Genomic DNA, 286,723 nt, shown 5'->3' with positions numbered 1-286,723 from the left:
CTGAGACTCTGAGTGAAGGTGGGATGTAAATTCAATCTCTTCTCCTTCCCTCACACTAATTTCCCCCTCATGAAATGGACATAGGTTCCAATTCTATGAGCCCCAAAATGAGATGCCGCTATCCTTCCAAATAGAGGGAAGGCATTTAAAAGGTGTGCGGTCCCTTTAAATGTGATGGCCAGAAATCCCTTTGGAGTTCAATTATGCTTGTCACAACCTTTCTCCTGGCTCCACCCTCAAAGTCCCCAGATATTTCTTGAGGAGTCTGACTAGGCAACCCTATTCCTCACCTGAATCCAGAGTTTCCAACTCTGGGTCAGGAAATTTCTGAAGACTTTGAGGAGGGACTTCAGTGGGGCATGATGGAACAGAGTCCAATTTTAGGGTTGCCAGGTCTGTATTGGAAAATACCTGGAGACTGTGGGGGTGGAGCCAGGAGAAGGTGGGGTTTGGAGAGGGAAGAGTCCACCCTTCAAAGCTGTGGCATTTTCTCCAGGGGAACTGATCTCTGCCAGCTGGAGATCCATTGCAAAAGCAGGAGATCTCCAGGCCCCACCTGGAGGCTGGCAACCCTACTTGAAGTGTCTAGATTCACAGCAGGCAGATTTTTTATTTGTGTGGCATAGAATCTTCTGTCTCCAGGGTCACTAGCCAAGAGGCCCAGAGATTTGGCTGATGCCATATTTAGTATCAATTCTCCTCTGCCTATCTTTGGTTGATTTAATTGGCTGGTCTCTCTGTCCTCTTCATGTCAACTTTTGAAATGTCAGAGACAATTAGTCAAGGCATCTTAGCTAAGTCACCTTTGGACTTTTCTGATACTTGAATTCCACCTGAGGACTTTTTCATGGTCAAAAGCTCTTTGCATACAGTCCTTAACAGAAAAGTTCTTGTCTGCCGCTTTAAAATATCCCATCTTCTCTCTTTTTGTACCTCTGAAGATGCTTCTCCTGGCAAGGAAATTAGCTTATTTGCTTTCAGTGGCTGATGGCTCCTTGCTATGGCAGACATGGTCCAGTAGAGGCCATGCAGAAAAGAAATGGGAGCTGGAATGTAGCCAGCTCTGTTTGCTGATTTCCTCATTTGAGGGGGAGACTCCACAACCTGACCAATGCGCTCTCTAAGCTGTGGCATCTTGTGAGCAAAAATGGGGAGGGACGGTGGCTCAGTGGTAGAGCATCTGCTTGGGAAGCAGAAGGTCCCAGGTTCAATCCCCCGCATCTCCAAAAAAGGGTCCAGGCAAATAGGTGTGAGAAACCTCAGCTTGAGACCCTGGAGAGCCGCTCCAGTCAGGTGAGGGACGGTGGCTCAGTGGTAGAGCATCTGCTTGGTAAGCAGAAGGTCCCAGGTTCAATCCCTGGCATCTCCCAACTCAAAAGGGTCCAGGCAAATAGGTGTGAAAAACCTCAGCTTGAGACCCTGGAGAGCCGCTGCCAGTCTGAGTAGACAATACTGACTTTGATGGACCAAAGGTCTGATTCAGTATAAGGCAGCTTCATATGTTCGTATGCTACTTTGTGAGCTACTGGCGTGCAAGTTGTCCTCTCCTGCATAAATTAGTTTGCTCTGGGGCCATTTTGTCCTGAGCTAAGATAAATATGTGTGAGCCGGAGGCTAAAAAAACTGAGCTAGCTCACACTAACTCAGCTTACAGGGAACGCTGAACCTGACCCTGCTTTGAAAACTCTCCCAAACTTTTGCCTAATGTGACCAAAATGCCATAAACCTCTATCACTCTTTCCTAATAAAGTCCCCTGAAAGGTTCAGGGAAATGGGACCCATGAAATTTCATCACTCAACATCAAAAAGTCTGGAACACATAGAGTGTACTTGAAGTTTGTCATTGCCTTTAAGTGTGTTCCTTAATCACTTTTGACGCTTCTAAAAACCTTGGAAGTGTTTGCTTTTGTGTGTGAAGTGTGTTGGTTGCTGAGCATGCAAATAGGTCTGAGTGGAAGGTAGGGAGTGGTTGAATGGCTAGGGCTGCCAATATCCAGGTGACATCTGGAGAGCTCCTGGAATTTCAACTGATCATCAGACAGCAGGGATCAGTTCTGGAGAAAATGACCACTTTGGAAGGTGGATTTATGGCATTGTACCCCATTGGAGTCCCACCCCTCCCTAAACCCCACCCTCCCCAGGCTCCACCCCCAAAATCTCCAGGTATCCCATCCCGGAGCTAGCAACCTTAAAAATGGCTGCTGATGACACAAAGACTCTCCAAAATGGTGTGGGGGTACTATTGCATCCTCCTGGAGCTTACAGTAGCCCCTGTACTAAGAGCCCTGTAAGCTCTTGGAGGATTAGCTACATACGAGGGGTGTGGCCTAATATGCAAAAGAGCTCCTGTTACAAAAAAAAAAGCCTTGGTTCCATCAAACTGGGGGAAGTACAACCGCCAGCAGCAGCAATGGGCCCCACCAGAAGCCAAGGGCTTTGGTAGCTGCCTTGCTTCAGACAATGCGTTTGTTGGCCTTGTGTGGCAAGGCAGCTGCGGCCAGGAAAAGACATGTGGGCTATCCAAAGAGCAGGCAAGGGGATTCTTCTTCCATCCCCTCATTTGTCCTGGGATTGACTTTACCCTTGAGTCCCGGAGGACTTGCGGTAAGGCTCTACACGTGCAAAAAGGTTGTTTTCCTCCCACAGCGATCTCGCCCATTAAAACTCCTGGGGGCTCCTGTCTGCGTCGCCCCACTGTGTTCCTTGGTCAAACTGCCATGAGCCAGAAAGACAGAAGCTGGCACTGAGAAAGGGGGAGAGGATTTTGTATTGTTTCTGCTAGTGATCTGTCCCCCTGGCTGTTAAACCCTGGCAGGAGAAGCCTGACACCATTAAGGTGCCATCTGAATGGGCTCATTTGGCATCTACATCCACTCTAGGATGTTTTCCCCATTTCCAAACAGCCTTCTTTGTCCCAGAGAGGCTGCCTTTGTGTCCAGCCTTCCTTTTTCATCACCCATGGCCAGCAAAGAGCAGGAGAACAGGATGACCCCATTTCTCTTTTGAGGTGCCAACGGGGGGTGGCGTGGGGAGAGCTGCTTTCCCTTTCCCAGTCTCTGAAAATAGGTTGGATCAGGGCTCCTGGCTCCCCAAACTCTTCTCAACAATGTCTCATCCTCCTTTGCTAGGGTTGCCAATCCCCAGGTGGGGGCAGGGGATCCCCCGGTTTGGAGGCCCTCCCCCTGCTTCAGGATCGTCAGAAAGCGGGGGGGAGGGGAGGGAAGTGTCTGCTGGGAACTCTGTTATTCCCTATAGAGATTTATTCCCATAGAAAATCATGAAGAATTGATTGCGAGTATCTGGGGCTCTGGGAGAGCTGTTTTTTGAGGTAGAGGCACCAAATTTTCAGTACAGCATCCAGTGCCTCTCCCCAAAATATCCCCCAAGTTTCAAGATTGGAGCAGGGGGTCCAATTCTATGAGCCCCCAAAGAAGGTGCCCCTATCCTTCATTATTTCCTACGGAAGGAAGGCATGGAAAAGGTGTGCCGTCCCTTTCAATGTGATGGCCAGAACTCCCTTTGGAGTTCAATGATGCTTGTCACAGCCTTGATCTTGGCTCCACCCTGAGGTCTCCTGGCTCCTCCCCCAGTCTCCTGGCTCCACCCCCAAAGTCCCCAGATATTTCTTAAATTGGACTTGGCAACCCTATCCTTTGCTTTTCCCAGCTTGTTATGATGAACGGGGTTTGTGGTTTCCAGGGAGGGGGGAGATGACCAAAGGAGAACTGTGGTTTGTGAGACTGACTCACAAGGCAGAGAAAGTGGAGTTTCCCCATAAGACTAGAATTTGGGGGGAGAGGGCGCTAATGACAGTCAGGCGAGGCTTTTTTTGTAGAAAAAGCCCAGGAGGAACTCATTTGCATATTAAGCCACACCCCCGCTGTCACCACTGTTGCCAATGTCTTCTTCACCCAGGGACTCATTTGCATATTAGGCCACACCCCCGGATGCCAAGCCAGCCAGAACTGCATTCCTGTGCATCCCTCCTAAATAAAGCTCTGCTAACAGTAGAGGACTGGGGAAGGCAATGGCAAACCACCCCGTAAAAAGTCTGCAGTGAAAATGTTGTGATGCGACATCACCCCAGAGTCGGAAATGACTGTTGCTTGCATAGGGGACTATCTTTACCTTTAATGGGATAATTTTCAAAAGGAAGAACTGACTTGTGGAACTCCCTGCCACAAGGTATGGGGATGATTATGGACCCTGGCTTTTTAGGAAAGGGATAAGACTAATTCATGGAGGAGAAGAGGGCTATCAAGGGCGGCTAGCTGGTCTACACATGAAGCTATCTTCTATTGAGTCAGACCATGGGGGTCTATCCAGGTCAGTTTTGATCTCCCCGGGTCGGCAGCTGCTGACCCAGCATCTTGGGTCTAAGTTTTTCCCATCACCAGCTACCTGGTTCCTTTAACCTGAAGATGCTGGGAATTGAACGAGATCTTCTGCACACAAAGCAGATATTCTACCACTGAGCTATAGCACTTTCCCTCGTGGAAGCAGACTTCTGTGCAGTGAATGATCCTGATGTTCACAGCTCAGCCTCTGAGACCCCGTTAGATGCAATAAATGGAGCTTCTTTGTATTGGGTAGTCTACTTCTGACTGCCAAATACCGGGGATGAATGACAGGAGAGGTGTGTGGCTTTCATGTCTTGTTTGTGGGCTTCTTGTAAGCACTTACCTGGCCATTGTTGGTACCGGGATACTGGGGTGAAAGGTCCTTTGAATCTGATCCATCTCATCTATCTGTGGTCTACGCACTTCTCTGTGATTTCTCTGTCTTTTGGTTTGAGCTGTTGTGTGAGACTCCAAGAACGTTGACGATGCTACCAAACTGGAGAGCCAGTTTGGTGTAGTGGTTAAGTGTGCGGACTCTTATCTGGGAGAACCGGGTTTGATTCCCCACTCCTCCACTTGCACCTGCTAGCATGGCCTTGGGTCAGCCATAGCTCTGGCAGAGGTTGTCCTTGAAAGGGCAGCAGCTGTGAGAGCCCTCTCCAGCCCCACCCACCTCACAGGGTGTCTGTTGTGGGGGAGGAAGGTAAAGGAGATTGTGAGCCGCTCTGAGACTCTTCGGAGTGGAGGGCGGGATATAAATCCAATATCTTCATCTACCTCACAGGGTGTCTGTTGTGGGGGAGGAAGGGAAAGGAGATTGTGAGCCGCTCTGAGACTCTTCGGAGTGGAGGGCGGGATATAAATCCAATATCTTCATCTACCTCACAGGGTGACTGTTGTGGGGGAGGAAGATAAAGGAGATTGTGAGCCGCTCTGAGACTCTTCGGAGTGGAGGGCGGGATATAAATCCAATATCTTCTTCTACCTAGCGGGGCTGAAAGATGGCCCTCTGTTTGCCCCCTCCTCCATGTAAACATGAATCATTCTATCGCTGAAGTCACTGGAAACCTTGCAAAACATTTATTTCAGTTCACAGGTTTCGGGGGGGGGGGAGAAACTAGAATAAAGGCATGAATGAGCAATGGCCTCCCCTTTCTTCCCGTAATTGACTGGATGTCTCCCCCCCCCCTCCAATTCCTATTCCCAGAGTGCCAAAAATACCTCCCCTGCTCCTGGGCTTCTCTGGGGTCATTTGACTGACCTTTGTTGGAAACCGTGAGCTGGGCTAGATGAACTGTTGGCCTGATCCGGCTGGGCTACTCCTAGCCCCATCTGATCAGGTCTCGAAGCTAAGCAACGCCGACCCTGGTTGGCGCTTGGATGGGAGACCACCAAGGAAGTCCAGGGTCGCTACACAGAGGGAGGTGAGGGAGAATCCCCTCTGAACACCTCTTGCCTTGAAAACCCTTCAGGGCAGCCATAAGTCGGCTGCGACTCGACAGCAAAAATAGTCAAGGCTTTTTTTGTAGCAAGAACTCCTTTGCATATTAGGCCACACCCCCTGATGTAGCCAATCCTCCTGGAGCTTACAGGGCTTAGTACAGGGCCTACTGTAAACTCCAGGAGGATTGGCTACACCAGGGGGTGTGGTCTAATATGCAAAGGAGGTGGCTGGATGTACCCCCCCCCCAATCCTATTCTCAGAGTGCCAAAGATATCTCCCCTCTTCCTTCCCCCGAAAGCAAAATTTAGCATGGAAGCTGAATTGCTCTCCGTGGATGCTATAGAACACTTGGCCAGTTTTTGGCAACCTCATCTCTGGGACCAGGTTACATGAGATCTCTGGGTGTTCCGGGGCACACTTTCACCGGGAGGATGGAGCGTGAGGCACCTGAGTTGCGGATTGGGGCCTCTCATCCTGGAGCAGCCCAAAATAGCAAATGCAGCATATGCTGAAAAAGCATTTTGGGGGAAAAAATAACCTGCCAAAGAAGGATGAGTAAATAACTATGTCTTGGAATTGGGTCGGGGTGTCACTTCAATATCTGCGCATGCCCTACCTCACTCACAGGGAAGACAGGACCATGGGGGCAGGGCAGAATGGAATGCAAAAAGGGGGGGGAGTATGACACCCAATCACAATACTTGGCTCCAGGGCTTTTTTTTGTAGAAAAAGCCCAGCAGGAACTCATTTGCTTATTAGGCCTCCCCTCCTGATGTCACCATTGTTTCACACAGAGCTTTTTGTAGAAAGAGCCCAGCAGGAGCTAGTTTGCATATTAGACCACACCCTCTGACACCAAGTCAGCCAGAACTGCGTTCCTGTGCTTTCCTGCTCAAAAAAAGCCCTGCTTGGCTCCAGAACTGTGTTTGCCCATCCACATCCCCCACTGTAGGAGCGCACTGGGCTCCCCATACTTGGCTAAGATTGCCAAGTCTAGTCTGGGAAACTTCTGGGAATTTGGAGGGTGGAGTCGGGGGGGGGGCAGGGACCACAGTGGGGTAGGATGCCATAGAATTCACCTTCCAAAAATGCTCCCCCCCCCTCAGGGGAACTGATCTCTATAGTCTTGCACTGTGGCCCCAGGAGATTTCCAAGCCCTAACTGGAGGTTGACACCCCTAGGAGGGGAGGACATGAGTCCAGCCCAGAGAACCTTCTCTCTCAGAGACACGACAGGCAGCCTCCACCTGCTTCTTTGTTCTCTCAGAGCGATACAACAGGCAGCCTCTGCCTGCCCCGCAGCTCTCCCAGAGGCACAACAGGCAGCTTCCACCTGCTTTTAGCTCTCCCAGAGACACAACAGGCAGCTTCCACCTGCTCTTAGTTCTCCCAGAGACTCAACAGGCAGCCTCCACCTGATTCTTTGCTCTTTCTGAGATACAACAGGCAACCTCTCCCTGCTCCTCAGCTCTCCCGAGACACAACAGGCAGCTTCAGCCTGCTCCTTAGCTCTCCCAGAGCCACAGCAGGCAGCCTCCACCTGATTCTTTGCTCTTTAAGAGATACAACAGGAAACCTCTCCCTGCTCCTTAGCTCTCCCGAGACACAACAGGCAGCTTCCACCTGCTCTTAGCTCTCCCAGAGACACAACAGGCAGCCTCCACCTGATTCTTTGCTCTTTCAGAGATACAACAGGCAACCTCTCCCTGCTCCTTAGCTCTCCCGAGACACAACAGGCAGCTTCCACCTGCTCTTAGTTCTCCCAGAGACACAACAGGCAGCCTCCACCTGATTCTTTGCTCTTTCTGAGATACAACAGGCAACCTCTCCCTGCTCCTCAGCTCTCCCGAGACACAACAGGCAGCTTCAGCCTGCTCCTTAGCTCTCCCAGAGCCACAGCAGGCAGCCTCCACCTGATTCTTTGCTCTTTAAGAGATACAACAGGAAACCTCTCCCTGCTCCTTAGCTCTCCCGAGACACAACAGGCAGCTTCCACCTGCTCTTAGCTCTCCCAGAGACACAACAGGCAGCCTCCACCTGATTCTTTGCTCTTTCAGAGATACAACAGGCAACCTCTCCCTGCTCCTTAGCTCTCCCGAGACACAACAGGCAGCTTCAGCCTGCTCCTTAGCTCTCCCAGAGCCACAGCAGGCAGCCTCCACCTGATTCTTTGCTCTCTGAGACACAACAGGCAGCCTCCTAGCTCTCTGGCAGAGCCGCAGCGGGCAGCCTCCGTCGTGGCCGGGCCGTTTTGCGCCTCCCCGCCCGCCCTCCCCCCACGGCCCTTGGGGGAGATTGATGGGGCGAAGGGTCTCCCCGGCGGCAGAGGCAGCGGCAGCCCCTCGCTCGCTCGCCTCCTCCTCCTCCTCCTCCTCCTCCCGCTGCTGCTGCTGCTGCTGCTCCTTCGCTAGGCGACCGCGGCTGGCGGCCTTTCAATGCCAGACGGGCCGGCCGCCAACAATGGCCGGGACAAAGAGCGCGCCTGGCCGGCCTGAATGGAGCCGCGCAGCTGTGAAGCCCCGGCCTCGCCTGTTCCCACGGCCCCCGAGAAGGGCGCCCGCCGAGGTCAGCGCCCCGCCCCCCGCCCAGCACTCCCGGCCAGAGGAGAGGAGAGGAGGAGGCGCGCCCTGGGGCTCCTGCCCTCAGACGGTTGCCAATCCCCAGGTGGGGGCAGGGGATCCCACTTCAGGGTCGTCAGAAAGCGGGAGGGGGGAGCTAATGTCTGCTGAGCACTCCATGGTTCCCTATGGAGACCGATTCCCATAGGGGAGGATGGAGAATGGATCCGCCGGGAGAGGTAGAGGCGCCACCTTTGCAGCATGGCATCCAATGCCTCTCCTCAAATATGCTCCAAGTTCCAAAAACATTGGGCCAGGGGGTCCAATTCTACGAGCCTCAAAAGAAGGTGCCCCTATCGCTCATTTGCAATGGAGGGAAGGCATTTAAAAGGTGTGCGGTCCCTTTCAAGGTGATGGCCAGAACTCCCTTTGGAGTTCAATTATGCTTGCCACACCCTTGCTCCTGGCTCCGCCCCAATGTCTCCTGGCTCCACCCCCAAAGTCCCCAGATATTTCTTGAATTGGACTTGGCAACCCTATGCGGGGAAGCCCTGCCGGCACTGGTAGGGTTGCCGGCCTCCAGGCGGGGAGGACTGGAGATCTCCCGGAATGACAACTGTCTGACTTCCAGCCTGCATAAATCCCTTCTTTATTACTTGCTTGTTTGAAATTTATTCCACTTCAGCAAAAAAAGGGATGCTTTGGAAGGTGCGCTGCAGGGCATTGTCCTCTAGGGAAGTCCCACCGCCCCTCCCGAAATCCCACTCCCCCAGGCTCGAACCTCAGATATCCAGGCATTTCCAAACCTGGAGTTTTCTCCAAGCCAAGTCAGGCAGTGGCTTGGAAAATGAATATAAAGTTGTTTTTTCCCACCTCTCCCCCCTCCTATCTATTTTCCTTCCTTCCTTCCTTCCTTCCTTCCTTCCTTCCTTCCTTCCTTCCTTCCTTCCTTCCTTCCTTCCTTCCTTCCTTCCTTCCTTCCTTCCTTCCTTCCTTCCATCCATCCATCTCGTGGCTCTCAAACATGTGACATTCATGTCTTGCGGCTCTGAAACATCTATGTATTTATTCTATGTAGCTCTTACATTAAGCAAGTTTGGCCACCTGTGCTCTAGACTAATCCTGCATTGAGCACGGGGCTGGACTAGATGGCCTCTATGGCCCCTTCCAACTCTGTGAGTCTAGGATTCTTATAATGTGTTTGCCCTCTCTCAGGAGCTGCAGGGCAGACCCCCCAAAAGTGCTGGCTTCAAACTGTGCATGATTCACCTGCGGAACTGCCTGCCACAAGATGATGGGGGCAGTGGGGTTCCTAGCACGGGTGGGTTTCAAAGGGCTCTGATTCAGGGCTCTTAGCCAGGACATCACATGGCCTAACCTACTTCGCAGGGTCTTGCGAGGATCAGATGGAGGAGAGGAGAAAGTCAGGGCCCTCTGGCTACCAGTGGAGAATGGGGGTAGGTAGGGTAGCCAGATCCAGACTAAGAAACTTCTAGAGATTTGGGGATGGAACCTGGGAAAGACAGGGATCTCTGGAGGGTACAGTACCCTAGAGTCCACCTTCCAGAGCAGCCATCTTCTCCAGAGGAACTGACCCCTGTAGTCCTGAGATGAGCTGTATTTCCAGGGGATCTCCAGGTCCCATTGGAATATGGCATTACTATCAACTCAGGCTGTGGAGAGAAGGGTCTTCAACCTGGGTTCCTGAAAGGAAAATATGACCCTCCTCCCCAAAGAAGGACTTTTTTTTTTAAATCCGCTTTTAATTAATTCGTTGGACAGAAAAATCATTGAAGCATTTCTGAAAGGTGCATGCAAGCAGATAGCAGCTAAGTTAAGGTGGCGGGGGGGGGGGGGGAATCTGCATGGAATTTGGTCTTTCTTCTTGGGTTGCCAGCTTTTCTACCAGCTCCTGTTCCTGTGCCATTCAAAAGCAGCTTGAGTGGCAGATTCCACTGCTAATTTCTGCACATGAAGCTGCTGTTTCTGGTCACTTGGCACTTTCTTCTGGATCACCCCTCTTGGATGTAAGGGCTGGGAGGGAATCAACTGAAGTTCTTTTCAAGGATTTCCCAGTTCCAACAATCCCTTTTCTCCAGATCCGTATAAGTGAATGGAGCAAAAAGTACAGACTGGAATCGGGCAGGTACACCTCCCCTCTCCCCACCCTCCTGCTCCTGGCTTCCTGCCAAAGGCTAGAGAGGAAGGATTTGTTGTGCTCTTCTGTCCTAAGAAGCGATCTCTTCACATAACACACACAATCTGTGGAACTCACTGCCACAAGATGCAGTGATGGCCTTCAGCTCCAGAGAAGAAGGAAAGAATCCAGTGGCACCTTAATGACTAACAAAGTGTTGTTTCGAGCTTTCTCTAGTGACTGCTCAAAGTAAGCAGTCGCTCGCGAAAGTGACTCACGACTTTTGCTCTTCTGTTGCTACAGACAGACTAAGATGGCTACTACCCATCTTAGCCTTTAGCCATGATGGCTTTAAAGACTATAAGGCCAATTAATCTCCTTTCAGTGTCCATTAGCTCTGATGGATAAGCGAAACCTTCATGGACAGAGGCAGTCTATCTCTGAATGCCGGTTCCTGGGACAGAGTTGTAGGGTGAAGCTATGATTTTCCTACCTGGCTCTGAGAGATTTGACTAGCTACTGTTGGAATCAGGAGGATGGTTTTGATGGACCCTCAAGAGTCAAATGTTCTCTGCAAAAATTTCTTTTAGGATGCAAAACTCTGTTGGTTACAAGAAATGTCTTGTAAGCAAAACTGGACAAGAATCTCGTTTTACAGATCATTATTTACAATAGTTTTTCACAATTTATGTATCTATATTGTGTATATGTGTATCTATAATAATCAGTATTTTTAAAATTGGGGATATGCCTCACTCTGTTGAACCAAATAAGGTTGACTTTTACATCAGGATAGATCCAAGAGGGCAGCCGTGTTGGTCTGAAGCAGTTGAACAAAGCAGGAGTCACGTTGCACCTTTAAGACCAACCAAGTTTTATTCAGAATGTATGCTTTCGTGTGCTCTAAGCACACTTCATCAGAACGTCATCTGGAGGAAGTATTTGAAACTCATGCAGGGGGGTGACAGAACGATCTGTTCTCAACAGAGGCTGACTAGGAGGGTGTGAGGGAGCTTCAGATCTATGGACTCTGGGTAGGGGTTCCAGGAATAAATGGCAGGGAAAGAATAATAGTTAAAAGGGACCAGAAAATTTGCAGGGCTCTGTAAGGAGGTGGGTCCATAAATAAGATTCACTGAAGAAGAAGAAGAAAATGGCCAATTGAGGAAGCATGAAACCTTAAAGAGACTAGAAGTAGTAAAGGGGAAGGGTCAAAGCAGAAATGCCTGAGGTTTGAAAACAGAGATTGGGGTGTGGATAAGACCTGAGAGGTAAGAGCAAGGTGTTTGTGCTGGATCTGGACTAGAAAACGATGTAGGAGTTCTTCTGCAGGATGGGGCTGGCTAATCCCTCTTCTCAAAGAATTCAGGTGTATCTTTCACCAGGGAAAGAGAAACCATGCAAAGTCCTCCATCAAATCAGTCTCCAACAGTAAGGGCCTATCTTATCTGAGGTATCTGAGATATACCTCTGTAAACAGGGGAAGAGGTGCTCCAAAATCTCCCTGCACATAGAAATGTAGCACTTCAGGAAGAAAACTTTCCCTGAAATGCTAGGTTTCTGCATGTTGGGTTTCTTTTCTTAAATCTGGAGTGGCACTCTGTCAGGTGGGCCATTGCCTGTGCTCTGCAACGGATGGTCAAAACAGTGATGGACCACCTGCCCAGCCCCAAACCCATGAGAAGGATAACACACGCTTCAGTCGCATCCATTTTAACTTGGGCTGAGTTATGTCCAAGTGCATTGTGTCAGAATGTTTCTGTGAGTCCTGGGGATGGCCAGGTCTAATTTCTATCCCAGGGTTGTAGAAACTGAATCTCTTAAATTGGGGGACTGTGGGTTCTCTGTTTCTGAGTGTGGCTAGGGAACCAGATGTGGCTCTTTCATGCATGCTGTGTGGTTCTCAAAGCCCCCAACACCCCATTGGCTGGCTTGGAGAAGGCATTTGTCCCTTCTCCAAGTCAAGCCAGCTTGGAGAATGCATTTAAAGTTAAACTTACTTTCTTTCCACCTCTCCCTTCCTCCCTCCCCCCATCTATTTGCCTTCCTTCCTTCCTTCCTTCCTTCCTTCCTTCCTTCCTTCCTTCCTTCCTTCCTTCCTTCCTTCCTTCCTTCCTTCCTTCCTTCCTTCCTTCCTTCCTTCCTTCCTTCCTCTCTCAAACACCTGACGTTCATGTCTTGTGGCTCTCAAATATCTGACGTTTATTCTACGTGGCTCTTACGTTAAGTAAATTTGACCACCCCTGCTCTATATCATTTACAGAGCATGCATTTTATTACACAGTGTGTAATCATGAGTCCTTCGTGCTTTATAATCACAAGCGTTTCAGTTTCGTTTTGTAGCTGATTCAGTATAAGACAGCTTCACATGTTCATGTGCTCCAGGAACAGTAGACATAAAGCAGGTGTTTGTGCCCTGAACAGATGGCATTTTCTTTTAAGTTGGGAAAGTTTTGCCTCCGTGGCTTTTTGCTTCTCCAACTGATTCCAAAGCGACAACTCTGATTTGCACCACTGGGAAAACACGGCTGTTCGACAGGTGATGCAGAAACACACTTTGCTCAGGGCCATCCCTGCCACTAGGCAAACTAGGTGATTGCCTAGGGTGACGGCCTTCTGGGGGTAACAAACTGGCCACCCCATTTGACTCAGTGATGTCATCAGTGCGGGGGGCAGTGTGTGCCAGAAGTTAACCTTGCCTGGGGTGCCAGACAGTCTAGGGCCAGCCCTGACTTTGCTAGCCAGTTTGGTGTAGTGGTTAAGTGTGCGGACTCTTATCTGGGAGAACCGGGTTTGATTCCCCACTCCTCCACTTGCACCTGCTGGAATGGCATTGTGTCAGCCATAGCTCTGGCAGAGGTTGTCCTTGAAAGGGCAGCTGCTGTGAGAGCCCTCTCCAGCCCCACCCACCTCACAGGGTGTCTGTTGTGGGGGAGGAAGGGAAAGGAGATTGTAGGCCGCTCTGAGACTCTGTCCTTGAAAGGGCAGCTTCTGGAAGAGCTCTCTCAGCCCCACCCACCTCACAGGGTGTCTGTTGTGGGGAAGAAAGGTAAAGGAGATTGTGAGCCGCTCTGAGACTCTTCGGAGTGGAGGGCGGGATATAAATCCAATATCTTCATCTTCTTCTTCTTCTTCTATGGGATTGCCCATTTGGAATATCATGTGCAGTTCTCAAAAGGACATTGTAGAGCTGGGAAAAGTATAGAAGAGGCAACCAAGATGACGGGCTTAGAGCACCTTTCTTTGGAGGCAAGACAGAAAAGTCTGGGATTTTTCAGTTTTAAAAAGAGGATAGAAGTTTATAAAAATTATGCATGGGGCAGAGAGAGTGGGCAGAGAGAGAGAATTCTCTCCCTCTCCCCAAATACTGGAACTCGGCATCCAATGAAGCGATGGGCAGTAGGTTCAAGACAAATAAAAGGAAATACTGCTTTATGCGACCAGTGATTGACATGTGGAACTTTTTGCCAGGGTTTTGAGCCACTGAGTCCCAGCTAACAGCTCTTGAAGGCAAGAGGCATTCAGAGGTGGTTTGCCTTTGCCTGCCTCTGCATAGCGACCTTGGACTTCCTCGGAGGTCTCCCGTCCAAGTACAAACCAGGACTGAAACCTGCTTTGTAATCAAGATCTGACAAGATCGTGCTACCCAGATCAGGGTGGCCACGTACATAGCAGTGTTCCTTCTAAGCTTCGTTAGCGTGAGCTAGCTCACAGATTTTTAACCTCCAGCTCACACATTTTTGTCTTAGCTCAGGAAGGATGACCCCAGAGCACAATCATTTATGCCGTAGCTCACAACTTTAACACCAGTAGCTCACAAAGTAGAATTTTTGCTCACAAGACTCTGCAGCTTAGAGGGAACATCGGTACATAGACGGCATTAAAAAGATTAGATTCATGGAGGACAGGTCTATCTGTGCCTGCTCGCCCCGGTGACTAAAGGGAACCCCCACATTCAGAGGCAGTAAACCTCTGAATAGCAGTACCAGGCAGCAACATCGGGGAGGGCTTCAGCCTCTGTGCCCTGTTGTTGGCCCTCCAGAGGAAGTGGTTGGCCACTGGGTGAGACAGGAGGATGGACTAGGCTCCTCTGATCCAGCAGGGCTCTTCTTGTGTTCTGATCAGGGAAGGCCTTGGCCTCCAATGGTTGGCACTCCAGAGGAAGTTAGGGCTGCCAAACTCCCGCCGGGGGCAGGGCATCCCTTGCCCGGGAGGGTCCCAACCCGCCAGGGGGATCCCTGCCCCCAAAGAGCCCTGTCAGTGCACACCATCCCCGGTGCAATGATGTCAACAAGCGATGACATCATGCCAGGCACGGTGTGCAGGGATTTTTAGGACTCACACTAAACACTCTATGATAGAGTTTTTAGTGTGAGTCCTAGAGCGTCCCTGCTTGACATCCCCCAGTGTGATGACATCACTTCCAGGTGATGTCATCGAGCCGTGCGCATGAAGAACCAAGTCCCCTGCTAGAGTGGTGGAGGGACTTGGCAACCCTAGAGGAAGTGGCTGGGTAAGACAGGATGCTTGACTAGATGGACCACTGATCTGATCCAGCAGGACTCTTCTTATGCTGTCATGTTAATACGTTCATGAAAGCACACCTTGTGAACAGTAGTAATGCCCTTGAACTATCGGTGGTGGAAATTCTTGAATAGTACTTAGCATTGCAAAAACATAAGTTGTGAGGGGTGTGTGACCCAGGCTCCTGGCAGCCCAAAGTTCTCATCCATTGAGGTACTTCAAACCCCGTTGAGCATCTGCAGGATTCAGGGCCACGGCCTTGCCTCCTCGCAGCTTGCACTGCCACCATTAGAGTATTTTGCAGTGTCATTTCTGTGAACTGCTCCTGATGAAGGAACACTGCAGAACTACCTCTTATCAGAAGAGGCTACCAGTCGCAGCTCTGCATGAGTCATTGTTCTGGGTTGTGCATCTTTCCAGTTTGAAAATGAATAAAACCAGTGTTTCCGTGAACAAAAAATAGGAAGAGTAGGCTGGTTCCTCTGTCTGTCTGTCTATCTATCTATCATCTCTTTGATTTATAGCTTGCTCTCCCCTGTACAGCAGTGCTCAGTGCAAGTAACATCAATAACTGAGGTTAAAAACCAAAATTAGTTAGGTTGAAAACCTCCTATGCATTGTCTAAGTAAACCTAAGGGTAGGGCCGTTACTAGTTTTCACTGTTTTGACTCAAACGTTCCTTTCCCCCTCTTCTCCCTCACGCAATTCAAGCCCAGAAATTTCATACCATATTCTCTCATTCCACCCCCGCCCCCATTAATACGTGAGTTTAAATGTTATTTTTGAATCTGCTGTGTCCTGATGGCTTCTAATGTGTCAACGGACTAAACAAGAACAAATGGGTTGTGTGTGTGTGTGTGGGGGGGGGTAATCATAGTGAAGGCCTCCTAGAATTTTAAATGACAATCAACAAGCGTTTGTGGTGTTATGTGTGGGCCTGCCTGGCCAGAAAGCCCACAAGTTCCCAAGCACTGTTTTCTTTCTCTGAGTGCACTTTGAATATTTATCGCCGTGTTAGGGGTAAGCCCCAAGTTTGGGTCAAGGAAGGTGTGGGGGGAGGTACAGAGAGGCGGAGTGGGCCGCTTGGCCCCCGCTTTTCCTTTCTTGCGTGACAAAGTTCCCTTTTTTCTCCTTGGACAAAGTGTTTGCTCTGGGAGGCACGCATTAATGTATCCATTATCCCAAGACGAGGGAGAGAAAGAAAAGCCAGGGACCGCTGGACAATACCCAGCCGTGGCGGCTGAGGGAGTCCCGCATTGTGTCTGGCTGGGAAGGGGCTGAATCCCCACGTCTAGGCCCCGGAGAATGAGATCATTGTGTCTGAGCTGTCCGTCTTCTTCATGTTCAAGCCAGTCCCCAGCCCCCCAGCCCACATCTTTTTGGTTCAGCTGGGGCGGGGGGAGTCCTCATCCGCTGCCCCCATATCATCCTTTATTATTAATAAATAATGACGGCAATTAATAGATAACATTGCACGGTTATGATCGGTGGAGCGTGTGGCTTGAATATTGAAAGAGCCCCCCCCCTCCCCCCCACAATAGTATCCCTTTATAGTAGGACCTCTTCTTGATTGGTTCATACAGCGTCAGGGGTGCAGGTTTTTGTTCTTCGATTTACAGGCCTTGCAAACGATTTCCCCATTTTTGCTAGTTTCATGTCCTGCCCTTCACAATGATGATGGTGGTGGTGATGATGATTTTGAATTGTCACAGTCAGATATTTGACTGGTAGATGCTGTCCTGCTATTCAGGATCTAGCTAAGTTCCTGGGAACTGCAGATATATCTTTGCAGGATTCTCGCTGTACCAAACAACACTGTTTGGTGTAGTGTAGCCAGTTTGGTGTAGTGGTTAAGCGCGCTTACTCTTAACTGGGAGAACCAGGTTTGATTCCCCACGCCTCCGCTTGCAGCTGCTGGCATGGCCTTGGGTCAGTCATAGCTCTCGCAGAGCTGTCCTTGAAAGGGCAACTTCTGGAAGAGCTCTCTCAGCCCCACCTGCCTCACAGAGCGTCCGTTGTGGGGGAAGAAGGTAAAAAAGATTGTGAGCCACTCTGAGACTCTGTCCTTGAATGAGCAGCTTCTGGGAGAGCTCTCTCAGCCCCACCTGCCTCAGGGTGTCTGTTGTGGGGGAAGAAGGTAAAGGAGATTGTGAGCCACTCTGAGACTCTGTCCTTGAATGGGCAGCTTCTGGGAGAGCTCTCTCAGCCCCACCTACCTCACAGGGTGGCTGTTGTGGGGGAAGAAGGTAAAGGAGATTGTGAGCCACTCTGAGACTCTGTCCTTGAATGGGCAGCTTCTGGGAGAGCTCTCTCAGCCCCACCTACCTCACAGGGTGGCTGTTGTGGGGGAAGAAGGTAAAGGAGATTGTGAACCACTCGGAGACTCTGTCCTTGAATGGGCAGCTTCTGGGAGAGCTCTCTCAGCCCCACCTGCCTCACAGAGTGTCCGTTGTGGGGGAAGAAGGTAAAGGAGATTGTGAGCCACTCTGAGACTTTGTCCTTGAATGGGCAGCTTCTGGGAGAGCTCTCTCAGCCCCACCTGCCTCACAGAGTGTCTGTTGCGGAGGGAGGAAGGTAAAGGAGATTGTAAACCACTCTGAGACTCTGCGATTCATAGTGAATGGTGAGATATAGAGATTCATAGTGAGTGGCAGGGTGCATCATTAACATATGAAATCCACTGCCACCTGACCGTTAACTGCTACAAGTGCAAGTGTTTTTTTGCAAAGGGATTAGACAAAACATGTAGATGAGAGGTCTATATCAAACATGATGGCTAAAGGGAATCGCCATGTTTAGAGGCTATCTACCTCTAAATGCCAAAGCAAAGTTTGAATACAACAGCGCCTTTAGGACCAACAAAGCTTAATTCTGGCATAAGCTTTTGTGCACACAAACACACACACACACTTCTTCAGATACCAAGAAGGGGCACAGGTTTACAACAGCTGGTTCCAGACTCAATGTTGTTCTGTTCAGAGGCTATCTACCTCGGAGTGCCAGCCGTTGTCTTAAAGGTGCCGCTGGGCTGAAACTTTGCTCTGTGTTCCTTCTCATAACTCTTCCAAGGCACCTGGTTAGCGCTGAATCAAAGCAGCTCTGATCCAGCAGGGCTCTTGCCATTCCTAAACATCCCTAGCTCTGAAAGGAATTATGCAGTGGATCGTGACTAGGGAAGGAGTGCAGGGCTGGCCCTCGGCTGTCTAGCTTCCTAGGCAAGGCTGACTTCTCCTGTGTGTTCTTGCTAAAAAAAAAGCCCTGGCAGCACCCAATTCAGCGCCCCTAGAAGACCGGCACCCTAGGCAAGAGCCAGTTTGGTGTAGTGGTTAAGTGTGCGGACTCTTATCTGGGAGAACCGGGTTTGATTCCCCACTCCTCCACTTGCACCTGCTAGCATGGCCTTGGGTTAGCCGTAGCTCTGGCAGAGGTTGTCCTTGAAAGGGCAGCTGCTGTGAGAGCCCTCTCCAGCCCCACCCACCTCACAGGGTGTCTGTTGTGGGGGAGGAAGGGAAAGGAGATTGTGAGCCACTCTGAGACTCTTCGGAGTGGAGGGCGGGATATAAATCCAATATCTTCATCTGCCTCACAGGGTGTCTGTTGTGGGGGAGGAAGGGAAAGGAGATTGTGAGCCGCTCTGAGACTCTTCGGAGTGGAGGGCGGGATATAAATCCAATATCTTCATCTGCCTCACAGGGTGTCTGTTGTGGGGGAAGAAGCTAAAGGAGATTGTGAGCCGCTCTGAGACTCTTCGGAGTGGAGGGCGGGATATAAATCCAATATCTTCATCTGCCTCACAGGGTGTCTGTTGTGGGGGAAGAAGCTAAAGGAGATTGTGAGCCGCTCTGAGACTCTTCGGAGTGGAGGGCGGGATATAAATCCAATATCTTCTTCTTCTAGTTTGCCTAGTGACAGAGCTGGTCCTGAAGGAGTGGACCTTTTTCCTTGGCAGGTTTCTGCATAAGAAAAAAAAAATCAAGGGCAGGCTGGGGTGAATGTAAGATCAAGCCTCCTCCAAATTTCTCCCTGGATTTTGGAGTTCTGAATCACCTGGGCTGCCTTCCAGAGCTGGACCTGTCTCATTCCCACAATTCGCATCACAATGTCATGCAGTCTGTTGTATTTCTCACTCCCCCCCTCCCAGTTATTTAGGCATGTGTCCAGTGTTCCCTCTAAGCTACAGAGTCTTGTGAGCAAAAATTCTACTTTGTGAGCTACTGGCACTAAAGTTGTGAGCTGCTGCATCAATTAGTATGTTCTGGGGTCATCCTTCCTGAGCTAAGACAAAAAATGTGTGAGCTGCACGCTGAATATCTGTGAGCTAGCTCACGCTAACTCAGCTTAAAGAGAACATTGCATGTGTCCATTGATAAAAACCGCAAGAGAAAGGCAAATTCTGATGTGATCGTGCATAAGCAGCAGTACTGAGATTCTTTTGGTATCATATTTTCTCAATGTGTTGGGGTCATATGTGCGTGGTCAAAAACATTCCACAAAAAGAGTCTCAATGCAAATTGTGTGTGCTTTAATGAAGATAATCTCCGCCAACTTTTTTTTTTTTAGTGCTGTACAACATAGGCAGTAACACAAGCTCCTTTCAGACACAATGCAAAACCCCAACTTAAAAAAAACAATACAAAAACCTTGGCTAACCAGGCTAAAACCCTGGTTTGCCTTGATAAATTCCTTTGCTCTTTCACCCTGCAGAGGGTGGAACTTTAAAACAAGCCAAACTTAAAGCATATGTCCATGATTTAAACAACAACAAAAAAAACACAAGAAACCGTATAATTTCTGAAAATTTTGGAGCAGTGTGTGTTTGGGGGGGGGGGAATGGTGTGTGTTTTTCTGCACGCTTGTTTTCCTCCCCGGAAAGAAATGGACATTTTGAGAAAATCTTAAATATATGTAATAGCTGCCTTGCTATTGAACCTAAACTTCTTTTTATTGATTTTAACAACATAAAGTGCGTCAATTGTAACTTAGTTAGCATATAAAATATGTAATATTTGGCAGATTGATGGAATTTGAAAATATAAGTATTTTGGTTTTCTATGAGAAAAATTGCAAGCATACCTAACGTTTGAGATGGAGTTGCAAGCTGCTGTTCATATGGTACCATAGCTCACTGTGTCTTAACTTGTGCTGTCTGAGAGGTAGGGGAGGAAAAAGATAAAAGTTGAAGTTTGAAATCAAATTCTGTAGTAAACCAAAGGAAGCTCATTGTTAGGACAGAAAGACTCTCATATGTAAGGTTATCAGCATATTGAGATGTTAACACTGAACTCTTTAATAATGCATTTTGAAGCAGATTTTAACAGTTTGTTGCCCAAATTACTTACATTTAAACAAAAATACTCTTTAAAATGAGGTGTGCATTTACAGCATATAAAACAATTATCATTTAAAAAGAACTATCATCTAATGCTGCAGATTGTCTTACATAAAGATTTTCATACTTAACATTTTTAATAAAACCTTTTATTTTATGCCGTTTATTTGAGGGGGGGGGGAGTAGGAATTTTTTTTCAGTGTTCCCTGGAATTTCCGTTTTTTGTTTTAAAAACTGAGAAAAGCTCCCAGACTTTTTCATGCCATACATTTTGAATGAGGGAAATGCTTTGAATGAGGGAAATACATAATATTTCACAGAGGCTTCCCCCCCCCACCCCCGCAATGCTCTCTCAAATTTCCCAGCATTTCCAATGGAAAAACTGAAAAGCCCCTCAGGTTTTTTCATGCTGTACGTTTTGAGTGTGGAAAACCCTGCCTCTTAGAAGCGTGTCATTGTTTCTAAAAGAGAAAATATTTCATCAGAGTTTCCCTCCCACCATACTCCCCAAAACTGAAAAAAGTCCTCAGAAGCCCCTCCCCCCATCTTCCTGTACCCACCCCTTCAGATCTCTAACTTGATAGGGCTGCAGAACAAAGCAGGGGTCAGGCCTGTACCTTATTCCCTCATCTGAAGAAGTGTGCTTTTAGCACATGAAAGCTTACACTCTGAATAAAACTTGGTTGGTCTTAAAGGTGAAATTTGACTCCTGCTTTGTTCAGCTGCTTCAGACCAACACGGCTGCCCACTTGGATCTTTCTTTATAGGGCTGTAGTCACTCAATCAGTTTCACAATGCGGTTCCCGCTCTTAACTCGAGATCAGCAGAGTGGCCTGTCTTTGGAGAATTACACCAACCATAGCACGTTTAACGTTAACCCTAGCCAAGGCTTTTTGGGGGCAGCTCCACCAGGGCTGGCAAGCTGGGGAAGGCATACAGAAGCATCTTTAAACACCTCCCTGATAGCTTCAGCCTTCCCCAGCATGCCTGCTATGAGCACACTGAGGAAGGCACAGGGGAGCTCCTGCTGGGCCTTTCCCACAAAAAAAGCCCTGAGCCTAGCATTGATTAATTGTTGGATGCAATTTATAAACTGCCCTCCATGAAGGGCTCCTGTTGCATTGGGTCTGGACAAAGACCTAATGGAAGGAAATGGTTCCAAATTAACAGAAAGGATCTGGAACTGGAATTTGTTTTAGAAACCCTAGATTGTTGGACTAGAATTTGGAATGAGCAAAATGCGGTACGGAAATGCCAGAGCGGTTTTTATGGAGCAGCAAAAAATCCACTTAAGGTCCTTTTAAACTTGGATTCAACCAAGGTCATAATGACTGGCGTTAGGGACATGATGGAAGTGCATAAAAATGGGAATGATGGGGGAGGATCAGTGACAGTGTGAGGGAGACAGATGAAGATGGGTAGCCGCGTAATGTGTTAATCTGCTCGTAGCGGTAGAAAACAGCAAGAGTCCAGCCAGCACCTTAAAGGCTGACAAAATTTGTGGCAGGAGATGAGTTCCCGTGTGTCACCGCTCACTTCTTCAGATGCCTGGAGATCTGAGGACATGCCACAACTTTTGTTAGTCTTTAAGGTGCTACTGAACTCTTTTCTACTGCAGCAATCTTGTGAAATGAACAAAGATTCTCTCCCCACCTCCCTGCCCCAGGTGTCTCCCTTGTCTCGCAATCCATCTGTTTTTGAAAATTGCTGATCAGTGCGGCGGGGGGGAGAGGGGGCAGCAGTTAACCTCCCTAGGGTGCCAGACAGTCCCTGGGATTGGGGCCAGGGAACTGGAGAAAACGAAGTTTCAGTTCCATGGATCGTAGCTTCTGATGGCATTTCCTTTATCCAAACTGGCCCTCCCCCAGGTGTTTCTAGCCCTGGTGGGGGGAGAATACATAGAAACACCCTGGAGAAGGGGCAATTTTGATCAGGGAACAGATGGGGAAAGGGGGCGGGGTTAAAAAAAAAAAAACCCTTTCCCAGGACTTCAGTTCTGCATTCTGAGGCTACATGACTAGGTTGCCAATTCCAGGTTAGGAAATCCCTGGAGATTTGGGAAGGGGGAGCCTGAGCAGGATAGGGACTTCAACGTGCCATAGAGCTCACCTTCTAAAGCAGCCTATTTCTCCAGGTAAACTGATCTCTGTTGCCTGGAGATCAGTTGTAGTCAGTGTTTCCCTCTAAGCTGACTTAGTGTGAGCTAGCTCAGAGTTTTTTAGCCTCTGCCTTGCACATTTTTGTTTTAGTTCTGGAAAAATGGCCCCAGAGCAAACTGACTGAGGCTCATGAATTAGAATTGTTGCTCACAAGACTCCACAGCTTAGAGGGAATATTGGTTGTAGTAGCAGGAGAGATCCAGCCACCGCCTAGAGGTTGGCAACCCTATCACGGTGTTGGAAATCCCATCTCAGATGCCCAGTATTCCCATGTCAGTGGCCCCAACTGATCAGATGTGGGGTTTCTACTTTCCACCCCCCCCCCCAAACCGTTGTCTTGTGTAGCATAATGCTGTTTTAACTGTATCTTCATTGGTGTGTTTGTGGGGGGCGGGGGGGAACTGGGATTAGTTGGATCACTGTAATGTGCTCACAGTTGGGCTGCCCCCGCGGACAACCCCAAAGCTACAAGCAACTGGTTCAGAATAAAATCTGAGTTTAGTAGCTCCTTGAAGACCAACAAAAATTTTCCAAGGTTTTGTTAATATCTGAAGAAGTGTGCGTGCACACGGAAGCTTCTACCCAGAATTAAACTTCCTTGGTCTTCAAGGGGCCCCTGGACTCCGTCTTTGTTCTGCTGCTTCAGACCAACACAGCTGCCTCATCCTCTTTCGCTTCTGAGATGTGATGAGATCGGGCTAGATCCATCAGCTTTAAAATTTCTGCATCCTAATTCTATTCAGGACTACGGATCATTAGCTGCAGAATCTCTGTTTTGCATGCAGAAGGTTCCAGGTTCAATCCATACGAACACATATGAAGCTGCCTTCTACTGAACCAGACCCTTGGCCCATCAAAGTCAGTATTGTCTACTCAGACTGGCAGCAGCTCTCCAGGGTCTCAGGCCGAAGTCTGTCACATCACCTCCTCCTCTTCTTTCTCCTCCTCCTCCTCTTATTATTATTCCTCTTCTTCTTCCTCCTCCTCCTCCTCTTTCACCTCTTCTTCGTGTTTTGGCCCAGGTTCAATCCCCAGCACCTCCACTTAAAAGATATCAGGTAGTTGGTGATGTGGAAGACCTCTCTGCCTGAGACTCTGGAGAGCTGTGGCCAGCCTGAGGAGTCTGACCACGATGGGGCAATGGTCTGTTTCTGTATAAGGCAGATCTAGGTGTCCACATACACTACTTATTGGCTGCTCCATCCTATTGACTGCCTTGACTTGTACACTGTAAACCACCTTGTCTCAGTGAGAAAGGTGGACTATAAATAATATATGTAAATTTGAAAATAAATAAATATGCAACATTAGGGTTTGTAGAATCTTTCGGGCTCAAGTGCCGTGTTCTACTGGAGAAAGTTTTCCTTCCAGACGTTTCGTTCTCAGCTGCGGAGAACATCCTCAGTGGCGTTGCAGCCGGAGCAGGTCAGATAGTGGGGGAGGTGTTACCAAGAAAGGTCAGTTGGAATCAGGATGCAGAGCTTAAAGTAGCAGCTTAGTTCACCCGCACGCTAAATAACGCAGTTTCAATCTACGTTCAATGCGCTTTGCAACTGGATTTTACTGTGCGAAATGGCAAAATACACTTGCAAATGGTTGCCGAAGAAGATTGAAACTGCATTATTTCACATGTGTGAATATCAGTCTTTGGAACTGGTGACCAGTCTTGTTTCTGGGTTATGTTCAAGTGGTTGCTTATGACTTTTATTAAAGTCCTTCATGGCCTAGGAGAGGGGCGGCTAAACTTGTTTAACATAAGAGTCACATATAGTAAATGTCAGATGTTTGAGAGCCTCAAGACATGAACATCACATGTTTGAGAGCAGGAAGGAAGGAAGGAAGGAAGGAAGGAAGGAAGGAAGGAAGGAAGGAAGGAAGGAAGGAAGGAAGGAAAATAGATAAGGGGAGATGTGAAAAGAAAGCAACTTTAACTTTAAATGCATTCTTCAAGCCGACAGCTGGCTTGGCTTAGAAAAGTGATTTAAAGAGGGAAATGCCTTCTCTAAGCTGGATGACGGGGCGGTGGGGGCTTCAAGAGCCACATAATATATGCAAAAGAGCCACATATGGCTTCCGAGCCACAGTTTGGCCACCCCTGCTCCAGGACATCTGTTTTCTCCAGGGGAAGGTATCTCTGTACTGTTAAGCTGTAATTCTGGGGGATCTCCAGGTCTCGCCTGGAGACTGGCAGTTCATGTCCTGAGGTTTGTTTCTTGCCTGCAGACTAAGATGGTTGTGATTCCTTCCTACTTAACCAGCAGCAACCTCGTTTTGTTCTGTAAGGGGAGAAACCATGGCATGAACTGAGGGTTTCAAATGGAAATGGCAGGGCCACAAAATATGGCAGTTATTCCCCCACCCCCACCGCCACCCCCCAGAGAAGTAGGTGGTTCATCACCCACCCCAGAATCAGTTGTTGGTACCCAGAAACAATGTGGTTCTATCCAACCAGCTCACACAACACAGAGAGCCTTCTTCTAGCCCCAGAGGCTGTTCCCACATATCCCTCCCTGATGCCGCTTTGAGGATTCTCTGCTTTGAAGTGCAAACAGGAATGCCTTAGATTTGAATACAGGAAAATGAGGCTGCCAAAACATGGCTGAGCTACAGGACAGTCTTCTTTTCCTGGCATCCCTCTGCCCCACTGTATGTATCCGTTTCCCTGTGTCCTCTCTCACAAAAGAAGGGAAGTTTGCTTTGCTTTGCCAGCTGCTCGGCATCCTAAACTGCCATCCTAAACTAAGTCTCATACCCTTTGAAACCCTTCTGGAGCTCCGGAATCTCTCAATTTTATTGTGCTCTTTCTTTTTAACCCCCTCCCCAATAACCACTTCTGGGCTCCATTGTTCGACCCCCCCAGTGAGAATTTTGACAAACTTTCTAATATTTTTCCCCACAAGAAAAGGGGGAAATAACCAAAACGTATCAAGGAGACAATTTTTTTGTCTTCATGTGAATGTGTGTGGGCTAGAGCTTTCTTGCTGTTCAGGGTGCTGAAGTTTTGCTTCCTTTGCTATACTGTGAAATCCTTTATCGTGCCACTGTGGCCGCAGAAGAGAAAGTAATTTTAAAAGTATGATGGGAGTAAGGTTTTATTATGACCATTCTAAGGCAAGAAGCATTTGAAGGTAGATGCTGAGCTGATCTAATTGAGTACCCCTTCGGTGATGTCAGGGGTGTGTGTGACATATGCAAATGAGTCCTGCAAATGAGTTGTGCTGATGGGCTCTGGCACCTCTTTTTCTAATAAATGGCCCCTGCCTCCTGATTGGAAGGAAGCCTGTTGAGTCTCTTTTGACCGATTCACACATAGATGTGGCCAGCTGCCCCCTTGGAAAGCCTGACAGAAAGGACCAAAATTATCCACCCCAGCTGAGGCTGATTTGAAGGAGGCAAGACCAGATGCCCGTTCACAGAGAGGTGCAAAAAACAGCCTTCTCGGAAGGCAGGTAATTCTGCTGAGCCTCTTTAGAGGGAGTGTTTGCATGATTCCATCACTCCTAGCGTGACCCCCAGTAGCCACAGGTACAGATATAGACTGTCTTTAAACATTGTTGTGATGGAAAGAGCTATCAACTTGTATCCAACTTATGGAAAGGCGTTCAAGAGGTGATTTGGCATGGCTTCTCTCTCTCTTTTTTCTTTTTAAAAATTTTTATTCACCAAAAATAAAAAATAAAAAAAACTATCTCCATACTCAAAACTTATCATTGTCCAATGATATAAAACATTTTGCATACAACAGATAACACATTTTTACGATAGTCAGGATTAGATGGGAAAATCTTTGCGGCAGACAAGTATTCAGTAATAGGGGAGCATAATGGAATTCATTTCTGCTGTCTACCAAACTCAATAGCAATTGATGCATTACTAATTTTTCCCTTTATAAAAAAGTCCCCTCATTTCATGGCCCATTGTTCAATCGTGGGGATTGAACCGTCTTTCCACTTTGCTGCCAGGAAAAGTTTAGCAACTGCTAACAGTATCACCAGTCTTTCTGAATCTATTTTATCTAGTTGTAGGGCAGGCCAATATTCTAAAAGAACCATTTCAGGTATATTATCTAGAAGACGCACCCCTGTAAACTGTTCTATTTGGGAAAGAATTAGGTCCCCAAAAGCATAAATTTCACAACGCGCCCACCAGTTATGCAATTCATTGCCCATCTCTGTATGTAGCAACCCTGGACTTCTTCGGTGGTCTCTCATCCCAGTACTAACCAGGGTGACCCTGCTTGACTTCTGAGATCTGATGAGATCAGGTTAACCTGGGCCATCCAGGTCAGGGGTTCCATTTATCTCTCATGGCCAGTAAGCTATTGACTCATTTTCCTTTCTGTGAGTTTGTCTCCTCTTGAAAGGTGTCACCACATCTAGTAAGCAGGGAGTGCCAGAGACTCTTTTGAGCAAAGAGATCCTGAATTTACTGCCCTTAAATTTCAGTTCTTATGAGAGGAGAAGTGACCATGTAGACACCTCCTTCTCTCTTATCTTCCTTCCTTCCTTCCTTCCTTCCTTCCTTCCTTCCTTCCTTCCTTCCTTCCTTCCTTCCTTCCTTCCTTCCTGTGAGAAGCAGAGGAGGTTTGCCTTTGCCTTCCTTTGCAGAGTCTTCCTCAGTGGTCTGCCTTCCTGGTACCAATCCTGCTTAGCTCAGCTTTATGGCAACCCACAAGGAGCTTTCAAGGCAAGCGAGGAGCTGTGGTGGTTGGCCGTTGCCTTCCTCTGCAGAGTCTTCCTCCGTGGTCTCCCGAGTGTGCTGTACACCCTGTATCTGAAGAAGTGCACATGCGCATGAAAGTTGATACCCAGAATAAAACTCTGTTGGTCTTAAAGGTGCCACTGGACTCAGAGCTTTGTTCTGCTGCTTCAGGGGTGGTCAAACTTGTTTAACATAAGAGCCACATAGAATAAACATCAGATGGTTGAGAGAAGGAAGGAAAATAGATGGGGGGAGGGAGAGGTGGAAAGAAAGCAACTTTAAATGCTTTCTCCAAGCTGCTGGCTGGCTTGGCTTGGAGAAGTGATTTAAGGAGACAAATGCCTCCTCCAAGCCAGCCGATGGGACGGTGGGGGCTTCGAGAGCCACACTATATGTGTGAAAGAGCCACAAGTGGCTCTCAAGCCACATTGGCCACCCCTGCTTCAGGCCAGCATGGCTACCCACCTGAAATTACTGACCCTGTTTAGCTTCTGGGGTGTGGCAAGATTGGACCTAGACCCTGCTGCCTTCCCCCCAAACATTAGGGATGCTCAAATACCCAGCAGTTCCAGCTCACGCTCTGCTTACCAGTTGCCAGCAGGAAGCCAGTTTTTTGGACAGGCTGTCCACAAGCAGCTCAAATGTATTCGGCAGATAACTTTTCCAGCTTATTCCAACAGGCCAGTAGCCATCTAATCCGCAGCATTTTGTATGGGTACATTTTTGCAGTGACTTGTAGGGGGCGCGGGGCGGGGCTGTAGTTCTCTCCTCCCACACGCCTGTAATCAGTACATGCATGCGTTGCAGCTAACTGTTTAAATAAAGGGTGAGCCAAGCAGTCATTCCAGTCACAAACTAATAGCAAGCACTGCCTGGTTTTAAAACTATTCTTACTGTTTACTGTTTGTCTGAGAGCATCAATAGCAATATCTCCTCCTCCTCCTCCCCGCTCATGCATGTTTTTGTCAGATCCCCGTGAGAGTTGTCAGAAAAATGCTAATTAGACGCTACTAGCCTGTTGGAATGTACCCCTGCAAAAGATGCCCCCCCCCCGCAATTGCTAGCGGTTTTAAAACTAAGCATGATTTTGTGCAGCTAGAACCACCTCAACAATCCTGACCGGGATTGATATTACAGTTGTCTATCTATGGATGGGTGTTTACATTCCCCCCTTTGTGACTTTATACTTTCTAAATAACTTGTTATAGTGCATTGATGTGATCTCATTGCATTGTCATAATTCTTTTTGTATTAAAGCGTTGGTTCTGTGGATCTCTCTCGGTCATCGCCTCCAGGTGAGGCCTGGAGAGCTCCTGGAAATACAGCTGATTCCCCAGATGACACCGGTCGATTTCCCTGGAGGAAATGGTTGCTTTGGCGGGTGGGCTCTATGGCCCTTCCCCTCACCAAACCCCACCCTCCCCAGGCTCCACCCCCAAATCTCCAGGAATCTCCCAATCTAGAGTTGACGATCATACATGTCGGTCAACCCCCAAGGCCTTGAGAGGATTGTCAGGTCTCCTCTGTCCTCCGGTGGGGTTGGGGGTGGGCAGGTCTGCCAGATCGAGGTTAAGAAACTCTTCGAGATTTGGGGGTAAAGCCTGGAGAGGATGGGGGACTCAGTGGGGTTCAGGGCCATAGAGGCCACCCTCCCAAGCATCCATTTTCTCCAGGGGGGACTGTTCTCTGTAGTTAGAGTTGCCAGGCCTGTCTCAGGAAATATCTGGGGACTTTGGGGGTGGAGCCAGGAGACTTTGGGGTGGAGCCAGGAGCAAGGGTATGACAAGCACAATTGAACTCCAAAGGGAGTTCTGGCCATCACATTCAAAGGGACCGCACACCTTTTAAATGCCTTCCCTCTGTTTGGAAGTAATGAAGGATAGGGACACCTTCTTTTGGGGCTCATAGAATTGGACCCCCTGGTCCAATCCTTTTGAAACTTAGGAGATGTTTTGAGGAGAGGCACTGGATGCTACGCTGAAAATTTGGTGCCTCCAACTGGGGATTAGCAAAACTATAGGATCTTAGCGTACAGCTGTGTAAATAAAAAAACCGCTAAGAGACACCATAATTTTTAAACAACAAGACAGTGTAATGTAGAGGTCAGTGGTGTTCTGACAAAGCTTGCCCATAGAGGTGAGGGCCCTGCGAGAGCTCACACAGTTCCGCAGGGCCTGCAAAACGGCGCTCTTCCACTACGCTTTTTCATAATGACATCTACAGCGATGGATTGGGCCCAGAAACACCACCAGTGGCTTGTCTGGGACCTCCAGAAGATTAAAAATCGACCAGTCTGATTACCACCACTAATATCTTGTTGTTCGGATACATCGAATTAGCACCAGATGTTTTTAATATTTTAACGTTTTTATATTTAACATTGTTTATATCTACTGTTAAATTGTTAGGCATGCTGTTGCTGACCCTCATATTGTTAGCTGCCCTGAGCCTGCCTTGGCGGGGTGGGCGGGATATAAAAAAAATAAATAGAACTTCAAATAAACAAGAGCATATAGCAAAAAGACTGTTTGGAAAGACTATTTTTGAACTGTCTTGTTTATTTGAAGTTCTTTCTGCAAGCTTTGTCAGAACACCACTGACCTCTACATTACACTGTCTTGTTGTTTAAAATTTATGGTGTCTCTTAGCGGTTTTTTATTTACCCAACTGGGGATTGGCAACCTGGAGATGAGTTTGAATTCTGCGGGGTCCCCAGGTCCTACCTGGAGGCTGACAACCCTCGCCCTTGGAACCCTGTACCAGGGCTTTTTTTGTAGCAGGAACAGTTTTGCATATTAAGCCACACACCGATGATGATGATGATGATGATGATGATGATGATGATGATGATATTGGATTTATATCCCGGCCTCCACTCCGAATCTCAGAGTGGCTCACAAACTCCTTTATCTTCCTCCCCCACAACAGATAACTTGTGCGGTAGGTGGGGCTGAGAGAGCTCTCCAGAAGCTGCCCTTTCAAGGACAGCTCTGCGAGAACTTATGGCTGACCCAAGGCCATTCCAGCAACTGCAAAGGGAGGCAGTAGTGGACTGCCCAGGTTGTCAGCTTGCCCAATGGCAAGTGGGCCCCTGATGAAGTGGGCCCCCCTTAAACATTAGACAATATGTTAAAAATGTTAATGTCCTTTTAGTAGCTTGAAAATATAAGAGAAGTTCCAATATTATTACTGTAATGCAACTAAAATTTACACTGTATTTAGGGTTGCCAGAGTCCAGGGGGGACAAACAATGGAAGTTAAACAATTACTGTGATGAATAACAAAATTTATTATAACCATTTAAAAACCTTCATATATTTTAATGCTCCACATTTAAAATTTTGCAGAGTTCATGTTACATAGCCTCCAAGTGGGGCCTGGAGATCTCCCGCTTTTCCAACTGATCTCCAGCTGGCAGAGATCAGCTCCCCTGGAGAAACTGCAGTCTGTATTGACATTTAATCTGTATTTACATCTATTTATGGATCTGTATTTACATTTAATATCTACTGCATACTGCCAGTAAGATGTATAATACATGTACACTGTAATTACATATATATGTATTTTTTGAAAATTTTATTTATTTATTAAATAAAATTAAACGATAGCCTTATAGTTGTGGGTGGGCCCCCCTTGTCTCCAGGCAACCAATATTTTTAGACCCAGTCTGGCAGTCCGCCACCTGGTACTCCCAGATAAGAGTCTGTGCACTTAAGCACTACACCAAACTGGCTCTCAGTTTGATGTAGCCAATTCTTCAAGAGCTTCCAGGGCTCTTAGTACAAGGCCTCCTGTAAGCTCCAGGAGGATTGGCTACATCAGAGGAGTGTGACCTAATATGCAAAGGAGTTCCTGCTACAAAAAAAGCCCTGCCCCGTACTGAGAGAGCTTTCTTCGCAGAAGGCCCTGGGTTCGATCCTGCGTGGGAAAGTCCCCTCCTCCCAGCCACTGGCCAGATGGAGCCAACAGTCAGCCTAAAAGAGGAGTCTGCCGGCCCAACTGGGCGCGATTTTCACGCCAGTCCTTTCTCGGAGGCATTGGCCACTTCACTTTATTTGTTTTATGGCCTAAAGAGAGAAAGGGGCCGGCTTGAATAATTCATGGGAGCGAAGGGAGGGGAGGGTTTTACCTCTGACCTTGAACGCCGAGTCCCCTTTTCCCCTTCCTGGCTGCCGTGTAGCCATTGAGGCCAGCTGGCCCGTCTAGCCTCTGCCTGACAGTTCAATGCAGCCTTTGTTTGGGCCCCGCCATGAACGGGGGACCAGCTGAAAATGCCGAGAAGGGTTCAGTCTAGTATTTATGGATCCTCCGCTACCCCCCTGGCGTGTCTGGCTTGGGCCTGGGCTGCCTCCTGGGCTGCACATCAAGGAGGGGAGAAAACAGAGGGGCTGCAAGACAATAGCAAAGGGCCCCATGGCGCAGGGTGGTAAGCTGCAGTACTGCAGTCCAAGCTCTGCTCACGACCTGAGTTTGATTCCGGCGGAAGCTGGCTCCAGGTTGACTCAGCCTTCCATCCTTCCGAGGTCGGTCAAATGAGGACCCAGCTTGCTGGGGGTGGGGGAAGAGTAGATGACTGGGGAAGGCAATGGCAAACTACCCCGTAAAACGTCTGCCACAAAAGCGTCTTTTTTTAAAAAAAAAATTAAAATTAAATTTCCATAAAGACAGGAATAAATGGGAAAGGGAAAGATGGGTACAAAAACAATGCCATTACATATTTCCATAAGTTCAGCATAATAACTCCATAATCACTATTAGCGAAACGTTGTACGTTCTCACCACTGCTTCTCAACATTCGATCACCTTTCCGATAACAAATACACTAACAGATAACAGGTAGTAGATAATTTCACATCACATCAATCACAATCCAAGGATACACTAGTTGTGTCCAGCCAGACATATAATGGTTCCCAATATTTTCTTGCTTCTTCCTTAGATTTGCCCCCCAATAATGAGGATAAATAGTGCGTCTCAGCTGTCTCCAGTATCTTCCCAGTCAGCTCTTGCTTAGTACGTGCTTATTGAAGTTTCCATTTCTGCTCAAACAATATCCTGGCTGCTGTATTAAAGCGTGCCATTAAACGTCTTGTCTCTTTTGTAAGTTCATTGGGATATACGTTCAATAAAAATAGTTCCGGTTTAAATTGGATCTGTCTCTTCAGTCTTTTCTGTAATAATCGGTGCACCACCTTCCAATAACTTCTTGCTGTTTTACAAGTCCACCACATATGGTAAAAGGATCCCACATGAGTCATACATTTCCAACACTTATTTGACATATTAACATAACGTTTTTGATAGTTTTTGAGGAGCGTTGTGATGTGATGTCACCCCAGAGTTGGAAACGACTGGTGCTTGCACAGGGGACCACCATCAGGGCCCCATAGAGTTGAAAGTTCTGAGTTTGGGAAACACCTGAAGACTTGCTGGTTGAGCTTGGGTAATACAGGGTGGGGGGAGGGAAGGAACTGGGCAGGGGTATCCAGCCATAGAGTCTACCCTCCAAATCAGCCATTTGCTCCAGAGGTTCAGATCTGGGTTGTGTCTGAGGAGCAACTGTAATGAAGGTGGATCTCCAGGTGCCACCTGGGGGTTTTCAACCCTACCGATGGCTGTTTCAGGAAACCCACGTCTCGGAGCAGCTCCTTTTCCTAGTTTGACATTTTCCTGGTTTGACAAACTTTTTCTAGTTTTATCAAAGATTTCAGGTTTTCATGGCTGGTAACATCATTAGTGTTTGTAGAAACTTTCGGGCTCAAGTGCCGTGTTCTACTGGAGAAAGTTTTCCTTCCAGACATTTCGTTCTCGGCTATGGAGAACATCCTCAGTGGCGTTGCAGCCGGAGCAGGCGCTCTGACCTTCTTGGCTGCTGTGCATTGAGTGAGGCCAGGGCTGCTGGAGAGCTGCTATTTTCTAGTTTGATATTTGCACAGGTGGTTTTTTTAAAAAAGGGAATTGATTCAAGGTTGTTTGAACAAAGTTCGAGTCCAATGACACCTAAGACCAGGGCTGGAATCCAGCAGGAGCTCACAGGAACGCAGCTCCTGAACCTCCAGACAGGTTCTGCGTGCAGGGGGGAGTTCTCTCCCTGCTGCCCACAGATCCTGGGGCATGCGCAAATGAGATACGCCGCTGAGCTCCTGCACCTTTTTTTCTTACAAAATGACCCCTGCCTAAGACCAATGAACTTTTGTGCGCGCACACACTTTTTCAGACAGAATGGAATGGAAACGCAATGTACATTTGAGTGCCACATCCTATGGAGAAGCCAAAGGGCTAGCTGTAGCTTTCCTTCTCGTAGGCTTTCTCGAGGCATCGTCTTGGCCTCATTCTATGCGGTGTTCAATAAGGACAAAATCACGCCATCTTGGATTCTAGGGAGTGAAACCGAATGAAACGTTTGAACTGTATGAATCTATATGAAATGTTTAAGGATTTTATTGCGATTCTGTTTTTAACACTGTGTTGTTTTAACTGTTGTTAGCCGTACTGAGCCCATCGGGGGAGGACGGGATACAAATATAATAAAATAAATAAATAAATGAAAAGGTTGGCTGGACCCTTGGCCTGATCCAGCTGGGGGGGGGGGTGTCTACTAATGGAGGTCTCTCAATTAAGCATGAAAGCAAAATGGAGTCTCCATGTTCAGGAGCACTGTCACTCTGAATAACCGGATGCTGATGAACAGCTGATTGGGCTTGGCTTGGAAGTTGCCTCTAGGCAAGCTAGCTACTGTTGGAAGCAGGGCTGCCGGCTTCTAGGTGGAAAGCTGCTGGAATTGCAGCTCATTTCCAGACAACAGAGATCAGTTTCCCTGGAGAAAATGTCTGTTTTGGAGGTGGGCTCAATGGCATAAGACCACCCAGAGGTCTCTTCCCTTATCAAACCTTGCCAGGAATTTCCCAACCTGGAGTTGGCAACTCTAGTTGGTACTGGCTAGCTGGGAAGGGTTCCTACCAACCTTTTCCGTTTGATTTTGCCCAGTCCTTGCCCACTGCCTTTCTCATCCCCGGGCACATTTGTTCACGCTGGGATTGTGGGTTCCAAAAGCACTTTTTTTGGCAGCAAAAAGGATTCTCTTCCTCTTTCACTAGAGAAAAAAGCTGGCAGGATCCAACTCACAGACCTGTGCTCTGATCCTGCAGGGCTTATTTTTATATTCTGTGTGGAGGAGACTATCTGTAAAGAAAGGAAAGGAAGAAAAATTCTAAACAGAAGGGAAGCAGAATTTGAATGGAATGTTGGTATATTATCCCCCATCTTCTTTCTTTCGGTGGCTGCTCTGAATTTGAGGACTGTGTAAGAATGCAGGGTCGGTGCCAGCTAGTATTTGGATGGCAGAAATGCCAAGGAAGTCCCTGTCTCTACACAGAAGAAGGCAGTGACAAGCCACCTCTGTTCATCTCTGCCCTGACCAGCTGGCCAAGGCTAGCCCGATCTCAGCTGATCTTGGAAGCTAAGCTAGGTCAGCCCTGGCTAGTATTCGGATGGGAGACCACCTAGGACGGGGGTGGCCAAACTTGCTTAATGTAAGAGCCATATAGAATAAACATCAGATGTTTGAGAGCCACAAGATACGAACCTCAGATGTTTGAGGGAAGGAAGGAAGGAAGGAAGGAAGGAAGGAAGGAAGGAAGGAAGGAAGGAAGGAAGGAAGGAAGGAAGGAAGGAAGGAAGGAAGGAAGGAAGGAAGGAAGGAAAGCAAATAGGGAGGGAGAGGTGGGGAAAAAGCAACTTTAACTTTAAATGCACTCACCAAGCCACTGGGCTAGCTTGGCTTGGAGAAATGATTTAAAAAGAGAAATGCCTTCTCCAAGCCAGCTGACAGGGTGGTGGGGGCTTCAAGAGCCACATAATATGTGTGAAAGAGCCACATGTGGCTCCTGAGCCACAGTTTGGCCACTCCTTAGGAAGTGATGTGGTCCATGGGGTCGCAAAGAGTAGGAAGTCCAGAGTCGCTATGCAGTGGCAGGCAATGGCAAACCCCCTTTGAAAGCCACTTGCCTTGAAAAATCTACAGGATCACTGAAAGTCCATTGCAATTTGATGGAGGAAAACCGATATCAGCTGGGTGCAGTGTTCCCTCTAAGCTGAGTTAGCGTGAGCTAGCTCACAGTTTTTTTAGCCTCTGGCTCACACACTTTTGCCTTAGCTCAGGAAAAATGGCCCCAGAGCAAACTAACTTGCACAGGAGCTCACAACTTTAATGTCAGCTCAAGGAATCAAAGTTTTGCTCACAAGACTCCACAGCTTAGAGGGAACATTGGGGGTGGCACCAAAACCAAGCTTTCCTGCCCACCCAATGGTAGGCCCAGTATCCCCACCAAAGCATTCTCATCTCCGCCTTGTGTCTGCCCGTTGTTCTCCGGGCAATGAGGCCCTGGGGAATAGTCGGTCCAGACATCTTTCTCCCTGCTTGGCATAAATTATAGGAGAACACGCACACATGGGGGTAACCAGAACACTGTCTGGGTCTTGCTCCCTCCCGCAGAATAAATGCCCATCTCACTGCGGAGGGGGGCTAATTTGACTGCCGGAGTCTGAAGGCAGATGGGTCCCCACCTGCTGCAGAGATGCAAATGAGCTCTGGGGCAGCGGGGCTGTTGTCTGAAGGGCCAGAGTGGAGGGGGGCGATGGGGGGGGGGGGAGAAAGATGGAACTGAAGACAAAATCAGCGACCAACGTTTGCTACCATCTCACCAAGATTTACAAAGGTTTACAAGATTATGCATGGGATGGAGAAGGCAGAGAAAGAAGTACTTTCCTCCCTTTCTCACAGTACAAGAACTTGTGGACATTCAATGAAATTGCTGAGCAGTCGGGTTAGCATGGATAAAAGGAAGTCCTTCTTCACCCAAAGGGTGATTCACACATGGAATTCACTGCCACAGGAGGTGGGGGTGGCTGCAAGCATAGACAGCTTCAAGAGGCCTCTCTAGGTTACTCATTCCACTGCTGAACAACTCTTACTGCCAACAACCTCAGTTCGATCCCAGCAGAAGCTGGGTTCAGGTAGCCGGCTCCAGGTTGACTCAGCCTTCCATCCTTCCGAGGTCGGTGAAAGGAGTACTCAGCTTGCTGGGGGGAAACTGTAGATGACTGGGGAAGGCAATGGAAAACCACCCCCTAAAAAAATCTGCAGTGAAAACGTCGTGATGCGACATCACCCCAGAGCCAGAAACGACTGGTGCCTGCACAGGGGACTACCTTTACCTTTAATATCCTATCAGTATCTTCCCACCCCTAATTTAAGCCAGGGGGTGGCCAAACTTGCTTAACGTTAAGAACCACATAGAATAAACATCAGATGTTTGAGAGCCGCAAGGCATGAACATCAGATCGTAGAATCATAAAGTTGGAAGGGACCTCCAGGGTTATCTAGTCCAACCCCCTGCACAATGCAGAAAACTCACAAATCCAGATGTTTGAGAGCTGCAAGACAAGGAAAGAAAGGAGGGAGGGAAGAAATGAAAGAAAAATGGAGAGGGAGAGGTGGAAAGAAAGCAACTTTCTCCAAGCCACTGGGCTCACTTGGCTTGGAGAAATGATTTAAAGAGAGAAATGTCTTCTAGCAAGCTGACAGGGTGCGGGGGGCGGTTTCAAGAGGCACACAATATGTGTGAAAGAGCCACAAGCGGCTCCTGAGCCACAGTTTGGTCACTCCTGCTTTAAGCCCATTCCTGCGAGTCCTCTCCTCTGCCGCCAACAGGAACAGCTCCCTGCCCTTCAAGAGAGCAAGCCTGCCCCCCTTCAACGTCCTCTCCCCCTGACTGAACATTCATCTTCATTGAAGTCATTCATTCAACATTCTCTTATGTTTGTAAATTGCCACGGAGTCACAACAACAGCCTTAAGGCAACCCCAGCCAGGGGTATTCAAGACCCTTGAGTAAGCAGAGGGGGTCTCCCCATAGCCGCCTTCTGCAAAGTCTGCCTTGGTGGTCTCCCTTCCAAGTACTGACCCTGGAGAGCCAGTTTGGTGTAGTGGTTAAGTGTGCAGACTCTTATATGGGAGAACCGGGTTTGATTCCCCACTCCTCCACTTGCACCTGCTGAAATGGCCTTGGGTCAGCCATAGCTCTGGCAGAGGTTGTCCTTGAAAGGGCAGCTGCTGTGAGAGCCCTCTCCAGCCCCACCCACCTCATAGGGTGTCTGTTGTGGGGGAGGAAGGTAAAGGAGATTGTGAGCCACTCTGAGACTCTTCGAAGTGGAGGGCGGGATATAAATCCAATATCTTCACCTACCTCACAGGGTGTCTGTCATGGGGGAAGAAGGGAAAGGAGATTGTGAGCCGCTCTGAGACTCTTCGGAGTGGAGGGCGGGATATAAATCCCATATCTTCATCTACCTCACAGGGTGTCTGTTATGGGGGAGGAAGGTAAAGGAGATTGTGAGCCGCTCTGAGACTCTTCAGAGTGGAGGGCAGGATATAAATCCAATATCTTCTTCTTCTTCTTAGCTTCTAAGATCTGATGAGATCAGACCAGCTTGGGCCATCCAAATCCGGTCTTGGCTCTCTGGTTCTCCCAGATTTTGCCGCTTTCCTAAAACTTGCCAGCTGTTGAGTCCCCCTCGCTCCTCTGCTTTGGAGGGCATTGTGATCTGTGGACACCGAGTGTTCAGAATGCTCCTACTAAGATCCAGTGTTGTGTCACAATTGGGAAAAGACCTGGGTTAAAACCTCTGCTCGTGCTGTGAAGCTCAGAGGGACTGTGGGCTGGTCCTTCTCTGTCAGCCTGGCCTACCCCATAGGATTGTTGTGAAGATAAAGAGGGCCAAGGGGGGCATGTACACCTCTCTGAGATGCTTGGGAATAGGGCAGGGTTAAGATATGATTTATTCTCTCTGCGTTGTGAAAAATGTTGCTGCCACTCATGCTTGTACAGGAGCAGGGGAAGGTGGTCTTTCCAGTCAGCTGGCAAAACCCTTCTCCCTCCCCCCCCCCACATTATTAAAAAACTGTTTCTTCTTCAAGATTTTTTTTATTTCTGATTGCAACCCACCCTCTTTTCATTTCCATGCAACTGAAGGAAGCAAAGGGACTCCTCAGAGAAGGGGAAAGAGCCTGGGTTCTCCTGGGATTGTGCTGCCTGTACCCCTGGTTGGGTTGGGTTGTCCCTGGTCAGGTCGCCGTGGGGGCAGAGCTGTCAACCAACCAGACTTTTACAGGTAGACTTTCCTCCTTTATTTGAAAAGATGCTTCCAGTCTAGGGAGGAGAAATACTCTTTTGGAGGCTGAGAAGCTCTGTTTTCATTACCAGTACTCCCTCGAGTCTAAACTGTAAAGTCGTGTGAGCAAAAATTCTAATCTGTGAGCTACTGGCATTAAAGTTGTGAGCTACTACATAAATTAGCTTGCTCTGGGGCCATTTTTCCCGAGCGAAGCAAAAATGTGTGAGTTGGAGGCTAAAAAAACTGCGAGCGAGCTCACACGAACTCAGCTTAGAGGGAACACTGCTTAAAACACCCGTTTCCCAGCCAACAGCAGAGTGAGTGAGAAGGGGGATTGGTAGATTTCCATTTCATCAAGGCTTTTTTTGGGAGCAGGAACTCCTTTGCATATTAGGCCACGCACCCCCTGATGTAGCCAATCCTCCAAGAGCTTCATACAGGGCTTTCTGTAAGCTCCAGAAGGATTGGCTGCATCAGGGGTGTATGGCATAATGTGCAAAGGGGTTCCTGCTACAAAAAGCCCTGCATTTCATTCATACCATTGATCTTCTCAGGTCTCAGAAGTTAAGCAGGGTCGGCCCTGATTAGTACTTTGGATGGGCGACTAACAAAGAAGTCCAGAGTTGCTGTACAGAGGCAGGAAATGGGAAAGCACCGGAGCCAGTTTGGTGTAGTGGATGAGTGGAGAACTCTAATCTAGAGAACCAGGTTTGATTCCCCCACACTCCTTCTCCACATGCAGCCAGCTGGGTGACCTTGGGTCAGTCACAGTGCTCTCAGAGCTCACTCAGCACCACCTGCCTCACAGGGTGGTGTAGGGAGAGGAAAGGAAGGAGATCAGAAGCCACTCTGAGACTCTGAGTAAAGAGGGGTATAAATCTAATCTCCTCCTCTTCCTCGTTCTATTTTTCCGGATGAACTAAAGAAAAATAGAAGAAGAAGAAGACAGAAGATATTGGATTTATATCCCGTCCTCCACTCCGAAGAGTCTCAGAGCGGCTCACAAGCTCCTTTACCTTCCTCCCCCACAACAGACACCCTGTGAGGTGGGTGGGGCTGGAGAGGGCTCTCACAGCAGCTGCCCTTTCAAGGACAACCTCTGCCAGAGCTATGGCTGACCCAAGGCCATGCTAGCAGGTGCAGGTGGAGGAGTGGGGAATCAAACCCGGTTCTCCCAAATAAGAGTCCGCACACTTAACCACTACACCAAACTGTGTACAAACACAGAAAGCAAAACTAATTTTAACCTTTAAAAAAAAAATCATTTTCAGTGTTAGGTAACAGTCTGATTTAATGCCAACCTGTATGTCTGGTAGCTCCATTTCAGAATATTTGGCTACTCGAATGCCATCTCTTGGCAACGCTTTTCCATTGCAAAGTGAGTCATTCCTTTAATTTCCACTCAGAGGTTCCAAGTCTGTTTTTTTTTACCTAATGAATCGCACAATGATTTTTTAAAAATTATTTTGGTGCTTTTCTGTAGAGATCTGATCCGGATTTCTAGCACTCTTAAGTTATACAAAATGTATGAAAAATATAATGAGATTGTGTATGCATTTGTGCATGCAAACACAGCAATGCTCTAAAAATATTTCAAATCATAGTTCTTTCTGCACCCATAGCAGCACCCCCATTTCTCTCAACCCTCTCCCCAGGAACTGACATCAGGGGCAAGTTAAGAATATCTGGATACCTTTCTGGATCCTGCTGCTAGAATTCTAAGTCCTTGCTGCTCAGATAGACTGCTTCTGCACCCAAATATTGCAGAAAGGAAAATGGCGTTCACTGTAGCTGTCCAAAGTCTGGGGCTTCCAGTTTTGACCTCAAGGAGGAGCTACAAATGAGCTATCCACCTGGCCTGCTGCCCTTACTAAGCCTCAAAGGATGCTGCTGCCTAGCTTCCTCACCAGCCACCTCTACAACCTACCCAGTTATTCCATCCCCTCAAGAAAGTGTTGCTTCTTCTTATACTTTATTGCTTGATCTTTCTGCCCCTGTCCAGATTGGGCCAGAGTTGGTCTTCTACCCCAACCCCCTAGTAGGGCACAGCTGCTGCCAAATTTCAATTCAGGCAAATGTTGAGGGGCTCTCTTCAGACTCAGGCAGCGGAGAGGGGGAAGCTTCAGCAGAGGAATTTTGGTTTGTTGTGCATATAAAAGAACAAAGTGTCCTGACAAAGGAAAGAGGAAATGGCTTCAGACTTCAGATGAAACCATAGCTGTCCTCAACCAAATGTCTGGCAGAACACCTTGGCCTTGCAGGCCTTGCAGAATGGTAATAATTCCCACCGGAGAGTTCCACCAAGTGGGGCCAGGACAGAAAAGGCCCTGGCCTTGGATTGTTATACCATTTTGGTTCTGACCACAAACCAAACAAGACAGAGATTGGATTTCTGTACAGGATAAATTGTTATGTAATGCTTTTAAGATAGTGAGTGCAGGTGTGGAGCTGGGGGTCTTGCCACCCCAGGCCTCCCCCCACCCCTGCACCCCCCAGGAGGTCAGAGTGAGGCTGTGCCACCTCTTTTGTTCTCCCAGGTCTCAGGTGGGCGAAAGGGGCAGCAGGGCTGTTCTGCCTTGCTCCAAGGCTGTCTCCTCTGCAAGAGGAGGCAGCCTTGGAGTGAGGCCGCTCTCCTCCAAGCCTGGCTAGGAAGCCATGAGGTGCCGGAGCTCATTAACATGGCTCATTTGCATAGCTCATTTGCATGTGCCACACACCCCTGACATCACCGGAAGGTGGACTAAATTATATCAGCTCGCCATCTACCTTAAAATGCTTCTTGAACTGTAATTGTCATAGGAAAACCTTACTCCCATCCATTGCTCCTTCTAAGCTATGGAGTCTTGTGAGCAAAAACTCTAATTTGTCAGCTACTGGCATGAAAGTTGCCTGAATTAGTTTGCTCTAGGGCCATTCTTCCTAAGAGAAAAATATGTGAGTCACAGGCTAAAAAACTGTGAGCTAGCTCACCCTAACTCAGCTTAGAGGGAACACTGCTCTCGTCATACTTTTAAAAATTACTTTCTCCTCTGCGGCCACAGTGGCATGATGAAGATTTCCATCTGTCCGCTTTATACGTTTTGGTTATTTCCTCATTTTTTTGTGGAGGAAAATATTAGAAAGTTTGTCAGATCTTCAGTTCAGCAGAATTCTCCTGGGAGGGGGGGGGGTTGAACAATGGAGCCCAGAAGCAAGTATGTGGGGGAGGAGGGGTAAGAAAGAAAGAGCACAATAAAATTTAGAGGTTCCGGAGCTCGGCTCCTGTGAGCTTCTGCCCCAAATGAGGCCTGGGCACCCCCATATTTTGCCAGCCTAGCCTTTTCTTCTGTGCACTCTCGCCACGGATTCCTTTTAGCCCAGCTGACCCTTGGACTCCTCCGCCAGGCACAGCCCATTTCATAAGTGACGATTTCCCATCAGCAAATTAAGGGGAAAGGAGCTTTTTCCGTCACCGGCCCAAAGGTTCATCGTCGGGCATAAAATGCTGTCGTTATCGTTTGCTGGCTCGGGGGACTTTCGGGAGGTGGGGGCACACTTGGTAATTTCCGCATGGCAATGCAGGTCAGTGCTGTGATGGAGGCTGGGGTGGGAGCAGTATTACTGTAATGATCTCTTGATATGCCAGCATTTCTCAAAACCCTGATAGCAGCGGGGGGCATCTCCTATTACAGGGCGACTTCTGTCTTACAAACACCAAAGATTTTGTTTTACAGTGGATCAGATGCTTTTGGGGGAATCCAGGTATTTCTGCATAGGTTAGTGTTCTGGTGATGCTTGTTTGTGGAAGGAGACAACTGCAGGGACTCATACAGAGATACAACAGGCAGCTAGAGACTTGGGATGTTATTGGGGAAAGGGTTTTTCCCCTCCTGCTTCCACACAGTATAATGGTACTTCCATGTACCTTCCAGGTTTCCTCTGCCTTTCCCATGATGTTTCCCCAAACTTGCTTTGCTAAAATATTTTGGGAAAGATCTCAGGAAAGCCAGAGTGGCTGCTAGGTTGATGGCAAAGTCCAGATCTTCCTGGTCTCATCTATGCCGGTTCCTTTCCCCCTACCCCAGTCAGTCCTCAATGGCTGCCACCACCAGAAGGCTTTTGTTTTTTTTAAAAAAAACAACAATTAATGTATTGTTAAAACATTATAACGATCGGTCTCAGCAGGGCTTTTTTCCCATAGGAAAAGCCCAAAAGGGACTCATTTGCCTATTAGGCCACACCCCCTGACATCACCATCTTGAACTGTAATTGTCATAATAAAACCTTACTCCCATCCAATGCTCCCTCTACGCTGTGGAGTCTTGTGAGCAAAAACACTCTGACATCAAGCCAGCTGGAACTGCTTTCCTGTGCATTCCCTCTCAAAAAAGCCCCGGGTCTCAGGTTGACTTAGGGCGTTTTCGCACAGGGCTTACCCCGGAGCGACGTCCCTCTTCACCGCGCAGCGTCTGCGCGGATTTCGCACCAACTGCTCCGCAGAACCCAGAAGAGCCGCAAAGTCCCGCGGCTTTTTCGTCACAAATGTAAACTGGTTTTTGGCGGTTTACATTTGCGGGGCAAAAGCCGTGGGACTTTGCGGCTCTTCCGGGTTCTGCGGAGCAGTTGGTGCGAAATCCGCGCAGACGCTGCGCGGTGAAGAGGGACGTCGCTCCGGGGTAAGCCCTGTGCAAAAATGCCCTGAGTTCCTAGCTTCCATTATTTAAAGGCAAGTCTATGCTACTTTTGTTGCAGACACATGCTTTATCTCCACCAGAAAAGTGGTTAGAGATCTGTTTTTTAAAAAAAGAAAGAGAAGCTGGCATTCAGCAATCCTGGTAGATTGTTGCATTGTTATAACGCTGTAACAATTTGTCAAGGGATGATTTGTTAAAGAAAAACCTCTAAAAGCCCCTTCGCCCATGGTGCAGGGGGAAATGACCTCCCCGGGTGACTTGTGGGGGAACCTGCCGTGGGGAAGCCCTTTTACCTGTGCACTGCTCTGGGTGTCAAGCATCTTGTTTCTTTATTGCTATGCCTGTATTACTAACTGTTATTCTAATGTATTGCACATCAAAGCCATGTAACCTCTTCCTTAGTTCTCAATAGTAGCAAATGCAGGAATGTCCTCTTTGAAGATAAAGCCTCCAGGAACATTTTCTTAGGCTCAGGTCTGAACCCAGGATGTTGCTAAACCGCAATCGCAGATAACGTAGCAAGCGTGTGAATTTCACACGCTGGAGTAGAATTCCTAGGGTATCTTTGATGTGTCCCCTTAAAGCTGGTATTCTTGGGTTACAATGTATCACTTCCAAGCTGGTGCCTATCCGAGCACAACGGATTATCAATAAACCAATACTTTGTTTCAAAATCAAGGACTGGTTATTCTGAGATCTAATGCTTGACACTGGGAACCACAGCAGCAACAGGAAACCACACATTCCCTGTGAGAGAAAGACCTATGCTGTGTCTCTACCGGGAGTGACTGGATGACCCAATCACACCTATTGCAACAGAATTCTTCAACAGAGGCTGACTGGAAGGAGATAGACCCAGTGTCATGACTCATTCAGAGATCCTACAAGCAGCCTCCAAGGGGGGGTGGAGTTAATTCTGTACCATCTCAGCACTGGAAGCAATTGAATGATGCAGAGAGATGAAAGAATTAGCTATCGCCTCCACTGTAGGCTGATTGGCAACAGCAAGCCTGGTGGCGTACAGAGGCCCAACAGGCAGTCCCTTATAGAATGAGTAATCTCATGGCATCTCTTCAGAGTCTGCAAATGAACAGTCTATGCCTGACTGAAGCTAAGATACGGTGGAGTTCCCTTCTCACTTGGTTCATAGGGTTGCCAAGTCCAATTCAAGAAATATCTGGGGACTTTGGGGGTGGAACCAGGAGCAAGGTTGTGACAAACAGAGTTGAACTCCAAAGGGAGTTGCGGCCATCACATTTAAAGGGACCACACACCTTTTAAATGTCTTCTCTCCATTTGGAATAATGAAGAATAGGGGCACCTTCTTTTGGGTCTCATAGAACTGGACCCCGTGGTACAATACTTTTGAAACTTAGAAGGTGTTTTGAGGAGAGGCACTGGATGCTATGCTGCAAATTTGGTGCCTCTGCCTCAAAAATAGCCCCCCCAGAGCCCAAGATACTCACGGATCAATTCTCCGTTATACCCTATGGGGTATACTCCATAGGGAATAACTGAGTGCCCAGCAGATATTTCCCTCCCACCCACTTTCTGATGACCCTGAAGTAGGGGCAGGGCCTTCAAACCTGGGGATCCCCTGCCCCCACCTGGGGATTGGCAACTCTATTGCTTCAGCAGACGCCGTTTGGAATGAGGCAAGAGGAGACCATTGAGTCATGCAGAGACTTGCTAGGCAACATCCTTGGCCTTAGTTTCCTCCTGAAGAAGCACACAGGCACACACAAAACATATTTGGCAAATCCTGATAGGTATAACAACAGCATCCTTTGTGGAACTTGAATCACACGTGTATTCTGTATTGATTATCACTCAGGGTTTGATTAGCTCTTTGCTAATTATGAGATGCTTCTCCTGAGACTTGTTGATTTCACAATTCCTGAACCTCCCTTCCGGCGTAGCCCAAGTTAAAACCTAGCAGCAACTTGCAGCAATTCATGACAATTTCCAGGCCAGCTTTATTTATTTTATTGGCTGGTCCAGGTTAGCCTTGTCTCCTTTGACTGTCCACAGTTCTCCAAGGTCTCATGGAAGTTTGCCAGTCTCCAGGCGGGGCCTGGAGATCTCCCACTTTTACAACTGATCTCCAGCTGGCAGAGATCAGCTCCCCCTGGAGAAAATGACTGCTGCGGGGTCGGGGAGAGACTCTATGGCATTGTACCCTGTTGAGGTCCCATCCCTCCTCAAACCCCAGTTTACACAGGCTCCAGCCCCAAATCTCTGGAAACTTTCCAACCCAGAGTTGGCAACCTTAGTCTCAGGCCTTTTACATCAACAGCTTCCTTATGTCAGGATCCATGGGCTGTCTCCTGTCATGCTTTTTTTTTTTTGTATCATTATCTTGCTATGTAGACTGTTATGCCTATATTCGGGTTTAACAAAGTTTTATTCAGGACGTAAGCTTTTGTATGCAGGCATACTTCAGAAACTGAGCCAGTTTGGTGTAGTGGTTAAGTGTGCGGACTCTTATCTGGAAGAACCGGGTTTGATTCCCCACTCCTCCACTTGCACCTGCTAGCATGGCCTTGGGTCAGCCATAGCTCTGGCAGAGGTTGTCCTTGAAAGGGCAGCTGCTGTGAGAGCCCTCTCCAGCCCCACCCACCTCACAGGGTGTCTGTGGTGGGGGAGGAAGGGAAAGGAGATTGTGAGCCGCTCTGAGACTCTTCGGAGTAGAGGGCGGGATATAAATCCAATATCTTCTTATCTTCTTCTTCTTCTTACCTTATCCCCTCATCTGAAGAAGTATGCCTGCATACAAAAGCTTACGTTCTTGTGCATCGAATACAAATCAAGCATAAGAACATAAGAGAAGACATGTTGGATCAGGTCAATGACCCAACCAGTCTGTGTCAAACAGTGGTCAAAAAACCCAGGTGCCATCAGGAGGTCCATCAGTGGGGCCAGGACACTAGGAGCCCTCCCACTGGTGCCCCCCCCCAAGCACCAAGAATACAGAGCATCACTGCCCCAGACAGAGAGTTCCATCTATACCCTGTGGCTAATAGCTGTCCTCCAGTGGTGCTAACCTGTCCCCTTTCTCATCAACAGGTGCCGTGACCAGAAATCTCAGAGAAACCAGACCGCAAGTCTCTTGCCAGGATTTGGTAGCAAGATGCCGCCTTGCTTTTCTGGACTGGGATTTCTGTTGCCGATTTTGAGGGTGAAGGCAGCCATCGGAAGAGTGATTGCGGCCCCTTCTCCCATGATCTGAGTCTGATTTCCCCATTTACACGACAGACGTCTGTGCTGGCAGTCCGTTTGGAAATGGGCTCATAGTCCAACTTGCCCTCCACCCAAGAGTCCAGAACTGGTATGCCATTGAAATCGTTTGACGGCAGATGCTGCTGCTAGAAAGTCCTTTTGTTGAGCGTTGGTTCCCTTTTGAATTCCTATGGTAGAATTGTGACCGTGAAGAAGATCTTGACTTGGAACATGCTCTAAATCCAGGATGCATGCAGTTGCATATTTACCCTTCACATCACTCAATCATCCTTAACTATCGATGGAGAGACTCTGATTCCCTTTCGAACTGATTGGCACTATTGTTGGGAGACTATGATGTCCTTTTGCATTGACTGTCATGATTGGAGTTATTCATATTGATTGTTGGAATTTCTATTGGAGTATAATTTGTACGAGTGATTATTGTTCTCAAACGATGTGTTTATTTGATTGAGTTTCGCTATACAATTATAATACACAATCGTATCGATTTTAAGTAATGCTATGTGATGTTCCTTTCTAGTTTTGCTGAGCCTCCGTGTGGAACCTGGAGATCTCCCTGAATTACAGCTCCTCTCCAAACTTCAGAGATCAGTTCCCCTGGAGAGAATGGATGACCTGGAGGGTGGAGTCTATGACACTGTACCTGCTGAGGTCCTACCCATAAGAACATAAGAGAAGCCATGTTGGATCAGGCCAATGGCCCATCCAGTCCAACACTCTGTGTCACATAAGAACATAAGAGAAGCCATGTTGGATCAGGCCAATGGCCCATCCAGTCCAACACTCTGTGTCACATAAGAACATAAGAGAAGCCATGTTGGATCAGGCCAATGGCCCATCCAGTCCAACACTCTGTGACACATAAGAACATAAGAGAAGCCATGTTGGATCAGGCCAATGGCCCATCCAGTCCAACACTCTGTGTCACATAAGAACATAAGAGAAGCCATGTTGGATCAGGCCAATGGCCCATCCAGTCCAACACTCTGTGTCACAGAAGAACATAAGAGAAGCCATGTTGGATCAGGCCAATGGCCCATCCAGTCCAACACTCTGTGTCACATTTATACATACACACACACTGTGGCTAATAGCCACTGATGGACCTCTGCTCCATATTTTTATCTAACCCCCTCTTGAAGCTGGCTATGCTTGTGGCCGCCACCACCTCCTGTGGCAGTGAATTCCACATGTTAATCACCCTTTGGGTGAAGAAGTACTTCCTTTTATCCGTTTTAACCTGGCTGCTCAGCAATTTCATCGAATGCCCATGATACCCCTCCCTAATCCCTCTCTCCACAGATTCTGCCCCCCAAAATCTCCAGGTATTTCCCATCCCAAAGTTGACAATCCAGCTGCTACGGCTAATTTTTCCCATGTGGATGCTGAACCAATCTGAAAACATGCCCAAACCATTTTTTCCTCCAAGGAATACCGGAGTCATGATGCAGAGGCAGAAAATGACAAACGACCTCTGAACACCTCTTGCTTTAAAAAAACAAGTCTAGCCAGTGCTGGATTAAACCCTGTGGAGGCCTCTAGGCAGTTGAAATCTTGTGGGGCCCCCCAGAAATGATCTCAGAGTCTGAGTGCCTGCTCCACCGCCCACAGCCCCCACTGCAGCCTCTAGGCACCTTCTTAAAATCCCCTTTCACAAAGCTGCAGGGGAGAGGCAAAGAGAAGCAAACTTGGTGACACCAGTAGCAGCTGCACCAGGCAAGTCAGGCAAAGAGCAGCTCAGTTGCTGGCTGCACATGCTGGCTGGGAGGGCTGCAAGCAGGGGGAAAACAGGGGGGAGCCAGCCCAGGGCCCCTAAAGGCATAGGGGCCCATAGGCCAGTGCCTACTTGGCCTAATTGTTAATCTGGCTCTGAGTCTAGCTCGTCACCTAGTGGTACATAACACTATCAATCAATCAATCAATCAGTCATTTTATTTATATCCCTCCCTCCCCGCCGAAGCAGACTCAGGGCGGCTAACACTAAAAAGAGCTAGAACTTCTGGCTGCCAGACAATCATAGGATCTCCTGGCTACACTACACACACTGCCATACAATAATTATTATAGATATTCTTTCTCTCAGCCTAACCTACTTTGCATAGTTGTTAGGATAAAACGGGGAAACAATGTACACTATTCTGAGCTCCTTGGATGAAGGATAGAGATTCACAGCAGCAAAATATGGAGGCAGATAGTTTCTTAAGCAGAGAAGATGTGCTCATGGAGGAGAAGAAGTCTATCATTGGCCCCAAATGACTAATAAATAGAGGCAGATGACTACTGAAGACCACTTTTGAGGTGCAATATTCTGACCGGTTTGTGCGGCCTTCAGCAGTGTTTTGCCAGCTGTCTGGCTGGGTTCTGCTCCAGATTTAGAAATACGTTGGCCCAGACATCTGAACCATTTTGTGAATATTGCAAATAGAACCATATTTTTAAAAAGTACATTGGAATTATTTCCCCAGGAAGTCATTTGGAAGAGAGGGAGGGAAGGAAGGAGAGCAACAGCTTCTTCTCCCTTGGTTGCCTGGCCAGAGCCACAGCTGCACCCCTTCCAGGAGTTAACCCATCTTTAAATCTTGCCGGCAAGCGAGACCACCCACCAAAAGCGCAACCAGCCATAGCCATGTATCTCTAATCCAGGGGAAAATGCAAGGGAGAGCCTTACAAGCGATTTAAAGAATTTAGGCAGGCTTTCAGGAGGTGGCACACACCTCGTCTCGCTCCAGTCCTTCTTTGTTGCTTGCCACCTACTCCCCTCCAAAGACTCACTCCAGCGTGTCTGAGCCACTTACCAGCATTCATCCGTGCAAGTTATTAACACGCAAGCAGAGGAACACGGATTTCTGTGACTGCTAAGAGTGGGTACACACTCCTCCCCTAGCTTTAAGGTTGCCAATCTTTAGGTGCTGTCTGGAGACCTCCATGAATTACAACTGATCTCCAAGCGATAGAGATAGTTTACCTGGAGAAAATGGCCACTTTGAAAGTAGACTCTATAACAGGGGTGTCAAACATGTCGCCTGGGGGCCTAATCAGGCCCCGGGAGGGCTCCTATCAGGCCCCTGAGCAACTGTCTCTTGTTTGCTTCCTTCTCCCTCTCTCTCATTTCCTTCTGCATCTCAGCTTGCTTTGCAAGGCTTGCTCCATCACATAGGAACCACAGAACAAAGCATCTGTTTTCTCCATTGGTTGAGGCACCTCCCTTAGGGAGGACGGGGTGGGGCGGAGAGCTTGCTTTGCCAGGCTCTCTCAGTTGCGCAGCAGAGCTACTGAGCCAAGCCTCTCTTCCTTCTATTGGCTGAGCACCCCCCTCCCGGTCCCCTGGGGAAGAAAGGAAAGAGCCAGAGCTTCCTTTGTCCAGTTCCCTGGATCCCATGAGAGAAATACAAAGAAAGCACCTTTAAGAGCAATGAGTGTTAATGCTTTAAGCATGTTTTAAGGTTTGTTTTGTTTTTTAAAAAATATTTAGTTGTGTTTGTCTGTGTCCTTTTAAAAGTTTATATCTTTGCTACCTAATCTTAAATAGGTACACACATGTCCCGGCCCAACACGGCCCAGCCTGGCCCAACAAGATTTCATTTATGTTAGATCCAGCCCTCCTGAGTTCGACACCCCTGCTCTATAGCACTGTACCCCACTGAAGCCCCTCCCCTCCCCAAACCTGCCCTCCTCAGACTCCACCTCCCAAATTTCCAAGTAGTCCCCTATCTGAAGAAGAAGAAGAAGATATTGGATTTCTATCCCGCCCTCCACTCCGAAGAGTCTCAGAGCGGCTCACAATCTCCTTTACCTTCCTCCCCCACAACAGACACCCTGTGAGGTGGGTGGGGCTGGAGAGGGCTCTCCCAGCAGCTGCCCTTTCAAGGACAACCTCTGCCAGAGCTATGGCTGACCCAAGGCCATCTCAGCAGGTGCAAGTGGAGGAGTGGGGAATCAAACCCGGTTCTCCCAGATAAGAGTCCGCACACTTAACCACTACACCAAACTGGCTCTATCTGGAGCTGGCAACTCTACTGATTTTGCTAAGGAAATCTGCACAAGGGACCTTTAGAGATTTCCTGGCAAAAATTAGAACCCACCACTCAAAGGCAAATGTAGGAATTAAGTGGCAAATTGAGTTGTGGGGATTCTGGTTTTGCCCTCCTTGCCACACCAGAATCTGGCTTAGAAATGAAAGTTGGTTGGAACTTGATATTGGTATATTTACATGACACATCCAGAGAGAAAACAGCCTTCCCCCTTCAGAGTGGGGTGGCGGCTTAATGGAACCTCCATGTGCAGACAGTGTGCCTTGACTGCCTGTTGTGGAGGCAGAAGTTTTCATCTCCTGTTGGGCATCTGGATGGCCAGCGTGGGTAACAGGATGTTGCACTAAACAAAACTTAGGTCTGAGTTTAAGGTTGCCAGCCTCCCGGTGGGGCCTGGAGATCTCCCGCTTTGACAACTTATCTCCAGCTGGCAGAAATCAGCTCCCATGGAGGAAATTAAGCTAAAAAAATCACAGAAAGAGCCGGGAACAGAAAGAGCAATTGACATGCGTTGATCCGAGTTGTTAAATGTTGTACTGAGGCTCCAGGATAAAATATTGAGAGGAAAAAAGCTGATGAAGGACTGGAACTGAAACCTTGAGGAATCCTGGGCTAACGGTCCCTTACACTCTCTCAGAGACACGCTTTGCTGGGAATTTGAGGACATCCAAGTTGCTGAACATAAGCTGGAACCAGGGCCGGATCTGGGGGGGGGGGCAGAGGGGGGAGCTTGCTCCAGGTGCCACCAGAGGGGGGGGGCATCAAATTGGAGTCCATTGTATTCTATAGGCCCATAAGATAGAATGGGCCCATAAGGGGGTGTCATTTTTTAATTTTGCCCCCCCCTCAAAAAACATGTAGATCCGGTCCTGGCTGGAACAGCAGGAAGGCATTCGCCTCTGAGGAACTGTATTTTATTATCTTTACACAGCAGACAATGTGGGGGAGCGAACGGAACTCTTTTCCCAGTTGCGTTGGTTTAATGATGCATTATGAGCGTTTGTTGAATTAAGTATTATGAGTGGTTGACGTTACTTATGATGACTATTGCTACGCATGTATTTTGATCAATGTAGGCTGCATATACACTAGTTGTGTAAAAGTGTTATTGCTATTCCAGTGAGTTTTTGGCTTAATTATTCACTTACATCGGAACCTGTTGATATTTCCCAAGGAGAAAATGGCTGGTCGGAAGGGTGGGCTCTATGGCATTGTACCCTGCTGAAGCTCCCTCCCCAAATCCCCCCTCTCCTGGATCCACCCCCCAAAATCCTCAGGTATTTTCCAACACAGACCTGGCAACCCTATCTGAGTTTGGGTTGCCAACTCCAGGTTGAAAAATTCCTGGAGATTTGGGGGTGGCAGGCAGGGTTTGTGGAGGGGATGCACCAAAGCTAGGTACGGTGCCAGAGAATCCACTCTCCAAAGCAGCCATTTTCTCCAGGGCACCTGATCTCTGTTATCTGAAGATCACTTATGATTCCGGGAGATCTGTGGGCCCCATCCAGCAACCCAAGGACTCTGATTCAGCTCAGCTCTTCTGATGTTTCCTTGGGAGAATGTCAATGCCAAACATCTCAAAAGGTCTCAAGATGGCCCGTTTATTACTGAAAGTTCACATGGGGTTGCTAATCCCCAGGGAACCGAGAGTGCTGACTTGAAAACAGATAGAGCTGTAGCCTGTAGCACAGGGTTCCGGACATAATTGTGACTTGAAGAAGTCTTCAAAAGAAACATGCCTGTAAACCTAGGCGACATGTTGCCACTGTGCTCTACCTGGAGAGCTGTCTGCTGCTCCTTGGAAGGACTTCCTGTACCTCCGTAGGAGAGACTTTCTTCTTTTGGCTCAAAATACCTCAGCATTAATTTAGAAGACAGCTTCATTCTCTTCACGTTGCAAGTCCCGTTGGATCAACCAGAGTACATTGGATGAGCAGCTGTCTCGTTCAGGGACTGTTTATTGAAGGACTGATATTTGTTTTGGAGTGTATGTGGCTGGTATAAGGAATCTGTTATTTGAAGTGCAGTTTATGTTACAAGCGAATACATTTGATAGAAAAAATATATTTAAAAAGTAAAGCATGAATATATAGTGTATAAGTATTATATGCAGTGTTTTCTTGTGTGTTGCTCAATCCCTGATGGGAAGACTAAGAGGGAACCATGCTTGTGTCATTCAAAATGCACCAGTCTAAATGCAATACTTCATACAACATACATTATACATGCAACATGAATACCAATGAGCTGCTTAATACTTCTTTATGAACATACATAAGCATAACAAAATGTGCAATACATATACTCAGTTGTGACCTGGTAAGTCCACAATGCATTCACATAAGCTACAAAGTCCACAATGTTTACACAAGTAAGTATTAGGCAAGGTAACAAAACAGGATGCTCCAGAAAGAAAACAAGTTGAAGTTGGACACACTTCTGGTAGTAGGCGTGTTTCGATGGCGTATCTTCGTCCACAACACAACTCTTCTGGAACCACAGAAAGGTTATTCTATAAGTATGTGCATGTCAATTTCCAAGGCGATCACTTGCTAACGCTGCTGTGCGCCGCAGTCTAGAATTTATTTATCTGGAACCAGAGCTCTATAAGCTAAGCATGAAGTTGCTAGTCAGTTACTCCCACACAGCACTATCGGCTCTCAAACTGGTATTCATGTTGCATGTTTAATGTACATTGTATGAAGTATTGCATTTAGACTGGTGCATTTTGAATGACACAAGCACGGTTTCCTCTTAGTCTTTCCTTCTCTGTGCTTTTCCCTTTGTTTTTTCAATCCCCAGGTGGAGGCAGGGGGTCCCCTGGTTTGGAGGTCCTCCCCCCACTTCAGGGTCATCAGAAAGCAAGGGGGGGGGATGTCTGCTGGTCCCTCCATTATTCCCTATGGAGACCGATTCCTATAGGATATAATGGAGAATTGGTCCGGAGGTATCTGGGGCTCTGGGGACCCCCCTGTTTTTTGAGGTAGAGGCACCAAATTTGCAGCAAAGCATCCGATGCCTCTCCCCAAAATACCCTCCAAGTTTCAAAAGGATTGGGCCAGGGGGTCCAATTCTATGAGCCCCAAAAGAAGGTGCCCTTATCCATTATTTCCAATGGAGGGAAGGCATTTAAAAGGTGTGCGGTCCCTTTAAATGTGATGGCCGGAACCCCCTTTGGAGTTCAGTTATGCTTGTCACAACTTTGCTCTTGGCTGCACCCATAAAGTGTCCTGGCTCCACCCCTAAAATTCCCAGATAGTTCTTGAATTGAACTTGGCAACCCTATTCGCTTACCATTTTACAGAAACTGGCATGTCCACTTTTTCATAGGCCTCGCTTTAGATATCACAAGGCATTGAAATGGAATTTGCACCACCACCACTCGCCTTTAAAAGATGTTGAGAGGGGAGAGCATAAAAGTTGAACTGTCCAGCTGTCCACTGTCCCCACAGAGCACTTCTTCTGAATTTTAATACTGTTTGTATCCCCCCCCCCAAACTTTGTTGAGAGCCAATTTTGGCGGGAAAGCAGGACTGACAATGAAATCAATAAACGTGGAAGTGAACGACCCCATTCCCTTCTGGTGTCAGGCTTTGCAAATTAAATATGATGTACTTTTCCTTCTCTCTTTCTTCCCTCCCCCCACAAACACAAGGACAAGAGTTCAAATTGGAGTTCAGACCAGTGTTCCCTCTAAGCTGAGATAGTGTGAGCTAGCTCACAGGTTTTTAGCCTCTGACTCACACATTTTTGTCTTAGCTCAGGGGGGAAATGGCCTCAGAGCAAGCTAATGCATGCAGTAGCTCACAACTCGAATGCCAGTAGCTCATGAAGTAGAATTTTTGCTCACAAGACTCCACAGCTTAGAGGGAGTATTGGTTCAGACATGCAAATATGGAATGGTGTCATCCTGGAATGTATGCACCAATTCTCCGTCTGATCTCTCAGTCATGCTGCTAGGGTTGCCAGCCTCCAGGTGGGGCCTGGAGATCTCCTGCTTTTACAACTGATCTCCAGCTGGCAGAGATCAGCTCCCCTGGAGAAAATGGCTGCTTGGAAGGGCGGACTCTGTGGAATTGTACCCTGCTGAGGCCCCTCCCCCCCAAATCCCACCTTCTCCTGGCTCCACCCCACAAAGTCTCCAGGGATTTTCCAACACAGACCTGGCAACCCTACCTAACTATCATATCTTGGCATTTTCCTTCCCCCTCCTTGCAATGGAAGGGTGGGTAAAGCAAACGTCCCCCACTTGAAAGATAGGATCCCATCTCAGAACACCACCTTGCGGACAGTATTGGGGTGGAAAGGTGGCACGGAAAATGTTTGAAATAAAAGAAATCAGCATAACTCTCAGTTTATTTTTTTAATCCTATTCTCCAAATGTTCCATGGAAACAACAGCAGAAAATGGCTGCTGTGCAGGGCCAACTCTATGGTGTTATACCCCGCTGAGGTCCCTCCCTTCCCAAACCCCACCCTCCTCAGACTACCACTAATGTTGCCAGCCTCCAGGTGCTGGCTGGAGATCTCCTGGATTATGATGGATATCCAGGCGACGGAGATAGTTCACCTGGAGAAAGCAGCCCCTTTGGGAGGTGGATAGGGCTGCCAAGCCCCCGATCCAGGTGGGGCTTCCCCCACCCAGGAAGTTCCCAACCCACTGACCCACATTGGGCTGGCAGGGGGAACCTCCCCCCATGTCGCCGGTGTGGCAGCCACTCTAGAGTTTTCCCCTCCCAAATGACTAGAGCGTCCAGGAAAACCATAGAGTTTTCCTCGAAATCCCTAGAGAGGCTGCGAGCGATGGTGCCTGTGCGATGAGGTCATTGTGTCGTGCAAGTGACCTCATTGCGTCGCGCGCATGAAAGTCCCCTGCCGGGGAGCAGAGAAGATTTGGCAACCCTAGAGGTGGACTATAGGCAGGACTTTTTTTGTAGCAGGAGTGCATATTAGGCCACTCCCCCCTGATGTAGCCAATCCTCCAAGAGCTTACAGTAGGTTCTATAAGTAGAGCCCTATAAGCTCCAGGAGGATTGGCTACATCAGGGGTGTGTGGCCTAATATGCAAAGGAGTTCCTGCTACAAAAAAGTCCTGTCTCTAGGGCATTGTAACCCTCTGAGATCTCCCCCTCCTCATCTGTTTCCTTCCTTCCTTCCTTCCTTCCTTCCTTCCTTCCTTCCTTCCTTCCTTCCTTCCTTCCTTCCTTCCTTCCTTCCTTCCTTCCTTCCTTCCTTCCTTCCTTCCTTCCTTCCTTCCTTCCTTCCTTCCTTCCTCATCTGACATTCATGTCTTGCAGCTCTCAAACATCTGACATTTAGCTCTTACATTAAGCAAGGTTGGCCACTCCTGATCTGGGTGTACCCCACTGAGGTCCTTGTCCTCCCCAAATCTCCAGGAGTTCCCCAACCTGGATCTGGCAATCCCAAGGCCTCCATCTCCTGCTGCTAATGGCCAGGGGGGAGACCAAGCAACTTGACAAGGAAGAACAATGTTATTCCGTTTGAGGCTACGTTGTTTTTAACTGGCTTGAAACGTTTAACTGTTCCTGAAGTATTTTGTGTGGGTCACTTAAAGGGAAATTTGGAATGCCCTTCCAACTCATCACACTACTCCCCAAAGCTTTCTTTTTACCCAGGATTTTAACTGAAAGGCTGCATCCTTTTAAAGTCATTTTTATGGTTCGCTTCTAGTGTGGTGACTCTTATATGAATATAATTTTCTGTTATTGGGCATTCCTTTTATGTTGTTTTTGTGATTTGTATGGATGCAGTTGGTTTCACAGTTTTATCGTACTGTTTTACTTTGGGAAGCCCCCTATACAGGTCTCCACAGATAAAACAATAACTTTGCAAGGGGGGGGGGGGTGAAACTGAACAGAGAAACTGAATGAATCAATAAATAAACTGAAAGAACAACATTAAGCACAAGCACCCTGAATTTGCCAGTCCTTTCTGTCACATTTTTTAAGTGTCCTTTTCTGCGTCTTTTCACTTTCAAAGGCAGCCTTTCCATTTTGCCCTTTTTGTGTGTGTGTCTGGTGCCTCATCCATTCATTTCCCCCAGTTATTTTCATGCCATTTATACACCATTGGTGAAAGAATAATATTTTTAAATGGCCTAGATTTAAGAGGAAGGCCTTGGCACCGAGGGAAAAATAAATTCTTGTGGGTTGGGTTTCCAGGAGCAAAAGGCTGTGGGTGGGTTTTTTTCTCTCTTCAGGTTGAGACGGCAAAAATTGGTAGCCTACTTAGTGGGAACTTTCCCCTCATAAAGTGAGGGGATAAAGTGACATCTCAAACAAACGGGGACTGAATTGTCCGAAATAAGCCCGCTGCGTGACTGGGAGGAAGGATGGGGGGAGGGCGTGTGTCAGTTAGTTATGCTAAATCCCCCCCCTTAAAAAAATTCCCATTCAACCCTGGCAGAGAGGTCTGGGGAGCAAGGAATTCACAGGCCCTCAGCCTTTGTCATGCTAAATGCCGCCACGCACACACACAAATATAGCCGTGTATGGATATGCAGCCAGCTGCTTGCCAGAGCATGAAATGCCGGCCACTTCTGCCGGGGCGCCCATACCCTCACCCCCCACCCATCCCAACCGAAGGCATGTCACAAGGCCACAGACAATGGCGGCTTTCGTCCGCCTGAGCAGAGGCCCAAATCAACTCTGTGTGGGTGAGCGGGTGCCTCGCCGGCTGGCAGGTGCAAGGGGGGGGGGGAAATGTGGACGTAGGACAGAGAGGGCTGTGCTGGGGTGAGGACGAGGCTTCTGGGGCTCATGGAAAGAAGTCAGAGGTAGATTTATTATGGCATGTGTTTTCCCGCCTTTTGAGATTTGTGAGTGAGCTTCAAATGCAGAGGTGGCCAAACTTGCTTAACATAGAATACATGTCAGATGCCTGAGAGCTGCAAGATGTGAACATCAGGTGTTTGAGGGAAGGAAGGGAGGGGGGGGGAAAGAGAGGGGGGGGGCTTTTTGGTAGAAAAAGCCCAGCAGGAACTCATCTGCATATTAGGCCACATCCCCTGGTGTCACCTCTGCTTCACATAGGGCTTTTTGTAGAAAAAGCTCAACAGGAATTTATTCGCATATTAGGTCACACACCCTGACACCAAGCCAGACATAACTGCGTTCCTGCTCAAAAAAAAGCCCTGGAGAGAGAGAGATGCAAAGAAAGCAATTTTAACTTTAAATGGATTCTCCAAGCTGCTGACTGGCTTGGAGAAATTATTTAAAGAGAGAAATGCCTTCTCCAAGCTGGCTGACAGGGCCGTTGAGGCTTCAAAAGCCACACTATCTGTGTGAAAGAACCACATGTGGCTTCTGAGCCACAGTCTGGTCACCCCTGGTCCAGAACAGTTCCCTCTAAGCTAAGTTAGCATGAGCCAGCTCACAGATTTTTAGCCTCCAGCTCACACATTTTTCTCTTAGCTCAGGAAGGATGACCCCAGAGCACACTAATTGATTCAGTAGCTCACAACTTTAATGCCAGCAGCTCACAAAGTAGAATTTTTGCTCACAAGACTCTGCAGCTTAGAGGGAACATTGGTCCAGAGCATCCATTTTCTCCAAGGGGAACTGATCTCTATAATCTGGCAATGAGCTGTAATTCCAGGGGATCTCCAGGTCCCACCCGGAGGCTGGCATCCCTACCTTGCAGGGCTGTAGTAAAGACTGGAACAAAACTCAGGAGTACTATTTAAATGATAAGTATTATTAAATGAATCATAGTGACCAGCAACTATTTCTAACTTAGGGTAGCCAGCTGGCTTGGCTCGGAGAAATGTTTTAAAGAAAGAAATGCTTTCTCCAAACTGGCTGACAGGACAGTGGGGGCTTCAAAAGCCACACAATCTGTATGAATGAACCACATGTGGATCCAGAGCCACAGTTTGGCCGCCCCTGTTCTATTATGAACAGTGGCAAGTATGGTCTCCTGTAGGCTGCAGCAGCTGGCGAGGCCCATGTGTCACCCTTATAGAATTGCCAACCTCCAATTCATCTGGAATTGGAGCACTTCATGGTTTCCTAAGGAGATGTTGGACCAAGGATTCCTTTGATATTGAAGGACTTTTTATGAGATGTAAAAGGACTCTGTTTTGGACAATAATAATAATAAGAAGAAGATATTGGATTTATATCCCGCCCTCCACTCCAAAGAGTCTCAGAGCGGCTCACAATCTCCTTTACCTTCCTCCCCCACAACAGACACCCTGTGAGGTGGGTGGGGCTGGAGAGGGCTCTCACAGCAGCTGCCCTTTCAAGGACAACCTCTGCCAGAGCTATGGCTGACCCAAGGCCATTCCAGCAGGTGCAAGTGGAGGAGTGGGGAATCAAACCCGGTTCTCCCAGATAAGAGTCCGCACACTTAACCACTACACCAAACTGACTCTAAGTTGATTATGGTCCTTCATTTGTACTTATTTTGAGTGTTCTGTACTTCAGGGTATGTTCATTGTATATTTGTATGAAAGTGGTTGCGTATTATAAATTATTGCATATTATAAATTATTGTTTATTATTTTGTTATTTTTTGGGAGGCTGGTTATCATGGAACCTCAGGGTTTTCAACAGTCAGTCTCTGCCATTATTCTTTATTTGGTGGCACCTGAAGATCTCCTGCTATTATAATTAATCTCCAGATGGCCAAACCCAGTTCCCCTGAAGACAATGGCTGCTTTGGAGGGGAGATTCTATGGCATTGTACCCTGCTGAGTTCCCATCCCTCCTTAAACCCCACCCTCCCCAGACTCCACCCCTAAATCTCCAGGAATTTTCCAACACAGAATTGGCAACCCTAGTCACTCAGCTCTTCTCCCAGAGACCCTTGAATTGGACATGGTTGTGAGCTGAATCTAGCCCAGTCCTAGGGTTACCAACCTCCAGGTCTGGCCTGGAGTTCTAGAATTACAATCTCCAGACTCTAGACACTGGTTCCCCCGGAGCAGTCTACGCTCTCATGTCTCTGCTGGGTTTCCTCCCCTCCTCAAGCCTCATCCCCAAATCTCCAGGAATTTCCCAACCTGGGGTTATCAACGGGGCTTTTTGTTTTTAGCAGGAACGCAGTTCTAGCTGGCTTGGTGTCAGGGGGCATGGCCTAATATGCAAATAAGTTCCTGCTGGGCTTTTTCTACAAAAAAGCCCTGTGTAAAACAATGGTGCGGTCAGGGGGTGTGGCCTAATATCCAAATGAGTTTCTGCTGAGTTTTTTCTATCCCCAAAAGCCCTGATTATGGCTAAGAGTCAAAATTAAACCCATCTTTCGTAAATTTGCTGATCACATCTCGCTGACAGTTCTGAAAATTAATCAAGTCTTGCCTTGTTTTTCCTATCCTTTCGGAAACGACCTGCAGACAAATAGCTTCCTTGCTTTATTCTAAATTCTAAAACTACAAGTGTTGCCAGTTCTAAGTCTCACTCCAGGTATTTTCCAACCCAGGTATTTCCCACCCTTGTGTGGGCCACAATACTTGCCTGGGGGGGGGTGTTCCTGGGGGGAGGGCAGCACAGCTTCTGGGGTCCTCTAACGACCCACAGCAGGTTGATACATTCCCTGCACTTGAAGAACTCTATTTCACTTTTTGGGGAATTAACCCACCTCCAGAACTCTCTCTAAGCTGTGGAGCCTTGTGAGCAAAAATTCTGCTTCATGAGCTACTGGCATGAAAGCTGTGAGCTACTGCATCAATTAGCTTGCTCTGGGGCCATTTTTCCTGAGCTAAGCAAAAATGTGTGACCTGGAGACTAAAAAACTGTGAGCTAGCTCACACTACCTCAGCTTAGAGGGAACATTGCCCAACTCTCATGTTTGTTTGCTTTTTAAGATTTCAAATTTTTCTGCAAACATTTTTTTTGGGGGGGACCCAAGTTCGCAGAAAAATCTGTTTGGGGATTTAGGTATCCACCACGGATAGGGGCCATGCTTGAGAAATAGATATATAGATGGTAGTTGGAGACTGCAGGGGGGGAGGGGGGGAATTCCTTCATCCTCCCTTTACCCTCTCTCCACAATGAACAAAAATCTGCATTTCTTGCAGACTTTCACTTATGATAATGGTTATTGATTTCTAGAGATCCCATATAACGCAGGTACTTTGCATAAAACTAGGTTAAAAAATACATAAGCTGTGCCCTCATGATTTCACAGTTTGAGGAAAAAAGCACAAAAAAGGGAAAGTAAGCATTAAAAATCCCACAGGGAACAGCTAGTGGAACCTGCTGCCAGAGGATGTAGAAATTTCAGGACCTTGGAATGGCTTTAAAATCAGGGGTATCAAACATGCAGCCTAGGGGCCAAATCAGGCCCCCAGAGGGCTCCTATCAGACCCCACCCAGCAACTGGCTGTCATCTGCTTCCTTCTCCCTCTTTCTTGCTTCCTTCTGCACAGCCAGGAAATGACCAACCAGGTTGTAAACCTCCGTGGTCCCGGCATTTGTTTACGTCCTTCTACACAACAGCTTGTTTTGCAAGACTTTCTCAATTGCACAGGAGCTACAGAACAAAACCTCTATTTTCTCTGTTGGCTGAGGCTCCTCTCTTGGGAAGGAAGGGTGGTAGGCAGAGCTTGCTTTGCCGGGCTCTCTCAATCGCACAGCAGAGCTACTGAGCCAAGCCTCTTTTCCTTCTATTGGCTGAGACTCCTCTCCTTTGTGGTCCCCTGGGGAAAGAAGGAAAGAGCCAGCGCTTCCTTTGCGCAGTTCCCTGGATCCCGTGGGAGAAATACAAAGAAAGTACCTTTAAGACCAACAAGTGCTAATGTTTTAAGCTGTCTGTGTCCTGTATCTCTGCTACCTAATCTTAAATAGGTACACAGACATGGCCTGGCCTGACGTGGCCCGGCCTGACATGGCCCAGTCCAACAAGGTCTCATTTATGTCAGATCTGGGCCTCAGAACATCCCTGCTTTAAAATGGTGCTAGAGTTGTTGTGGCGGCATACCAGGGGCCCTATTGACTACATGGGACCTTCATGCTCAGATCTGTGTAGCTGCAGATGCCATTGTGGGCACTGACGGGGGCCACAGAACCCAGAGGAAACACAGAGTTCAAGCTTAAATTGATCCAAAATGCAAATAAATTCTGCCAGAACAACAATCAGGGCTAGATCATGCATTTGACCTGCAGTATTATATATATTTTTTAATCTGTTAAAAATGCCTTCTTTATTCTGTATGCTAATATACTGCTCAGCCTCTGTATGTTTGACTGCTATTTCTATTTCCTTTCCGTTGAACCTGAAGAAGTGTTCGTGCACACAAAAGCTGGACCTTAATTCAAAGTGTTGGTCTTAAAAGTGCCATTGGGCTCAAACTTGGTTCTACTGCTTCACACCAACACGGCTATCCCACTTGGATATATAAAATAAAACAGACATCCAGTGACCCCTTAAAGACTAATAACATGGATTTCAAAATGAGCTTTCTTGAGTGACTGTTCAATTGCAAACGTAGGTTTAATATTCCCATCTTAGAGAAGCGTTGATCTCTGGCAGTGTTTAGTTTGGATTGGAGCACTCAAATATTTCCCTCCCTGGCTTTTGGAAAGGGGAAGCCGTTCACAGGGCTTCAGCCTCAGAGCAAAGGAAGCCCTGCAGCGCCATCCAGGGCCACTCACCCAGGGCAACACAGCATCCCTGCCAGCCAATCAGAACGGGATGCTGAGGTGAGGTAAGATTCAGATCAGGGTCTCGGCAAAGGAACTCCAGCAGCCAAGGCAACCTCAATGGTACAGCTGGATTGGAACCACAGTTTATTCTGACCAGGTATTTTTGGTTTGTTTTTGGTATAGTGGAGGGGGGGGGGGGGATTTTTTTTCTTTGTCCAGATGAGCAGCGGGAACTTAGGAGCAAATTTGCTTTTGAAAAATCAAATGGATGAGGGAAAAGATTAAAGAGAAATTTAAAAGTTATCTTTTCCCCTTCTAATTGTCAGTCTTTCTTTCCACCAGCCTCTCTCTCTCTCAGATTTCTGGGGAAGGTGAAATTTTAGCAGGAAAGAGATTTCAGCAGGGAATATAACGCCATAAAGTTTACCCCCCCCCCCCCCCCGAATCAGCCATTCTATCCGGTGGAACTGATCTCTGTGGTTTGGAAGTCAGTTGAGAAGGTTACCTCCAGACCCCACCTGGAGGTTGGCAACCCTAATACACACCTATTCCTTGGTTCCACACGCACAGTTTCATTTTTATGTTCTTTCCTATCATATTGTGTTCTATGACAATATTATTACGAAAATTTATTATAATAATATTACATTACGGGGAGGGAGGGTGGCTCAGTGGTAGAGCATCTGCTTGAGAAGCAGAAGGTTCCAGGTTTAATCCCCGGCATCTCCAACTAAAAAGGGTCCAGGCAAATAGGTGTGAAAAACCTCAGCTTGAGACCCTGGAGAGCCGCTGCCAGTCTGAGAAGACAATACTGACTTTGATGGACCAAAGGTCTGATTCAGTATAAGGCAGCTTCATATGTTCATATGTTCAATTAATATTATTGATTGATAGTATAATTAAATCTAATAACTAATGCAACATATTATTAATAATATTAATTCTGTTGATATATACAAACAGCTTCTCCAGCTTTAAAACAAGGCACACAAGGCGCCTGAAGATGAGGGTAAAGGACTCAAAAAAGAAGAGGAAAATTTGAGTTTCCCTTGTTTTTAATACTTTTTCTTTCCCTCACTCGACAGGCAATTAGCTAAGGCAAACTACAAGCCCCAAGATGCAGCGGACTAACCAGATCTGTACTAGTTTTAAACCGGAAACAGGTACTCTTTGAAGTTTTTTCAAACAGGGAGGGCTCAGGACAAGCACCACCTCCTTTCCAAATCTATGCTGCGCCATTGGTTCAAGGGCTGACCGTCATTCGTAGTCTCTCCCCGTGATTGGCTAAAACGTACGCTTGGCTTCGACGCCCCCTTTTGGCCGCAAGCCCCAAAGTTCGGATCCCTTCTTGCTCTGCTCTTGAAATCGTTTAATCGCAGCGACTCTCCCTCCGGCTTCCGTGCAAAAATGGTGAGTTCAGAGCTTGCGTTGAAATCCTTCCCCATCTCGAGAGAGAGAGAGAAGCGTCTGGAGGCTGAGAAGGGCCGGCCTGAGCTGCTTTAGGATGCGGCTGCCTGCTTTCATTGATGGTGGCTAACCTGCAAGTGTGGACTTAGGGATGCCAGCCTCCAGGTAGAACCTGGGGATCCCCCAGAATTACAGCTCATCTTCAGACTGCAGAGATAAGTTCCCCTGGAGGGTGAGCTGGATGGCCTTGTACCCCACTGAGGTCCCTGTCTTCCCCAGGCTCCACCCCCAAAGCTCCAGGAGTTTCCCGACCTGGATTTGACAACCCTACCTTCTTGTTGCTTGCCAGGTCCTCTTTGGTCCCTGGCAACCCTAGAACATCGATGAACACGATCTACCTTCAGAGATTTGGGAAATGCAGTTTTCTGCATTGAACAGCTGGCAAACAATGTTTCTTCTAAGCTGTGGCGTCTTGTGAGCAAAAATTCCACTTTGGGAGCTGCTGGCATCAAAGCTGTGAGCTACTGCATAAATTAGTGTGCTCTGGGGCCATTTTTCCTGAGCTAAGATAAAAATGCATGAGCCAGAGGCTAAAAAACTGTGAGCTAGCTCACACTGACTCAGCTTAGAGGGAATATTGTTGGCAAAATCTTCTGCTCTCTTGACTAGCCTGCTGTGGACACAGAGGTGTGTACAACAAATGGATAGAAATCCCCAGCCTCCAAGATTTGTTCATAATTATGCTTGTGAATCTCTCCCCCTCCCCCAACCCCAAGTTTGCTTTCTTGGGCTGCAAGCGTAGGACGGCTCTCGCTTGCTCTCTGGAGAGCGGCCAAGTCCCCTTGTCCTCTGCTAGGCACAGATCAGCGTTGTGGAATTAAAAATATAACACTGCTCGGTGTCCAATTTCTGAGAGCCGTAGATGGTCTCTGGATTTGAGTGACAGCTCCAGGCAGGGAAGAATAGATTCCCGAGTCCTTGGTTGGGGTTGGGTGCTTTCTTACCTCTTCTGGCTTTCCTTTCCCCTTTCTCCCCTCTGCTTTAGATTTCATACCTTTCTAACATGCTTAAAAGTTTTGAAACGCTGTACTTTCCCATGCTTGTAAATAAACCTGGTCGCCTCTGAAAGGGAAAGCTTGCCTCCAGGAGGTCAGGAAGTCTTTGTAAATAATTGGAAGAAAATGTCTTCTCTCTTCTTGGATGCCGTGAATGTTCTATGTTTAAGGGAATGAGTAACTATTTTTGTTGGCTAGTAGTGAGTTAGAAGCTAAGCAGGGTCAGCCCTGGTTAGTACGTGGATGGGAGACAGCCAGGGAAGGCCCAGGTAACTACGCAGAGGCAAGCAATGGCAAATCACCTCTTGCCTTGAAAACCCTATGGGCAGGGCTGTGCTTACCTATGGCGAGTGTGATCCAGGTAAATAACCAGAGAAGCCTTTTGCAAGTGAGCGGGGAGGAATTACAAGGCCATAGCAACTTACACATTACTAATATACAGGGCTTTTTTGTAGCAGGGACTCCTTTGCATATTAGGCCACACCCCCTGATGTCACCAGTTCTCCAAGAGCTTACCGGGCTCTCAGTACAGGGCCTACTGGAAGCTCCAGGAGGATTGGCTACATCAGAGGGGTGTGGCCTAATATGCAAAGGAGTTCCTACTACAAAAAAAAAGCCCTGCCTATGGGGTTGCTGTAAGTTGGCTGCACTTTATGTCAGTTTCCACCAGTAAAGAAGACTGTTCAGTCGTCTTCCAAAGGGAAGAAAGTGTCAAATTCCTGATTTTGTTGAGATGGGAGAAAAATGGATTTATTCTGTTAAATATGTCATATGAATGTAAGATAAGCCAAACTGGATCAAACTGATGGTCCACGTAACCCCAAATCCTTTTCTGACAGTAACTAACTCACAACTTTAATGCCAGTAGCTCACAAAGTAGAATTTTTGCTCATAAGACTCCACAGCTTAGAGGGAACATTGGAGGCCACACACCTCTGATGTAGCCAGTGCTCCTGGAGTTTACAGTAGGCCCTATACTAAGAGCCCCCTAAGCTCTTGGAGGATTGACTACATCAGAGGTGTGTGATCTAACTTGCAAAGGAGTTCCTGCTACAAAAAAAGCCCTGTATATTAGTAATTTGTAAATCGCTAATGGCCTTGTAAGTGCCCCCCACCCCTCACTTGCAAAAAGGCTTCCCTGGTTATTTGCCTGAATCATACTAGCCATAGGTGAGCACAGCTTAGGAACCAGATTCTTTTTGGAAAGGTGTTTGATAACTATTAAAAGACTTTTGCATGATCTTTGTTTAGAAATGTGCCTGTGCCAGGCAAATGCAGACTTGTTTTGGAGTGCAATTTCTGCTTTTTAGGCATGAATAAAAATGGGGCACATTGGTTCTTTTTTTTTTGAACATATGAAGCTGCCTTATACTGAATCAGACCCTCAGTCCATCAAAGTCAGTATTGTCTTCTCAGACTGGCAGCGGCTCTCCAGGGTCTCAGGCTGAGGTTTTTCACACCTATTTGCCTGGACCCTTTTTTGGAGATGCCAGGGATTGAACCTGGGACCTTCTGCTTACCAAGCAGATGCTCTACCACTGAGCCACCATCCCTCCCCTTGGGTCCTTGGTTGGGTCCTAGGCGATGGGAACCTTTTTTGAGCCTGTGAGCACCTTTGTGCAGTGACAAAATGGCTGCCACAGAAGGGTGGAGCCTGCCGTAGAATGGTTCCCACAGTTTACCTTCAATTCCACAGTGGAGATTTTTGTGTTGTGGTGGCAGTTGTTGCCAAAACATCAGTTTTTTTTTTTAAATCTGCACAGCCAATCCAAAGCCATGCTGGGCAAAAGCCCTTCCTTGTTCCACCTGCTTTCTAAAAACACTTGGCGGGCACCTGTTGAGGACACTTGTCCCAGGGAGTTGATGGGATTGTTTCTTCCTTTTCTGCTCCTCAGGCGGTGATGGGGGTCCAGCTGGTGGTCTCCTTGCTCGTGGCCAGCATCATGCAAAAGACGGCGTCGCACTTTTCCTTCGCACGATGGATCCTTTGTAGTGGAAGGTAGCCGGTTCTAGGGCACTGGGCACGGAAGGGGTGGCTCAGGGGCAGCAGCAGATTCTCTGCTGTTTGTTATATAATCTTCATCAGGTGACAGAGGGTTCTGCCTGTGGATTTCCCGTCCAGCCAACAGAATCCTTGAGCACCTTGAGGTTGCAAAGCTCTGCATGCTTAAAGGTTAAAAGGTAAAGGTAGTCCAGTATGTAACAGTGGAGAGCTGGTTTGGTATAGTGGTTAAGTGTGCGGACTCTTATCTGGGAGAACCGGGTTTGATTCCCCACTCCTCCACTTGCAGCTGCTAGCATGGCCTTGGGTCAGCCACAGCTCTGGCAGAGGTTGTCCTTGAAAGGGCAGCTGCTGTGAGAGCCCTCTCCAGCCCCACCCACCTCACAGGGTGTCTGTTGTGGGGGAGGAAGGGAAAGGAGATTGTGAGCCGCTCTGAGACTCTTCGGAGTGGAGGGCGGGATATAAATCCAATATCTTCTTCTTCATCTTCTTAACACTGAGTTGTTACTGACCCCTGGGTTGACGTCACATCACGATGTTTCTTGGCAAATTTTTTTCAGGGTAGTTTGCCCTTGCCTTCCCCAGTCATCTACGCTTTCCCCCCAGCAAGCTGGGTACTCATTTTACTGACCTCGGAAGGATGGAAGGCTGAGTCAACCTCGAGCCAGCTACCTGAACCCCACTTCTGCCGGGACTGAACTCAGGTCATGAGCAGAGCTTAGGACTGCAGTGCTGCGACACGGGACTGTGCTAGTGGATTTTTTGCTTTTTTCTATAGAAATGAGCAGTGACTCACAAAAGCTCCTGCCCCACCACAGATTTTGTTAGTCTTTAGGGTGCCCCTGGGGCCTGGACTTTTGCTCGTTTCTGAAGAAATAAGCCGTGACTCATGAAAGCTCGCCCCCTGCCACAAATTTGGTTAGTCTTTAAGATTCTACTGGGCTCTTACTCTTTTCCGCAGAAGTGAGCATTGACTCACAAAAGCTTGTTCCCCTGCTACAAATTTTGTTTGTCTGTAAGGTGCCACTGGACTCTTGCAATTTTCTACTGGTGTAAGCCAAGGAAACTGATTTAGTTTAAGAACGTAAGAGAAGCCATGTTGGATCAGGCCAACGGCCCATCCAGTCCAACACTTTATCACACAGTGGCCAATAATTTTTATATATATATACATATATATACACACTGTGGCTAATAGCCACTGATGGACCTCTGCTCCATATTTTTATCTAACCCCCTCTTAAAGCTGGCTATGCCTGTAGCCGCCGCCACCTCCTGTGGCAGTGAATTCCACATGTTAATCACCCTATGGGTGAAGAAGTACCTCCTTTTATCCATTCTAACCCGACTGCTCAGCAATTTCATTGAATGCCCACGAGTTCTTGTATTGTGAGAAAGGGAGAAAAGTACTTCTTTCTCTACCTTCTCCATCCCATGCATAATCTTGTAAACCTTTATCATGTCACCCCGCAGTCGACGTTTCTCCAAGCTAAAGAGCCCCAAGCGTTTCAACCTTTCTTCATAGGGAAAGTGTTCCATTCTAGTTGCCCTTTTCTGGACTTTTTCCAATGCTATAATATCCTTTTTGAGGTGCGGTGACCAGAATTGCACACAGTAGTTTATCTTCTTCATCATTTGTTCACTGTGTTATTTTAAATTTTACTTTATTAACTTAGTTCATTTGTAGTTTGTCCTTCTTGCATGGATTTGAGATGGATTGGAGATTATAATAAACAGTTTGATCAGACAGTGAAAGGCATCCAAGAAACAGTGCAGAGGCACTAGGATTTTGGAACTGGGAAACAGGGCAAACAGACAAACCTGTTTAAGTCGTGCCGTACCACAGTGCAGAAAGAAGGTTACAAAGTTAGGAAGGCGAGAAGAGAGATGGCCAGAGGAAAAGGAAGGTGTTTAGAAGAAGACGACTCCACTGTATCCAGGGTATGCACAGGATTCGGCTGCATTCTGTAGTGAGGGGCTGTGATTCAGTGGCATAATGATGCACATGGAAAGCTAGTCCCATCACTGGGATCTCCTGGGCCAGCTGGGAAGAGGCCGTGGCTCAGTGATAGATCATCTGCTTGGCATGCAGAAGGTCCCAGGCTCAGGCCTTGACATCGCCAATGAAAAAGGATCAGGCAATAAGCAACGTGAAAGACCTCAGCCTGCGATACCGGAGAGCTATGGAGAAGGGATGTGGCTCAGTGGTAGAGCATCTGCTTTGCATGCGGAAGGTCCCAGGTTCAGTCCCCGGCATCTCCAGTTAAAAAGGATCAGGCGGTAGGTGATGAGAAAGACCTCAGCCTGAGACCCTGGAGAGTCACTGCCAGTCTGAGGAGACAAGACTGACCTTGATGGACCGAGGGTCTGATTTGGTAAAAGGCAGCTTCCTGTGTACGTAATGGTAGGGAGCTCCTTTGGCTGAAAGGGGACCTACTTCCTACCCCCTACCTAGTTCCTCTTTGGGAAACAGCCTGCTCCCCCTTCGATTTCAGAAGCAACCACACTGCCCAATGTCAAAGCAAAGGCGGGTCCCAATTTTGGCTCGGCCGAGGCCTAAATGGGCCCACTGTGCCTTTTCTTTCCGTTTCTGACTGGCTCAGGTGCCAGTTTGAATTACTTGTTGCTCTCGTTGGTTCTTAATTCTCTTCTCTTCTCCTCCCCATCAGGTTGTACCGCTTCAGGCATCCGTCCGAAGACGAGTTGTTTGCCTTGGCAGGCAAGCAGAAGCCAAAAGGGAGACGGGAACGGTGAGTCTGGAAGTTGGTGGGTCTGGAAGTTTGACAGCCATCTTGGCTGTCAAAATGGAAGGAGCTGAAAACTAGTGCTCAGAGCACTTCCTTATTGTCTTTTCCCAGCCTGTTGCCTTTTGGTTTTTGTTGTGTGGGATTATGAGCAAGGGAGAAAAACATCACTTTATTCACGTGTTATTTTGACGTGTGTTCTAGCAGCTGAGTAAATAAAAAACGCATCAAAATACATATCTTATGTACACTCCTATAAATTTGTGGAACAAGTTAAAGAGGGTTTATAATCCTTGTTGTTTTTCATTTTCAGTCACATGAACAGACACCAAACAAGGATACATATCAACACTAGTGTCATGGGCTATACATTATAAAAATATCCACTACAACTGTTACCATACCGTAAAATTTTATTTGTGGTTATTTACACTGTATCACAGAAAGGCGGCACAGTTGAAAATAATCCAAAATCTAAACCAGGGGTGGCCAAACAATAGTAGAGCCTCATAGAATAAATGCCAGGAGTCTGAGAAGCCACAAGACAGCAGATGGAAGGAAGGTAGATGGGAGGAAGAAGAGATGGCAAGAAAGCAACTTTAACATTAAATGCATTCTCCAAGGTGCTGACCAGTGGGACAGTGGGAGCTTTGAAAGCGACACCGTATGTGTGAAAGAGCTACCTGTGGCCCCTGAGCCACTGTTTGACCACCCCTTATCTAAACAGAGTTCTTTTTTCCCCAGAAATCAAAGTTTTCCAGGAAAATAGCAGTATTATGGTTATGATAGAAAATGACAGTTTCCTATTTCTGTCGGATCCCTGATTTGTTATGATGCATTTGGCTTGCAGGAGGCTCAATGGTGTGACAGAGGACAAGCCGTCGTCTGTGCCTCGAGATATTGATTTGCAGCTGGAGAGCAGCCCCATCAGACCAGTGGATGCCCTGGGTAAATATGTGAGGGCTGTAAGCTAGATCTGGGGAGCTGCCCCATTCTCTGAGCCACCTCTGGCTAACCAAACCATGTGTGGAGACCTTCTTAAACAATCTAGAGAGTTCTGCACTTTCTTTCTGCTGAGCTGGGGATCTGATCCCAAGTTTCCAAAATCCCTGTTAGACCATTCACCATCCCTGGTCTTATTATGTCTTCTTGGATTCGATCGTAAGGTCTATCTTGTTCCCAGATGGGACCGACCCAGGTACCTTCAGGAAGGCTCTCCGCAGTATAATTCAGAGGTACACTGTCCCTGAAGGTGGAGGTGCTGTTTTAAACCGTCCAGGATTTTGTTCCCTCCTCTGGCCTTTTATTTAATTGTAAAATTTAATTCATTTATACCCTGCCTTTCTTCCTGAAGCAGGTTGCTTTATTCTCCTTTCCTCCGTTTTATCCTCACAACAACCCTGTGAGGTAGATCGGGCTGAGAGAGTGTGAGTGGCCCAAGGTCACCCAGCAAGCTTCTCTGCCACAAATGGGGGATTCAAACTTGGGTCTCCCTGATACTGGTCTGACACTCTCAGCCGCTACACCACACCACACCGGCTTTGTCTTTTTGCAGCCACTGCTGAGTGCAGATGGCTCTGCTATCTCTCTGCTGTGGATGCCACTGGATCATCGCCATCATACCTTCTACTGACATGCTTAGGCATAATATGAAGGGAGGACAGACAAAATATACAGTCCAAGATTAAGAATAGAATTTATAGCAAAATATGCCCCACATAGATTTGAATAGACTTCTCCAGAAATTTTCTAACAGCCCTTGTGATTTCTGTTTCATTATCTTTCAGTAGGCGGTGATGGTCAATCCCATTCACTTGGTTACAGGGAAGGAGAGAAAGATTTCCAAACAGTTCCGTCCGTAGATTAGAATATAACTGGCCGTCCAGCAATATATGCTGGATGGAATCTGGATTGTTTGCCCCACAAGGACAGACTCTCTCACTATACAGGATTTGGAGGAATCTGCCATAAAAAAAAAATATGAAGGAAAAGCATTCATCCTTGCCAGCGTAAATACTCTCCGTTACTGGGGGCTTTCTAGGTCACATAAATAGTTGGCCATTTTTCCAGTGGGTTGAGCCAGACCCAAGTGTTTCCTGCCATTTGCCTGCTAAGAAGTCATGCCTAGAACGCTGACTCACACAGAGGCACAGCAGTACCTCCTATAAGCATGGGTAATTCTTGAAACATTTTGAGAGCAAATATTTAAAAGGTGCAAGGGGAAAGGGTGGTCCCAACCTGAGAGCAAGGAAGGTGTGATTGGATGTCTGGAACGGTGCTGATTGGCCCTGGCAGAGCTAATATCCCTCTTCCTCTGTTTTGCAGTCCTACGCTATTTCTTGGAGTATCAGTGGTACGTGGATTTTGCCATGTACTCTACCTTCGTGTACCTCTTCACTGAAGGTTACTACTGTCTGGTGGATCCCAGGAAAGAAGCCAACATCGGCATACTCTGGTGCCTGCTCACGGTCTTCTTCTCCGTGTATCCTTCTGCCAAGTACCCCAGAGGGGCCCCCCCTCATCCAAGAGAGGGGAGACCTTTTCTTCTGTCTTGTGCAAGCTCATGCAGGGCAGGAAGAGGGAGACGGTGGAGGTCTCTCGCTGGGCTTCCCTCTTTGCCAAGCCTCAGGCATTTTTGTGAAAATTAAAATTCTGGGGTTGGGTATGTTTTACGACCAACTGCGGAGGTCTCCAACATGGTGCCACCAGCACCTTTCCTCGCAGCCATCAAATGTCTTTAGAAAGGGCCAGGTGGGACTTTTCTCCAGTAAGGCTCCTGACTGGCTGTGAAGATACTTCGAAATGTTGAGTGAAGGTAAGCTGCGGCGACCATTTTGCAGCTTTCACAATTCCAAAGGTCGATATAGGGCTGCCAAACTCCCGGGTGGGGGTTCTCCGCTCTGGAGGTCCCCAGCCTGCTGGCCCACAGTGAGCCAGTGGGGGGGATCCCTACCCTACATTGCTGGCATGATGACGTCACTCACAAATGACATCATCGCGCTAGTGCGCGTTGGCCACTCTTGGAGCTTTCAGGAAAATGCTATGGTTTTCCTGGATGTTCTAGCAATTTGGGAGGAAAACTCTATGGCCAGAGGCCACGGGGGACTTGGCAACCCTAGGTCAATACCACTTGCGGTGTAATCCTTAAGAGTGGTGGACTCTAATCTAGAGAACCGGGTTTGATTCCCCCCACATGCAGCCAGCTGGGTGACCTTGGGTTAGTCACAATTCTCTCCAGAGCAGTTCTCTCAGAGCTTTCTCAGCCCCACGTACCTCACAGGGTGCCTGTTGTGGGAAGAGAAAGGGAAGGAGACTGTAAGCCGCTCTGAGACTCCTTCAGGTAATGAAAAGTGGACTATAAAACCAAGTTTTCTTCTTCTAAGAGGTTGAGGTCACAAGCATGCATTAAAAAGTCTAAACAAAATATATCTTTAATATTACAGTGCAGTTAAATAGTTCATTAAAAACAAAATAGGCCTTTAGGTCATACAGGTCACACACTGTGCACACTATAAGAACATAAGAGAAGCCATGTTAGATCAGGCCAATGGCCCATCCAGTCCAACACTCTGTATCACATAAGAACATAAGAGAAGCCATGTTGGATCAGGCCAATGGCCCATCCAGTCCAACACTGTGTCAAACAGTGGCAAATTTATATATATAAATAACAGCGGCATATATATATATATATATATATATATATATAACACACACTGTGGCTAATAGCCACTGATGGACCTCTGCTCCATATTTTTATCTAAACCCCTCTTGAAGGTGGCTATGCTTGTGGCCGCCACCACCTCCTGTGGCAGTGAATTCCACTAATTCACTAATTCCACTAATGTGTAGTACACATTACACACAATGCTGAATATTCTTAGCACCGACTGAAAACAATAAACCAATGAAATCGGACCAGGTATGTTTCGGCCACAAAGGCCTTCAGTGGCCCCGAGTTAATACCACATACATATTATATCAAGGAATCTATATTGCAGTTGGTATATAAGGTATTGTGGGGGCCTAAAACATTAAATAATGAATCGCCTTTGGAATTCTGGCACAGTGTGGTTGCATGCTACAAAATGGCTGCCACAGGAGGTGGAGCCTGCCACAAAATGGCTGCCAAAGCTTGTCTTCAGTCACTCTGTGCAGATTCTTGTGCTGTGGAGGCAGCTGCTGCCAAATCCATGTTCTTAAAAATCTGCTCTGCTGATCATATCTCCAGTGACCAATCGGCAGTCTTCCTGGGCAAAAGCCCTAGCCACTTTCTAAAAACACTTGTCAGGCACCAAGAAAGGTGTTTATATGTACCATGGTGCTAACTAGGGATCCCTGATCTATAGGTACAGGGAGAGGAAAGAGTTGTTTTTAAAAATAGAAATTAAAAACCTAGTCCTTTGTCTTCTGAATACCTTAAAAACCCCAAAGCCCTTCAATGGAGCCATGTTGCCATCCTTAGCAAGACCTCCTTTCCAGAAAAATCTTCTTCATGGTGATGCACCACTATTTCAAATCCGAAGAGGGCGGCGAGCGCTCTGTTTGCCTGTCCTTCGCGCTCTTCTTCCTCCTGATCGCTATGGTGGTCCTCATCGTCCGGGACGATTACTTGGAGTTTGGCCTTGATGCAGGTGGGTGAGCGGTTCAGTTTGAGAGAGAGGATTGCTGTGGGCCCTGGGGTGCATGTGTTAAAGTTGCATCTGAGGTGGGAGAAGTGGACAGAGATAACTTTTTCTCTTCCTTTTCCAAAACACTAGAGCAGTAGATTCAGTGCAGACGGTGGGGTAGCTCTCCTTCACACACTCAGTGATTCATTGGTGAAAGTCCCGGCCGCAGGGTATAGTGAAGCCTAGTAACTTAGATGGAGATTGGACAAGTTCATGAAGACAAGAGGCTGCCTTCTAGGGTCTAACAAGGCCAGTCTTGTCTCCTCGGACTGGTAGAGGCTTTGCAGGGTCTCGGGCGAGTCTTTCACATCGCCAACCTGATGCCTTTAATCAGAGGTCATTTCTTAGACAAAGAGGTGCCAGAGCTCATTAGCACAACTTAGTTGCATATGCCACATACTCCTGACATCCCCAGAGGATGTACTAAATTAGATCAGCATCTACCTCAAAATGCTTCTTGGATTAAAATGGTCAGAATCAAACCTTATTCCCATCATACTTTTAAAATTCCTTTCTTCTATGTGGCCACAGTGGCATGAGGAAGATTGCCATCTGTCTGCTTCATATGTTTCGGTTATTTCCTTATTTTGTTTTGGTGGTGGGGGGGGGAATATTAGAAAGTTTGTCAGATCTCAGAGTTCAGCAAAATTCTCACAGGGGTTTGAACAATGGAGCCCAGAAGCCAGGGGGTTTTTTTGAGGTGGGGGGAGAAGAAAGAGCACAATAAAATTTAGCAGTTCTGAAGCTATGCTCCTGTAAGGTCCTGCCCAAAATGAGGCCTGTCTTTAATTAGAGGTGCTGTGGAGTGAACTGTGGATCTTCCCACGAAAGAGATGCTCTGCCACTAAGACACGGCCCCTTTCCTCTTTGTGGCAGAGAAGTCTTCCAACAGCTATCAGCCATAGGCTAATATGAAACTTCCATGTTCAAGAGCAGTATACCTCTGAAAGCGAGTTCCTGTGAGGGGCCAACAGGGTCTCTGTGCCCCTGCTTGTAAAGTTTTCTGAGGCAGCTGGTTAGCCAAGGAGCCATGGAGGATGCTAGACTAGATGGAAGTTTGGATCTCATCCGGTAAGGGTGTCCTCCCGTTCCCTGAGGCAATAGGAATTCAGGGCAGATGTGGCTTCCACAGTACTTACACGGAGTTTGCTTCTCTGCACAGGCCTGACCAACGTTTACGACAACTTGGAAGTGTTCTTAAAGGAGCAAGCTTGGGACTGGACGTAAGTGACCTTTGGGAAATCTTACGGCAAAAACCAGTGGAACTCCCCACCTCTGGTTTGCCAGCAGTGTCCTTTTTGAACTGAGATGTGCTGGGGCATCCAGGGCTTTTTTTGTAGCAGGAACTCCTTTGCATATTAGGCCACACATCCCTGATGTAGCCAATCCCCCTGCAGCTTACAGTAGGCCCAGTACTACGAGCCCTGTAAGCTCTTGGAAGGATTGGCTACATCAGGGGTGTGTGGCCTAATATGCAACGGAGTTCCTGCTACAAAAAAATGCCCTGGGCATGTGTAAACCCAGTTTTGTGCCAGGGAACTTTGTGTTCAAATTCTAATCATGTTCCTCCCCACCCCCATATGCTGTTGTGTTTTTTTACCTGCTCAGTTATCTGCTTCGATTTCCTTATACTTTTTGAAAACAATGCTGCTGTTGTGACAACTTTACTGTTTTTCTTCATTTCAGAGATTTTTATTTGTTTTTAAAGGACAGAGAAATAAAGGAAAAGAACTATATAGATAATATAGAATAACAAAGTATAAATATATATAAAGATCCCCCCTACAGTTACAATTTCAGAAAAGCTCATACAAGCACTAACAATGCTTTCAATTAATGTCAAATTATTTACCATAATCATTATAATCGTTTCCTTGATTCCATTATTATAATTATTATCATAATATTCTTCACCATTGCTATCAATCTCTTAGTTCATCGTATCTTAATTGTTTAAGTTTAAATCAGCGTTTCGAAACATAGGGACATCTATAAACTAAAGTACATTTTTTAACAAACATATAAGCCAGGATTACAGTTATGTAGGAGTTGTATCATATTTTATATTTCCTTCCAAATGAAAATTTGTTATATTCATTTTACCTTTCTTCCCTCTTCATTTATAATAAATTACTTTGTTTACTGTTTTTCTTGATTATGGTAGGCCTTTTCCAGCTCTTCCACTGCCCCCCCCATTTTATGTGGCTTTCATTGGTAAATTTTCTTGCTGAGGGGGTTGGACTAGATGACCCTGGAGGGGTCCCTTCGAACTCTGTGATTCTATACACGGTGGTGTATAGAAAGGGCTGTCAAGTCGCAGCTGCCTTACGGTGACCCTGTAGGGTTTTCAAACCGAGAGACATTCAGAGGTGGTTTTGCGGTGGTCTGCCCCCCTCTGTGTAGCAACCCTGGAATTTCTCAGGGGTCTCCCATCCAAGTCCTAACCAGGGCCGACCCTACTTAGCTTCTGAGATCAGATGAGAGCAGGCTAGCCTGGGCTATCCAGGTCAGGGTAGGAAAACAGGGCCTGTGCTTTTACAGAACTGATTCCTTGTAGCTATTGTAGCTATTAGCCACAGGGTATAGATAGAACTCTCTGTATGGGGCAAGTGATGCTCTGTATTCTTGGTGCTTTGGGGGGGAGCACGTGGGAGGGCTTCTAGTGTCCTGGCCCCACAGGTGGACCTCCTGATGGCATTTGGGTTTGGGGGGGGGGGGGTTGGCCACTGTGTGACACAGAGTGTTGGACTGGAAGGGCCGCTGGCCTGATCCAACATGGCTCCTCTTCTGTTCTTATGTTCCAGGACTACGCTGAAGAGCTCACCTCTGCTCGGATACAGTAACACTCACTAGCTTAGAGACAGCAAAAGCTTATTCAAGGGACAAGCCTTGGTGTGCGAGCACACTTCTTACAAAAGCTCATACCCTGAGTAAACCTTTGTTGGTCATAGAGGTGGCCCCGGAATCAAAGTTTGTTCTGCTGCTTCAGACCAACACAGCTGCCCACCTGGGTCTAGCTTAGAGACAAGTTCTCAAAGGAGCAGTTTGTCCGCAACTGTCGCCTCCCCTTGCAACCTTCCTGTGCTGAGGCAGTCTAATTCTAGGCTTTGGCCTCCATGATCCTTCTCGTGTGCCTTCTTGGGGCACTTCGTTAGCCCCTGGGAGGATGCTGGCTTTGGGGGATTGTTGATCCGATCCCACAGGGCTCTGATCACGGGACGTTTAATTTAAGAATTAAGACTTTGTTGTCCGCCTGACTGACTCCTTCCTTCTTGCTTCCCTACAGGATCCCCGTGACCAAGCTGGGTATCAAGCTGGCCCTGGTGGCTCTTTGCTCCTTCATCGGCGCCTGCCTCACCTTCCCGGGGCTGCGGCTGGCTCAGACTCACCTGGATGCGCTCAAGCTGGCGGCTGGCCGACCAATGATCCAGTTGCGTGGCCGAGCTGGCTTTCTTGTTTCGAAGGGCAGTGGGAGGGTTTAAATTTCCATACATAATTCCCCTTCCGGTCTTGTGTAGTGGTTAAGAGTGGCGGACTCTAATCTGGGAGAACTGGGTTTGATTCCGCACTCCTCTACATGCAGCCAGCTGGGTGACCTTGGGTCAGTCACAGTTCGCTCTCTGAGCTGTTCTCTCGAGGGTGTCTGTTGTGGGGAGAGGAAGAGAAGGAGATTGTAAGCCACTCTGAGTGAAGGGCGGGGTATAAATCCATTTCTCCTCCTCCTCCTCCTCCTTAGGATTGCTATTGCCTCTGCATAGTGACCTGGACTTCATTGGCAGTTTCCCACATAAGCACTAACCAGGTCTAGCCTGATCTCAGCTAATCTCAGAAGCTAAGAGGGTCAGCCTTGAGTAGTATTTGGAAGGTTGACCTCCAAGGAATACCAGGGACGTGACGCAGAAGCAGGCAATGGCAAACCACCTCTGAATCGTCTCTTGTCTTTAAAAAAAAACAAGTTTAGCTCGCCGCCTAGTGGCGTATAATGTTAAAGGAACTAGAATTTCTGGCTACCAGACAACCTTAGGATCTCCTGGCTATTCTACACACAGTGCCACACAATAACAACAACTAACCAGGCCCGACCCTGGTTAGCTTATAAGATGATGAGATTGGGTTAGCCTGGGCCATCCAGTCAGGGGCTGTGTTAGCTTGGGGCTATTATTTGCACTTTGGAGCTCTTAACCCTTTATGAGGAAGGCTGAATGGCTAAATGGAGGAGGTAATCCCAGGACTCTTTTTGTAGCAGGGACTCCTTTGCATATTAGGGCCAAACCCCCTGTGATGTAGTGAATCCTCCAAGAGCTTACAAGGCTCTTCGTGCAGGGCCTCCTGTAAGCTCCAAAAGGATTGACTACATCAGGGGTGTGTGGCCTAATATGCAAAGGAGTTCCTGCTACAAAAAAATCCCTGGATAACCTTGTAGCCATGGAACTTGAGCTGCCAAAATGTTGGGAGCCAGAATGAAGGTCACCCAACCACCATCTGAGTCCAGTCTTGTCAGTCCTTGGATGCTAATCGTGGTCAGCCCTGGGTAGAATCTTGGATGGAAGAACATCGAGAAAGGTCAGGGTCCCTACTCAGAGGCAGGCAATGGCAAACTACCTCTAAAGTCTTTTGTCTCCAAAACCCTGCGGGGTTGCCAGAAGTCGACTGTGACTTGACAGCAAAAAAACAAACACATGCCATTCTTCCACATCGGCTCTACGCTGTGTAGTCCAGCAACCCTAGAAGACCCATCAGCAAGCCAGAATCTCCCACTGTTGAGCTCATGCAGCAGTGGGAATTCCGGTGTATATTGTTTCCGAGCAGAGCCTTTTTTGTAGCAGGCATTCCTTTGCATATTAGGCCACACCCCCTGATGTAGCCAATCCTCCAAGAGCTTACAGGGCTCTTACTACAGGGCCTACTGTAAGCTCCAGGAGGATTGGCTACATCAGGGGGTGTGGCCTAATACTCAAAGGAGTGCCCGCTACAAAAAAAAAAAGCCCTGTTTCTAAACATGGAAATTCTGTTTTAGATGTTTGAAGAAAGATGGGCACAGAAAAGGGGAAGTTTGGGGAGGCCCCAGCTGTTCGGGAAGGCTGTCGCTTTCTTCCTAACCCCTTTCTTCCTCATCCAGTTTTAGAAAAATGGGTTTCAGCTGTGCTTCTGGATTTGCCCAGTGTTCAGCTCTGGATTCTGAAGGACAGAGTATCTGATATGTCCTCTGTTTCTTCCCCCTCCTCTCCTCCTGTGCCTTCCCCCCCCTCCCGGCAGGCTGCTGCTTCACACCAGTTTCCTGGCCCCAGTGATCACCATACTCCTGTGGGTCAAACCAATTTCCCGGGATCTCCTCTTGCACGCCCCCATGGGCAAGGAAACGGTCCAAATGTAAGGATGTATTCTTTTTAGCATTTCTCTTTGGTTCTGAGAAGCTCTGCAAACAGTCTCCTTTTTTCTTCCTCCTGTCTTTAACTAAAAGTTCCTGAAACTTCCACTAGCAAAAGCACCTTTATTTTCTCCTGAATGAAAACAGAAGGGATATTTGTTATTGTTGCATCGCAAAATGCTTTCAGAGCATTGCTGCGACGGTGGTCTGTAAATACAGAGCAAAGGAGTCGGCCATACGCCTTGGCTCCCCTTGACCAGATGCCACTTCAGATTGTCAGTTTGTCATGGACGTTTCATTGTGTGCCTGTAAGACATTTTTGTCAAGGTTTGGAACCTTTCTGTATTGATTCGCAAGCCGACTATACCGGCTCTTGATAAAGCAGCGGCTTTAACTGATGACTTAGCTGGCGAACGCGTTAAGCATTTACGGAAGAGTGTTTTCATACGACAGTTTTCAAGAGGACAGACTGGAGTGAAGCAGACCACTGGGGACACATGTAGATGGTGACCGTGTCACTGGGAATTGTGAACATTTGGTGTCTTTGCTGGTGGAATTGCTGCAGCTTCTGAAAGACTGAAATCTCTATGGACGATTTTGCACAGCCCGGCTGCTTTCGTATGTGATGTTGTCTCATGTATATAGGTGTCATTATTTTTCGTAATAATCAGACATAAATGGAATGTCGCAAGCCAGTTTGGTGTAGTGGTTAAGTGTGCAGACTCTTATCTGGGAGAACCGGGTTTGATTCCCCACTCCTCCACTTGCACCTGCTGGCATGGCCTTGGGTCAGCCATAGCCCTGGCAGAGGTTGTCCTTGAAAGGGCAGCTGCTGTGAGAGCCCTCTCCAGCCCCACCCACCTCACAGGGTGTCTGTTGCGGGGGAGGAAGGGAAAGGAGATTGTGAGCCGCTCTGAGACTCTTCGGAGTGGAGGGCGGGATATAAATCCAATATCTTCATCTACCTCACAGGGTGTCTGTTGTGGAGGAGGAAGGGAAAGGAGATTGTAGGCCGCTCTGAGACTCTGTCCTTGAAAGGGCAGCTGCTGTGAGAGCCCTCTCAGCCCCACTCACCTCACAGGGTGTCTGTTGTGGGGGAGGAAGGGAAAGGAGATTGTGAGCCGCTCTGAGACTCTTCGGAGTGGAGGGCGGGATATAAATCCAATATCTTCTTCTTCATCATCTTCTATATTGTGGTCTTGATTGTATTAGCACAGTCGTTTGGTGCCTCCCTTCTCCGCAGCATGTCGGACACCGCCTACAACTCCTGCCGCCTCTGGGCCATCGTGGCGCTCTGCCTCCTCCGCCTGGCCATGATCCACCACCACCTTCAGGCATACTTGAATCTCGCCCCGCGCTGGGTGGAGCAGATGAAGCGGGAAGCGGGCCGGATCAGCGTGTTGGAGATCCAGCAAAGGGTACGGGTCGGGCCAAAGGGGGAGGATTGGCAGTGCAGGGAGGAGGCAACCTTGGGGCTTCCCCCATTTATTTACATCCTTTACACCCCGGGCTAGCCCCACCACTAAGCAAACTAGGAGAGGGTCTAGGGCTCTGGCCTTCTGGGGGCACCATGTGACTGGTGATGTTATCAGTGCGGGGGGGGGGGGGGCACCAGAAGTTAGCCTTGCCTAGGAAGGCAGATAGTCTAGGGCCAGCCCTGTTCCTTGCTCCCCAACGGGAACCCAGGGTGGCTTGCATCATTCTCTTCTCCACTGTATCCGCACGACAACCCTGTGAGATACGGTAGGCTGAGAGTTGGGGACTGGCCCAAGGTCACCCAGTGAGCTTCCATGGCAGAGTGGGGATTTGAACCTGGGTCTCCCGTATTCTAGACTAATCTAACCAGAGCGGTTGGGTTTTGAACAAAAGCGCATGAGGAGCAGGCTGTTGGCTTCCAGGAATGTCGACCTGACTGGGCTTCTTGCGTTGCGTCTCCTGATTTCTTTTCCAGATCACCAGAATCTACTGTTACGTGTCTGTGGTCAGCCTGCAATACCTGGGCCCCATTATTCTAACTCTGCACTGTACGCTGCTCCTCAAAACTCTAGGTAAGGGAGAAAGCCAGGCCTCTCTCTTCCAAACCCCCCCCCCCATTTGGAACAGTCACTTCCGTTGGTGCCTGCTGAGATTTTCAGAAAGTGGGTGGGGCTGTTGCCAGGCAAGGCTTGTGATTGGTTGACCTCATTCAAACGAAAAGTTCTTCCTCTGGAGGTTGAGGAGGGCTGGTAGGCATCTGGGCTTTCCTTAGTCAGTATGAAGAGGAGGAGATTGGATTTATATCCCGCCTTTCACTCAGAGTCTCAGAGCAGCTTACAATCTCCTTTCCCTTCCTCTCTCCACCCTGTGTGGTAGGTGGGGCTGAGAGAGCTCTGAGAGAACTGTGACTGATCCAAGGTCACCCAGCTGGCTGCAGGTGGAGAAGAGGAAGAGGAGTTGTTTTTATGCCCCACCCTTCACTGCCCAAAGGACTCAGAGCGGCTTGTAATAACCTTCCTTTCCTCTCCCCACAAGAGACCCAAAGTGAAATAGGTGGGGCTGAGAGAGCTCTGAAAGAGTTATGGCTGACCCAAGGCCACTCCAGCAGCTGCAAGTGGAAGAGTGGGGAATCAAGCCTGATTGTCCCACATAAGAGTCTGCACACTTAACCACCAAACTGGCCCTCGTGTGGTTCCATTACCCTTTCAGGATCTCCTTCCTGACAGATTTAAGGAGGCAAATAATCCGTTCAGCTCTGCCTCCTGTGGCAGCCATTTTGTGCCCGAGTCTGTCTCTTGTGGCAGCCGTCCAGGCGGGGGCTGGAGACCTCCCAGAATTACATTATTTCCAGATTACAAAAGCCCCTTATTTATTTGTTATTTCTTTGAAGCATTTATTCCACCGAGGGAGAAAATGTTCTCCGTGAAGCCTCCCCAAGACTGGCAAAGACAGAATACGTTATACAAAACCTGGCAGTACCTGCCTACAGATGCCTGCACACATTTTCTTCCGCTCTCTTCTTTAGGCGAATATTCCTGGGGCCTTTACCCGGAGCCGGCTCCGATGTCACCAGCTGTGGACGCCGCCCCCATTATCCGAGCTGGGCCCTCGACCAACGCTGGCGAGGAGGACATCCAGGCCACCGTGGAGCAGATCACAGGGGTGCTGGGGGCGCTTGGCACTGTCTTCACTCCTCTCTTCTACCGCGGGCTCCTCTCGTTCCTCACCTGGTGGGTAGCCGCCTGCCAGGTTGTCTCCAGCCTCTTCGGCCTCTACTTCCATCAGTACCTGGCTGCCTCCTAACTCGGCTGGGCATGGAGCTGGATTAACTCAGGCCCTCCCGCCCTGTGCCAGTGTAGCCTTTGCACCGGGGGGCTTTGGCTTTGCCTGGCAGGCTGTGCCGCATCCTCTCTGCTATGCAAGGGTGGACAATTAAGTGCGGAGCTGGGACCAGTGATGGGGCAGCCGCTGTGCAACGCCTCTTCCCAGCAAAGGAGGAAGTCTTTCGTCCATGCCCCTTCCTCTGTGCACTGCCTGCTGCCCCCCAGGAGTGGCAGAGAGCGGACAGGACCTTGATTTCAGGATCGCTCCTCTCACCCACGTTGCCTTCAAGCTGACAGATTCAAAGGGCTAAGGAGACATTAGCAGGGTGGGCCCAAAGTTGTCAGCGTGTTCCTTGCGTGTGGAAGTGGAGCCGCAGCACAGCAACCAAGAATCTCTACTTTTCTTTCTTTGGCAAGGGGTTTCTAGTCCTCAGGAGTGCAAAAAATACTGGAATGCAATGGGAACGGGGGAGGGAAGCCCGCTGTGATCACAAGGAGGCTGAAGAGTGGCTACGAAATGGCTGGATGCAAATCTGCCCCTGCTCAAAACTTGGAAGTTAGGGTTCCCCAGCAATGTTCCCTCTAAGCTGCAGAGTCTTGTGAGCAAAAATTCTACTTTGTGAGCTGCTGGCATGAAAGTTGTGAGCTTCTGCATAAATCATTGTGCTCTGGGGTCATCCTTCCTGAGCTAAGACAAAAATGTGTGAGCTGCAGGTTAAAAATCCGAGAGCTAGCTCAAGCTAACTCAGCTTAGAGGGAACACTGGTACCCAGGGCTTTTTTTGTAGCAGGAGCTGTAAGCTACATTGGGAGCCGTGGCCTAATAGGCAAAGGAGTTCCTGCTACAAAAAAAAAAAAGCCCCTGGTGTCCCCAACTGTTTTGAGATTGTGGGCATGTAGGGAATTCTGAGACAAGGTGGTGGGCGCTGCCACAAGCATCTCAGGGAGTGAAGTTGTGCATCAATGGGGACTTTTCAGCATCTCAGGCAAAAGCTGTATTTGACAGGACGCTAATTTAGAACGAACGTCAAAACATTTTTTTGTGTACGTCATTATTCGTGTCGGGGAGAGCTTTGTGTTGTGGCAGCAGCAGCTGCTGCTGAAGCGACGCCTGAAAAACCTTCCCAGCCAATGAGATCTCCAGTGGCCATTTTGTAAAAAAGGACTCCGTGTATGCCTGGAACAGTGTCAGCAGGCACCCACAGGCACTGTGCCGGGGATCCCCGAGTTAAATCGTACAGAATGTAAATCTTTATGTGCACCGTGGAATTTGAATGGAAAAAGGCAATGTCTCCCTTGGGGTCGTTCATAAAATGTAAAAGTATCATCATAGCTGCCGCTTCATGTTCTTTTTTGCTTTCCCCCCCTCCCTGTACTTCATCGAAGGTGCTCAGCATAGAATATAAGGTAAAGGTAAAGGCAGTCCCCTGCGCAAGCACCAGTCGTTTCCGACTCTGGGATGATGTCGCATCATGATGTTTTTATGGCAGACTTTTTAACGGGGTGGTTTGCCATTGCCTTCCCCACCCATCTACACTTCCTCCAACAATCTGGGTACTCACGTCAGGTTGGCTAGGCTAAAGGACAACAACTAGCACTGCATGGATGGCATAGTGGGGATTTGAACCCAGAGCTCCGAGAGCTAGGCTGAAAGATTCAAACTCCTAGGGCTAGGCGGAGAGATTCCTGCTGGCCCCAATAACTGATGGCCAAGAACCAAGACATTGTTGGGTGAGAGCAAATGCACCCAAATCCCACAGCAGTTAACAGAGCAAACTGGAGAGACTCCCCCTTGCATTTTAATGCCTGGCAGAGAAGTTCCCACAAGAGGGGGGGCGGGGTTTGCTGTAGTCCTGCCAGGAAATGTGAAAACCAGCTGGGTACACAAAAAGACAGGGTGAAATTTTAAAGCCTATTTCTCATGACAGGTTTGAGCAGGGCTTATTAGGCCACACCCTCCTGCTGTAGCCAATCCTCCTGGAGCTTACAGTAGGCCCGGTAAGAAGAGCCCTGTAAGCTCTTGGAGGATTGGCTACATCAGGATTTGTGGCCCAATATGCAAAGGAGTTCCTGCTACAAAAAAAAGCCCAGAGAACAACCTTCCACCAGCGCAGTAAAGAAAGTGTGAATGAAGTGGGCTGGTTTACTGCATAGTCCTGGAAGATTCCAGTTCACCAAGGTAAGATGCTTGAAGGACGACCTCTAACAGGTAACCCAGTGGGGTCTGGAGCTCACCTTTGGAAGGCTTGTAAAAGCCAGGTGGTGGGAATAACAAATCTGAAGCTTCAAAGCCAAGCAGAGCTGTGAGAAAAACTTATTACAGGTTCTAACGGCACCCATGTTGGTCTGAAATTTTATTCAAGGTATGAACTTTCATGTGCGCTCTCACTTCCTGAGGAAGTTTTATTATTCCTTTGAATAAGACCTTGAATAAAACTTGGTTGGTCTTAAAGGTGCCGCTGGAGTCTAACTTTGTTCTCTGAGTTCCACAATCACTCTCTCTTTTACTGAGCTCTGGAAGGCTGCCTTACAGGGTGATTCTGGAACAGGGGTGGCCAAACTTGCTTAATGCAAGAGCCACATAGAATACACATCAGATGGTTGAGAGCCACAAAATATGAATGTCAGATGTTTGAGAGTTGAGAGGGAAGAAAATTGGGGAAGGGGAGAGGTAGAAAGCAAGCACCTTTAAATGCCACCAGTTGGCTTGGCTTGGAGAAGTGATTTAAAGAGAGAGATGCCTTCTCCAAGCTAGCCAATGGGGCTTCGAGAGCCACACAATGTCTGTGAAAGAGCTCTTGAGCCACAGTTTGGCCACCCCTGTTCTAGAACTTCTGGCTCAGAATTGAGAGCCAGAATGGTGTGGCAATTGAAGTTTTGGATAGCGATCTGGAAACCAAGGTTTGAATCCCCACTCTGCCATGGAAGGTTGCTGGGTGACCTTCAGCCCGTCACAAACTCTCAGCTGCACCTACCTCATTGGGTTTTTTGAGGATGAAACAGAAGAGAACAAATGGAAGCTGCTTTGGGTCCCCATTGTGGAGAAAGGGGGGATGTAAATAAAATAAAATAATGAGGGGGTGGCGGTGGAAGAGTATCAGTTTGGGACAATTGACGGCTTGCGCAGCCAATGAGGTATTCCACATGCTGACACCAATGTTCCCTCTAAGCTGCAGTGTCTTGTGAGCAAAAAATCTATTTTGTGAGCGGCTGGCATTAAAGGGAGCTACTGCATCAATTAGTGTGCTCTGGGGTCCTCCTTCTTGAGCCAAGTCAAAAATGTGTGAGCTGGAGGCTAAAAATCCGTGAGCTAGCTCACGCTAACTCAGCTTAGAAAGAACACCGGCTGACACCCCATCCAGGAACTGAGAGTTCCAAATGGATGGACCAGAATACAGAGCATCACTGCCCCAGACAGAGTTCCGTCTATACCTTGTGGCTAATAGTCACTGATGGACCTCTCCTCCAGAAGTTGCTTCAGAGTAACTTCAGATTTCCCAAAACACCCCACGAAAAAGCTTCCCCGCAGGAACTCATTTGCATATTAGGTCACACACCCCTGATGTCACCATTGTTTCGCATAGGGCTTTCTGTAGAAAAAGCCTAGCAGGAATTCGTTTACATATCAGACCGCACCCCCTGACACCAAGTCAGCCGGAACTGCGTTGCTGTGCGTTCTCTCAAAAAAAAGCCCTGCTTCCATCTACCTTCTTTTAAGGCTGGTCGATGACGTGGACTTGTCCCCCCTCCCCACACAATGCCTCCAGCTTGCTTCAAATTCCTCAGTGACCTGGACGCAATCATTGAGGAACAACCTTACCTATACCCTGCATCTTGGACACACAAGCAGGACCGCAAGAATTACGACCGAGCTTTGGACCAGCAGAGACGAGAGCTAAAACCACAAACGTCAAGACTGTGTCAATTCTTTATTATTATGAATAAATAGACCCCCACTCTTGGCACAGGTCTCAAAAAGTTCATTGCTATAAACATTTGTATATATAAAGGGCCCACGGCTGTTAATAAAAACGTCAAACCAGAGAGGCCAGGGCACGGCTTATGATAGGCCTGTTCCAAGGCAAAGCCAGATACGACCGCGGTGTTTTCTGAGCACAGTTACTGGTCTGACCAGAGACCGGGGGGGGGGGGGGGGGGCGCAAGTAGGGAGAGGGCCTTGGCAATCTTCGGAAGCTTACTGAGCTTTCCTGAGGGAGAAGGTCTAAAACAGAAGGGACGGCCCTCTTGGACATGTGAATCCAGCTCCGGAACATGCCTGATTCTTCCGCAACAGCCAATCCAGAAGGGCCCCTCAGACAGCAGACACGCTCTAGAACAGTGGGGAAGGGTGGGCTTGCCAGAACCAGGAGCCCCCTGCCCTTTCCAGAGGAATGGCTTGGCCATGTAACCCCGCCCCCCCCCCCACGTCCCCTGTTGCTCCATAAAAACACTGCAGAAATTTGCCAGAGAATTATCTCAAGGTACAGGAGACCGCCCCCCCCCACACCTAAAATCAACCACGTCCTGCTGCAACTCACACCTGTTAAAAATTCAGTTCTGTTAAGAAATCAAGTTTTACGAAGCCAACCACCATTACCTGGGAAAAAAGCCTGCTTTCCCCAAAATTTAAGAGGCCTGATGCTTATTCAGCCCGATAGAGCCCATACGGCAAAACTGAGTGAACCGTTTCGTTTCTCCCGTGTGAAAAGCTAACCAAGCTAGGCAAAGCTGGCCTAAATCACTCCACCACCACCATCGCCCGCCCTTTTTTTGCTAGCAGGAAAACAATTTTTACTTTTTTTTAGGGGGGGGGGCAATTCCAAAACCTGCAGCCTTCTGTCCATTTTGCCACTTTTAAGGTTTCAACACCTCACTGTGCCATAGGCTGAAGAGCCAGTTTAGGCTAGCAGGAAGGAAAGTTGACTGGAAGAGGGAAAGTTCTGATTTTTTTTTTTTTTTAAAAAGGCATTTGATTCAGCAGGATAGTCCAGGCCCAAACAGAAGGGGAGGCACCTTACACATACTCTCCCACACCATCTATAGCCCAAGCGTCTAGTGCAGATCGAAAGACACCCCCCCCCCGCCCCCTCAAGAAAGTGTACTTTCTCAAAGGGATTAGCAATATCGTGCCAACGACATGACCCTCTTGTGTTTGTGCTTTGTGATGTTTGTGTGCAAAACTGACGTGCAAGGGACATGGTTCGAGGGGTTGGCGGGGCATGTTGCCCAATTGAGCCAATTCCACATTGTCCTCGTGCAGACAATGCCTCCCCCATACAGCCCCAGGGCTTTTTTTTTGTAGCAGGAACTCCTTTGCCTATTAGGCCACACCCCCCCCGATGTAGCCAATCTTCCAAGAGCTTACAGGGCTCTTGTACAGTAGAAAACCCACTGTAAACTCTTGGAGGATTGGCTACATCAGGAGGGTACGGCCTAATATGCAAAGGAGTTCCTGCTACAAAAGAAGCCCCACGCAGCCCCCGAATCTGAGTTGTGTATTTAAAAAAGAGAAGTCTGGGCGGGGTGACTGCAGAATGGCACTCGTGCCGCTCTCCGTTCCTCCCCCGAATAAAAGGCCAAAGCAGGGACGGCATTCCAATTCCTAACCCCTGCCAATGGCACAGAGAATCCCTAGAGCTATGAAAAGGATGGAGCAAAGCTGGGTGAGGTAAGCAGCTCGGAATGAAGCACCGCAAAAAGAGAGGAAGCACAAGGCAATACTTCAGTGGAACGGGGTGTGTGCGAGAGTGACCGTCAGTTCCGATACCTGGAGCAGATATCAGTTCGTGTTTTCCAACCAATATGCATTCATGTGCATGGAAACACTCCCTCCCCGCCCCCCCACCAAATGCTCTGGGGGTGCAAGCATTGAGTCTCGTGGCTGTGCAGCTGTTTTTAACAGGGGGCCCCTCACGTCTATGTTTTTAAAGCGGCAAAGAGCAAAAGACGGGTAGAGAAAGCTGAGCGGTGACTATGCGCAGACGCCGAGGCCTGGACACGCTGATGGACTGCACAGCTGCTCTTGGATCAGCTCAGCGAGAGAGATAACTTCTTCTACCCCACACCAGCACCTGCCAGTCAAAGCTAAGTGTGGGGAAAGCCAGCCCCGGAGGAGGTGGAAGCCATATGTTTCAGATCACTGGCTGCCACCAAGTACAGTGACTGGGGTGGGGTGGGGGCAGCCAATGGACACGTCAAGTCCCAGCCCAAGAACTGAGCCAGACTCTCCTCTATGCCTCCAGATTGATCTGGAACTAAAACTCATTTTCACTTGGGGTCCTGCCGCTGAGAAGCTGGGTGCAAGGAGCAGGCTGGGCAGGACCACCATCAGATTTTGTGAAATCCCTTCTCTCAGCAGAAGTGCAGGAAACGGGCAGCGGAGGAGCAACACTGCCCTGCGTTCCTTGAAGCCCCACCTGTGCTTCACCGGTTCCAACCCCCAGGCGACAGGCGACTGGTCCAGAGGTTCCTGGGAGCAGCTGCCATTTCCCTGAGGGAACCCAAAAGCAGGCCTCTCCATTATGATCAGGGGGCGCCCCCACCAGCTGCCCAGCACTGCCTCACCCTGACAGCAGCCCACGTGCTGAGATTTGGGGGGGAGTGAGCCCAGCGAAAGTTAACACTGACTTGAAAAACGGAACAAACATCCAAGCCTACACACGGAGCGGTGAGTTTCCCGCAGCCGCCCTGTGCTCTAGCCCCAGATTGGCGTTCCGACTATGAGCTTTTTGGGACTCTTGCCATGGTTCTACGTTGCTGCTACAGAAGCGAGTCATTTGTACCCCAGGCGTGTGGTAGTCCTGCCGCTGGGAAGCTGTGTTTCCCTCCTCGTTAGATCGAACACAGCAATAATACTGAAGCGGGGGGGCGGGGAAGAAAACCATAAACTGACTCCCTTTCTAAGCAGGCAGGTGTACTCCTTAATACCCCTGCCAAGAAAGCTCACCTGGCAGCACCCAACGTTTCAAACACTGTACTTTCAAAAATAATATATATATATTTTTAAAAAAACCACTGCTCTGAAAAACGTAAACGCTACTTAATTTCAAATCCAGTTTCAAAACCAGGAGCCTCCTGGATTGCGAGAACAGAAAAGTCGAGATTTGGCGTCCCTCCGAGGAGGCGAAGGGCGGATTTGCACGCGATACGGAATTGTTACAGGCTTCCATCCAGTTAATCCTCCAGCTTTGGAAACAGAACTGATTGCTAAAAAAAGAAAAGAAAAGAAAAAAAACAGACACCGGAACACGCAAGAGGCAGAACCACACACCTTTCAAATTCTGGAGAGGCAGGTCTTGAAACCGAACCGACGGCAAAGCAACTGCGATTTGGCAAGGTGCGGTCAAAAACACTGTGGCGTGATTGAGAAGTGGCTAGAAAGTAAGAGCAGCCGCCTCTGGATTTTCGAGAGAGCCAGGAAAGGTCAGTCTGTCTTCAGCAGCGGGGGGCGGGGATTAATCTCTGCCACTTCCTGGCAAGAGCCACGAAGACGTTCCTTTGCTAACCCAACCCGTCGCGTAGAAATGCAGAACACCCAGACACAGCTAGACGTACGGGTCTTGCCTGAATCAATCTTCTGGGTCACTCGGAACGTTGCCTGGGTATGCCCGTGTGTGTGTAGGTATGCATGTGGGGCGGGGATATAAACGGAAGATTCTCTTTGCTAGCTGTTATCGCTCTCCCGTCTGCAGGTAGCTTGAGTGATGCCGGCCACTACCTCTCCACATCCACGCTGCTGCCCTGCAATCGGCGGAGGAGGATCTGCGTCAGGTCGAAGGTCGTGAAGCTGATCCCCACGGCGACGGGCCCCTTGACCCAGTTCATGCTGAGGCCTTTGTACAAGCCTCGGACGAGTCCCTCCTCCCGAATGATCTCCGACATGGTGCGGAAGATGGAAGTGTAGGTGTGCCCCGTCACCCCCGCCGTCTGCATTCGCCGACGCACCACGTCCAGTGGGTAGGAGGCCGATTGGCCGATCAGGCCGGCGCAGGCTCCGAAAATGAGTCGCTCCACGGGGTATGGCTGCAATCTCCCGCTGTGATCTGGAGAGGACACAGAGGTGATGAAAGAGAGTCAGCGACATGCATGAAGCGGGCTACGCATCATTTAGAGCCAGTTTGGTGTAGTGGTCAAGTGTGCAGTCTCTTATCAGGAAGAACCGGGTTTGATTCCCCACTCCTCCACTTGCAGCTGCTGGAATGGCTTTGGGCAGCCAGAGCTCTCTTATCTGGGAGAACCAGGTTTGATTCCCCACTCCTCCACTTGCACCTGCTGGAATGGCCTTGGGTCAGCCATAGATCTCTTATCTGGGAGAACCAGGTTTGATTCCCCCCTCCTCCACTTGCACCTGCTGGAACGGCCTTGGGTCAGCCATAGCTCTCTTATCTGGGAGAACCAGGTTTGATTCCCCACTCCTCCACTTGCAGCTGCTGGCATGGCCTTGGGTCAGCCATAGCTCTGGCAGAGGTTGTCCTTGAAAGGGCAGCTGCTGTGAGAGCCCTCTCCAGCCCCACCCACCTCACAGGGTGTCTGTTGTGTGGGGAGAAGATACAGAAGATTGTGAGTCTCTGATTCAGGGAGAAACGTGGGGTATAAATCTGCAGTTCTTCTTCTTCTTTGGGGACAGGCCAGCTTGCCAAGGGGGCAGTGCAGGACACGAGAAAGGAGGTGTGAGAAACTGGATGAGGCTGTTCTTGCACCAGAGAAGACTGCTGGGCCTCTTTTCTGTCAACTGTAGGGGGCTCAGGCAAAGAGAGGATTGGTTAAACCTATGGAGCAGAGGTCCATCAGTGGCTATTAACCACAGCATACTGATGGAACTCTGTCTGGGGCAGTGATGCTCTGTGTTCTTGGTGCTTGAGAGGGGGGGGGGCACACTGGGAGAGCTTCTGGTCTCCTGGCCCCACTGATGGCACCTGGTTTTCTTGGCCACTGTGTGACTGGGAGGGCTTCTAGTGTCTGGTCCCACTAGCGGACTTCACGATGGCTTTTTTTTTTGGACACCGTGTGACAGAGTGTTGGACAGGATGGGCCACTGGCCTGACCCAACATGGCATCTCTTATGTTCTCCCAGCCCTGTGACCTAACAGCCTCAAGGGGGAGATGGGTCCTGAGGAATGCATAGAAGGTAAATGATGCAACAACTTGGCTACATTGGCCAGCTCTGGGCTGGAAAATACCTGGAGATTTTGTAGGTGGGGTTTGGGAAAGGCAAGGTTTAGGGAGGGGAGGGACCTCTGTGGGAATCTAATACCATAAAGTCCACCCTCCGAAGCAGCCGTTTTCTCCAGGGGAACTGATCTTGGTTGTCTGGAGATCAACTGAAAGAGTGAAAGATCTCCAGGACCAGCTGGAGGCTTGGCAACCCTAAACTTGGCGGCAGGCAGGCAGGTGTGTGGTCAGTGCCTGGGTGGGAGAAGCAGCACTGGGTTTGGAAAACGGAAGGCAGGCGGGATAAGACCACAATGTAGAAGCCTCAGAAGGTTAAACGGGGTCTTTTCCCTTTGCAGAATGTAAGGAAGAGGTGAACCATCTTCCAGACAAATCTGGAGTCCGGTGGCATCTTTAAGACCTACAAAAGTTCGTTCAAGGTACGAGCTTTTGTGCGCAGGCAGATCCATATATAAGGAAGTTAAAGTTTCTGTCTCTCACACGCACACATGCATACATATATGGCAGATATAGGGGAACAGCAAATTAGCACGCAACTTATTGAAGATGTTTTGACGCATGCGAATTGTCACACAAGCTTTGCTTGTTTATGTGAAGACTTAATAGCAAAAATAAGCAGTTTATAGGTCACAATTCACATCAAAACATCTTTGATTAGTATGCTAATTTGCTGTTCCCCTATGTAGAGGCAACTGACTCTGTGCGTGTGTGTGTGTGTATATATATATATATATGAAATGTTAACTTCCATATCTATGTATCTGAGGAAGTGTGCCTGCACACAAATGCTCATACCTTGTGTGGCAAAACAGGCTCCTGCCCTCAGTCCTTGCAACTGTGCAACTGTCTGAGGCTTGAAAGTCCCACTGCCGCCCTACCCCACCCCCTGGAGGGTGTAACCTTCTTTAGTTCGCTGCCACCACTCACTGAATTTGTCACTGCTGTCTTAGAGGGACAGCGAGACCCCTCTGGCTGAATCTCCTTGTCTGGAGGTGAAATCTCCAATCTTTTGGGTAGCCCTGGAGAGCTGGCAACCCAAAAAACAGGCTTCTCCTCTCTCTTCCCAGGGTTCACTTTTCTTTCTTGGTAACATGCAGAACAGGGGAGTCTATGTGGTCAGAGCGCAACTCCAGTAGTTAATTCCAAAAATAGAAGAATTTATTCAAACTATTTACACACTATAAATAGGGAACACATGTATTGATTGGGTAAGGCACACTACAAGAGAAAGCTTATACTGAGGACCAACAGGGCACAAATAAAACAGAAGAAAAACGCAGTCCTCTACCCCTACACACTTCCCTAATTGCCTCTTTCCCTGGGAGGCTGCAGTGCAGACATCCAACTCTCCTTCACCTCTCTCTCTAGAGAGGGCAGGGAAACCTCCAGTCTACCCCAGATTGGTTGCAGCTGAATGCCTTGGGGTTCCAGCTCTGACTTGCAGGGTTTTCCACCTCTGTGGCCTGGCCACTCTGCACAGCCCTTTCGCTCAAGTCTCTTCCACTCTCCAGTAGAAAGACTGCCAGCTTTCTGGTTGGACAGGAATATATATAAAGGTTGCCCTGCCCCCTTGGGGAAGTTCTCCTTTCTCCTCCCCCCCGCCCCGCACTTTTTAGGCCCAATGGCTGCTGGGCCTTGTAGGTCAGAGGAGGAGGACTTTTTTTAAAATCTAAAACTACAAACAGCAGCCATTTTAAAACCAGCTGACTGCCAGCACTTTAACCATTTCGTTACACCTTGAATAAACTTTTGTTGGTCTTAAAGGTGCCACCGGACTCCACATTTGTTCTACTGCTTCAGACCGACACGGCTGCCCACCGGGATCCATCTCTCAGTCAGACTGACTATACCTTGCTGATTTTCTTCTGGAGGACCCCAGCATCTCCCAAGTTGGAAGCCTGCCACTCCAGATTTGGTGGAGATCACCCCCCCCCCCCACCGCCTCCACTGCCCTTACCTGCGTGCACTTTCTTCAGTGTCTCGTATGTGAAGAAGCTCAGCCCGGCGTACGGGATAACTCCCAGGATCGTGGGCGCGAAGCCTCTGTACAGCGTCTTCAGCCCTTCCTCTCGGGATATCCGGATAAAGACGTGGATAATGTTGCTGTACCTGCCGGATAAACACGGAAGGCCGTGACAGCACATCTCAGTGCAAGCTGCAGAGTAGGGTTTGGGGGCGGGGGGAGAGGGTCTCTGCTCTCGGGAAAGATGCAAGAAACGAACAGCAGGGGAGCACCACTGTCCAGTACTCCGTTACACCCCACCTGTGCTTCACTGGCTCCCTCCCACTGGCCCAGGGGTTCCTGGGAACCAACTATCATTTCCTGATGGGATCCTAAAAGCATGCCAGCGGTGCTACCTCTGGCAGTTGCTCAATGCTGTTTCACCCTGATTGTGGTCCAGATGCTGAGATTTGGGGGCGGGGAGATTCTGGGAAAGTTAACATGGACTGAAAAAGCTGACTAAACAGCCAAGTCTGTGCATGTACAAGTGTATTTCCCACAGCCACCCTATGCTCTAGCCCAGAGGTGGGCAAACTTGCTTAACACAAGAGCCACATAGAATGAATATCAGATGTTTGAGAGGAGGGAGGGAGATAGGTGGAGGAGAGGTGGAAAGAAAGCAACTTTAACTTTAAATGCATTCTCCAAGCCAGCTTTTTCCAAGCCTCCAGAACTGACTTTCTGCTTCTAAGCAGGGAAAGCATCCAGACTACGCACGTTCCCCTGTATTTAGATCATGAACAGCAGACACAGCTCGCCAAGGATTTGGACATTTCAGTTTCCCAACCTCGTGGCGGAAGGTGGGATTGGATAAAAATATGGAGCAGAGGTCCATCAGTGGCTATTAGCCACAGTGTGTATATATATAAATATGTGCGTATGTATATATGTGTGTATGTGTGTGTGTACACACACACATATATATTGGCCACTGTGTGACACAGAGCGTTGGACTGGCTGGGCCACTGGCCTGATCCAACATGGCTTCTCTCATGTCCTTAAGGCGGACAGGAGACACCCCTGATACCCTCAAGCCAAGGATCCAATATCAACATTCCTCCCCCAGTAACTATTTTTGGCCTCCCTGCTCAGTATGGAGGGATCTGGGCTATTTTTAAGCATCAGCAACAGTCAAATTGTGTTTTGGGGGAAGGGCAGACATGCTCCGTGTCACTCCAGAAAGCCCTGGCCAATCCTGCAGGCCTAGACTGTGTTTAATCTACTTTTGCACATTGCAGAGGCTTTTGGGAAGGTACTGTGAAGGTCCCCTGCCCCGTTTGTGACCCAGAACATAACCAGTACTCTCAGCCAGGGCTTTTTCTGTAGCAGGAACTTCTTTGCATATTAGGCCACACACCCCTGATGTAGCCAATCCTCCAAGAGCTGTAACAGGGGTGTCGAATTCATTTGTTAAGAGGGCCAGATCTGATATAAATGAGACCTTGTCAGGCTGGGCCATGTGTGTACCTATTTAAGATTAAGTAGCAGAGATATAAACTTCATAAAGGACACAGACAAACATGACTAAAAAAAACACCTTAAAACAAAACATGCTTAAAACATTAGCACTTGTTGGCCTTAAAGGTGCTTTCTTTGTCTTTCTCCCATGGGATCCAGGGAACTGGGCAAAGGAAGCTCTGGCTCTTTCCCTTCCTCCCCAGGAGGAGGAACCTCAACCAATGGAGAAAACAGAGGCTTTGCTCTGTAGTTCCTGTGCAACTAAGGAAGCCTTTTAAAGCAAGCTGAGATGCAGAAGGAAGCAAGAGAGAGGAAGGAGGAAACAAACAAGAGCCCAGTTGCTCGGGAGCCCAATAGGAACCTTTCGAGGGCCTGATTTGGCTCCTGGGCCACATGTTTGACGCCCCTGACTTACAGGGTCAAGCATCTTGTCTCTTTATTGTTTCCTTATTAGTATGCCTGTATTATTGACTGTTATTCTAATGTAGTGCACATCAAAGCCATGTAACTTTTCTTTAGTTCTCACTAGTGGCAAATGCAGGAATGTCCGCTTTGAAGATAAGGCCTCTGGGAATACTTTCTCAGGCTCAGGTTGGGAGTCTGAACCCAGGATGTTGCAAACCGCAATAGTAGATAAAATAGCAAGCGTGTGAATTTCACACGCTAGGGTAGAAATTCCAAAGGTATCTTTGATGTGCCCCCTTAAAGCTAGTACTCTTGAGTTACACTGTATCACTTCCAATTTTGTGCCTATTCGAGCACCATGGATTATCAATAAACCAATACTTTGTTTCAAAATCAAGGACTAGTTATTTTGAGATCTAATGCTTGACAGTTCTTCGTACAGGGCCTAGTGTAAGCTCCAGGGAGGATTGGCTACATCAGGGGTGTATGGGCTAATATGCAAAGGAGTTCCTGCTATAAAAAAAAGCCCTGCTTTCAGCAAAACACAGTCCCCTGGAATCTGCCACTCCTGGACGCTTCTCTAGAAGAAGACAGGCTGCCTGTCAAGGAAGTGGCAACACCAGGCTGGACAGACTCTGTGCAAGACGGCTCGGGATCTCACTCACATCTCCTTGGGCGTCACGGCCATCCGCGCACGGACTAAGTCCAGAGGGTATGTCAACATGGCTGCTGTCGTGCCAGCGAGAGAGCCAGCGAGGAACCGGGGCAGCGGCGTCAAGGCCCTGAACCAAAAAAAAAAAAAAAGATTTAAAAAATGAAGGGAGAGTTCCTTCCCGCTCCTCAATCTTTCACTGTGGGAAAGGTCAGGACGGTTGATGGCTGGAGGGAAGAACAACGTTCCTGCAGGCTTCCAGTAAGCCCTTTGACAAAAAGCCACGGGCAGGGCAGGGCTTGAGCAGGTACACTGGGGCTTCTCTTACCACCACATAAGCACAGCACATCACAAAACACAGGAAATCAGAGGAAGGGGAAACTCAGATATGTTTCAATGCCTTGCTTGTGGGCCAGGGTCCCTATCGTGTTGCCCGGGGGCACCATGGGGCTCACCAGCATCATTCCTGATATCTCCCAAGTCTTTTTAGAAAGTGGGCGGAGTTTTTGCCCCACAGGGTATCTGACTGGCTCTGCAGATTTTTTTTTTAAAGTTGCTTCACCGGCAGCTGCCACTACAGCATGAGGATCTTCACTGTGTGATCCAAGGAAGGCAGTGTGGATGCAATAAAACATTTTAAAACAATATTTAAAAACGAAAGACATTCTGTTCCGCACAGCTTCTGCCCAAAATGCTGAAGAGTTATGATTAGGGTTATATGTGCCTCACTCCCGACCCTTTTGGGGCTGGTCTGCCTTTTGTGGCAGCCATTTTGTGGCTACGGTCACCACTCTTGCCAAGAATTCCAAAGGTGCCAACAGGCTTTAAAAGGTGCAGACCTGTAACCTAGGCAGGGCTGGCTTCAGGGCGTCTGGGGCCAGAGTTTTGCCCAAAACCCAGAGTGTCATCCCTGATATCACTGGCATGCCCATGTGTCTCCTGGGCGATGTATGCATGTCACATGACATTCCCAGAATACTCCCCCCTTCCCCCTGCCGGTGTGACAATGGAACCTGGAAACCCTAGGAATTACCAGTCTTCCTGTTGCCTCCGGGACACGTACACTTTTTGTAGGCATTCAGGTGAGGAAGCTTAACCACAAAACTAAGCCAGCTTTCGGGACACGAATGACTGACCAACTAGGAAGTGGCCTCTTGAGACCCACTAAGTTGAAGAGTCTTTTACAAAGCTTTCCTGCCTAGGGTTGCTCTTGAGTCTGCCAAACTGTCTCCTGGTGGGTCAAGACAACAGTTGCAACATTAGGCAGGAACTGACAGAGCTATTCCACCTTCTCATGTTGCCCCAAAGCAGTTCTCCTCATTTCAAGAGCCAGTTTGGTGTAGTGGTTAAGTGCACGGACCCTTATCTGGGAGAACCGGGTTTGATTCCCCACTCCTCCACTTGCAGCTGCTGGAATGGCCTTGGGTCAGTTGTAGCTCTCGCAGAGCTGTTATTGAAAGGGCAGCTTCTGTCAGAGCTCTCTCAGCCCCATCCACCTCCTAAGGTATCTGTTGTGTGTGTGTGGGGGGGGAAGTTAAAGGAGATTGTAAGCCACTCTGAGACTCTGAATTTCAGAGTATAAAGTAAGGGTATAAATCTAATATCTTCTTCTATTCCTGCCTCAGCATGCCAACTGGTGGCTCAGCATGCCCATGCGGTACAGATCTGCCTGTCCAAAGCAGAAGACACTAGAGGGATCAAAGATGGCTTCTGTGTTTTCCGAGTTGAGTCTCTTTGCAACACTTTCCCATACTGCAATCCTTCTTCCCCCATTCACTGAGCACTGCCTGTCCCTTTTGAGGCCCCCCTCCCTGTGGCCTTACTTTCCCTGGAAGCCGTAGTAGCTGCCCAGGAGCTGTTTGTACTCCTCATGTGCGCAGAACTGGATGGCGGCGTAGGGGATCACCCGGACCATGGTGGCGGAGTTCCCACGCCACAGGCTGAAGAAGCCTTCATTGAGGTAGGTGCGGTAGATCACCCGGTAAGCCTCCTGGGTGGAGGGAGAGAAAGAGACAGACACACATACTGTCAAGCATGGTGAAATTCCATTGATAATTGATTGTGGTTGGGTCCTTCATAACACTGGTCTGTGAAGTATCATGGAGGACCAAGCTTTGCTAGCCTTGTTATTCTTTTCCCTCCCCCTTCCTGCTTTATCGTTTACAAAGTAGAAGTAGTGAGAAACAAAACTAACTTGAGAAGAAGTAATCAGCACCTTCCCATACATTCCTGAAAGGGAGTGCAACACATCTGGGGAAAGCAAGGGCAGAGTCCTGATATATGGGAATATAGACATTTATGATAGTTTATGTGTGAGAGCTATCCCTCACCCCCACTCTTTGGAATCCTTTTGAAGTAAGCCTTAAAAGTATTGTATCAATGTATTTGCAGCATCACTCTCAAGGATCTGTTACACTGAAAGTATCGGTTTATCAATAAACGTAGTCTTTGTATCAACTTCGGCTCGTCATTGAACCCGCATGCTTGACATTTTGAGAGTGATCCTATAAGAAGTTTAACCGCCCTGGCAACTTTATAACCGAATGGCTGAAAAGATTCCAGTGAGCAGTGAACTTCCAGAATCTGAGGAAGGGGCGAGAGCACCAACACCGCCGTGGCACGTGCTGGACGCCCGGAGAGTCGCTGGAAAGGGCTCCTCTCTCCACATTCAACAACTTTTGGTCACCCCGTGTCAGTGGCAACCGCGTACCTCTACCACCACAATGGATGAGGCCCCAGCGCGCAGAGATGCCATCCTAACCAGGCACATGCGCCGGGTAAAGATGGCCAACGAAGAGGGTGAGGTGGCTGAGCCTGGAGAGGATAGGAGCACAGCAGTGACCAGCGCAGAAGCCGACCCACCTCTGGCCACGGTGGTTGGGACCCACGAGGTAATGGGCTTGAAGGAGGAGGAAGACGAGATTGCTCGTGAATTCCGATCGATGGTACGAAAAGAAGTCAAAGAGGTCGCCAAGGGGTTGCGGGATGAGATGCAAGCGATGACCACCATGATGGCCGGAGAGTTCAACATGCAGGTCGACTGGATTCTGAGGATGACTGACCCGAGAAGAGCCCTGCAACCGCCTGCGGCTAGACCCTCGACAATATCACCTCGGGCACAGCTGGCGGCACCTCCGGCCCCTCGGGAAGGGGGCCGAGGAAGGGAATTGGACGCCATCTTTGACGGAGATCCGGAGGAGGTGGAGTATTTCACGATCCAGGCTAATAGCTACATGCATTATTGGAGGAACACCTTCTCTGATGAATTTAGTCGTGTGAACTATCTGAGATCGAAGTTGAAGGGGGCCGCTAAGAGATGGTACGTGAGTCTGTACGAGGCCATGAGCCCGGAGCTGGACTATGTGGCCACTTTCTTACAGGTCCTACTGGCCCAGTATGAGGACCCCCTGCAGGAGACCCGCGCTTTGGCCGCCCTGAGGGACATACGACAAGGCTCTAAGACTATACGTGAGTACGCGGCTGAGTTCCGCACCAACGCGGCCAAAGTGAGGTGGTGGAGTGATCTGATGAAGATTGAGCATTTCACCCGCGGGCTGAACGCTAGTGTCCTGGATCGAGCCCTGCAGCAGGAGAGATCAACCACCCTGGTGGGGTGGATACAGCTGGCAGAAGTGGAAGCCAACATGAAGAGAGTGGCCATGCAACGCCAGCAGCAAAGTAGCAAGTCGGGCCGTGACCCGAAACCAGGGGTGAAGACGGAGGCGAAGAAAACCCAGGTTGGAGGGACAGCTGGGAAGCCCCCGGCACCCCGCAAATGCTTTTGGTGCGGGGACCTGAACCACCTGGCCAGCAGCTGCCCGAACCCCCCCTAGACCACCATCCAGCATCTCCAAGACAAGCACTCCGACTCCAAAGAAGCAGACCGGCCGCCCTAAGGATGCGGCGAAGAGCAGCACAGCTGCGAACTCGATGCCTGACGAGGACACCATCGTCACTGATGAGCTGAGTGAGATGTCCTGGGAGGACGAGCTGGCAGGAAACGAGAATGACCTGCTCTAAATGGTGCCAGTCAGCAGGTTGCCGACGAACCGGCACCACTCAGGGTGAGAGTAATGGGGTCGCTATATTTTGTACCAGTGATTCTGCTAAACAGCAGACTCAAGAGGTTCGTGCAGGTGAAAGCTTTAATTGACTCAGGGTGCACGACAGACATAATCACCCCTAAACTGGTAGACGCATTGGGGCTTCCCACAACAGCTTTGCCGCATCCCATCCAGTTTGAGCAGATGGATGGGTCAATAATGAGGGGGGGGAGCCATGCATATTAGAGACTCAATTAGTACCGGTGGGCATTAAAGACAACTGGGACCAGGAAGCTTTTGTAATAGCCCCATCATCCTCTTACGATGCTGTTTTGGGAGTAGGGTGGCTAGCCAAGCACGAGCCAGACATTTGATGGGGAGACCAGACGATAGAATTCAATGGTCCAAGGTGTCGAGCCCATCACTGGAATAAGGAATGGGGCTCCAGTTCGCCGTCCCGAAATGAAAAGGTTTGCTTGACAATGGAGGAAGTTCAGATGATTCCTAAAGCTTATCAAGACTTAAGGGGGTTGTTCAGTGAACAGGGAGCCGATGAGCTTCCGCTCCATAGGGACACGGACTGTGCCATTGAACTGATCCCAGGGCAGACCCTGCCTAAGGCCAAGTTGTACTCGATGGGGTGGGCTGAGAAGGTGGAACTGAGGAAGTTCCTAGATAAGAACCTGAAGAGAGGCTTTATCTGACCTGCCACAGCCCCCCATGCAGCCCCCGTCCTCTTTAGGAAAAAGAAGGACGGCTCGCTCAGACTTTGTACTGATTTTCGGGGGATTAATGGGATTTCCACCTCCAATGTTTATCCAATACCCCTCATCAAGGACTTAGTATGGTGTCAGAGGGGAAGATCTTTACTAAGCTGGACTTGAGGGGTGCATACTTCAGGGTGCGCATCAAAGAGGGGGATGAATGGAAAACAGCATTCAATACACCAATGGGACAATTTGAGTACCTAGTGATGCCTTTTGGGTTACAAGGAGCGCTGGGAGTATTTATGAACTTTATCAATGAAGTGTTAAGAGAATATTTGTTTAAGGGGGTGGTGTACCTGGATGACATAATTATTTATTCACAAGATCTCCAATCACATGTGAAACTAGTGAGGGAGGTCCTCAGTACACTGTTGAAGCATAAGTTGTATGCTAAGTAGTCAAAATGTGAGTTCCACAAGACCGAACTTGACTATTTTGGGTTTCAGAGTATCAGGGCAGGGGTTGGCTATGGACCCGAGTAAGGTTCAAACGGTATTAGATTGGGCTCCCCCGACGACACGTAGACAGCTCCAATCGTTCCTTGGGTTCGCAAATTTTTACAGAACCTTCATACCGGGGTTCGCCCAAATAATGTTGCCCCTCACTGAGTTACTGAAAACAAAGGGAAAAGGTCCAGACTCCAAAAAACCGGGAGCGAAGCTAAATTGGACGCCGAAATGTCAGGCGGCTGTTCACAAGCGAGCCAGTCTTAAGCCACCCCAATGAGTTGAAGCCTTTCATTGTGAAATGTGATGCTTCCGCCGTCGCTGTCAGAGCCATCCTCATGCAAAAAGATGAGGAGGGAAGGCTAAAGCCCTGTGCCTATATTTCTAAAAAGTTTTCCCAGGAGCAGAGGAATTGGTCGGTGTGGGATAAAGAGGTTTTTGCCGTGACTTATGCCTTAAAAACATGGAGGTCATGGCTGGAAGGCGCCAAACTGCCATTTGAAATTTGGACCAATCACAAAAATTTGGAGGCGCTCACCGGTCGACATAAACTCAATGAAAAGCAAATTAGGTGGGCGGGGTTCTTTTTCAAATTTGATTTCGTACTGAGGCACATCCTGGGGACAAAAAATTTCTTGGCAGACGCCCTTTCATGCCTCCCTCAGCACAACAGCCAAAAGGAGGAGGTGGTGGACTCCTTAATCTCCCCTTCTCAAGTAGCCGCCATGGTAACCACCCGATCCAAAACAAGGCGGAATCTGCAAACGGAAAAGTGGGGGGGGGGGAACGCCTGGCCACAGAAACTGAAAAGGAAGGGGAAGACCGACTGGGTGAAGTGCAAAAGGGAGAGGATGGGTTCTGGTATAAAGATGGCAAGCTTTATGTTCCTAAGAGCCTCCGCTCAGAGGTCCTGCAATTCTGCCATTCCAACAAGCTAGCCGGGCACTTTGGGTATTTGAAGACACTGCATCTGATTAACAGGCAATTTTGGTGGCCCTCTATGAAAAAGGACGTTTCTGAATCTGTGGCCTCCTGCCCTATTTGCTTTATGGCAAAAAAAGGGGAGGGAAGCCTCCCGGGCTATTAAAACCTTTAGAAACAGCCACATGTCCTTGGTCTGTAGTGTCAATGGATTTTATAGTTGAGCTACCAGCCTCGCAGGAAAAGACCGTAATTCTGGTAGTAGTGGACACCTTTTCCAAACAAGTGCACTTCATTCCTTGTGCGCAACTGCCAACCGCTAAGAGGCTAACGTATTTGTTTTTCCACCATATTGTGAAACTCCACTCATTCTCCGATAAGATCATTAGTGACAGAGGCCCACAGTTCGTTGCCAACTTCTGGTGGGAGTTTTGCAAACTTACGGTATGGAACAGGGGTTGAGCTAAGCTTAGCACCCACAGACGGACGGAACAAATGAATGCGCTTTTAGAACAGTACTTACGGTGCTATGTAAACCACCAACAGTCAAATTGGGTGGACCTCTTGCCGTTTGCCGAGTATGGTTACAACAGTGTGCATAGCTCAACCAAGGCTTCCCCATTTCAAATTGTAAATGGGTATGAAGGCAAGCCTGTCCTATTATTGCCGGGTGGAGAGCAAACCCGAGACCCCACCTCTTTCGAGCAATGGTGGGGCAAATTAGAGAAAAGCTGGAAGGGGATCCAAGAGAACTTGGAATTGGCCAAGGAAGCTTACAAAAAGCAGTATGATAAATCCCGTGTGCCTGCTTGGGATTTCCAAGTGGGGGATTTCTGTGTTTGTATCAACAAAAAAACTTCCACTGAATCAGCCTTCAAAGAAGCTGGCTTATAGATTTCTGGGTCCTTTTAAAATCAAGAGGGTAATTAATAAAGTGACAGTAGAATTGGAGTTGCCAAAGATGTTTAGTAAAATACACCCTGTCTTTCATTGCAGTCTTTTGCGAAGAGACCCGGGTGGTACTCCTTGGCACCCTCAACCGCCAGCCCCACAACCTTTTCAGATTGGGAATCAGAGTCATCATGAAGTGCAAGAAATGTTAGATGCTAAGATAAAACAAGTAGTGTTGTATTATTTGATTAAATGGAAACATTTCCCAGCCAGCGAAAATGAATGGGTAGCAGAACAAGATTTTTTAGCACCTGATTTGATAAACAAGTTTTATAAGGCCTTTCCTCAAAAACCCCGACGCTGATGTTAAGGGGGGCAGTATGTCAAGAATGGTGAAATTCCATTGATAATTGATTGTTGTAGGGTCCTTCATAACACTGGTCTGTGAAGTATCATGGAGGACCAAGCTTTGCTAGTTTTGTTATTCTTTTCCCTCCCCCATTCCTGCTTTATTGCTTACAAAGTAGAAGTAGTGAGAAACAAAACTAACTTGAGAAGAAGTAATCAGCACCTTCCCATACATTCCTGAAAGGGAGTGCAACACATCTGGGGAAAGCAAGGACAGAGTCCTGATAACATTATGGGAATGTAGGCATTTATGATAGTTTATGAGTGAGAGCTATCCCTCGCCCCCACCCTTTGGAATCCTTTTGAAGTAAGCCTTAAAAGTATTGTATCAATGTATCTGTAGCATCACTCTCAAGAATCTGTTACACTGAAAGTATCGGTTTATCAATAAACGTAGTCTTTGTATCAACTTCGACTCGTCATTGAACTCGCATGCTTGACACATATGGCCTTGAAGGGCACAGTGTGACCATGGGAGGAGGCTCCAGCTGCTGGGCCTACCCTCTTCCTTCCACCCATACAGCCTCTCAGATTCCAGAGTTCCCTCACCCTTCGATCTCCACTTTGTCTGGAGCACTTAGTCAACCCTTTTCCCCATTGCTTCCCTCAAATAAAGCATAGCATGTTCCTTGAGGCCTCCTGAAGGAGTGCCGGTTCTCTCTCCCCTGACCCAAACATTCCCTCTCCCTGAGACAAGAACCCCTTGGTTGACCTGCCAGCCCAGGATTCACGTGAAGCTGCCCCATTTCCTCATTAGAGGGTTATGGGGCCTGGACCACTTGGGTCCCCATATGGGTCCTTACCCAATAGGGGAAGGAAACCCCAGAGGCTTGCCAAAGCTTAAGGCCTGAGCAAGTCGAATCCTCAGATTGGTCTAAGCCACAGGAGGAAGACAAGGGATTTTCAAGTTACGGAAGAAAGTGAGCGTGATCAGACAAACCGATTCCCCACTAGGCTTGTTCTGGCATCTGAGCTCTTTCCACCACCACCACCACCCCTCATGCCTCCGTCCAATTTGACACAAGCTGCCCCGCGGCAGAAACTTGGCCCACCTCTTTCCCCTGGCAAGCAAGATCCTCTGAAAACTGGTTTCTGCTTGCCACAGGAAACAAGGATATTAGTACAGCCTTGCTGCAATAATTGGAGTGCTGGCTGCTGTACAAAACCAAACTGGATTATTTGGATATCATCTTCTTACCATCAGATTTCCTCATGAGAAGACAGCATTGGATTGCTTATGAGTTGGACTTTATTTCTGATGGCTTTCTAAGCTGTTCTGTGTTGTTTAAATGAGTGCATTGACTTTTGCCAATTTTCAGTATATATTATATTAATCTTGACAGTTTCTTGGAATTTATGTTTGAGGCTGGTAATCACGGAAGCTTTGGCTTTCTTTTGCTACTCATTACCGTGGTTCTCATTTTTGGTTTACTCAACCTCCAGACAGCCAGGAATTACAACTATTTCTGGACTACAGTTGCCTCTGGAGAAAATGGCTGCTTTGGACGACTATGGTATATCATAGATTCTAGGCGAAACCCCTCCCCAAATTCCCTCCTCCATGGGCACTGTCTTCAAATCCCCAGCAATTTACCAAGCCATAGCTGGTAACCTTAGGCCACCCAAAGAGGGACTTCACACTCACTCAATTGCACAATCGCACGAAGCAAGGAGAATGGCATTTCCTCTTACCTTGGCAGAAAACCTAGTTGATGACACTGAAAGAGAAAGAGGAAAGTCACTAGGTGAGCAGCAAGGCACAGAAACACAAGGCCAAAATAAGCAGGGGCAGGGCTCTCTTGATGATGGCACCTCTTCCATGGAATGTCTTTCCCATTACTACTGACACCTCCTTTGTTAAGTTTTAGGTGCCATGTGAAAACCTTTCTGTTCTCCCAGGACTGTTATTGTATGTTAACCTGGTTCTTGTCCTCATTTGGTTTTGCTGCTACCGAACAAGTCATTTCAATACATTCATGCCCTAACCTAACGGGAACCCACGTGAGCTTATGTTCTTCTCCCCTCCTCCATTTTACCTTCCTAACAACAACCCTATGAGGTAGATGAGGAAGAGGGTGTGTGTGACTGGCCTAAACATATACAACCTGTGCTGTGCCAGCTACACTGGCTCCCAGGCGAATACCAAGTCAGGTTCTCAGTTTCTTATCTTCAGTTTAACCCAAACTTGCACGCAATAGAGCAATTAACAGACTCCATTTATTGCCTTATGACGCTCTCACCATCATTCTCCCATTCTGACATGTTACCGTTTTATGGGTTTCCCAAGCAAATGCTATCCGGATCAAATGTTCTTGCAATTTGCTAATTTCACTATTTTGCAGTTGGATTCTAACTTTGTACCACTTTGCATTCTTAACCACTATCTGTAGCTCTGCTCACTGTACCCCATTTCCTTTGTCTGATGAAGTATGCATGCATATGAAAGCTGAATAAAACTTTGTTGGTCTTAAAGGTGCTACTGGGCGCCTACTTTTTTTCTATTGCTTCAGACCAACACAGCTGCCCACCTGGATCTATCCTCAAAAGAGCATTACTCTCTGCTGAGAACAACCTACTGGTGGTCCCTGGCTCTGGTTGTCCTCAACTAGAGGCGGAGCTTTTTCGGCCCCAACTCCCCCCTGGTGGAAATCTCTGCCAACACCACCAAGGCCCTGCGGGACTTGATGCAATTCTACAAGGCCTGTAAGGCAGAGATGTTCCACCAGGCTTTTGGTGGAGGACAGTGACTTCCATCATAGCCGGCACCTTCCTCCTTTCTTCTTTCCTCCATCTTGGCTTCAGTCCACCCATCACTGGCCTGGGACATTGTTTGTTAAGTCTCCAGAATGGGGTAATGAAGAAATATTTGACGCTATCTGAAGTAATGTAATTGTCTTTTTGGTTGTTTTTAACTGGTTTTTATTGGTTGTAAATCACCTAGAGCAGGGGTCCTCAAACTTTTTAAATAGGGGGCCAGTTCACTGTCCCTCAGACTGTTGGAGGGCCGGACTGTTGTGGTGGCTGCCGTTACTGTACAAGGCCGTGGGCCGTCAGTTCTTCGTCTTCTGCATCTCTCTCCCTTCCCCACACCACACACCCCAGCCTGGGAACTCACCTCACCTCAGTATCGCCTCACACTCTGTCTCTGCCGCCTCAGCCCAGTGCCGGAAGTGTGCATTGCTAACGCGAGTTTAGGTCGAACGTCACTTCCGGTCTGATTTTGCCATAACCCGGCGGGCCGCATAAACGTCCTCAGCGGGCCGCATCCAGCCTGCGGGCCGTAGTTTGAGGACCCCTGACCTAGAGCCTTACATCATGGTAATTCATAAAGTGAATATATAAAGTCACCCAGAAAGCTTCCACAGTAAGGCAGGGATTCAAATTCGGGTCTCCCAGACCCTAATCCAACTATTATGCCACGCTGGCACTCTGACATTCTGTATCGTATATAATTAATATTTTAAATCATTATATATTGGGAGACATACATATGGACCAAGGGGACATTTAGTAGAGAAAGAGGTGCCAGAGCTCATTAGCACAACCTATTTGCACATCTCATTTGGATACGCCACACAACACTGACGTCACCGGAAGGTGTACTAAACCAAAGTATATCAGTTCAGCATCAACCTTCAAATGCTTCTTGAATTATAATTGCTGTAACAAAACCTTACTCCCATTATACTTCTTACATCTCTTTCTCCTATGCGGCCACAGTGGCATGATGAAGAGTCCATCTGTCTGCTTTATATGTTTTGGTTATTTTCCCATTTTTTTGTGGGGGAAAACATTAGAAAGTTTGTCCAGTCTTAGAGTTCAGCAAAGTTTTCACAGGAGGTTTGGAACCATGGAGCCCAGAATCAAGTATTTTGGTGGGAGGGGGGGAGGTAAGAAAGAAAGAGCACAATAAAATTTAGAGGTTCCAGAACTCAGCTCCTGTGAGCTCCTGCCCAAAATAAGGCCCAATATGCATACATAAAAAAATTTACAGCTTTTCTGCAGCTAATTGATTCTATTGTGGCAACTGTCAGTTTTACCACAGTGAGCTGGATATGAATTGCTGTCTAATTAAACTGATGCTAATTCATTTTTTAAAAGTAACTTCTGCCAGTTATTATTTTAAAAAATTGCTGCTGGCTTTATGGCTTCAATTTTTTTTGCCGTTTTCTTTTAAGAAACTAATTAACTTGTACTCGGTTGCTTGATCTTTCCCGCTTCTTGCCCCAGGAACCTCCGGATTATGAGGCAGTAAAACCATCTTGAATAAACGGACTCCCTGCAAACGACTGCACAAGAGATTTTAAAAGTCTCAGTTTTCAATCCTGCATTCATATCCCAACAGGACTTTGTTGCTACTGTGAAATTCGCAGCTCTTTTCCTTCCTTTGTTAAATTGGTCCGCCTTACAGATTTTTCTCTCATTATGCTACCTTGGACATTTCTCATAGTTCAAATATTTCTGTCCTGCTGCATATAACTAAAAATAAGAGTAGAACAGAAGGCTCAACCTATTCGAACAGTACTAGTTTCCCTGAATGTAATCCGCCCCCTGCCTGCAAAGGGACCTCCCCCTTTCTGATGTGTGATGGGATGCTCCCCCCTCCAGAGGCCTTGCTTGATGCTGGGTGGGTAGTCCTCCCCCCCCAATTCAGATGCCAATAAAGACGACTAGCCTGAGGGGAACTTCCACCATCAGAGGCACTAAGCTTCTGAATCCCAGAGCAAGGAGGCAACATCAAGGGAAGGCCTCAGCCTCTTTGCCCTGTTAGAATAATAGAATCATAGAGTTGGAAGGGACCTACAGGGTCATCTGGTCCAACCCCCTGCACAATGCAGGAAACTCACAAATACCTCCCCCTATATAGTCTGCTGTTGGCTGTCCAGAGGAACTGGTTGGCTGCTGTGCGAGACAGGATGCTGGACTAGAGGGACCACAGGTCTGATCCAGCAGGGCTCTTCTGATGTTCTTATGAAGGCCTTGGCCTCTGTGACCTGTTGTTGGCCGTCCAGAGGAACTGGTCGGCCACTGTGCAAGACAGGATGCTGGACTAGATGACTAGAAATGCTGTTTGTTTTATTGTTTATCGTTTTATTGTATTTCATGGTTTTAACTTGTCGTTTTTAATTGTTTTAACTTTTGTTGTTATTCGCACTGAGCCTGCTTGTGGGAAAGGGCGGAATACAAATTAACAAAAATAACAAAATAACAAAATTAATGAACCACTGGTCTGATCCAGCAGGGCTCTTCTTATGTTCTTAAGGAATCTTGAAGAGAGCTCTCGGAGTGCCAACTAGATCTTGCTGTTGTGTCCCTCTCTGTTTTGGCCTTTGCGGGTTTTTATGTTTGCGTTATGTATGTGGACTCAAGAGAAGACTTGGATATTCCCACCGGCTCATTGGAGCCAGGCAGACTGAGCTTGGGGACGTGGGAACAAAGGGCACCGCAAGCCCCCACCAGTTTGAATGACCCAATGATGTGCTAGCGCGGGAACCTAGAGATGTATATAAGCTGGGCCTGCAGGCCCCATCCTCACTCTTGTATTGTAACCCTTTACTATGTGATTCCTAATAAAGTAGTTATCACTACACCGAGACTCTGCCATGCATAGAACCCACTATATTATAGTGGCAACGAAGGTGGGATCCGGATGAGTGAGGTCCAGGGCACCCTGTGTCAGACAATGCTTCATTGAAGTCTTTTTGCTTTATGAATGTATTTAATCCATGCTTACTAATATCATCACTGAATAAAATGCTATGCTACTAACCTATGTGTCCTGCAAGAAAAGAAGGAGTGGTGGGAATGGAGGCTGCCAAGACTCCAAAGGCCAGTAGGGCCTTTGAAGTGCAAAACGCTCAGCTAGCCTCCCTGGCGCCTCCCGAGCAAAGCAAGGACATCAGCAAGGGGGGGGGAATGTAACCATCACCGGTGATAGATAAGCGGGCGTGTGAAAGTGTTACTTGCAGGAACAACTGTAGTTTTATTATGAGAAGTAGTTTAAAGCCCAAAGCCTTTGAAGTGTATACATAAATGCCAATGGTTCAAGCTATCTGTTATAAGTTTCAATGAATCCACGTAGAGAATAACATTGTTGTAATCAATAAAAACAGGTTGCTTACCTGTAACTGATGATCTTCGAGTGGTCATCTGTGCAGTCACACACATGGGTCTTGCCGCAGGCAATGAATCCATTCCTCGGAGTTCCAATAGCTCGCCTATAGCGCTTTTGGCGCGCTCCCCTCCCGCCCTGGGGAGCAGGCAGCGACCGCGCATGCCTGGAGCGGGGGGGGAGCGCCCATTCCACTCAGTTTCTTCCAGCCGCCGCTGACATAACACAGTACAGAGTTAAATAACAATCACAGGAAGCCAGCAGCGGGGAAGGCTGGGTGGGCGTGTGTGACTGCACAGATGACCACTCGAAGATCATCAGTTACAGGTAAGCAACCTGTTTATCTTCTTCGTGGTCTCTGTGCAGTCCCACACATGGGTGACTAGCCAGCTGAGTAACCTGGAGGAGGGTGCTGGTAAAAGAAGATAGTTAGTCACATAAGAAAACAGATCATGTTCCAAGACATAGAGGCAGAAGCGAAAACACTCACCATACTTCAGTGGAAGATGGATCGGAGAACTGCTTGGCCGAAAGAGGCGTCTCGTCTCGCACGAACGTCCAAAGCGTAATGGGAGACGAACGTGGAAGGAGAGGACCACGATGCAGCTGCACAGATGTCCTCTAAGGAGACGCCCTGTAGAAAAGCCGAAGACGTGGAGACCGCTCTAGTAGAGTGGGCCTTGAGGCCTTCGGGAAGAGGTTGTTTAGCCAGTTCGTAACACAACCTGATGGCACTAACTACCCATTTGGATAGTCTTTGGGTAGAAATTTTGTGTCCTTTACGTGGTTTACCGTAGGCCACAAACAGGTTAGGGTCCTTACGGAAAGGTTGTGTGCGATGCAGATAGAAGGCTAGCGCCCTTCTGACATCCAGAGAATGCAGGGATCGCTGTCCCTGGTCCGACGGGTTAGGGAAAAACGTTGGTAACGCAGTGGAGGTAGACAGATGAAACTTGGAGACAACTTTGGGGAGGAACGTAGGATCCGGTCTTAAGACAACCTTGTCCCTATGAAAGATGGTGTAGGGAGGGTCATGTCTGAAGGCACATAAGTCACTTGCCCGCTTACCCGAGGTGAGGGCTATTAGCAATGCTGTCTTCCAAGAAAGAAGATTGAGCTGTATTGTCGCCATGGGTTCAAAGGGCGCCTTCATTAGACAGGAAAGAACAAGGGATAAACTCCACGTTGGGACGAATGGTTTAACCGGTGGATGTAGGTGCAGCATTCCTTTGAGGAAGGATTTAGATAAGGGGTGAGAGAACACTGTCCTGCCGTCGATAGTGTCATGGAATGCCGAGATGGCAGACAGGTGTACTTTAAGTGAAGAGTAGCACAAGCCTGATTTCTGCAGGGATAGGAGATAATCTAGAATCAGGTTTAGAGGTGTTACCTCAGGAGTCAAATGATAGGGTGCAACGAAGGAACAAAAGCGCTTCCATTTGCGTTGGTACGAGAGTCTAGTGGAAGGCTTCCTTGCGTTGAGAAGAATATTGGTCACTTCTGTGGAGAGGCAGGTGAGTGTATCCTCCAAGCAGTGAGGGCCAGAACCCGAGGGTTGTGATGAAGTACCTGGCCGTTCGCCTGCGATAGAAGGTCTCCCACGATCGGGAGGCGGCGGTAAGTGTGTTGTGACATTTGCAGAAGTTTGGTGAACCATGGTTGCCGTGGCCACCACGGTGCGATAAGGATGCAGTCCGTGCCATCCCGTGCGACCTTCGTCAACACGCGTGTCAGTAGGGGGGTTGGCGGAAAAATGTAGTGGAGGGGACCTCTCCAGAGATGTAGGAAGGCATCGTCGCCCTTCCTGCAGTAGAAGCGGTGACATTTGGCATTGTCCCTGGAGGCAAAGACGTCCACCCTGGGGGTCCCGAAGCACCTGAAAATCCGACGAAGGTAGGTCAGATTGATGGACCATTCGTGGTCGTCTATACGTATCCTGCTTAGGGAGTCGGCCAATACATTCTGTACACCTGGGAGGTGGATGGCGGTCATGTGGATGCTGTGTTTGATACACCATTCCCAGAGCAGTGTGGCTATGCGACATAGTCGAGGGGATCTGGTGCCTCCCTGCTTGTTTACATAAAATACTGTCGCCATGTTGTCCGTGGAAATCTGGATGTGGCGACCCGCAATGAGAGGAAGGAAGGATTGAAGAGCTCTGTGTACTGCAATCAGTTCTAAGCAGTTTATGTGCAGGGTCCTCTCCTGAGGGGTCCAGAGACCTCTGACAGTCTTGCCTTCTAAGTGGGCTCCCCATCCCCACATGGAGGCGTCTGTTGTCACGATAGCTGTTGGAGTAGTTGGTAAGAACGGCATGCCCTCGAGGAGGTTGTCGAGGCTGGTCCACCAAGTGAGAGAAGGAAGGACTCTCCTGGGGACGGTGAGCAGGGTGCTCTGAGGTTGCACATGAGGCCGGTAGGCACGTACGAACCAGAGCTGAAGTGGTCTCATTCGTAGCCTGGCGAAGAGGAGGACTGCTGTAGTAGCGGCCATCAGACCTAAAAGACGCTGAATAGTTAGGGCCGGTTGGATGGGATGTAGCTGGACCATCCTGGCAAGGGTGATGATTGTCATAGCACGGTCCTCTGGAAGGAAGGCACGGTGTAAAGAGGTGCGAAGATAGGCCCCTATGAAGCAGAGATGTTGAGTGGGGGTGAAGTGCGATTTGGTGACATTCACCCGCAGGCCTAGAGACTCCAGGAGGAGAAGGGCTTCGTGAAGATTGGCCTCGAGCTGATTTGGAGTAGGTGCAATGAGGAGCCAATCGTCTATGTACGGGAAGACTGTGATGTTTCGCAGTCGAAGAGCCGCTGCCACCACCGCCATGCACTTGGTAAATACCCTGGGTGCAGTGGAGAGGCCGAATGGTAGGGAGATGTATTGATAATGATGTTGGCCGATCGCAAACCGGAGGTATCTGCGATGCTGAGGTCGGATAGTCACGTGGAAGTAAGCGTCCTGAAGATCTAGGGAAGCCATCCATGAATCCTTTGGAATCAAGGGCAAAATGGACTGCAACGAGATCATTCTGAATTTTCTGTACTGGATAAATTTGTTCAGCTTCCGAAGATCTAGAATAGGGCGCTTGCCTCCATCCCTCTTGGGGACCAGGAAGTACCTTGAGTAGAGTCCCATTCCCCGATGTTGGAGGGGAACCGGTTCTATGGCTTTTTTCTGGAGCAAGTCCAGAATCTCGTGATGGAGGTGATGGGATGGAGGGGTAGCCACGAAGTAGTGGTGGCGAGGCAGCGAAGCGAACTCTATTGCGTACCCCAGACGTACGATGGTGAGTACCCAGGAGTCGGTCGTGATTGAAGTCCAAGTCCTGTAGAATGGGGAAAGACGCGTGGGGTAGGGTGACTGAATGGGGAAGTCAAAGAGACTGCTTGGTAGGGGGGGATGATTTTTTGGACTGCTGAGGGCGTTGCCTTTGCTGAAAAGAAGGCTTCTGTTGCGCAGGTCTTCTTTTCCAGTATTCAGACTGTTTAGGAGAACGCTGGCGTCTTTGGAAAGATGGTTTCCAAGGTTGTTTGCGGCCAAACGGTTGCGAAGCAGGTTGAGAGACTCCTAGGCGCTTGGCCCGTTTACGCCCGTCGTCAACAGAGGACAAGACCTCATCAGTAGAGGCATGAAAGAGGCCGAGGCCATCAAAGGGAAGATCTTCTATCTTCTGCTTGATGTCGGGTTGAAGATTAGTGGATCTCAGCCAAGCATGACGACGCAGGGCAACTGAAGAGGCGAAGACACGGGATGAACAGGAGACCGCATGTCGAATCGAATTAATTTGTTGTTTGGAGACCCTGGAGAGTTCGGAAACCAGGGCTGATGCTGTTCTCTGAGAGGAGTCGGGAAGCGATGGTATCAGTGGTGTGAATTGGTTCGCCAGATTAAAAGTATAAGCAGCAAAATAAGCCAGGTAATTGTTAAGCTTCGAGTTGGTGGAGGCAAGTGTGAAGATTTTCCTTGCCAAGGTGTCTAATTTCCTTCCCTCACGATCCGGCGGCGCGGGATGCCTGGAGGGTTTGGCCTTCATGGCAGAATGAACGATGATAGAGTTCGGAGCTGGATGTGAGGCGAGGAACTTAGCGTCGGGGGCATGGACTCGATAGAGGGAGTCCAGCCTCTTAGAAGTGGGAGGTACCGATGCAGGTTTGTCCCAAGTCTCCTGAAGACCCTCCAGGTGCACCGGTAGCATAGGAAGCAAGGACCCGGGAGGGAAGTCTGATTGCACCAGGTCATGTACCATGTCCGACACTTTGGGGGAGTCCGCCTGGAGAGGTATCTTCAGTGCCTCCGCCATAGAAGTAATAAGGTTGAGATACGCTTTGGATGCATCAGACGGAGAGAGCCTGAGCTGTTGCGCAGAGTCCGAGGGGAGAGATGGAGAGTGGTCCTCCGAATCCGAAGAGGCTGGGGAGTCCCCACCCGAGGAAGAGGCTCCCGTGGAGGGGGAGGGTGGATGAACAGTCGGTTCCGAGATGGGGGCTGCAGGCTCCGAGGTCTTGGGAGGAGACCGAACTCGAGAATCCGGGGCCACGGATACAGTGGCAGAAGCAGTACGCGGTTTAGCCACGTCTCGGTACCGAGGGTGCTCACGGCGTTGATGCGAGGGGCCAGCCTCTTGTTCAGATGATAGGAGGCGGTTGAGGAGTCTGGGTGAGTACTCGAAATGGCTTCGAGGGTCACGAAGTCGAGAAGGGCGGTCGAAGTGGAGCTGAGGTGAAACGAGCTAAGGAAGAGCGCAGCGAGGAAGGTGTTGTCCGGGCGGCGGAAAGGAAGAAACTGAGTGGAATGGGCGCTCCCCCCCCGCTCCAGGCATGCGCGGTCGCTGCCTGCTCCCCAGGGCGGGAGGGGAGCGCGCCAAAAGCGCTATAGGCGAGCTATTGGAACTCCGAGGAATGGATTCATTGCCTGCGGCAAGACCCATGTGTGGGACTGCACAGAGACCACGAAGAAGATATGAAACTTAGTTTTTCAACAAAGACAAGTCTGATCATTTTGAAACTTCAATGAACCCTTTGCTGACACCCTGGCACCGCCAAGTGCACTGAGCTCCAGCACCGTCGCGCAACTGGCCCAGCCCGATCATGGCCGCCACATCTGGATCACAAAACTCCATTCCGGAGTACGACGTGGTACAGCCCGAGGCCTGGGAAGCCTGGGTCAAAAGACTCAGGTACCACCTCATGGCACAGCGAATCAAGGAGGATGATCATGAAATCAAGAAGGCCATCCTGCTAAGCAACTGCAGCATCGTCATGCTATAGCTAGCGGAGGGCCTGGTCGCGCCAGATACGCTCAGACGACTCAAGACGGGGACAATGCCCTCAAGCTGCATCAGGCGACCTGACGAAAGCCGAGAATCGACCACCCCCAAGATCTGCGCACTAGTTGCACTAGTGGACGACATCCAGGCACTATCACTTCAGGGACCCAGGTATGCCAGTTGCCCATTCCCTCCCTGGATAAATACTACGTGACTGTGTTCATGGAAGGCAAGCCCTGCAAAATGGAGGTAGACCCCGGGATGGGCCAGACAGTCATTTCAGCCCACAAGTTCAGGGAGATGTGCCCCGGGGGGAAAGCTCAATTAAAACCAATCTCATTCCTAGTCCAGGGCTTTCAGAAGCGGGAGGTTGCTGTCTGGGGAGTGGGCCTGATTCACGTTAGGTACAGAAAGTTCAAGGGCGAGCTCCCCCTCATAGTGGTGGAGGGCGATCTGTGTAGTCTCCTTGGTCGGTCCTGGTTCCAGACACTGGGCATCCAAGTGACAGGGATCCATTACACCCCCGTTCAAAGGGACTTTCAAAGGGTGTGTGAAGAGTTCCCTGTGGTTTTCGATGGAACTCTGGGGACATACACCGGGGCCCCCGTAGCCTTACAACTAGACCCCAACGTACAGCCCATACGGCTGAAGGCCAGGTGGGTGCTGCTAGCTCTCAGGCCCAAGATCGAAGAGGAGCTTGACTGCCTCGTGGCCCAAGGGGTTCTGGAACCAGTTGCCAATGCAAAGTTGGGAAACTCCCATAGTAACCCCAATCAAACCCAATGGCAGCATACGCATCTGCGCTGACTATAAATGAACGATAAATAAGGCATTGCAAGGCCATGTATATCCTGTTCCGGTGGTGAGTCACATGTTAGCATCACTAGCGGGAGTAAAAATCTTTGGGAAACTGGATTTGGCACAAGCATACCAACAGCTCCCTGTGGACGAAGCCACAGCAGAAGCGCAAACGACCGTAACGCACCGGGGGGCCTTCAAAGTTAGACACTTGCAGTTCGGGGTCAGCATGGCTCTGGGACTGTTTCAGAACTTGACGGATTCCCTTCTTAAAGCCATCCCCAGGGTACAGCCGTTCTTCGACGATGTGTTGATTGCGGCAGCCACCGAAGACAAATTCGGCGATCGCCTCCGAATGATGTTACAGCGTTTCGAGGAGGCAGGGTTAAAGGGAAAACGGGAAAAATGTGTATTGGGGGTGCCCACCATAGATTTTCTGGGGTATACGGTGAACGCGAGCAGCATTCATCCGGCCCAGAACAAAATAAAGGCCATTTGCGATGTGCTGGCTCCCACTAACAAGGCCGAGTTACAATCATTCTTGGGAATTCTCAATTTCTACCATGCCTTCCTCCCCCACAAAAGGGCAACGTGGGTTTGGGGTCATCGGCAAGCCACCACTTTCCAGGCGGTAAAAGACATTTTGACTTCTAATAGCTTGCTGGTGCACTTTGACGAGCAGCTACCAGTCATGCTTGCGTGCGATGCCTCACCTTACAGGGTCGGCGCCGTGTTGGCCCACAAGCTGCCGGACGGCTGCAAGGTCCCGGTAGTCTACTATTCAAGGACCTTACAAAAAGCAGAGCGTAACTACGCTCAAATGGACAAAGAAGGCATGGCTATCGTGGTGGAGTAAAAAAATTCCACGATTACCTGTACGGCCGGCCCTTCACTATCTTGACGGACCACAAGCCCCTGCTGGGCCTGTTCGCCCATGACTGACAGACGCCCCAAATGCTTTCACCGTGAGTGCTGAGGTGGTCCATCTTCCTGGCGGGTTACCTGTATGACCTTAAGTACCGCCCTGGGAAAGCGATGGGTCACGCGAATGCTCTGAGCTGCCAGCCGCTGCCCTCCATGGAACCAGACCCGGCCCCAGCATTCCAGATCATGTCAATGGAAGCCCTCCCAGACCGCCCGGTGCACACGAAAGACATTGCCCGCTGCTCTTCCAAGGACAAAACTCTCCTGAGTTCTGAACTGGGTGTGGAGGGGGTGGCCTGAAGGACGGGTGGGCTCGGAATTCTCTGCGTTTGCATCCCGCTGGGACGAACTGTGCATAAAGGATCCTTGTTGTGGGGAAGTAGGGTGATGATGCCACTGGTACTGCAGCAGCAAGTCCTAACAGCACTGCACGAAACCCATCCAGGGATAGTTCGCATGAAAGCGCTGGCCTGCAGCTATGTTTGGTGGCCAGGAATTGATGACGCCATAGAATCTTGGGTGGCCTGATGTTAGCCATGCCAGGAGACACATCCGGCAGCACCCTGCACCCCAGCCCAACAATGAGAGTCCACTCGCAACCCCTGGTCCTGCCTGCACCTCGACTTCGCAGGGCCCTTCCAGGGGCATATATTCTTCCTCATCATGGACTCCTACAAATGGTTAGAGGTAGTGCCAGTAGCCTCCACCTCTTCGCGGGCGGTGCTAGGGGTGCTCCGCAGGGCTTTTACCACACACGGCCTCCCAGATACATTGGTATCTGATAATGGGACGGCCTTCACCTCATCCGAATTTCAGGATTTCTGTGGCCGGAATTTAATAAAACACATAAGGTTGGCCCCCTTCCACCCAGCCACAAACAGCCATGTGGAAAGAATGGTGAGGGCTACGAAAGAAATGCTCCGCCGCATCATTTATGGGGAGTGGGAAGTGTGCCTTGCCGAGTGCCTCTTAGTGCAGCCCAGCAGAGCTTCTCATGGGCTGGAAACTGATAACCCTCCTGGATCGCATACCTGACCTACAAAAGATACCAGAGGCAGTCCGGGCCCCCCGGGGGTTCGACACAAGGGACTTGGTGTTTGCCAAAAACTTTGGAGAAGGGCCAGCCTGGATACCAGCAATAGTATCCCGTGTACTAGGGACCGTCATGTATGAAGTCATCGCAGAGGGGGGATTCACAATAACACGGCACATTGACCAATTGCGCGCGCGAGAGGCACCTGGGGGAAAAGACGAGAACGCAACCGGCCCGGCACCTGATCTAGGTGAAACATCCCATGAGCCGGAGGAAGCGGAAGATCCCGCAGCTACACCAGAGCCAGCTCCAGCAGAGCAGACAGAACCACCCTCAGCGCCAGAGACTACGGAGGGAGGGACGGTAGCTCAGCGGTAGAGCATCTGCTTGGGAAGCAGAAGGTCCAAGGTTCAACCCCTGGCATCTCCAAAAAAGGGTCCAGGCAAATAGGTGTGAAAAACCTCAGCTTGAGACCCTGGAGAGCCGCTGCCAGTCTGAGAAGACAATACTGACTTTGATGGACCCAGGGTCTGATTCAGTATAAGGCAGCTTCATATGTTCTTCATATATATATGTTCAGGGCCCCACGCCACCAACAGAATCCCCCTCGGCACCAGGACCTCCGCCAGGAACGCCTGACGCAGAAACCACGTTGCCACCAGCTCCAGCGTTTAGGCGGTCGACGCGAAAGCACCACAAGCCCACCTACCTTAAAGACTATGTTCACTAGGGTCTGCGAACTAAGGGGGGAGGGATGTTATGTATGTGGACTCAAGAGAAGACTTGGATATTCCCGCCAGCTCATTGGAGCCAGTCAGACTGAGCTTGGGGACGTGGGAACAAAGGGGTGCAAGATCCAAACCCCTGCAGCCCTAGACCAACCACAAACCCCCACCGGTTTGAATGACCCAATGATGTGCTAGCGCGGGAACCTAGAGATGTATATAAGTTGGGCCTGCAGGCCCCATCCTCAGTCTTGTATTGTAACCCTTTACTATGTGATTCCTAATAAAGAACTTTGTTATCACTACATTGGGACTCTGCAATGCATAGAACCCACTATACTATAGTTTGCATTTTTGTTACACTCGACTTGTGGATTCATCATAAAGTGTGAGGTAAAGGTTTTAAATATAAGCAACATCTTGCACATCTTGGGGTGACTGAACCTGATTTCCTAATGTATTTGTAAGTATTTTTAAGGAAACCCACTCTGAATTTTGCCCCCAGCCACCTGAAGCCTTGCCCATTCCCTTCTTGATATTTCACAATTCCCCACCCCACCCTCTCTCCCTCTCCCAACTCATTCTGCCCATCCTTGCCTTTGCAGCACGAAGATAAGCAGATAACAAAGAAGTCATGCGGCTTCTGGGCAGAGTGTCCTCTTAGCATTAATCCCTAAGGGACCAGAACAAAAGAACCTTTTCATTTGGGCCATAAACCAGGTTGGAAGATTTGGGACTTGCTCTATCCAGACTTGAAGAGCCCCATGGCGCAGAGTGTTAAAGCTGCAGTACTGCAGTCCTAAGCTCTGCTCACGACCCGAGTTCAATCCCCAGCAGAAGCTGGGTTTTCAGGTAGCCGGCTCGAGGTTGACTCAGCCTTCCATCCTTCCGAGGTCGGTAAGATGAGTATCCAGCTTGCTGGGGGGAAAGTGTAGATGACTGGGGAAGGCAATGGCAAATCACCCCGTAAAAAGTCTGCCGTGGAAACGTTGTGAAAGCAACGTCATCCCAGAGTTGGAAACGACTGGTGCTTGCACAGGGGACCTTTCCCTTCCTTTTTCCTACCCAGACTCCCCTCCCCCCACAAAAAAAGGGAAGAGTATTACATTACACCCTAACTCTTCCCCATCTACTTCTGAGTTCTTCTAGGCTGATCTGGTGTCAAAACAGCAGTTTGAAAGTTGGGTGGTGCAAACTGAAAGCTCTTTTTAAAAAGCCTTTTATATTGCACACTCCAAGCGAGTTTTGCTGAAGGTGGTTTCTGAACACTACACAACACCCAGTATTACAAATCCACAAGATAACACAAGCAGCAGCTTGGGCCAGCGGAAAAAGTTCCCAAGCCACCCCAGCCTAAAAACATAACTGTTGCATCAAACTCTGCAACGATCCAAAACAGATGCTCTGAGATAAACTAGTTGCAAAGTAGGGATACAAATAGCTGCCCCAAACTATTATGAAGGTCTGAACACAAGTATGTGCTCTGGGACATACTAGCAGCAGTAAAGTAGGAATAAAAACAACTGCCTCAAACTATTACAAAGGTCCAGGTAAGTGCTCCAAGACAACTAGCAGCAAAGAAGGGATGCAAACAGCTGCCAAAAAGTTTCCAAACACAAGTATGTACTCTGAAGCAAACTAGCAGCAAAGCAGAGATACAAACTGTTGCATCAAACTACCACAAAGGTCCAAACACTGGTATAAGCTCCAAGACAAACTAGCAGCAAAGTAGGGATATAATCAGTCTACAGAAGAATTAAAAACCACAATTTGAAAAAAGAGCAAAATTTTAAAATCCAAGCCACAATTTAAAAACAGAAATGTATATGGCATAATGCTGAAAGGTTAGCAGATCACCAGGCAAGGAAAAGTGGAAGGGCGCTCCGTAGCAGAGGTGCCACAACAGAGGTGGCCCTGTTCTCTGTTGCCACGCACTTTGGGAAAAGCTGTGCCTGGACCAAAGGGGCTTAAGGAAAGTCCACAGAGAATGTAGATGTCCTTGCCCCCTCCCCGACCCTAGACCAAACAAGTCCTCAAAGTAAAAACCAACACATGGAATTGAATATGGCAAAGAAAGATATTGTGCAGGCCTCTCAACCAATGTGAGCAAGAATTCTACTTTGTGAGCTACTGGCATTAAAGTTGTGAGCTACTGCATAAATTATTGTGCTCTAGGGTCATTCTTCCTGAGCAAAGACAAAAATGTGTGAGTTGGAGGCTAAAAATCTGTGAGCTATAGGGTTGCCAAGTCCAATTCAAGAAATATCTGGGGACTTTGGGGGTGGAGCCAGGAGACTTTGGGGGTGGAGACAGGAGACATTAGGGGTGGAGCCAATATCAAGGCTGTGACAAGCATCATTGAACTCCAAAGGGAGTTCTGGCCATCACATTTAAAGGGACAGCACACCTTTTCATTTCCTTCCTTCCATAGGAAATAATGAAGGATAGGGGTACCTTCTTTTGAGGCTCATAGAATTGGACCCCCTGATCCAAACTTTTTGAAACTAGGGGGGTATTTTGGGGAGAGGGACTAGATGCTATGCTGAAAATTTGGTGCCTCTACCCCAAAAAACAGCCCCCCCAGAGCCCCAGATACCCGTGGATCAATTCTCCATGATTTTCTATGGGAATAAATCTCCATAGGGAATAACAGAGTTCCCAGCAGACATTTCCCTCCTCTCCCCCCGCTTTCTGAAGATCCTGAAGCGGGAGGAGGGCCTTCAAACCGGGGGATCCCCTGCCCCCACCTGGGGATTGGCAACCCTAGTGAGCTAGCTCACGCTAACTCAGCTTAGAGGGAACACTGCTCTCAACCTTGTTCTGCATGACAGAGCAGCAATTCCAGGGGCAGAATTCGGCAATACGTACAGAATCCAGCATTCTAAGAGCCTCAGCTAGGTAACAGGTATGGAACGAGGCCTCAGATTTCAATTGGACGAACCCAAGTACCTCGCCCTTATGGTTTCCAGAGGTCAGTGATTTCAGCATCCTACAAAGCTCTAGGCCACCCTCCACAAATAGTAGGAAGCAACACTTCATCTGTTTTCCTTCAGTGCAGACCTTGCTGGGAACATGCAGATCATCAACAGGCTCGCCACTGAGGCAGAGATATACAAGGGTTTGCCGAATTACCTTGGAACATGATTTTTGTTCTGTCTAACGGAGCCACAGACGTTTTGGCCACCGCGCCAGCAAGCGCCCCAGACAACAGGGAGTTGAGCACAGTCCTCTTGTCCTGAAAGAAGAGATCACCACATGTTAGGGAGGGGGGAAATCCTGCAGTCTCTTCCCCCCTGCTCGCCTGTGGAGAATAATAAATGGGCTCTGGGTGATCGAGCAAGGAGAAGTTTGCCAACCAGAGAACAGATTTCTTCTTTTTCTTCCAGGCCTTGATTACAGCCCCACTGATGGACCTCCTGGTGGCACCTGCGACACAGAGTGTTGGACTGAATGGGCCACTGGCCTAATCCAACATGGCTTCTCTTATGTTCTTATGTGACACAGAGTGTTGGACTGGGTGGGCCATTGGCCTGATCCGACATGGCTTCTCTTATGTTCTTATGCGACACAGAGTGTTGGACTGAATGGGCCACTGGCCTAATCCAACATGGCTTCTCTTATGTTCTTATGTGACACAGAGTGTTGGACTGAATGGGCCACTGGCCTAATCCAACATGGCTTCTCTTATGTTCTTATGTGACACAGAGTGTTGGACTGGGTGGGCCACTGGCCTAATCCAACATGGCTTCTCTTATGTTCTTATGTGACACAGAGTGTTGGACTGAATGGGCCACTGGCCTAATCCAACATGGCTTCTCTTATGTTCTTATGTGACACAGAGTGTTGGACTGGATAGGCCATTGGCCTGATCCAACATGGCTTCTCTTCTGTTCTTATGTGACACAGAGTGTTGGACTGGATGGGCCACTGGCCTGATCCAACATGGCTTCTCTTCTGTTCTTATGTGACACAGAGTGTTGGACTGGATAGGCCATTGGCCTGATCCAACATGGCTTCTCTTATGTTCTTATACGACATCAGAAAGCATGGCTCCCCCAGATTAGACTATTTTTTTTTCAAAAAATTGTATTTGATTTTAAAGAACAGAGAAAGAAAGGAAAAAAGAATATATAGGAAATATGAAATAAAATATACATAGAGATCCCCCCTTTTACCATTACAATTTCAGTGCAGCTCATACTAACACTAAAAATGCATTTATATTGTCATAATATTATGAATCCACTCTTCTGACTTGCCAGTTTCTCTTAAACACAAGTTTGATAGCATTATTTCCTTAATTCCATTATTACAATCATTATAATTTTCTTCACCATTACTATCAATCTCTGGGTTCATCGTCTTAATTATTTAAGTTTAAACCAATTTAAAAAAAAATAGGAGCATCTACAAACTAAAGTCCATTCTTTTAAACCTATATAGGTTTTATTTTTTTAAACAAAGGTGGAACAGGGCTAGTAACTTGTATGGGCTCAACTGTAAGTCTGCCACCTTTGGAAATTTGAAGCCATATTGTTTAACAGGATGCGGCCGAGGTTTTCAAATTACTGGAGAAGAGGAGCCTTTGATCACAACAGAAGAAGAGCCACGTTAACAGATGAGGCTCACTCTAATTTCATTAAGCTTTCTGTTAGATGATCTTATTGCACTTTTAAGCATTTGGCAAAGATTTAAGATCACCCAATAACTTTGATCCGTTAGCCTGCAGATTGGGCTGTTATCCTGTTTGCTGTATTTTAGAATGTCCCCGTCCTTATTTTCACCCGTACCTAAAATCTGTTTGATCTCCTTGTCTCTAAGCAACTGTAGTCAAGGACTAGGTGCCATGTTAGCTTGAAAGGAAAAAGGTGAATAAGGTTTGTTTCCTGTACGTCTCTCTTAAGAATGCAGAATGCACTCTAAACAGAATGTAGGGTGAATTGTATTTAAGAATAGAATGGCTGGATCTCTCTCCCCCCCCCCACGCCCCCCCCCCCAATGCCATGCCCTGATCTTTTTTTGTCTGTTGTATTCTATAAAGCAGGAGTGGCCAAATTGCGGCTCGGGAGCCACATGTGGCTCTTTCACACATATTGTTTGGCTCTTGAAGCCTCCACCACCCTATCGCAGGCTTGGAGAAGTCATTTGTCTCTTTAAATCACTTATCCAAGCCAAGCCAGTCAGCGGAAGGCAACGACAAACTACCTCTGAAAATCTTTTGCCTTGAAAAAACAAGTCTAGCTCACCAGCTAGAGAGCCAGTTTGGTGTAGTGGTTAAGTGTGCGGACTCTTATCTGGGAGAACCGGGTTTGATTCCCCACTCCTCCACTTGCAGCTGCTGGCATGGCCTTGGGTCAGCCATAGCTCTGGAAGAGGTTGTCCTTGAAAGGGCAGCTGCTGTGAGAGCCCTCTCAGCCCCACCCACCTCACAGGGTGTCTGTTGTGGGGGAGGGAAAGGAGATTGTGACTGCTCTGAGATTCAGAGTGTAGGGTGGGATATAAATCCAATACCATCATCTTCTTCTAGTGATGCAGAATGCTAAAAGAGCTAGAACATCTGGTGCCAGACAATCTTAGGATCTCCTAGCTATTCCACACATAATGCTATATGATAATAATAAGCATTTATTCTGCCCCAGGTCCTTCGGATCTTCTCTCCCCTCCAGCAAGCTAGGGCAGTTTACCTGCACAGCGGTTCAAGGGAGAACCACTCTTATGATTGATCTTCATAACCAATCATAAGAGAGGAGTCAGGTCAAAAGGGTCAAAGAAGCCATAAAAGCCCTGCATGCTGCCCTCATGAAACTACCTTTCAAGGTGCAGAACTGCATTTAAGAGCTGTACGTGTTTACAGCATGCTCATCTTGTCTTTATAAGACTGGGTTTTTAGAGACAACCCAATTTTGGGGGGGAGGGGGGTTTGGGGAGGAGAGAGGCTTCAGTAGGGTCCAATGCCCTAGAGTCCGTCCACCCTTCCCAGCAGCCATTCTCTCTAGGGGAGCTGATCTCTGCCAGCTGGAGATCAGTTGTAAAAGCAGGAGTTCTCCAGACCCTACTTGGAGGCTGGAAAAAAATTATACAGGGGCTGAGTACAACATAAAGACTTCTCAAACTCTCCAGAAAATTCACTATAACATTATTTTTGTGCATTAACTCAGTTCACAATTTGCACTTAACACTCTTCACAACCACCGCAGTAATCCAAACATTCCATAAGCACAGTATCCAATCAATCCATAATTATACAAATACACAGGGCTTTTTTTTTTTTTTTTGAGCAGGAATGCACAGGAACGCAGTTCTGGCTGGCTTGGTGTCAGGGGGTGTGGTCTAATATGCAGATGAGTTCTTGCTGGACTTTTTCCTACCAAAAAAGCCCTGCAAATACAGAATTCTCCAACAAAGTCCGGAGCAATGAAAGTCATTTCTTTCAAGTTACTAATTAATCACCGGTCCCAGACGTGTTGATAAGCAGTACTGTTATGTAGGATAAAACATGAATTGCAGTTCAACTTCGCAATCACGTGGTTACACGCTTCCCGGGTTCACACGTTGTGTGTTTCGATGCTCCTTTGTCTGACCACGTATTTACTTACCTGGAAACACTGCTCAGAGCTACAGCTACAAATCAGCAGCAGCAGGGCTATTTTTGAGCAGGAACACACAGGAATGCAGTTCCGGCTGGTGTCAGAGGTTGTGGCCTAATATGCAAGTGAGTTCCTGATGGGCTTTTTCTACCAAAAAAGCCCTGTGCAAAAACAATGGGGCCATCGGGGGAGTGACCTAATATCATATGAGTTCCTGCTGGGCTTTTTCTATCCCAAAAGCCCAGATCATCAGTGCCTCATGTCGGCACCCACCATGCTGTGTTAGAACTCCAAAGCTGCCAACAGGCAGAAAACACGTGGAATACAGCTTTCCTTGTTGCAGAGGTTTTTAAATTTGCTTTTTAGCATGACCACAGCCAGTGAAGGACCACCAAGCCAACCGGGCAGCTTAGCCGTCCCACTGACGAAGCCCCCCACCCCGGCACCCCATAGATCCACGGCACTCACCTCAGTCACCTCTGGCAAACCGTGTCCGTGGCAGCTGGGCTCCGCCTCTGTCCGTGTCAAACCCACTTCCGCCACCCGTCCATTACCCATTCCAGGCTTGGTAGCTGCCCAGGAAGAGAGTCAGGCCTCCTGTGGGAGAGAGAGAGAGAGAGAAACAGAGTGACTCTGGTTTTCTTCCACTGTTTCCAAGCAGGAGGGGAGCAAGTCTCCCTCAACAGCTGCTGGGAAATGATTTACTAGGAGATTTGCTAGATTCTGTTTATGCAACGCTATTTTTAAAGGGTTTGCTTTATTCAGGAGGCGCATCCCCCTGATTCAACCTGACAAAGAGACTCAAGGTGGCTTAACCGGGGAAAACAAGTTACTTAAAATATATATATTTTAAATAGATTAAAGAACCTGTGCAACAATGCAAACCCATCTGGAAAAGGCAAGTAAATAGCAGCCGGGGCAGAAGAAATCAAGGTTGCTGAGGGAACAGCCTCTCCCAGCTATCTAACAGCATTGCTTTTTAATACCCAAACCCACAAGGGCATTAATCCAATTTCAGTGGCGATGGGAAAACCACTCGAGGCAGCTAACTAAACACAAACAACTTGATACTGACTCCCCCGACCAAACTGGTTAGTAATAAAACCACCACTGTAACTAGGGTTCCTAACCTCCGGATAGAGGTTGCAGACTTCCCACTACTGCAAGCGCTCTCTTGGCAACGGAGAACATTTTGGAAAGTAGGCTCGAGCATTGTATCACATTAAAGTCCTTCCCGTCCCCAAACCCCACTGTCCTCAGACTCCACCGCTGAAATCTCCAGGTATTTCCCAACCCCAAACTGAAAAGCAATCCTGACTGTAACCAGTGACAGAAAAAGCAATAAACAGGGCATTAAAAAAAAAAAAAAAGGTGCCGGAACTCTCATGAGGGAAATGGAGGAGAAACGCACGGGTGCCCTCACAAACTTTTAAACATTTTTCGAGAATTTCATTTCCACAAAGAGGTTCCAGAACTCCATTCCACCACCTTTCCCCAGAAAAAAAAGCCCTGGCAATAAGGCTACCAAAGGGCATTATAGAAACAGCATCAGAATCAGATGGAAGCCATCTCAGTCAAGCTCACAAAGCATATGAACATATGAAGCTGCCTTATACTGAATCAGACCCTCGGTCCATCAAAGTCAGTATTGCCTACTCAGACTGGCAGCGGCTCTCCAGGGTCTCAAGCTAAGGTTTTTCACACCTACTTGCCTGGATCCTTTTTAGTTGGAGATGCCGGGGATACAGGCCGATAAAGAGAGAGCTAAAAAGAACAGCTCCAAACTCCCTAAGCCTGCCTACGGAGAAATATTTTTCACTGCCCTCTCAGCTTATGTATTCTGAGCAGCCAGACAAGTTTTTCTTCTTTCTAGTTACTCCACCAGGGTTCAGAGGGGAAAATGTCACTAGGTCAACCACCGGATCATTAACAGAGGTCAAGCCACCCTGTAACAGGGCTCGCCTGCCCTGGCCCAAACTTGTCCCCAGGACAGGAGGTCCCAGAGAGCATCAATCACCTCCCCAAACCATGCGCTCAGCCTGCCTGGAGCTCCGGCAGCAAAGACCACAAGATCTATTTGGTGTGAACACTGTGTGCCTGACTCAGAAACTTCAGTAACGTAAGGAAGTCCACCCCCATCGCCCATAAATCCCGCTACCCAGAACGGTATTTAGGACCTTGTGATGAAGAGATACAGTCTACGAAGGCTGTCGTCCAACTCCCACCCCTCTTTCAAAACATTTCTTACTCTGAATGACAGCTCCCGAGATGTGGGTAAAAGTTGATTCTGCCCAAGCACCAAAAGGGTCTTGTCTGCATCTGGATAAGAAACCCACCATCTGGTGCTGTTCTGCTCTCCCGTTTGGCTGCCCCCCCCCCCCATAGGCCCGATCTCATGTCAAAGAACAGGCCTCCAACTTTTCCTTAAAAAAAAAAAAAGTGCTTATAAAACTTGGCTGCCTGCCCCGGCCTTTGCACTGTGTGCCAAAAGATTCAGCCGCAAAAAGGGAAACCAAATCCAAAATAGAAGAGTGGAACGCTCGTAGTTGGCTGGGTCCCACCTCCAGGAGGCGATTCCAATCAAAAGCTTGGCCTGGGGAGGCGTTTCCCTCCGCCGCCACCCCCAGCACAACCGGCTTCCGATGCCATCAGCTGTCTTGGCAGGATCCAGGCACCCGCAAGCCTCTGGGAAGTCGGACCCTTGGACAAAGCTGCCCTTGTTCATCCGAAACAGAGTTTGAGTCCAACGGCACCTTGAAGATCAGTGAAGTTTTATTCTGGGGATTAAGCTTTTGTGTGCCACTGGACTCAAATTTTAAAGGGCCTCCAGACTCAAACTTTGCCCCGTTGCTTCATGCAAACACGGCTACCCACATGAATCTATCTTGTTCTTCCAGTTTGCACAGCTATCCAGGAGATTGCCTGGGCGTGTTTCTTGTGTTCCCAGGAGATTAGAAAGACATGCAGAGCCCCCTTGTCTTTCTTTCTAGCAAGACAGAGAGAGAGAAAAAAGCGGCGAGGCATAGGGATTTCTGACAGGGCTTTTTTTGTAGCAGGAACTCCTTTGCATAGCAGGCCACATCCCAATGATGTAGCCAATCCTCCTGGAGCTTACAGTAGGCCCTGCACCAAGAGCCCTGTAAGCTCCAGGAGGATTGGCTGTATCAGGGGTTGTGGCCTAATATGCAAAGGAACGGAGCCCCATGTTTATCCCTCCTTGCTTATAGGTCAGTGATTCTTGACCTGCAATCTACTGCTGGGCAGGTATGAAACACTATTATCGAGCGCCCAGCTTAGTCAAACGTTAGGACATATAAACAGCCCGCTGGACAATGCAGCTTTCTTTATATAGGTGTATTTATGAAATGCATAGTGATGGAAAGTGCTGTCCAGCCGCCACTGACTTTTGGAGACCCCCCTGGACTTTCCAGGCAAGAGGCAAAGAGAGGTGGTTTGCCATGGCCTGCCTCTGTGCACCAACCCGGGACTTCCTTGGTTGGGTTCTAGCCTGTCGTTTTACTCGCTTTCCTTCAGCGCACGAAAGCTTCCTCCCGTGCAAGAGGCCCCCCGGGTACCTGGTCGAATTTCACAAGCGTTAGCAGCCACCTGACAAAGGGCTGTTTTGCAAGCTTGAGCCGAGCATTCTTTCCAAACACAGCCAACGCCTTTGAGTTCAGCTGCACAAACGGGCACCGGGCTCACCTTTGAAATGATGCTGGAAAAGGTCCCAAGTGATTTTTAATCCCACTGGTTGCGAGCATATACAACTGCAGGCTAAAAATCCCCTATGTGCACATGCTCTAACCCAGGGGTGGCCACACGTGGCTCTTTCACACATATTGTGCGGCTCTTGAAGTCCTCACTGCCCCATTGGCCAACTTGGAGAAGGCATTTGTCTCTTTAAATACCGGGTTCGCTACAAAGTGCTGGTTATCACCTTTAAAGCCCTATATGGTCGAGGACCTGCCTACCTGAGGGACCGTCTCTCCCCATATGAGCCCCAAAGAGAACTGAGGTCAGCAGGGAAGAACAAGCTGACTATCCCTGGGCCAAAGGAGGCGAAATTACAGAGCACCTGCACACGGGCCTTCTCTGTTACAGCTCCGTGCCTCTGGAACCAGCTCCCGGAAGAGGTGCGGGCTCTGCGGAATCTGGACCAATTCCGCAGGGCCTGTAAGACCATCCTTTTTAGGCAGGCCTTCGTAGACTGCTGACAAAAGATGGCTGTTCAATCCACCAAATGATTTTATCTAGTGACCTCTGCCACTATGTAAATGGACAGAATAGCGCCAGGAACATCATCGCTGCTGTTAAATTATGGAATGGTTTAGATAATTGGAATGGTTTTAGATATTGTTGTTTTAAATTATTGTACAACTTAAACACTGTTTTTAAACTTACTGTATATTGTATAATTTTATTGAACCTGTTGTTAGCCGCCCTGAGCCTGCCTAGGCGGGGAGGGCGGGATATAAATAAAATTTATTATTATTATTATTATTAAATTACTCCTCCAAGCCAAGACAGCCAGCAGCTTGGAGAATACATTTAGAGTTAAAGTTGCTTTCTTTCCACCCCTTCTTCCCTCCGTCTTGCAGCTCTCAAACATCTGACATTCATGTCTTGCGGCTCTCAAACATCTGATGTTTATTCTATGTGGCTCTTACATTAAGCAACTCTGGTCCCCCCTCCTCTAGCCCGTGAAAGCTGATGCTCCGAGCCCAACAATTTCCGAAACTGCAAGACCAGTTTAAAACAGCTCAAAAGGATGCTCCAGCAACAACACACCAATGGCAGCCAATTCAAAGAAACACGCCGCCGAAAAAGCCCAAGGGCACGCTATGAAAAAGAAATTTGCGATTCTGTGGGTGTTAAACATGTGTGTGTGTGTGTGGGAAATAATCAAGGGGCGGTTGTATTTGTGGGAAGGAGAAGGGGAGGGGGAAATGCCCAGGGGCAGCCAGGCATTAGCGAATGACAAGCCGGGCACCCACAAGGACTTGCAGGGGATATTTCCTCCTCTGCTCTTTCTCCTTCCTCAAAGCCCCCATACCCTCTCCCCTTTTCCTGCTTCCTTCCTTCCCACTCCCAAGCCAATTTACATCCACACACCCCTTCAGAGTTTCCCCATGTCCTACCCTGACAGCCACTCCTCTGGAAAAGCTTGACCCTCTCCCCATGCTATTTCTCTCCTTCTGGCAACCCCACAAGCTCACCTTTCCCTGATTGCTTTTCTCCTTCCCACCTACTACAAAACTACCTTTTCTCTGCCTCCCATCTTGAGTTATACTTATTTTGTACTTGAGTTATATTCAGGGCCTGTTTGAACAGGAACGCACAGGAAGGTAGTTCCAGCTCACTTGGTGTCAGGGGGTGTGGCCTACGATGCAAATGAGTTCCTGCTGGGCTTTTTCTACAAAAGAGGCCCTGGTTATACTTTTTTTCTACTTCGTTTCTAACCCTCCTTTGGGGACCCAAAACAGTTTTATGTATTTCTTCTCTCCTCCTTTTTAATCCCCACAACAACCCTGTGAGGTTGGCTAGGCTGAGAATATGTACCCAGCACCCAAGGTCACCTACTGTGCTTCCATGGCAGAGTGGTGGTTTGAAACCTAGTCTGAAACTAACCACTACACCACACCACACGGCAGCTAGTCCTGGGGTGAATGGTGCACGCTTTATTTTGCTGAGATTGCTTATTGCGTGTAGTTATCAAATCATTCAGGTTTTGCTTTTTGCTTTCTCCCTACAAAATGGTGATTTGCATAGAGCTATCCATGCTCCCTCAAAGAAGCCCATCTCCTTTAGGTTTCTGCATGACTCACTGATCTGAGCAAGCTAGACTGCACCCAACAAGTGATATTTCTGTAGCAGGAACTCCTTTGCATATTAGGTCACAACCCCTGATGCAGCCAATCCTCCAAGAACTTACAGGGCTCTTAGTACAGGGCCTACTGTAAGCTCCAGGAGGAATGGTTACATCTGAGGGCGTGGCCTAATATGCAAAGGAATTCCTGCTGCCAAAAAAGTCCTGCATTTGCCTAACTAACGTTTTCAAAACTCAGCCTCTCAGTCCATTGTCTCATCACTTTCATGGACTGCTCTGGAACTCGGCCATTTTATCCTAAGAAGGGGCAGGGCAAAGGGCTCTTGAACCCTCCCTTCCCGAGACTGAGGAACAAGAGACTCAGCAGACTTCTCTCCTCCCAGTGCATCTCCGCTCTTCACTCCCACATACAAGCCAAGACCTGGAGGAACGGCAGCGAGCAAAGGGCTTTGCCACAGCCTCTGCTGCTATTCACATGGGAAGTGGAGGAAAGCAGGAGTCCTTTGCTATGCTTGCATGGGTGAGAGTCAGTGGGTGGTGCAGAGACAAGGCAAATACTCGGCTTCTCCCAAGCAGAGACGTGGGAAAGGGCTCTCAAATCATTTCCCTTACCCAGTACAAATGGCCACATACTCCCGCATCTCAGCTGCTCTCTCCTGTCCACAAGTCAAGAGTTTGGAGAAGTGTCTCTGAGCAAAGGCCTCTGTTGCAACTCACCCTGGACAGAAAATGGGGGTTACATATATATCATTCTGCAAGTGATAGAATCTTATTTTAACTCAACGAAACTGGCCAATTCTTGGCTGTCAGGGTTTGTCCCCCACCCCGCCACCAAACTACACCAGCTAGAGAACTTCCCCTTTGTTGACTTACATTGCCATTTGGGGGAGGGGAAGAATCCCCCCCCCCTTACACACACAACGGCCAGTTTGGACCCAGAATGTGCAAAGTCCACCCAAACAGCCTTGCCCACTCAATCCCCGTCCCTCCCGGGTCTGTTATCCTGGGAGCATTCACGTTAAAAGCAGTCACAGTTTCAAGATTCGACTGCCCAGGCACAAAAGATCTCAGGGCAGCAAACTCCAGCATCTCAAAGAAAGGGAGGGGGGGCAATTAAAACAGCAGCACCCTGACCCGTGTGGCCCAGGGCAGCCTGATTTCATCAGGTCTCAGAAGCCAAGCAGGGTCAACCCTGGCTAGGACTTGGGACGGGAGACCAGCAAACAAAGTCTGGGATTGCTACACAGAGGCAGGCCACGGCAAGCCACCTCCATAGGTCTCTAGCCTCAAAAAACTCCAAGGGCAGGGGTGGAATTCTAGCAGGAGCTCCTTTGCATATTAGGCCACACACCCCGATGTAGCCAATTCTCCTGGAGCTTACAAAACAGTGCCCTGTAAGTTCTTGGAGGTTTGGCTCCATCGGGGGGGGGGGGTGGCCTAATATTCAATGGAGCTCCTGCTAGAATTCCACCTCTGCCCAAGGGGATACCATAAGTGAGCTGCAGCCTGACAGCGCTTTTCACCACCAACATAGCACCATCCTGTCACAGACGCGTTCAGCTAGCGATGGTGCTTCTCTTCAACCGAAGACCCTTCCATAGCACAAGAGTGCTTCCAGCATCGGAAATGGAGTTCTTCTGCCGGAGCGACACATTAGAAATCAGGAGGTCCCTGGTGCAAATTACATCTCTGCAGGGCTTTTTTTGGGGGTAGAAAAAGCCCAGCAGGAACTCATTTGCATATTAGGCCACACCCCTGGTGCCAAGCCAGCCGGAACTGCATTCCTCTGCATTCCTGCTCAAAAAAAGCCCTGTATCTCTGCCTTGAGTTTGCTAGGTAATCTTAGACAAGTCACTTATATGTGCTGACCTACATTACAAGACTGCTGTAAAAATTACAACACACTGGTTTGGAACCAGCCAGCTTTTCCACCCCACCTCTCCCAATTCTCCTTTACTACAACCTTCATCCGATGCAGTTTTTGTCTGTGCAGTTCCCATGATTCCCAGCACAGCTGTTTGAGGTTCCTTAAACAGGACCCTTCCTCTTTTTTTATCAGCAGAAAAGCTGGTTCAATCCAAACCAACGCTTGGGGAATGCTTGAAAGAGCAAAGTCAATATAACCTGTTTTAGCTGAATCCCTGTGGTCCACCAGGGTTTTTAATCTGCAAAGCAAACGCTCTGCCATTAAGCCATAGCTCCGCTCCCCTGTTGCCTTACTAGAAATATGGGGTGGTAGATAATGTGGTCTACTTTGCAGGATAGGCATCAACAGGATCCCAAGAAAAGGCCTGCCATGCCAAGCACTTCGGTATTCCAACCTGTTCTATAAATCTCCTCTATTTTGTCAGCCCAGAGAATGCAAAACCAGCAGTGTACGTGTTAATGTTAGGAAAGATTGCAGAAATCCCAGTTCAAATCCCCACTTAGCCACAAGGGGCTTACCTTGGGCCAGTTACTCTGCCTTGCCTACCTCAAAGGGTTGTTGAGAAGAGGGGGAGGAGGAGACTGGATTTATACCCTGTCCTTCACCAGGAGTCTCAGAGCGGATTACCATCTCTTTCCCTTCCCCGAAACAGACACCCTGTGAGGTAGGTGGGGCTGAGAGAGCTCTTTTGAGAACTGCTCTTGAGAGAACAGCTCTGAGAGAACTGTGACTGACCCAAGATCACCCAGCAGCTGTACGTGGAGGAGTGGAGAATAAAACCTGGTTCTCCCAGATTAGAGTCCACGCTCTTAACCACTACGCCAAGCTGAATCCCTTTCCTACTCCTGCAACTCAAGAGGATGAAGTTGCAGGAGCAGAAGAGGGTGAACCAGATATGCTACTCTTGAGTCTCAAGAAGGGTCACATAAAAATTAGTTTGGTATAATACCTGGACAGAGCTTTACTGGCTCAGCTCTGTGTGTGTCTAGATGCTGTTTTGCCTCCTCTGAGTCTGTTTTTCCACTTTGCCTCCCAACGTGGAAGCGCCCTTTGGCTCCACAACAATCTGCAAAAAAAGCAAAGCTCTCGGACGACAGCACACAACTTTTGAACTCACGGAAAGCCTCCTCGGGGCCTCTCACCGAACAGGAGCTGCGACAGGCGTGCAAGCACGGAGCTGGGGAAAACGCATTTCAGAATCCCAAATGCACAGGCTCAGCTGATAATTGCAATGGGAGGCAATTCAGGGTGGGGGAGAGAGTTAACTGCTACCAAGTTTGCTTAAAGAGCAGATTACAGATGGGATCGGCCAGAAGAAACCCAGTTGGCCGGCTGCAAACCAGAATGGCAAGGAGGGCTTAATTGCCCAGGGGTAGCAAAAAGAAAAGGGCATTAAAAAAAGATCCTGGCTGGGTGCCAAAGAGAAACTGAACTCTAAATTGCTTTAGCATGGTTCAGTGAAACAGTTCCCAAGCCCATTTTCTGAATTGCAAGGGGAAAGCAATAGCAGAGGTTTGCTCAAACGGTGGCTGATTGTGGCGTCTGAATCCAGAGTTATACCAGATGGCTTATTTGGGCAGCATTTGGGAAGCATTACCTTACTTCAGAGAAGCCCACTCCCCTGGGTTTCTCACTATGGCCACATTTCCTGGGCGGAAGGAACAAAAAAACCCAGTGACTCATGCTAAGATATAACAGGAGGAAATTTTATTCTGCCATATAACAGCTTCAGGAGCACCAATGCAGAGATGATGGATTTTACTGCCTCTAGCAGAGGCCAGCAGGTACAAGACTAGGCCAGAGCAATTGATTGTGCACGCTCTCAGCAGATGGCCTACACCAGGGGTAGCCAAACTGCGAATCAGGAGCCACACGTGGCTCTTTCACACACATCTTGTGTGGCTCTCAAAACCCTCACCGTCCTATTGGCCAGCTTGGAGTAGGCATTTCTCTCTTTAAATCGCTTCTCCAAGCCAAGCCAGCTGGCAGCTTGAAGAACGCATTTAAAGTTGCTTTCTTTCCACCCTCACCTCCCCTCCATCTATTTTCCTTCCTTCCTTGCAGCTCTCAAACATCCGACATTCATGTCTTGTGGCTCTCAAGCATCTGACATTTGTTCTATGTGGCAGCTTACATTAAGCAAGTTTGGACCCCACTGGCCTACACCGAAGGAAAATATACTGGGCTTCAAGGAGATTTAACTTTTGGAAAAGCAACAATCTATTTCTTGACTTAGAAGTTATTACACTGATTCTAGTACCAGTGCAACAGAAAAGAGGAAAGCGTGTCTTTAGAAGAACAAAATTTGAGTCCAGTGGCACCTTTAAGACAACGAAGTTTTATTCAAGGTATAAGCTTTCTTGTGCATGCATACTTCTTCAGATACAGTAAACAAGACAACCTCAACCATTACCTACAGGTAATAGGGAGTTGTTGCCAGGAAGGCTAGTTAGAATCAAGATGCATAAGAAACTGGGCAATTATAGCTGAGATTGGATTAGAGTGGTTGGTAAGGTCTGTGAATAGCAGTAAATATAAGAACTAACAAACAGGTGCGAGAACAGAGTTTGAGTTCAGGCACCTCCAAAACCAACAAAGTTCAGTTCCGGGTATAAGCAAAAACTGAGAGCCTTTGCATGCGTAGATGCTCACTTCTTAGATACAATGAAACAGATTTCCTCAGACGTTATACATAGGTGATGTTCGTTCCCAGGAAAGGCTAATTAGAGTCAAGATAACCGAGCAATAAATACAGATAAGATTGGAATAATGGGTTTGGCAAGAGCTGTGCACGGCGGAAAATTGGAACACAGAAAGTATTTATGACAGCCATGGATCCGAATTTGAACACTGTGCAAGTCAATTGCACAGAAGTTATGAAACTGCTAGCCAGTAAGTACAGAAATCAATACAACGTATGTGACAAATACGTGGCTTGGAATTGGGGCGAGGGGGGAGAATTTGTCTCTCTCCCCTATTTTACAAATACCTTCCTAGGTAGGTGCTGGGAGACGATTCTGGTTCATTGTAAAATGGACAATTCTGGCCGGTTTTGAGCCAAAATTAAGGGATGTTGAAGCAAAGGAAAGCGCAAAGGAGAAACTAGAGAGCAGAGTCTAATACTGGGGGCGAGAGGATCGTTTCAGGGCACCTATCTGCCACTGAACAACTAGAGAGCCCAAGAAGATTTTCAAGGTTTTCAAAAGATAAAGTTCCTTTTGTCAGATACGAGAGGCTACAAGAAGTATCCCGCACTCGTTATGGCTAATGCTGCCATGGTAGCATTGCACTGCCCACACGCCAGATATGGAACAAGCATGTGGGGCTAGGCCAAGAGAGAGCTGGGTTCCGAGAGGTGGTTTGCCACAGCTTTCCTCTGCAGGGCCTCCCTTGGAAATTTCCAAGGACTGACCCCGATGTGCTTCTGAGATCCGATCGAGCTACGCCGTGCCACTTTCCCTCCGACGGAAGCATGGCAGGAGATAAATTCAGGGAATGCAGAAAAGTTAGCGGCCCTTTGGAGGAGATCTAACAAAGCCAAGCAGACCTGGCAGCTGCAAACAGAAACCTGCTGGGAGCTCCATCCGCCTCATCTTTGCTGCCTGCATGGAGTGCAGACACTGGTATGTGTGTGTGTGGGGGGGAGGGACTCTCACACACTTAGCAGGGTACTGTTTGTACCAATGGGAGTTGCTTTTGCCACAGGGCGTGCTACAGCCTGCTATAAGGCGATGGTTCCCAAACTTTTTTGGTAACAGTGACCGAGAAGTCCAAATTTACTTGGCACAATGACCCATTCAGGGCTGGCCCAAAGCTTTTTGGCACCCTAGACGATCAATGACCTTGGCATCCATCTAGTGCAGAATCCTATCTTCACTGGCTAACCAGATTTTTTTTGGGCGAAACCAACAAAGATTGCATAAAGGGTGCAGTAGCCTCAGCTAAAGCAAGCAGCATTCTTGAACTTCGTTTGTCTGACTCTGATCCTAGGATAATGTTACAGATGTGTTATTATAGGTTTTTATTAGGGTTTGTAGAATCTTTCGGGCTCAAGTGCCGTGTTCTACTGGAGAAAGTTTTCCTTCCAGACATTTCGTTCTCAGCTGCAGAGAACATCCTCAGTGGCGTTGCAGCCGGAGCAGGCGCTCTGACCTTCTTGGCTGCTGTGCATTGAGTGGGGCCAGGGCTGCTGGAGAGCTGCTATTTCTAGGCTGGAGAGGGTATGATGAAAAGGCAATTGGTTTGTGGATGTGCCCATTGTTTGGTGGGGCTTCCTGGAAGGGCAGCCAAGATGCACAGCAGCCAAGAAGGTCAGAGCGCCTGCGCCGGCTGCAACGCCACTGAGGATGTCCTCCGCAGCTGAGAACAAAACGTCTGGAAGGAAAACTTTCTCCAGTAGAACACGGCACTTGAGCCCGAAAGATTCGACAAACCCTAATGATGTTACCAGCCGTGAAAACCTGAAATCTTTTATATTATAGGTTTTGTTTGGAGGGAAGGGGGTTTAAAGGGTTAAGATTTTGCGAATATTTGACTGCACTGGTATATCGTTTTTAAAAGTTTAAAAAAAGAGAATGCAAAAAAACAAAAAAAAAGCAAGCAGCATTCCAACATATACATGGTATGAATATGGAGGTGACATCGCAGCCTCTGACTACCTTTTCCTCCATTATTCCCTCTAAGCCCCCTGGGATTCTCACTCTATTAACCATCGGGACACGTTTTTATTTGATCGATATGTATATGCAGCAAAGAAAAGATATCAGTTAACGTATGACGTGGAAGATTCTGTTGCCAGGCTCACATCTTGATATCCAGAGTACAACATAAGAAGAAGAAGATATTGGATTTATATCCCGCCCTCCACTCCAAAGAGTCTCAGAGCGGCTCATAATCTCCTTTTCCTTCCTCCCCCACAACAGACACCCTGTGAGGTGGGTGGGGCTGGAGAGGGCTCTCACAGCAGCTGCCCTTTCAAGGACAACCTCTGCCAGAGCTATGGCTGACCCAAGGCCATGCCAGCAGGTACAAGTGGAGGAGTGGGGAATCAAACCCGGTTCTCCCAAATAAGAGTCCGCACACTCCACCACTACACCAAACTGGCTCTCCAGAAAATGAAGGGGTAGCCCAGGGGTGTCAAACTTATTTGTTATGAGGGCCAGATCTGACATAAATGAAACCTTGTCGGGCCGGGCCATGAATGTCACAAAATGTAACACCAGAAGGACACAGACAAACTCAAAGAGCTTCCAGTAGGTCCTGTACTAAGAGCTCTGTAAGCTCTTGGAGGATTGGCTACATTAGGGGTGTGTGGCCTAATATGCAAAGGAGCTCCTGCTATAAAAAAAACCCCTGATTCTGATGTATTACTACTAAGGGGAGGGAAAAGCAGATTACAGACGTTAAAATAAATAGACATAACTGGTTTCAGAATCTAGCAGCTTTCATCTATGCATAGCCACTCAGCACCCCCATGCACTTGCAAACTGCTGCATGGGCCCCTGTGCCAAAAAAGCAAAAACACAAATGTTTTTAATAAAGTTAAAGATGAAGTTTGTTCTGGAAAAGCAAAATCTAGGAGAAAGTGCCGCTGCAGCTTCAGCACACAGGCAGAAAGCAAATATACCCCAATCTGTCCTGTCAATGATGAACTAAAAGGTGCTTTTACAGAGATAAACCAAGCAAGTCTCTATGGCACGGGGATTCAGTTGCCAGAACTGCCCTGGGCTCATAGCCGTGGCTTCAGTTTCACCTCCGCCAGCACATCCGCACCTTCTGTGACCTTAAGGCACTCGATCACAACATTGGCGATATTCTTTACCAGCCACAGCCGGGAGAACGTGAAGCATCGGGGAGACAGTGTCAGATCACATACAAGGAAGAGTTGCACTTCTTCACTGCCTCCAAATAATACCACCCCAAATCTCATCACGCTACAAACTGGTAGCAAAAAGAAGTCTTTGTATTTTGTGTGTGTGTGTCTGCACCTGGAAGTCATGTCAACCTCTGGTGACTGTTCCCCACTGGGGGGCTGGAGGATATCCAGGGAGGTGGCTGAATAAAGCCTGCTCCTGCCATCTGACTGGGTATTTCAAGGGCAGTCTCCCAACAGTCGACCCTGCTTAGCTTCAGATCTGATAAGATCTGGGCTTGCCAGGGCTATGCAGGTCAGTGAAAAGAAGTCTTGTGGTACCTTAAAAACTCCTAGATACATCTGGGCATGGCTTCTGAGTGCCAGTGCTCACTTCGCTGGATTTATGAAGTGGATTCTCAGTCAGCAGACTCATATGCACTCGCAGAAATAATCACCTGCCAAAAATTCACAATCCTCTCCACCTTTTGCACATACAGTAAATGCAAATGCATGCCAAATTATACATGCAACCTGTTGATCCACTCCATGCATCTATTTTAATGACGTTATTTATAGTCTGACTTCTCTCTGATGAAAAGGAATGATTTGTAGACCATGAAGGCTGGGATACTACCTTAGAGACCAATACGATTTTCAGAGCACAAGCTTCAATTCTTGAAAGATTATACCCCGAAAATCTTGTTGGTTTGTAGCAGTGGTGGCTAAACTGCGGCTCACATATTGTGTGGCTCTCAAAGCCCCCACCGCCCCATCAGCCGACTTGGAGAAGGCATTTCTCTCTTTAAAATCACTTTTCCAAGCCAAGCCAGCTGGCAGCTTGCAGAAGGCTTTAAAAGTTAAAGTTGCTTTCTTTCCACCTCTCCCTCCCCCATATATTTGCCTTCCTTCCTTTCTGTCTTGCCGCTCTCAAACATCTGTCATTCATGTCTTGTGGCTCTCAAACATCTGACATTTATTCTATGTGGCTCTTACATTAAAGCAAGTTTGGCCATTCCTGGTCTGTAAGGAGCTACTGGACTCGAATCAAACTGTTCTACTGCAACCCAACACAGCTATCCTCTGAAACTATATCCATGCATAAATCTTGAGGAGCCAAGACTCCCCTGGAGGTCTTGTCCCAAAGACTCCGGCAGCTGTCCCGTTAGAATGTGCAACGCACTCCAAGACATCATGGAGAAGGCAATGGACAGGATGCTTCTGCATTCTGGAGAGGAAGCCTCAAGGCCAACTAAGACCAAGCTGAACCCCAGCCTGTCCAGCCCAGCAGTAGTAGAAGAGGAGACTGGATTTATACCCTGCCCTTCACTCGGAGTTTCAGAGCTCCTTCCTTTCCTCTCCCTGCAACAGACACCCTGTTAGGTAGGTGGGGATGAGAGAGCTCTAACAGAACTGCTCGAGAGAACCGCTCTTGAGAGAACAGCTCTGAGAGAATGGCTCTTGAGAGCTGGGACCAGCCCAAGGTCATCCCGCTGGCTGCATCTGGAGAAGGAGTGGGGAATTAGAGTCCGCCGCTCTTAACCGCTACACCAAACTGGCTCTCTACTCCATCTACTCCAAGTGGCCACACCTCTCTTACCCATCCTACTCTCTGAGGTTCTTTAGCCTGGAAACGCCGGGACCTCCTCAGAGGTTTGTAATCTTATGGAAGTGGCCAGTTTGCTGAATATTCCTGTTTATGAATTTATATTCTGACCTTTGTAAAGCTAGGAAAAAGAAAAAGTGAAACCAGATATTGTATTCCGGGTCTGCTCAATGCTACAATTTGGGAGTCCGGTTGTTTACAATTTGGGAGTCAAGTTGGATTGAAATTAACATCGCACATGGCACAGAAGAAATCCATTTATTGCGGAAGGAGTAGGCTCCTATTCAAGTTGGTAGGATTAACTGTTCCAGGTTTTATGCACTGTGTGTATATATGTGGCATGTTACATACATTGCATACTTTGCATGCACTGAGTAATTTGGTGAGACACACATGAGAATTTGATATAAAGACTGGAATTTCTATCAATTGGGTGTGAAGACATGATTTTCATGGAAGCCATTGCTTGGGGTTATCTATCATCCGTAAACTTCACTCATTTGTGGGCCTACAGTTCTCCTGGAATTATAACTAATCTTCAGAGTACAGCTCATCATAACCACTGGAGAAAGGGGTAGCTTGGGAGCTCCCACCCTTCCCTAAACTCCACCAGCAGGCCAGGCCCCTCACTTTCAACCTCTAGGAGGCTGTTTAAGACACTTTTACTTAGCATGGCATTTGGTTAATTTTACGAGCAATCCTGAATTGTGATTTTAAATTTGGGGTTTTATTTTTAATATATATTTCAACTGCATTTGGTTAAGTTTACAAGCAGTCTTGCCCTGACCTAGTTAGCCCATACTAGTTTGATCTTGTCAGATCTCAGAAGGTGAATAGGGTCAGCCCCGATCAATATTTGGAAGGGAGACCACGGAGGAAGCTCAGGGTCATGACACAGAAGCAAGCCGTAGCACACCACTGTTGAACATGTCTTGTTTTGAAAATGCCATGGGGTTGCCTAAGTCAGCTATGACTTGAATGGCAAGAAGAACGAACGAAAGAAAGAAAAATAAACAGTCCTGAAGTGTGGTTTAAAATGCTGGGTTTTTATGCTTTTCATCTGTTTTATCTATGTTGTAAGCCATGGGTGGCCAAACTTACTTCACATAAGAGCCACATAGAATAAATGCCAGATGTCTGAGAGCTGCAAGACATGAACGCCAGATGTTTGAGAGCAGGCAGGAAGCGGAAAGAAAGCAACTTTAAATGCATTCTGCAAGCTGCCGGCTGGCTTGGTTTGTTGAACTGATTTAAAGAGAGAAATGCCTTCTCCAAACCAGCTGAGGGGGCTATGGGGGCTTCGGAAGCCACGCAATATGTGTGAAAGAACCACATGTGGCTCCCGAACTGCAGTTTGGCCATCCCTGTTGCAAACCAACCTGAGCTCTGTAAGGAACTCTTTGGGGGGAGCAACTCAGAGTCTCTAGCTTTAAATTAAAAATTAACATGAAAAATAAAAATCCCCAAACACATATGAAACTGTCTTCGGCTATCAAAGTCAGAATTCTCTATTCCACCTGGCAGCAGCTCTCCAGGGTGTTAAGTGGAGGAGGTCTATCACACCACCTGCTCCCTGCTCCTTTCTAGCAGAGACACCAGGGACTGAACCTTCCACATGAAAAGCAGATGCTCCGCCAGTGAGCTACGGCTCTTCCCCTAACTCCACCCTCAAACCTCCAGGAATTTCCCAACCCAGTGGCTGCCTGGAGGAACACAAGCTCCTCAAATATCAGGGTTTGTTAACCGTCCTTCAATGAGCCAGAGTCAGGGGAGGGGAAGTATATTAAATAATTATAATTAAATAATAATAATAATCCAAGCCTTTGGCACCGTACATTTCCACAACGGGGCTGAGCAATTTCTCTCTTCCCCTCCCACCCCAACAACCTGTCCCTCAAAGCTACTAGGCCATTTCCCTCCCCACCTGCAAAAGAAGCAACAATTTACTGATTCATATCTAACCTCTCAAAGCTGCACGCTCTGGACCATCTGCTGGTCAATTCCCTCTACAACCCCCCCCCCAAATCCTAGAAGCGGAGGTGAATAAGCAACCCCACCCCAACCCCCACCTCCAGACCCCCTTCACATACCCTTGCAAGTTGGAAAAAGGAGCTGTGAACATTTCACTCCACCCCACTCCCCCCTTTTAAAGTAGTGCCCCCAGGTGGCCCCCCACAGCCACACACATGGGGGGGGGGGTCAGAATCAGCTTACTCCCTCCTCCCAAATTATGAGAGAAGTCATTAATGTCTTTTGCATAAGGGGAAATTAACCCTCCCCCCCACAACACTGAAATCAAAGGGGGATTAACCCCTCACCTTCCAGCCACAAATTACAGCAAGCCCCTCCCAGATGGGCTTTCATCTCAGGTGTCTCTTTGGGGGGGGGGGCGCAGAAAGATCATTAAGAACCTTTCACCGCCCCCCCCAGGTATGGAGGGGGGATTGGTTTGCTGTTATCTGGCCTCCTCCTAAGGGGGGGGGGGGTTAACTATCTTTTTTTTTTAAAGCCACACTTTCCAGGCAACCAGAGTGGAGAGAGCAATGCCTTTTAAGCCCCCCAACCATGACAGACAAGCCCCCCACTTATTTCAAAAGGCAACTTTCAGCCCCTTTCTCTTTAAAGGGGGGGCATAACCTTTAATCACGCCTTCCAGCCCCCACCCTTCAGAGGAAAGGTCGATTTTGAAAAAACATATTTCCGCCTCGTTTTTTTTTTCGTTGGGGGGGAGCAACCCAGAGCCTCCAGCTTCCCCTGACGAGGAGGGGGCGCGGGGAGACACTGAGCATGCGCGCTTCGCCACCGCGCCCCCTACTCACCTCCACCAGCTGCCACCGCCGCTGCTCTCGCCTCGGCCTCCTCTGGGCTCGCCCCGCCAGGCCACGCCCCTTAAGCCCCCGTCTTAGCCAATCGGAGGGGCAGACTGGGAAAGGAGGTGGGGAGGAGGGCGGAGGGCCCGGAGGACGAAGCGACGGGTTCTCGAGCGCGAGTGACAGACGCGGGGACCAATGGAGAAAGAGGTGGGGTAAAAAAATAAGCACAAGACCTTTGAAACAGTTGGAAGGGCAGCTTTCAGATACGTGCAGGGGGTGCTTAACTGTTCTGCGATGAGCCAGAGTCAGGGAAGTATATTAAACGATACTAATCCAAGCCTTCGGGGCTGCACGTTTGCAAAAGGGTGTTGCAAAAAGCGATTTCTCTTTTCTCCTCCCACCCCAACAACCTGCCTTTCAAAGGTATTTCGCTATTTCCCTCCCCCCATGCTAAGGGTGTCGCAGACTACTGTTTCGTATCTAAACCCTCTTTGCTGCACACCTTTTAGTAACTGCTAGCCAGTTCCTTCTACAACCCCTCCACTCCAAGATAAATTTCCACCAGTCTTACAAGCACAGGTGAATAAGTGAATTTGGGATAGGTATTTCACCAATCCTATAAGCACAGGTGAAGATCCTGTGAATTTGGGGTTGGTATTTGTGGGTTTCCTGCATTGTGCAGGGGGTTGGACTAGATGACCCTGGAGGTCCCTTCCAACCCTATGATTCTTAATGGGGACACCACTTGCACGTCCCCTTAATATTCCCTTGCAATTTAGGAAAGGGCAGGAGTCATTTCCTAGAAAAAGAGGTGCTGGAGCTCATTAGCACAATATATTTGCATATGCCACACCCCCTGACCACCAGAAGGTGGACTCAATTATATCAGCTCAGCATGTATCTTTAAAATGCTTCTTGAATTATAATTGTCATAATAAAACTTTACTCCCATGATCCTATCATACTTTTAAAATTACTTTCTCCTATGTGGCCACAGCGGCATGAAGGTTTCCATCTGTCTGCTTTATATGTTTTGGTTATTTCCCCATTTTTTGGTGGGGAAAATATTAGAAGTTTGTCAAATCTTTAGAGTTCAGAAAAATTTTCACAGCGAGTTTGAACAATGGAGCCCAGAAGCAAGTATTGGGTGGTGCAGGTTTATGTAAGAAAGGGGACAATTTAGAGTTTCTGGAGCTCCACTCCTGTGAGCTCAGTCCAAAATGAGGCCTGGTAAATTAATAATAATAATAATAATGCATTAGAGGGGTAATTAAAACTTCTGATAAACCACTATTGCTTTATTAGATAATGTAAAGACGGGAGACTGGTTCATAGAAAAATGGTTTTGTTTCCTTGAATATGTGAATAATAATGATACTGTATTTGGTAAAATCCCGGTAAAGTACATGAATTTCATGATTTATTAACTCTTGGACTGGTCTAGTTCACTGGCGGTTGATGTACTGATATGTATGTAGTGTAAGAAGTGTTCCTGTGAAAAGACATGCGAGATGTGTATAACTTCTATGTATGCAGCAGGGTTTTGTTTGACTCCCCACGTTGGGGTGTGATATTTATTAAAAAATTCTCAATAAAATTTAAATATTAAAAAAACCCTTCTGTTAATAGCAATATTATCACTTCTTTAATCATATCATTAGTTGCAAAAATTATTGCTCATGCCATATTATTTTAATGCATTCTTATTTCATCATTACTGACACACTGTTAATAGTCATTATCAGGGCTTTTTTGAGCAGCAATGCACAGGAATGCAGTTCCAGCTGGCTTGGTGTCAGGAGGTGTGGCCTAATATGTAAATGAGTTCCTGCTGGGCTTTTTCTACAAAAAAATGACCTGGTCATTATAATGTGTTCATTATCGTTAACTGATGCTACAAGCCATGGATTATTATACGTTTCCGTGATCTTGGCTAAGCACAGGGTTGCTGACCGTTGGTGTCGGACATTCTTGGAAATTTCAGGGAGGGAGAATAGGCCTGAGGAGGCGGGGTGGGGCTATGATCTTTGAAGCCATTTTCTCCCGGAAAACTGATGTCTCTTGTCTGGAGTTTAGTTGTAGTTCTGGGAGAAAGCCAGGAACCACGTGGAGACTGGCCAACTTGTGTATGTGAAAGTGTGTGTCTGTGTGCATCTGGAAGTCACGGCGACATCTAGTGACATAATGGGACCAAAGTATGATAGCCTAAGTTTAGTCATCCGAGCTTCTAGGGAGAGTTAGAACTAGGGTTGTCAGGTCTGACTCAATAAATATCTGGGAGCAAAGGTGGGGCAAGCACGATTGAACTCTAAAGGGAGTTCTGGCCATCACATGAAGAAGAAGAAGAAGAAGAAGAAGAAGAAGAAGAAGAAGAAGAAGAAGAAGAAGAAGAAGAAGAAGAAGAAGATGATATTGGATTTATCACTCCGAAGAGTCTCAGAGCGGCTCACAATCTCCTTTCCCTTCCTCCCCCACAACAGACACCCTGTGAGGTAGATGAAGATATTGGATTTATATCCCGCCCTCCACTCCGAAGATTCTCAGAGCGGCTCACAATCTCCTTTACCTTCCTCCCCCACAACAGACACCCTGTGAGGTAGATGAAGATATTGGATTTATATCCCGCCCTCCACTCCGAAGAGTTTCAGAGCGGCTCACAATCTCCTTTCCCTTCCTCCCCCACAACAGACACCCTGTGAGGTAGATGAAGATATTGGATTTATATCCCGCCCTCCACTCCGAAGAGTCTCAGAGCAGCTCACAATCTCCTTTACCTTCCTCCCCCACAACAGACACCCTGTGAGGTGGGTGGGGCTGGAGAGGGCTCTCACAGCAGCTGCCCTTTCAAGGACAACCTCTGCCAGAGCTATGGCTGACCCAAGGCCATTCCAGCAGGTGCAAGTGGAGGAGTGGGGAATCAAACCCGGTTCTCCCAGATAAGAGTCCACACACTTAACCATTACACCAAACTGGCTCTCCATTTAAACGGACTGCACACCTTTGAAATGCCTTCCCTCCATTTGGAATAATGGATAGATGCACCTTCTTTAGGGGCTCATAGAATTAGACCCCTGGTCCAGTCTTTTTTGAAACTTGGGTATTTTGAGAAGAGGCACTGGATGCTATGCTGAAAATCTGATGCATCTACCTCAAAAAACAAGCCCCCCCCCCCAGAGCTCCAGATACCCACAGTTCAATTCTCCATTATACCCTATGGGAATTGGTCTCCCTAGGATATAATAGAGTGCCCAACAGACATTCCCCCTCACACACTTTCTGATAACCATGAAGCAGGGGGAGAGCCTCCAAACTGATATTTTCCCAACAAGGAAACATTCAGAAGCGCATACAAGCACTCGCAAACCTTCCAAGGGCGCATTAACTTCCAAAGGGTAATATGCCCTTGGAAGGTTTGCAAGTTCTTGTATGCGCTTCTGAATGTTTCCTTGTTGGGAAAATATCGGAAGAACTTCTATCTCCCCTCTTTGACAAAAGAATTTAAAACGGCGCAGCAAGTGTCAGCCAGCTCCGGGCTCCGTCAGAGGAGGGCCTGTGGAGTCTTCTGTTGTTATTTACTATACAAGCACCATTTGCACTCGGCACTTTATTATGAGAAGTATATTCTCTAGAAGTTTTGTATGTGCTTAGTTTATGGCTTCTGTTTGTATGAATTACTGACTTTATTGTAAAAATGTTGACGTGATTGTGATAGATATCACTATATTTATGGGATTTTTTGATAAATTGCTATAAGCGACTTTGATGGTTTTTCATTAATACATCATGGTATTTGTTTGGTTTGCTCTCTCCCCGTGATTCCCCCTTGTTGTATCACCCAACTGGGGACTGGCAACCCTAGTTAGAACCCAATGATTTGCCTTTTTGGCTGTCCACGTATCCAGAGAGCCAGTTTGGTGTAGTGGTTAAGTGTGCAGACTCTTATCTGGGAGAACCACGTTTGATTCCCCACTCCTCCATCTGCACCTGCTAGCATGGCTTTGGGTCAGCCATAGCTCTGGCAGAGGTTGTCCTTGAAAGGGCAGCTGCTGTGAGAGTCCTCTCCAGCCCCACCCACCTCACAGGGTGTCTGTTGTGGGGGAGGAAGGTAAAGGAGATTGTGAGCCGCTCTGAGACTCTTCGGAGTGGAGGGCGGGATATAAATCCAATATCTTCATCTACCCCACAGGGTGTCTGTTGTGGGGAGGAAGGTAAAGGAGATTGTGAGCTGCTCTGAGACTCTTCGGAGTGGAGGGCAGGATATAAATCCAATATCTTCTTCTTCTTCATAAAACTCTTGTCCAACACCATATTTCAAATGAACTTTTTTCCTGTCAGCTTTTAAAATTATCCACCTTTCACATGCATGCCTAGTAATGGGGATACTATATGTCAGGGGTGGCCAAACTTACTTAATGTAAGAGCCACACGGAATAAACGTCAGATGTTGGAGAGCCGCAAGACATGAGCATCAGATATTTGAAAGCCATAAAACATGAACATCAGATGTTTGAAAGCCATAATACAGCAAAGAACGAAGGAAGGAAGATGGAGGGGTGAAGAGGTGAAAAGAAAGCAACTTTAAGTGCATTCTTCAAGCTACCAGCTGGCTTGGCTTGAAGAAGTGATTTAAAGAGACAAATGTCATCTCCAAGTTGGCCAATGGACACTGGAGGTTTCAGGAGCCACACAGTATGTGTGAAAGAGCCGCTTATGGCTCCCGAGCCACAGTTTGGCCACCCCTGCTCTATGTTAAGAACTGTCTTGATCTGGTTTGCCAATTACACATCTTTACGTTTAAGAGTCTTTCCTAGCTCTTTCATGGCTGCCTTTCCCAGTCTCAATCTCCTTCTGATTTCCTTTTGGTTGAGGATGGAGCCCAGGAATCGAAAATCTTTAAACAATTTTAATTTCTTCGCCATCAACAACCTACTCAGACATTATTACGTTTGTGTACTGCCAAATGGTCACTGACATCCTTAACTGACTCTGTGGCATGCGTTACTGTAATTATTCTTTTTAAGTTATCTAAAATATTTTTCCTGGGGCCTTATAATCTCAGACATTTGGCAGCTAACAGAGGATGCTGTGCGGACATAGCCACACACTAACACACGCTACAGCAGAGCTTTCTCTGTGGCGGTATACCACGTGGTGAGAGCCCATTTGGTGTAGTGGTTAAGTGCGTGAACTTGACCACTTTGATTCCCCACTCCTCCACTTGCAGCTGCTGAAATGGCCTTGGGTCAGTCATAGCTCTCATAGGAGTTGTCCTCTCAGCCCCACCTACACTTAACAGGGTGTCTGTTGTGGGGGGGGGGGGTGGTGGTGGTAAAGGAGATTGTGACTGCACATGCAATAAAACGTAATGCCAGGTATGGAAGATATAAGCTTTAGAAAAGGATACAGGCAAACCCAATTAATTACATTATTTTTACTCAAAATAAAAACATGCTTAAAACATTGACAATCTTCCTTACAATATCTATGCGATGCCCACCCTCTACTGGGAGACTTTACAAGGACATAATGCGTAGCTCCTGTCATCTGACAATAAAAGTAATGACCAGTTGCTTGTGGGCCAGAGAAGACCCATAGACAGGCCTCTTTCATCCCATGGGCTGTATCCTTGTAGGGTTTTCAAGGCAAGAGATGAACGGAGGTGGTTTGCCATAGCCTGCCTCTATGTTGCAACCCTAGAATTCCTTGGTGGCAAAAGTCAACCTTGCTCAGCTTCTGAGATCTTTGTTTAAAACAATTTATTGATAACATATGGTTACAGTATCTAATTAAATCCTTACTATCTCTAACCCATATGATATTTTCAATCCCCCCTCCCTCCGTAACTAGACTCCCGCCGAGGTTATATACTTAAATTCAATTATAAAGGTACCCTTAACCAAACAAAGTTCAATGTCTGTCTTTCTTTTCTCACATTCATTTTAAAAAATTGTCCAATGTCTTTTCACATTCCACTCTTGCTCTATATATCCTCTAAATTTTTTCCACTCTTTTTTAAAAACGTCCAAATCATAGTCTCTTAAAGTTCTTGTTAGTTTGTCCATCTCACTCCACGATAAAACTTTCACGAACCAGTCCCATTTCTCTGGTATTTTTTCTTGTTTCCACAGCTGTGCATTCAGTGTCCTAGCAGCTGAAAGCAAATACCAAATTAAAGTCCTATCTTCTTTTGGAAATTTTTCCATTTGTAATCCAAGCAGAGCTCAGCTTCTGAGATCTGATGTGAATAGGCTAGCCTGGGCCATCCTAGTTAGCACAAAGCATACATTATAATAATTATTATTCCCAGGGCTTTTTAAAAGCTTGGAGTCAGGGGTATGGCCTAATATGCAAATACTGGCCTTTTTCTATAAAAACCCCTGATTATTACTTGATCATTATTTATTCATCCCATGTTTCAGCTAAAATTGGCTTCCAAACGAGCTCATAAACAGCTGACCATTACAATTCATTGCAGATATTTCTTTATTCAGAGCCAGTAGTTATTATTAGTGGTGGTGGTGGTCGTTATATTCAATTTTGAACCACCCTTCCCCAAAGGACAGGGCTCAAAGGGAGTTCTGGCCGCCACATTTAAAGGGACCATTAGGCAATTATCTGGGGCGCCAGTCCTTTAGGGGCTCCCCTGAGCAGGAGAAAAAGAATCAGGAAATTAAGAAAGAAAGAAGCTCCTCAGCGCCCAGGAACAACGGTGCTTTTGTAACTGACGTGATGACATCTACATAGGGAATAATGGAATGCCCTCAGTGTGACGTAATGCTGCATGTGCGCAAAATCTTGGTGGGGGGGCGGTTGGGTGCATGTCAGGTTTCTGCCTCAGGTGGCAGAACCCCACGCGCCGGCCCTGGGGACTGCACACCTTTTCAAATGCCTTCCCTCCTCTGGAAATAATGAAGGATAGGGGCACCTTCTTTTGGGGCTCATAGAATTGGGCCCTCTGGTCCAATCTTTTTGAAACTTAGAGGGTGTTTTGAGGAGAGGCGTCAGATGCTATGCTGCAAATTTGGTGCCTCTACCTAAAAAAAAAAAAACAGGGCCCCCCAGAGACCTGCAGATCAATTCTCCATTATACCAATGGGAATTGGTCTCCATAGGGAATAATGGAATTCCCAGCAGACATTCTCCTCCTTTCTGATGACCCTGAAGAAGGGGGAGGACCTCCAACCTGGGGAATCCCCTGTCCCCCCCTGGGGACTGGCAACCCTAGTTCCCACTCAGGATCGGCCTGAAATGTTGGCCTCAGCCTGTGTACATCAGGGGGCCAGAGCACTTTGCTTCCACTGTTCGAGACAACGGGGTCGAATGAACAGGAATAGAAAAAAGAAAGCAAGCTTTGGGCATCTTCTGGTCCACAGAAGCTAGAGATGTGCAGAATTCCACCCCCCCCCCCAATGAGTTTTACTTTATACAGTCACTACATCAAGCCGCAAAGAGAAGCAGTCCAGAATAGTAAAACTCTGGGACAGCACCCTTTATAGATCACAGCTCCTAGGCTTCAAGATGGAAGCTCCTGAAGACAGGCAAGGAGTCTAACAGTAGCATCAAATAGCAGGCCTTGTCTGGAAGTCACCTCAAGCTCCACCATTCCATGTTCTGTGCTGTAGCTTCAGTAGCACTGCAGGAGATGTCTACGTGGACTTCTGCCTCATCTTTCTCCTTCTGCGCTTCAGCCTGCGCATGCTTCTTTCACCACTTCACTCTCATATTGGGGTCCCCACGAACGGGGAGCAGAGCTGCAGTCAGATGAAGGAGACCGTGCCAGACACCCTCCACTCAAGATGGCGGTGGCAGCAACAGCAGAAAGGGGATGTGCAGAATTTTTGTAAAACCGGGGAGATACACATCAAGAAAAGAACAGCTGTTGAAGGAGCGGGAAAAACTCTTACAGGAAATACAGAAAGTGAAGGCTTTAAAAGAAAGAAACCGGGCTCATGAAATATCCAAAACAACTGAGCTCCAGAATATAAACAACAAATTGTACAAAGAGAATTGCCAAGCTGAAGGAAGAGGCTAGGGCCTTCAAACAAGAAGCTGAGAAGGATGTTACAAACCTAAAGGAGGCCAAGCAGCTTTTGATCCAACAGAAGCTAGAGCTTCAGGGAAAAGTCAATAACATCAATACAGCCCCTGAGCAGGAGAAAAAGAATCAGGAAATTAAGAAAGAAAGAAGTTTTGAAGAAGAAATATTCTGAACTTGAAGCAAAATTGTAGAATGGCAGACTTTGCCCCCCTAAGGCTGAAAGAGCCGGGTATGGGGGCAATACAACAAGCAATGCCACTGTCTCAAGGGGCAGACATATACTCAGGAGTGGGCAAAGCCTACAAGGAATCAAGCACAAGAGACCCTTTACTTGGGTCCAGGGCTTTTTCTGTAGCAGGAACTTATCTGCATATTAGGCCACACACCCCTGATGTAGCCAATCCTCCAAGAGCTTGCAGGGCTCTTCTTACAGGCTCTACTGTAAGCTCCTGGAGGATTGGCTACATCAGGGGTGTGTGGCCTAATATGCAAAGGAGTTCCTGCTACAAAAAAAGCCCTGCTTGGGTGTACTGGTTGCCATAAACCAGGAGGGGGCACGTGATCACTCATCCTCCTCAATTTCATGGTCTGGTTTTATACCAGTCTGCACTCCCTTCATCCCATGAGAACTCTGCAGGTCCTGCCAGCTTCACCACATTGACACCTCCCTGCTGCCCTGTCCAGATCTCCCACAGCTCCACTGTACCACCGACGTCCCACAGAGGATCCTTCGGCCATGTTGCCACAGTCTCTGTGTGCTGCCCATGCTTCCATTATCAAGTTCTCTGCTCCTTTTTTCAGGATGGGCTGGGGAAAATCTCAGGTACAAGAGACAAGATCGCCAATCAGCATGCGTGCAGGCTCGCTTCTTCTCTGCAGGGAAGGAGAGAGACGAGAGACCAATAGCAAACGTCATTCAAACTGAATCCCACCTCTTTCAATGATCATATATTACTGAAGTATTTATATGCCACACCAAACTTTAAGATGCCCACGTGAATAGAGTGCAGGTAATGTTGCCAGGCTGCAGCCAAAAACTTTTGGGAGATTTGCGGGGTGGGGGCGGGCAGAGACTGGCCTGCTGATATAATTTCTGGTGAAAAGAGCAAGTGATGTCATGAGACACTCTCCGATTTGCAAAAATTGTGCAGTAAAACCATAGTCCTAGAGCAGGGATGTCAAACATGAAGCTCAGAGGCCGAATCAGGCCCCCAGAGAGCTCCTATCAGGTCCCCGAGCAACTGGCTGTCATCTGTTGCCTTCTCCCTCTCTCTTGCTGTCTTCTGCATCACAGCTTGCTCAATCACCCAGGAGCTACAGAGCAAAACCTCTGTTTACTCCATTGACTGAGGCTCCTCCCTTGGGGATGAGGCAGAGCTTGCTCTGCCAGGCCTCTCAATTGCACAGTAGAGCTACTGAGCTGAGCTTCTCTTCCTTCTTTTGGCTGAGGCTCCTCTCCCTCCTGGTTGTCAAGAGTCACTCCATCTTTGTTCCTCTTGCCATATGTATCCAATTAGCTAACAATCATACAATGCTAATGTTGTGCTTGCTATGCTGGCTATTGCTTTGAAGCATCCCTGCTGCTTATCTAGAGGGAGGGTGGCATGTCTGGGAACTTGTGTGTTACTATGCAAACAAGGTCAAGGAAGCTGGTGGAGAAGTATCCAAAGGGGTAGATAACAGACACTTGGGGTGATGATAGAGTAGGAGGGAACCAGCGCAAAATCCCCGCTGTAGCTTGGTGCGCTTTGCTTGAACTGTAACGGTCAGGGCAAGGAGTTATAAGACCTGGGAACTGGCGGGAGAGTCATTTCTGACAACGCCTGTATCTGCCGGTGATGCTGGAATAAAGATCTTGAACTTTACTTGTCTTTTCCTTGCCTCTGGGTCTGACACTGGTCCCCCTGGGGAAGGAAAGAAAGAGCCAGAGCCTCCTTTGTCCAGTTCCCTGGATCCCATAGGAGAAACACAAAAGAAAGCATTTTTAAGACCAATGGGTGCTAATGTTTTAAACGTGTTTTAAGTTTTTTTTTTAAAAAAACTTTAACTGTGTTTGTCTCTGTCATTTATAACGTTTGTATCTCTGCTACCTAATCTTAAATAGAAACACACATGGTCCGGCCTGACAAGGTCTCATTTATGTCAGATCTGGCCATTGTAACAAATGAGTTTGACACCGCTGTCCTAGAGTGTCCTGTAATACCACTGTTGGAAGTAGGGTTCTAATTAGCACTTACTTAGCACTTGACGGGGGGGGGGCGCTGTTTTTTGAAGTAGAGGCACCAAATATGCAGCATAGCATCTAATGCCTCTCCCCAAAGACCCTCCAAGTTTCAAAAAAATTGGACCGGGGGTCCAATTCTATGAGCCCAAAAAGAAGATGCCCCTATATCCTTCATTATTTCCAATGGAGGAAAGGCATTTTAAACGTGTGTGGTCCCTTTAAATGTGACGGCCAGAACTCCCTTTGGAGTTCAGTTATGCTTGTCACAACCTTGCTCCTGGCTCCACCCTCAAAGTTCCCAGATATTTTTTGAATTGGATCTGGTAGCCTACTCCTAGGCAGGCTTCTCTTTGCCCACTAGGCCTCAAATCATGACAGCTTCCTTCAAGGAGCTCAGGGCCACATACGGAGCTCTCTCTTCCTCTGTTTTATCCTCACAACAACCCTGTAACATGGGTTAGGCAGACAAAGTGTCCTTTGGGATGACGTTGGACTAGGCACCTTCTTTCAGTCTAACTTACTTCACAATGTTGTTTCGGGGATAAAACGGAGTAAGGGAAAACAGCATAACCTGCCCCAAGTTCCTTTGAGAAACTGTGTGATAAAGATGAGAGAGACAGGTATGTAAATCACGGCAAAATAAACCAAGGCCAAAAGTAGCAAACAAAATGTTAAAGAGGCATGCAAAGCAGTCAAGATTTTTTTTAGAACACTGGTTACACAAACACATCTCTATCCAGTATTTAAATATTCATAAAACCAGTGTTCCCTCCAAGCTGAGTTAGTTTTTTAGCTCACGCATTTTTGTCTTAGCTCAGAAAGGATGCCCTCTACTGATAATCCTAAAGCAGCAGGAGGGCTTCCAAACCAGGGGTATCTTCTTGTCCAGGTTGTTTTGCCTTGTATTAATTCTACTCCATCACTTTCATCCATCACTTCTATCCATCATTTTCATCACTGTTCTCTTATTCAGGTAATACTTGTAAAGTATTGGGTAAGTTTTTCTGTTCACTTTGCTCAGCTATGGAGTAGGACATATCCCTAGAGAAGAAGAGGGTAGCTGGGGCAGGAAAGATGTTATCTTCCCCCTCAAGTGTAGGGTTGCCAATCTCCAGGTGGGGGCAAGGGATCCCCTGGTTTGGATCCCCAATCCTTCATTATTTCCAAATATCCAGAAGACCCTTGATGAGCAATGCTGATAGGTAAGTGTGACCCTTTTTCTTTTGTGCCACAGATCAAGTCCCAATACTTTCAGGGGTGGGCAAAGTTGCTTAACATGAGAGCCACATAGAATAAATGTCAGATGTTTGAGAGCTGCAAGATTTGAATGTCAGAGAGAAGGAAGGAAGGAAGGAAGGAAGGAAGGAAGGAAGGAAGGAAGGAAGGAAGGAAGGAAGGAAGATAGATAGATAGATAAGGGGAGGGAGATGTGGAAAGAAAGCAACTTTAAATGCATTCTCCAAGCCACCAGCTGGCTTGCTTGGATAAGTGATTTAAAGAGAGAAATGCCTTCTCCAAGTTGGCTAAAGGAATGGTGGGGGCTTTGAGAGGCACACAATATGTGTGAAAGAGCCACATGTGGCTCCCAAGCTGCAGTTTGGCCACCCCTGATCCAGAGGATTGATTTAAGACATGTGGGCTCTTGCAGCTGACATTACTATTACATTACATTACGGGGAGGGACGGTGGCTCAGTGGTAGAGCATCTGCTTGGGAAGCAGAAGGTCCCAGGTTCAATCCCCGGCATCTTCAACTAAAAAGGGTCCAGACAAATAGGTGTGAAAAACCTCAGCTTGAGACCCTGGAGAGCCGCTGCCAGTCTGAGAAGACAATACTGACTTTGATGGACCAAAGGTCTGATTCAGTATAAGGCAGCTTCATATGTTCATATGTACTATCATTGCAACTAAGAATTACAATGCAAGGATAAGCTGACATTCCACTGTGGGCCAAACTAGACATCACAGTCATATTTCAGCAACTGAAAAGGCACATGATTGTTTGATGCTGCTGTGCCCTCAGGGCATTTTCAAATAGCCACATTCTTCTCCAAAATGGCAGCCACTGGTTGGGCTGATGGCTGCCATAATGTTTAGTTTGGCTCTGATTTTTTGAGAGAACCAGCATTTGCATGAGAGAGCTCCCAAATGATGAGAACTGTCATACGAAAGTATGTCTACTGCTTTGTTCTATTGCTTCAGACCAACACAGCTGCCCACTTGGATCTGTCAATGTTACAGTGGGTGAGCGTAATGGCAGGGAACATTGGAAGAGACATGACATATCAGACCAAAAGTCCCTTAAATCCTTCACCCCAAGGATTGGTCATATACCCCACAGGGCTTTTTTTTGCAGCAGGGACTCCTTTGCATATTAGGCCATACACCCCTGATGTAGCCAATCCTCCAAGAGTTTACCAGGCTCTTCATACAGGGCCTACTGTAAGCTCTTGGAGGACTGATTACATTGGGGGGAGTGTAGCCTAATATGCAAAGGAGTTCCTGCTGCAAAAAAAGCCCAGGAGAAAAAAGGAACCCAAAGCAATAGCAATCAATCATTTTTGGTGAGGAATGCCAAAAATGATAGATTGACAATCCAGTCGTAAGTACACTTATGGTGTGTTCATGCCACACTAAATAATGTGTTTTACATCTGGATTTTTGCTGTGTGCCGATTCCGCACTAGACCTTTAATCCCCGTTCAGCCCTGTCCCCAAACTGATTTTCTACACTAGAAGCATAGATTTGGTTTCTATGATTCCACGATTCAAGTGTAGAATGTCATTTTGAGGACAAGGCTGAACCAGATGTAAAACGCATTATTTAGTGTAGTGTACGGTCTTTTAAGTAACGGACTTAGAAGGGTGTAATGCGGTTTAGGACCACACTGTTCAGAAGCATTAGAACTTGAGGATGAAAAATACAGAATGTTGCATGGGGAGGAAATAATATTGTTCAGTATCTTGGTCAGAAGAAAGTAGGCATACTAAATATGTTTTCATTCTCTTCCTCCTGCTGAATTCTCTAATTTTTGTTGCCATTCTTCCTTCTTTCCCTTCCTCCTAGGGTTGCCAAATCCAACAAATATCTGGGGACTTTGGGGGTGGAGCCTGGAGACTTTGGGGGTGAAGCCAGGAGACTTTGGGGGTAGAGCCAGAAGACATTGGGGGTGGAGCCAGAAGGTTGTGATAAGCATAATTGAAAGGGAGTTCCGGCCATCACATTTAAAGGGACTGCACATCTTTCAAAGGCCTTCCCTCCACTGGAAATAATGAAGGATGGGGGCACATTCTTTTGGGACTCATAGAATTGGACCCCCTGGTCCAATCTTTTTGAAACTTGGACGGTGTTTTGAGAAGAGGCATCAGATGCTACGCTGCAGGTTTGGTGCCTCTATCTCAAAACACCCCCTTCCCTGGAGTCCCAGATACCCACGGATCTGTTCTCCATTATACTCCATGGGAATCGTTCTCCATAGTGAACAATGGAATGCCCAGCAGACATTCCCCCCCCCCGCGCTTTCTGATGATCCTGAAGAGGGGGGGGGGGGTCCCCAGTCCCCACCTGGGGATTGGCAACCGTACCTCCTCCCCTTTGTGTTCCTTTTCTCCTGCCTCTTTCTCTCCCCGCTCCCCTCTTCTTGTCCTCCCCTTTTCTCCTCCGCCTTCTTCCCTTCCTTCCTCCCTCCCTCGCCTTTCGCTTTTCCCTTCCGCTTTTCGCCTCCTCCCCCTCCCCCTTTTCGCTTCCTTCCCTTTCTTCCCCCGGCCCTTCCCTGGAGGGTCTCAGCTTGCGCCGGGCGAGGAGGAGAGAGGCGGGGAAGGCAGGCAGGAAGCCCGGGGCCAGGATGGGCGAGCCGCGCCGAGGATAAAGGGGCCATGGCAGCAGCAGGTACGCAGGATCGGGGCCCTGCGCCAGACCCCCCCCTCCCCTCCCGAGCCCCGCCTGGGGGAAGGATGGGTGCGCCCCCCTCTCCCCTCCATCGCCGACTCACCCGCCCTGGCTGGCCCTCAGGCATCCCCCAGGCCGCTGGATGGAGGAGGAGGATCATAGAGCTGGAAGGGATCTCCAGGGTCATCTAGTCCACCCTCCTGCGCAATGCAGGAAACTCACCAATACCACCCCCCACCCCCCACACGCCCCCAGTGACCCTCTGCTCCATGCCCAGAAGATGGCAAAAACCCCTCCAGGATCCCTGGTCAAACTGGCCTGGAGAAAGATTGCTTCCTGACCCCAAAGTGGCAATCATCATTTCCCTGGGCGTGTAAGAAAGGGCCACGAGAATAAGCAGGGATGCTGCCACCTCTCCTGCTCTTCCTCCTTTCAAATTCACAGAATCATCATTGATTCAGAGCAAGCGGAGTATGCAAGGACCAGAGCTTCTCTGGGCATGTACAGAGGGCTCAAGGGAGAAAATTGCTTTCCAAGTGAGAGGGATGTTGATCCCCATAGGCCGGCTGGAGAGCATCTTTGAGCATGTGCAAAGGGTTTGGGTGCTGTGGGGACCCATACTGAGCATCCATTTAAACACAGGGGGCAGAAACAGAGCACTTCTGAGCACGCACAGGTTGCTTAAAACCAGGGCTTTAAAAAAAAAAAAACAGGAACGCCGGCTGGCTTAGTGTCAGGGGGCATGGCCTGATATGCAAACGAGCTCCTGCTGGGCTTTTTTGTAGAAAAAAGTGAAACTGTGTGAAACTGGTGATGTCTGGGGGTGTGGCCTAAAATGCAAATTAGTTCCTGCTGGGCTTTTTCTACCCAAAAATCCCTGCTTAAAATATACCTGGACCGAGTGTGCTTCTGAACGTGCTCCGACTGCTTAAAAGGAACATGGAACAACCAGACTCCTGAACATGATGCTGCTGAACGGTGGCTTCCAGGACGAAGGGAGCGATCCCAGCTTATCCTCCCGACTCCTTCCATTGGTTTTCTTTCTTCAGTTCTGGATGCTGAATCCTTTGGTGGCGATGAATGTCTGGAAGAGGACGAGGAGGAGCTGGAGGCCAGCCTGGAGGACCCTGAGAGCGAACCGGTGGGGAAGTTCATTCCCGGCGGGCGCGGCTGCTGCATCCTGACCCGCCGCGGGATCACTCTGCGGGTGCTGCTAAAGGATGGCCTGATCGAGCCGGGAGAAGGCGTGCTCTCCATTTACTACCTGGTGAGATAACGGGGCTTCTCTTGCCCTTCCCCACCTTGTATATTCCCTCTTGGCAAAGCCAGCCTCCCCCTCCCTGCTCCAAAAATTACTCATGGCTGCATAGACCTGACCTCTAAGCTGAGTTAGTGTGAGCTAGCTAATAATTGTTTAGCCTCCGGCTCACACATTTTTGTCTTAGCTAAGGAAGAATGGCCCCAGAGCGAACTAATTTATGCAGTAGCCAAATCGCTTGCTCACAACTTTAATGCCAGCAGCTCATGAAGCAGAATTCTTGCTAAGACTCCTCAGCTTAGAGGGAACATTGAACCCGATGTGTCTGAAATAGGCTTGCCAGTCCCCAAGTTGCAGTGGGGGATCCCCTGGTTTTTCAGGCTCTTCCCTGCCCCGCCCCAACAGCCACCATGTGCCTTTAAACCTCGGGAGGCTTAGAAGAGGTTTGCAACTGTTTGAGTTTCTGAATGTGTGTGTGCCTTTAAATTTCAAGAGGAAAGCTGCAGGGGGAACGGTGAGCAGGAGATCTCAGTCCCTCTGTTTATTTGGAGGAAAACTCCACCCCCTAGGCCATTCTTTCATTTTCCTGAAGAAGTTGGTGGAAATAGTGCAGATGGTTACATTCAACAACTTGAGCAAGCTGCCCCAGTGAAATCACAAAAATATGTGCTTGTGAACTGTGTTTATTTTGGCTGCTTTGTGAGAGCATGTGAGTGTGTGCTCACTTTCATTTAGTGAAAGTGCAGCTGCTGGGGGATGAGGAAATGAAGACAGTATTCAGGGGAACTGCACTGCTGTATTTTTATTTATTTAGTTCAGGGAACAGGAAAGTCTCCTGGCTCCATCCCCAAAGTCTCCCGGCTCTACTCCCAAAGTCCCCAGGTATTTTCTGAGTTGGACCTGGCAACCCTAGTCTGAGATGCCCCTCTCTGTTGAACAGGTCTAACGTCAAATTAATCATTCAGAGGATTTTCAGAATAACATGTTGCTTTAAAAAACAAACAAGTTAATAGTCCTCATTGTTGTAGCCCAGAAACACATGGACTTCTAGGCATCTAGTTGTGACATAATAGCAGAGGGAATGAGCTGAAATCTTGCCTCAGGCACAGACTTATTAAGTGACCTTGGGGAAACCGTTCTGCCTCAGCCGCACCCTATAGAGCAGTGGTGGCAAACCTATGGCATGGGTGCCCTGTGGGCAGGCGCACTCCCTACCCCCCCCCTGTCAGGCAATGTTTCATTGAAGCCAGTTATGCTTATTGATTGTATTTAATCCGTGCTTACTAACCCTATTGTTTAGTAGATTGCTAAATACTAATACCTGTGCCCTGCAGAAAGATCAAGGAGGGGTGGGAAAGGAGGTTGCCAAAACTCCAAAGGGCAGCCCAGTCTTTGAAGTGTAGAATACCAGGCTGACCACCCTGGCGCCTCCCGGGCGAGAGCAAGGACACCACAGGAAGGAGGATGTAACTATTCCTAGGAAGAGATAAGCGGCAGGTGAAAGTAACAAATGCAGGGACAAATGTAGATTTATTATGAGAAGCAATTTAAAGCCCTAGTCTTTGAAGTATATTCATAAATACCAATGGTTCAGGCTATTCGTTATCAGTTTCAATGAATACGTGTAGAGAGTAACATTGTTGTAATCAATAAATGAAACTTAGTTTCTTAATCAAGACGACTTTGATCATTTTTGGGACTTCAATGAACCCTTTGCTGACACCCCCGCGCACAAGGCTTGGCTCCCCCCCGCCGTCACGGCCCCGCACCTTCTCTCTCCCCCGAGTTGCAATGCAGCCGTGCTCCGTGGTTCCCCCTCCTCTTCAGAGGTGCGCTGAGCCGCACTGCGCCAAACCTGGACCCTACCGACTTCGATGTGGTCAGTGTGCCTTCTAACTCTTTGATGCCCACGCAGGAGAAAGCTTAGCTCCCCCTCACTTCTGGCTTCAAAGAGTTAGAAGATCGGGGAAAAAACCAAGAATTTAAATTAAAATTTTAACAGATGCAAAAGAGAGAGGCGGATTTCAATTACCAGACTTAAAATTATATCATGAAGCAGTTTGCTTAGTATGGATAAAAGAATGGATAATGTTGTTTAAACAAAAAACTCTTAGCGTTGGAAGGTCATGGAAATACATTTGGCTGGCACGCTTATATGTATTATGTGGGGGGGGGGGAAGATAGACGGCTTTTTCTCTCACCATTATATAAGAAACAGCTTGCTAAATACATGGATGAAATATAAGAAATATGGAGATGAGAGAAAACCGTTATGGATAGTTCCAGCCAAAGTGATAAAAATAACAGCTGAGACGGGTGAAGAAAAGTGGTTGTCATATAATCAACTATTAAAAATACAAAGTGGCAAAATAGAATTGAAAACTGCTGAAGAGCTGAATAATAAATATGATTGGTTTCAAATGCAACAAATAAAGAGCTTGGTGGAGAATGATATTAAAACTGAAGGAATAAGAAAAGAGCAAACAGAAATGGAAAAAGTTCTGCTTGGAGACAACGAAAATTAATTTCAAAATTATATAAATTACTTTTTAAATGGTCTACGGAAGATGAAGTAGTGAAATCTCAAATGATTAAGTGGGCAATTAATGTAAATAAAGACATACAGATGGAAACTTGGGAATATTTGTGGAAGAACTCTATGAAGCTTTCGACGTGTCATAGTATTAAAGAGAACTGTTTTAAAATTATGTATAGATGGTATATGACTCCTAAGAAACTGGCAAAGATGAATAATAAGATGCCAGACAGATGTTGGAAATGTAAAAAACATGAAGGTTCTTTCTACCATATGTGGTGGACTTGTGAAAGAGCAAAAAAGTATTGGCAGATGATTCAACAAGAAATTTCTAGGATCTTGGGATATGAATTTAAGAAAGTTGCAGAGACCTTTCTGTTGGGATTACAAATGAAAAAATTTCCAAAAGAAGATAGAACTATAATTTGGTACTTGCTTTCAGCTGCTAGGACATTATATGCACAGTTGTGGAAGCATGAAAAAATACCAGAGAAATGGGATTGGATTGTAAAAGTTATGACATGGAGTGAAGTGGACAAATTAACAAGAATTTTAAGAGACTATGATTTAGAAGTTTTTAAACTGGAGTGGAAAAAGTTCAGAAGATATGTAAAAAAAGAGTGGAAAATAAAAGGACATTGGACAATTTTTGATAATGATTAAGTCTTAGAAAAAAGAAGAATATTAATGTTTGTTTTTATTAGTTAAGGGTACCTTTAAATATTAGTACTTTAAGTAAATAACACCGGCGGGGGAGGGGTGGGTAGAAATATATGGGATAGATAAAAGAAGTTATTAATGATGCAAGAAATATAATTTGTTACCATATGTTACTAAATAAAATTGTTTTAACCCAAAGAGTGAGAAGGTGCACCGGTTGCATCGAAGCCGGTAGGGCCCAGTTTTGGCACAGCGCGGGTCGGCGCGCCTGTGAGGAAGAGGGGGGCCACGGAACATGGCTGCATTGCAGCTCCAGGGAGGGAGGGAAGGCAGGGGGCAGCTGCAGGGGGGGCTGTAGGGGTGAGCCAAGCCTTGTGCGCAGGGGGGGAGGGAACGCGCGTGCCCACAGAGTGGGCTCTGAGTGGCTTGGTTTGGAGAGGGATTAAAGAAACAAATGCCTTCTCCAAGCTGGCTGATGGGGTGGTGGGGGCTTTGAGAGCCACAGAATAGTTGTGAAAGAACCATCTGAGGCTCCAGAGTCACAGTTTGGCCATCCCTGCTCCAGGTGTTAGCTGAAGGTTGCTGGCTTTTACAGTTGATCTCCTGCTGACGGAGGTCAGTTCGCCTGCAGAAAATATCTTCTTTGGAAGGTGGACCCTGTGGCATTATACCCTTCTGAGCATGGGTGCAGAACAGGGTAGCCAACCCCAAGGAGGTGGCTGGAAACCTCCTGGGATTACAATGAATCTCCAGGCGATAAGAGATCAGTTTTCCTGGAGGAGATGGCTGCTTTGGAAGGTGGACTCTGGAGTCATATCTCATTGAAGCTCCTCCTCTCCCCAGACTCAGGCTCCTTCCCCCAAATCTTCAGATATTTCCCAAATCAAACCTGGCAACCCTAACTGGGCCTCCTTCAGAGAGACAATAGGGCACGCCAACTTTTTTGAGCTTGTGGGCACCTTTGGAATTCTGACGTCGGGGTGGGGGTGCAACCACAATACAGCCCCCAAGCAAAACACACAGAGGAAAATTCCTTGCTGGCGTTCCTGCAGTTTTAGGGAGGGGGTTAGATGGGACCCACTAGGGCAGAGGTGGCCAAACTTGCTTAACATAAGAGTCACATAGAGTAAATGTCAGATGTGTGAGAGCCACCAGACAAGAACGTCAGATGTCTGAGAGAAGGAAAGATGTCTGAGAGGAAGGAAAATAGATTGGGGAGGGAGAGAGCGGTGGAAAGAAAGCAACTTGAACTTTAAATGCATTCTCCAAGCCACTGGCTGACTTGGCTTGAAGAAGTGATTTAAAAAGACAAATGCCTTCTCTGGTAGGGGCTTCAAGAGCCACACGATGTGTGTGAAAGAGCCACATGTGGCTCCCGAACCACAGTTTAGCCACCCCTGCACTGGAGAGATGGGTATAAGGCAGCTTCACGTTTTCATGTGAACAAGACCTGGTTGTGTTTCATATTTCAAAACTGTTGTGGCACGGTCCAAGCCGAAGGGAAGAAGAGAGCATGGGTGTGTGGGGAAGGAGGGGGGAGAGATCAGGACCTTGAATCAAGTATGTTGTTTTGAAGGGATGTGGGTTTATTACAGGAAATGTTGGATCCCACTAATCTGGCAGAAACAATGGCCAGGATCACCTCTGGTTTAAGAGTGGAAAGGGAGGAACTGCAGGCTTCGTTGCTTTCAAATACGATGCTTCTGATAGCAGTATCTGAGCAGAGCTCTTTCAAGTTACAGGGACCATAAGGCAAATTGTTGATAAGCAGTTTTTGAACTGTTGCACTGCTGTTCTGGTTTTCCAGAGCATCCCGGACAAGTGTTTTCCAGCCGCGGCTTAAAGAATGCCAGTGAGGGGGTCGATTGCTCTCTTGAACAACTTTTACTGTTAAAAAGGTTTTCCTATTCCAGTCCTCTCTGCTGCAAGCAGGAACAGCTCCCTGCCCTCCTCTAAGTGGCAACCCTTCTAATACTTCAAAAGAGCAATCATGTTTCCCCCCTCAACCTCCTCTTCTCCAGACTGAATATCCCTAAATCCCTTACCCTTTCCTCATTGGGCTTGCTCTCCATGGTTACTTGGAAGTAATCTACAGTGAGCACTGTGGCATCTACTCTCTACACATGCACAGGATTGCAGTTTCAGTTTAAAGAAAGAAGAAGATATTGGATTTATATCCTGCCCTTCGCTCTGAATCTCAGGGTCTCAGAGCAGCTCACAATCCCCTTTATCTTCCTCCCCCACAACAGACACCCTGTGAGGGAGGTGGGGCTGAGAGAAGCTCTCCCAGAAGCTGCCCTTTCAAGGACAACCCCTGCCAGAGCTATGGCTGACCCAAGGCCATGCCAGCAGGTGCAAGTGGAGGAGTGGGGAATCAAACCTGGTTCTCCCAGACAAGAGTCTGCACACTTAACCTCTACACCAAACTAGCCCTCCTTTCTCACATCAGACTTTCTAGTTAATAGAATTCAGACTCTCCCTGAAGTTTCCAAGGGTAGCCGTGCTGGTCCATAGTAGAACAACTAGATTTGTGCCCAGGAGCACCAACAAGATTTGGGAGTGGGGGCACAAGCTTTCCAGCATTAGAGCTCCCTCGATTAGATAAAAGGAACTTTGTTCTCTAATCTTGTTCTCTAAGGTGCTGCTGGACTCAGATTTAGCCATATAAATCAGTGGACTCCTTTCATCAACTTAATTTATTAACTAACATCATGTATCCCCTGCCTTCCTCCCCCAAAAGGACACTGAAGTGGTTCGACACACTCTCCCCTTCTCTTTTATCCTCACAACAAACCTATGAGGCGGGTTAACTCAGAGTATATTACTCTGAGTATATTATTCAAGGTTTCCCAGCAAGCTGCCAGGGCAGAGTGGGCATATGAATCGGGACCTCCCAGATCTGATTTGGACACCCTAACCACCAGCTCCTACTAAACACACTATATTTTAATGTATTTTTTTCCCCTAATGGCAAACTAGAATGATGTTTAGAATGTATATTACATGTTCAAAAGTAAATTAGGTGGACAGAAACACCTCTGGGAAAAGCATGTTCTCAGTTTAACCCAGACTTGCAAGCAACAGAGCAATGAACAGCCTCCATTTATTGCCTTATGACACTCTCACCACCATTCTCCCATTCTTACATGTTACTATTTTGTTGGTTTCCTAAGCAAATGCTATCCAGACCAAATGTTCTTTCAGTTTGTTAATTTAACAACAACAACAACAAGAAGCCTTTATTAGTATAAAACAGATTTGGCAGTACAAATAACAATGTAAGTAATATAAAATCCTGGAAAATAGAGTATGCAGGGGAGCTAATGTACATAAAATGAGTAAAATATATGTAATTTCAAGTTTAACAAAATTAAATGAATAAAACAAATAAGATATGGTCATTCCAGAGCCAGTCTCTGTCGGATTTCCATGGCCTGTTGAAGAAATTCGGCAACCGTTAAAGTTAACTCAGAGCAGGTGTCATTTAAAAGTCTGTAGACTTTGCCTGAATCAGCACAGCTCAACATATCTGCTAAAATATCTTTCAAATATATACGACGAATATCATCATAAAGGGGACAATTCAATAATACATGGGAGATAGTTTCGATACATTTGGGATTACAAAGACAATGTCTGGCAGAGTAATCAATCCTGTTAAATCTGCCAAATAAAATAGCAGATGGTAATGCATTGCATCTCGTTAACGAGAAAGCACACCGTTGTGGTGGTGCTTGCAGAGAGGCGAAATATGATGCTAATTTCCCTACAGAAAGAGGAAGTTCAAAATTCAGTGGGCAGCAAGTTTTGTTGGCGAGGCTATATAATGTTTGCATTTCAATATCCAAGATTCTAAGCTTAAGTTTCAAGAATGCATCTTTTAGGGATAGCATAAAAAGTGAATCTATATCAATGCCCATAGACTTAATTTTCCTCTCAATAAATACTAACCAATTTGACATATTGGATTCTGAGAGCAGTTGATATAGAAGCCTCTCCGAATCAGAGTAGAAATGTAGCCGTAACCAATATTGAAATAACATTAGCCATGCTTGTGTTTCCACAAGATTCATCCCTGTTTCTAAACATAGAACTGCATATGGTACGCACTTCGGGAATCCCAGGATTTTCTGTAGAAATTTTGATTGGACACCTTCAATGTTGTTGTCCAAGACTGTGATCCAAACTGGGACCGTGTTTGTTAATTTCACTATGTTTTTTTCTAAACGAAAACTTCAGTATTCAGGTTAAACTGCCGTGTTGGCTCTTTGCGATAAATAAGTGGGTTTTGGATTGCAAACTGGGCACTCGGTCTCTAAAAGGTTCCCCATCATTGCTATAGAGAGAGGAATGACATAATAATGGCAATCTGTCCTAATGGGGTTGTTGTAAACAAACTTCAGTAGGTGAAGCTATAGCTCTGACTTGGATAGCCCAGGCTAGTCTGATCTTGGAAGCTAAGCAGGGCTGACCTTGGCAAGTATTTTGATGGAGACCTTCAGAGAATACCAGGGCCGGGAGGCAGAGGCAGGCTATATCAAGCCACTTTTCTGAATGTCCTCCATGCCCTGCCAGAGGTCACCATGACTTCCAGGCATGGGCACGCCATGCCGCACGCATACCCAAATGCAAAAATACAAAAAAAAAAGTAGGTGAAGCAATATGGGTATAATAAGGGTGAAAGAAATACAGTATGGATTGCAACAATATGACATCTGTTAATTATATGAAAATGTATTATCTGTTACGGAGACCACAAGCTTGCTTGTAAGTATTGCAAGGACTCTGTGTAAATGCTAAATATTATTATTTCGTCTGTCTGAGGAGTTGTCATATTCCCTTTCCTTGTTCTGTGTCTCACTCCAGGGGAAGAAATTCTTGGGTGACCTGCTGACAGATGGGAAGATCGTTTGGCAGGAAACAGGCCAGGTTTTCAACTCACCGAGCGCCTGGGCAACATACTGCAAGAAGCTGGTCAACCCGGCCAAAAAATCTGGGTGCGGCTGGGCATCCGTCAAGTACAAGGGGCAAAAGCTGGACCAATACAAAGCCGTCTGGTTGAAGAAGTACCAGCCCAACACTCCCCCTGCTGATGAGGTGACCCATTCCCTTCCAGGCTCAACCTTTTTCTGTTAACAGAGAAAATGAAATCCCAGGGAACAAGAGGAACTCCCTGCCACAGAATGTTGTGATGGCCAATAGACGGCTCTAAAAGGGGATTAGAAGAGGAATGCTCTTGGTTGTTATTTCTGATGGAACCTCCATGTTCAAACTGAGGGCCAGTTTCCTGTAGTGGATAAGAATGGCAGACTCTAATCTGGAGAACTGGGTTTGATTCCCCACTCTTCCTATGCATGCAGCTGCTGGTGTGACCTTGGGTCAGTCACAGTTCTTTCAGAGCTGTTCTCTCAAGAGCAGTTCTTGAAAGAGCTCTCAGCCCCACGCACCTAAAAGGGTGTCTGTTGCGGGGAGAAGAAGGGAAGGAGACTGTAAGCCACCCTGAGTGAAGGGCGAGGTATAAATCCAATTCTTCTCTTTCTCCTTCCTCTTCTCCTCCTCCTCCTCCGCAACCAGTCGCAACTGCGAGTGGAGGGTAAAATATTTTTTAAACTCCAATACAAATTACACACTCCAATACAAGATGCCACCATCCACCAAGGTTCAAAATACAATATCTACAGCCTTTCTATTAAGCACATATATGTGTGTAATTAGACACATCCAGGTAAAGTCGTCACTTCAACTCCCCAAAATGTCCAAAAATGAATTCCAACGGATTACCGGTCCTTATTGCTCTGTTTAGGACTAACCTTTTTCCAGGGAATGTTTTGATTTTACTATAAATCCAAAAGGAAGATGGCTGATGCTATGCTCCTTGGATTTCTGATGCCACTTCTCAAGTCAATATCCAATATCCAATTCAGTATCCAATTCAGTATCCAATTCAGTATGTTTTCTCACCTGGGAATCTATGTTTATCTCATATCATTTACTTCATGGAGCACAGTAGTCATGCTAACATTCAGCTCTTATTAATCTCATTTTTTACACTCAAATACAAACTCAATCGCACAGCAGAACTACTGAGCCAAGTCTCTCTTCCTTCTATTGCCCGAGGCTCCTCCCCTTCTTGATCCCCTAGGGTCGCACAGGAGAGATACAAAGAAAGCACCTATAAGACCAACGAGTACTAATGTTTTAAGCATGTTTTATTTTAAGCTTTTAAAAAATATTTGTGTTTGTGTCATTTATAAAGTTTATATCTCTGCTACCGGACATTACATTTTATGACACATATGGCCCGGCCCGACAAGGTCTCATTTATGTCAGATCTGACCCTCATGACAAATAAGTTTGACACCCAAGTGTAAAGAATATTTTTGTAAGAAACCAAACACAAAAATTCCAGTAAAAACTTAATTTTGTATATTTAACTGTTGACGCAGTGAGGCATTTTCCTTTTTAGCTGCTGAGATCTGGCAAGATTGGGCTAACCTGGCCCATCCAGGTTACGATTCTTAGTAAGGCCTACAAATTACAAATACCGGCGGCAGCATCTCCAGTTCCAGCCACCCTCTGGAAAGAACTGAAATGTTTTTATGACCCTACCAAACATCGCAATAATGGAGATCTGGCAGATCTCCTTCGGGGAGGAACTCCAAAAATTGGATGGCATCACTGTAAAGAAATCAGGGGGACGTCACTGTTCTCGCCAGAATACTGGTTACAGAAGGGCACTCTGTATGTACTCAAGGATAACACTTTATTCCACGGGTGTCAAACTTATTTGTTATGAGGGTCGGATCTGACATAAATGAGACCTTGTGTGCCATGTGTGTCCATGTGTGTTAGGGGAGGGACGGTGGCTCAGTGGTAGAGCATCTGCTTGGGAAGCAGAAGGTCCCAGGTTCAATCCCCGGCATCTCCAAAAAAGGGTCCAGGCAAAGAGGTGTGAAAAACCTCAGCTTGAGACCCTGGAGAGCCGCTGCCAGTCTGAGTAGACAATACTGACTTTGATGGACCAAGGGTCTGATTCAGTATAAGGCAGCTTCATATGTTCATATGTTTTGTGAGCTTGACTGAGATGGCTTCTGTCTGATTCTGATGCTGTTTCTATAAGACGAGGAGGCCCCTTAAATTAAGACTCTCTGAACACAAAACCAATATATCTCATAAAAGAACTAGTGCTTCCCTGGCGGAACATTTCTTAGAGCACAATCATAAACTTCTCGTTTTGGACTGCATTCAAATCTAAAAGACAAGGATGATAAAATTCTGCTGGGGAAAACAGCTGAATGGATTTTGAAACTGAAACTCTGCAGCCTAATGAGTTAAATGAGGGACGGTGGCTCAGTGGTAGAGCATCTGCTTGGTAAGCAGAAGGTCCCAGGTTCAATCCCTGGCATCTCCAAAAAAGGGTCCAGGCAAAAAGGTGTGAAAAACCTCAGCTTCGGACCCTGGAGAGCAGGGGAGGGATAGTGGCTCAGTGGTAGAGCATCTGCTTGGGAAGCAAAAGGTTCCAGGTTCAATCCCCGGCATCTCCAACTAAAAAGGGTCCAGGCAAATAGGTGTGAAAAGCCTCAGCTTGAGACCCTGGAGAGCCGCTGCCAGTCTGAGTAGACAATACTGACTTTGATGGACCAAGGCTCTGATTCAGTATAAGACAGCTTCATATGTTCATAAAATGTAATGCCAGGTGGCTGAGAATGTCAGCCTTATAAGTGACACAAATACAAATATTTTTAAAAGCTTAAAATAAAACGCGCTTAAAACATTAGCACTCGTTGGTCTTATAGGTGCTTTCTTTGTATCTCTCCTGTGCGATCCAGGGAACTGGGCAAAGGAAGCTCTGGCTCTTTCCTTCCTTCCCTAGTGAACCGAGAAGGGAAGGAGCTTTAGGCAATAGAAGGAAGAGAGGCTTGGCTCGGTAATTCTGCTGTGCGATTGAGCAGGCCTGGCAAAGCAAGCTGTGATGCAGAAGGAAGCAAGAAAGAGGGAGAAGGAAGCGGATGACAGCCAGTTGCTCGGAGGAGGAGGGCTGATAGGAGCCCTTTGGGGGCTGCATGTTGGACACCCTTGTTTTATGCATTCCAGAACTCAGTGCTGGTCCTTGAAGCAGGTTTTAAGAGCCCTGCTGGTCTCTGTATCAGGACGGTTGGGGAAGGCTGCAAGAATCAGCTTGGAGATAATAGATTCTGCCTATTGGTATTCTGCCTTACCTAGGGTTTAGTGAGTGAAGGAGAGGAGGAAGAGCTTGCTGATGATGAAGAAGAAGAAACCAAAGGGGTTAAATCCTCCCTCTCGGAGTCCATGCTGGCCAGGAAGCTGGAGGAAAAAAACCGGAAGCATTCCAACAAAAGTCTGGCAGAATCGCTTGGCACAGGTAGGGCTGAGGTTTGAAAAAAGGGAGGATTCCTAGCAAAGTTTTGCTGCGTTGAGGGAATATCCAAATGCTTTGGTTTTTGTAATATCCACATTGCTGTTACAGAATTCCAGTGGCAGAAGACAATAAATTATTTTTGATATGTTACACATTTCTGAGTAATTGGAAGCGTAAAACTCTGTCAAGTCTGATTTATGGCAACCCCATCGGGTTTTCAAGGCAAGAGATGTTCAGAGGTGGTTTGCCGTTGTATTCCTCTGCGTAGCAGCCCTGGACTTCCTTGATGGTCTCCCATCCAAATACTAACCAGGGTGAACCCAGCTTAGATTGGGCTAGCCTGGGCCACCCAGGTCAGGGTTAGGTAACTGAAAAAAAGTTTGGAAAGATTTTTGCAGCACAAGCAACAAATATGCTGGAGAAAACATTTTTAAAAGCTCATTGAATTGGAAAGCAGGAAAACGAATACCACTTATCTCATGTGCTGTGGGTAGATAATGCTTGAGGAAAGAGCATTTCCTGGCTCCCAAAAAGACATAATCAAGGGGGAGGAACCAATATCTTAGTGGAATGAGTTTTATGTCAGGGGAAACCACCAAGAAGGTCCTGCTTCTGGTGAATGCTACTTTGGCATCCTCTTGGGATAGCATCCTGAGCAGCTGAGACATCAGGTAGATTGCTACCAATGCTCCCTCTAAACTTTGGGTTTTTATGAGCAAAAATTCTACTTTGTGAGCTGCTGGCACTAAAGTTGTGAGCTACTGCATAGTTTGCTCTGGGGCCATTTTTCCTGAACTAAGACGCAAAAAAGTGAACTGGAGTCTAAAAAGAAATGTGAGCTAACTCACATTAACTCAGTTTAGAGAGAACACTGGCTGCTACTGGCATCCTTTGAAACTAGCATAAGTTTCTGTGCAGTGTTCAAGGGCTTCCTTGCCAAGGGGTTTGTTGCAGTAGTCTAGAACTTTTTCATTTGCCTGGGAAATAATTCAGTATTGTTCGTGCCATGTGGTCCAAAGACATCCTCTAATTTTTTTTTATGTTTTAACAATTTATTGATAACATATGGTTACAAAACTTAATTATAAATTTCCTGTACTATCCCATATGATATTTCAATCTCCCCTCCCTCCCTTGTTTGACTTCCCCGAAGTTATATATTTAATACTAAAGGTACCAGTACCTAATCAAAGTTCAATATTTTTTTTTCCCTCATCAATACTAAAAAATTGTCCAATGTCTTTTTACATTCCACTCTTTCTCCATATATCCTTTAAATTTCTTCCACTCCTTTTTGAATATATCTGGATCATAGTCTCTTAGAGTTCTAGTTAGTTTGTCCATCTCACTCCACGATAAAACTTTCATAATCCAATCCCATTTCTCTGGTATTTTTTCTTGTTTCCACAGCTTTCGCCTTTTACTCTAATTTTTTTTTTAAACACACCAATCTTTGCTTAGCACTAGAAATTTTCTTCAGGACAATATTCTTTTGGGAAAGGTCATTCTATTTCCCAAAAGCAAAAGGCTGGGATGGAGGTCAGAATTGCCCACCAGGTGATCTGGTCATTGCAGAGGAAGGATTCGAACTCAGGTTTCCCCAGATTGTCTCCCCAGCTCACAATATTGCTTTCTATACTGAACACCAGTAAAGGCCCCCATCCCCAGACACTGGGGGATTCTATTTCCTTGTCCAGAAAGCTAACAGGGGAAAGAGGAGACAACCATATGCAACAAATGGGGGGGGGGGGATTGTTTTAAGTGTTTTATTTTTGCAAGTGAACAAGGCAGTTTTTCAGCATGTGGATTTTCCCCTCCAGATAATGGCAAGAGGCCCGAGAGCAAGAATTGTGTTCCTGTCCGCTACTGCAGTCTGGGGAGCCGGGATTCGGCCAGGTATTCATGTGGATGCTAGTTTGCTTCTCTCTGCCCCGTGCCCACTCAGCAGAACATGGGGAATGGGTCATTATTGCAGGCTGTGATACAAAGAGCTCAGTAGGATCCGGCCAAAGGTCCCTTGAGCCAATCACCCCTTTTCTCACAATGCCCAACCAGAAAGAGCTGGTATTCAGAGGTAGAGTGCCTCTGGATGTTCTGTTTCGTAATCCTGGCTCTGAGCTGTTTCTAGACCGTGAATTAGTCTGAGTTCCCCCTTTTAGAACCACTGAAGTTGGTTTAGAACCACTGAAGTTGCCCTATCTCGGGGCAATGAGTTCCACAGGTGAAATATGCAAAAAAAAGGACTGTCCTGAATTTGCTGCCCATCCATTTCATTGGGATCCTCCTGAGTCACAGTATCATAGAGAACAAGATGCCTCTCCATTGTCTCTTCACTGGGCATCGTTTTATAAACTTTTGTTTTTAAAAATTATATCCTGCTTTTCTCCCTAATTGGAATCCAGAAGTGGTTGTTCTCATCCCTCTTCCCTCCTCCACTTTATCCTCAGAACAACAACCTTGTGAGGTAGGTTAGGCTGAAAGATTTTGCCAGGCCCAGGGGGGTCCCCTTAGTAAACCAGATGAGATTTCAACCCATTGACCCAGGTCCTAGTTCACAGGTCTTAACCATTAGAACCAGGGCTTTTTTTGTAGCCCTTATTAGAACAATGCAACTCTTTAACCTCTCTAAAGCCCAAATACTTTCATCCTTTCTCTCAGAGGTAGAAAATAAGGCAAAGATCAATAGTGCAAAATGAAGTAATAATATTTTATTACTTGGTTAAAATCCCCCAAATTCTCTTCACTTTTTGCGAACCGGTTTCTTCAGGGGATAAGGGCCCCGTGGCGCAGAGTGTTAAAGCTGCAGTATTGTAGTCCTAAACTCTTCTCACGACCTGAGTTTGATCCCCAGCGGATGCTGTGGGTTTTTAGGTAGCCAGCTCGAGGTTGACTCAGCCTTCCATCCTTCTGAGGTCGGTAAAATGAGTACCCAGCTTGCTGGGGGGAAAGTGTAGATGACTGGGGAAGGCAATGGCAAACCACCCCGTAAAAAGTCTGCCATGAAGATGTCATGATGCGATGTCACCCCAGAGTTGGAAACGACTGGTGCTTGCACAGGGGACCTTTCCTTTTCCTTTCCTTCTTCAGGGGAATCTGTTCACCTCACAGTGTTACTTCAGGAAAAATAACATTTCCCTGAATCAGTCTGTTGGCGAAATGTGTAGGGAATTTTAGCTGAGTAAGAAAATATATTTTACTTGATTCTGCGCCATCAGCCTTGACCTTATTTTTTAACCTCTTAGTGGCTGCTGCAGCCTTTTTGTTTTCTTCTGGTTTCATCTTTTCTCTCAGGAGAGGTGCTTAAGTGGAGAGGGGGGGAAGTTTCTAGTTCTCATGGGTACAGATCCTGTTATCTCTGCAGGAATCCCCACACCCTGGTAGAGGTGACGTCCTTCGCAGCCCTGAACAAATTCCAGCCGTTCAACGTCGCCATTTCCAGCAACGTCCTTCTACTCTTGGTATGTATCATGCGCAATAAATTTATACATCGTGTTTTTCCTAAACTAACACAAAGCAATTTCCAAACCAAGACGTGATAAGTAATATGCTGTGGTTGAAAGGAAACTGAGCTGAAAAGAAATCTCCCTCGTCCAAAGTGTGTTTTTGTTGTGATTTTTAAAAAATACGTAGCCTGAATTTCAAAATGGGTGAAGGTTTTTCCAGTGTGTAGATAGATGACAGACTGTCATGGGTGCTGGGGGCCCTGCAGAAGAAGCTGAGCCTGCAGAAGAAACTGTGCCCCTGCCACCTGCACCAGTGCCCCTGCCTCCTGCTGGAGAAGATCCAAGCCCCCCCTGCCTCGCCCTCTCGGGTGGCTCGTGTGCGTGACCGCCTTCGTCAGGACCTCAGGGATCAGAGGAGGGCGGCACGCTCACGAGCAAGACGCTCCCTGAGCCCTGAGTTTTGAAAGGATTCTGGCCCTTCTAGGAGTGAGGGTGCTTGAGTCTCAGCAGGATCCTGGCTGCCCTCTGAGTCAGCAATTAGCCCAAATGGGCAACAGACAGCAGAGGGCTATATAGCTGTGGGCTTTGAGAGAAGGCTTTGTGGAAGCAACTAGTCACTTACCTGACGTTCTAGCATCCACTTCGGCTTCTGACTTCGGCTTCTGGACCCCCTGACTCTGGCATTGACTTCTGGACCCCCTGACTTCGGCTTCTGAACCTCTGACCTACGATACCTGGACTGTGATTCGGTTTTGGCGCCTTGAACCCTCTTTGCTCACCAGCTACAGACCTTGGACTGCCCCTGGACTTCGCCTGGCCTGGCCCCAGCTCGTGACACAGACATAGAGATATATATTTGCCCTCAAGTCTCAGCTGACTTTTAGTGACCCCCGTGGGGTTTTCATGGCAAGTGACATTGAGGGGTGGTTTGCCATTGACTGCCTCCACGTCACAACCCTGGTATTCCTTGGCTGTCTCCTATCCAGGGGTCATTTTGTAGAAAAAGAAGTGTCGGAGCTCATTAGCACAACTGGAGGGTGGACTAAATTAGATCAGCTCATCATCTACCTTAAAATGCTTCTTAAATTAGAATTGTCATCATAAAACCTTACTTCCATCATACTTTTTCACTTGCTTTCTCCTATGTGGCCACAGTGGCATGAGGAAGATTTCCATCTGTCTGCTTGATATGTTTTTAAGGTTACCAATCCCCAGGTGGGGGCAGGGGATCCCCCAAGTTGAAGGCCCTCCCCCTGCTTCAGGGTCACCAGAAAGCAGGAGGGGGGGGAATGTCTGCTGGGCACTCCATTATTCTCTATGGAGGCCAATTATTCCCTATGGAATTGATCTGCAGGTGTCTGGGGCTCTGGGAGGGCTGTTCTTTGAGGTAGAGGCACCAAATATTCAGCATAGCATCCAGTGCCTCTCCCCAAAATACCCTCTAAGTTTCAAAAGGATTGGACCAGGGGGATCCAATTCTATGAGCCCCAAAAGAAGGTGCCCCGTCCTTCATTGTTTCTAAATGGAGGGAAGGCATTTAAAAGGTGTGCGGTCCCTTTAAATGTGATGGCCAGAATTCCCTTTGGAGTTCAGTTGTATTTGTCACAGCCTTGCTCCTGGCTGCAGCCCCAAAGTCTCCTGGCTCCACCCCCAAAGTCCCCAGATATTTCTTTGAATTGGACTTGGCAACCCTGTGTGTTTTGGTTATTTTCCCACTTTTGGTAGGGAAAAATATTAGAAAGTTTGTCAAATCTTAAGAGTTCAGCAAAATTCTCTCAGGGGGTTTGAACAATGGAGCCCAAAAGCAAGTATTGGGAGGGGGGGGTGGTAATAAAGAAAGAACACAATAAAATTTAGAGGTTCTGGAGCTCTGCTCCTGTGATCTGCCGAAAATGGGGCCTGCTCCTATCCAAATGCTAGGCAACCAAAGTGAGGCACACGGATACAGGTGCGGGAAAAACAGGTAGAACTGCCATGTAATAATGTCCAAAAAACTCACAAAATTATTTGAAAATTCTACAAATATATTCCAGCCAGAAAATAGTCACAAAAACATTCATGGAAACACATTTCTTATACTTTACAGAACAAGTAAACAAAAGTCAGGTAAACCATCTACAAATTGAATTTCCTTAAAGGGAAAGCCGCATGGCCGTCTTACTCCTTCCTCTCACATGGCCCTTTGAGGAAGGATAAGAATGCAGCAGTTACGGATCTGGAAAGTGCACATTTGATATTTGTAAAGCTCCGAAGAAGCCTTTTACGGTAGAAATGAGGCTTAAGTTTTCTAGAAAAGCTCGTTCCGCGTCTGTGAAGTATTGGAAAAATGCACTTTTGAGAATCCACGGACTGAGGTTTGCTAAATAGCGTACACCAAGGTCTGCTTTCAGCATTTCTTCATTGAGAGAGAAAGGCTGGGTAAATGCCAAAGAAAAAGGAAGGAGCAAGACAGCCTTGTGGCTGCCCCTTTAAGGACATTCAGTTTGTGAATGGTTTATCTGACTTTTGTTTACTTGATTAGGGTTTGTAGAATCTTTCGGGATCAAGTGCCGTGTTCTACTGGAGAAAGTTTTCCTTCCAGACGTTTCGTTCTCAGCTGCGGAGAACATCCTCAGTGGCGTTGCAGCCAGAGCAGGCGCTCAGACCTTCTTGGCTGCTGTGCATTGAGTGGGGCCAGGGCTGCTGGAGAGCTGCTATTTGTAGGCTGGAGGGGGTGTGATGAAAGGGCAATTGGTTTGTGGATGTGCCCATTGTTTGGTGGGGCTTCCTGGAAGGGTAGTGATAAGGAAACTGGCTGTTGGATGTGACCATTGTTCTGTGTTAATTGCTGGGAAGGTTGGAAGGGGTTTGAAGATAAGGAAGATGGTTGTTGACTGTGCTGATTGTTCTGTGGAATTTGCTGGTTGTTCTGAGACTTTCTGCAATTTATAGTCTGTAGGGTGTTTTGCAGAGCTGGGTACCAAGATTGGTGGATGAAAATGCCTTCTTCCTTTCTGTTAAAATTCTGCTGGTGTTTGTAAATCTCAATAGCTTCTCTGTTCAGGCGGGTATGATAATGTGAGACCGTAGAAAGGACTTCAGTTCTTTCAAAGTGGATGGCGTGGTCTCCTTCTTGAAGTGCATGTTCAGCTACAGCTGAAATTTTTGTTTACTCGTTCTGCAAAGTATAAGAAACGTGTTTCTATGAATGTTTTTGTGAATATTTTCTGTCTGGAATATATTTGTAGCGTTTTCAAAGGATTTGGTGAGTTTTTTGGACATTATTACACGGCGGTTCTACCTGTTTCCCCTCTCCAAATACTAGTCAGGGCTGACCTTACTTAGCTTCTAAGATCTGACATGCTAGCTTGGGACCATCCAGGTCAAAATGAGGCCTGGATATGCCTGAGGATAGAAACGAAGAGCAGGAAAACCAAACCCTCCTTCATTAAATGGGAGGTGAATTCTCTTTGAAGAAATCTGAGGTACTTCGTGGATTGGACGTTGAGGTCATCTTTACACCGACCCTGCAAGACCCGCCTCATAACCTGGATGGGAGGGTGGAGAGAAGCCTGCCTTCCTAGGAAGTTTGGGGGCTGTGGCTAGATTTGAACCAGTGACCTCTGTGCTCAGTGAAATCACTTTCATCTCTCTTAGGATTTCCACAGCCACTTAACCAAGAGCGAGGTGGTTGGCTACCTGGGTGGCAGATGGGATATCAACAGCCAGCGTAAGTATTTTGGGGCATGTGACTGAATTAGGGAGGTGCAGTGGCTCAGGGGAGGAGCCTTCATTTTGCATGCGGAAGTTCCTGGGTTCAGGCCCTGGCATTTCCAGTCAAAAGGACCAGGCAGTTAGGGATGCCTGAGACCCTGGAGTACCCATCAGTCTGAGTAGACAGTACTGAAATTGATGGGCCAAGGGTCTGCTTAAGGCAATTTCATAGGGGGATGGGCTGTGGCGCACTGGAAGAGCCCTTTCTTTGTCTGCCGAAGGTCCTGATTCAACCCCTGGCATCTCCAGGTAGTAAGTGATGTGAAAGACTCAGGGCTTTTTTTGTAGCAAGAGCTCCTTTGTATATTAGGCCACACACCCCTGATGTAGCCAATCCTCCAAGAGCTTACAGGACTGTTAGTACAGGGCCTACTGTAAGCTCTTGGAGGATTGGCTACATCAGGGAGGTGTGGCCTAATATGCAAAGGAGTTCCCACTACAAAAAAAGCCCTGCTTGGGTCTACTGGAAAGACCTAATCCTAAGACCCTGGAAGGCTGCTGCCAGTCTAAGTAGACAAGACAGACCTTAAGGTGGCTTTGTGCATTCATGTGAATTAAAATGAGGCACCAAAGTCCAAGTTTGGCAAGTTTCAGTTTGGCTTTCAAAACATGTCATTGGGGGAGGTGGGCAAAGAGTTGAGGAGAAGATACGGTGACGAGTACTCCCTCTAAGCTGTGGTCTTGTGAGCAAAAATTCTACTTTGTGAGCTACTGGCATGAAAGTTGTGAGCTAATGCATACATTCATTTGCTTCAGGGCCATTTTCCCTGAGCTAAGACAAAAATGTGTGAGCTGGAGGCTAAAAAACTGTGAGCTAGCTCACACTAAGGAGTCCTGTACATGACTGGGGAAGGCAGTGGCAAACCACCCCGTAAAAAAGTCTGCCGCAAAAACATTGTGATGCAACGTCACCCCAGAGTCAGAAACAACTGGTGCTTGCCCAGGGGACTACCTTTACCTTTTTAGCTCACACTGACTCAGCATAGAGGGAACACTGGTGGTGGCACACCCTTTCAGTCAGTTTGGTGTAGTGGTTAAGTGTGCGGACTCTTATCTGGGAGAACCGGGTTTGATTCCCCACTCCTCCACTTGCACCTGCTGGAATGGCCTTGGGTCAGCCATAGCTCTGGCAGAGGTTGTCCTTGAAAGGGCAGCTTCTGGGAGAGCTCTCTCCAGCCCCACCCACCTCACAGGGTGTCTGTTGTGGGGGAGGAAGGGAAAGGAGATTGTGAGCCGCTCTGAGACTCTTCGGAATGGAGGGCGGGATATAAATCCAATATCTTCTTCTTCTTCTTTCTGTGGTGGGTTTGTGATCCACCCTGGGCCCTTCGGGGCTTCCGAGCACACTGACCATTGCCAGCCCTTCACAGGAGACTCATTTGACATAGATGCATGCGATTTGGGGATGTTAATCCAGGAAGGTTGGTCTGGGAAAGTTTGGGCCGTCGCCAACCTTGTCCTCATTCCGTTTGTAGTACTGACAGTGCTAAGGGCCTTCCCTTGCCGATCGCGCCTCGGAGACGCAGAGACAGCAGCTGCTGTGGAGGAGGAGGTGAGGTGGGGGGCATGAATGGGACTTGTAGAATGGCACCCTTCACATGGAGACTAAGGAGTGGCTTCTCCCAAACTCTCCCAATAGACTGGAGTGCCGCCATCATCTAGCAAGGTAGAGATTTCATAAAATTCCCCTCTCCGATGGCAGGTGCAGCTTTCAGTTAATCATGCAGCTCTGCGCCAGGCAACCTCATCTGTGTTGTTCAGTTTCCTAGAAGGCTTCAGGTTGCCTGTTAGAGATGCATGATTGGTGGAAAGACGGCTCCTACTGTCGAGAAGGGTAATTTTGTCAAACCTCTATTTTGGAAATGTGACTAGATGACTCACTCATTCCTGATGCAGTGAAAGAGTCACCTTTGGATGTGGGTGCCTGTTGTGTCTCTGTATGAGTCATGTCTCTAAACTCTCACGTTTCCAGTGAGGAGGCTTGCCCAAAATGATGGCAAAGACATAATGAGGTGGACTCCTTCATCAGTAGGCAGTTATTCATTTAAATATGTGGTGGTGAATTCAGGGTTAAAAAAATTGTAAAGAAATTTCAGCCAAATTTAAATGAACTAAATTTCAGAGAAATTTTAGCCAAATTCAGGGTTAAAAATGTTACCTTACAGCAGGAGTGGGGAACCTCCATCCCAAGGGCCGTATGCAGCTCTCGAAGGTCACTTGGTTTGGCCCTTAGGGATTGCTGGGCTGAACCAAGCCATGTGGCAGCCTCCCTGGGGCCTGGCTGGCCAGTGAGGATCGTGGGGTCCAGCCACGCTATGCAGCAGCCTCCCCAGGCAGGGATGTACTGTGTGGCAGCCTCCCTGGGGCCTGGCTAGCCAGCGAGGATCATGGGGCCCAGCCGTGCTGTGCAGCAGCCTCCCCAGGACCAGGCAGGGGTCACAGAGCCCAGATGTACTGTGCGGCAGCCTCCCTGAGGCCTGGCTGGCCAGCCCGAATTGCTGCAGGGCCTGGAAAAGTTACTGTCACAGTTCAGTTTGCACTTGATTATCCCAGAGGGTGTGGCCTAATATGCTAATGAGTGTGTGACCTAATATGCTAATATTAGAGGATGTGGTCTGATATGCTACAGAGTTCTTGCTGGGCTTTTTCTACAAAAAAGCCCCGGACCTATACATTTGCCTATGGCGGCAAGCTGAGGTGTTAGGGTTGCTAATCCCCAGGTGGGGGCAGGGGATCCCCCAGTTTGGAGGCCCTCCCCCCGCTTCAGGGTCGTCAGAATGCGGGGGGAGGGGAGGGAAATGTCTGCTGGGAACTCTGTTATTCCCTATGGAGATTTATTCCCATAGAAAATCATGGAGAATTGATCTGCAGGTATCTGGGACTCTGGGGGGACTGTTTTTTGGGGTAGAGGCACCAAACTTTTAGCATAGCATCTAGTGCCTCTCCCCAAAATACCCCCCAAGTTTCAAAAAGATTGGACCAGGGGGTCCAATTCTATGAGCCCCAAAAGAAGGTGCCCCTATTCTTCATTATTTCCTATGGAAGGAAGGAATTGAAAAGGTGTGCCGTTCCTTTAAATGTGATGGCCAGAACTCCCTTTGGAGTTCAATTATGCTTGTCACAGCCTTGATCTTGGCTCCACCCCTAATGTCTCCTGGCTCCACCCCCAAAGTCCCCAGATATTTCTTGAATTGGACTTGGCAGCCCTATGGGGTGTGTGTGTGTGCGTGCGCCCGATTAGGCTCTGCCCACATGACTTCAAATAGAAAAATAATTATTTGCATTAATTTTGCTGGCCTGAATCATTCTCCCTCAGTGGAGCACTGGTTTTTTTTTTTATGTAGATCATTTTTATGGCCCGCGAATGATGTTATAAATAGCCATATGGCCCTTGGCAGAAAAAAGGTTCCCCACTCCTGCCTTACAGCTAGGAAAGGAGGGTTCTGTGAAGAAGCAAATCTGCTGAATTTAACTCTCAGAATTTATCATTAAGGGGATAATTCAAGGGTTTTTTAAATCAGAAGCTGAGCAGGGTCAGCCCTGGTTTGTATTTGTTTGGGAGACCACCAAGGAAGTCCCGGGTTGCTACGAAGAGTCAGGCAATGGCAACCCACCTCTGAAAGTCTTTTGCCTTGAAAACCTAAGAGGGCTGCCATAAGGAAGCCGTGACTTAACAGCCATTTTCACCATCACCATATTAAATCGATATACCATGGTCTTTGCACAATTCCAAGGTCCCTACAAAACACGTGGTCCTTTTTAAAATTTGGGGGGGGGGGGGTTGCATTTTTAAAATATCTTGCAATCCACCTTGAGCCTCAGCAAGACAGATGGGCTGTGATTAAAGTAAATAAAATCAGTTTCCATTCTGATCTTCTTGGGTGTTTCATTCCTTTGAGCAAAGAGAGAGAGACAGAGATTTCTCTCTGTGTAACAATGAGGACTTAGAACCCTGTTGCAACTTCTCCCTCAGCCGTCCTGACTTTTCACCTCTATTTGCTAGAAGAGGCCAGCACGGCTTCTATGTAGCTTCTAGCCTGCTGTGATTGATTTTTAAGTGAACAGGCATAGTTAGATCCATAGTTTGTAGCAGGAACTCCTTTGCCTATTAGGCCACACACCTCTGATGTAGCCAGTCCTCCCAGAGCTTATAATAGGCCTATACTAAGAGCCCTGCAAGCTGTTGGAGGATTGGCTATGTCAGGGGGTGTGGTCTAATATACAAATGAGTTCCTGCTACAAAAAAAAAAGCCCTGGAGCCACATGTCTTACTATGGAATCACAAAAGAACATATCCAGGCTACGTTTTTCTGTCTGAACTGCATGATTATCATTTACTTCAGGGGTCCCCATAGTTTTAGACTGTGGGCAGGGTCAATGCAGTTTTTTACCAAGCAGGGTATCTGATTGGTCACTGGGGATCTGATTGACAGTGCAGATTGTTTTTTTTAAAAAAAATGACTCAGCAGCAGCTGCTCTCATAGCGCAAGGGTTTTCACGGTGTGACCGAACGCAAACTGTATGTACGGAAAATGTTGTTTTTAAGCAGTATGTTAATTTTAAAAGGCACGCTGCTAATCAGAGCTTCTTCCTGAAATGTTGATGAGTTACTATATTAGATTTATGCACAACCTCACAGACAATGAATGGAACAGGATTACAGAGCACACATGACACACAAAACAGAGAAACCACTGTGAAGAGCGGTTGCTCAGCTTTGTGTTAAATAATACACGCGTTGTATGGTTCGTCCAAATTAAGTGCTGTCGATCTGTATCAAAACCAGTAAAGTTGTTTTTATAACGTGAGTCACAATGACAAAGTTTCAGTTTCTAGAAAACCCCAGCAGGCATCAAAGTTCAGCTTGTATAACCATAACGACGTTCCAACTTCATTGGTTTTCATACAGATCTACTCCACTTAAGTTGTACAAGCCAGAAAGTATGTATATTAACACAAAGTTGACAGCCATTACGTACTTACTGGTTTTATCTAACATCACTGCCTGACATTTTGAGGTTGGCCACCCCCGTGGAGAGCCGTTTTGAGGTCATGCCCACTGCTCTATGTCAAAATTCCAAAGGCACCCACAGGTGCAAAAAGGTTGGTGGCCCCCAGTGTCCCCCCTAAGCTGTGGAGTCCTGTGAGCAAAAATTCTACTTTGTAAGCTACTGGCGCTAAACTTGCGAGTGAGGGATTCTGCATAAATTAGTTTGCTCTGGGGCCATCCTTCCTGAGCTAAGACAAAAATGTTTGAGCCAGAGGCTAAAAACCTGTGAGCTCACTAACTCACCTTCAAGGGAACACTCGTGGCCCCCGATTTAGATTGTGCCACCCCTGCAGAGAGGGCAGGCTTGTGCTGCCGCATTGAACACAGGAAGGCTAGTTAGAGGAGACTTTTTAATTCAAAGGCAATAAGATTTCCCTTCTCCCCTCTGCAGATCTGCCAAAACCTCTTTATGCGTGGGCTCTCCCTGGTCGGGTGGTACCACAGTCACCCCTTCAGCCACGCTCTGCCCTCCCTCCAGGACATAGACACGCAAATGGACTACCAGCTCAAGTTACAAGGAACGAACAACAGTTTCCAACCCTGCCTGGCTCTCATCTGTGGTAAGTCCTTTGGAGGCTTTCAAGCAGAGGCTAGCTGGCCGTCTGACAGCAGTGCTGATTCTGTGAACTCAGGCAGATCATCAGAGGGAGGGCAGAAAGGGCTGCACCAGGGCTTTCTTCCCGTGGCCCAGGGAAATGCTGATAGTCACTTTGGGGCCAGGAAGCAGTTTTTTCTCAGGCCAGTTTGGCCAGGGATCCTGGAGGTTTTTTGCATCTTTTGCATGGAGCAGGTATCATTGTGTGTGTGTGTGTGGATTCCCTGTATTGTGCGGAGGGTTAGACTAGATGACCCTGAAAGTCCCTTCCAACTCTGTGATTTTATAATTTTAAGCAGGAAATGCCATAGACTTTGGGGGTTTTTTTTCTCCACAACAGTGAGGACTAGAAACCTTGACAGCATTGCTTCTTTTTTTGCATCTTCTGGGCATGGAGCAGGTATCATTGTGTGCGTGTGTGTGTGGATTCCCTGTATTGTGCGGAGGGTTGGACTAGATGACCCTGAAGGTCTCTTATCTGGGAGAACCAAGTTTGATTCCCCACTCCTCCACTTGCACCTGCTAGCATGGCCTTGGGTCAGCCATAGCTCTGGCAGAGGTTGTCCTTGAAAGGGCAGCTGCTGTGAGAGCCCTCTCCAGCCCCACCCACCTCACAGGGTGTCTGTTGTGGGGGAGGAAGGTAAAGGAGATTGTGAGCCGCTCTGAGACTCTTCGGAGTGGAGGGCGGGATAGAAATCCAATATCTTCTTCATCTTCTTCTTCTTCTTCCAACTCTGTGATTCTGTGATTTTAAGCAGGAAATGCCATAGACTTTGGGGGTTTTTTTCTCCCACAACAGTGAGGACTAGAAACCTTAACATCATTGCTTCTAATGTCTCTCTGTGTCACTAGCGCAAGCTGCAGGGAACATCTTCCAGCAACCCTGGCCTGGATCTCATCTGTGGCTAGAACGACTTATTTGGGATGCCGTTGTGTGCATGTTAAATGCTGTCAGGTCGCTTCTAGCTTAGGGCAACCCTATGAATGAATGCCCTCCAAAATGTCTTACTGTTAACAGCCTTGCTCAGGTCTTGCAATCTGAAGGCTGCAACTTCCTTGATCAAGTCCATCCATCTCCTGTCGGAGAGCCACTTGGGTGCAGTGGTGAAAAGTAGCAGACTTTAATCTGGAGAACTGGGCTTGATTTCCCCACTGCTTCTCTGTTTGCAGCCAGCTGGGTGATCTTGGGTCAGTCACAGTTCTCTCAGAGATCCCTCAGCCTCACCAGCCTCCCACAGTGTCTGTTGTGGGATGGATGGGATGGAGAAAGTAGAGAAAGAAGTACTTTTCTCCCTTTCTCACAATGCAAGAACTCGTGGGCATTCGATGAAATTGCTGAGCAGCCAGGTTAAAACGGATAAAAGGAAGTCCTTCTTCACCCAAAGGGTGATTAACATGTGGAATTCACTGCCACAGGAGGTGGTGGCGGCCACAAGCATGGCCACCTTCAAGAGGGGTTTAGATAAAAATATGGAGCAGAGGTCCATCAGTGGTTATTAGCCACAGTGTGTGTGTATGTATAAAACGTTTTGCCACTGTGTGACACAGAGTGTTGGACTGGATGGGCCATTGGCCTGATCCAACATGGCTTCTCTTATGTTCTTATGTTGTAAGGAGCAGGGAGAGCGATTGCATAGCTCCAAGTGAAGGGCAGGCTATAAATCCCGTCTCCTCTTCTTCCTTTCCCTGCTGCCCCTTTTCCTGTCATTATTGTCTTTCCCGGTGACTCTTGTCTCCTCAGAATGTGACCAAAGGATGATAACCTCAGTTTAGTCCTTTCAGCTTCTAAAGAGAGTTCAGCCTTGATCTGATCTAAAACCCACTGATGTGTCTTTTTGGTGGTTCACGGTATCCATAAAATTCTCTTCCGTCATATAGAGCAGCAAACTGCAGTGGCCTGAATAGCCCAGCTTAGCCTGAGCTCATCAGGACTTGAACACAGTACAGGGGCAGCCGTGGTTAGCACTTGGATGGGAGACCGCCAGGGAAGTCCAGGGTTGGGGCACAGAGGGAGGCAATGGCAACCCCACTTCTTGCCTGGAACAGCCTGTGAACGTGGTCACCATGAATCCCTTGCAACTCAACGACACGTTCTTCTTTTTCTTGGAACTTAAAGCAGATGGCTTGTCAGCATCCTCCTGTTTTTGCTTCTCAGGTCCTTACTACCCTGGCAACCAAGGCATGGAGTCGAAGATCTCACCCTTCTGGGTCATGCCCCCTCCAGAGGTAGGTTTCCAACCTGCATAGCGTATTTTTTGGAGGTAGGGGTGGGGAAGAAATAGTGAGAAATCAGGGCCTGTAGCAACGGGGGTAGGGAATATTTTTGAAACATCTGGATGTGAGAATTGCCTTGCTGGAGCAGACCAGAGTCCATCCATCTGGTCTGTCAGTCGTCGTGCTAGCTACACGGAGCTTCCACTTGTAGAGGCAGTGTACCTGTTTTCCAGCTGAGGACTAGCATCAACAGGCAGTAAACTCCATTTTGCTCTGTTGGTTAGCTGGTTTTGGACCTTTGGCTGGAGCCAGCATAGACAATTATGAAATTCTTACCTAGTATGCAAAGAGTAGTTGCAGGGCCTTGTCAGCAGTGGCTCCAAACTTCTAGAATGCCCCTCTGTCCCTCTACTCTCAACCTTCAGATGCCAGGCAAAGGCTGTCTTACTTTGGATGGGGTTTGATGTCTATCTCTGGCACCAGTTCTTTCATAGAACTGTTGTTAAATGACGTTACAATGCTTTACAGTCCCCCCCCCCCCCAGTTATTGTCTGTGTTTATGTTTTAAATAGCGGCGTACAGTAAATGAACTGTATAACATTTTAAAATGTTTAAATATCAACATATAACAAATGCATTTTTAAAAACAAAGTATCATTTAATAAATTACATGTGTGTATTCAGGGCTGTTAAGTCGCCTTCAGCTTCTAGTGACCCAATGAATGAATGACCGACCTCCAAAACATGCAGTCATTGACAGCCTTATTCAGGTCTTGCAAACAGAGGGCCCTCGTAGCTTCCTTTGTTGAGTCAGCCCATCTCCTGTTGGAGAGCCAGTTTGGTGTAGTGGTTAAGTGTGTGGACTCTTATCTGGGAGAACCGGGTTTGATTCCCCACTCCTCCACCTGCAGCTGCAGCTGCTGGAATGGCCTTGGGTCAGCCATAGCTCTGGCAGAGGTTGTCCTTGAAAGGGCAGCTGCTGTGAGAGCCCTCTCCAGCCCCACCCACCTCACAGGGTGTCTGTTGTGGGGGAGGAAGGGAAAGGAGATTGTGAGCCGCTCTGAGACCCTTCAGAGTGGAGGGCGGGATATAAATCCAATATCATCATCATCATCATCATCATCATCATCATCACCTTCACCTTCTCCTTCTCCTCCTTCTCCTCCTCCTCCTCCTCCTCCTGCCCCTTTTCCTAGCACGCTTGTCTTCTCCAATGACTCTTATCTTCTCAGAAGGTGACCAAATTACGATAGCCTTGGTTGAGTCCTTTTAGCTTTTAGGGAGACTCCAGACTCGATTTGATTTAGAACCCACTTATTGGTCTTTTTGGTGGTCCAGTTTCCAAAAAAGAACATAAGAGAAGCCATGTTGGATCAGGCCAATGGCCCATCCATTCCAACACTCTGTGTCACACAGCGGCCAATCCAAAGGAATCCACTCTCTCCGTGTCAGCTTTCTGCATTACCCAACTTTCACACCATATGTAGTATCAAGGAATATTGTGGCATGCATTAACTTAACTTGATCTTGGTTGCCAGCAATGCATTCTTAGTCTTAAGAATGTACCACACACTTGTGTGCGATGTTCCCTCTAAGCTGCAGAGTCTTGTGAGCAAAAAATTCTACTTTGTGAGCTTCTGACATTAAAGTTGTTAGCGACTGCATAAATTAGTGTGCTCTGGGGGTCATCCTTCCTGAGCTAAGACAAAAATCTGTGAGCTAGGGGCTAAAAAATCTGTGAGCTGGCTCACACTGACTCAGCTTAGAGGGAACACTGCTTGTGTGGTGGGTAAAGCAGAAGGCCGCAGGAAAAGAGGAAGACCCAACATGAGATAGGCTGGCTCAGCCAAGGAAGCCGTTTTTCACAGTTTGCAGGACCTGAGCAAGGCTGTTAACAAGAGGACTCGCGTATGAACACACACGAAGCTGCCTTATACTGAATCTGGCCATTGGTCCGTTAAGATCAACATTCTCTGCTCCAGGGGTGGCCAGACTTGCTTAACGTCAGAGCCACATAGGAGGGCGGGGTATAAATCGAATTAAACATAAACATAGAACAAAATCAGATGTTTGAGAGCTGCAAGACAGGAAGGGAAGGAAGGAAGGAAAGGAAGGAAGGAAAGGAAGGAAGGAAAGGAAGGAAGGAAAGGAAGGAAAGGAAGGAAGGAAGGAAGGAAGGAAGGAAGGAAGGAAGGAAGGAAGGAAGGAAGGAAAGGAAGGAGGGAAGGAAGGAAAGGAAGGGAAGGAAGGAAGGAAAGGAAGGAAGGAGGGAAGGAAGGAAGGAAGGAAGGAAGGAAGGAAGGAAGGAAGGAAGGAAGGAAGGAAGGAAGGAAGGAAGGAAGGAAGGAAGATAAATATATGGGGAGGGAGAGGTGGAAAGAAAGCAACGTTAAATTTAAATACATTCTCCAAGCTGCTGACTGGCTTGGTATAGATAAGTGATACAAAGAGACAAATATTTTCTCCAGTGGGGGCTTCAAGAATCACACAATATCTGTGAAAGATCCACATGTGGCTCCCAAGCCACAGTTTGGGCACCCCTGGTCTACTTAAACTGGCAGCCCATCTCCAGGATCTCAGGCAGAGGTCTTTCCCATCACCTCCTACCTGATTGTTCTGACTAGAGCCGCCAGGGATTGAACACCTGGGACCTTCTGCATGCCAAGCAGCTGCTCTACCACTGAGCCGCAGCCCCTCCCCATGGATATTTCAGAGGACATTAATTTGTAGGGTTGCCATAAGTTGGAAGTGACTTGACAGCATTGAACACACACATATCTAAGTTATTATTTTTATATGCTACCACTTTTAAAGCTTTGCTTCATGCAAGAGCGATAACTGTTTTAATTTTAAAACAGTCTGCTATTGGGTCTTGGGAAGCTCACTGGGAAGCTAGTTGTGGCATTCCGCCTCCCTTCCCTGTGTCTGCTTCTTGGAGGTGAACTGCCTCTGAGCATGGAAGTTCCAGATCCAGGGCTGGCCAAACTTGCTTAACGTAAGAACCACAGAGTAAATGTCAGATGTTTGAGATCTGCAAGACATTAATATCAGATGTTTGAGGGCAGGCAGGCAGGAAGATACATGGCAGGAGAGGGAGAGAGGAGGAACGAAAGCAACTTTAACTGCCTGCTGGCTTGGAAAAGTGATTTAAAGAGAAATGCCTTCTCCAAGCCAGCCAACGGGGTGGGGTGGGGGCTTTGAGAGCCACATGTGGCTCCTAAGCCACAGTTTGGCCACCCCTGTTCCAGAGTAAAACCAGAGAAGGAACATTTTTACTGAGCCCCACAAGCTGTGCCATTTTGTGCCACTAGGTGGAGCTGTGTGCCATTCATTGCTCAAGCTGCTATCCAGGCCTCTTTCCTCCTTTGAGAGCCAGTTATGCGTTGTGGTTAAGAGCAGCAGAATCTAATCTGAAGAACCGGGTTTGATTCCACACTCCTCTTCCACATGTGGCCAGCTGGGTGACCTTGGGTCAGTCACAGCCCTCTCTCAGAGCTCTGTCAGCCCCACTTACCTCAGAGGGTGTCTGTTGTGGGGAGAGGAAGGGAAGGCGATTGTTAACTGCTTCGAGACTCCTTTGGGAAGTGAAGGACAGGGAATAAAAACCAACTCTTCTTCTTTCCAGCAAAGACCTTACGATTACGGAATCCCCATGGAGGTGGAAGTCACTTACATCCAGGATGGCTTTCTGACCAACGACATTCTTCATGAGATGGTATTCCTTTAGTCTTCATCTAGTCCATAATGTCCAGAGCAGGGGTGTCAAACATGTGGCCCGGGGGTCAAACCAGGCCCCCAGAGGACTCCTATCAGGCCTCCAAGCAACTGGCTCTTGTCTGCTTCCTTCTCCTTCTCCCTCTCTCTTGCTTCTTTCTGCATCACTGCTTGCTTTGCCAGGCTCGCTTAATCACACAGGAGCTACAGAGCAAAACCTCTTATCTTCTCCATTGGCTGAGGCTCCTTCCCCTCCTGGTCCCCCGGGAGGGAGGGAAACAGCCAGAGCTTCCTTTGCCCTGGATCCCATGGGAGAAATACAAAGGAATGGAGTCTAGAAGCAAGTATATGGGGGGTTGGTTAAGAAAAAAAGAGCACAATAAAAAGAGGTTCCAGAGTTCCACTCTTGTGAGCTCCTGCCTAAAATGAGGCCTACCTGTAGCACATGTTTATGTTGTGTTAGCTGCTGTAGAAATTTCTGGGTATGTTCCCCCCCCCCACAAAAATACAACAACACAAAAAAAGCACCCTTATTTGGCACTGTCCTAGATATATAAAACAGCCTCTTTTGATTTCCATATCTGTATTAGTGAGTTTTGCAGTTTCCAAGATGGAACTATTTGGGGAAAGCTGGATTTTGCAGAGCAGCCCACAACAAACCGGCCATTAGGTGGACAGTCCCAGCGCATTTCTGCTATTGCTCAGAAACCCAGGCAATTGATTATTTTCAGGAATGATAATAAGGAACTACACTGATGTTCCAGTTCTTTTCCTCATGGGAAACCATGCAGAATCACCCAGAACTCTCTCCCGAGTCAACCGAAACAATACTTTTGAAGAATCGAGCAGTGACTCACGACGTTTCATCCCCTGCCACAATTTTTGTTAAGTCTTTCAGGCGCTACTAGACTCTTGCTCTTTTCTAGTATTTCCTTTTGCCTGTCATTTTCCAGTTTTATAGAGCAGGGATGGTCAAACTTGCTTAATGTATGAACCACATAGAATAAATATCAGGTATTTGAGAGCTGCAAGACATGAACATCCGATGTTTGAGAGCCACAAGACAGGAAGGAAAATAGCTGGGGGAGGGAAGGAGGTTGAAAGAAAGCAACTTTAAATGCATTTGCCAAGCTGTGAGCTGGCTTGGAGAAGTGATTTAAAGAGAGAACTGCCTTCTCCAAGTCAGCTGATGGGGGGGGGGGCTTTGAGAGCCGCACAGTATGTGTGAAAGAGAAGAAGAAGATGATATTGGATTTATATCCCGCCCTCCACTCCGAAGAGTCTCAGAGCGGCTCACAATCTCCTTTACCTTCCTCCCCCACAACAGACACCCTGTGAGGTGGGTGGGGCTGGAGAGGGCTCTCACAGCAGCTGCCCTTTCAAGGACAACCTCTGCCAGAGCTATGGCTGACCCAAGGCCATGCTAGCAGGTGCAAGTGGAGGAGTGGGGAATCAAACCCGGTTCTCCCAGATAAGAGTCTGCACACTTAACCACTACACCAAACTGGCTACACCAAACTGTGAAAGAGCCACATGGGGCTCCTAGGCTGCAGTTTAAATGCCCACCCCTTTTATAGAGTGACCCCAATATCTAGTATTGCAGGAATAGGAGAAAAAAAAATCCATCTTTGTTCCCTTTCTCTACACTTTGTGCCATATTTGTAGGGGTCTACCATTTCACCCTTCCTTCGCCGCTTTTCCTAAACTAAAATGCAGTCAGAACAAAGTGCTATTTGGTTAGCACCCCTGTTAAGGAAGGAGGCTGAATTTTACAAGCTGCCCAGTTAAGATTTTGCATCTTCCTTGTGTGAAACAAAACCACAAGTATTTTCCCCCCCCCCCATTTCCTTGGACAGATTCTTTCCCCTGTGGAAGCGTGTGCTAAATATATGTTGCTCATTTACGATATTTATCGGTTGTATTTGTGCATCAGTGGCATAAAAGAATCAACAGCAGCAATGGCAGATGGCAGCTGTCCCCAAGTAAATTCACCCCCCAAAGGCTATTGAGTGCAACTTTTACTGGACAGGAATATCTGTCTTCCATCGGCCCCGGTTCCTGACAGCATCTTCCTTCGCCTTCTCTAGATGCTGCTAGTGGAGTTTTACAAAGGGGCTCCCGATCTGGTGAAGTTTCAAGAGACGTGGGGTCCAGAGCAGACTTACCTGGATAAGCTCAAGGTAAGACAGGAAGAAGGGCTGGAACGGAAGTGACTTCTAGAATTTGGCCATGCCTCGGGGCAGCTCAGTTTTGACTCTTGAGAACTTTCGCATCCCTTCCCACAATCAAACCAGAGATGGAACTTACTGTTGCTTAGAGACTTATATTACAACACTAGAGATCAATGCCCAACTCCTGAAACCCAGTGGATTGAGGATCTTAGGCCAGGGGCAGCCAAACTTATTTAAGAGCCACATAGAATAAGTGTCAGATGTTTGAGAGCTGCAAGATGTGCCCATCAGATGTTTGAGAGCCACAAGACGGGAAGGGGAGGGGAGGGGAGGAAGGAAGGAAAATAGATGGGGGAGGGAGGGAGAGATGGAAAGAAATCAATTCCATAAGATTAATTAATTGTATGTGAGTATTGATATTGATATTAACTTGTATATTTTCAAAATTCAATAAAATATATAAATGAAAGAAAGCAGCATTAACTTTAAATGCCTTCTCCAAGCCGCCAGCCAACAGAGAGCCACACAATATGTGTGAACAAGCCATATGTGGTAGTTTGGCCACCCCTGTCTTAGACCCTTCTCAACATTTGAATGTATGCCACCAATTTAAAAAAAAAATTGTTAGGGGAAACAACATTTTTTTTGTTTAAACATAAGAAGCCATGTTGGATCAGGCCAATGGCCCATCCAGTCCAACACTGTCACACAGTGGCCAAAAAACCCCTGGTGCCATTAGGAGGTACCAGTGGGGCCAGGACACTAGAAGCCGTCCCACTGTGCCCCCCCCCCCAGCACCAAGAATACAGAGCATCACTGCCCCAGAGAGTTCCAATGATAAGCTGTGGCTAATAGTCACTAATGGACCTCTGCTCCATATGTTTATCCTATCCCCTCCTGAAGCTGTCTATGCTCGTAGCCGCCGCCACCTCCTGTGGCAGTGAATTCCGTGTGTGAATCACCCTTTGGGTGAAGTAGTACCGTATTTTTTTGCACCGTAAGACGCACTCCCCCCCCAAAAAAGTGGGGGGGAAAGTGTGTGTATCTTATGGAGCGAAGGTACCGGTACCTACCTTCCGGGGGGGGGGGGGGGCGATCCGGTGCCTCCGATCCCTGCGCTTCCTCCATGCCTGCCTGCCTGGCTCCAGCTCTGACGCTTACAGCAAGCGCCAGGATCGCTCCCTCTGCCCTCCGATCCTGGCGCTTGCTGTAAGCGTCAGAGCTGAAGCCAGGCAGGCAGGCAGGCAGGAAGCACGCTGCCCTCTCCACAGCCGGCGCTCGCAAAGCGCTGGGTTTGCGGAGGGGGCGGGTGCTTCCTCCTTGCCTGCCTGCCTGGCTTCAGCTCTGATGCTTACAGCAAGCGCCGGGATTGGAGGGCAGAGGGAGCGATCCTGGCGCTTGCTGTAAGCGTCAGAGCTGGAGCCAGGCAGGCAGGCACGGAGGAAGCACCGGGATCGAAGGCAGCGGATCGCCCCCTCAGGAGGAAGGTGCGTCCTATCGTCCGGAGCGCCTTATGGTGCAAAAAAATACGGTACTTCCTTTTATGCATTCTAACCCAACTGCTCAGCAATTTCATTGAGTGCCCACGAGTTCTTGCATTGTGAGGAAGAGAGAAAAGTACTTTCTCTACCATCTTTATCCCACGCAGAATCTTGTAAAGCTCTATCCTGTCACCTTTCAGTCGGCTGTTCAGTCAACTAACTCTTGTCTCGCTGTAGGCCTCTTTAGCTGCCCGCACGCCCAAGGACCAAGGCTTTGGCCATGTTCTGGACCAGGTCTACAGCCTCCTCAAGCTCAACAGCTGAAGCAACAGAGGAAGAGACTTGAAAGGAACTCCTGTTTCCACAGCTGACCCTTCAGTCTTGGACACCTGCCCGTGAACCAGCCGTGTTGCATTGTGGGTGTATCCCTTGCGGTCGTTTTTCTTTTTGAAGAAACAGGAAGATCTCCTTGACTCTTAAGGGCCACCCAAGTTACCTGGACAGCTGTCAACCAGCCTAGCCAGATCACTATTCGGAGAAAAGCAGTTTCGTTGCCTTAACTCTATGGGTTTGGTACCTTCTGATCACTACCTTAATATTGGGCAAAGGAAAGTTTGACTCTCAAAAGCTCCTACCACCCGTATCGTTGTTCTCTAAGGCGCTCCTGGATTCGAATCCAGCTCTTCTGTTGCAGACCATCACAGCTACGCTCGAAAGCTACCTTAATCATACAGCGATGTTCCCATTTTGCAGAGGGGGTGGCTGAGGCCACGAGCAAAACGGCAGTGACGGAGATCGGACCGGAACTCTGGTAATCTTGCAAAGATGAAAGTTTTTTCCTTGAGAAGTTAAAAACTTTCTTGTTCACAGCCTGGCTTGGAGCCATCAAACACCAGGCAGATCTATGGGAGAACTGAAGAGCAATTACTGGGGCAGGGGGCAGAGCAGCAAGTGGCATAAATAGGCAACGGGAAGGCTAACGGCTTTCTCCAACGTTAAGTTATTTCTAGAAGTAGATTTTGATTAAAAAGGCATTTAAGCTGAAATACTGGCTTACTTATTGGGTACCAGGGTGGGAAATAATGCACGAGAAACGCACCAAAATGGTGGCAGGGGGAAAGAGAGAAATGAACCTTGCATTCAGAAATAATTGCATTGTACCTCAGTCCTTCATACCCTGGCTGCATAAAACCTACCTGTTCAAGGAGAGTGCCTGCTGCATCTCTGCACGATTCCTGCTGGGCAGTGAATGCAGCAAGCCCTCAGAAACAAGAGAATAAACTGCCCCCTCCCTAAAGGGGCAGAAGGGTCAATTTCTGCATATGCTGTTTGTTTTAAGACTGCTTTCCATCTGATATTCAGGGGGCTTGGCCCAGATCAGGAATTCAGACAGAGAGACAGAGGGCACTCCTCTGCATACGGTTAAGCCTTTCTCACACACAGTGGGCTCGAACCTTTCCAGAGATTAAAAAGGAATACGTGTGCTGCAAAAGGAACGGTCGTCCTCAGGGAGTTCCTTCCCCCATTGTACAATTGGGGTTCACCTGGAGTTTTGCTCTTGGCTTTGGCAATTCTGCACAGCTCAAGAGATGGATGACTCTTCCCGCCACGTTCCCTTCCTCTGAATTGACAGCAAAGTCGGAGCAGGGGGGGAAATAACCTTAAGATTCGTCTATGGAGTCACATTTGTGGTACGTTCATAAAGTATTCAAAGCACTTGGGTGTTATTTTGCATTTCGTTAGGATAAGCTTGCAAGGCAGGGAAGGACGATCATCTTCACATTGCTGTTAGGGCAAACCAAGGTTTGAGAGGGAATGACTTGCGGTAGGGGAGAGATTGGAACCAGAGATATGTCAACTGTAATGCTGCAGCAGCTAAGGCGCTTCGCTCTTGCACATTTTCTAGTAGCATGGATTGTTCCATAGTATTGACTCACAAAGGAGGAAGCCTGCTGCTTCTCTGCGTGAGTCACTGCTCTGGCTCCACCACTTGCCAGTGGTCAATAATTTTGCCCCCCCCTCCTCTTTCTGTAATGTTGCAGTTCAGAATTACCAACTAGCAAAGGCAGCTGCCTGGTGGACCTCTGCATGAGTCTTCAGCGACTTAAAAGAAGGATCCTGGGGACAGTGACTCATACAGAAAGCAGGTTCCTCTGAAAGGGAATAATGCTTACTTTTCAACACACGCGTTTTTCTGGATGCTTTTTTTCCTGAATCAACATATCCAAGGTTTCATAGTATGTTAAACTGAAGACCGCATCCTTCCCTTGTGGGATTTTGTTTAAAAAATATACCCCAAACACATTCTAACATGTAATACTTTTTTATTTCAAGGATACAAGTGTTTTTTTTTCTTTTTATTCCAAAAGAAAAAAAAGGGGGGGGGGCTCCATAAACAAGAGGGAAAAAAACATTTTCAATACATTGCCCAGACTAAGAAAAAAAGATCCATTTTACTCCAATATGTACCAGCTGCCAAAAGTTACATCCTGGCGGGACACTGTTACTGGTTAGAGAAAATATGTACAAAGCTGCACCCCCCCCCCCCAACATAGGTGCCCCTCCAACTCCTGTAGTACTGGTAGGTGCAAAATGGGGGAGGGGAGAGCAAAATTGCTTACAAATGCAAAGGAATTGACTCCTCCAGTAATTCCCTCCCCCGATGAACATGAGTTGGGCTGCAAACCGTGTTTTTGAGTGAGGGGTGTTTTTTTGGGGTGGGGGATTTGGGGACCGACAATGACAATTACAGCCACACAACACCTTGGGGTCATGTGCAGGGGTGGAGAGGGAAGGAAGCAGAATGTGTACACACCACCAAAATATTTCAACATGAATGATGTGGGGTGGGGGTTAGAACAAAAGGTACTGAATTTTGAACACAAGTTCTTTTGTTTTAAAGCAGCATTTAGGAAACCCTTGCAGGCAAAAATCAGAATTGCTTCTTCTCCACCAGGGCTGGGCGAGGGGAAAATAATTATTACAATGAAATATTATTTTTAGATATATATATTGTATATAAATATTGCAGGTATCTCAATACTGGAGTTACAGGTGCGAGGTGGGGAATCCATGAGGGAAGAGAATCAGGAAAAGGTAGATACTTAAAAGATCTGCTGAGGTGGGCGAGGGGAGAGAGGAAAAGAAATAAACCTCACAATTCCCTGACCTCCCAACCCACCCCTGTTATAAAATGCCAGATCCCCCCCATTAAAAAGCCTGGTAGAAAACTAGTGTCTCCCCCCACCCCCCACTCCAAAAAAAGCAAGTGCCACAGAAGAACATCTTTTGAGCTACAGAGAAAGATGTGTTTTGTAGAGCAAGACTCTCATCCACCCCAAAAATCAATTCCACCCTCCCCTGCCCCAGAATGGGCGGAGTGGAAGGAAGCTAATTTCAAGACTCCATCTTAGAATACCTCCCAAATCAACGGTTGGCTGTGTTTGATCCCACTGCCTGCAGTGAGAGTGGAAAGGGACTCGCTTGGGGGGATGGGAGAAAATACATCTTTTCATTGCTGGAGAGGCTAGAAGATCAGCTGTCGCTAGCCTGCTAAAATTCATTCCTCTGCAGATCTCGCTCGCCCAGAAACCCCAGCTCCAGGCTGAATCTGGAATAAAGGGAATTTCTAAGGGGTGCAAAAAAATATCTTAAGTGCTTTGGACCCCAATGCCGTGCAGCCTCGGAAGTCAACCTACGCCAATGCGGACTGGGAATTCCAAGTGGGGAAGCGGTCCTGCTTCCCAACGGAGATATATATCCTATTAAGAAACAGCAGAATCAACCCTATCGGCCAGCCCATGTTTTCAATATATAAATTCAAAGATGCGCCAGGACCTCTGATGGCAGATGGGGTATGGAGACGAACAACAGAAGTTAAATGGCTACCGGGACACTGTTTTTGCTGGGGGGGGGGGGCAGAGTTAGAAAGAGCTCCCTGCATGTAGGAAACGCACATCAGGGAGAAAGGATAAAGTAGGATCCTTTCCCTGACATGCTGGTTTTCTGCAGCCGTGGGGAATCCAGGAGAGGGGAGGAATTAAAAATATGTTCCGCTCGTAATGCAAAACGGCACACCTTGGAGGATCACAGCCTGGTTCTGTGTCGTACATAATATTCATTCCAACGGATGAGGATTCGGGTCCCAGGTCAGATTTTCACTCAACTGTGTTGAGGTGGCGAATGGACATAACTTATCTGAGCTCCATCTTGCTGCTTTGCAAGGTGAACGGAAGTCTTGACAGTATAGTGGGAGGTGGTGGCGTTGTCTCACTTGATGGGATTGAGGTGATGTCATGAGGGAGCCCCTGAGGAACAGATCCCGGAATGCTACTTCCGGGACCCTGACTGGAATGTATCGGTACTCTTGTTACATTTTCTTTGCCCACAGTCTCCTGCCTCCGGGTCCCCTTAGGGGACATAGACACAAAGCACGAGCCGCCCTGGCTTCCCAACTTAGGACTCCCACATTAGGAGAGTTTGGTATCGGAGGCTCGGGGTTCTTTGTGGGAAGTGGTGGCAAACCGATTTTGACCCATCTGTACAGGTGAAAATTTACACCACAGTGGGCCTGGTTTGGAGACCGGGAACAAAGGTGTGGACGGAAAAATCAGGCGGGCTCCTCTGTGGACAGGACCCCTGTTTTAAAGGAAGTCAAGACAAGGCACGTTGAACCGGGACGAGTGAGGGGATTCTGGGCAGGCTGACAGCCTCCTCTGAGGCAAAGACCTCAAGTTCTGAAGCAAGAGAAAGTACTGGAACGTGAGGGGCCCAGGATTTTCAAAAGGTCACCAAAAGCGGCCCAACAAGGATGCTGATGGTACGTTGGAGCTGGCCTTCCTAGCTCGCCCCCCCCCGCCCCCACCCCCGAGCACGTTGAAACTAGACCTGGCACCTATGCAGGAACCTGATGATTCAGTAAGGCTTCTGGCACCCCGTTCTTCCCCAACCCAATATGGTGGATGACACCACAATACCGGCTGCTGCCTAAAGATGAGAGAAGAGAGATGCTGAGACAGTAATGGAGAAGGGGCTGGGAGGTCCAGGTTCAGGCCAATTATTATGGGGCACCCCAAAGGATTTCTCCTCATGATCTTTCCAGGAGAAACCCGGTTTGGTCTCCAAACCCTCATCTTTGGGTCTAGTACTCTCACATGAGCGGGTCAGCCTGCACCTGCAGATCAAATGTTCGTTTGTATTACAAAAAAAAGTTCTCTGTGTGCAGAATATCAAAAAGAAGGATTTTAACTTCATTTTTTGCCTGACAACCTTATTTTTTTATTTGTGGGGAACTGCTTTTGGTACGAAGAAGCATTCAGTGCTTCAGATCTCCATCTATGGTCTAAAACGGTACAGCCCAGATCTTGCTGAAAACTCGGCCCCTTCCTTCCCATATAAACACACATCTGTTTCTCTAGAAGAATTCTTCTAGGTATACATATAATCTGAAGGAGACAAGGGGGAGCAAATAAAAATAGATGGCTGCAACTGATTCCGCCCCCTGCAGCAGCAGAAGACACAGAAGTTCTCCGGTAGTGTTTAACGCACTCTGCGATAAGTTCAGAAATTTGTCCTTTGCTTTTGGGACAAAAAGGCAGATCCCACGCACACACCCAAGGAGACCCACAAACCAAGCTGCGCACCCCAAATTTCCAGCTCTGGCAGTGTGCTTTATGTGTTTGGGGCGGGGGCGGGGAGGAACAGCACATAAAAAGCACAAAAGAAAAACAAGAGGCACACAGTGGACAAATGCAGGCCCTATCTGGCTTGATATCTCCATTCAAGCATCCCAAATTGGGGAAGACCAGGGAGATGTGTGGGGTTAGACTCGTCCACGTTTGTGTTTCGTGCCCACCCCCTCCCCGCCTCAGGCCTGTTCCCTTCACCAAGCCTTGTGCCGATACAATCAACCCTTCCATTACCACCGGCTGGACGGGAAAAAAAATTAGTGTCAGGTTACCACTCGGAATGTAAAGAAGGAAGTCCAGACTTCCATGTCCCCCCACCCCCGTAAGCGTTCTCAGTGTAGCGGGAGGCGAGAACGGAAGTCGAAAACCTGGAACAGGAAGCTGAGCGAGGCCGCCGCCTCACTGAGGTAGCGGGACCAGCACTTCCACGTAGTTGAGCGGGAAGAAGCCTGACTGGCCGTTGATCATGCCCTCGTACCAGTTCTCATCGATCTGATTGGTCAGTGTGATGATGTCACCTTCTTTGAAGCCCAGTTCCCCGTCGTTCTCAGGCTCAAAATCATACAGCGCCTTGCAGCAGGGCTGGTCGAGATGAGCTGCAAATGAAACCGAGGGACAACAGTGAGCCCATACCCACCCTATATCCAGTCTCATGGCTGGCACCTGACTGGTTGCCCGCCTGACCACCTCCTGAACCAGAAATTCCATTGTTCTCTATGGCTGAATTGCCAAATTTGAATCCCTCCTCTGTTATGGAAGCTTGCTGGGTGCTCGAGTCATCTAAGCGCTCTCTGCCTAGTCAACCTCCCAGGGGTGTTGTGGGGATAAGATGGAGGACAATGATGTAAGCCATCTGAGGTCTCTACCGGGGAGAAAGGTGAGGCGCAAATGAAGGAATTAATAACTATTAGTTTCTGTTATCATGTGCTGTGACTATTATTTACACACCATTATTTGAAAGTAGAGTGTGCCTGAACAATCTGATTGCTGACACCTTGACAAACTTGGTTCATTTTATTCCCATTTTACAGGTCAGAACCTGAGGTAGAGAATGTCTCTTGAAGATATCAATGCTGGCAACTGTTTAATTGTGTTTACTTTTTATTTAACACATCTATAGCCAGACAGGTAGAGGTGTATATCAGGGGTGGCCAACGGTAGCTCTCCAGATATTTTTTGCCTACAACTCCCATGCATGCGTGTGTGTGTGTATACACACACACACATATATGTATGAAATATAATAAAAATATTAAATACACATATATACAGCAGGGGTGGCCAACGGTGGATCGCCAGATGTTTTTTGCCTACAACTCCCATCAGCCCCAGCCATCGGCCATGCTAGCTGGGGCTGATGGGAGTTGTAGGCAAAAAACATCTGGAGAACTACCGTTGGCCACCCCTGATATACAGTATGTCACAGAAGTGAGTACACCCCCTCACATTTTGTAAATATTTAAGTATATCTTTCCATGTGACAACACTGAAGAAATGACACTTGGCTACAATGTAAAGTAGTGAGTCTACAGCTTGTATAACTGTAAATTTGCTGTCCTCTCAAAATTACGCAACACACAGCCATTAATGTCTAAACTGAGGCAACAAAAGTGAGTACACCCCTAAGTGATAATGTCCAAATGGGGCCCAAGTAGCCATTTTCCCTCCCTGGTGTCATGTGACTCGCTAGTGGTACAACGTATCAGGTGTGAAGGGGGAGCAGGTTATCGCTCTCACTCCCTCATACTGGTCACTGGAAGTTCCACATGGCACCTCATGGCAATGAACTCTCTGAGGATCTGAAAAAACGAATTGTTGCTCTACATAAAGATGGCCTAGGCCCATGATGGCGAACCTATGACACGTGTGTCACGGGTGACACGCGAGGCAATTTGGCTGACACACTGGAAACCAAGGAGCGTGGCGAGCCGCGAGTCCTTCGGAGGCTGCTGAGCCCGTCTTGGAGGAGCAGCAGCTGCTAAGGTGAAGGCGAGAAGAGGCAGCAGCAGCGCAGCGGGCCGCCGCCTCTTTCCCCGGCTCCAGGCCGGGGGTGGGGGTGGGAGGGAAGGTTGGGGGTGGGAGGGAAGGTTGGCCGACGCTGCCAGCGCCTCGCCTTGACCTGTGGGTGGGAGGAGACAGCCTCCTGGCGCAACCCGTCCCCCACCCAAAGCAGAGGCAGCCAAACGCGCCTCCTCCTCCTCGCAACAGGGCCGAGCTTTGCAACCCCCTTTTCCCGCCCTCCCCAGGGCCTGAGGAAATAGGTGGGTACAGCAAGAAAGAAAAAAAGAGCATTGCAAAAAAAGAGGCAGGGGGGGAAAGAAGTGCCGTCCTCGGCGGGTCGCGCCTTTGCAATGCCGGGGCTTTGCAAATGCAGGAGCAAGGCAGGCGTGTTTTTTTCCGTTTGTTTGCACGGAGCGGCTGGGGGGGGGGGAGGCAGAGATGGCATTGCAGCAGTGTGTGTGGGGTGCAATGCCCGAGGGGGCGTCACTCTTGGGCCTGTTGTGGGGCTGCCCCCCCCTCCTCCACCCGGTCCTGGGGGTTTGTTTTGCAACCAACATGATCTTTCTCACTTTGCTCTCTTGCTCTTTCTCATGGCCGCCTGCCGGAGGCGGGGTTTCAGATTTAAAGGACAAGCTGCCCTTTTCAGCTTGGAAGAGGAGGAAGGGGGTGGGCGATGGGGGCTGTGTGTGGGTTGCAAAAGAGCAAGGGGAGGGGAGCATTGGGTCGCCCCCCTTGGCAAGCGCTGGAGGAGAAAAGGCTGGAAGAAAAAAAGATACACCCTTTCCCGCAGGGTTACCAATCCCCAGGTGGGGGCAGGGGATCCCCCTCTCCCCAAAATACCCCCCCAAGTTTCAAAACGATTGGACCAGGGGGTCCAATTCTATGAGCCCCAAAAGATGGTGCCCCTATCCTTCATTATTTCCAATGGAAGAAAGGCATTTTAAAAGGTGTGCTGTCCCTTTAAATGTGATGGCCAGAACTCCCTTGGAGTTCAATTATGCTTGTCACACCCTTGTTCCTGGCTCCACCCCCAATGTCTCCTGGCTCCACCCCCAAAGTCTCCTGGCTCCGCCCCCAAAGCCTCCAGATATTTCTTGAATTGGACTTGGCAACCCTAGTCTGACCTAGGCCGCAGACCGCGCACTGGATCCTTTGTGCCTGGTTCTCCTGCGGCCCCCTCATTTGGTGAGTGTGGTTGAAGTGACACGTGACCCGAGGAAGACTACACTTTTTCCCGATTTTCGACACACCAAGCTGAAAAGGTTAGCCATCACTGGCCTAGGCTATAAGAAGATTGCCAAGACCCTGAAACTGAGCTGCAGCACGGTGGCCAAGACCATACAGTGGTTTAACAGGACAGGTTCCACTCAGAACAGGCCTCACCATGGTCGACCAAAGAAGTTGCGTGTCCGTGCTCAGTGTTATATCCAGAGGTTTTTCCCAAAGCCAACCAAGACGTATGAGTGCTGCCAGCATTGCTACAGAGGTTGAAGGGGTGGGGGGGGGTCAGCCTATCAGTGCTCAGACCATATGCCGGACACCGCATCAAATTGGTCTGCAGGGCTGTCATCCCAGAAGGAAGCCTCTTCTAAAGATGATGCACAAGAAAGCCCGCAAATGGTTTGCTGCAGACAAGCAGACTAAGGACATGGATTTCTGGAACCATGTCCTGTGGTCCGATGAGACCAAAATAAACGTATTTGGTTCAGATGGTGTCAAGCGTGTGTGGCGGCAACCAGGTGAGGAGTACAGACAAGTGTGTCTTGCCTACAGTCAAGCATGGTGGTGGGAATGTCATGGTCTGGGGCTGCATGAGTGCTGCCGGCACTGGGGAGCTACAGTTCATTGAGGGAACCATGAATGCCAACATGTCCTGTGAAATACTGAAGCAGAGCATGCTCCCCTCCTTTCGGAGACTGGGCCGAAGGGCAGTATTCCAACATGATAGCGACCCCAAACACACCTCCAAAATGACCACTGCCTTGCTAAAGAAGCTGAGGGTAAAGGTGATGGACTGGCCAAGCATGTCTCCAGACCTAAAACCTATTGAGCATCTGTGGGGCATCTTGAAACGGAAGGTGGAGATGTGCAAGGTCTCTAACATCAATCAGCTACGTGATGTCGTCATGAAGGAGTGGAAGAGGACACCAATGGCAACCTGTGAAGCTCTGGTGAACTCTATGCCCAAGAGGGTTAAGGCAGTGCTGGAAAATAATGGTGGCCATACAAAATATTGACACTTTGGACTCTATCTGGACATTATCACTTAGGGGTGTACTCGCTTTTGTTGCCAGCAGTTTAGACATTAATGGCTGTGCGTTGCGTAATTTTGAGGGAACAGCACATTTACATTGTTATACAAGCTGTAGACTCACTACTTTACCTTGCAGCCAAGTGTCATTTCTTCAGTGTTGTCACATGAAAAGATATACTTAAATATTTACAAAATGTGAGGGGGTGTACTCACTTCTGTGACATACTGTATATGAAAATTTAATATTATTGTTTTTAAAAAAGAGCCAGCTTGGTGTAGTGGTTAAGTGTGCGGACTCTTATCTGAGAGAACCAGGTTTGATTTCCCCACTCTTCCATATGCAGCTGCTGGTGTGACATCGGGTCAGTCACAAGTTCTCTCAGAGCTGTTTTTTTAAGAGCAGTTTCTGTCAGAGCTCTCAGCTCCACCTTCCTCACAGGGTGTCTGTTGAAAGGAAAGGAGATTGTAAGACGCTCTGAGACTCCTTTGAGTAGTGAAGGGTGGAATATTAATCCAATCTCCCCCTCTTCTTCTTTTCAAAAATAATATTACATTTTCAGTTATTTTTGCTAAGTGGTCCGGATTTCTCAAGAAATTTTGTACGTGGGGCTTAACCTTAGATTAGACCTGTCTTTGGAACCCACGTTAACCAGGATTTCCTCTTAACCAGGGTTTTGTTTGCCAACTGGTCAATGTGGAATCCTGTGCAACTTAACCACGGTTAATGTGGGTGCCAAAGGGAAGGCGCAACCAAGATTAACTGTGCTTTTCCTTCTCATCTGGGTTAATTTTTCAACTGCAGGGCCTCCTTAGGAGGGAACCCTGATTAACTGAATCACAGCCGATGTCAGTTCCAAACAATCAGGGTTGTTGGGGTGGGGTGGGGTGGAATTCATACTTGGGTGGTGGGATGCGATCCTGTCCCCCATTCTCAACACCATAAGGGAATGCTAGCGTTCCTCTAAAGTGACTTAACCAAGTCTCTAGCAGACAGAGTAAATGAACTCAGTTGGGTCAGACTCCTTAGCAGGGCTTTTTTTGTACCAGGAACTCCCTTGCATATTAGACCACACCCTGATGTAGCCAATCATCCTGGAGCTTACTGTAAGCTCTTGAAGGATTTGCTACATCAGGGGTGTGTGGCCTAATATGCAAAGGAGTTCCTGCTACAAAAAATGTCCTGCATCCTTAGCTATTTCCCTTTGCCAGTTGATACCAAACCTGCTACTGTCAGCAACGACTCTGATTTTGCCCAATTTCTCAGTGCAGGTTGGCAACAGCAGAAGAGAATTAATGGCTTGTGCTTACAAGCAACATGGCCTGCACTGAAAGGGTTGTGGGGGGTGGGGGATTGCTTGCATTCCCCATAAACAAGTAATGCTTCCTTCAGACACTATGGAAAGCCAATAAAATAGTCCAACAGGGGTTTCTACCCTATCTGGGCCTGTATTTCTGGGAGATACATTGGATTACTGGTGGGGGAGACTAACCTTCTTAGCTTCTTTTCTTTTCCTTTTTGGCCAGTGTGTGACACAGCGTGTTGGACTGGATGGGCCATTGGCCTGATCCAACATGGCTGTTCTTATGTTCAGCTGGACCAGGTCAGAAAGTAACTGAGCTCAACTCCAAGGTTTAAGATTTGGCATGTAGTAATGTGCAATTCCCCCAAGTCAGTCAGAGGACAACCCTTGGCACAGTTATGCCTTTCTAAGTCAATTGGCGTAATTCAAGTCAAGGGCATAAATCTATTTACGATTGCACTCTCAGTCCAAGATTATATAACGATACAAGCAGGCAGCCAACAAAACTGCACTGCTAAAGATATATGCATGTGCGTGTGTATTTTTGGGAGGAATGGAACAGCCATGTTGGACAGAATCATTACAGGTCAATACTGGTTGCATAGCTGGATATCCTTTTCCGTTAAAAGGCTGTCTCGACACAAAGAAAGCTAGCAGGCCAGGGAAATGGGAAGGCTACCGCTCCTCTCAGTTCCATGCTGGATTTCTCTGTGTTGGAAGTTCTGACAACAGAAAGAAATCAAGTACAACATCTATCCTCCTTAGAAACCCTGGGTCAGCCTTACCAGATCTCAAATACTAAGCAGGGTCAGACTTGGTTAAGTACTTGGATGAGAGCAGAGCTTTTTTATGTAACAGGAACTCCTTTATATATTAGGCCACAACCCTCTGTAGACAATCTTCCAAGAGCTTACAGGGCCTACCGTAAGCTCCAGGAGGACTGGCTACATCAAGGGGTGTGGCCTAACAGGCAAAGGAGTTTCTGCTACAAAAAAAGCCCTGGATGGGAGACCACCAAGGAAGATAGGGGCTGCTATGCAGAGGCAGGCTATGGCAAACCACCTCTGTATATCTCTTTGTCATGATCCTGGGCCTAGTGAGGCCTACAGGCTCCAGAGAAGCCTGCCTAGGAGTTACTAAAGAAAACTTACATTTCCCAGGATCCCTTCTGTCCTTCTGATTGGGTGGCAAGGTTTTGGAGGGAAACTACCTCAGAGAGGGGTAGGACCTGGGAGGAGAGCATAAAAAGGGCCAAGCACAGACAAGGCGTGTTTTTTCTTGGAGATGCTGCAGGCAGAGAGGTTCTCTGTCTGAGAGGTTGCAGACAGAAGAGGAGTGCTCTCTGGAACAGGCAGCAAGATCCCTCACCCAAGGCAGGCGGTGAGTTTTGTATTAGAGCAGGGACTGTCCAGCTAAACGTGCCAGGGCTTTTGTTTATTTGCACCAACCTTTTCTGTTTCATATTCACTATAGCATTTAATCTTTATCGCCCACTTAGAGCACTAATAATAAGCTTCTTTTTGTTGTTATCCTGCCTGGGTTCTCATGTCTTCTGGGTCACAGTTAAGAGGCATTTCTTAATAAGGAAGATGCAGGGGTGGTTGGGTGCTCTGGGCCCTCCCATGCAGACCCTGACCGGAGTGGCGGCAGCCAGTAGAAGGCCCCCCTAGGCCCCTGCTGTGTGACACTCTTGCCTTGCAGACCCCTCTGAGGTTACTATAAGACTGCAACACGAGGGGCACTTCCCACCACCACATAGCATGGCCTCAAATTCTAACGCCATCTGTCCTTCATGCTATCTTCAGAGAAAGATTCCGTGCCAAAAAAAATGCTTCTTCAAAATGGATTCTGAAGCAATCCCAACACCAAAAAGCCCCCAGGATCTGGCCCCAGGATTCTGAGATAACCACCAGGCACTGCCTAGTTTCTTTACATCCCAATGGTCTAGAAACTTGCTTTTAAAAGGTCAAAAGATTAACTAGATGCTGAAATCAACAGACATTCATGCACAAATGCACACAGGATTATGGTGGGCAGAGGGGGGGGGGAACCACACAAAGAGCCCTACTCATCGGCACAAGTCTGCCAGGAACTTAAAAGTTAATAATAGCAAAAGAGAATCCAGCAACATAAACTATTAGCTTCAAGGAAAAGGATGGAAGAGGGAAGGGTAAGAAAGGGGAGAGTCTGTGGTGCATGCTGGGGATGAGAAAAGGGATCAAGGCAGGGGAAGGAACTCACAAAAATTCCGGCTGGGGGTCCGGGATGGTTTTTCGGATCGGAAAGAGGAGGAAGCTGCTTCCAAAAGAAAAATAAAGACAGACATGCTTTTATTTTATTTATTTTTTAAAATCCGACAACAACATTTAGGTAAACTGCTCTTGACGAGACATAACGGGGAGAGAAAGGCAGGGGGGTGGTCGGGTTAGTTGGAAGTCACGTGGCTTGGCGCGGCACAGAAAGGAAGGGAGAGCATGTACCCCCACCCCCAGCCTGGAACAGCCATGGAGACTGCAGCTGCAGAGATCCTCTGGATGCAGCTTTCTAGCCTTCTGGGACTGGCATCCAAAAATGCTACAGGAGAAGTGAAGGTCTAAATCTTCCCCCCACTCCCCGCCCCCACACACACACATACACATTGCTATGATGTATTTTTTAAAAGTAGCCCCAGCAAGTATTTTTAAAATGTCATTTTTTGTTTGCAGTATAAATCTTGATTCTACCCCAGAACTGATGTTGCTGTGAGTGGACGCCCCCCCCCCCCCCACACCCAATCTGAAATGAAATGACAATCTAGTATAGCCAACCTTGGGAGAGTCTCCTTGGCTGCTAGACAGAAGCAGCAACTGGGGTGTGGCAGAAAAATCATCAACCTTGGAGAACTGGTCAGCTGGGTTCTCTTACAGGCCCTGCATTAGATCCCACCGGGACCAGATGCCATTAGCCAGAGAATTCCACCAGGCTGGCACAAGGACTGAAAAAGCCTCAATCTTGGCTTGGGACTGCAAAGGGGTTCTTGTCTCCAGAGCATAATGCCCTTTGGGGTATATAGGGAGCAACAGGGGCCTAGAATGACTCTCAAGAAAAGAAACGTGCTTATGTCTTACAGAATCAAACCTCAATCCTCCTTGCTTGTCTGTTCTGCCTGGCGGCAGACCACAGGGGTCTCGACAAGAAAACATCCATCTCTGAGATTCAAGATCCTTAAACTGGAGATGCTGGGATTGAACTTGGGGTGGGGGGTGGTCTTTTGCATGCAAAGCAGGGGCTTGGCCATTGAGCCACAACCACTGCAAATGCCCCAGGGGTATGCTCACATACAGGGCCCTCGCACTGGGGAGCTGGCTTACATTTAGGCTTCCCAATCCCCAGGTCCCAGCGAGGGATCCCCCGGTTTTACAGGCTTCCCCCCTCCCCCAGCCAGCTGGCCGGCGGGGGAAGCCCCACTCCCACAGCCATTATGCACCTCCATGAACAATTCCCACAGGGAATGATGGGGAATTGATCTGCGGAGATCCGGGGCTCCTGGAGGGCTGTTTTTTGAGGTAGAGGCACCAAATTTTCAGTATAGCATCTAGTGCCTCTCCCCAAAATACCCCCCAAGTTTCAAAAGGATTGGACCAGGGGGTCCAATTCTACGAGCCCCAAAAGAAGGTGCCCCTATCTTTCATTATTTTCTATGGAAGGAAGGCATTTTAAAAGGTGTGCTGTCCCTTTAAATGTGATGGCCAGAACTCCCTTGGAGTTCAATTCTGCTTATCACACCCTGGCTCCGCCCCCAATTTCTCCTTGCTCCACCCCCAAAGTCCCCAGCTATTTCTTGAATTGGACTTGGCAACCCTACTTACATTACCAGAGTCCTCAGGCCACAAACCCTGAACCACTAATACAGGCTATCATTTTAGAAATAAGACACCCCACCACCACCATTTATGACTAATGCGATGGGCCTGGAATTGGGGTGGGATGGGGGCTGTTACAAATGGTCGGGCCTTATCAGAGCTTTTTTTGTAGCAGGGGCTCCTTTGCATATTAGGCCATACCCCCTGATGTAGCCAATCCTCCAAGAGCTTACAGGGCTCTTAGCACGGGGCCTACTGTAAGCTCCAGGAGGACTGGCTACTGTCAAGCATGGTAGAATTTTATTGGTAATTGATTGTTTTAGGGTCCTCCATAAAGCTGGCCTGTGAAGTATCATGGAGGACCAAGGTCTATTAACTCTGTTATTCTTTCCCCCTCCTTACTTTATTGCTTGCAAAGTAGAAGTAGAGAGAAACGAAACTAACTTGAGAAAGAGTAATCACTACCTTCCCATACATTCCTGTTAGGGAGTGTGACACATCTGGGGAAAGCAAGGACGGAGTCCTGATAACGCCATGAGAATGTAGACATTCATGATAGTTTATGTGTGAGAGTGCATCCCTCACCCCCACCTTTTGGAATCCTTTTGAAGTATGCCTTAAAAGTATTGTATCAATGTATCTTTAGCATCACTCTCAAGAATCTGTTACACTGAAAGTATGAGTCTATCAATAAACGTAGTTTTGTATCAAACTTGACTCGTCATTGAAACCGCATGCTTGACAGCTACATCACGGGTGTGTGGCTTAATATGCAAAGGAGTTCCTGCTACAAAAAAAGCCCTGGGCCTTATCCAGATGGCATAGGCTCTCCCCACCCCCCCCGGCCCTAACCAGGGTCAGGTCAAAAATACTCCCTCCTAAACATCAAGCTGACATCTACTGAAAAAAACCTTTATGGGTCCAGTCTACTTGTGGGGGTATCTTCGGCATTCCTGTTCTTCAGGATCTGACACCAAGAATCTTTTTGTGGTTCCATCACAGGCTGTAGGCCCCTGATTTAGGGGCACCCTTAAGACACCTCCCCCTTCCCCAAGGTAGGAAACCAAAAATGCTCCTGAGCCATCCTTACTTGTGACTTTGGCGGCGGGGTTGCAGGAAAAGCCTCCATTGGATTGGTCAGTCTCTCCAAACTCGTACGTCTCTCGGGGCTTCGGTTTGTACTCCCGCCTGGGGCGTGAGGATGCCTCCATCATTCTGGAGAGGGAAAGCGGGGAGCAATGAAAAGAATCGGCTTTGGAGTCAAAAGAGAGGCCAAGACGATATTGTCAATCGCCACAAGTGCTGACTGTGAATGAATGAAAAATCCACAGACTGGTTGAAGAGGGTCTGGGATCATGTTGGAAGCGGTATTTTTTGTTACAACTGTCAAATGCTAAACACAGCTGGGGGCTACCACGGGTGACCAGACAGACAGGACAAATGCCACACTAAATCACACAACTCTTCAATTTGAGTCCAATAGTGCCTTAGTGACCCACCAAGATTTTTAGGGTATGAGTTTTTCCAAAACGAGCCCTCCCTCTGTCATTATCTCTTTACAGATGCTAAACCCATTCTCACCGAGCATAGCTACATGCCCACAGTATTCCAATGTATTTCTCTTTCAGAATTGTGTATCAGAAGAATGTCTTATGTATTGACATACTCAAATAAGGGATTATTGGCTGTTTACCTCATTACATATATTAAACCCATCTTTCACTCTATTTTAATGTATTCTTTTTTTCTAGTGGCAAACCAGAATGTTGCTTATAATGTATGTTACGTTTTAAAAAGGAAAACAGATGGATAGGAACGCCTCTATCATCAGTCTAACCCAGACTTGCAAGCAATAAAGCAATTAACAGACAGCATTTATTGCCTTCTGACACTCTCACCATCATTCTCCCCTTTCTGACATGTTACTGTTTTATTGGTTTCCCACGCAAATGCTATCCAAACCAAATGTTCTTTCAATTTGTTAATTTCACTATTTTGCCACTGGATTCTAACTCTGTATCCCTTTGCATTCTTAGTCACTGCCCACCAGCTATATGTAGCTCTGCTCATTGTAGCCTATTCCATTGTCTGAGGAAGTCTGCATGCACACGAAAGCGTACATTCTGAATAAAACTTGGTTGGTCTTAAAGGTGCTACTGGACTCCTACTTTGTTCTTCTCCTCCCTCTGCCAGATACCTTTGACTCTCAAAAGCTCATACCCCCAAAACCTTGCTGGCCTCTAAGGTGCTACTGGGGCTCAAATCTAACTGTTCTACCACAGACCACCATGGCTCCCCTCTGAAACTATAAATCACGCAACATGGCTTCCCAATTTGATTTAATCGGAGAGGGAGACAAGGCTCTCACAGGATGGAAATCTTAACAATAATAATAATAATAAATTTTATTTATATCCCGCCCTCCCCGCCGAAGCAGGCTCAGGGCGGCTAACAGGACATGGTATATACCATGATTATTATACAAAGCAATTATAAAATACGGTTAATAAATACATTTAAAAACAATTGCATAACAATTTTTTAAAACTACAATAAGTTAAAGGTGCTACATTCAATAAGGTATATTCCAATGGCTAGATGTCGCTTTCAGGGTTCCTTATAAGCTTGCAGAAAGAGGGTGGTTTTGCAAGCCCTGCGGAACTCGTTAAAGTCCCACAGGGCTCGCACTTCCTCTGGTAGCTGATTCCACCAGTGGGGGGCCATTACAGAGAAGGCCTGCTCCCTCGTTGCTTTCAATTTGGCCTCCTTTGGTCCAGGGATCTTTAGAAGGCTTTGGAAGCTAGATCTTAGTGCTCTCTGGGGAACAAGCCACCTCTCTGGGGAACAAGCCACCTACATGAGAAAAGTGATAGCTTTAAAAAAATCCCTGCTAGCCATTTTGACAGTGGAAGGCCCACCCACTTGAGGCAGGGCTTAGATCACTAAGAGCCTGACCTCAAAAAAGTCTGCCATCCTCAGACTTTCTCTTGAGGGACTGACTCAATTGCCTTATGCACCAGATGCCAAACGGTATGGCTGGGCAAAGCAGCGATTTTAATTTTATTTCTGCGCTGAAAATCGACGTAGGCCCCCACACTTGCCTGCGCTTGAGCTTCTCTGCGAGCTCGTCCAGGATCTGCACTGCTTGCTTGTGGTAGACGAGCTGAGCTTCCACCAGCGCCGAGAGCTGGCTCACTTGCTCGATCTGCAAGAAAAGGTAGAAAGGCGACAAGTCGGGTTGAAAATCCATCCAGTGTGGCGGGGAGCTGCGTAGCATGGTGGGATGGTTAGAGTATTGGATCAGGAGACACTGATTCGAATCCCCACTCTGCCATGGAAGCTTTGCTGGGCGACCTGGGGCCAGTCACACACTCCCAGCCTAATCGACCTCACAGGGTCGTCGTGAGGATAAAATGCAGGAGTGGAGAATGATGCCAGCTGCTTTGGGGGGGAAAGGTGCAATGGGAATGAAGTAAACGAAAATAAATAAACGTGGCCCAAGGGCAAATAAAAGGGGTGTGTGCGTGAAAGTGAATCTTGAGAGATTCCTGCTAAAGGCAACTCTCTCAGTTATCTCTTATTCCCATGCTTCCTCGGACCAGAGCATTAGTTTATCATTCTAGACAACTGGAAAATTGATCATACAGCAATCATACAGCAACCTTCCCTTATTCCGGACTGAAACTTGTGGTGGGGGAGGAAGAGAGGAAATGATATGAGAGTCAGGAGACCTGGAGTAGCCAAACTGTGGCTCAGGAGCCACATGTGGCTCTTTCACACATATTGTGTGGCTCTTGAAGTCCCCACCACCCTGTTGGCATTTATGTCTTTAAATCACTTATCCAAGCCGAGCCAGCATTTAAAGTTGCTTTCTTTCCACCTCTCCTTCCTTCCGGCTCTCAAACATCTGACATTTATTCTATGCGGCTCTTACCTTAAGCAAGTTTGGTCACCCCTGCAAGAGACCAAAACGCAACTACTCCCCTTGACCCCGCTGTTCATTCAAGCTGCTTCCTGCTAAGACTGGCCCTGCCAAGCCACAGGTCAAGGGGCAGAAACCACAGGTGTTACTTTACATTTCGCAGCTCTCAAATCCTCGGCTAACCCACACTTATTTAGCACTTTCACAACAATTAGCATTGTAATGCTCAAATGGCTTGGTAAGATTTAGCGAGATGAACTCACACACACAAAGCTGCCTTATACTGAACCCGGTTATCAATTGACCAAGGTCAGTATTATCTACATAGACTGGCAGCGGCTCTCCAGGGTCTCGGGCAGAGGTCTTTCCCATCACCTCCAACCTGATCCTTAATGAAGATGTGGGGGATTGAACCTGGGACCTTCTGCATGCCAAGCAGAGGCTTTGCCACTGAGCCACAGCCCCTCCCAAGGCTCGTGATAACGCTCTACCCATCATCCCTGCAAGCCAGGACTATAATAAAACACTTCTCAAAACAGAATATACATAACAATGAAGGAAGAAGGGGAAACCGCCAGTAATGTTCCTGCAAGAACTGGCATGGCTTTAAGAAATCATAGCTATTATTTATATGAATTCATGTTTTTACCTCCCACCTTTCCACTTCAGGAAAAACCCCACAAAGCACCTGCTGGAATCCAATTAAACAAGTTGTGCGTGTGTCAGACCCAGAGTCAAGGAAAAGGCAGTTGAAGTTCAAGATCTTTATTCCAGCTTCATGAGCATACACACGCGTTGTCGGAATTGACCGCTCTGTCAGTTTCCCCAACTTACAAACCTTTGCCTTGACCGTTATAATTCAAGCCAAAGTGCGCCAAGCAAAAGTGGGGGTTTTGTAGGCTTCTTGCGCCCTCTGTAGTTGCTTACTAATAATCTCCCAACCTCCTCCTATCCCTTGCCACCATTCGGTAAAGTCTGTGGGGGCTGACGAGGGGGGGGGGCAAGTTCAGGGAATGGTTTGCTTTCATATCCATACACCACTTGGAATGGGCTTACTTTAGTGGCGCTATGCACGCTGTTGTTGTAAGCATACTCTGCAAAGGGTAGCAGAGTCACCCAATTGTCCTGTTGGAAGGACGTATAGCAATGTAAGAACTGTTCAAGCACCGTGTTGGTGCGTTCCATTTGTCCGTCCATCTGTGGGTGGTAGGTGGAGCTGAGCCCTTGCTCCATTTCCGCTAGTCCAGAGGTGCGACCAAAATTTGGCAACAAATTGTGGGTCGCGGTCGAAGACCACCTTAGCGGGGAAGGCATGTAGCCGAAAGATGTGCTGGATAAACAACTGTGCCAGCTTCTTGGCGGTGGGGAGTTGCTTACATGGCACGAAGTGAGCCTGCTTAGAAAAGTGTCCATTACCACCCAGATCACTGTTTTCCCCATTGAGGGAGTTAAGTTAGTTATGAAGTCCATGAATATACATTCCAAGGGGCGCGAGGTGGGGGGAAAAGGTTGCAAGGGCATGAACAATGAGTTGATAACTTCCTCCCTCTTGCTATCGTTTTGAGGGAGGTGGAACAACGTGTCTGGCAAAAAGTTCAGTTTTCCGGGGATGTGCCCCAGCTTGAAATTGAACTGCCGGAATGGCCCTGCCCACCTTACTTGCTTATTGTTGAGGTTGCGGGTGGCAATGAGGGCGGAGTTCAAATGGTTCCCGCACCCCTTCTAGGCAGTGTCTTCACTTTTCTAGGGCCAGTTTGATGACGGAACTTGACCAGTTACGTTCAGCCAGGCTGAACTTTTGAGACAAGTATGCGCAGGGGTGCAACTGGCCATCTGGCCCCTACTGGAGTAACATGGCTGCACGGGCAACGTCGCTCGCGTCACATTGGACCACAAACCTTTTGTTTTCATCAGGGTGTATTAGGCAGGGATAGGAGGTGAACTGGGCCTTAAGTTCATCAAACGCCTTTTGGCACTCCCTGTCCACAGGAGGCTAGAGCTACCCTTAGTGGCTTGCGGACCCTTCCCCTTGGTTTTCAACAGTTCTGTGAGGGGAAGACATTCCAGCTCACACATTTATCCACTGGGGACATGTTCTCTCTGCTTCAAGAAGATCAGACTGGCCCAGGCAAGCCTGATCTTGCCAGGTCTTGGAAGCTAAGCAGGGCCAACTCTGGCAAGTACTTGAATGGGAAACTTTCTTGGAATACCAGGACCGGGAGGCAGAGGCAGGCTGCATCAAACGACTTCTCTGAACATCTGCCATTCTCCAGCAGGGGTCGCCAGAAGCCTCCATGATTTCCAGGTGTGCACGCACACACACACACAAAACACAAAAAATACCAAGAAGGGAGGGAGGGAAAGGAGAGAAAGAGAAAGAAAGAAAGAAAAAGACAGGGGGGAGAGAGAAAGAGAGGAAGGAAGGAACTCAGACTGGCATACATGGTTTGTCCTCTATTTTATCCTTGCAACTGTTCTGCAAAACAGCTGAGTCTGCGGATAACTGGTCCCAATTCAATCAGACACTCCAACCACAACCCCACTCCTGTAACCTCAGCCTTCCCCCGATGAGTTTACCCTGCGTCCCAGCCTGAGGGGCAACTGCGGGACATCAGGGGGACTGGCTCTCTGGGCATGCTCACATCAGTCTCCAGGAGGTTGTGCATGCTGGTCTCCGCGATCTCCTTGGACTCCTCGAACTTCTCCAGGGCTTGCCGCAGCTCCTCATCGGGGATCTTCCCCTGGCGCTTCTTCTTGTAGTCGAAATCTAAGCGCCGGCCCTCCAGCTTCTTCAGGTGGTGCTGGGGAGAAAGAGGGAAGGTCAGCGATGGCCAGAATATGAGCGGGAGGACCAGAGAGGCCGCCAGGTGCCTAGAGTGCAGCCTGAAAGCATTCCATAGCCTAAAGAAAATGATGGACGATCCAGGCAGTGGGTTCTTGCCTTCCTAGGCTTAGGATCCAGACCTAAGCTTAGGATCAAAACCACCATCCTCCTGGAGACCCGCATGGTGGTACCTCAGAAGTCTTCATGAAGATCAGAGGGAAAAACAAAAGCTGCATCAAAACACAAAGCCCAACATTGCCTTTATGGAGTGTGCAGAAGGTTGGGTGGGGTGTGGGGGGCAGAAGGATCTCTCTGCGTTCAAAACTCAAAAGCGTTAACAGCTCTCTCTTTTGTTTGGAATCTACTGCCAATCAATGGCTGCCGGCAGGAGGTGATGCAGGCTACAAAATGGTTGCCCCGGCCTTCCCTTCAATCACACAGTGAAGATCCTTGTGCCTGCGGTAGCAGCTGCTGCCATACGACGGTTTTAAAAAATCTGCACAGCCAATCAAATCTCCAGTGGCCAATCTGAAGCCTTGCTAGGAAAAGGCCCACCTGGCCACGCCCACTTTCTATAAGCACTGGGCAGGCACCAGAAGAGGTGTGGGCGGGCACCATGCTGGGGACCCCTGTTCTAAACCCAGGTTACCTGGATCTCTTTCAAGTCCTTATCGCATAAGTTCTGAAGGGGGTCGATGAAGTTTCTGTTTGACTTCGATGTCCAGGGAGTCCTTCACTTCCGCCAGGCGCTTCATGGACTCTCCAGCATCAAGCAGGGCGTCGCCTTCATGTGCGGGAGGGAATGGGGGGGGGCGGGGGAGGAAGAAGCCAAGTGTGGGTTAAACCCAAAGTCCATCCCGGTAAGAAAGTGGCATCAGCAAAGGCTGGTCTGCATAGACTGAAGGGCGACTTCCAAATATGGTCAACCAGATGGTCAAGCCTTTCCCTTGCTGAAGGAGGAGGAACAAGGGGAAGGCTGTTCTCTTTCATGCTGAGTTCATTCCTGACCACATCTGATTTTTATTTTATTATTGATTTAATTAATCATTATAATCAGGGCTTTTTTGTAGGAAAAGCCCAGCAGGAACTCATTTGCATATCAGGCCATACACACCCAGCTCCAAGCCAGCTGGAAATGCATTCCTGCTAAAAAAAAAAAAGGCCTTGATTATAATGAACTACAATTAATTATTATAATTAACTAATAGCAACAGCCCTGGGTGATGTACAACATTCGTTGAAAAAAATCTGAAACTATAAAATTAAACACATAAACAACACTAGTAGAAAAAAAGCTAAGAGAATCAGATGGTGAGTCACACATTACTTCCTATCCCGGACTGCCTGCCACCCTGTGGGTGGGTGATGAGGGAGAGGAACAGAGCAAGTGCGGAGAGCAAGGAGTTCCTTCAGGAACTGACATTCAGAGGTACACTGCCTCTGAACAGAGAGGCTCTGCTTAGCCACTGCAATTAACCGCTGCAGCATGGCTAATGTCCTCCATGAGAACCAAGCTTCTCTCTGTGAGCATCTACCAGAAAGGGGGCAGCTTCTCGGTTACCCTCAACTGGGACAGAACACAGTGGTTTTGATGCGGCTCCTCGAGAGGCACGCTTACCGAAATTTGACTCATCCCCCAGCTCCTTGCCGTAACGGATCATGGTCTCGCCAAGGAGGCCTTCTGACTGCGGGTAGCCCGGGTTCTTCACTTGCCCCCCGGATCTTGGACACCGTGTTCAGCATTGTCAGCTTGGCCCGGACGCTAGAGGGAAAAAGAAACAGGCCCACATCCGAGTTTCCACCTCGCATCCTTGCCAACAGCTGAACAAGTGCCAGTTCTTATATTTAAAAGACGGCCTGGCTTGTCCAAAAAACCCTATTGTCTTAGCCCTCCTAGAAACATCCCATGCACTTTATTATTATTATTTTTAAAAAAGAGTCTTTCCCCCCAGTTGAGGCAGAAAATAGTTCGGCGTGAAGGTTGCCAAAAAGAAAAGAAAAAAGAATCTACGAGTTTCCCAACTTTCTGGCTGGCTGCCATTCAATCCTCAGACAGCGCTTTCCAGAAAGGGTGACAAGCAGTGAGTGGAAAGTGGGCTGCCTCCAAGAAGCGATGGAAAGATAGGAGAATCGCCTCCCAAGCCAGCTCAGGCCAACAGTCCGTCTAGGCACGTGCTCTGCCTCTGACAGCAGACAGAGAGATGCAGCACAAGCAGCGTTGCCAGCCTCCAGGGGCCACAGAGATCTCCTGCTATTACAACTGATTTCCAGGCAACAAAGATCAGTTCACCTGAAGAAAGTGGCTGCTCTGGAGGTGGGGGGCTCTATGCCATTACACCCTGTTTTGTTTTGTAATTTTGTAATTTTATGTACAGGTGTGCAATGTTCCCTCTAAGCCAGGGTGTCAAACTCATTTGTTATGAGGGCCAGATCTGACATAAATGAGACCTCGTTGGGTCAAGCCATGTCAGGTTGGGCCGGGCCATGTGTGTACCTATTTAAGATTAGGTAGTAGAAATATAAACTTTATAAAGGACACAGACAAACACAAATATATATATTTTTAAAAGCTTAAAACCATAGCACTCATGGGTCTTAAAGGTGGTTTCTTTGTATTTCTCCCATGGGATCCAGGAAATGAGCAAAAGAAGCTCTGGCTCTTTCCTTCTGTCCCCAGGGGACTGGGTGAGGGAGGAGCCTCAGAAGGAAGAGAGGCTTGGCTCAGTAGCTCTGCTGTGTGATTGAGAGAGCCTGGGAAAAAAGGGAGGAGCCTCAGCCAATGGAGAAAATAGAGGTTTTGCTCTGTAGCTCCTGTGCAATTGAGCAAACCTTGCAAAGCAAGCTGTGATGCAGAAAGAAGATATAGGGAGAAGGAAGAAGATGACAGCCAGTTGCTTGAGGGCCTGATAGGAGCCCTCCAGGGGCCTGATTTGGCCCCCGATTGCATGTTTGACACCCCTGCTCTAAGCTGTGGAGTCTTGTGAGCAAAAGTTCTCCTTTGTGAGCTACTGGCATTAAAGTGGTGAGCTGCTGCATCAATTCGTTTGTTCAGGGGGGCAGTTTTCCTTAGTGAAGACAAAAATGTGTGAGCCAGAGGCTAAAAAACGGAGCTAGCTCCACCCTCTGCCCTTGCTGGCTGGCGCGGGCACAGCGCAGCCCTTACCTGGATTGGGTTGGAGGTATTCTGTTGTTCTGGCCAAGACTTCTGTGACAGCCTTGCTGGTAAGGTCCACCTTCTGTAGAAACAGATACCAAAAAAAGAACTGTTGAGGCCGAGGAGACAACGAATAGGAACCCAATGGCTCAGCCCTGTGCATCTCGATTGGGAAAAGGCTTTGGGGGGCTTTTCATCTTACGGGGGGGAAAAAGACTAAGGCAGAGGGCATGATAGAAGGTTGTGAAATGATGGCTGAGTGAAGAAAATCAGGAGAGAATCCTGGAGAAAAACCAGGAGAATCCAGGAGAGAATCTTCCCTCCCTCCCCCAGAATGCGAACTGTGCGCGCGCATGTGCTCAATGAAGTTGACAAGGTTCTAATTCAGGACAGGCCAGAGTCCTTCTTCAGGTGCCAATGTTGTGATGGGAAGTGCTGTCGAACCACAGCTGATTTATGGCAATCCCATCGTGGTTTCAAGGCAAGAGATGAAGAGAGGTGGGTTTGCCATGGCCTACTTCTACGTGGTGCCCTCATCCTGGACTTCCTTGGTGGTCTCCCATCCAATCAGAAACCAGGGCCAACCCTGCTTAGCTTTTGAGTTCTGACACTATCAGGCAAGCCTGGACCATCCAGGTCAGGGCAAACATAGAATTAAGCATATGGAATCTGCTACCACAAGACAGCAGCCGCTGTCTTTCAAAGAGGATTAGCTGAGTTTGTGGAGGGCAGAGGCATTTAGACAGAATGGGTAAACAGAACCTATACTGCCTGTGCATATTTATCTCTGGATGCCAGCTGTAGGCTGGTGGTGGAAGGGCAACAAGAAGGGAAGTTTTGGCTTCTGTGCCCTTGTTATCAGCCTTCTGGAGGCATCTAACTAACCTTCGTGGGAAAGAGGATGCTGGACTAGAAAGCCCTTTTGTCTGCTCCAGCAGTGATCTTACGATGTCCTAACAGGAACTGCTCTCGAGGCACAGTTGCTGAGGGACTGATGAAGACGTTGCACACTCTCTCAGATACTTCCCGGAACTCACCTTTTCCATCTCTTTAAAGTCATCGTCCAGCTTGGTTCCCTCGGCGCCTCCAACCTTCTCACTGACCAGCTGCAAAAAAGAAATCAGAGGAGGAACACAGTTTGGCAAAATATCCATTTCCAACAGATATCCCCGATTTCAGAAACTACTGCGTACAATGCCTGCATTTCTAAGAGCTATGAACATATGAACATATGAAGCTGCCTTATACTGAATCAGACCCTTGGTCCATCAAAGTCAGTATTGTCTTCTCAGACTGGCAGCGGCTCTCCAGGGTCTCAAGCTGAGGTTTTTCACACCTATTTGCCTGGACCCTTTTTTGGAGATGCCAGGGATTGAACCTGGGACCTTCTGCTTCCCAAGCAGATGCTCTACCACTGAGCCACCATCCCTCCCCTAGATGAATGTCCAGTGATAACTGAGAAACCCATACGGGGTCAACTTAGAGACCAAAACTCATCACAAAGAAGAAGAAACTGGATTTATATCCTGCTTACTGGACTCTCCAAAAATATTCCAACCAGCTAAGAAAAACTGGATCTCACATTGTTGGGAACTCTAGAGCAGGGGTATCACACTAATTAGGAGGGCTGGATCAGACATAAATGAGACCTTGTCAGGCCAGGCCATCTGTGTACCTATTTAAGTGGCAGAGATACAAACTTTATAAATGACACAGACAAACACAATTAAAGATTTTTTTAAAAAACAAATTGTAAAACATGCTTAAAACATTAGCACTCATAGGTCTTAAAAGGTACTTTCTTTGTATTTCTCCCATGGCATACAGGAAAACTGGGCAAAGGAAGCTCTGGCTCTTTCCTTCTGTTCCCAGGAGACCAGGAGAGGGAGGAGCCTCAGCCAATAGAAGACAAGAGAGGCTTGGCTCTGCTGTGTGATTGAGCTCTGCTGCGTGACTGAGCGAACAAAGCAAACTCTCCCTCCCCCCCCAAGAGAGGAGCCTCAACCAGTGGAGAAAATAGAGGCTTTGCTCTGTAGCTCCTGTGCGATTGATCAAGCCTTGCAAAGCAAGCTGTGCTGCAGAAGGAAGCAAGAGAGAGAGAGAAGGAAGCAGGACAACAGCCAGTTGCTCGGGGGCCTGATAGGAGCCCTCCAGGGGCCTGATTTGGCCCCCGGGCCGCACACTTGACACCCCTGCACTAGAGCCACTACGGTGCAAAAGGAAGCTCAAAATCAACCCTCCATCAGAAGGCTTTCAAGCGGGAAGACTAGGAAGGAATCTCGTCTCAGACTTGGGGAAGCAGTGAAGGGGAGGGTGCCGTCTTGCCATCTCACTCCTCTGGGATTGCATCTGTACCATTGCAACATTCCCCTACCATGTCCGATCAGCACAAACCTGCAGAGTGTCTCTCTGCTAGCGGTGGAGTTTGCAAATCACTCTGCAAATGATGCACGCTCAGACAACTGGCCGCGGCCCAGAGTGCCCGGCGGGGATCGTACACGACCAAGCCCCTCCTGTGAAGGTTAGGAGCCACAGCACCGGTCAAGCTGATGAGCTTCCGCTGGGCTCTGCAGGGATCCCGGAGAAAGTGAAACTGACCAGAGGTTTACAAACCCGCTCAGTTTCGCCTCTGCTGCCAAGGTGGAAGCTCACCAGCGCAGCACTCTTTGCAGAAATGTACAGCTTTGATCATTACAAACGCTCCTGGCCCCATCTGAAAATTCCTCCATGATTCATCCAGAACACATTTCGAATCCGGCATCTCAGGCTCATGCAAAAAAAAAAAATCTTGCTGTTTTGGATGGACAATGGACCCTGCAGCTATGGCACAACGTGCTACGGAAAGGCCTTTGGCTCCCCCCCATTACATATTCCAGTGCCACAGAAAGAACTCTGCCCCCCCGTTATGTTTCCAGTGCCCTTTTTATACAGGAAGCTTGAGAAAGCAGCTTTAAAGGGGGTGCAGCAGAGCGGAGAAAACGTTGTGGAGTATAACTCTACCTGCGGCTATCAGATAGGATGGAATCTCCATCTACGGAGAGGTACCAGATGTCAGGAAGGGAAAGCCTTTATACCACGATGGTGGTCTTCCTAAAAGCTTCTGGCAGGCCTGCTTTTTGAAACAGGATGCTGAGCTAGACAGATGTCAGGTCTGATCTGGCAGGGCCCGCCTGGTGCCCTTCCAAGTTCTACCCACAATCCTTCCTCCCTTTCAGGAACGAAAATCTCATGCGCTGAAGAGGACAGGTCAACTGCTCAGAGAGAAAGGGGTCTTTATGATTTCCAGGCAAAAGACTGAGACGGATTCACAACTTGGGGCAAGGCTATATTATGGATCTCTCTTCGAGGGTTTTTTTTTTTTAAATTGTATTTTGTATGTGTGTGTCTGCAGCTGAAAGTCATGTCCACCTCTGGTGACTGAGCCCCACCGGGAGCCTGGAGGATATTCAGGGAGGTGGCTGAAAAAGCCTGCCCCTGCCTCTCAACTGGGTATTTCAAGGAAAGTCTCCCATCTAATTACTAACCACAGTCAACCCTGTTTAGCTTCTGAGATCTAGGTCAGGCAAGCTCAATCTTGTCAGATCTCGGAAGCTAAGCTGGATATCACTTGGTTTTAATTGTGGGTTGGGGCCCAGCTGTTTATTCGGCTATAACTGGGGCACTTCCCCTCCAATGCAAAAGGTTTTCTTCTACCCCCAGGCACCACGGAAAGCTTCTCGAGAGGGAGCTGCCACCCTCAGGAGAACAGATCCACTCAATAGTATGTGTAAAAAGGATCTAGGGGTCTTAAGCGGATCACATGAGTCAACAGTGTGATGCGGTGGCTAAAAAGCCAAATGCAATCTTGGGCTGTATCAACAGAAGTATAGTGTTCGATCACGTGATGTGATGGCATCGCTTTACTCTGCTCTGGTAAGACCACACCAGGAGTATTGTGTTCTGTTTTGGGCACCACGATTTAAGAATATAGACAACCTGGAACAGGTCCAGAGGAGGGCGACAAAGATGCTGAGGGGTCTGGAGACCAAGTCCTATTAGGAAAGGTTGAAGGAGCTGGGGACGTTTAGCCGGGAGAGGAGGCGGCTGTGATATCGTCACCATCTTCAAGTACTTAAAGGGCTGTCATATAGAGGATGGTGTGGAATTGTTTTCTGTGGCCACGGAAGGTAGGACCAAAACCGATGGGTTGAAATTATATCAAAAGAGTTTCCGGCTCAGCATTAGGAAGAACTTCCTGACTGTTAGAGCCATTCCTCAGCGGAACAGGCTTCCTCGGGAGGTGGTGGGCTCTCCTTCTTTGGAGGTTTTTAAACAGAGGCTAGATGGCCATCTGACAGCAATGAAGATCCTGTGAATTTAGGGGGGGGGGGGGGGTTGTGAGTTTCCTGTATTGTGCAGGGGGTTGGACTAGATGACCCTAGAGGTCCCTTCCAACTCTGATTCTATGATTCTAATACCCATTCGTGCCTTTTGCTCCTGAGAGGATTCTCATCTTCTAATAGCCAGCAAGATGAAACCGACTCACTCGCTGGCAGAATACTGAACACGGAGAAGTCCCCCGTGGACTCAAACTAAAACAGGGAGGTGTTGTTCAGGAGAGATTAGAATGGGGGATGAATCGCTGAGGGCCGCCTCTCATGGTGCTTTCAGAATACAAGCGGCAACCCAGTTCTTGCTCCAAGGCGTTGATGTAATGCGTTCGTGCACAGTTCAGCAGCATGAAAAGTTTGTGGTTTTTTAAAATAAAGGTGGCTATTAACAGGAGGAAGAGCCCTGTGGCACAGAGTGGTAAAGCTGCAGTACTGTAGTCCTAAGCTCTGCTCACAACCTGAGTTCAATCCTGGCGGAAGCTGGGTTCAAGTAGCCAGCTCAAGGTTGACTCAGCCTTCCATCCTTCCAAGGTCAGTAAAATGAGTACCCAGCTTACTGGGGGAAAGCGTAGATGACTGGGGAAGGCAATGGCAAACCATCCCATTAAAAAAAAGTCTCCAGTGAAAACGTTGTGAAAGCAACGTCACCCCAGAGTCAGAAACGACTGGTGCTTTACCTTTTTATTAACAGGAGTGACAGCGCTAGTGATCTTATTCTTAGAAGCAGCCAAGAATTTGGGGAAAGGCAGCGCTCCTGTTTACCACTCCCCCTTTCGTGTTGAAAGAGGCGTGGGGGGGGGAGACACACAACCAAGGTGCCAATGCACAAAGGGGAAACAGATGTCCCCCAGCAGAAGAAGCCGTGGTCTGTCTGCGGTCACGGAAAAAGAGGAGGCAAAAAGATCCCCTGAAGCCAACAGTGGGGTCAGAGAACATCACAACAGATTTATTTGTTAGAAGGTGTCAAATCAGAACTTGGATTCAAATCCATGAGCTCGCTGGGCAATGTAAGATGCTGGTCAGACTCCTTGGTCAACCAAAGCCAGCGTCATTTGCTGTTCGCTGTCAACAGGCAGTGATCTCTCTAGAGTCTTGGGTGCAGGAAAGCAACCCAGGTTATTCTAACGAAGTTACCTGAAGAGGAATGGGCGTGTGAAAGTCACATCGAGTCGCAGGTGACTTCCTGGCAACCCCCTTAGGGTTTTCAAGGCAAGAGATAGAAAGAAGTGGTTTGCCCTTGCCTGGCTCTGCTTAGCAGCCCCGTCTTCCTCGGTGGTTTCCCATCCAAGTATGACTCAGGGCTGACCCAGCTTGGCTCCCCTGATCTGACAATAGCAGCCTAGCCTGGACCATTCAAACATGGGCAGAATTAGACAAAAGAAGGATTTAACCGAATTATTTCAGTATGCTGTCTCATGGCCAGAAGGACCTCGAGATTTCCCAAGCTGTTTGCAGTAGAAGAAATCCCAGATGCTTCCATCTTACTCTTCTCTTCCATGGACAATTCATCCCCTAGAAGCAGGACTATAACCAAACTGTGGGATCATAGGTGCTGCTCCCCCAAACAGAAAGAAGTGTGCTTATGAGTACTAATATGTGCTTTGAAACAAGTGCGCTGAAATCTCAGAAACCAGAGGAAGAACCAGGCACTGTTTCTGCACCCACCACTTCTGGCTACCTTGAGTGACTTCCTCATCCGTCCTTCCTACACAACAGGCAAAATTATGCAAAATGAAAGCCTGCAAATTAAACACAGGTTGCAGAATCGAGGTTTCTTTCAGTGCAGAATGTGGCTTGCCTGGAATGCACAAAGGTCTTTGGGCCAATCGCTGCCTCTTAGCCTACTACTCAGGGCCATCAAGAGGCTAAAAATTTTAAAAGGGCGAATCGTGTAGAGATAAAAATGAAAAGGAGAAGAGATTGATGTAAGTGGCTTAGGATCTCCACTTGGGAGAAAGATGAAGTCAATAAATCAACAAATAAACTGTCCCACGCTCCCTAGAGGAAGGGCAAGATAAAAATGCACAAGGCAGATGGAACTGTCATTTTTAAAAAGTCACTCAGCCTCACAACAATCTTGCAAGGTAGGCCAGGCACCCACTGTATTATCGTTTCAGTAACATGTGAAAGGAACAGGTGAGTTCAGTGGGCGGGGTTAAGGGTGTCATGCGGCAGGCGCTAGAAATGACTTCTCTCTGCCTAATTTATTTATTGTAGCGCGTGCTTATCCCACCCTTAACTTCAGAGGGCTCAGAGCTGCCTAGAGAGCTCTGCCCCATATCAGTCTCACAATACCTCTATTGTATGGGTTAGGCTGAAAGCGCATTGCTGATCAGTTAACCCCATATGGGTCATATGTCAGCATGGATATCTGAACCTAGGTTTTCCCCAGATCTTACTCTGATTCCCTAGCCACTGCCCCACACTGCCTCCTCCCAAGAACAGCAACAGTACGGCAGTGTGTGTAGTATAACCAGGAGATGCTAAGACTGCCCGGCAGCCAGACGTTTTAGCGTTCTGCACTACCAGGTGGCAAGCTAGGCTTGTTTTCAAGTCAAGAGACTTTTCAGAGGTGGTTCGCAGCTGCCTGCCTCTGTGTCACACCCCTGGCATTCCGTGGAGGTCGCCCTTCCCATATTAGACAGCGACGACCCTGCTTAGCTTCAGAGATCTGACAGGATCGGGCTAGCCGGGGCCATTCAGATCAGGGCTGCCTCTCCTCAGAGATCCACTGCTGGGGCAGGAGAAAGAGAAGACTGAACCGGAAAGACCGATGTTCCAACTTGATCTACAGAAACCTGGGCCAGTCATGTATTTCCCCCAAGCTTTTGACAAGATCTAATTATCCAAAGGTTTGGGGAAGGTCAGAACTTTTTTGGGTACCCAATCTTCCTGGATGTAGCCAATCTTCCTGGAGCTTACAGTAGGTCCTGTACTAAGAGCCCTGTAAGGAATTCTAGCAGGACCTCCTTTGCATATTAGGCCACACACCCCTGATGTAGCCAATCCTCCTGGAGCTTCCAGTAGGCCCTGTACAAAGAGCCCTGTAAGGAATTCTAGCAGGACCTCCTTTGCATATTAGGCCACACCCTCCTAATGTAGCTAATCCTCCTGGAGCTGACAGTAGGCCCTGTACAAAGAGCCCTGTAAGGAATTCTAGCAGGATCTCCTTTGCATATTAGGCCACACACCCCTGATGTAGCCAATCCTCCTGGAGCTTCCAGTAGGCCCTGTACAAAGAGCCCTGTAAGGAATTCTAGCAGGACCTCCTTTGCATATTAGGCCACACAACCCTGATGTAGCCAATCCTCCTGGAGCTTCCAGTAGGCCCTGTACTAAGAGCCCTGTAAGGAATTCTAGCAGGACCTCCTTTGCATATTAGGCCACACACCCCTGATGTAGCCAATCCTCCTGGAGCTTACAGTAGGTCCTGTACTAAGAGCCCTGTAAGCTCCAGGAGGACTGGCTACATCAAGGAGTGTGGCCTAACATGCAAATGAGTTCCTACTGGGACTTTTCTTTAAGAAAAAAACCCCCTGAATATTAATACATTCCGGGAGACCCAGGTTCAAATCCCCACTTTCCCATGGATGCTTGCTGGGTGTCCTTGGGCCACTCACACCCTCTCAGCCATACCTTGGGGGATCCCACAGAGCATGCCATGCATCCCTATGCATGCCTCCACATCACAAGGGCCCTTGTGGCAGACACGGCCCCCACCCCCAGATCCACACGCCCCACCCTTTTGCTGTTTGCTTGCAGCTCAACAGATGAATCACACGCAAAAGGAGCATAATGTTTGCTGTAGATAAATTAGGCATATCAGCATGACTGCGCCTCTCTCTCTCTCTCTCGCCCTGGCCTCTCGCCCAACTGAGTTACACCCACGCCGCTAAGGCAGCATCTGCATTCTGGTTCTTTGGAGGGAAAACACATCATGAGCTAAGAGGATTTTCTCTCCCATGCCTGCTCTATAAGAACACGGTGGGGGGGGGGGTCACTCAGTGCAATCGATCAGTGGAAGATTTGGGACAGACCTTCTTAGCAGCATGCAAATTGCCTATGGAACTCACTGCCACAGGATGTGCTGATGCTCCCATCTGCAAGGGGATTAGACGTGTTTGTGGAGGAGGAGAGGTCTATCCACAGCTATTAGCTACAGACAGAACCGCCTCCCTTGGAGGCAGTGTACCTCTGGATGCCATCTGCTACGGACAGCAATCAAGAGAGGTTTTGGCCTCTGTTTCCCTGCTGTGGGCCTTTTCAAGGGATCTGGCTAGCCACTGTGGGAAAGAAGATGCTGGAATAATGGAGCTTGTGTCTGAGTCAGCAGGGCTTTTCTATTCTTATTCCTTTCTTCTAAAACAGGAGATTGGATTTATACCCCACCCGTCACTTGCAGTCTCAGAATGGTTTACAATCTCCTTCCCTTCCTCTTCCCACAACAGACCCCCCCCCCTCTGTGAGACAGGTAGGGCTGAGAGAGTTATTCTGAGATCTGCTCTTGAGAGTACAGCTCTGAGAGAACTGTGACTGATCCAAGGTCACACCAGCAGCTGCATGTGCAGGCATGGGGAGGAAGAAGGGGAGTAGGTTTTATACCCTGCCCTTCACTACCCAAAGGACTATTAGACCGGCTTACAATAACCTTCCCTTCCTCTCCCCACAACAGACGTTCTGTGGGGTAAGTGGGGTTGAGAGAGCTCTGAGAGAACTGTGAGTGACCCAAGGTCACCCAGCTGACTTCATGTGGAGAAGTAGTGAATCAAAACCGGTTCTCCAGATTAGAGCCCGCCACTCCTAACCACTACACCAAACTGGCTCTCAATTACGATTTGAACCCTGTGCCCCTTATTTGCAATCTGTGCTCCAAACTAGTTCCCCAGGCTGTGAGATGACCAAGGAGGCCCAGACTAGAAACCCCACAGCATTCCTAAAGCCATTCAAATAACCCTTCTGAGCCCCAGATCAAGAAAACAGAAGCAACATTACCTTGACAATGTACACAGCACGTCACTGTTTCACTGCCTAAGCACGGCTAGCCACGAAACATATGAGATTAACGCCAACACCCCTTTGCCTCTAATGCCAATTCTTGCTGCAGTTAGCCTTTACAAAACACCCCAAAGACAGAAGCGTGAAGGGGACTTCATAGACAATTGAGGCACACCCTCAGCAATTCTGGGGGAGCCCTCAAGCCCCTTGGCAAATGCCGGACTTTGTCTAATAATGCTGCCAACTGCACCCACTTATTTTCAGTGCCATCTCCACAACGGTTAAGGCTGGGCGTTTGACACCGAGCAACTTTAGGGTGTATTGATTTTGCAGGAAAACTCTCCACGGTCCTGCTTATTTTGTTACCTTCCTGGTTAAAACTGCTTCCCACCCAAATCTTGCATAAAACTCTATACCAAGGTGGCCAAACTTGCTTAATGTAAGAGCCACAAGGAATAAAAGTCAGATGCTTGAGAGCCACAAGACATGAATGTCAGATGTTGAAGAAAGGGGAGGCAGCGAGAGAGGAAAATACATTTTGGGGGAGGGAGAGGTGGAAAGAAAGAAACTTAAAATGCATTCTCCAAGCCGCTGGCTTGCTTGGCTTGGAGAAGCGATTTAAAAACCTTTCTCACAATACAAGAACTCGTGGGCATTCAATGAAATTGCTGAGCAGTCGGGTTAAAACGGATAAAAGGAAGTACTTCTTCACCCAAAGAGTGATTAACATGTGGAATTCACTGCCACAGGAGGTGGTGGCAGCCACAAGCATAGCCACCTTCAAGAGGGGTTTAGATAAAAATATGGAGCACAGGTCCATCAGTGGCTATTAGCCACCGTGTGTGTGTATATATAAAAATTTTTGCCACTGTGTGACACAGAGTGTTGGACTGGATGGGCCGTTGGCCTGATCCAACATGGCTTCTCTTATGTTCTTAAAAAGAGAAATGCCTTGTTCAAGCCAACCGACGGGGTGGGGGTGTGGCTTTGAGAGCCACACAATAAGTGTGAAAGAGCCACATGTGGCTCCCAAGCCAGTTTGGCTACCCCTGCTCTATACTGTATGCAACACCGGGCACAGGACAAATGACAAATCCTTTACAACGTGGGGGTGGGGTGGGATCAGATCCGTAACAGCATCAAGGGTGGCGCAGCAGTCAGTGCTGGATTAGGACTGTGGAGAACCCAGATTCAATGCCCATTTCTGCCACTAAGCTACTTGGGATTCATCCTTCTTTCTTCCAGCCTAACCTACCTCAAAAGGGCTGTTCCAAGGACAAGAGACTCGGGAAGGACCACGTACCCCGGCCTGAGCTATACAGAGGAAGGGCAAAAAGTGCTTGAAAACTGCCCAGTCAGAGAGAAAGGCTTCACCTGACATCCTCACTCTGGGCCCCTGCATCGACAGAAGGGAGGCAGATAGCACCGTCTCACCTGTGGCTCTGCAAGATGCCAGGGCAGGCCTTAAAGGAGGGTTTCCCCCAAGCCTAAGCCCTTCCAAAACAAGCATGCCGGTGGGACCAGAAAGGAAATAGAGGAGCTGGACGCAGCTGCCGTCAGCAGACGACCCCAGAGGCCTTGGAGCTGGTGGGCCCCCTCCCCAACCCCCAATGAAGCAACCTTCCCCATTTCCTAAAACAACGGACGCCTTGGGGCAGTGATTGATACCCAAATTGTGGGATACGAGACATCCATCAGATTTAAGTCAGAGGTGGCAACAGATTCTCTCTCTCCCTCTGGGCCGTCTTACCAAGTGCCTGGCTGAGCATTTTTTAACACCCAGACTCCTGCCAATTTTGGAGAACTCCCCCCCCCCCAAGGGCCACAGCATCAACAGCCTCGTCTCTCCACCTCCGAGGCCTTTCCAACAGAGCAGGATCTGGGAAAAGTTTCAAAAGTAACACGTTTCCATACGCAATGAGATACAGTTTGAGCAGGCTAGGGCGGGAGGGGGGGGGGTGGAGGCTGCAGCAAAGCCTTCCCTCCCCCAAGTCTGAAGCTGGTCCAAGTGTGTCAAGGGGGAACTCCCACAGCTTCGCATTCCATCGTGTGTGTGGATCTGGCTGGTTCGTTGCCGGAGCACCGGCCGGCTATTGTGAGAGGGACCCTGGCGCAGCACGTCTCTCGGCCGTTAAGACAGACGAACGCCTTGTTTTCGGACTCTGCTTGCACCCTGGGCTCCCTCCAACACCTGATTTCAGCATCTGAAGGAGGCCCTGATGTTGGCGGAGAGCCCCTTCCCTGTCGCCCTCCACATATGTCAAGAAGGTCTGCACTGCTGCCATGTTCCTAGATGATTTCAGAGGCGGATCTGTAAACGCACACAAGATGTTTTGATCAAAGCCAAAGGGCTCAATCTCTCCCGGCTGAAAAAGCAGAATCAAACTGTCCCTGAAAAGTGTGTGTGTAATGGGATAAAAATGTTTGTTTTTGGATCTTTGACAACTATGTACTCTTGAAAGGGGACGTGGGATTCTGGACTCTACCTCTGTTGTACTTCTCAACCATATGTACTTCTCAACCATAATGAGGTCAATCGCCCTGTGATGTTTTATGCCCACCCAGTAAGCATTTATAAATTGCAGTGCATACTTCTGATGGGGTTGCGGTCCTGTTTCCCCAGCCACCATGTGGAGGATGGTGTGGAATTGTTTTCTGTGGCCCTGGAAGGTAGGACCAGAACCAATGGGTTGAAATTAAATCAAAAGAGTTTCCGGCTCAACATTAGGAAGAACTTCCTGACCGTTAGAGCGATTCCTCAGTGGAACAGGCTTCCTCGGGAGGTGGTGGGCTCTCCTTCCTTGGAGGTTTTTAAACAGAAGCTAGATGGCCATCTGACAGCAATGAAAATCCTGTGAATTTAGGGGGGAGTTGTTTGTGAGTTTCCTGCATTGTGCAGGGGGTTGGACTAGATGACCCTAGAGGTCCTTTCCAACTCTATGATTCTATGATATACCAGGGATGGCCAAACTTGCTTAACTTAAGATGTTTGAGAGCCGCAGGACAGGAAGGAGGGAGGAAGGAAGGAAGGAAGATGGGGGAGAGGAGGAAGGGAGAGGTGGAAAGAAAGCAACTTTAAATGCATTCTCCAAACCACCAGCTGGCTTGGATGAGTGATTTAAAGAGAGAACTGCCTTCAAGCCAGCTGATGGGGTGGTGACTATGTGTGTGAAAGAGCCACAGTTTGGCCACCCTTGAAATATACAATGAAATTGTGTGATTTTAAAATCCTTAATATTCTCTCTCTGCTTTCTTTGCTGTACTTCTACTTGAGTACTGCCAAAGGAAAATACTGAAAAAAGTACAGATTTTTCACTCTGTTAGTCCTGTTATCACACGAAATAAAACTTCCAATTCGCGCCCCCCCCCCCCCCCAAAAAAAAGATTTTGTTTGGGGACTATTAGACCCCAACGCCAGATTACTACTTTTCCCACTTCAAGGCAGGAGGACAGTCTAATTTGGGCATCTCACGTTCAGTTTGCTAATGGAGAACACCACTTTTGGACCAAAGCAATGAGGCAACCTCAGAATTACCAATGCAAAAATATATATATATAAAAGTCAGGAAAATATATCTAACACTGCGGAGCATTTCAATTTGACTACAGAGCAATTACCTAGGACAGGAGTGGCCAACGGTAGCTCTCCAGATGTTTTTTGCCTACAACTCCCATCAGCCCCAGCCATTGGCCATGCTGGCTGGGGCTGATGGGAGTTGCAGGCAAAAAACATCTGGAGAGCTACCGTTGGCCACCCCTGAGGAGGAAGCAGGAATTAAGATACCCGGGAGAATCATAACAGCTAAGCAATCGGTAAACAGAAGATATTTGCACATCTTGGAGGCCCAGCTCAAGGAGGCCAGACAGATTGGTTAAGTGTTTACAGCACAGAAGTTCCGTAGTGCCAAACACTGGACCTTCATCCACAACCCTGTGCATTACAGGTCTTTGATGGCACAGATCTAGGCCAAGTGAGCTTGGCATTGGAGTGATCAAAGCTAAGAAAACTCCCTAGTTATGACTCTCTGCTATGTAAGAGCCACTGTTGTTGTAGCAGTTTGAGTGCCAGACTAGGGTTTGCAACGCCAAGTTCAAGTCCCCACGTTGTCAAGGAAGCTTGCTGGGTGACCTTGGGTCAGTCACGCCACTCTTGGCCTAACCTACCTCATAGGGTTGTTGTGAGGATAAATGGGAGGAGAGAACAACCAACTGGGTCCCCACTGACGAGAAAGCTGGGATATAAAATAATAAAATGTTAGATGCATTCATCAGTTACAGTGGATGCATGTATAACTTGCATAGAATCATAGAGTTGGAAGGGACCTCCAGGGTCATCTAGTCCAACCCCCTGCACAATGCAGGAAACTCACAAATACCTTCCCCTAAATTCACAGCATCTTCATCGTTGTCAGATGGCCATCTAGCCTCTGTTTAAAAACCTCCAAAGAAGGAGAATCATAGAATCCTAGAGTTGGAAGGGACCTCCAGGGTCATCTAGTCCAACCCCCTGCACAATGCAGGAAACTCACAAATACCTCCCCCTAAATTCACAGAATCTTCATCGCTGTCAGATGGCCATCTAGTCTCTGTTTAAAAACCTCCAAGGAAGGAGAGCCCACCACCTCCTGAGCAAGCCTGTTCCACTAAGGAATCACTCTAACAATCAGGAAGTTCTTCCTAATGTTGAGCTGGAAACTCTTCTGATTTAATTTCAACCCACTGGTTCTGGTCCTACCTTTCGGGGCTGCAGAAAACAATTCCACACCATCCTCTATATGACAGCCCTTCAAGTACTTGAAGATGGTGATCATGTCACCTCTCAGCCGCCTCCTCTCCAGGCTAAACATGCCCAGCTCCTTCAATCTTTCCTCATAGGACTTGGTGCATGCACATGCACCTCCTATTTGTAAAGAAGAGTCGATGAACATTCACTTTACAAATGAAACTGGGGCCCAGTATCTGGTTAAGTGTGCTGTTTCAATCGAACATTCAGCTGTGCATGCGTTGAATATAATGTGAGAATAATATGAGAGCCAGTTTGGCGTAATGGTTAAGTGTGCGGACTCTTCTTGAGAAGAACCGAGTTTAATTCCCCACTCCTCCACTTTCAGCTGCTGGAATGGCCTTGGGTCAGCCACGGCTCTCGTAAGAGTTGTCCTTGAAAGGGCAGCTTCTGGGAGAGCTCTCTCAGCCCCACCCATCTCACAGGGTGTCTGTTGTGGGGAGAGGAAGGTAAAGGAGATTGTAAGCCTGAGACTCAAAGGGAAGGGTGAGATATAAATCCAATATCATCATCATCTTCTTCTTCTTCATGCATATAAAGGGGGGGGGGGGAGAGAAGAGTGTTCGCTGTTCACAGACCTGTATGTGCATTCACTGTAACTGGTGAACAGGGTTATTCTGTCACAGTGGGGCGTGGCCAGGAAACACAACCTAGGATGGGGCTCTTCAGGTGGAAGCCAGTTAGAAGGGGGCAGATCCCACTGGGCTTTCTGAACATGCTGCTTTTAATTTCTCCCACAGAATTGAATACATATCATCGGGGGGGGGGTTGTAGCAGGAACTCCTTTGCACATTAGGCCACCCCCCCCCCCGATGTAGCCAATCCTCCTGGAGCTGACGGTAGGCCCTCTACCAAGTGCACTGTAAGAGCCAGTTTGGTGTAGTGGTTAAGTGTGCGGACTCTTATCTGGGAGAACCGGGTTTGATTCCCCACTCCTCCACTTGCACCTGCTGGAATGGCCTTGGGTCAGCCATAGCTCTGGCAGAGGTTGTCCTTGAAAGGGCAGCTGCTGTGAGAGCCCTCTCCAGCCCCACCCACCTCACAGGGTGTCTGTTGTGGGGGAGGAAGGGAAAGGAGATTGTGAGCCGCTCTGAGACTCTTCGGAGTGGAGGGCGGGATAGAAATCCAATATCATCTTCTTCTTCTCTTGGAGGATTGGCTACATCGGGGGGGGGGTGTGGCCTAATGTGCAAAGGAGTTCCTGCTACAAAAAAAGCCCTGCATCTCATGAGAAAAATACTGTGATGGAGGGAAGGCAAAACATTGCCCTCTGCCAGCAGCTGGGCAACAGAGCCTTAGCAGCAATCCCACATGGCGTGAGGCACAGCATACCCGCAGACTGCAACACTGTACCCGCTCTCCCTCCACCTGTCCTGATGGCAGCCGAAAGTGGCAGTCTGTAGACTAAGGCGCACGTATATGAGGTCAGGCCACCGGCACATCCTGCCTGGGACTGCCTGCTCTGACCACTGGCAGCTCTCCAAGATCGTGGGGCAGGACTCCAGCCCTACTACCCAAGACCCTTTATCAAAGTGGAATCACCGAGCAGGCCACGGCCATACCGCCCTGAACACACTCGCTCACGTCTAAAGCGGGCTGGAATGCAGCCTGTGCACTTAACCACTGAGTGACGGGCTCTTCCCACAGTTCTGTGCAGAAAGCCCAAGAATTGCTGAAACTGTGAAAAGGAGAATTATGCTGCTAACCCAAAACTTCTGCTTTCGGGGAAGCTCCAAAGCGCTACCCAAAAATGTCCACTGAGATTACGAATCTATATTATCAACTTCATTTATATGCCATGTTTCTCCCCCACTGAGCACTCAGTGCAGCTTACACCGTTCCCCTCTCCTCCATTTGATCCTCATAAAAACCTGGTAAGGTGGGGGGTAGGCACGGAGTGCGGAACGGGCCCCAAGGTTAACTAGCGAGCTGCCCCCTCCCCAGGAAATGCAATGGGCTCTAGCAATCCTGTTGCCACCACAACAGCAGTTTGAAGTTGCTTCACGCTTCCTCTCAAACCTGGCCTGTTTTCCAGTGAAGCAATGTCAGCGGTTCATCGGACCAGCCAGCCAACAGTGGAAGTTAGGTCATGCTGCTTAACTGGAAAGGGGGGGAGGGAGAGAGGAAGTCCTGGGGGGGGAGAGTTGCAAAACAAAGGGAAAGGTGCTCCTAGAGACCTCTCCTCCCGCTGTCGCTATCAGTCCACCCCCTTCCCCTCCCCTCCCCGCCTTGGCAACCTCACAAAAAGAAATACTCGCTCACGACCTGGCGTGGGGCATTCAACTGATTCTCCTCCCCCCTGGCCCCAAGCAGGGCAGGATAAAAGAACCTGTCCTCCAAAGCAAAAGAAAGAAATAATAAAAATACATGCCCACAATGCACACACCGCCAGGAATAAGCATGTGACGACTCTGGACTGTGTACCAGCAGCCTTTGTCAACATTAAAGACCAGGAAAGGTAAACAGTTGCGAGGTACACTTGGAAACTGGCATGCCGCTCTTTTTTGCCTCCCCGAAATTTAGGAGCGACTCTCCTTCAGCCAGTGAGGGGGCATCCTGAGAATGGGACAACTGTATTTTACGCACCGGGGCCCCGTGAAGACTTGCAGGAGAGGGGATACCCCATTCTCCCCTCCCCTCCTTATCCCTGCTGAGATAAGCCATGGCTTGGAGTGTTAAAGCATTCACAGAGTGCAACGTCTGTTTTTCCACTACCGCCCCATCAGTGGGCCACAAAAGGAGAGGCGACTTGGAGCAGAAAATGCACAGAACACACTTTCCTTCGCAGGCTTCCCTCTCGACGGTCACCAGACAGCTGATGGAAGGGGAGGATTAGAACAGCAAGTATGCAGGATACGCTTCCTGCTCCAAGCCATCTCTGGCCGGGTTGCCACTTAAGACCTCGTAATGCGGTTTTGAGAGCTCTGATTCAGCAGGTTTTTTTTGTTTGAGCTTCAGTGTCTGCATAAATATGCAATTACTTCTGTTTTGGGGATTTTTAAACCACTTCCCCCCCCCCATTATATTTGCAAATTTTAAACCATTTTCACCCAATATATTTACAAATGTGGCCTTCAGGTGTGGGAAAATATCTCCCCTGTTGTGTGGATTTTTTGATCTACATGCCAGGTCCAAGTTCAAAATTATGATTTGCACCCATCTTCTCAGTCTGCCAATCATAGACAAGTAGGAACTGGAACTCCCTCCAGGGCTTTTTTTGTAACAGGAACTCCTTTGCATATTAGGCCACACACCCCTGATGTAGCCAGTCCTTTTGGAGCTTAACAGCCCTGTACTAAGAGCCCTGTCAGCTCCAGGAGGATTGGCTACCTCAGGGTTGTGTGGCCTAATATGCAAAGGAGTTCCTACTACAAAAAAAGCCCTGCTCCTAACAGAGAAAGGGAGAGGGACAGGGACAGAGAGAGAGAGAGAGAGAGACGCTTTCTCCTCTAGATCTAAGACCTGACAGGGTGGATCCAATGGGCAAGGGGTACATTTACACTCCCCAAGAATTTCATCCCAAATGGAATGGGGGCGAGGCACAAGTTCTGGTTGGAAATATTTTGTGTTGAAAGGCACATAAACAGGCAAGATAAAGAATAAAAATTGAGACAAAAACAAACTGGGTGGGTTTTTTTTTTTCAGAAGTTCTTAGATGTCTCATGCTATTGGATAGCACTGCTTTACACTGTGTAATACATCTTGAGTCTCACTGAGAAAGGCAGACAGGAAATAAATTAATAAATAAAATATAGTGGGCATCCCTTCCTCCTTAACTGGCAACGCTTGAGAAATTAACCGCAAATATCGCCTGCCTTCCTCAAAGGAGCGGCTGTGATTTCCAGCAGCGGAGACAACAATGTCGGTGCAGTGGTTAGGGTAGTGGTCCCCGACCTTTTTGGCATCGGGGACCGGTTTTGTGGAAGACAATTTTTCCACGGACTGGGGGGGAAGGGAATAGTTTCAGGATGATACAATTGTGCACTTTATTTCTATTCTTGCATTGAATATGTAATGAAATAATTATACAACTCACAGCCCGGTTGCTAACAGGCCATGGCCCAGTACCAGTCCGTAGCCTGGGGATTGGGGACCTCTGGGTTAGGGGACCGGACTAGGACCCAGGTTCAAATCCCAGTGCAGCCACCGAATGTCCCTGGGCCGTTCACTCCATCAGACTGCTCTACCACGCCAGGCTTGTCATGAGGCCAAAATGGAGAGAGAATCAGATGAACCCTTGAGCTAAAACAAAAAAAAGCACCAGAGAGGAAACAGGCCCTCTGCATATGCTCAAGGCCACTCTTTCTACTAATCTCCCAGCCTTCTTCATGATCCCTCTTGATATCTTTTGCAATCAAGAATCTGGTTTTTTTTCCCCACCCACAGTTGGCTGGCCTCTTGAGGAAGGACAGTTCAATCTTCTTTCTGGGGGGGGGGGGGGGGGCTGGCTGTCTCTTGGCCTCCCACCTTCTGCTGCTGACCTGCTTCCTGTCAACAAAGAGCAGGCCTCCAAAAGTGATGGGGTTGCATTTTGATGGGATGTGGTGGAGGAAACCGTAAGCAAGGAGTAGGAAGTGTTTTCCAGTGTTATTCTGAAACTGTGGGGGAGAAGCCATGAGAAACCTGAGAGCAATCCCCCCCCCCCCCCACAAAGCAAACAGCTTTCCCAAGGCCAAAGGGGGCTCTGAGACACTCTTTTTTGGATGAGAATTGCCTAAAGTTGAGAAGTGCCAAGCCGGAAAACATCCATCCCCAATTCCATCAGTGCATATTGGAGCATGCAAACAGTACAATTCTCACATGACTAAGTTCAACCACTCTGGGCTTTGGAAATCCCACGGGAGATGCCCAATTTATACAAACCCTACAGCATGGGTCCCAAACCGGTGGGCACATTTGGAATTCTGATACGGCATGGTCGGTGCAGCCAGCCACAAAATGATTGTTGCAGGAGGCGGAGCCAGCCGCAAAATGGCCGTGGCAGGAGGTGGAGCCAGCCACAAACTGGCTGTTGCAGTAGGCGGAGCCAGCCACAAAATGACTTTTGCAGGAGGCGGAGCCAGCCACAAACTGGCTGCGGCAGGAGGCGGAGCCAGCCACAAACTGGCTGCTGCAGGAGGCGGAGCCTGCCACAAAATGGTTGCAACAGCTTCACTGCAGTAAGACTGTGATGTCAGCTACTGCCAAAGTAATATTTAAACAAATCTGCACAGCCAATCAGATATCCAATAGTCAGTCAGAAACCTTACTGGGCTAAAGCTCCACCCGGCCCATCCACTTCCTGAAAACACTTGGCAGGCACCAGAAAACGTAACGTCAGGCTCCATGGGACTCAAAGAAACGATGTTGGGGATCCCTGCCCTACAGCCTGGGACAGTTACCACCAGGGCTTTTTTTTTTGTAGCAGGAACTCCTTTGCCTATTAGGCCACACACCCCTGATGTAGCCAGTCCTCCTGGAGCTGACAGTAGGCCCTGTACAAAGAGCCCTGTAAGGAATTCTAGCAGGACCTCCTTTGCCTATTAGGCCACACACCTCTGATGTAGCCAGTCCTCCTGGAGCTGACAGTAGGCCCTGTACTAAGAGCTCTGTAAGCCCTTGGAGGATTAGTTACACAAGCAGGGTGTGGCCTAATATGCAAAGGAGTTCCTGCTACAAAAAAAAGCCCTGGCTTAAAGTATGCATTTCTGTACAAAACAGGGCATCTTAAGGATAGCAACTTCCTGCCTTGTGCACGTTCTTAGCACTCAAGACTCTGAAATATGCTAGCACTGTGTCGCACCCCGGGCGCCCCTCCCGGTCTCCCGGTGCAGCTGTCGTCCCTCTATCCTGGGCGGCCCCCCCTCGGGTACTCTGAGGGTGTTCCCTGGAGGTCTCAGAAACAGGGGTGGGAGCCAGGTTACTTCACCACAGGCCCCCGTTCCCCTTCTGGCTGTGTAGCGGCTCCTGTCTCTCTCCCTCCCTTTTATCCTCCCGTCCCAGTCCTTCCCCCCTCCTGGGTTCCAACCCTCCCTGGCCCCACCCCCCTTCAAAGCCCCGGACGCCCGGGAGAGGCGTGCCGGGGCTGGGCTGCCTGGGCCTCTGCGGCGTGCTGGGGTGCGGCGTCTCTCGCCGGCGCGGGTCAGGCGGCTCTCCTCCTCTTTGCCCAGCGCTGGGCTTGGCTTCTCCCTCCTGCTCCCCGACGTCTCGCTCTGGCCACGCTCCTCGGACCCGGAGACAAGCACGTTGGCTGTGGGGCGTTGCTTGGGCCGCCACTGGGGCTCCGTCAGCCCAGGTGAACGGCGGGGCCGCCATAGGGGCTTGGGGAGGTGTGGGAAGCTCTCGGGGCAGCGACCGGGGGGGGGGGGAGAACGTCTGGTGAGCGTGGGGGGCCCCCTCGCGCAGTCCTCACCTGGGCCGGGCGGGACACACTGATACTCACGGTTACTGGGGCACAGAGCATCCTGTATGTTAGGAGATCATTATTCCCATGCCACAAATGACTTGTAATACCCAATGGGGGTATTACAATAAACCTGACTACTTCTACTACCACCATACCGCAAATGGGAAGAATGAGAGCAAAATGCCCAAGGGTGCTTAAGTAACTTCACAGCAAAGGTGAAATTCAAGCCAGAGACTTTCAGATTCACAATTTGGTCTCTTCACTGCTATATGATGTCAGCTCTGAGCCCGGTAATACTTGGGGGGGGGGGGGGGCGCGGCAGCGTACAGCTCAGTAGAACTACCTTTCTTTATAGGGAGAGGGGGATTTCATCGTCCCACACAGTCCCTCATCCAGAAGCCTGAAATCTATGCCTTCAGAACCAAATGTGGCTCAAGAAACAATACGGTTATTTAACAAAGAAAAATCAAACCTTTATGATAAAATATATTGCAGGAATTGGTGGGATGCTAGAATAACCGGCATGGGAAGAGAATGGCAGGCGAAAAAAGTATTTTGGGATGCAAGGGATTCTTAAAGATGCTTTACGGAAAGGGACTCATTAAAGAGTTCATTAAAATTATGGTCAGGATGGAGAGAGTTGGCAAACAGCTTCTTCTCTCTCTCTCCAAAAATACTAGAACTCAAGGTGAAGCTGGTGGGTAGTAGATTCATGAAAGAAAAAAGGAAATACTTTTGCACAGCGAGTGATTGGTGAATCCGCTGCCAGAGGATGTAGTGCTGGCCACAGGCATAGACAGCTTTAAAAGAGGATTTGACAGATTCATGGAGGAAAGCTCTATCAGTGGCTACTAGCCACGGTGACTAAAGGGAACCTCCATGCAGAGGCAGGAGGTGACATCAGGAGAAGGCTCAGCCTCTAAACCAGGGGTGGCCAAACTTGCTTAACATAAGAGCCACATAGAATAAATGTCAGATGTTTGAGGGAGGGAGGGAGGGAGGGAGAGAGGGAGGGAGGGAGGGAGGGAGGGAGGGAGGGAGGGAGGAAGGAAGGAAGGAAGGAAGGAAGGAAGGAAGGAAGGAAGGAAGGAAGGAAGGAAGGAAGGAAGGAAGGAAGGAAGGAAGGAAGGAAGGAAGGAAGGGAGGGAGGGAGGGAGGGAGGGAGGGAGGGAGGGAGGAAGGGAGGGAGGGAGAGAGGAAGGAAGGAAGGAAGGAAGGAAGGAAGGAAGGAAGGAAGGAAGGAAGGAAGGAAGGAAGGGAGGGAGGGAGGGAGGGAGGGAGGGAGGGAGAGAGGAAGGAAGGAAGGGAGGGAGAGAGGAAGGAAGGGAGGAAGGAAGGAAGGAAGGAAGGAAGGAAGGAAGGAAGGAAGGAAGGAAGGAAGGAAGGAAGGAAGGAAGGAAGGAAGGAAGGAAGGAAGGAAGCTTTAACTTTAAATGCATTCTTCAAGCCGCCAGTCAACTTGGCTTGGAGAAGTGATTTAAAGAGAGAAATGCCTTCTCCAAGCCAGCTGACAGGGTGGTGGAGGTTTTGAGAGCCACACAATACGTGTGAAAGAGCCACAGTTTGGTCATCCCTGCTCTATACCGTGTTGTTGGACCTCCAAAGGAACTGGTTGGCTGCTGTGTGAGACAGGATGCTGGACGAAATAGACCACTGGTCTGATCTAGCAAGACTCTTCTGATGTCCTTAAGTGATTAGAGGCGAACCGCTGCCAGTGATCCAAGTGTGAACAGTGTGCAGATTTATGCCAATGCACTAAAACAATTGTGCAGTGTGTTCCTGTGTGTATTTACAGCCTGCGAGGGTCAATTCCTAAGCTTTGTGAACACCAGTGTTTGGACTGTGGAAATTTTACAGATTATGGATCAACGTGTCAATCATCGGTAATGTTAAAGAGCGCAGAAGAGGCTTTCTTGTATTGGCTTTCTGTTGATCTCTTGCTCTGATTTTTGGCATCCTCCAGCTCTCTAATTATAAAAGGTCACTGCCCACCCTGCCCTTGAATTCCTGAGAAGCAGCAGACAAAAGGAAAGCAGCAAGCCAAAATATACACATTTGCCTATTCGTTTTTATCTTGAACCGGGAGGACTTCAAACAGTCAAAACGAAAGGGTGTTTAATTCACCCAAATTGTTCTGGCAAGGCGAGCAGAAGACTGGTCATGTTCTTGGACAGAGTGGAGGTGAAGAGACAAGAGACGACACAGGAGGCAAATGAAGACCAGAAAATGTAAGGTTTACCCACTTGCTTTTGGGGCTTTCCTGGAACATCTGGGGTCACACCCTTGGGGAGGTATGGTCCCTCAACTCCAGATCTCTGTCCTCCAGTAGGGCCCAAAATGGTGCTAGGCTAGGCTGGCCACCAGGTGATGAAGGGAAGATGCTGGATTTATACCCCACCCTTCACAGAGTGGCTTACATGCCTTCCTTTCCCTTCCCCTCCCCACACCCTGTGAGGGGGCTGAGAGAACTCTGAGAGAACTGCTTTTGAGAGAACACCTCTGAGAGGACTGCGACGGACCCCAGGTCACACCAGCAGCTGCATGTGGAGGAGAGAAGTGGGGAATCAAACCCGGCTCTCTAGATTAGAGTCCTCCACTCTTGACCACTACACCAAACTGGCTCTTTCCAGCCAGAGTGCTCTGTGTATGTTAGTGTTACCAACCTCCAGGGGGAGCCTGAAGATCTCCTGGAATTACAACTGGTCTACAGAGATAAGATCCCCCTGAGGAAATGGCTGCTGTGGAGAGTGGAAATCCGTAATACTGTACCCCAGTGAGGTCCCTCATCTTCCCAGGCTCTGCCCCCAAATCTCCAGGAATTTTCCAACCCAGAGTTAGCAACCCTATTGCATGCATGCACATGAACATCACACTCTGCAGAAACTTTAGGCCCAGAGGAAAAAAACCCTTCCAACTAGTACATACAGTCTGTTGCTCAGGGGCCTGATGCAAATGTTTGCAGTGGATTCCAGTACCAACCTCCCCCCAGGAGGCATAAAGCAAGAAAGCCCTAATACAGGGGTGTCAAGCATGTGGCCTGGGGGCTGAATCAGGCCCTCGAAGAGCTCCTGTAAGGCCCCTGAGCAATTGGCTGTCATCTGCTTCCTTCTCCCTCTCTCTTGCTTCCTTCTGCATAACAGCTTGCTCAAAATCACAGGAGCTATAGAGCAAAGTCTCTATTTTCTCCACTGGCTGAGGCTCCTCCCTTGGGGAGGAAGAGCTTGTTTTGCCAGGTTCTCTCAATTGCACAGCAGAGCTACTGAGCCAAGCCTCTCTTCCTTCTCTTGGCTGAGGCTCCTCCCCTCCTGGTCCCCTGGGGCCTGCTGCCATCTGATGCTTGGTTTTGGATATCTTTCGGATTGGGGGGGGGGGGGGGGGGGAATATGGGTCCCAGTTCCCTGGATCCCACGGGAGAAATACCAAGGAAGCACTTTTAAGACCAATGAGTGTTAATGTTTTAAGCGTTTTTTTATTGTAAGTTTTTTTTTAAAAAAAAAAATCTTTGCGTTTGTGTCCTTTATAAAGTTTATATCTCTGCTACCCAGGGCTTTTTTTTTTTAGCAGGAACGCAGCTCCGGCTGGTTTGGTGTCAGGGGGTGTGGCCTAATATGCAAATAAGTTCCTGCTGGGCTTTTTCTACAAAAATAGCCCTGCTGCTACCTAATCTTAAACAGGCACACACATGGCATAGCCTGACATGGCTCGACCCAACAAGGTCTCATTTATGTCAGATCCAGCCCTCATAACAAATGAGTTCGACACCCCTGCCCTAAAGGGATCGATCCCTACAGCATCTGGGGGGAACTTTCTCCTAAGGGAAAAAGCAGGAAAGCGCTTGGGATGGGAGACAAAGGTTCCCATTCTGCCTCTTCCAGGGCCAGTTCAATCTCCAATCAGGTCCATTTTCAGCAGTCCTCTTGGTGCCTTCCCAGCCCAGCGCTTCTCTCTTCCCCGCCCCCTGCAGCTGGAAGAGGTTTGCTGACTCGTCGTTTTCAAGAGAGAAGTTTCGGCAGATGCAGAGAAGAGAGCAACCTTGGCAGGCAACAGCCCTGGAGAAATCCCAGGAAATTTGCTTGGAGAGGCAGAGAGAGCGGGGGAGTTCATTAGCTGGAGTCACGTACTACAGAGGGGATTGGAGTGCAGGCTGCCGCAGCAGGCGACCAGGAGAGGATGCCACAGAATACTTCCATGTACAAACCAGGATACAGACAGGGCAGCCCCCACCACCATACAAAAGATATCCAAAAACAAGTATCAGATGGCAGCGGGCCTTTTTTTGTAGCAAGCATATTAGGCCATACACACCCTGATGTAGCCAATCCTCCAAGAGCTTACAGGGCTCTTAGTGCGGGGCTTACTATAAGTTCCAGGAGGATTGCTACATCAAGAGGGTGTGGCCTAATATGCAAAGGAGCTCCTGTTTCAAAAAAACCTGATCCCTGTCGTTTGGAAATCCATTCCGGAAGAACTCCAGACACTGCTTGGCAACCGGCAAGTCTAAAAAGTAACCAAGTTCTGGGTTCGGGGAGAGGAGAGACTTCCAAAAATAAGTGCTCTAGTTTCCTCATCACCAACATGCAAAACCCCCCACCCAGGGCTTTTTCTTGTAGCAGGAACTCATTTGCATATTAGGCTACACCCCCCCCCCCGATGTAGCCAATCCTCCAAGAGCTTAAAGTAGGCCCTGGAGCCTGTAGGACGCACCAGGCCTAGGATCATGACAACTGGTTAGACCTCACCTATGGCCCTCTGCCCACTTCTGGGTGGCATGCTTTAAGAAAGACGCAGAAGAACTGGCATCGGTTCAGAAGAGGGCAAAGATGGTTGGGATGGGAAGGGAGTGGCTAGAAAATGTGTCCTAGGAAGGAAAGCTGAAGACACAGCTGGCTATGCATCACCTACGGAAGAATGAGAGATTCAGCCACGCTCATGGGAAAGGGTAGGGGCATGTTCCTGGCAAGTCCAAAGGGGAAAGATTAGAACTCGTGGGCTTAAACTCCAAGGAGGAAGATTTTGGTCAAACATTAAGAGAAACTTCCAAATGATAAAAGCCAACAATGGAATCAAGGATGTGGTGCAGTGCTGCACTCTGCCCTATCAGAGATCTTCAGATGGAGGGTAAACAAGCCTTAATCTGGTATGCTTGGGTCTCTGGATTTCTTGCAGGACACAGGGATTGTACCTCCAACTCCTTTCCAAGCTGTGATCCACAGCCTCAGGTGCTTCTCCCCGAAGAAGATTGTCTCAGAGGACCCTCCTGCCAGAACTGCAACAGGCATGGGGGAGGGGGCAAAGAACCTCTAGATAGCATAGACCCCAGCAAGACTGCAGAAAGGGGCAGTGTAGAAGATGATGATGATACTGGATTTATACCCTGCCCTACACTCTGAATCTCAGGGCGTTTTCGTACTGACCTTAATCGGCAGCGAAGCCCCTCTTCACCGCGCAGGATCTGCGCGGATTTCGCACTAATTGCCGCGGAGCACCCGGAAGAGCCAGAAAGTCCCGCGGCTTTTGCGGCGCAAATGGAAAGCACCAAAAACCAGTTTCCGTTTGCGCCGCAAAAGCCGCGGGACTTTCCGGCTCTTCCGGGTGCTCCGCGGCAATTAGTGCAAAATCTGCGCAGATCCTGCGTGGTGAAGAGGGGCGTCGCTGCCGATTAAGGTCAGTGCGAAAACGCCCTCAGAGCAGTCACAATCTCCTTTACCTTCCCCAACCCCAACAGACACCCTGTGAGGTAGGTGGGGCTGAGAGAGCTCTCCCAGAAGCTGCCCTCTGAAGGATAGCTCTTGCGAGAGCTATGGCTGACCCGAGGCCATTCCAGCAGCTGCAAGTGGAGGAGTGGGGAATCAAACCTGGTTCTCCCAGATAAGAATCAGCACACTTAACCACTACACCAAACTGGCTCTGTAGGAGAATCATAGGATTCTGTAGGTCAGGGGTGTCAAACATGCATTTCGGGGGCCGAATCAGGTCCCCAGAGGACTCCTATCAGGCCCCCAAGCAACTGGCTGTCATCTCCTTCCTTCTCCCTATCTCTTGCTTCCTTCTGCATCACAGCTTGCTTTGCAAGGCTTGCTCAATTGCATAGGAGCTACAGAGCAAAACCTCTATTTCTCCAATGGCCGAGGCTCCTCCCTTGGCAAGGAAGGGAGGAGGAATAGCTTGCTTTGTCAGGCTCCCTCTATTGCACAGCAGAGCTACTGAGCCAAGCCTCTCTTCCTTCCATTGGCTGAGGCTCCCTTCCGGCCGCCTCGGGAAGGAAGGAAAGAACCAGAGCTTCCTTTGCCCAGTTCCCTGGATCTCATGGGAGAAATACAAAGAAAGCATCTTTAAGACCAATGAGTGCTAACGTTCTAAGCATGTTTTAAGTTTTTCAAAAAATATATTTGTGTTTGTCTGTGTTCTTTATAAAATTTATATCTCTGCTACCTAATCTTAAATAGGCACACACATGGCCCAGTCTGACAACGCTCGGCCCAACCTGATATGGCCTGGCCTAACAAGGTCTCATTTATGTCAGATCCAGCCCTCATAACAAATGAGTTTGACACCCCTGCTGGTGAAGGATATGGGAGACAGGCTTCTCTCTCTTAAAGGGCAAAGTTGAAAGACTCACTATGTGTATCCATCCCATTTTCATCCCAACCTTCTTCCGAGAAACTCAAGGCAGCTTTAAAAGGATGTGAGGAGGTGGGGGGCAGAGGGGCAAGAAATGCTGCAACAGCAAGAAAAAGAGGGACCGGGCAGCTCTGCGGCTGAGGAGAAAGCGCCCTTCCCAAACAGAGAGCGTCCTTTTCCAACTGAGAGAAAAATAAGCTAGCCTTCTGATGTGTTAACATCTCTTAAATGGCAGGGTCCAGGTTTGGTGCTTGAGTTCTAAGACTTGACACCCAGATTGACTGCAGACCCCAGAAGACATGTGGGGTGGAGTCTAAAAAGGGGACTTATTCCTTTGTGGAGAGAGCTCTTTTGAGTGTCTTCTGGGAGCCTTGGTGGGACGAGCATTTGGTGTCAGTTTACCATGAAGAAGGACAGAGGAGGAAGATGCCAAAGAGGGTTGCAGATGCACCAGGAATGGGGGCATCTTGCAACCAACAAAGATCAGTCATACTAATGGAATGTAAGTACACTAGTTAAGTGGTTCCCAGCCTTTTTAGTACAGTGACCCAGAAGTCTAAATTTACTTGGTATGGCAACCCATTCAGGGCTAGCTCAAGGTTTTTTGGCACCCAAAGCAAACTATGACATCGGCACCCATCTAGAATCACAGAGTTGGTCGGTACCTCCAGGGTCATCTAGTCCAACCCCTGCACAATGCAGGAAATTCGCAACTACATCCCCACCACACCCCCAGTGACCCTGCTCCACGCCCAGAAGGCATAAGAACATAAGAGAAGCCATGTTGGATCACGCCAATGGCCCATCCAGTCTAACACTGTGTCACACAGTGGTCATAAATCAGATGCCATCAGGAGGCCCACCAGTGAGGCCAGGATACTAGAAGCCCTCCCACTATTCTCCCCCGACCCCCCCCAAGCACCAAGAATACAGAGCATCACTTGCCGCAGAGAGTTTCAACAATACGTTGTGGCTAATAGCCACTGACGGACCTCTGCTCCATAGGTTTATCCAACCCCCTCTTGAAACTGTCTATGCTTGTAGCTGCCACCACCTCCTGTGGCAGTGAACTCTATGCGTTAATCACCCTTTGGGTGAAGAAGGCTTGATAATCATAAAATCTAGAACCCTATTTGACTGGGGTATCCAAATTCTTCCATTGTGAAATACTTCATCATTTGGGCATTATGCCCTTACTCCATAGTGGATTTCATTTCCCCCCCTCTATATCAAAGCATTCCATTTTCTACAGCGACTAACCAGATGTTTTTGAGAAACCAAACAAACATCGCACAAAGGGAGCAGCAACCTCAGCTAAGAACCATGAGCGAGTTGCGTTCCGACATACACAGTGCCTTGGTACGTGGGGGTGACATTCCTTCAACCTCCCTCTCCTTCTCCATTACACTCTGTCATCCTCCCCGCCCCCACCGCCCCCGGGGCATCTACAAAACTCACGCTAGTAACCATCAGGAAACCTTTTACTTGATCAACGTGTACGTGAAGAAAAAATACCAACCAAAGCACGACACGGAAGATACTGTTTGCAGAGTCAGATCTTGGTTTCTAAAACACAAAAGAGAGCGATGGAAATGGCAGCTGCCGCCCACGACACACCTCCGGAGGTTTCGTGACCTACTTTTGGATCCTGACCCACAGACTGGGAAATATAATATTAATTAACTGTTCTTTTGTTTAGTTCTAGATCGTGTCTTTTTGCAGGAACCTGAGTTCATGCCTTGTAGAAATAATTTAATTTGAGAAAGGCTCCGTAAGTATGCTACAGCGCGACACCCCTGTGAGATTGACTTCAGGGCAACCCATGAGAGGAGCTAGATTTTTACCCAAAGGTGGTGGCGGTGACTGTGAAAAGGGGGATAAACAGTGGCTAGTCTTGCCCCACACCATGACGGAGATCATGATAAAAGGGTTCCTGCCTCCCCCACTATCTATGTGACAGCCCTGTGAGGTAGGTTAGGCTGGAAATAAGTGGCTGATGGTTAACCCAGTGGATTTCACAGAGGAAGGAAGGATCTGAATGTGGATCTCTGCAATCTCTCTACCCACTACACCAGGGGAGGCCAAACTTGCTTAACATAAGAGCCAGATAGAATAAATGTCCGATGTTTCGAGAGAAGGAAGGAAGGAACGAAGAAAAGGAAGAAGATAAATGGGAGAAGGGAGGGAGAGATAAAAAGAAAGAAAGCAACTGACTTGGAGAAGCAATTTAAAGAGAGCTGCCTTCTCCAGGCCAGCTGACAGGGCGGCGGAGGCTTTGAGAGCCACACAATATGTGTGAAAGAGCCACATGTGGCTCCCGAACTGCCGTTTGGACACCCCTGCACTACACTATACTGGCAGCGTGGGGTTCGGCCAACCGCCTCACCCTTCGACACACAAAGCTCCTGGGAAAAAGAGGCTGCCCGGTTTCCAAAGGAAGGGCCGATGAAATGCAGAAAGGAGGTCAAGCTCCGTGTAACAAAGGCGAGGGGAGGGGGGGGGAGAGAAGACACAGAGGGAATAAGCGTAAGGTTCGTTAGACCTGTTGGTGAGAACAAACAGGCCTGGCAAGAGCCCAACTGGACAGCCCGATTCAGGCCAAACCGGGTTGAGCCTGTCTTTTTTGTCTTGCCTTTTAAAGGCAACAATAAAAAAAGATATTTGACACGACACTTCCCTGTCAGCGGTAGCAAAATAACTTTACTTGCATGCCCCAGTTTCTGTGCCTCTTGTAGGGCCGCTGCCCACTGTGTCTGCTCTTCTCGCCCATCCTTGGCTCAGCGACTCACAACTTCTGTTGAGCCTCTGGAGGCCCAGGAAGGCAGCCGTGCTGGTCTGCAGTAGAAGAGCCAGAATTGAATCCAGTAGCACCTTACAGACCAATAAGATTTTTGGGGTATACACTTTCAAAAACTCCAAAAATCTTGTCTCCAGGGTAACTACTGGACTCAATCTGTCCCTCTGGGTGTTCAGAACACTGTTTTACTTCATCTGCCCTAATCCTACATCATCTTCTTTCCCAGAATTCCATGCCTCACAGTTCACATGCATCACAGTTCCTCAGTTCCCCTCGCTGAGAAGAAGAAATTGGATTTATATTCCGACCTTCACTCTGAGTCTCAAAGAGGCTCACAATCTCCTTTGCCTTCCTCCCCCACAACAGACACCCTGTGAGGTAGGTGGGGGGGCTGAGAGAGCTCTCTTAGAAGCTGCCTTTCAAAGACAGCTCTGCTAGAGTTATGGCAAACCCGAGGCCAACCCAGCAGCTGCAAGCGGAGGAGCGGGGAATCAAACCCAGCTCTCCCAGATAAGAGTCCACGCACTTAACCACTACACCAAACTGGCTCGCAGCTACTGTGTTTCTGAACAAGCCATGACATCAGAGAAGTTTCACTTATGGCTTGCCAAGTTCTCCCTGACAGCCGGTCATTTGCACTGCAGCCTTTCCAGATTGCATTCCTAATTATGAAAGCAGGATCTACAGCACTGCGCTGGCAGACTTGTACCAGTCCTTTTGAAAACAAATGGAGTACCTATTAAATTTTTGTAGCGGGAGTGGATTTCTCAGCAATACCAGCTTCGGTGAAAGAGGAAACCTGAGACCGAGTCTTTACAAGCTAGCCCTCCGTCCGCTAGACTTACACGGAATCTCTACAGTTCCTTTCGAAAAGAATATACTTAAACTGAACGATGGAACGACACTTTTTGTACTTTACTGTGACTGGTGGCCAGATATCGGCTTGAATGCCTTTACGAATTTGCATTGGAACCTTTAGCCTTTGTATTCTATGTTAGAAATTATTGCGCATAAACAAAATCATTGTACGAATCTATAGCTATGAGTTACAGTACGAACTACAACTAAAGTTTTCACAGTGCATTTCTTCTTTGTTGGTAGAAGAACAGTAACAGGAGAGTTATCTCATATAATTTTTATACGCCCCATAGTCACTCACGGCGGTATGTGTGCAGCCTCTCTTCCTATTGCGCTGTCGCAACACCCCTGCGAGGTCTGTTAATCCCAGGCACAGAAGCTGGCCCCAGGTTGCCCGACAAGCTTCATTGCAGAGTGGCAATCTGAACTAACAACTCCACCACGCTGCCTGTGTTGCGTAAGGTTCTTGTTTATTTTTAAAACATCTTTGATTGTTTGTTTCCTTTATAAATTTTATATCTCTGCTAAAAAAGAAAAAAAAGGTAAAGGTAGTCCCCTGTGCAAGCACCAGTCGTTTTCGATTCTGGGGCGACGTCGCATCACGACGTTTTCAAGGCAGACTTTTTTACATGGTGGTTTGCCATTGCCTTCCCCAGTCATCTACACTTTCCCCCCAGCAAGCTGGGGACTCATTTCATGAAAGGATGAGTCAGCCTTGAGCCAGCTACCTGAACCCAGCTTCTGCTGGGATCGAACTCAGGTCGTGAGCAGAGAGTTCGGACTGCAGTACTGCAGCTTTACCACTCTGCGCCACGGGGCTCTTTATATCTCTGCTACCTAATCTTAAATAGGTACACACATGGCCTGGCACAACATGGCCCGACCCGACGAGGTCTCATTCATGTCAGATCCGGCTCTCAAAACAAATGGGTTTGACACCCCTGGCAGCATCTACACCTTGTTGTTGACTCTCTAGAGTTGGCCACTGTGAAACGCAAGATGTTGGACTACGTGGAGCACTAGTCTGGTCCAGCAGGTTCCTATCAATGAAACTTTCGGCCATAATCAAGCACCCAGAACAGCATCTGTTGTGTATGGGCTACTGTGGGTGCCCCTCTGGCCTACGCCTTCCCTCGTTGCAGGAACCTCTACTAAGCTTCCAGGTGGTCCACGGGACACCATTTGGAAATCCTGGATCTCCAAAAAGCTAAGCATTTGATTTTACACATAGTTATGGCAGCCAGGATAACATATGCCAAATACTGGAAGAACATATGAAGCTGCCTTATACTGAATCAGACCCTTGGCCCATCAAAGTCAGTATTGTCTTCTCAGACTGGCAGCGGCTCTCCAGGGTCTCGAGCTGAGGTTTTCCACACCTATTTGCCTGGACCCTTTTTTGGAGATGCCGGGGATTGAACCTGGGACCTTCTGCTTCCCAAGCAGATGCTCTACCACTGAGCCACCGCCCCTCACCTGACTGGAGCGGCTCTCCAGGGTCTCGAGCTGAGGTTTTTCACACCTATTTGCCTGGACCCTTTTTTGGAGATGACGGGGATTGAACCTGGGACCTTCTGCTTCCCAAGCAGATGCTCTACCACTGAGCCACTGTCCCTCCCCCTTTAAATGCACCTGTACATATGAACATATGAAGCTGCCTTCTACTGAATCAGACCCTTGGTCCATCAAAGTCAGTATTGTCTTCTCAGTCTGGCAGCGGCTCTCCAGGGTCTCAAGCTGAGGTTTTTCACACCTATTTGCCTGGACCCTTTTTTGGAGATGCCGGGGATTGAACCTGGGACCTTCTGCTTCCCAAGCAGATGCTCTACCACTGAGCCTACGAAAGAAGAACTTCTAGAATTTTTGGGAGGGGAAATGGCAGAAATGGACATATTGACTGATACTTTGAAAGAACAAAGCAAGCAAGACATAAAGGAACTTTGGGTACTATTTTACGAATGGATTAAAACAAACTACCGAATTTAGACATTTTTGTATTATGATGTGCATTAGACTTTTAGAGCAATCTAACTGTAGTTACAAGAGCCCCGTGACGCAGAGTGGAAAAGCTGCAGTACTGCAGTCGGAGCCCTCTGCTCAAGACCTGAGTTCGATGCCAGCGGAAGCTGGTTCAGGTAGCCGGCTGGAGGTTGACTCAGCCTTCCATCCTTCCGAGGTCGGTAAAATGAGTACCCAGCTTGTTGGGGGGAAAGTGCAGATGACTGGGGAAGGCAATGGCAAACCACCCTGTAAAAAGTCTGCCGTGAAAACGTTGTGAAAGCGATGTCACCACAGAGTCAAAAACGACTGGTGTTTGCACACCTTTACCTTTTTTTACAACGAGTAAATGCTATATATATTAAGGTAATATATTTTCAAAAGAAAGCATGGTAACAGATTTGCAGGCATTATGGTAGATACTTCATGGACAACTTGCAGAAAATGAGAAGGTGTTGCAACAGTAGAAATGTTTACGGATGGTTATTTTAAACTTTTTAAAAAATGTCCTTTCTCCCTTTTTCCCACCTTCCCCTTGTATTTTACCTTGAAAACCCAATAAATTATGATATGAAAAAAAAGAGGAAATCCTGGCTCTCCGAGAGCAAGGGAGCCAAGCAGCAGCCGGTGCTCCCCCTGAATCCCAACTTGGACTGGTGGCCTCCTGGTTCGAGAAGCTCAGCTTCCAGCATTACAGGTTCTAGCACCTGCCAGACACTGACTGGGTGAATCAACCACCAACATTCCCCTGAATGCAGCTCGCTAAGGAATCTAGTCCCTCCCTTGGCTGTCAGCATGCCTCAGTGGCCCTGTCACTCACGCCCTGATGAGACAATTCCACAGCAACGCCCACAGAACCCAGAAAGCCGGCTCCCCAAACCTTGCGCAACGGCATCACCCGAGCCATGTCCCGGCCCATCTCCCTCCCACGGAGAACTCATTTTCCTTCTCCTGGCCGAGTGACAACTGGCAGCTGGCTTGAGGAAAGCATCGTGCTGGCCGCATCTAAGGATGTCTGGCCACATCCTGACGCATCATTGCTGCCCCGTATGCAATAAAGCGGGTGATGGGTCAGCCACAGAATGCGGAAAGTCAGTGCGGTGTTGCAAGCTAAGTGCGAGGTCAGGATGCTGAAAGGTTGCCACGTCAGGACCTGGGAGTCAGTGTTGGGAGGTAGCTGTTGATGGTGTGGAATCTCAGAAGGACCCACCGCCAGCTCTTGGCCCTCCCTCCTCTGCAAAGCAGTAAGCCAGGGGTGTCAAACGTGTGGCTCAGGGGACGAATCAGGACCCCAGAGCTCTCCTATCAGGCCCGTGAGCAAGTCTGCTTCCTTCTCCCTCTCTCCTGCTTCCTTCAGTTACCAGGGACTGTTAAATAAAATATTCCAAGAGTGCTAAGCTTTTAAGCATCTTTTAAGTTTTTTAAAAAATCTTGTCTCATTTATGTCAGATCCCGCCCTCATAACAAATTAGTTATCAGTCAGATAACTGCACACACATCTCTCAGGAGGGAGGGAGGGCACAACCAATCCAACCATCAGACAGTGTTGGCGGGGTCAGGCCCTCATCTCCTTCTCAAATGCAAGGGTGTACGCATCACTATTTGCAATAGCACCGCTTTCTCTTCTTACTGCAGTTTGAGAGAGAAAGTGGTTATAGCCAATAGGTACCACCATTTCCCTCACCCCAAGGAAGATGAAGGGCCAGGTAAGAAGGCAGTGATGGATTCTTGCTTGTTCACTGGATGACGCAGCAGCAGCACCTGCTCGACAAATGCCAGCCTGCCCACAGGTCTTCCTCAGGGCCAGGGCACTTCAACAAGCACATTCACGACTGCATTCTGGGCATACCAGGTGGCATCCTGCCAGCCCAACCACCCCAAACTACCATGCAAAGCCTCACAGAGCCTAGACAGGAGGGGCAGCTCACTGCTGGGGCCTTGGAAAGCAGCAGCTGCAACAGGAGATAGAGCATGTGTTTCTGACTTCCCAAAAGAAGAATGAGAAACAAGCAGCTTCAGGAAGTTTCAGAGGGTGTCCGTGTCAGTCTGCAGGAGAACAGCACCTCAAACAAGATTTTCGGGGTATGGAGCTTTCAAGAGTCAAAGGGCGCTTCATCAGATGCCATCTGATAAAATGAGCTTTGCCTCTCAAAATCTCATTCCCTAAAATTTTGTTCGTCTCTAAGGTGCTACCAGAATCCAATCTCCAGAGGCTTTCCAGGTGAGATTGGCCTTTTCAGTGGTGGCACCCTGATTGCAGAATACCCTTCCCAGAAAAGGTTTGCTGGACTCCTCCTTCATTGTTTTCAGTGGCTATCCTGAACTGTTCTCATTTGCCCACACTTTTAATTAGCTCCTAACTTTTTTGAGAGCCGGCTTTTAATTTTTATGACCCGTCAGGTCTGTTCGGATCTGTATTACTAAGCTATTCAACTATTTTATCTGGGGCTGTGGCTATGTGGAAGAGCCTCTGCTTTACATGAACCCCAGAGGGCACTGAGATCAGTTGGGAAAAATCTAATGACCATCCCCGGGCCGAGGGAGACTAAATATCAGAATACTAGGGTACGGGCATTTTCAATCGCGGCCCCTACCCTATGGAACCGACTCCCCGAGGAGGTGCGGGCCCTGCGGAACCTTAACCAGTTCCGCAGGGCCTGCAAGACCGCCCTTTTTAAACTCGCATACCTGGACTGTTAAGAAGATCGGCAATTAAGCACCCGCCAATGCGGTTAAGACCACACCGCTGAATAACTGCACTTACTGGATTGTTTTAATGTTATTAAGCTAATATTTACTGTTTTATATTGTTAAATTTAAAAGTTTTAACCATTGTATGTTTTTATGAAATGTTGTTAGCCGCCCTGAGCCTGCCGAGGTAAGGAGGGCGGGATAGAAATAAAATTTATTATTATTATTATTATTATTATTATTATTACATGCAGAAGGTTCCAGGTTCAATCCTCAGCATCTCTAGTTACAGGACAAGGCAGGAGGTGATGTGAGAGACCTCTGCCTGAGAGCCCAGAGAGCCGCTGCCAGTCTGAGTAGACAATATTGACTTTGCAGGACACACAGTCTGATTCAGTAGAAGGCAACTTCACATGTATCTTACTCTGTAAGCTGCACACACAAAAAACCTTTCAATGGACAGGACACAAGTTACTGAAATACAATTCAAAACAATCACATGGCCTACGGGAAGAAAGGTCTGCGTGTGGCCGGACAGGCCATGGGACCTTCGAGGAACTGGGATGGCAAACACAGGAAGAGCAATAACCCCATGCGGGCAAATTCCATGTATCGATTGGATCTAAACTTTTTTTTTCTTTTTACTGACTGAGCAATGACAGTTAACACAGAAAGCCAGCATTGCCACCCACCCTGAACGCTGTTTAGTGGCCAGTTTAAGGTTTCTCTCTTTCCATTTACGACCCTTCTATAGTGTCTCTATGGAAATCCCGTACCTTGCCGTCACTTGAACTCTGGTTTACAAAAATCTGGGACATTTTAATCATGGAGAAAATCACGGCACCACTCTCCATGCCTGATATTTACCCTAAGGCCACATCTTTCGAGGAAAAATGGTTTCCTTTTCTTGAGTATACTGCATCTAAAGATATCCTACTTATTAACACAACTTTCAAAACAGGGGAGGGATGGTGGCTCAGTTGTAGAGCATCTGCTTGGTAAGCAGAAGGTCCCAGGTTCAATCCCCGGCATCTCCAACTAAAAAGGGTCCAGGCAAATAGGCATGAAAAACCTCAGCTTGAGACCCTGGAGAGCCGTTGCCAGTCTGAGTAGACAATACTGACTTTGATGGACCGAGGGTCTGGTTCAGTATAAGGCAGCTTCATATGTTCATATAACTTACCTTCAATTTCTTTCACTATAATTCTTTTTCTAATCTATGCTATCCTCTTCGTCTCCGATTATTTGATTATTCCCTTTCATCTGACTTGGGGTGTTGCAAGGCAACATTAACCTAAGATGCATGGGGGGGGGGGGTTGGGGGGGAGGGGGGCAAGAAAAACTGCAAGAAAATAATGAAACGGGGGAGAGAGATGGGAGGCAAGAACGGGGCATGATATGGGTATCTTCACATAAGAGAAGTCATGTTGGATCAGACCAATGGTCCACCCAGTCCAACACTCTGTCACACAGTGGCCAAAAAAACCCCAAGTGCCATCAGGAGGTCCACCAGTGGGACCAGGACACTAGAAGCCCTCCCACTGTGCCCCCCCCAAGCACCAAGAATACAGAGCATCACTGCCCCAGACAGAGAGTTCCATCAGTACCCTGTTGCTAATAGCCACTGATGGACCTCTGCTCAGATGTTGATCCAATCCCCTCTTGAAGCTGTCTATGCTTGTAGTCGCCACCCCCTCCTGTGGCAGTGAATTCCATGTTTTAATCACCCTTTGGGTGAGGAAGTACTTCCTTCTATCCGTTCTAACCCGACTGCTCAGCAATTTCATTGAATTGACTCACAAAAAACCTTTTTCTACAGACCATCAGCTCTGTACCTCTAGGTTATCGCTGGGAGAAAAGATTAACTGGCACCCCAGATTTGGCCCTTGGGGATGTGACTCAGAAAATGGAGGGTGACTGCAGCCCCACCGATAAAATGACAACCAGTGAAGAAAAGATAATAAATAATCCGGTCAATCCGATCGCCTGCAAATGGGCCACCCTATACAACGAATTTCCCTCTCGTTTTCATTCTGCATTTTCTCCAGTGAGCTCAGGAAAACCCACGTGATTTCCCTTCTACAAACAACAGCTTTGTGAGGTAGGCATGCTCAGCGGAGTGAGTGACTGGAGCAAAGTCACCCAGCCAAGTTGTAGGGTTGAGTATAGCCTTGAACCCAGGTCTCCCCAGTCACTGGTCAGTGTTCAAATTGCTGCAGAGCCAGAACTTCTCGCTGCCAGACAATCTTAGGATCTCCTGGCTATACAACACACAATGCCATATGGATAATAATAACAACAGGATGCTGACAGGCAGCTCAGCGACGCCAACCCTTTAAAAACCTTTATCTCCTAATTCAACAAGAGAATACAATAAAGAAGTCAAAAGCCTGCTGAATAAACTTCCCAAACTCGTACACAGATACAACTTCCACTGGGATTCTTCTGTTTGCTATCCAAAGTCCACAAAACGGGGAATCCTGGATTTTCCGCTGGCTTGGCACTTAACAGTTCCAAGGTATGAGTGCCCAGCTCCACTGATGGCACTCTCAGGCCTGCCTTACAACCACTTCTAAGTATTTGTACAATACCACAAACTGTTGGGAGAAAACGACAGAGTCAGGAAGATTGCTCAGAACATTGTTCTGACTATCATGGAGGTGGAATCCCGAACATACGTCAAGAAGAAGAAGAAGAAGATGAAGAAGATATTGGATTTATATCCCGCCCTCCACTCCGAAGAGTCTCAGAGCGGCTCACAATCTCCTTTACCTTCCTCCCCCACAACAGACACCCTGAGAGGTGGGTGGGGCTGGAGAGGGCTCTCACAGCAGCTGCCCTTTCAAGGACAACCTCTGCCAGAGCTATGGCTGACCCAAGGCCCCAGCAGGTACAAGTGGAGGAGTGGGGAATCAAACCCGGTTCTCCCAGATAAGAGTCTGCACACTTAACCACTACACCAAACTGGCTCTCCAGATGCCACGGAACAGCCAGCTGGTGAACGGTACAACTTTTGTTTTTGCTCAGAACCATTTCCCGTGCGTGAGGGGAACATACAGGGCCTTCAAGTGAACGGTGCTGCCGTAGCGACCCAAATTGGGATTAACAGATAGACAGTTGGGAAAAAGTCAGCCTAACCTAATTTACAGGGAATGTTATGACGATGGAACAGAAAAGAAAAGGAGGTAAGCTGCTTTGGGACCCAACTGGGAAGAAAGGCAAGGCATATACGAATGGAAAGGTTAACAAAAAAATTTTAAACAGCTTCAGTCACAATTAATTTATTATTATACCACCACGGGGCAGTAGCTGGAGTGCTGGATGGGAGACCCAAGTCCGAATCCCCACTCTGCCATTGAAATCCGCTGAGTAACCATGGGTCAGTCATACCATTTCATCCTAGCCTACCTCACAGAGTCATTGCGAAAATTAAATGGAGGGAAGGGGACAGTGTGTTAGTTTTGGGCCCCTCCTGGGGAGAAAAAGCAAATGAAGCCAATGAAAATTCTTCAAGGAGCCATCAGATGCCCCGGGTGCAGCACACTCACACGGTAAGCCTCCCCACCCCCTTCCCTGCAAATGTCTTCCTACCCCACGCTGTGTTGTCAGCCTGCCACTGGGCTGCCTGCACTGTGACCAGTGTTCCCTCTAAGCTGAGTCGGTGTGAGCTAGCTCACAGTTTTCTAGTCTCCGGCTCACGCATTTTTTTTTTTTTGTCTTCGCTCAGGAAACACGGCCCGAGAGCAAATTAATTTGTGCAGCAGCACACAACTTGGATGCCAGCAGCTCTCGAAGCAGCGTTGTTGCTCACGACTGCAGCTCAGAGGGAGTACTGATCCTACAGCTGCACGCTCTGCCGTGTGTAAGATTTCCCAGCCGCATGGCCTTACCCACATGCTACTCCTCCTTGCTCCCTTTTGTGCGGAGATTTAGACAAAAAAAAACAGAACAAAAACAAAGCTGGCCTGACAGTAGCTGAGACTTGTCCCAACATTTTCTGCCAGTCCTTTGTATAAATTCCAGGAAAGCGGGAGGGGGGGTATTTATTGCATAACTGTTTCTCTCTCTCTCTCTCTCTCACACACACACACACACACACACACACACACACACGAAGCACCCAGCTAATTACTTAGCAATGGAGTGTGAATGTTATATTAGTTCTCCACGCCTGGGGGAAATGTGTACCGAGGAACCTTCCCAAAGCACAAACATGCTCTTGAGATTATTGCTGCAACTCTAGGGGGATTTAAAAAAAAAAAAAAAATTAGCTCTATTACTAGTTAATAAGTCACAAGAAAAAAACCCAAGACTTCCCACATTCCTAAAACTTCCATTTCCTGAAACGTGGGGCAGGGGATGGTGGATAAAGGAAAACACAAGAGACGCTTGCATCCCATCTAGTCCACAGAGAACCTTTACCGTGTCCATTTGGCAGCTGACACTGAGAGGAAGGTCTGAAGCAATAGAACAAAGCTGGGGTCCAGCAGCACCATTAAGACCAACAAAGTTTTACGCAGAATGTAAGCTTTGGTGTGTACGCACACTTCATCAGACAATGGAATGGGGGACAGCGAGCAGAGCTACACATAGCTGGTGGGCAGCGGTTAAGAATGCAAAGGGGAACAAAGTTAGAATCTTCTAAAAAGCAATCATCTATCTGCAGCTCAAAGAGAAGCAACCACCTCATCCTCCTTTGCGTGAGAACAGCATCTTTAGCTTCCCCTCAGTTCTATAGGTGAACCTAGCTATTCACTTCACCACCCTGCCGTTCCCCCCAATGAGAACACAAAGCAGTTTACATAATTCTTCTCTCTGTTTTATGCTCAATGACCATGTGACGTGGTTAGGCTCAGATTGTGTTACTGGCCCAGGGAAAGCCATCAAATACCCATGGAAGAGTTGGGATTTGAACCTTGGTCTCCCAGATGCTAGTCTGACACTCTAACCCCTACACCACTCTGGCTTTAGAAGATGATGATATTGGATTTATATCCCACCTTTCACTCTGAATCTCAGAGTCTCAGAGTGGTCACAATCTCCTTTATCTTCTTCCCCAACAACAGACACCCTGTGAGGTAGATGGGGCTGAGAGAGCTCTCCCAGAAGCTGCCCTTTCAAGGACAACTCCTACAAGAGCTCTGGCTGACCCAAGGCTATTCTAGCAGCTCAAGTGGGGAATCAAACTCAGTTCTCCCAGATAAGAGTCCGCGCACTTAACCACTACACAAAATTGGCCCTCTATGTACATAGCATTATTTCACTCTTTCTCCTGTTATTGATAGTCTCTACAGTTCTCCATGTAGAGGGATATCCACTAAGTTGTACGCAATACTGGGGGTGTGGGGGGGAGAATCAACGTGGCATAGTGTTCATCATGCTGGAGTAGGATGTGAGTTCATCCCCACAATGTCATGGAACTCATGGCAGCGGGGAGGGTCCTTGAGGAGCCTGTCGACTCTTTCTCTTTTCCTCATCTAACTAAAATGACAAAAAGTGACCTTCCATGACGGAGGTGGTCAAACTGTGGCTCTTTCACACTTTTTGTGTGGCTCTTGAAGCCCCCACCACCCCGTCGGCCAGCTTGGAGAAGGCATTTGTCTCTTTCAATCACTTCGCCAAGCCAAGCCAGCCAGCGGCTCGGAGAATGCTTTTAACGTTAAAGTTGCTTTCTTTCCACCTCTCTCTCCCCTGATGGACCTCCTGATGGCACCTGGGGGTTTTTTGGTCACTGTGTGACACAGAGTGTTGGACTGGATAGGCTACTGGCCTGATCCAACATGGCTTCTCTTATGTTCTTATGTGACACAGAGTGTTGGACTGGATGGGCTATTGGCTTGATTCAACATGGCTTCTCTTATGTTCTTATGTCCCCCATCTAGCTTCCTTCCTTGTGGCTTTCAAACATCTGACGTTCATGTCCTGTGGCTTTCAAACATCTGATGTTTATTCTACGTCACTCTTACGTTAAGCAAGTCTGGCCACCCCTGCTCTATGACCCCGAAGTCACAGGAGGACAGGCAAGATGAAAGCATACATGAACAAAAGGCTTCCATTTGCAGCACAACCCCTGCCTAGGGATGAAAGCGGGCTTCTCTTCGCCCCTTGAACTCTCCTCCTGTTTGAGGACATGCAACACCAGTCGCCCGCGAAACCACTTCCTCCGGCTCAAGCCACAAAAACGTCCATCTAAGCTCCCCCCCACCTCCGGGTCAGGAAGTCGACTGACAAAATCTGATGCAGAAGTGGCTGGAAGCCAGACCTCCCCAGAGGCATGTAAATACGATGACATTCCCCAGAGCCCTGCAGGTCCCCCCCCAAACAAATCCCCAAACATGGAGGGGACAGATGGCTATGCCAGTACACCCCCCCCACCCCCCCACCCCAAAAAAGAGCTTCAGCAAAGTTCTCTCCTCGTGCAGACGGCAGGAGGAGGAGGAGGAAGAGGCAAAGAACAATGTGCAGCCATCTGCTGTGGCTGCTCCCCCTCACAAGCTTTCCTGCTGCATGTGGAAGAACAGAAGCCTCAGCGAGAGGAGAGCGGTGGCACCTGAATAAGATGCAAGCGGAGACATTAAGGAGCGGGAGGATCCGCCGCTATTAGCCACCATGGAGAGAAAAGACAGGGCAGGGGTGGCCGAAGGGCAGCTCAGGAGCCACATGTTTGGGGATTTTTATTTATCATGTTAATTTTTAATTTAAAGCTAGAGACTGAGTTGCTCCCCCCCCCCCCCGCCGCAAGGAGTTCCTTGCAGAGCTCAGGTTGGCTTACAACAGGGATGGCCAAACTGCAGTTCGGGAGCCGCGTGTGGCTCTTTCACACATGTTGTGTGGCTCCTGAAGCCCCCACAGCCCCATCAGCTGGCTTGGAGAGCCAGTTTGGTGTAGTGGTTAAGTGTGCGGACTCATCTGGGAGAACCGGGTTTGATTCCCCACTCCTCCACTTGCACCTGCTGGCATGGCCTTGGGTCAGCCATAGCTCTGGCAGAGGTTGTCCTTGAAAGGGCAGCTGCTGTGAGAGCCCTCTCCAGCCCCACCCACCTCACAGAGTGTCTGTTGTGGGGGAGGAAGGTAAAGGAGATTGTGAGCCGCTCTGAGACTCTTCGGAGTGGAGGGCGGGATATAAATCCAATATCATCTTCTTCTTCTCTAGATCACTTCTAAAGAATTTCTCTCTTTAGATCACTTCTCCGACCCAAGCCAGCTGGCGTCTTGGAGAATGCATTTAAAGTTAAAAGTTGCCTTCTTTCCACCTCTCCCCTCCAATCGATTTGCCTTCCTTCCTTGAGAGCCAGTTGTGGTTAAGTGTGCTGACTCTTATCTGGGAGACAAAGAGTGAATTCAGCCTGCAGCTGAATTCACAACCAGCGTAAGACTCAAATCCACTCCCAACTCTAAAATGCTGGTAACCCTGTGAATGCCCCCAGCTGAACCCGTGCCAAAGGAAGGCCTACAGAAGTCTGTGCGACTGCAAAAGGAAACTTAACCATGGGCTGGATCACGCCTTATCACGTTATTACGATTATTATTGCACTGCTCCTGGGGGTGGTAAAAGAAGGTTACGCGCAAACAAGAGAATCCCTCTCACAAATGAAATGCAATTTACGTTATACGGGGGACGGACTGCCTTCATTACGCCTCCAGGCTGAAATAGTTGGCAGTGTGGAGAGATGAGAAAAATATTATGGATGTTTAATTGGTGGGGGGGGGAGAGTAGGGAGAGAGACTTCAAGCCCTAAATGGTGTGGGAGAAGAGAAAAATGAATGTCCCTTCACCACCCATAGATGCCCCAGCAAAAATATTCTAGTTAAACCATTGTTTCTTCATACCGCTAAGGTTGCCAGCTCCAGGTTGGGAAATACCGAGAGGTGTTGGGGGTGGAGCCTGCAGTGGGTGGGGTTTGGGGAGGGGAGGGACTTCAATGGAGCATACTGCCATAGAATTAATCTTCCAAAGTGGCCATTTCCTCCAGGGGAACAGATCTTTGTGGCCAAGAGGTCATTGGTCATCCCAGGAGATCTCCTGCCACCAAATGGAGGCTGACAACCGCACACACCACCACAGAAGTGACTACAGAACTGAACGCCCCAAAATGCCACCAAAGACTGTCCCAAAAGCAGGCACAGGTTCTAAGACTTAACCCTGACTTCAGCTCTTCGTTCCCCAGAAGGGTTCGAAACAAGGCAAAGACCAGCCCTTTTGTCCTGCCTGCACCTCACATTTGTGCGAGGGCTGGTTTCTCCACAGCTGAGTACACACGCTCTGTACGTGCTCAGAGACACTTCTGCGTCTCTCTTTCTGAAATCCGGCTGTGGGGGGAATCGAATTCCAGAGGCAGCTCAAATTCCACTTGCAAACATCCCCGTTTCCTCAGTAATTATCTCCCCCCCACCTTACAAACAACAGTGCCTTGTGTCTCCACACCACCATCGGACCCGACAAGGCGAAGCGTCTAATTAAAACCGCGCCCTCTCTGCCGTCATGAGCCCCGTCTCTGCCAGATGCAATTTCAAGCTGGCTACCTTCCTCCCAAACGCAGCCTATGCGCTCTCCGAATTAAAGCCTCCTTCAGACGGTGCCAGAGAGAGAGAGAAGGAATGCGTGAGCCAAGATCAGCGGCCAAAACAAAATTAAGTTTGCAGTTTAAGACTTGGTTAGGACTAGCCCTGAAGCCCGGAGAGGGAAGAAAAGAGGATTGCCAAAAAGCGAGAGAGATCAACACATGGAAGAGCATGAAACCGCAAATGGTGCAAAGGTCCGGTGTTAAGAAGGCCAGCAGGTCTGCACTTTAACCTGGAATATATTTATGTGGAAGACTCAACGGTGCTGCTGAAGAGAAGGGGGAAAGCAATCTCTCCTCTTCCGTCCTGCTCCCTCTGGCTTGCTTCAGGCTGTAAATGTCTAATCCGGAAACACCTGTATCTCGGTCCAGTTCAGCAGGCCTTGGTTTAATGAAATGAGTAGAGCTCTTTTTGTAGTGGAAACTCCTTTGCGTATTAGGCCACGCCCCCTGATGTAGCCAACCCTCCAAAAGCTTACAGGGCTCTTAGTACAGGGCCTACTGCACACTCCAGGAGGACTGGTTACAGCAGGAGGGTGTGGCCTAATATGCAAAGGAGTTCCTGCTACAAAAAAAAAAAAGCCTTGGCCATGTGAACAAACTCAGAAGCAGCCTCTGGCTCGCTTGTCCAGCTCCTCCTCTCCCGGCACACCGTGAGCAGGGGGCCTGTGGAAGTTTCCAGCTGGGAACCCCGGATGCAAATTGAGACAGCGAACCATGGTTTGCTGACATCCTGGTTTGCCAAGGCAACCGCAACCATCAGGCTGGGGGCGTGCCATGGAAACAGCAGCAGTTCATGAGCTTGCAGAATGTGAGGAAGGGAGGGTGCAAATCAGCATGGGCTTGCCGCTAGGCAAATTAGACAACTGCCTAGGGCGCCAGCCTTCCGAGGTGCTGAACTGGGAGACCCCATGTGACCTGGTGGTGTTATCCATGCGGGGGGGGGGGGGGGGAATGTCCGAAGTTACCCATACCTAGGGTGCCAGACAATCTAGGGCCAGCTTGTCTGCGTAACGGTTTTGTACCACACTAGAAGGGAGCCCAGTCCTTCCCCCAAAATGCGTATCTGCAATCATGAAAACTGTCAGACAACATTAAAAACCCACCAAAGAATTCAAAACATGTGCACATACTATGCCCAGGGCTTGAATTCAGCAGGCGCTCACAGGAGCACAGCTTCTGAACCTCCAACCAGGGCCTGCATGCAGTGTGGATGTCTCTCCCCGCTGCACACAGATCCCAGGGCATATGCAAATGAGGTATCCTACTGAGCCCCTGCACATTTTTTCCTGCAAAACGACCCCTGCGTATGCCTCGCATCAAAAAAGCAAATGGGGTTTGTGCTACTGTACGATACTGTTACCTTTTGAGCAGTGTTCCCGCTAAGCTGAGGTAGTGTGAGCTTTTTTAGCCCCCGGCTCACACATTTTTGTCTTAGCTCAGGAAAAATGGCCCCAGCGCAAGCTAATTTATGCAGCAGCTCACAACTTTAAGGCCAGTAGCTCACAAAGTAGAATTTTTGGTCACAAGACTCCACAGCTTAGAGGGAGCATTGCTTTTGAGTACACCTCTCAGCTCACTGGTCAGATGCCCTGGCTGTTGTAAGCAACTGAACAGCCCCATGAGCTGAACATGGATGTGAAGCAGGTGGATGGAAGAGGTTGCTTGTTAGTTGGCAATATTCTTCATGGCTGTACTGGCAGCATGCCCATCTTTCAAACCTGACCAAATCATGTTGGTGCGTCTTCAAACCACACTTTCTGTTGCATCTATGCCATTATTGGAATTATGGGCTAGAGGTGTGATGGCAAGAACATTTATCCCCCCCCCCCTACATGGTGATTTAAGAAAGCTTCAGAAACCCATCTGGAAAAAATGTCTTTCTTATTTCCAAGCCCACCCAGGAAACAGAAAGCTGTCTCTTCAAGGTACAAATTCACATATCTGAGCTGCTCACCCTAGGGTTGCCAAATCCCCAATGAGAAATTCCTGGATAGGTGGGGGTGGAGCTAGGAGAAGACTAGGTTTGGGAGGGAAAGGAACCTCGCAGATTTCACTCTCCAAAAGAAGCCATTTCCACCACGGGAATGGATCTCTGTTGTCTGGAGATCAGCTGCGACTTCAGGAGATCACCAGGCCCTGCCTGGAGGTTGGCAACTCTAACTCATCCCCAAGTTCCATTTTTGGGAAGAAAAGCCTCCCAGGTTACTGCAAACCATCATTGGGCAGTCACTCGTGTGTCCAATATGGAAGACAAAGTCCTGGATTCAAATCCTTCCTCACCCCCAATGCTTACTGGGTGGCCTTTGTCTATCTTGGTTCGACTTGCTTCACAGGGTCATTGCAAAAATTAAAGGGCAGTATCCTGTCCCAAATTTCTGAGAGGAAAAGTGAGGGTAAAAAGTACACAAACAACTTTGTTCCACTCCATACAAAAGCCATATTCAACTGTGCAGGTTTGTGGCTAAGAACGCAGATCCCAAGTTCAAATCTCGACTTGCTATGGATCCCCTGGAGAACCGTCAGCAAGACACACACACACCCCTACCTTGCAGGGCAATCTCAAGGATTCTTTGTATCGGCTGTGGTCCATGTTATTTGAACCCCCTGAAGCACTAGGCCATGTAAGAAATAATAATATCATCACTTTTGCAATCTGAAAGCCGACTTGAGAGTGGCAAAAGAGTACTTTTGGAACGCCAACACTCAGAGCGCCGCCTCAATGTAAAATCACCCCTTTGTATCCACCTTTCATTTTCCTGTTGGCTCAAAAACCAAGCAAAGGTTGTCAGATTTCAAGAAGGGCCGATGTGGCTCTTTTGGGAAAAGAGAAAGGCAAGGCCAAACTGAAACACTTATCCCCAGTCTCACACTGATAAGCATGCTGCACAACTACACTGAGAGCTACTCCAGACACACACATATGTGCTTGAGCATGAGACATCGCACAACTCGGTAGCGCAGCTTGGAACTCCTTTAGATTAGGTAAAGGTAGTCCCCTGTGCAAGCACCAAGCTGTAACTGACCCATGGGGTGATGTCACATAACGACGTTTTCTTGGCAGACTTCTTATGGCGTGGTTTGCCATTGCCCCAGTCATCTACACTTTATCCCCAGCATCTACACTTTTCCCCCAGTAAGCTGGGTACTCATTTTACTGACCTCAGAAGGATGGATGGAAGGATGGCAGGCTGAGTCAACTTTAAGCCAGCTACCTGAATCCAGCTCAGGTCATAAGCAGAGCTTGGACTACAGGATCGAACTCAGGTCATGAGCAGAGCTTGGACTACAGAACTGCAGCATACCACTATGCACCATGTGGGGAGGGGGAGTACAAAATTCTGTTTCGTGAGGGGGAAATGCACATTTCTTTTTAAAGACAGAGATGAGACAGTCACAGGGGTAAGCTCTGTGGGATGCTGGAGATGTATCCCTAGAAATTCAGACTGTAATTTGGTTCTTAAAAGCACCTGGGGGGGGGGGGGAGAAATATTTACTGAGGCTAGGGAAGAAGGCAGGGTTTAACCTCTCAATACCATTTCACAATGAAAAACACCCCATTTCCCAGACTGCTTTTAACTCCATGTTGTGTGGATTTTCTTCCTCTCACACAGGACTAAAAGCAAACAGGAGAGGTTTTTTTTGATTGGGGAATGGGTATAATGAGGGCGGGGGGACCGTAAACCTTGTTTTCCCAGCACCATGGCCCCAATTCCGATCCTTCATCACTCCTTTTAAGAAATATACTTTTCCCTCCCATCAAGCTTCAGCTAACTTAACAATAACCCAGTAGGGCAGGGGTGGCCAAACTTGCTTAACATAAGAGCCACACAGAATAAACGTCAGATGTTTGAGAGCAGCACGACATGAATGTCAGAGGTTTGAGAGCCACAACACAGGGAGGGAGGGCAAATAGATGGGGAAGGGAGAACTGGAAAGAAAGCAACTTCAAATGCATTCTTCAAGCCGCCAGCTGGCTTGACTTGAAGAAGTGATTTAAAGAGACAAATGCTTTCTTCAAGCATGGGTGTGGTGGGGGCTTAGAAAGTATGTATGAAAGAAACGCATGTGGCTCCTGAGTTGCAGTTTGGCCACCCCTGCTGTCGGATTTTCAAAGCAAGACATGTTCAGAGGTAGTTTGCCATGGCCTGTCTCTGCATAGAGACTCCGGTGTTCCTTGGGGGTCTCCCATCAGGACACTAGCTAGGGCAGATTCTGCTTAGCTTCTGAGATCGGGCAAGAACAGGCCAGCCTGGGCTTTCTAGGTCAGGGCAAGCAAACTCCAATTGCACAACTCCAGTGGCGAGTCCGGCACACTGCCAATCATGTTTAAAAACAACTACCCCAAGGAGGAAAATGCAGATGTTTAGAAGTCCAAAGGACTTAAGCAACGCATAACATTTTTTAAAACCTGATATAACAATTTCAGCCTAACAGAGTCACCCCAAACTGCTCCCCAGCCCCTACCTAAGAAATTCACAGTCTAATTTTTTTTTAAAAATGAGCATTCTATGGGATTCCACTGTTAAACCACAATAAGATCAGTTAAAGCAGGGACAGACAGAGCTCAATAAAACAACAAAGACCGATACAAAACTCTCTTACTTGGTCGCCTGAAGGTGAGCAACCAAATGGTTAACAAGTCAACAGGTCTGGACCTCTTATACAGACAAAACAGCATCCTGAGATCTCAGCAAACTCTGGGTATCAAAACTCAAATTTTGGAAGTGTCATATCGTCAGGCCCCAGGGAAGGGAGGGGCAGTACCCCACATTCATCTGTGCATGGTTTTTCCATCAGCGCTAGAGTGCCACCAAAACTCCTAACGCTGCCTCAAAGCTAACACTGTTGCATGCAATCCCACCCATTTTGTTTGGATCAGGCTGCAACTGAGGTTGGCTTAACCCCAGAGCGGTGTTTTTTTTAACATCGAGCTGTGGCAGTTTCACCACAGTCTTCTCCACATTTCTCAGAAACACAAGCAGTTCGAGCAATACTGAAAACTACATCGGCAGAAGATGGCTGACTTTCAGGAGAGATGTCTAAGGAGTCAGAGCAAATAAATACACGCCACCAAAAAAAAGCAAAGAATATATCTTTGTTTCTCACCTGGCTGGCTTTGTAGAACTGCTTCTTTAACCCAGCCACAGACATGCTGGCTCTTCTCTGGGTACTGAAAACAGGCTCACGCAGGCAGGGAGACCCACCGGAGGAGAAGCAAGCCGAAACAGATCAGGGTTTGGATCCGGAGGCGTCTAAACCGAAGAAGACAGCAACTTTGAGAGGCATGTTTGATGGAGCAAGGCAAGCAGAGAGCCCAGCTTCTCAGCTTAAAAGGGCAGAAGCAACAGTCCCAGATGGACAGGGGCGCCCAGCAGCAAAGAGTTAAAGCTTGGCTCTCGAGAAGACTGCAAAAATGGTACCCAGAGCAATGCCCAATTTGGAGACCCTCCCTGAGTTTCTAGGCAGAGAAACCTTTCTAGGCAGAGAAGCCAGCCTATAGTCAGTCCCCCACCCAGGGAAAAGGGCAGAAAAGTCTACAGCCCCCTTCTCCAAATGATACCCAAGCCTACAGCACATGCAAAGACAAGACAGAATTAAAAGAAGACAGGTCTGCCCTGCGAAAGGACGACCACAACTCTGCAGTTTCCCAATCAAACAGTAACACCCAGCCCCAGTGGAGCCAAGCTTAAAAGCTTTCCCACGTCCCTGAAGAAAATATAAGAAAACATAAGCCCCCCCCTCCCTCCCAAGAATGAAAAAGATAAATAAGCCTTCCCCAGAGGCTCAGTCAATGTCCCAACACCCCCAGATGAAAGGGAAACCCTCTAAACTGGATGAACCTTAACAGAAGAAGACACAGCCAGGCTCACACCAATTACTCTCCACCCCACCTGTTTCCCAAAAGAGGGGCTAAACAGACCTACCCCCGAGAAGCTCAAGGCCAAGTAAGACCTGACCAGCTGCCAAGGGGAACTTTAGAGACCAAAGAGGCTAGACCTCAGTGAGGTAGAAGCCAGGGGAAAGGGAGAAAAATCGAATCCCTGAGAGAGAAGGCCAAGGCTGGCTGGTGGGACGTGCAAGAGGCTAGAATTTAGGGAGGCTGAGAAGACCAGAAGGGGAGGAGGGGCGGAGGGGGGCTCGACAGAAGGAGGGGCTAAGATGGACAGACAGACAGTGACAGACTGCGGCGGATGGACACATAAAATAGTCCCAAGCCCAGGAGGAAACAGAAAAGACGGGACGGACAAGTAGAAAAGGGGGAGAGACAGACAAACGGCCAACCAGACGCAGGCGAAGCCCAGCCTCGCTCTAGCTCCCTCAGGATGCTGCAAGATTACCCGGCTACTTCCGCCCTCTCGGCCGCGCAGGCGCAATGAGTACTCACGCCGAGCGGAGGAATATGCGCACGAGCCTTCTCCTCCTCCGCCTTCCCCGGAAACAAGAGGTGGGGAAAAACTAGAGCCGGGCTCCACGCTTCGAATGATAGACAAGGGAAGGGTAGAACGGCCAACGGCGCTCGCTTGTGGGCAAGGAAGGCAAGAGCCAGAGCGCCCCCGTCTGTTGATTTCATGTATAGCTCAATGTACGCTCGCTTTCATGTACAAAGACCGACAGGTACAGACCAACACATGGAATCTATAACTGTTGTGCATATTTAACAAATCAAGTAAATTACATATAAATAACGCTATATATAAATAAAAAGTATTTATATATGGCATTATTTATATTTTTAAACTATTGATGTGCTGCAATTGAACTCTGAGAGGCTGGTCTTGAAGAAGAAAACTTTGAAACGGGAATACAGCCAGCGTCCCATCAACATCTCTTTCCGTCAACATTTCTTTGCTGACTGCAGTGGAGATTTACAACATAACTCAGTAAACCACTGCCAAGTTGGATTTTAGAATGACTAGCTCATTATGTAATTATTTGACTTATTGTGATCTGAATACCTCTGATTTCTCACTTAGTATTTAGTTTAGTGTCAGCACTGTGAACTAATTATGTACATTATTTTGGAATGACGCAAATAATGTTTTTGCATTATACTCTGGAGTTACATACTTCGTCCTTGCTGTTGGATTGTAGTGTGGCTCGGCTGCTATTGTATCCCCCGGAATTCCTTGCCTCCCCACAGAACGCTCTTGTGCCAACTTTGATTTATTAGCATCTTTATGGAATAGGGTTGCCAATCCCCAGGTGGGGGCAGGGGATCCCCCGGTTTGGAGGCCCTCCCCCCACTTCAGGGTCGTCAGAAAGCGGGGGGAGGGGAGGGAAATATCTGCTGGGAACTCTATTATTCCCTAGGGAGATTTATTCCCATAGAAAATCATGGAGAATTGCTCTGCGGGTATCTGGGGCTCTTGGGGGGAGCCTGTTTTTTGAGGTATAGGCACCAAATTTTCAGTATAGCATCTAGTGCCTCTCCCCAAAATACCCCCCAAGTTTCAAAAAGATTGGACCAGGGGGTCCAATTATATGAGCCTCAAAAGAAGGTGCCCCTATCCTTCATTATTTCTTATGGAAGGAAGGCATTGAAAAGGTGGGCAGTTCCTTTAATTGTGATGGCCAGAACTCCCTTTGGAGTTCAATTATGCTTGTCGCAGCCTTGATCTTGGCTCCACCCCTAATGTCTCCTGGCTCCATCCCAAAGTCCCCAGGTATTTCTTGAATAGGACTTGGCAACCCAATCTGGCCATCACATTTTAAAGGAACTGCACACCTTTTAAATGCCTTCCCTCCAGTGGAAATAATGGATGGGGGCACCTTCTTTTTGGGCTCCTAGAATTGGACACCCTGGTCCAATCTTTTTGAAACTTAGAGGATGTTTTGAAGAGAGGCGTCAGATGCTATGTTGCAAATTTGGTGCCTTTATCTCAGAAAACAAGGGAGGGCAGATAACTGCAGATCAATTCAGCATTATACCCTGTGGGAATCGATCTCTATAGTGCCCAGCAGACATTTCCTCCCCTTCCTTGCTTTCTGATGACCCTAAAGTGGGGGGAGGACCTCCAAACCAGGGGATCCCCTGCCCCCACTTGGGAATTGACAACCCTGCTGCTGCGGAGGGCGGGCTGTATGGCATTATACACAACTGAGGTCCCTCCCATCACAAACTCCTCCCTCAACAGGCTGCAGCAATCCGCAAAATCTCCAGATATTTCCCAAGCAGGTGTTGGCAACCCCATCCCCCACCCAGGAGCAGTGTCCAATGGCCCTGTGGACATGTCATAGTGATGCACTCAGGATACAGATGATGCTCTGTCTTCTCTTATGATGCACCTGTTGTTCTTGAGTTGGGAGGGGACAGCATTGCAGATGGACAAGGCTGTGGGGAATGGAAAAGCAGGGACTTGAGAGGAGACGATGCCTGCCAGAAAGTGGAAAAGTCTGGCTAGCCCAAGACATTCTATGCTGCGCTGTGAGATCAGATTGGTTTGCCCCAGAATCTGCGGTCACACACCCTAAATACTCCACTTTCAATCCACTTTCAGTGCACTTTCCAACTGGATTTTACTGTGTGAATGGGTAAAATCCTGTTGGGAAGTGAGTTGAAAGTGGATTGTTTTGTGCATGTGACGGCACCCCTTGTCAAAGCTCAGAGCAAATGCGGTAAGAGGGCACACCTATCTGATCGTCTCATTGCATTGTCAATACTAAAGATGCTGTCGTGCCAGACAGCTTGGCTTGCGGAAGACTGAAGAAGTAAGTAAAAGGAATAGGGTTCTTACCTAGGGTCAATGGGAAAGGTCAAGAAAAAACTAAAAACGGAATGAAAAGCAGATGAAGACGAAGGTGAAAAAGAAGGTGGGAACCTGGAAGGAATACCTGAGCGAGAAAAGAAATCCAGGACAAGGTCCAGCTGAAGATATTTTGGTAACTTGGAAAAACTTGTTCTAAAGATATGATGGAATTGAGATTGAAGAGGAGAAAGGAGACCAGCAAAAGTGGTATGGGCAACAAAAACTGAAAAACAAAATTGGAAAGAGAACAGAAAAGGAAATTTGGAAAGGAAGTGACAAAGAAAAAGCAACACAAAGAGTGTGAAGGAAGAGTGAAAAAAAAGTGAAAAGAAGGGTGAAAATCCCAGCAATCTCTCTAGTTTGTGTTTTCCGTGCAAGATGTGGATTTGCCTCTGGTTTGTCTCAGGCCCTTTCAGATGGGACCCTGGTTATGTGGAATGCCTTTCTAAGATTTTGGGAAGATACCCACTGTATTGGTCTACTTGGAGCTTTGTCGACAGGGCATTTGGATGAATCTGGGGGCGTTTTCGCACAGGGCTTACCCCGGAGCGACATCCCTCTTCACCGCGCAGCATCTGCGCGGATTTTGCACCAACTGCTCCGCAGAGCCGCGAAGAGCCGCGGCTTTTGCGTCGCAAATGTAAACTGGTTTTTGGCGGTTTACATTTGCAACGCAAAAGTACCGCGGCTCTTCCTGGTTCTGTGGAGCAGTTGGTGCGAAATCCGTGCAGACGCTGCGCGGTGAAGAGGGATGTCGCTCCGGGGTAAGCCCTGTGCGAAAACGCCCTAAGATTCTTAGATGCATATAAGGTTTTATAAGTGTCTCAACCTTTTTCTTCTTTTAACTCTCTGCCTCAGTTGCTATTTTGATTTCATTTAAAAAAATTATTTTATTGGGTTAATATCCTGCTCTGTCCCAGAATGGACTCACTCTTCTGTTTCTACTTTCTTGTTGTATTGGTGCCTGAAATTGTTAGGTATTCTCTGTTTCTCAGCCAACTTGTGTCTTAGGTGAGTTAAGAAGAAAAGTAGGAAGAGGGAAAGGCATATCGTGGTAGAATTTGAGGAAGAAGAAAACCTGTTGACCCAATGTTTTGGAGTAGCTGGGGCAAAGATTGTTCTTCTAGATCTTTGGCACTGTCAAGTATGGAAACCAAAATTGATGCTTCATCTCAAACATCATGAAGTCTTCCACTTTACTACTGCCATTGTTGAAATCACCACATTGGAGGCTTCTTTCTCTCACCAGGGGACCTACTTCTACCATCTGGGATTCATCTTGAGAAAACCACTCTCCTGAAAACTCCCCAACTACCAGAGAATTGTATTTGTGTTACCTTCAGGGGAAAGCTCAGGTAAGTTGAAGGAAGGAGGGGATTATGAAGGACAGCAATGAGGATGAAGAAGGATCAAGAAGAAGGATTCTCAACGAGATGTAGTTCGTGTTGATAACGTTGTGGTCACATCCTGTATTCAGCTGTCGGTACTCAAGCTAAGAGCAGGCCTTCAACCAGCACCTGGAGAACGTTAAGAAGAAGCTCAGCTGGTAGGCTGTAGGGAGAGCAGCCCCATCAGCTGAGGAAGTCTTCTGTTCTGACAGGCCAGAATGGGGACATGAAGTTCCCCTGGAAAGCTTTCGAGGCCAGCCTTGCTTCTCGGCCTGAGCTACCACCAGACATCCATTCTCAGGTTTTGGTCACCTTAACTGCTCTAAGGAGCTGACTTGAGAAGGTGGGAGGAATCCGGCTATACTGTGTGAAAACTCCTTAGAATGAGTGAAGTCAAAGAATTACATACAATTGGATGTGCCAGTATAACTGGCTCCACGGTAAGTATTCCTAAAGTGAGTATTCCTAAATCCACATTTACAGAAATTACTACAGGTGAATATTCCTAAATCCAATCCTGCCCAGGCAGCTTATTCAAATTTCTGTGCAGGATGTGGCTGTAACACCTCGGACTGAGATGGATGTTGAGAATTTATTTATTCACATCTTCGTTTACACCATTTTTAATTCCACAAGCTAAAAAGGCTCCAGAGGGCAGCTTCTGAAAATTAAAAGCACCAAGCACAAGAAAGACATTCATAAAAACAATAGTTAATAACCGAACACCCATAAAACCAGTGGATAATATTTTTTAAAAAAATCTTATAAACAGAAATAATAAATGATTATAAAACCAGGACAATTTGCAACATTGTACAGGGAGCAAAATACACAAATGGAAGGCGGAAAACCTCCCTCCCTCTCATCTAGTAGCCAGACAGCAAAGACAGATTTTTTGCCTTAGTAAGTTTAGAGCCAGGAAAACAACTACAGAAAGAGAGTTCCAGAGACAAGGCATGCCCACTCCAGAAGGCCCCATCCCTGGTAGCCAAGACTTCTGAAATTGGGGATGCAGAAGAACCGCTTCAGAAGATTGCAATTGACAATCAGACATATGCGGGAGCAGATCCTTTCAGACTGGCCAACATCAAGTCTCCGAAATAATAACCACCAACACTACTGCAAATGGTGCTCAGAATCAAACAGGAATCAAGGATTGCCTCATGCTTTCTAGTAGGCCAAGGCTGTTGAAACATCAACACACTTCTGGCTCTGAGGTGAGGAACACTTTTTGGAATTTCTAGAATTCATTCCTTTCCTTTTCTTGGGAGATCCTCCCAACAATCTCTAAACTTGTATAACAACTTTTATTATTGCAGAGTTTATGGATCTCTGAGGAAATGAGACATCGAGTGGCCAGCCCAGCAGTGAACATATGAAGCTGCCTTATACTGAATCAGACCTTATACTGAATCAGACCTGCCTTATACTGAATCAGACCTTGTCTTCTCAGACTGGCAGAGGCTCTCCAGGGTCTCAAGCTGAGGTTTTTCACACCTATTTGCCTGGACTCTTTTTTGGAGATGCCAGGGATTGAGCCACCGTCCCTCCCCCATCTAAACTACATCAGCAGGGAGTGCATCTAAACTACAAGAATCTGCCAAAGACACAACAGCTGCTGGAAGCCACCTTCTTCCTCCCAAACTGGACCCTGCTGAAGCCATCAGTTGACTGGTCACCACAGAGGTGAGGGAGGAAACCACTGGGGTCCAAATATTCATCCTCTCCCAGCCTTCAACCCCAAATCACTGACTGACTACATTTCCCCCCTCTAGAGAACAGAAAAAGGACATCAGAAGGAGGAACCAGGAAAGATATCAGAAGCACCACTGTCAGTATGAAGCTACACACTGGTTACTTCCTCTCCTCCTGTCATGGAGCACCTGCAGACAGGTATGTGACCACCTCAGCAATTTCACTAGGTATTTTTTTTATTTTAAATTCCAAAACTGTATTTTCCATTATGGTGTCTGGCTGTCTGTTTGAACAGGTTGTGGTCCCCTGTGGTGGTGCCACGAAGACAAGATCAGCCTCTCTGTAGAAGAATGACAGGTCTTCTGGGGAGAAAGGGAGAGAAGGACTGCCAACCATCCCAGGACAATTCAAAGATCATCTGATCAAGCTGCTGCTGCCATCAAAACAAGAGGGAGTAAAGACACCTCCCACTTACAGCCTTGTTGCCACTCTATAGAGCCATAAGTAGGATAAAAATGCCAGTTGAATGGCATTTTCAGATGGCATCTGCCCAATTCCTGACCAGGCAGTGCCATGGAGAATCTTAGGTGGGTTAAGAAGACTGGTAGATAGGGAGAGTAAATGGCAGATTATGGTAGAATTTGAGAAAGAAGAAAACTGGTTGGCCCAATGTTTTGGAGTTGCTGAGGCAAAAATTCTCCTTCTAGGTCTTTGGCAAACTGTCAGGTATGGAAAACCAAATTGATGGTTGTCCTCAAACATCGTGAAGTCTTCCACTTTACTGCTGCTCAAGAGTGGAATCCTAGCAGGAGCTCCTTTGCATATTAGGCCACACCCCCTTGATGTAACCAATCCTCCTGGAGTTTACAAAAAATAGTCTTGTAAACTCTTGGAGGATTGGCTACATCAGGGGTGTGTGGCCTAATATGCAAAGGAGCTCCCACTAGAATTCTACCCCTGCTACTGCTGTTTTAGAAATCACCACATTGGAGCTCCTTTCTGCCACCAGGAAAGTGGGATAGTGCTTGGATTTGTCTTATGAAAACGGCTCTCCTGGATGTTCACCAACTAACAGAGAGTTGTATTTGGGTTACCTTCAGGCAAAAGCTAAGGTAAGTTGAAGGAAGGAGTTGGGAGTTTAAAAGGATCATAATGAAGATGAACATCTCTTGTTCTCCAGAAGAAGGATTCTCAAGATGTAGTTTGTGTTGATAATGTTGTGGTCACATCCTGCGTTCAGCTGTCAGCACTCAAGCTAACAGCAGGCCTTCAGTCACCAACTGGAAAATGTTAAGAAGCATTTCAGGCCGGTAGGCCACAAGCCGGTGGAACTTCTGACCAAGAGGCAACTGTAGGGAGAGCAGCCCCGTCACCTGTGGAAGCCTTCTTGTGCTGATAGGCCAGAGTGAGGACAGAAAGATCCCTGGAAAGGTTTCCGGGCCAGCCTTGCTTCTTGGCCTGAGCTACCACCAAAGACCTCTTCTCAAGTTTTGGTCACCTTAACTGCTCTAAGGAGCTATGCCTGACCTCAGAAGGTGGGAGGAATCCAGCTATGCTGTGTGAAAGCCCCATAGAACAAGTGAATTCAAAGAATTACATACAGTTGGATGCACCAGTATAACTGGCTCCATGGTGAGTATTCCTAAACTGAGTATTCTTAAATCTACAGCTGCAGAAAGTAATGCAGGTGAATATTCCTAAATCCAATCCTACAAGGCAGCTTCCTCTGATTTTGTAAGGTACTGAGCAACGAGACGTGTTGAAGGTAACATGCTTTATTAGCGAGTACATCACAAGCGAAGGACACGCGGGCCGGGTCTCGATTATATACATACCCCGGAACAACTCTCGGTCTGGCCAGGTCCAATCCTGGCCAGTTAAACTTCCCGCCACGGATCTTGATCGGCGGAGCGTATTTGCGGAGCTACATCCGGGGACCAGTGGACTTCCACTGGTCACCTCCGTAGCGTCCGCTGTGTTGTAATTTCGGGACTGAAATGCAAGACACAACAGATTTCTGTACAGGATGTGGCCATATCACCTCTGGCAGAGGCGGATGTTGCAATAACATACATTCTCTTCTCATCTTCATTTAAATCCTTTTTAATTCCACCAACCTGAAAAGTCTCTCGAGGGCAACTTCTGAGGATTAAAAACACAAACGCAAGAAAGACATAAAGAAGAGCAATTATTAATGACTAAGCACTCATAAAAACCAGTTAATATTTTCCAAAAGCTTATAAGCCATTTGTAATAATGCTCTGGGAGCAAAATACATAAACAGCAGGTGAAAAGCCTTCCTCCCTCTACAGACGGAAAAGAAAGATTTTTTTGCTTTGTGCCTCAAGGTAGGTTCAGAGGCAAAAAGAAGAACTGCAGAGGGGGAGTTGCAGAGACAAGGTATGTCCACTTCAGAAGGCCCCGTCCCAGGTAACCAAGGCTTCTGAAGTCGGGGACACAGCTGAACATTTTCGGAAGATCATAATAGTAGTGTCTTGGGATTAACTAAAGCACCGCGCGGCCATGCAGCAGAGGCGACCTGGGGAAGTCCCTTGGTCGCCCTGCGCAGCGCGGGAAAAGACTCCGCCAATCAAGATCAGTGGTGGGAAGTTTGACTGGCCAGGATTGGACTGGCCAGCTGGAGGGCTGTTCCGGGTTGATTGTATATAAAGCGGGTCCCGGCCCGCGTTGCCCCGTTCTGTGATGTACCATCCAATAAAGCATCTTGCCTTCAGCACGTCTCGTCTCTGAGTACGTTACAATAATCGACCATCAGACATATACAGGAGCAGATCCTTTCAGGCTGGCCAATATCAAGCCTCTGAGATAACAACCATGACCACAAATGGTGCTCACAATCAAACAGGAATCAAGGATCGCCTCGTATTTTGGATTTTGCCTGTTGAAACGTCACCACACTGCTAGCTCTGAGGTGAGGAACACTTTTTGGAATTTCTAGAATCTTCCCTTCCCTTTTGTTGTGAGGTCCTCTCAGTAATGGAAGCTGAACTTGTATAACAACTTTTATCATTGCAGAGCGTATCAATATAACCTGAGGAAATTAGGAGACATTGAGTGGGCAGCCCAGCGGTGCATCTAAACTACATCAGCAGGGAGTAAAATATCTGCACTATGCATGGCTGTGGTTCTCAGGGAGACCACAGCTCAACTTGCTATACCTAACCTTGAGGTAAGATAGAAAAATGGTTTTTTTTCTAGTTTGATTTGTGTGGTCACAGTGAATTGACCACAGAATTGCTGCTTGGCAGCTGAAGAAATGAGAGGGACAAAGGTACAACAGCTACTGGCAGCCACCTTCTCCTTCCCAGGTTGGACTCTGCTGCAGCCAACAGTTGCCTGGTGACCATGGAGGTGAGGGGGGAAACCAGTGGGGTTCAAATACTCTGCCTTTCCCAGCCTTCACCCCCCAAATCACTGGCTGGCTATATTTTCTCCCCTGCAGAGGAACAGAGAGAGGACATCAGAAGGAGGAACAAAGAAAAGACGTCAGAAGCACAACTGTAAGTAGGAAGCTACACACCAGTTGCTTCATCTCCTCTTGCCAGGGAGCACCTGTAGACAGGTAAGTGACCACCTCAGCTATTTCACTAGGTATTTTTGTTGTTGTTTTAAATTGCAAAACCGTCTTTTCCATTATGGTGTCTGGCTATCTCTTGGAATAGGTTGTGGCCCCCTGTGGTGGTACCATGAAGAGGAGATCAGCCTCTTCTTAGAAGAATGATAGGGCTTCCAGGGGGAAAGGAAGAGAAGGACTGTCGACCATCTCAGGACAACCAAAAGGTCATCTAATCAAGCTACTGCTATCAAAATAAGAGGCAGGAATGACAACTCCAACTTACACACACACAAATAAAAAAATACCAGCCAACTCCCCCCCCCCCCACAAAAAACAAAAAAGAGAGCGAATACACAATGCAAACCACCCTTTTGGCCCCGAAGAGGACAGAAAGGTGGGGAATCAATCTTGTAAATAAATACATAAATTAAAACCGAACTAAAATAAAATTCAGAATAGAATCAAAAATAAGTGAAACCTCTCCACATTTTAATCAGATTTATAAGAATATCAAACCTATATAAAATTGCATTTTTAAATGTAAAATGTATTATAAAACAAAACAAAACAAAACAAAAACACACAGAAAATCGGGTATGGAGGGATTCAATCACTGTAAGTATCAATATATTTACGCTCTTTAAAAAAAATCCTTCTGCATCTATATTATTGAAATCAGAATGCAAATTAGATTTTTTTTGCAAACAGATGTGAATTGGGAGAATTTACCAGAAATGTCCTTCCCCATTTCAGTTCCAAAATGCTACAGCTTTAGGATGCACAACCAGAAACAGACTTTTGGGAAGATGGTTTGAAGAAGAGTGACGTGTCTTTGTTTGTCAGCTTTGGGACTGCGGACTGAAGGGAACAGGAGGTTCTCTTCCATCACAACAGAATTTGCAACCTTGGCCCAGAAGAAGGCAGACACCATAGGAATCTGGCCCTACCTGGAGAGGCTGGAGCTACTGACCGAATTCAAGAAGGACCAGTCTGTCAGTTGCCCACCCTGTAGGGTGTTGGCCAGCTTCTTCTGAGACCACGGGGAAGGGCTGTGGCTCATTGATAGAGCATCTGCCTCAAACGCAGAAGGGCCCAGGTTCAATCCCTGGCATTTCCAGTTAAAGGACCAGTCAGGAGGTGATGGGAGAGACCTCTGCCTGAAACCCTGGAGAGCCACTGCTAGTTTGAGTAGACAATGCTAACCGTGGTGGACCAAGGGTCTGATTCAGGAGAAGGCATCTCATCTCTTGATGTTACAGGAGAGACAGCCATGGAATCTTCAAGGCCAGCTGTTAGAATCTGGGGGATGGATGGAAGGAGAAGATTAGTTTGAAGAAGCCACAGATAATTGTGTGACAATTTCTGGTCTTTGCTCACATGCTCAGGGTAGCACTGACCGCCATTTTCTGGGGTCAGGAAGGAATTTTCCTCCAGGGCAGATTGGCCAAGGCTCCTGGAGGTTTTTCGCCTTCCTCTGAGCATTGAACAGGGATCACCCGATAGGTGGCTGGGTTAAGGAATACCCATGAAGTGGGTCCGACAGGATAAAAAAGACATTCACAGAATTAAACTAAATAGGGCCCCTTCCCCAAATTAATAAAATGCCTCAACATAAAACCATTTTTTGCCTGTTTTGTTGTTTGCTAACTTAGGAAGTCGCAAAGTGATGTGTTCCTCACAGGGCTTGCAGTTTGGCAAGTCTCTCCAACATAATCTGTTCTCACAGGAAAAGCAAGAAATATTTTCCACTCCCTGCAACCCCTTGCTGCCACCATTTTGCTCCCCATGGGACTCCAAAATCAGAAATAAATATAACTGAAGGAAGAGGGACAGTGTAGCAAAGGTTGAGGCAGGGAGAAGCCACATCCCCTCTGTTTCCCCCAGGGGTCACTTGGTAGAAAAATAGGTGGTGGAGCTCATCCAGGGATTATTATGCAGCTCCACCCACTATTCAATGAACAAGGTTGGGAGGAGGAGGGAGGACACTTAGAAAGGTTTAGGAGCTGCGTTCCTGTGGGCTCCTGCTAGGGTTGCCAATCCCCAGATGGGGGCAGTGGATCCCCCGGTTTGGAGGCCCTCCCTCCCGCTTCAGGGTCGTCAGAAAGCGGGGGAGAGGGGAGGGAAATGTCTGCTGGGAACTCTATTATTCCCTATGGAGATTTATTCCCATAGAAAATCATGGAGAATTGATCCGCGGGTATCTGGGGCTCTGGGGACAGCTGTTTTTTGGGGTAGAGGCACCAAATTTTCAGTATAGCATCTAGTGCCTCTCCCCAAAATACCCCCCAAGTTTCAAAAATATTGGACCAGGGGGTCCAATTCTATGAGCCCTAAAAGAAGGTCCCCTATCCTTCGTTATTTGCTATGGAAGGAAGGAATTGAAAAGGTGTGCCGTCCCTTTAAATGTGATGGCCAGAACTCCCTTTGGAGTTCAATTATGCTCGTCACAGCCTTGATCTTGGCTCCACCCCTAATGTCTCCTGGCTCCACCCCCCAAAGTCCCCAGATATTTCTTGAATTGGACTTGGCAGCCCTAGCTCCTGCTAAATCCAAGGCCTGGTCCCCCCCATCTCTTCAACCCCTTCCCTAGTTCTATTGAGCTGGGAATCTCTCTCTCGTGAAGTAATGTTATGGTCCTACCCGGGATCAATAATTCAAATGGGGGCTTTCAAACTGGAGTTGGGTGAGGCCTAGGGATAGCAGGGCTCCCCTGGTGGGAGGCAGATGTGGGGCCTGGTTGCCAGATCCAGGCTGGGAAGCTCCTGGAGATACGGGGATGGAGCCCCAGGAGGACAGGGATCTCAGTCGGGTACAGTGCCAAAGAGTCCACTCTCCAGAGCATCCATTTTCTCTGGCTGAACTGCTGACTTCTGTAGTGTGGAGAGGAGCTGCAATCCCAGAGGATCCCCAGGTCCCAGCTGGAGGACGACATCTCAAGCTGAGGCGACTTGATCAGAAAGCAGGATTTCCATCACCTTGGCAACTCTCAGTTCCTGAAGAACACCTTGGGTATCACAAGTCATGTTTATAGGGTTGCAAATCCCCAGGTGGGGGCAGGGGATCCCCTGGTATGCAGGGAAATGTCTTCTGGGCACTCCATTATTCCCTATAGAGACCGATTCCCGTAGGGTATAATGGAGAATTGATCTGCAGGTATCTGGGGCTCTGGGGGGGGCTACTTTTTGAGGCAGAGGCACCAAATTTTCGGCATAGCATTCAGTGCCTCTCTTCAAAATACCCCCCAAGTTTCAAAAAGATTGGACCAGGGGGTCCAATTCTATGAGCCCCAAAAGAAGGTGCCCTTATCCTTCATTATTTCCAATGGAGGGAAGGCCTTTAAAAAGTGTGCGGTCCCTTTAAATGTGATGGCCAGAACTCCTTTGGAGTTCAATTATGCTTGTCACAACCTTGCTTCTGGCCCCACCCCCAATGTCTCCTGGCTCCACCCCCAAAGTCCCCAGATATTTCTTGAATTGGACTTGGCAACCATAGTAGTCAAATCTCACCTCTGATATGAACTCGCTTACCTTTACTCACCTTGGGCTCATTTCCCTCTCAGCCTCATTTTGGGATAATCTTAATATCTAGTAAAATAGCAGTGGTGGGGGAAAGACTTTGAACGCTGAAGAAGGAATGCTAAGCATGGTTATCCTTTACTGCCCTCTGCTGGTCAGGCTCGGGGCTGCACACAGCCAGGTCAGTCTCATGGTATTTACTGATCACCAATCCATCCACTCACACTGCCCTGCCAGCCTCACCGCATATGCATAGCCCATGTCAAAGCTGCCACAGAATTACTAGGTATTAGTCTTATGCAAAATCGCTGCTCTTTCCCCCTTAGCTTTACTCCAACTGTTGTTTGCAATTTAGGCTTGTCAATTGTCGGGAAAGTCCTGGAGATTTGGGGGTGGAGCCTGAGAGGGGGGCAGATATGGGGGATGAGAGGGAGCTCAGTTGGGGTGCAATGCCACAGAGTGTACCCTCTGAATGTTCTCCGTGGAAATTGTTCTCTGTAGTCTGGAGATCACTTGAAATCCAAGAGAAGTCCAGCCTCCACCTCCGGAGGTCAACAACCCTATTTGTAAGTTGCCTGTTGTGTTAAACAGTGGGGCATGCTTCGAACTCATGAAATGAATAAATGGTGTATGTAAAATGAAGCTTTGTAATTAATTCACCAGGGCCTCAGCTGTTCAAGATGAGCTTTGTGAGTCCAGTTCTGTTTATCTCTCACCTTTCTGAAAAGCCAGGCCCACTGCCTGGTGGGGTATAGTCTGAGGGTAAAGTGTGCTGTGCTAACTCCAGAGATGAGTCGTGAAGGCTAAAAAGACCCTCCACGTTAAGAGGAAGTATACCTCGGAATGTCAGAAGCTGGGGACAGAACAAAGTGGTATGTGTCTGGGTGCTTTCACACTCACTCTCAACCCACTTTTAAAGCACTTTACAACTGGATTTTAATGTGCAAGTGGTCACTGAAGAAGATGGAAACTGCATTATGCATGTGTGAAAGCACCCCTATGTGTGTGTGGAAATCACATTCTTGCCCTGCTTTCACATCTGCAAAGCCTAGGGTTGCCAAGTCCAATTCAAGAAATATCTGGGGACTTTGGGGGTGGAGCCAGGAGACATTGGGGGTGGAGCCAGGAGACATTGGGGGTGGAGCCAGGAGACATTGGGGTGGAGCCAAGATCAAGGCTGTGACAAGCATAATTGAACTCCAAAGGGAGTTCTGGCCATCACGTTTAAAGGGACTGCACACCTTTTCAATGCCTTCCTTCCATAGGAAATAATGGATATGGGCACCTTCTTTTGGGGCTCATAGAATTGGACCCCCTGGTCCAATCTTTTTGAAACTTGGGGAGAATTTTGGGGAGAGGCACTAGATGCTATACTGAAAATTTGGTGCCTCTACTCCAAAAAACAGCCCCCCCCAGAGCCCCAGATACCCGCGGATCAATTCTCCATGATTTTCTATGGGAATAAATCTCCATAGGGAATAACAGAGTTCCCAGCAGACATTTCCCTCCCCTCCCCCCGCTTTCTGATGACCCTGAAGCGGGGGGAGGGCCTCCAAACCGGGGGATCCCCTTCCCCCACCTGGGGATTGGCAACCCTAGCAAGGCCGTTGCTGGCCACAAGATTCTGAAAAGATCCATGCCCTCTGAGCCAGCATAGTCCAGCTTGGAAGAACCCTGTCACAGTGCAGCATGCGTGGCTTGATGACATCACCCAGAAGTGACATCATCACGGTGGGCATGTCGAATGGGGGATGCTCTAGGAACCAAGGTAAAACTCTAGAGTTTTACTGCGATTCCTAGAGTGTCGTGACTGCTGCATCTTTTGTTCCAGGTATCAAAGGCCCATAATCTCCAGGCACATTCCTCTGCATCCACTCCCATCCTAGTTAGCTAGATTAGATCCTATCTCTATCTCTCATCTATACTGTTGAGAATGGAGGCCACGCCTACTTTCTGAAAACACAGACACCAGGAGACATATTGGTGGGTGCCATGTTTCCCATGAGCACCATACTGGGGATGCCTGCCTTAGAGGAAGGCTGGGTTTAAAATCTAATAAATAAATAGTAGATTTCCTACTGGTACAATCAGTCAGTTGCAATTTCAAATCAAATTAACCTGCACAAGTCAATAAGAATACCCTACCATGACCAGTAAAAGCAGCTAATTATATCCATCTTCAATGTATATTTCTTGCTTTCTTGATTGATTTACTTTAATTTTACTGAGAAGCCAAACAGGGCTATCACTTGCCTGTTTAACTTTGTGTGTTGAAGGTTTTTAAACCTAATGTTTATACAATTGTGTTTGGGGGTGGGGGCTGCAAATACATACATTAAACTGTAGTATCGGACAGCATCACAAATTCTACATTTACTGGCAGGACCTGTTCTACGGGAAGGGCGAGCTAAAAATCGAATTAAATAAATAAATGAATGCATGAATAAATGAAAGAATAAAATGTGAGGTAAATGATGAAATTAGAGGTGGGTCTGGGCCCTTTCAGTATCTGCTCTCCTTCCTGTTAACAACCCCTTTCTTTTCTGAGGTATAATGACTGGGCTAGAGAGGATAGGAAAACTCAGAATAGGCCTAGAGAATCAAAATGAATTGAGAGGAGGAAACATTCAACATCTTTTCCTAACTCCAACTTGCTTTCAAAGACTAGGATTGACATTCTCTTGTTTCCCCACCTCTTCCATGCCAGATTATGACTTCAGAGATGTGGCCTTCTGTTGTGTTTCTTTTAAAGTGCGTGAGGGCCAGATGGCATATGAGCCATGATGAACATGATTTTTCCCTCCCCTGGTACTGAAAGGAAAGCATTTATGTACTTTTTATTTTAATCAATGAGATACATTTTTACCTCAGAACATCACCTCTCTCTTGCAAGGCTTGACATTTCGGCCTCACTTTGGTCTTAAAAAAGAAATATTACCACTTCAAAAAAGGTGAGGGCTTGGGGAGCAGGGAAATAAATTGTGGAGAATACAATGCTTTCTGTCTTTTTTTTTAGAAGCTTTAGCTCAAAGTATCACTTTACGAGAGAGAGAGAGAGAGAGAGAGAGAGAGAGAGAGAGAGAGTCTGAAATCACCTTACAAAAAAAGGAGAGAGAAAGCCTGAAAGTCAGTGTGAAATAATGTGGCCAAGAGTCCTATAGAAGTAATGGTGTTGCCTTTATAGTTAACAAGAGAGTGAGGAAGGCAGTAATGAGATACAATCTCAAAAATGATAGAATGGTCTCGGTCCGTATCCAAAGCAAACCATTCAATATCACAGTAACCCAAGTCTATGCCCCAACCGCTGATGCAGAAGAACATATGAAGCTGCCTTATACTGAATCAGACCTTTGGTCCATCGAAGTCAGTATTGTCTTCTCAGACTGGCAGCGGCTCTCCAGGGTCTCAAGCTGAGGCTTTTCACACCTATTTGCCTGGACCCTTTTCTGGAGATGCCAGGGATTGAACCTGGGACCTTCTGCTTCCCAAGCAGATGCTCTACCACTGAGCCACCGTCCCTCCCCTGAAGGCTGAAGTGGACCAGTTCTATGAAGATCTACAACACCTTCTAGAATTAACACCAACAAAAGATGTCCTCCTCATCATAGGGGACTGGAATGCTGTTGTGTCTGGCGTTTGTCCCAGAAAGTACAGCACAGCACAACAGAGGTTGTCCGGGAAATGTATATAACGGGAGACTCGGACCCGCCATGTGTCTTTGTGATATACTCGCTAATAAAGCATGTCGCCATCTGAACGTCTCCGACCTCAGTACATTACACTGGCAACGAGGATGGGATACCGGTGAGCAGAAAGCAGCCTCCAGCCACCCACAAGTCCTGCGCTCTGAGCTCTAGTGCTTCCGCAGCCAAGGCCATGGCTACTGCTCCCAGGCAAACCCTACCAGCATTCGACGTCACCCGGCCCGTCTTATGGGAATCATGAGTGGATCAGATCAACTACTACATAGAGCTGCACAAAATGGAGGCAGCAGCAGAGAAGAAGGCGCTTCTCCTGAGTTCATGCAGGGTGGAGATCATCCAGCTGATGAAGCGACTCGTCACGCCGACCACCCTTGCAAGGGCCACCTACGACCAGCTGGTCAAGGCGATGTTGAACCACATGGTGCCCTAGCTGTCCTGTCTCACACGTAGGCACGCATTCTACAGAAGACAGCAGGGACAAACTGAGTCCGCCACCAAGTATCTTGCAGAGCTCTGTGGATTAGCCCTGAGATGCAATTTCATGAGGGACCGGGAAAAGATCCTGCTGGACCGCTTCGCAGTTGGTGTCAGGGAGGAGAAAATGCGCCGAAAGTTGCTAGCATACGAGGACAAAGACATCAACCTCGCAAAAGTACTTCGACAGAGCACTGGCAGAGACTGACCGAGAGAGAGATCTTGGGGTCGTGATAGATAACTCACTGAAAATGTCAAGATAGTGTGCGATTGCAATTAAAAAAGGCCAACGCCATGCTGGGAATTATTAGGAAGGGAACTGAAAACAAATCAGCCAGTATCATAATGCCCCTGTATAAATCGATGGTGCGGTCTCATTTGGAATACTGTGTACAATTCTGGTCACCGCACCTCAAAAAGAATATTATAGCATTGGAAAAAGTCCAGAAAAGAGCAACTAGAATGATTAAAGGTTTGGAACACTTTCCCTATGAAGAAAGGTTAAAACGCTTGGGGCTCTTTAGCTTGGAGAAACGTCGACTGTGAGGTGACATGATAGAGGTTTACAAACTTATGCATGGGATGGAGAAAGTAGAGAAAGAAGTACTTTTCTCCCTTTCTCACAATACAAGAACTCAAAGGCATTCAATGAAATTTTTGAGCAGTCAGGTTAAAACGGAGAAAAGGAAGTACTTCTTCACCCAAAGGGTGATTAACATGTGGAATTCACTGCCACAGGAGGTGGTGGCGGCTACAAGCATAGCCAGCTTTAAGAGGGGATTGGATAAAAATATGCAGCAGAGGTCCATCAGTGGCTATTAACCACAGTGTATATATATGTGTGTGTGTGTGTATGTGTGTATATGTATATGTGTGTGTGTGTGTGTGTGTATGTGTGTGGTGCTGGAGAAGACTCTTGAGAATCCTTTGGACTGCAAGAAGATCAAATCAGTCAGTCCTAAGGGAAATCAACCCAGACTGTTCACTAGAAGGTCAGATGCTGAAGCTGAAACTCAAATACTTTGGTCACCAAATGAGAAGGGAGCACTCCCTGGAGAAGATTCTAATGCTGGGAAAGACAGAAGGCAAAAGAAGAAGGGGACGGCAAAGATGAGATGGCTGGACAGTGTTACTGATGTAACAAACACGAATTTGAGCAGACTTCGGAGGATGTTGGAAGACAGGAGGGCCTGGTGTGACTTGGTCCATGGGGTCACAAAGAGTCGGACTCGACTGTGCGATTGAACAATAACAAAACCAGACTAGTCAGCATTTTGAATCCCTACTCAGCAGTGTGGCCAACCTCCAGGTAGCACCTTGTGGTTGCCTGCTATTAATTTGATCTCTAGGTGATCAAAATCAGTTCCTTTGGAGAAAATGGCAGCTTTGGAGGGTACGGCCTGTGGCAAGAGTATCAAAAATGTTTTTTAAAAACTATTTTAATTCTCTGGATTTTAAATTGTATAGATTTTCTGTTGTTAACCATAATAACCCAATGGACTCCGTTTCTCTGATCCACGGAGGAACAAACGAGTCTCTTACTATCAGCCCCGCCAAACTGGTGGGCTGAGTCATTAGTTTGTACCAGTAGAGAATAGCAAAAATCCACAATCTTGCTTTCACTGTAACCATACCCGTTTCTACTCTGATAAGTGAGTTGGGAGCACATGGAGGGACTTGTAATATATGCCTAAGGAATTTAGATTGCACTTTCTCAGCTAGATGCCAGAGATGCTGATATGGTGTTATACTCAAAGGTGCCCCATATAATATTTGGGCGAGGGCCTTGGCCTTAACCACCTTTAGTTCTGTGAGAGTAGAATAGCTTATAAATCAAAATTATAAATAAATACATATCCACAAAAGACCTGGGGGCTGGAATTAGCCTGTCCAGGGCTCTTATCTGGCCCGCAAATAGCTGGTATATATGGAAACATAAGGTACTCCCCTTTTTATGGTATCCCTTGGAAAAATCCTGGTCTTGCATAAGGCTGAATACATTTATTGGGGCTTTTGTGGGTTCCCCAGTAAATCACTTGCTTTCATTGTTAGGAATCAATTGCTGTTGTTTATCTT

The 286,723-nt window shown here is 47.9% G+C and overlaps 4 protein-coding genes and 2 non-coding genes across 8 annotated transcripts; 4 read left to right on the top strand and 2 right to left on the bottom strand.

Annotated features, from left to right (window-relative positions):
• Nucleotides 1–63,267: 63,267 nt before the first annotated feature.
• TMEM161A (transmembrane protein 161A) lies at nt 63,268–83,793 on the top strand. Its single transcript, XM_060232685.1, has 12 exons — nt 63,268–63,330; nt 66,278–66,381; nt 69,054–69,134; nt 69,979–70,076; nt 71,454–71,610; nt 73,611–73,762; nt 74,961–75,021; nt 77,085–77,228; nt 79,055–79,168; nt 80,410–80,584; nt 81,118–81,214; nt 82,168–83,793. The coding sequence occupies exons 1-12, from the start codon at nt 63,328–63,330 to the stop codon at nt 82,443–82,445; spliced, it is 1,464 nt and encodes a 487-aa protein (XP_060088668.1). The 5' UTR covers nt 63,268–63,327; the 3' UTR covers nt 82,446–83,793.
• Nucleotides 68,575–68,646, top strand: TRNAA-UGC (transfer RNA alanine (anticodon UGC)). Its single transcript has one exon. It is a non-coding gene; the product is annotated as a tRNA-Ala (tRNA).
• Nucleotides 83,794–89,441: 5,648 nt separating the features above from the next.
• SLC25A42 (solute carrier family 25 member 42) lies at nt 89,442–143,217 on the bottom strand. 3 transcript variants are annotated; one of them, XM_060232691.1, is made up of 8 exons: nt 143,104–143,217; nt 125,542–125,670; nt 121,619–121,721; nt 105,321–105,346; nt 97,976–98,142; nt 96,166–96,282; nt 93,593–93,744; nt 89,442–90,506 (listed from the first exon to the last, which is right to left on the bottom strand). In XM_060232691.1, the coding sequence occupies exons 2-8, from the start codon at nt 125,629–125,631 to the stop codon at nt 90,178–90,180; spliced, it is 984 nt and encodes a 327-aa protein (XP_060088674.1). In that variant the 5' UTR covers nt 125,632–125,670; nt 143,104–143,217; the 3' UTR covers nt 89,442–90,177. The 3 variants fall into 3 exon arrangements, with proteins under 3 accessions (XP_060088674.1, XP_060088673.1, XP_060088675.1); XM_060232690.1 differs by having other exon boundaries at nt 125,542–125,667; nt 143,104–143,142; XM_060232692.1 differs by having other exon boundaries at nt 125,551–125,667; nt 143,104–143,125.
• Nucleotides 143,218–157,171: 13,954 nt separating this feature from the next.
• On the top strand, nt 157,172–193,546 carry MPND (MPN domain containing). The gene is made up of 13 exons (XM_060232684.1): nt 157,172–157,245; nt 158,295–158,512; nt 166,566–166,796; nt 169,923–170,082; nt 171,900–171,975; nt 173,441–173,537; nt 177,159–177,231; nt 178,751–178,827; nt 182,717–182,885; nt 185,076–185,146; nt 188,760–188,849; nt 190,936–191,028; nt 192,738–193,546. The coding sequence occupies exons 1-13, from the start codon at nt 157,233–157,235 to the stop codon at nt 192,822–192,824; spliced, it is 1,455 nt and encodes a 484-aa protein (XP_060088667.1). The 5' UTR covers nt 157,172–157,232; the 3' UTR covers nt 192,825–193,546.
• Nucleotides 193,547–197,752: 4,206 nt separating this feature from the next.
• LOC132567078 (endophilin-A2-like) lies at nt 197,753–267,778 on the bottom strand. Its single transcript, XM_060232683.1, is given in 13 exon segments — nt 197,753–198,783; nt 205,985–206,038; nt 208,676–208,800; nt 210,687–210,790; nt 214,150–214,308; nt 214,981–215,034; nt 215,036–215,115; nt 215,950–216,046; nt 216,048–216,080; nt 217,481–217,567; nt 218,523–218,591; nt 266,654–266,799; nt 267,472–267,778. Coding segments are annotated over 12 exon segments (1,104 nt in total). The 5' UTR covers nt 266,699–266,799; nt 267,472–267,778; the 3' UTR covers nt 197,753–198,586.
• A 10,218-nt stretch (nt 267,779–277,996) lies between these two features.
• TRNAL-CAA (transfer RNA leucine (anticodon CAA)) lies at nt 277,997–278,071 on the top strand. The gene has a single exon. It is a non-coding gene; the product is annotated as a tRNA-Leu (tRNA).
• Nucleotides 278,072–286,723: the final 8,652 nt, after the last annotated feature.

This window comes from Heteronotia binoei, chromosome 2 (genome assembly GCF_032191835.1).
Source record: "Heteronotia binoei isolate CCM8104 ecotype False Entrance Well chromosome 2, APGP_CSIRO_Hbin_v1, whole genome shotgun sequence".
Lineage (NCBI taxonomy): Eukaryota > Metazoa > Chordata > Lepidosauria > Squamata > Gekkonidae > Heteronotia > Heteronotia binoei.
Note: the sequence above shows the minus strand (reverse complement) of the source record. Positions and strands in the feature narration are given on the sequence as shown.

Excerpts from the sequence above, each read along its gene's own strand:
- TMEM161A (XM_060232685.1), top strand. Across the intron at positions 75,022-77,084 it reads GAGCAAGCTTGGGACTGGAC|GATCCCCGTGACCAAGCTGG; the intron begins GTAAGTGACCTT and ends GCTTCCCTACAG. Across the intron at positions 80,585-81,117 it reads TGTTGGAGATCCAGCAAAGG|ATCACCAGAATCTACTGTTA; the intron begins GTACGGGTCGGG and ends TTTCTTTTCCAG.
- MPND (XM_060232684.1), top strand. Across the intron at positions 177,232-178,750 it reads ATGGGATATCAACAGCCAGC|TACTGACAGTGCTAAGGGCC; the intron begins GTAAGTATTTTG and ends TTCCGTTTGTAG. Across the intron at positions 178,828-182,716 it reads CAGCTGCTGTGGAGGAGGAG|ATCTGCCAAAACCTCTTTAT; the intron begins GTGAGGTGGGGG and ends TCCCCTCTGCAG.
- SLC25A42 (XM_060232691.1), bottom strand. The coding sequence starts at position 125,631 with ATGGGTAATGGACGGGTGGCGGAAGTGGGTTTGACACGGACAGAGGCG. Across the intron at positions 98,143-105,320 it reads CAACTAGGTTTTCTGCCAAG|GAGGCTTACCGGGTGATCTA; the intron begins GTAAGAGGAAAT and ends CCCTCCACCCAG. Across the intron at positions 93,745-96,165 it reads GCCGTGACGCCCAAGGAGAT|GTACAGCAACATTATCCACG; the intron begins GTGAGTGAGATC and ends TTTATCCGGCAG.